Raw genomic sequence first — 288,358 nt, forward strand, 5'->3', positions numbered from 1 at the left:
GAAATAATGGTACTATACAGTAGTAGACACTGTACTATATTGTTATATTTCCACTACCATTATCCAGGATATGGTGTCACTCCTCCAGGATTTTCAACCTTAGAAGGTGCCTTTGCCTCAAGTTGTATATTGTATAACAACAATCTAGCACTATCTACATGTTTCTCTCTGGAGGGGTACAATACCACAAACCACTACCACTATGCACTCTTGAACGGGTACTATATCTGCACTTCAAAAAAACTAGAAGTAATTGAGAAATATTTTCAGAAAAAAAATTATGAAGCTAGATTGTTCTTATAAGAGAAAAGAGTACATATAAACTATAAGATCAAATTTTCATACTACATCATCATTTCCATGTTAAACAAGTACAGTACACAATATATATATATATATGTGTGTGTGTGTGTACTGTTTATATTTAACAGAAATAGCTGACTATACAGTTTATTGTAGAAAGAAAATTAAACAATAAACAAAAATTTAATATTCACCAACTTAAAAAAGTAGTTCTACAGAATGTTCATACATTATCCATAGGTAAATAGCATAATCTACAAGAAGAGACGAGATGATAAATAAGGTTTTCTCGTCTCGTATCACCTCGTAAATTTTGTAGAAGTATCGTCTTGTCTCGTCTAGATTCTCGGAAAGCTTTCCTCGTTTCATCTCGATTTTTTTCTCATATCATATTATAAAATTATATGTATAAAATTTATTTACTGATATTTTTTCTTAATTTCATCTAGAAGTTATCAGAATCATTCCGCGTCACAAGAGGCCCACGAAAACGTATGATATAGCAACATTCAAATTTTATTTATTATTGGAGATTATTATGTAATTACTTGCATATATTTTAAAGGTTATATCATTATGTTCATACAATTGCTTTTTTGAATTTATCGTTTTTATACTATGAATTATGTAACACTAGAATAGTGTTTAAAATGTAAGGCTTGGCCGAACTAGTGTTGCCCACAAAAATCGAGAAATTTCACGTCTCGTCTACATTTTTATCTCTAAAACGAGACGAGATTTATCATGTTTCTCGTCTCGTCTCGTCTCTAATATCAACATTTATTTCTCGTCTCGTCGGCAAGAAATCGACTAGAAAATTGAACATACCTCAATAATCACTTCTTGTATTATTTTATCTTCTGAATACTAAAATAAAAATATGAACAGGAAATCGATATTTAAAAAGAAAATACTCTTCTTTCAAACTTATCAACAAAATGTTCCTTTAAATAATCTTATCTCTTTAATATTCTCTGTAGGATCAGACCACCCATATTAAGATAAATTTCTTCCTTGTAGCTGAAGAGAATTATGCACACTAATAACAAACCAGCGTTTAATCACTGCTGAGAGTCTCATATACCGATAACTACGCACTAAACTAGGTATTATAATTAAACTCATAAAAGCAGAGTTGCAACTACGAAGGGGGGGGGGGACAAGCTGGACACGTACCTTGGGCTCAGGCGCTTGGTTGAAAGGGCACCTTAATGGGCAATATATGCAAATAAATTGGGGGTGCCGAATTTCGTTGTTAGCCGAGTGACACAAACCCTAGTTGCAGGCTTGCATAAAAGAACTGAGTAAGTTTATCAATCCCCTTAAACTGTATATAAACCAAAAAGTCATCCCTAAACGAGTTTTCTCAAAGTTGGGACGTAACTAAATCGAACTTGAACTCGAAACGAAACAAAAATTAATTGACAGCACTTTGAGATAAATGCTTTATTCACTTCTGTTCCTTATCCCTTCCCCAAAGTCATGATTTGGTCTAACGTCTTCCCCAAAGTCATGATTCTCCCCTCTCCTTTTCCCAAATAAATCTAAGATGATTTTTTCTGAATTTTATACTCAGGTAAACACCTTTCCAGACTCAAACACACCATTAGGTTCCCCTAGAAATATGTTTTAACAAAATTACTTTCGAAAAATGAAATTAAACCTTTCATAGTTTTACGACCCACGGTTATACCCTCTGTGCTAGAAGAAACGAATGATTAATGGAAATGAATGATTATGAGAGAATTGATAGAATGAAAGTGTGGGAGGAAAGAGAGAACCCCAACAGAAGAAAAGCACGGACGTGATATTGTTCACCACAAACTCACATTGGCTGGATCGAACCAGGAGACCTTCACACCAGAGATGAGAGCTCTACCAATGAACCACCCTGCTCCCAGTAAATTTGTGCTTGGTGCAGATTATCAATAACACAAACTCCATTCTCAATGACTACTATATCAGTGCCGAAACTTGGTCATAATTCGCTCATTCTTTATATATATTCTGTTCCGTGCAAACCAGATGAGATATATCCTTTGTGATAAATCTATATATATATATATATATATATATATATATATATATATATATATATATATATATATATATATATATGTGTGTGTGTGTGTGTGTGTGTGTGTGTGTGTGTGTGTGTGTGTCTATGTGTAACCTAACCCCAGGGCCTCTAGTCTGCTACGGGACTACGCCTATCTTTCTTCTTGGCTTAGCCTGCTTCGGGGCTCTTACTGGGAATCCCGGAGCCCTCCCCCCCAAAGAGGTCCGACAATGTACTTTGGTACTTTGATGTTTGTATTTTTTTTTATATATTTTTATGTTTATATATTTTTTGTTTGTAATTTTTCTATATGTACCTATAACAGCACTTGTCCCCCCCCCAAACAGACATCCTGGCTACGCTACTGACTGCAAAGAAACAATTCAGTGTTTGAAGATGATTTGGAATCTTTTTTTAGAAATGTTTTGATCTTCTCTTAGCATGTCCAAAAATATACTGAAATCTGAAGTGTTCTATCGGTGGACGATAATGTTTAGAATGGCTCCTAATAGTGGTTAATAGGAACCTAGGCGTGTTCAAAACGTATTCCTGATTTGTACAATACCTGACACAGAAGCTACTTTTAAATAGTGTTAGGACACTTTACAGACTACCAATCACATATTTACAAGTCATGTTTGCTCATATACTCATTCAACACATTAGAAGTTCAGGTATAATTTACAACGATATGTTGTATTTTTAATTATATTCTTTGGGCAAAATGTCGGATCTTGTCTATAAAATATGCACTAGCCAGCTAGGTTAAAAAGAAGAAGAAAAGAAAAGATATATTATAAAATCCATGTATTAAATAAATGAATGTGTTGTTGTTATCACCAAGACGACATATCCAGATATTACTATGGTAACAGAAGCAAGGTTAGACATAATGTTAACTACCTTGTAAGAATCATAAGGTTATAAAAGGAAAGTATACAATAAACGACATTTTGCATTATGTCAATTTAGTGTACTCATTGCGTGGCTCAACAAGATAATATCGTTAAGAATCAGGAGGTGACAGTTATAAATTTGGGCAGTTCCTCTTAGATCAGTTCCTATTAACCATTGTTAGGATGCACTCTAGACCTTTAGTTAAGTGATAGAATATTTCAGGGCATTTTTGCATAAACAATGACAGAAGTCGTTTCTTAAAAAAAACATCTAACCACTAACATTTTTTGCAGTGAAGATTTCCTAAACACAGTCCTATTCTGAAAGGGTAGTTCGAGGAGAGCCATATTAACACTGCCAATGAGTAGAGGAATCCTACCCTGCTGCAAGATTTGATGGAAATCTATATCACAGATCTAACAAAACGTATAAAAATCGACATGGAAGCGGTCATGGATCCCGATACTTAATAGTGTTAACAACGATGGTCTCACCATTATTATCTTCCACGAAATACAGGCTAATGTTGTTCTCATTTGACGCCGCTGCTCATAGAGTGACTTTTTCAAAATATAAGAACTATCCTGTGTTTATCAGGCTTTTCTCACTCAAGGAATATGTTTGGTCACATCCCACTCAGGAATACATGACCTGACCACTACCAATTATCGATGCTGTGTGGATCCACAGAGAGTGAAACCAGTACACAAGCATAATGCTGCGTGGGGATATGAAAATCCCGAGGTCTTACCTAATGCAGGGCCTGTATTCGGTAAGAGAGAGAGCACCGTGTGTCAGACACGAAGGTTTCTAGATGCCATATCCAGGCAGCTTTCAGTGATGTAGCACATTGTATGTCATACATTCAAAATTGTCATTGTTTATGGTTATGTGACTTTGCCAGATCGTCTTTCATTATGATAAGCCATGGACCCCATTGACCGGAATATTGTCCACTCTGAACAAACCGATACTAGCCAGGATTCACAATTTCCGATACAATGGAACGGATCATGCTCGACCCATGAACCTTCCATGCATCGTAGACTGAATATTATCATCAGAATCGAATTCATGGATGTTAGGAAATTTCTCAATGGCCCAGAAAGATTAAACAAATGCAAGACAAAGTTAAACTGTAGCAGATATGAGAATAAAAGAAGTGCTGCAAGACCTATACTATCGATTTTGAAACTTTTGGCAAAACAAACATATGATTTTCTTTTATGTCTGACTGACAAATCTGATGCTTAGGCAACCCAGCTCATTATGATATAGCGTGTTGATCCATGTCTTATGATAATTGCTGCAGCTATCGCATTGATGCCATAATGAAGGCACAACGTCTGATATGAACGGGTCATGTCGTAATAATGAAAGCAACTCGATGGCCTTTAAAGATACTAGATTTTGTTCTAGATGGAACAAGATCGATAGGTAGATCAAGGAAGAGATAGAGAGACGGAATCAGCGAGAAATGAATTTAGATAAGGAGCAAGTGGCAGAACTCAGTAGAGGAGGAACCTTGTAACTGCACTATGACCTCTGAGTATGGTCCCGAAATAATGATGATGATGATCTCAGTAATAACAGCAAATAGATTCTTCCGGAGCAGGGCCTCCATTTGAACTACTTCAGTATTCAAGCAGCCAGAGGGACGTCCAGGTCTGAGAGCGTGAGGACATTTTTATTATTTTTATTTCTTTCCATCTACCCATACGCTTGGCTTTATGACAAATAGTTCTTTCCATAAACCAGTAATATCCGTAGATAATTGAAATAGGTTTTACGCTTATTGCTTGCAAAAACAGCATCATTCAACTCAATTCGATTTAAGTGCAACACCAACCTGTCATGCTTGATGCCTGTCTATGGCCTTATCAACGAGACGTCAGAAAATTAGCTACCGATACTCACTTAACGACAGCAGATACTTTGGCTCTATTGATAACTACACTCTTAAAAATTCAGGTGGTTTCACAGAAAATTCACCGTAAAGTTTACAGGTCCTTTACCAGAATGGATTTTTCAGGTGAAATTTCGGTATTTTAGAGCAGTGTATCCAGCATTTGGCAAACGCTCTTTTGTGCTGCTTAAAGTTGGTAACATATTTTGAAAAAGAGAATGGATATTAAGCTACACAAAAGAAAATAACTATAAAAAATGTTTTTTTTAATTATTTCTTCTGGTTTAATCGAAAATAATGTGAAGAATTATTAAATATTTTTAGTCGTACATTTCGTGGTTGGAAGCACTGTCTTAAGATACTGTTATTAGTTAGATGACAAAGTGAACTCGTGTTGCGCAAATGGAAGCGTTCTGTCTGCTTTTTTAAGAGAAATAGAAGACTACGTGAAGATTATAGGTAAGTTCATTTCTTATTATAATTTTAAGTAGACTTATAAGGTGCGTATTGCTTATAATTGTGGATTGAAGTTTCTCTAACTGTTTCATTATCATCTTTTGTGTAAAGCTTTAGCCGGTGACATCCTCGGTTTCCGCATCCGAAGTTTGATCCCCTGTTCCGTGTACAAATAATGCACTGATGTTCAAGTCACATGTTACGCAACACCTCATAAGAAAAAGTATGTTCGGAAAATATTCTAGTGCAAGTATGCCTAGTAGTGTTTATAGTCAATGTTTGTGCAAGGAAGAAAATTGGGTCTTTGTGCCGTAGAGTAATTCCAGGCTTAAAAATGTTAAAAAGTCATTTACCACGAAATTCACTGTTACTATAATAGAAATTGTTTCTTAACAATTCTTCGGTGAGACCTTCACCGTTTTGCGTGTAAATACTGCGTCCGGAAATATGCCATAAAAACACAAACCAACCTGTATTAGGTTACCACAAAAACACGAATTCTATCTAGTCGACTCAGGACAGAAGAGTCCGAACAATAGCGAGTGGTGCGCCCGTATGGATCAGGCGCGTCAGCGATGATAGGTATGCGCGAAAACGAGGATGTTGCTGAAAACTACGTTAAATTACACTAGTTTCTTTATATCATTCACTGCAATGACAGGTTTACGGTTTGTACAATTCAGACACTGGATTTAGGAAACTATAAGCAACAAACTGGTTTGGGGTAGCTTTTAGTTTCTCTCCCACTCTTGCACATATAAGATCTCTAATGTTACTTAATTCATAAAATATAGCCGAGGGAGCGAAGGGGCTTAGAAGCCCCGCAAGGCTCGTTGTTTTCTACCTTTATCATAATTTAGACGAGTATTTTTCAAATATTTTCATATCCGTACCTGAACTCCGGTCCGGGCTATAGAGGCACAAACATTTTGAAAGAAAAATATTTAAAAGAAAACTCCCTGTCTTTCCTGATTTTCCCGTTTCTGGTTTATAATACGGCTAAGCGAGTGGTACCGTTGGAAAAGATGTTCTATACACATATATATATATATATATATATATATATATATATATATATATATATATATATATATATATATATATATATATATATATATGTGTATGAAGGTATGAAAAATGATCCTACGATAAATAGTAAGGAAGCAGTAGCTGTTTGACTGAAAGTCTAAAATTTACCTCAAAAAGTGGAAATCCTAATTTTCTTACGTAAAATTTTTCTTCGTTATTTTCAATGTTCCGAGCATGGCACAATTCATCAATATGTGTATTACTCCTCAATCCTTATTCTTAATCTTAATGTAAGTTTCAGTAATTGTCTGGTAGTGTTGATTCTAAATGTAACTCTTGAACTTTAACAAATAACTTTCTATAAAATAAAAGGCCTTTTTTTTAAAAATATCCGTATCTTTGGATTTATAATTAATATTTTTTTAAATCGTAAAATACTGAAAAATCTCATAGCTATAATATGGAAAAGTTGGCAATTCGTCTATAAAAGTGAATACATTATTTGAAATATTTATAACTCATAATGAAATGAATTGCACCTTTGATAACTTTGTTTCTTTCCTTATTACAAAACAGTGACACGGCGTGGCTCATTGACAGCTGTTACCATTTAATTACTCTATGTCAACATAAAACTTCGGTTTACTAATTGCTACATTATGATCCACTCGTCTTCATTAGGTCTGTACGATGTAAGTCGAAATCATTCCTAATTGAGAGCTGTAGTGACATCTTTTTACATTTTTTTTTTAAATTTTGCCCACAAAACATCAGACACTACATGCCATATTTTAATTATTTACTTATTTATGCACTTATTCAGCGGTCGAAGTGAGATGGTATGCGGTGATATGCCATACCACCTCTTGTTTTTCAATGATCAAGACATGGATGCTAATACCTTTAAAAAATCACTTTTTACACACAGTAATTGACAAATTACTTTACACGTCAAAGATTTTATTTCTTACGTAAAAATAATTTCTAAATTGGCAACATCAACATTTTCATTACATTTTCCATATCTTCTGTTTTCAAAATGAGGTGTCTACTGAGATGTTCAAACCTTGCTCCTACGCCTGAACTCGCGTTGGTAGTGTTAATTACAGATAAGGGTCACATGACAGGAGTCACTCATGGGCCGAATCCAAAGAAAAGGCAGTGTATGATGCGACTCGTTTAAACTGAAATCGGAAAGTAGTGTTATGAGTTCGCCGGGACTTCTTTTGTCTATGGTAAAGAAATACATAACTGAGTTCGGTATTTACGAGAAAAAATATAGTTTATGGAATAAAAAAAAATCTTTTATTTTGCTTAAGTATTAGGTTACTGTTTGGTGTGTCAAGAATATTAAATTGATGGAGCTTATGTACTTTCATTAAAACGTTATTTTTGCGTCTTTTCAATAATTGGATAATAATCTCCGGAGGTCTGGAATACGTCAGTCGAGTGGGGAGTCCGGAGTTTACCCGCGGGAAATTGTTTTTAAAAAAATCCGTTTTAGAACATTTTCGTGTATAATTCTTTCTATATAATACAACATATGGAAATATATATATTATTCGCAAAAAGTTGCAGGGGTGTGCAAAGCCTCTCCATATCCCACCCTTAACTAGGGAAAGTTATCCCATGGTTTCGAGTCACTATGTAAATAGAAATGCAATATTTTATTCAACATACCTTCACAGTATTTCAATATTTAGATAGTCGGTATGTCTAGTCAAAATCGTAACAGAACATACCACCTCTGCTTTTTTCCACTTCGAACACTGCACTTATTCAAATGTTTTATTATAAATAACTTTTTGCTGAAGATAGAGCTAATATGTGATGAAATATTAGATGAGACTAGCATCAAAGTCCACTATTTTAACTATCTATCTTGATTCTGTAGTGCTGCTTAGTGTATTTGAATAACTGACCCTGACTCAATGACATGATTCGATTTTATAAGAAGAATGTTATAACGTTAGTAGATTTCACTTGAAATTTTATGATAAGAAGGAATAAATATTGCGGAAAGTTACGAAATGTAGAGCGTTCATTTATTATGTAGCCAAAATCCACTGCTGAAATCCTCTCACCTAAACAATAAAAAAGTCCATATGAACATATGGCGAGAAACGAGTTTTTTCAAAGTTACGACATGCCGAAATCGAGAAAATTGTAACTTTGAGGCTGCCCAGCCTCAAGGAGTGGAAGAGCGGAACCTATACCACAGCCCCCTTTCTAAAATCTGTTGCGCCGATACGTCCCAACTCTGAAACATAGTTATCTACTTAGCGTACTAGTTGCTCTAATATTTCTTTAACCGCCTTTGATAGCTCTCATAGTTTTCAAGCTAGGCAGCCTCAAAGTTTCAATTTTCTCGATTTCGGCATCTCATAACTTTGCAAACAACGCGTTTTTCGTCATATGTTATATGATTTTTTTTTTTTTTTTTTTAGGTGTGAGGATTTTACCAGTAGATTTTGGCTACATAATAAATGTATATATACGTATAATAAATTTTAACATCAAACAAAGACCTTCCACTTACCAGAATAATTAGCAGCTTTCCTTCTGCAGAATTCTTATGCAATAATTTCTCCATACTTCTGCCTATACTTTTATTAAATAAAGGATTTTTAAAAAAACTAAGTCGTTTACTGGTAAATGTAAAAGAAAGTAAATAATTAAATAAATAAAAGTAAAAGAAATAAAACCTACAAACTAACTACCTCACTTCTTTAACATGTAGGTTAAATTTTATAAGTTCTTGCAGTTTATTTTGGTAAGTTATTGCATCGAAATCTATATATAAGAATGAAAGTCACTATGTTTGTCACTTCGTACCTCTTGAATCACCCGACTGATCTCAAATTTTTAACATGGATGAGGTTCAGGCCTGAGAGTGTTTTTAACATTTCACTTTGACTGTACAATGTAGGGTAGGGATATATATCTCTTGAACCACCCGACCGGTCTCGATCAAATTTGCCACATAAAATGAGGTTCGGACGAGGGATATTTTTTATCATTTAACTTTGACGGTCCAACTTAGGAGGAGAAAGAGGAGATATTTGAAAATGATCGATAATGACTGATTTTAATGTCCAATCCATAGTTTTGGGGTTGTTAAGATAAACAGTGACATTTCTGATGCCATTTAAATCCAAATTCAGACCCGCTACGTGGTGGGGAGGAGAGGAAATATATTTTCAAAAATGATAGAAAATTACCGATATTAGTGTCGAATTCATAGTTTTTGGGTCGTTGAGATGAACAAGCACTCCGATGCCGTTTAAATCCAAATTCAGCCCTTTATATCCAAAATAAAACATATTCTCCTCATGCGAAAACGGGTATTCTGCTAGTTATGAATGTGTCAGGAAATAAAGTTAAGTGAAAATAAACGTGTATTGTGCCATTTAACACATAGACTTCATAGTTGATGTTCCGGATGACAGTTATTCAAAATGTACATGTATTAACAAAGAATTCTTCATAGGAATGAGAGAAAGGAATATACTTGAGACCCGAGTTCAATTTCCGGTGAGAGCTCATGTGGTTCGGATTCCACATTAATCAGTAGGTCCACGTCTCAGATAGCCTCGCTGCTAAAAAGGAACGTTAAACTCAAAATCAACTCAATTCAATTCAGGAAGGAATATAGCCAATAAGGTCAAAGGGTATTCCAGAAACGATAAAGAGAACGATTAGACACTTTCAGGCTTGTCACGAAAACACAGGTCAATGATATTAAAAGTTCTACACAGAACGAATTCATTCATTATGAGGAATGTTTATGAATAATTTTCTATAAGCATGAACAATCCTAAAATGATCTTGACAAGGGAACTAGAACAAAAGATGAGACACAATAAACAACTGTCATTTGCAGCACAATCTTTAAAGTTTTAAGGTTGAATGCTACAATACAGGTTTATTTTCACACAATTTTATTTCCACACACATTTATAATTTTGGAACACTTGCAAAAACGTACCAAAAATAAATTTGCAACAACTTACTGAAAATTAACCTACATGCCAAATAGAGTGTAATTAGTTAATTTATTTTTATTTATTTATTTATTTTGTTATTTTACCAGCAAATAACTAAGTTTAAAATTCCGTTATTTTATAGAATTGCAGGTAGCATATAGATAAATTGTTCTATTGGAACTCTAGTTAGTGCTTTGGTAAAACAACTATTAAAAGTATGAAAAAAAAAAAAAAACAGGATTAGTATGAGAAAGATAGAAGAATGAAGTATTAGTTTTTGGAGACTTATAGCAAGGCAATCAGCAATAGGAAATACAATGAATTCATCACGTCATTCAGAAGAGGAAGATTGGAAAAGTTTAATAATAGTGGTTCTTTGAATGTGTTTTATAAAAAGGAAAGAAGAAAGGGATTTAAAGAGTGCCGCTTTTATTACTGATAATATCAAGTTATTCATACTTATTTCTATTACTAGAAGGAAGTTTTTAAATTAATATTTCTGTACTTCAACAATGGATACCATGTTACGTGGTGTTTTAATGAAGATGGGAGTTCCTATTGAAAATTTCGGCAACTACTATATGACTGACGTATACCAAGATTAATCCAAGTTGGTAACGTTTCTCTCTTGTTGCATTAGCAACTTGGCCATAAGAACTAAGTTTCCACATCTTGTGCCGAGCATTTATGGTGAATAGACCCTGATACATTGTGAGCGTAGCGATGGATGATTGCAATTTCTAAGAACAATCCACTTAAACGGTCGGCGTGATTGAAATTCAATAGAACAATCCACTTAAACTGTCGGCGATTTACGGAGTCCCAAATATGAGGTCAGCCTGGCTGCTTTTGTGGTCGAGAACGTTCCGTCACAGTTCTACTACACTGCAACAACCGACGTAACTGAGTCTGCTTTTAATAATAGGTTAAGTCTCCTGAACCAGTAATACATCTTTGGTATCCAACAAGTTTATAACATTGGACGTTCGTAGAATCTCTCGCTCATTCGGTATAATTATTGACGCTGTTATGCCAATGTATTCTAGGCTTAGATGGATTACTTTGTAACTGAAAAACACACTTCTTGAATTTGATACCACTACTAGGTGAAATCTCTAGTAATAATGATAATACACTATTTTTTATTATCTTTTACATTGCAAAATTATTAATTGCTTTCCACATATCCAAGTCTGTTTTGGAGACAATATTTATATGTTAATTATTATCTTAATCCACAGTTCTTATACGAGTGTAATAGTGCAAAATGCAAATGGTTAGTGTTAAAAAAAAAGCTCAAGTAAATTTATAAAATAGTCAATGCAAATGTATCTGAATAGCTCATAGTATTTTTATGGAACTGAGAAGAGTTTGTCTAAAAAAATCAAACAGAAAAGGAAAATGTAATGATACTTATGATAAGAGCTTGATAAGCTTGATATTGCGCCGAGATATATACAACTCAATTTACAGCTTGAAATAAACAAAAAGAGTTTTTTTTTTTTTCCTCCAGCTTCGAAATACATTTGTTTCTGATTTCAGGTGTTTTCTTGGAATTAATCCATAAATTGAATCCAAAGCGAGAGAAGATACAACAACATGATGCATCCAAGGATTAGCAATCTTTTTCTTCCATGGAGGATTATCAACTGATAGAATACTAGAGCTTCACCTTCATGAAACAACTCAGTACGAAGATTACACTCATACATATGATTTCTTTTTTGCTTCATGTACTATTATTCCAAAATTAAATATGACGAGAAATGTCAAAAATGTTTTCACTTTTTTACTTGATCCTGTTGATTTATATTTAAATTTTTCAGTATTTCTTTTCAGTAGCATCATTTCAGTTTTTGTCAGGGGCAGGGACAAGACTATCCATCGAATTACGAGTTTTACGTTTTGTATTAGTATTTTAATATACAATTTCTTTGTGTATTGTGACTCTGTACCCATACCCATTAAAACATGTGACTCTGAAACCCAGGCGGACATTGTCCTTCTTGCTCGAGAATACATACACAATATACAAACTACCGTATATTTCTGAATTCAAGACTAGGCTTTTTGCTGCAATTTCGTGCCCAAAAATATTGAGTCATCTTGCTTTTGCGACATATGATGTAGAGTTTTCTTCACTGAACAGAATCACGAGATTCCATTAAATGCTAACTTGGTCCACTTCCTTACCTACCTCTTTAGCCGTGAACGTTTGCATTCACTGCTGAGGCATTATTTGGGGAGGCAGGGGGCAATTGCGTTTCCTTAGTTTGAGAAATACATGCTTTTTAATAAGTTGTGTACTAATATTTTAATAAAAACATGAAACTCTCACGCCAGTGGACAATCTTGTTCTACCCCCCCCCCCCTTGCCAAAACCTGAAATGACGCTACTGATCCAGTGAAGAAAGAGTAAGTGAGGTCTGTATTTGATCTGACTTTTAGTGTAGGTCTGAAAATACACACAGTATGCACTATAGATGTATTTTTGTTATCCTTTGTTAAAAATATAGTGAGTCGTCTTAGATTTAGAAATGTATAGTAATTGAGAGAGACTTTGCAGAAGAAATTAACTTTAAAGTAATTCTAACACACTTGTGAAAAAATACACTTGAAAATATTCATACTTATAACCCTATCAATCATAGTCACAATAATTGCTTGTTTGTTAACATTACACCTTTTTTCTTTTTCTCCTTGCACAAGTTGAATCTTGTACTTCATATCGAAGCCATTAGCGGTAGAGTTGTCTACAGGAAGTGAATATTAGTTTGTTGTCTTGTAAAAATGCAGCTGTCGAAAAAGAAAGAGCGTAAACGCATTGCTCATTGCGTTGTATTATCCAGACAGAAAACCAAGTTGTTAGTAGTAGGGCCTGATCTGCGAGAAAAAAAAAAAAAAAACTTTCTGGTTAGAAAATATCCCTTATAGCATCATGTAAATATAATTTATAACGTCTATATGTTCCATTTGTCATCAGATCATATTATGTTAATTCTTGTATTTAGATCAGGTTGTCCAGAGAGTAATGGAGATCGAAATTGAGTGTACATTTGTTGTTACTATTTTTTTCGATGTCCTTTTGCCATTTTCCCGACAATATCGTAATCCCGTTGTTATAGAAATTATTGACTTATGGTTTTCAAATACTTCGACTAACTTAACACCATTCAGCTAGTTCTGCAAGACCGAAACAAGTGATAGTGTGACGGTGTTAGTTTGTGCTATACGGTGGATGCATTACAACCTCCCAGCCAAGTTATTTCAATCTTTGGCAGGTTTACGCGATCTGGTATTTTTCAGCGTGGTATACGACACTCATTCTGTTGACTAGTTGCGGCCATTTCTTTTACATTGCTAAGTGTACTCGCTCTTAATTGTTGACATCCCTGCATAATGTCCTTCCAATCCTACAAAACGCACAGCATAACCTTCCTCGACGTCATTATGGGTTTTGTTACATACTGTGAGACTTCTACTCACTTTGACCTCGAACTTTACACATTCTTGTCGTAGGTTATTCACTTTTCATCATTCGTGATTAATTGCTTTAAGAATTGCTTGAGTTGGTTACGTTTCAGTAGAGATTTGTAGATATAAATTAGATCGAGTAAATGCTTTTAAATCAGGTCATATACCACTTAAAAGTCGAGCCATCTCGTGTGCAAAAGACTCCATTCCAGACAAGTTATAGAACAATAATGAAATGAAAGGTAAGGAGTGGATTTTTTTTTTTTTTAACCTTAAGACGAAATTTGTATTTCCTAAATTTAAAATATACGTAAATTAATGGAAAAAAAATAAAAATGTGATTCTGTCTTTTCGACGAAATTTTCTATATTTTTTAGTGAAAATTACACAGGCATATCAGTTTAACACTAATATTATTTTTTTTATTTAAAATTAGTTAAAATGACATTATTTTCCAGTAGGGTTGGCTGGTTTAAACCAGCTGTTTTTTTCAAAAAACCAACTGGTTTAGACCAAAAAAAAAAAAAAAAAAAAAAAACGAAAAAAGCTTTAAATCGTGTGAACTTCATGGTGACGTCTCCACATATCAAATAATCTGCATTACGTTTATCTACTTTTCACCTTTTAATCAAGAGGTCTGTGTTCAATTCTCGGTCGAACCACAACTCATCTTTCAAGTGTAAACCAAGTAGCGATTCGAGGTGTCCCTCTAAGCGAAAGTCTTCTCTGTGATAACTTTCGTATTTCATAAGGATGTTAAGCCTAAACATACGAAATGAAGCTAAATTATATATTTCTGCTTGAATGAATGCCTGTTGTTTTATAAAGAAGCCAAGGTTGCTTAAATATATTGATAGAAATTGGCAAAATTTAGAAACTGCCTACGTAGCTTCCAACATCAGCTTGGATTTGACTTGGTTTTTATTTTATTGAATGATATCTACATACCAAGTTTGTAATTTAATACCTCAGTTTTAGCGTAGTGATTATGATACGTTGACCTTAAAATTTTACATATAAATACATTTAAAGTAATAACAGGATTTTCCCAATGGCTAAGGCGGGAGTTTCCCGATTTATATGTAATTCTGTATAATGTTTTTACTTGTGTAACTGTTTATCTTTTTGTCCTTCTGAAATGACTCTTGACAATTATATTAACAACTAGGCCTATGTAAAGATCAGTACAACGTATTTTTATCAGGAGTCCTTCGTGAGTGATTCGGCAATCGCATTTGTGACCAATTAGTCCCGGTTTCGTGTCGAAATGAACAATTTCCTTCGGATGTAAGCCGAGAAGCGGTTTGGATTCCGCTTTAATCTTATGTGACCCCTTCCAGTATAACCTTGTTGTTACATTAATAACACCAAGGTGATACAAACTGATTTCTGTTTATATCTAATATAAATACAGAGAGTAAATTATTTAAACCAAAAAAAAACCTGGTTTTTTTGTTTTTTCTATAAAAACCATGGTTTTTGCCAACCCTGTTTTCCAGTGAAATTTACTTATTTTCTGTTGAATTTTAGTACTTTTCTAGTATTTTTTTTATTTTCAGTGAAAAGTAGTTATCTACAAAATCTAGTAAAATAGTAGTAACACTTTTAACTTTTTTTTCCATGGTTCATTCGAAATTCCGCACCGACTGAGGTATAATTTGTCAAATTAATAAAAGGTCCTAATGATACTGAACATACATATATAAGTAGGTAGATAAGCAGTATTTATTTATTCGGCCATCTTCATAAAAAAATCAGAGCAACTTAGAGATATGTGGAAAAAGACGGTTTTTCATATTTTGGGCCAAGGAATAAGAGTTGATTCTACTTGACTTTACAGGTTATGGAACGTGTCGAAGCCATCCACTGTAAAATTGTTTTCTTCCGGTACTTTCCTGAATTTGATTTTAAATAATCTCAACTGAAGTCAACAAGAATTTGTTATTAAATCATATTGCATCGTATTGAACTACTCCGATGGAGTATTTACCTGTTTGGTTTTTAAATCATTGTTTTTCTTCGCTAGCAGTTACGCAAACTTGATACGGGAGAATGTGTCCACACCGAAAGGGAAGGCCATCGGTTTGGTTGGCTTTGTACGCAGTATCGATAAAAATATTCTTTGGTAACCCAACGTGCCAGAAAATAATTTCAAAGGTTAATAAAGAGTGCCGCAAATAAATAAATCATCACTATTCAAAACACACTCATGCTTATTGGTTGCTCTCCACACGAAATCCTATAATGATATCTAGTTGTTTGGCATGCTACAGTTCACGTTTCAGTTGAAAAGTGATCGACAGTAAGTATCTACAGGGCATGTAGATGATAATTTTTGTCAATGTTTCAATGGCCTTCTAACTACTTGACTTATGTTCAGGTCCTTAATTTCGAGCATGTTGCCATGTGTATGACACGTAGTTAATAGCAACAAGCTAATATGAGTTTCACGTGGGATATTTCGCAGCGTATGAACTGCCACCTTAGAAAGCTAATGCTTAAGAATTACACGGATCTTCTACCTAAACAATACTAAAATAGCGAAAATCTACATTGGAGTAGTAGTATGATACTTGTCAAATTGGTTATTAGTTTCATGAGAGTAATTAGTTTCTGAAAATGAAGTTTTAAGATGTTCGAAAATATTCAGGAAGAAGTCAATTTTACAGCAGAGCCATTGATGACTTTCCACAGGAGGATCTGTTAAAGTGGAAAGGAAGTTATCTGGCTGAAAATGGGCTAAAATATACTTTTGTTGTATCTTTCTATAGGTTTAATTACACCTACCAGTATGACCAAATAAAGGATTCCGCTTATATGTATATGTTCATAATCATCAGAACTATTAACCATAATGATTTCCACCTCAATCTGTGAGGCAATTTCAAATGACTGTGGAAAGGAGATTTCCAACGTTTCGGTGAATTTACGGAGCTTTTCAGGAGTTGTAAATTGTCAAATAAAAATCATGCAACATGTCCGTTCAAATGCCTGTAAATTTTTCGGTGAAATATCTGGAACTTCAGTTTAAGTATATGTAATTATTCCGGTAAAACTACTACAAAATTTCCGGTGAAATATTTAAAGTTCAGGTGAAATTCATGGAATTATTCCGGTGAAATTACTGTAAATGTTTCAGTAAAATATCTAAAGGTCAGGTAAAATTCATGGAATTATCCCGGTGAAATTACTGCAAATTCTCCGGTGAAATATCTGACGGTGAGGTGAAATTCATGCAAATATTCCGGTGAAATCACTAAAAAATTTCCGGTGAAATATCTAAGGTTCAGGTGAAGTTCCTGGAAAATTCCGGTGAAATTACTGCAAACTTTACGGTGAAAATGTGGCGTCCCCGATTGCCATATATTTCACCGGAAAAATTCCGGTATTTTTTTTAGAGTGTATGCACATCTATTGCTTCACAGCAAAGCAGTATATAACACTTTTCTGGTAGTGGGTAAGAAACTTAAGACACCAGAAGTGCAGAGTACTTTGTCTGGTTTAGTATTTATTCTTTCAGGTTTTTGGCCTCTTCTTGTGTAGTCTCTTATTTTGAGTTGCATTAAATGGGTAATTGCGTAAATACGTCAGTAGTTGTCATCTATTCGTGTTTCTGGTGAGATCATCAATCGTACTGTGTTGGAAATTAATATCGCTGCTATCAGTAGATTTGGTAGTGTTGAAAGATGATTGAACAGATGAAAGAATTCTTCCATATTTGTTTTAGATGATGGAGATAGTGAGCTATAGAAGATTTATATCATTTTTCAACATAGTCACCCTGCTTTTCAATGCAGCTGGTCCATCGTTGCACAAGCTTTCCGATTTATATATATAAAATGACTAGCTTCCTTCACCTGTTGATCGAAGCTGAATCTACGGCGTCTGAGAGCATGTTTAAGTGGACCAAACAGATGGTAATCCGACAGGGTGAGATCGGAACTATATGCAGGATGCTAAATACCTCGAAACGTAGCGTCTGAAGAGTTTGAGTGGTATGTAACTCACGTTGTCATGCAACACAAGAACGCCTTCCGACAATCGACCGTTTATTACGAACTGCAGGCTTTAACTTGCTACCATCATATCAATGTAGTTTTTACTGTTTATTGTTGACCTTTTCTAGTCAATGTTTCAGAATTGGCTCTTGTGAGTCTCAAAACACTTTGAGCATCACTTTCCCTGCAGAAGGTTAACTCTTGAATTACTTCTTGACAGGAGATCCAGGTTGCTTTCATATCCAGTGATGGTTCGCCGGAGAAACGATTCACCTTCGTTTACATAACGATCCAGTAAGTGCTGACAGATTCTCACACGGTTTCGCGTGTGCTCTTCATCAAGTTTTTTTCGGAACCCATCTCGCACAGACTTCGTGAAAGTTGTGCCTGTTATCAAGGGCGCCGAACCTGGGGGGCCGGGGGGACCGGGCCTCCCAAAGCTCATGTGGGCCCCTATTGTATTTATGAATATACAATATTTTGCGTAATTCGAATGCAATTTGTCTTAAAATCCTCATATATATACCTTCTGCATCTGAATGGGCCACCCCAAATATACAGAGAAATCAGCGCCCTTGCCTCTTATTCATAATATCATATGCAGAACCATGACTAATCTTCATATGGATTGTCACTTCACCAACAGTCACTCGTCTGTTATTCAGAATCAAGGTATGGACTCGTTCAATAATGTCATCAGTTGTTGCTGTAAGTGAACGCCTTGTTTATCCCTTATCCTTCACGTTCGTTCGACCACTTTTGAACTGTTCAATCCATTGATAAACACATTGTCCCCGTATTGTGCTGAAAATATTCTGTGAATTTCCGCTCCGAGTACACCTTCAGACCAAAAAAAAAAAAAAAAAGATGACAGAACGCTGTTTTTTATTGGTGCACACAGAGAGTGGTGCAGCCACCTTTACTTCGGAACAGCGCAAAGCAGACTGATGTGTTAACGCTGCAACCTACTATAGGCGAAGATAACGGTGACACCTAGCGTCTGGTAAACACACAATGCCGTAGAGCCGACTTCAATAGAAACAGAAAAATATTACATTACTTATTGACTTACGTACCCTCGTATGTATCGGCGAGTACATTATGTTGTTATTGTAACTGAACTTTATGAAACATGTTAACTGTCTCACTTTTCTCTTCCAGTCCGGGGCCGAAAGACATATTGATTCGGTCCTGGCTCAAACTACCACCTCCCTTTTTCATTTTCAGGCTGTAGTTAGGATAAGATCGAAAATGGAACCTGTTCTTCGGAAGCTGAATTCATGTGTATACAACATAGGGATTCAGGCAGAGTTTAAAGATAAGTTTCGAATATGCTTTATCCTTCTACTTAAACTGGAAGTGGTGAAAATCTACGATTTTCAGTTTCAACAATAATCGCTATAATAATAAAATAGTAGAACACCGGGAAGCAGTTTTTGTATGGATTAAATATCGTAAGAATAAGTTTCATGCAGGGGCGGATCCAGGTCCCCCCCCCCAGAAGAGGAAACTTTCTTATTTTATATATAAATAAAACCCATCCCAGAGTTTGGAGCTCTTAAAAGTAGCTCTAAGTAGCAGTAACCCATCGCCCCCCCCCCCCTGTTAGCATGTATTTATATTTTCTTGTATGTCCTGCAGTAGATAGTTAAACAGAAACTTTCCCTATCGCGTTAGGCTTTATAAATTATAAAACCATTCTGCAAAACAATCATTAACCAAAATGTACCACTGGACACGTACTTTAATACCACATATGATTTTCACTGAAAATGACATCAATATAAACCCATATATATAATTTAGTAATATAAACGGATACTTAATATACTCATGTAAAAGACACATAAACGAACATAAAAAAGCACAGCAAATACAACACTTTCTTCTTTTAATATGTTTACATATTGCCATTTCTAACGCACTTAACACATCTTGCCAATCTCCCAACACCCCCAGAAGTCGGTCCTGGATCCACCCCTGGTTTCATCCCTACTTTGTTCCTTTATTATACCCATAATTTATATAGTTATTATACAGTTATAGAGTTATTTTTACTGCTGGTGGTTCAGTATTGAATCTTCGTGGCTTAGAATTTTTCCAAGAATCTTAAAGGAAAGTTACTTGTTCAGTTTGCAAAGGGTTGTGTCTACCATTATAGCATTTTTCTTTTTTAATGAGAGAGAGAGAGAGAGAGAGAGAGAGAGAGAGAGAGAAGCGTAAAGAAATATTTTAATTGTGGGATAAAAATGGAAAAAAAAGTTGCATTATTATTTGTTAATAACATTTACTTTACTTTTAGAAATAAGTTGTTGCACAATATCCAGGGACGAACCAAGGCAAAATTTTCAGCTGGGCAAAGTTTCTTTTTGACGCACCCCAAGTCCTAGCTTATATTTCAGATTATATTACAGTGATTTTAATATTTTGAACCCATTTTTCAAAAAGAAAATATAATACTCAAATATATGATATAGGTATATTTAATACTTAAAAATATACAGAAGGTATTAATTAAATTGTGTTTTTATTATTATTATTTATGTACCGATATGTATAAACAAAAACAATTATGAACAACATTTATTGAATACTACTAATAGTGACATTGTTTTGTTATATCAATAACATCAGGAGTCATTCTACCATCCATCCGATTATGTAGCAATATATTATATAAGGATAGGCAAGAAAGTTCTGTCGCTTTTTGTAGAGGTCTGTGTTGCATTGGCCCTCACACCGTGAGTTTAATGCAAATGGAGATAAGGCGAAGCTCAGTTGTTGATGTGGGTATATCCAACATACTGCCTGGTTATGGCAGTTCAGTTACACCCAGAACTTGCGTAAGGACAGTAAACATAGAACCTCCACGGAGCGTCATAAGGGCAAGTATGCTGAACGAATTTAAACTTGAGTCAAATGCCGCTGCAGCGGGGAGGAAGATATGCCAGGCCTTTGGTAAAGATGTTCTGACTACACGAACAGTGAAACGCTGTATCAACAAGTTTAAGGACGGTGACGAAACACTCGAAACCGCACCACGTGCCGGAAGATCAACACGTGCACAAAATGAGGATCTTCAGGCAGCAATTGAGGCCAAAAGTGGCAAGACATGTGAGGAACAGGGACTACAATTCAGTGTGAGTGAAGAAACCACTCGGCAGCATCTCCATCAACTTGGAAAGCACTACAAGCTGGGTCGATGGGTCCCACATGATTTGATTCCGGGCCAGAAGGCAACGCGAGCAGACACCTGTGTTTCTTTGCTGTCTCGTCTGAGGAAGGAGCCATTTTTGAACAGGGTGTTGACATGTGATGAGAAGTGGATCCTGTACGAAGCTCCACGGCGCCGTCATTGTTGGTTAGCATCCCATGAACCGGTTCCAAAACAGCCGAAACCTGCACTGCACTAGAAGAAGGTTCTCCTGTGTGTTAGATGGACTGATCTCGGCATTGTGCATGGGGAACTGCTACTGGTCAGAGCATCAATGGAACTGTGTACTGTCAGCAGTTGAGCCGTGTTCAAGAAAAATTCAAAACTCTGGAGTGAATCGCAAAGGGGTCGTCCTTTTACAGGACAGCGCTAAATCCCACATGGCTAGGATGACCCGGGACACCATTCTACGCCTTGGATAGGAAACACTCCATCCATACTCACCGGACGTTGCGCCATCCGATTATCACCTGTTCCATTCCTTGGACAATCACGTTAGAGGACGCCACTTCAAATCTCTAGTAGGGGTGCAGAATGCACTTGATACCTTCTTTTTTCGTTTCACGGACACCAAGTTCTACCGCGATGGAATCCACGGCCTTCCGGAACGTTAGCAGGAGGTAGTCGATGCTGATGGGGACTATTTTCGATCTTCCAGGTACGTCTTAGGTGACATATGGATGTTCGAAAGTGGTGGGTGAAAAAGCAACATAACTTTCTTGGTTATTTTTATAATAACATATAATACCTATAAATAAATTTCACATATGTTGAACGTCTTTTACGCACAACAATATAAACGAACCTTTTATGTAGGTCCTAGTAGTTGAAGTCCATAGCGTTCATAAAATTCTCTCATGAATTTACAGAAGCTGAAGACTCTTACAAGACTAAAGCTTAATAACAGAATTATCAAATATTAAAGATCCTGTAACTTTCATAAGTTTGATAAGTAAGGAAACCATATCAAAGTCAATTTAGGGAATAATGAGAAAGTGTCCATTATTGTTTCCAGAATCCAAGCGTATATTCGATTTCACAAACACTGTCGAAACGAATGATTTGGCAAGAACTGGACATGGCGAAACAATAATCTAAACACTACTTTCAACAAAGGCCGACAGTTTGGCGCAGCGATGTTGTTTCTAAGAAATCGAAAGTAAATGCTGTATACAGGTTTGTCCCGAAAACTCCCGGAATGTTTTTTTTTAATCATTTATTTAATATCAGTTTACAATCTTTTCACGATCTTTACAATATCAGTTTACAATCTTTTCAGAACTTTTCATAGTATTCTTCCCCTGGAAGTCGCGAACGAGATTCTCCTTCAGTGAAGTCGTCGCGGCTCCTTTTAGCGCCTCCAGCGTCACATCCCGAGTTCCTTTCCAGAGGGTTCTTTTGATCATTGGGAACAAAACGAAATCCGCTGGTGCCAGATCGGGTTGTACGGAGATTGGGACAGCGTTGTCACACTCGTTTTGGCTAGTAACTCGCAGACAATCAGCGCGATGTGGGTTGACGTGGTGCACCGAGTAGTCCGTTTGTGACGTCACGTGTGTCCCGAGTGGTCGTCGTCGTTGACCGACTCCCGACCTTCCCGAAACCGCTTCTGCCACATGAAAGTTTTCTCTTTTTTTCATCGCCCTGTCACTGTAGGCTTTCCGAAGCATTTCGAGCGTCTTCATCCCGTTTTAACCCAGTTTCACACAAAATTTGATTGCATAACGCTGCTCCAAAAACTGGTCCATTTTTTGCTCGACGTGGGTGGAGTAGATATCTCTGTGCGGAGCGTGACCCTGCCTCAAAAACAGCCCGCAGGCGACTGATACTGGTCTCATTTTCAAGCTTAGATCCCCCACCAACTTCTGGCCCGTCACCCAGCGTTGCCAACTACAAAACATCATTCCGGGAATTTCTGGGACAAACTCTGTATACTGTTCCACCTCCACTACTAAAAGAGTAACACATTTAAAATCCAATAACATTCATTACCAGGGAAAAGTTCACAAAAATCATGGCCCGCTGTAAACAATACCAACTCCTCCTCCACTCTTTCGGAGGTGATAAGATGAACATTTCACTTCACATTTGAAAGTATCCCGATTCAAACTAGATTATAAGAAATTTCAGTCATTAATAGGGCTTAATATTACAAGAATTTTGTAAAATATATACCATTATTGTTAATAATAAATTATATTCGCCCGCCTAAAATTCCCTCCACCCTTTTTGTTCGACCCTCTGCTGAAAAAGTTTGTCCATCACTGGTGTAAATAATAGACTCGTGATCGAGTAAGACAGAAGGCAAGTAAAAAAAAGTGTAATTTGTAAATATAATATTTTTAACTTACACACACACACACACACACACACACACACACACACATATATATATATATATATATATATATATATATATATATATATATATATATATATATATATATATATATATATATATATATATATATATATATCTAAGGTTTGCGAGAAACAATAATAGTAGTAGAGGCTCGTAAAATGGAAGTATGGAGTGGTTCGTAAAAGAGCGACAAATGGGGCATCTGGAGCAAAGTTAGATTTTGTTAAATGGAACGATATACATTATCATGCACAGTATAAAAGAACACACGCAGAGAAACACAACGACGTTGGTCCCATGTGGGTACTGCACATAGCAACGAAGAGAGGGCCATGTAAATAGATGTAAACAAAATAACAGTGGGCCACTTGACCGTCAGTACCACGGCAAGTATGTATGAGCTGTCAGAACAAATCGGACAAGATGAAGAAAGGGCGTGATAACAATAAAGAAAAAATAGAGGGGACATCGTCAGCACCATTTGTATGACAGTGTTACAGCATAATGACAATGTCCATTACAGTATGTGGCAGAACCACTGTGTAATAAGCTAAAACCTGTCGAAGTGTATGTTCAAAATGGTGGCCGTCAGCTGCGATACAGGCATCGAAGCGCCTGACAGTTCTGTCAGGCACCTGAGACGTCTTACATGCCGTGGCACTGAGCCACTTGTTATTTTGTTTACACCTATTCGCATGGTCATCTCTTCGTTCCTATGTGCAGTACACACATGGGACCAACGGCGCACAGAGGAGTATTTGTACCAAAAACCTGGCCGAAAGTCGAAAATATTAAATATGAGAAACGTCTCTCTAACCGCCCTTTTCGAACACTGGAATAACTGTTACGTGATATCCCGGCTCCTCGCCCCACCTGCCTTTCACCTTCCGACGAACAGGCAGTCGAAACTCAGTCATATCGTTTAATCTATAACGCTTTTGTTCTCGATAACGTGATTTGTTAAATAATTACAGCGGTATTTTCAGTTGGTTGTAAATAGAGTTACAAAATAAGCGTTATGGAGATGGAAAATGAAGGTACTTACATTAATACGAAGCATGTGTAATTGAACTGGTAGTTACAGATATATGTTTTAAACGTTATTGAAAACAACTATAAATAAGGCATTATTTTGTGGTAAAATGTTGTAAACAAATGTAGACTCATTTGAGTTGTTCTTAACAACTCAATTACATTTGCCGTTTGGACTTCAGAGAAACCAGAACGACCAAGAAAAGAATTCCGCGAATCAAATGACAGAAGTAAGCGGAGGAAAACAAAACATTTGAGAGAGCAGGTAGGTACCTGGGGAAGAGTTAACATTTGCTGCTCAAATGAGTCGACGTGCTGAAGGAAATACAGACGTATCTAAAATCATTAGAGATATAACTTCAACACCGACAAGAGCTACAAAGTTCAGACACGCGATCTACCCGGTAAATAAAAATGAAATCAAAAGGCACACACCGTATAAGGCTTTGGCTATCTTTGTGGAGGGAGATTTTACTCGGAAGCAATGGGAAATACTACATAGTGCAAACAAAAGTATTTATCCTCGCTACTTACTCATAAAGAATGTAAAAAAGAATGCTACCCGAAGGAGCAATCAATAAGATTTACTGAAACGTGTGCTGAAATTATCTTGCAAGATTTACTCGATCATACTGCTTTACGATTATGTATGTATTCGGACGAGGTCATAGCAACTTGTACAGAAGGAGAACAGAAGAACTTGGAACTTGTCACAAAATGGGGCTGTGACGGATCCCACCAATCCCAATTCAAACAAAAGTTTGAACATAATACAGATAGTGATGCAAATATTTTCCAAAGTAGTCTTGTTCCGCTACGATTACAAATAGGCAATAATGGGCAGAAAAGAACCATCTGGCAGAATCCAGTACCATCGTCTCCGACCGATCAGGATACGTTTCATTCACGAAACTAAAGTTGTAACAAAGAACGAAATGGAATATATAGAAAACCAATCAAAGAACTTAAAACAAACCGAAATACCAATTGCTGGTGGAGTACTTGCGATTACACACATCTTGCTACCAACAATGGTAGACTCACGAAAGATAGAAAAGAGCAAATTCAAAAAGCATTTAAAGATGAAATGGGACTTTTAGTGGACGTTTCGAAGGCAGAGTTCGGAAACACTAATAACGGTAATACGTCTAGAAGATTTTTGATGATTCAGAACCAGCTTCCCAACTTACCGGACTAGACAAAAACTTGATCCACAGGTTCAAAGTGATCTTAGAAACAATTTCAAGTGGCCATATGATTGACATGGACAAATTTGAAGTTTACACACAAGATATGGCTAAGCTGTACACAGAACTGTATGGGTGGCATCCAATGTCTACACAAAATCCTAATGCATGGTGCTGTTGTCATTTCACATTTTTTTATTTTCAGAAGGAGCTGCCGAACCCAGGAATAAACACTTCAGGCTCTATAGACAAAACTTCTCTCGTAAATTTTCACGAGTGATGTGCAATAGAGACGTACTAAACAGGCTTTTATTAACTTCCGATCCATTATTAAGCAACTGTAGACCACAGCTATTTTGAAGCAAGCCGTTTTCTTCTGAAACGATGTCTTCTGCTCTCTGGAAAAGAATGTGTGCGAAGCGACAGCAGGAGGGAAGATGAGGAAGTAGACAACGACGAAATCAGATTGTGGAGATTAACTTTTCTGTTACACACACACACTAAGTTGAATTAAAATAGAAAATACCTCTATGACTTACAAATGTAATATCTAATCATTATTCTACGAGCACATACTTACGAATTTTTCCAAAAGTAAACAGTGTGTTAAACATCGGAGATTACCCTTGTCATGTACTGGAATTGTCATTACTAATTGTGACACACACAGGGACGATTAACCTTGATCTTAACTAGGATTTTGCTTGCTGTCATACAGATGAGAATCTATTTTATACTACCTGTGATACACACAAAAACCTATACCTGTACTAAGTGTGACGCACAGGTAAGAACCTATGCCTATACTACTTGCGATACAAAAAAGAGAATCTATAGCTAAATTATTGTGACACACAGAGAAAACCTATTTCTATACTCAACCTGAAGTAAAATATTCATAAGTACCAAAAGGAAAAGGTAAGACACATGTATAATACTATAATCTGTCAATTTATGTAAGCGCTCTTCAGGACCAAAAGATCTCTCATACATCTTGTTTATGAGCAGAACAACTAAAACTATGACTATTTTTTTCATTTTCGAACTATTTGTTTCTTATTTTATGAAAATAACATTTAAATAATACTTTACACTGTTTGTTTATGTATTTGATCTGATAAATTACAGTAAATAATTTTGGCCAGGCTTTCCGTACAAATACTCCTCTGTGTGGCGTTGTGTTTCTCTGCGTGTGCTCTTTTATATTATGCATGTTAATGTATATCGTTCCATTTAACAAAATATAACTTTGCTCCAGATGCCCCATTTGTCGCTCTTTTTCGAACCCCCCCATACCTCCATTTTACGAGCCCCTACTGCTATTATTGTTTCTCGCAAACCTTACATCGCCAGTGTTTCTAGTTTCTTGACTATTTCAGGTGGTACTTCTATGGGCGGCTTCAGAATTTTCTGACGAGTGCACCAATAATTACCAGTACATTTGAATTAAATTTGAATTTCGTAATGCTCTTAGGCATCTATCATATGAATGAAGAATTGCCCTGGAAATGCTAGAATCCACAACTTCCCGAATGCAAAGCCAATATTTTAACAACTGAGCTATGGTCGCTTTACATTGATGTAATTTTCGGTATGTAATTGGCTTGCTACTTTAGATCAGGGATTTCTATAATCATGGACACTTGAAATATGCTGGATACTTGTATCGCACAGAATTCTTATGGAAGTGCTGCTATTTTCAATGCTAGCTTCTCATTTTAGATAGTGACAACGATAGGAGGGGGGGTTACGTGCACCGGTACACTTCCCCTAAATCTGGCTATATATATATATATATATATATATATATATATATATATATATATATATATGGGACGAGTATATCCGTTCGTTATCTTATTTGAGTCTTCATATTTAACATGAACAGCCGTATGTGAAAAAATAAAAAAATAAAAATAAAAATGTAAATAAATAGAATCGACCTTTCTCATTCTCGTCCAACTTCCTGTTGTCTTTGGTTTAACTCCATCAGATGTTCCCATCACCAGTTAAGAAAGGCACAACCAAATAAATACTAGTGACAGTTTGTCTCTCTCTCTTTCTTATTATTACTATTATTATTAGATTCGCCTTCGTTCATGAAATCATTATCGTTATTAACGGGGATTCAGTGTTCCTTTGCACTTGCACATACACAAGCATTCATATGTTATACAACATACACACACATATACGCTCAATTTCATTCTGTTTCTTTTACTCCTCCCGTTTGCGCTTTTCTTCTTTTTTTTTTTTTCTCGGCTGTATCTCAACTAAACAGTTTTGAACAGCCACACAATCCGCCAGCAACCACCTCTTTCCTCCGACCGAAGCCGGAGCTGCTCACTATGCATCCCAAACGAACAGCCAATCAGCTCTATAGAGATTACGTATTGCTTTTCCACAACAACCAATCAGAGAGCGTTTCAATGACATCATAGGCTATTTTTAGCTGATATATAAACGAAGATTACGAATTTACGCGGTTTGTGTCAGCGCCCGCGTGTGGCTGATGCGATGTGTAGAGGCGGGGAGCTTGCCGACAAGACAGTCAGTGCTGTGTTCCATATTATTAGTATACTTAACGTGGTAAGACCGCAAAGAAATTTGTTTTTTCCGGATCGAGGAAAGCTACAAACAGTTGAGTCCTAGCCCAGAGTGAAAGGTGTCAACAATCACGGTAAGTACAAACTTACCGGGTTTTTTTAAAAAAAAGAAAGAAAAAAGTGCTTTTATTCTAATTTATTTTTGTTAATTTTGTGCGGGAAATAAGTGATATGTTTTCGAGTTGGAAACTGAAATGTTTACGTGAGTTTTTTCTTTGTTTTTTTTTTCTTTCTAGAGAAAATAGTTCAAAACAACTTGTACTCAAAACTACAAACTTATAAACGCGAAATTACTGTTGTGAGAATGAATTGCAATGAACATACAATATATTGAGTGAAAATTGCCTTCAAACATTTTACTGCATAAGCGAAACGTGTTTTTTTTTTTTTTTTTTAAAAAAAAAAAAGAGAAATAATCATTGCTTGTCCAAAATATTAATTTAAAACAAATGGATTTTTCTATATTGCATGCGCACACATACATAAAATGTGAACTGTCGGCAGAATCAAATGTTTTTTTGTTTATTTAATGGTGCGCATCAGTTCTGGGCGTTTCCGAATGGACTGTCGTAGAAGGAGAGGAACATGTGACACGTAAAATAAATATACAATTCGTGTAGCTTATAGAATATATTCAGAATACATTCCAAATGAGATGTATTGAGTAACCAAGAAGTTAGCAGCGCTATTGAAGTGGGATTTTGAAAGCACACTCTTGTTCCTGGGAGTTGCTTTTTTTTTTTTTTTTTTTTTTTTTTTTTTTGGTGTGTGTGTGTGAATCTCTCTGGCTCTCTCTCTCTTTTTTTTAATTCTGAGATCGCGAACACTTGCAGAACAAAAATGCATTGTAAAATATAGTTTGAAAAGCAGCTAATGCACATATAATGTATGTGTATGTATTTTCGGGACGGGGGAGTGGTTTCTAGTGTTAGTTTTCAAGTAAGAAATCAATTTCTAAAATTGAATTCATAATACGTAGGCTATACAATAACTCAAAACTTGCTGTTTCATGTTCATTTACTTTAGGCTTTTGAAAGTTGAAAATGATGTGCAATATTAATATCGAAATATTTAGTAAAAACATATAAAGCGTAATTTCTTGTGAAAGTGATGTTTAAGATCATATGAAATATATTCAATTGATCTTCCTTATTCATGTTTTAATTAATTTGAACCACATATGATCTCACATCAGGGAAAATTTGTACTACATAGAGACAAGGGCGCCCATCAAGGGGACAAGGTGGGGCGCTCGCCCACTCCTAGAGGAAATTGTACTTGGGAATATGGAAACCCAATAGAATTTTTACATTAGTTACAGCAAAATTTGAAACTATGTTTGAAACGTCGCTTATACTTGCCCCCCCCCTTGGAAACCACAACATGGCACCCTGCATACATATACAAGAAAACACATATGCATCTCTCTCTCTCTCTCTCTCTCTCTCTCTCTCTCTCTCTCTCTGGTACTCTTGATTTTTTTCTTTGTTTCAAATTCGATCTCTCCAATATCATAATGATATTGATAGTTTTGAACTTCATTAATTTTGTGAAATCAGTTATATTTTAGGTTGACACCTGTTAATGGTAATTGAATTACTTTGCCTACTTAAAACTACGAAATTGTTATTGTTTAAAAGTGGCAAAGCGTGCTCTTTATTATTATTATTATTATTATTATTATTATTATTATTATTATTATTATTATTATTATTATTATTATTATTATTATTATTGCCTAAGTAGAATTGTTACCTGAGTAAGAATAGAAATTATCTATGTGGATCTACTGTCGTATCAGTAACGTCAATTCAGGTTTTGCTTTTGGACGGGGTAGGGGAGGAACCACCAATATAAATAGATTTTCACGTTTTTCGTTAGTATATTACAGTATTATGTTTTTTCGATTAAAATGTATGTTTCTGAAATTCAGGGGATGAAATGCCCCCCCCCCTGAAGGCCCAAATAACAACTTTATGTCGTAAATCTAGAAATTTCAGTAGATCTTTAGTTTCTTTTAAAACACTTAGGCCTATTATTGGATACTCTGCTTTAATTATATTTAATGTAATTAATGATGGTATTGTATTTCTAGTTATTCGTTTGATATTACTTTAAACAGAATAATAAAGAAGAAGTGTTGATTTCAATTTTGTTAAATAGGCCTATGTATAAAAATGAACCATGTCACTCGAAAAAATATCTCCATTAAATACTACTACTACTACTACTACTACTACTACTACTACTACTACTACTACTACTACTACTACTACTACTACTACTACTACTACTACTACTACTACTATTATTATTATTATTATTATTATTATTATTATTATTATTATTATTATTATTATTATTTACTCTACATTCCTCTTTTGTTCAATTCGTGTTTTTTTAAAGATGATAGTAAAATTTTATGAGGTAGTAGCTGTTTCTCATATAATTTTTAATAAGTTCATTGATAATTGATTACATATCGTGAAATCTTACTTTGTTTCCATGGAATACAATATTAAAATATTATAGTACACTGAAAATCGTCCTAAACCGTATATGCTGGAATAATAATAATAATAATAATAATAATAATAATAATAATAATAATAATAATAATAATAATAATAATAATAATAATAATTTTTGGTATCAGAAAATTAGACACAGAGTCCAATTACAATTTCCAAACAGTAATAATATACGATGTAACAATACAAACAAAATGGCATGAGTTTTAAAAAAAAGATATCTTAATGCATAAAAATTAAAGGTATAAAATACATTAAGTGCTATATTCAGAAGAAAAATAACTAGACTTAAAAATATAATAATAATAATAATAATAATAATAATAATAATAATAATAATAATAATAATAATAATAATAATAATAATATCTGAATTCTTTATGTAGGACATTTTACAAGTATTTTTGTTAATTTCTTTCGATATTATTGTATACGGATTAATTTCTAATGTGAGGTAAAGACTCTTAATATATATTTTTCCCAATAGACGAACGGAAATTGCATGACATTTCGTCACTTCATTATCTACAATATTAAATCAACGAAGTATTTACGTTAAAGTGAAACATACGTTTTCTAGTTTGCTTATGATAGTTTTTCACGAATTTGTTGGATTCTGTAAGGGAATTAAAAAGGAAAAATGAGAAAGAAGGCTAAGTAATAATAAGTTTACTTACAATTTCGAGCCGAAAATAAACAATTTGTTACATAGACTCAAAGAGAGAAAAATGATATTTATGTGTATCTGTATTGCTTAAAATCTTTAAAAGTCATTCTTAAAAAGAAAATAATTTCCCGTTTTTGAAACAATAATCGCTACTTAAGCTTTTTTGTAAACTATTGATCTTACCCGTAATATTTCCGAGAACCAAAACCGTGATAGATGTTATTTGTACTAGAATAATAATGCGAACTTGAAAATGGTAGTCTAATATAAAACGTCTAGAAGTAGAAGTAATGTATGTTTTTAAACAGCTGTTATTTCAAAATAATCCAAAGCTTATTAAATTTAATTTTTCGGGGGTGCTCACAAGTGGAGACATGATGTGGAGATATTTAAAATTATAATGTATGGTAAGGGGGAGAGAAAAAAATTAGTTGAAATACGTTTAATTAAAAATGTGCATAAAACTATAATTTATACTAGAAAACAAGGTTTTAACTGTAACCTTACGCGGAGGGTGAAGGGATTAGAGATAAGAATTTTTGAGTAAGTTTAGAATTGGTGTTGTTTTCCTTTGGGGGGGGGTGAAGCGAGCATATCAGTAGAAGAATTTACGTGGTGTGTTATGAACCTTGGGGTGAGGGACACCCCTGATTCGTTTGTAACACTTAAAAAATGATACAAGTAAATCAAGATTTTTGAGATGTTCACCGTCTCAAACTGTCAGCATCCTAGGCTGTTTTATTGGCTCAAAATTACACAATATTGCTAAAAGTGTTGCAAGTATTTTGTTGCAATAAAGTATACAGTAGAATTGTAATATATATATAATGTTGATTTTCAAAGTTTTTATGTGTTTAATAATAATAATAATAATAAGCTCTTGTGAATATAGTGTGAATTTATAAATGTATAGCATAACGATATACTCATGTTTATAAAAAGAGGCGTTGATCACTGTGTTCTTGCAAATGTTTTCTTTCCTTTTTTTTGAACGGTCTTTTGTTATAAGACGAAAGCCAAAGTTGATTGCCTAAGCATCCTGTTGTTGCTTGAGACTTCCTAATTGCTGGGTGGTTTCTTTATTCTCCGCGCACTGATAAAAGCTCGCGTTGTGTAGGAGAAAAATTTTCGGTTCTTTTTGTAATAAACAAGTATAACTCCATTAGATATCCACAACGAAGTAGAATTGCCATAGTGTATAGAATAACATTATTTATAATCGCTGTAGTTTCTTTCTTTCAATCAAAACAATAATACTGTTTTATATGCGGGGATATATTTTGAATACGTAATTGAAATCAGAATATTTACGAACTATTTAAAAATGAAAGTATTTATACTTAGTTCAGTAATGTAGAGTCGTTAACATTGAATCAGTAAATTCGACTACCAGTTTTGAGTAACTTCAGGCATTTTTATATGTGTACTGTAATAATAATAATAATAATAATAATAATAATAATAATAATAATAATAATAATAGATTAGACTGTGATGTATTGGTAGACTCATATTAAAATACGGAGATTCAAATGCTAGCCATCCCGAACATTTTATTTTCTCAGGTCGCAGTTTCGAAAGCTGAGATAGAATCTTAATTGTATTTATACGAAAATCTTAAAAGCACTTTCTCCCAACTCCATAGCTTTTAAGTAAAGAGCTAAGCAAATTAATACGGAGTAGATTTACCTACATGAGAAATACTTATAATATTTTAAAATTATAATAAAAAGAATATTCATGCACTCACACTAAGTAGCGAATTGTTTATCTTTACGTAGATATGGAATTTTCTATTACGAGAGTATAAAACCAAAATACGAAACGAACGTATGATATACACATTAATTATTTTGTTACGTTCTTATTTATAAGTTTTCAACAGCGCAATTGAACATTATTATTCCATTAAATTAAAAAAAGATTCTTGAGTTAGGAGAAAAATTATCTGTAATACTTACATCATAAAATAAATTTATAAAATGTGTTATGGTGAATTCAGTGTTTTTCTTTTTCTTTTCTATTTTTTTACTTATGCCAGAATATTGAACGATATTTTTTAAAGAAATATTTCCGAAAGATCGAAAAAAACTCTTTATTGCTGTATTTGTACTTGTCATTATTAAAATAATAATAATTCTAGCAATTATATTATATTAAAACGTTTGGTAAATTTCAAGTTTTGTGTTCATATTCAATATATGTAGTCTTATGTTTTCCTAAACTCTGAAATAGTCTTACCAGCTTTCTTAATTTTAATTTTAAAATGTTAATTTTAATTAAGTAAGGCATCCTTTCTCCAATCGATATCACTTTTAAAATCTACAAAATAAAAACAAACTATTGTGCAACTTTAGAACCTCTCGTTGTGTTTAAACTCAAAATGGCGGACAGTAGTAGCAGGAATGGAATCCAACACATGTTCGTAACTTGAGTTACAAAGACGTGAAAATTAAAAATATGGTTTTCTTTAAGTTGAACATATAGAGTTATAAAATTAAAGCAACAGTTTATTTATACTCAATACTATGATTTCCTTGGTTTGAATTATTTGGTTCAGCTGAACTTATTTATCCTGTCTCGCACAAGGGCTTGGATTAGCTTTCCTTCGCTGAAGCGGTGGTCAATTTCCCAACATCTCAAACGTGCATAACATGCGTTTTAAAAACACTAGTTAATTCCAATTTTAAAAAAATCAAAGTTCAAACCTTTATTTTTTATTACATCAATTTAGTTCACCCATTCGTCGCCTTTCATAAAATCAAGAATATCTATATAGTTAGTAACTTGCACGAAAATCTGCTTTACTATAGAATTACGCGTAAAACTTGATTCGTTTTTAATACTGCTCTTCAAAGTACTTACCCATTTTTTAATTTTAAAGAGACAGAGTTAGTAGATGAGGTAATGGATTCAGTATCATATATATATATATATATATCTAGTGTCCGCAGCTGTCAGCTAATGATCAGCAATCGGGAGCGCCCGTGTTCGAATCTCGCGTTCAGTCAACCTGAGTTTTTAGAGTATTTCTCAGTTCAATCAGACAAAAGCTGGAATCTCTTCTTTAAAATAGCATGGGTAATGTCTTTATTATTATTATTATTATTATTATTATTATTATTATTATTATTATTATTATTATTATTATTATTATTATTATTATTATTATTATTATTGCAAATTAATTACAGGGAGTTGTGGTCTGTAGAACCCTTGATCCTCAAATCCTAAAAGCTGCAAAATAGTTTTATAAGTGAAGATGGGCTGTGCAGTACCGATTCGAACAAAAGTTTAGTTTTCGAGTGATGTGTTTCCCTTTCTCTTAGAATTATTGTTATTTCGTATTTTTACAAAAATCCAAATTTTGGAAAAAAATATCTAATTGAATTTTCTAATGTTCATAACAACTGTACAGAATACCGATATATTGAAAGTATTTACAAAATTATCACATATAGTAAACAGTAATCTTTCAAACATTTTAATGGATTTTCAGTTACCAATTAATGCATTCAAAGTTCACGTACCCTTTCAAATGTATGCATCATGTTTACACATGTTATTTACATTAGTAGTACACCCTACCCGATATCACACCAGAATGAATAGAAAAACTTACTTTAACATACATCTGTTTCTAATATACAAAACGATAACACATAGGCTCTATGGATTTAAAGTGATTAGTATTTTCTACAAGTATTAGCATAATTGGAATACTAAAAGCAAAATCAGAATACTCGAAAAAATAATTATATGATTGACTTGCAGAAATTTGAGTTGCTGTAGAAACAATGCTTTTGACGGAATAGAAAAAAAATCATTAAATTTTGTCCGCTTACAAGAAAATGTGTGCGTTATCATCAGTTCTGTTAATTTGCTTTTTCAGTGGAGAAAATTTAAAATTACTTGTAGGGTAGGACTGTTTTATTATTCACAAGTTAAAATTAAAAAAAAAATAATACTACAGTAATTTTTGTTTTAAAAAGTATTTTATTAAAATTCTCTGTTTTCTTAAATTTTTGATTAAACATTCGTAATTTCTTTCAAAATAATATGTATTAATAATCAATATTAAGGGAATTAGAAGTAATTTGTAACGAAAAATTACCTTTGACCCCGGCGGTACCTGTACTAAAGATTAATTGTTATATTTTGACTTCTAGTGTATACATAGAATTAACAACTGGTGACAATAATAGAAATAAGTAAATAGGCTAAGTGTTATTAATAAAAATAATCTGCACATAATTAGTAAACAACATAAGATACGCGGATACGTATGTGTCAGAATGAGACAATATTAAAATAAATTTGTTATACCACGACAGTAATTTGAAGCCACAACGAACAATTGTTTGTTTTTTTTTTTTTAAATGATTTTGGAATGCATTGATTTAAACTCAAAGAAAAATGTAAATTTGCGATGTAATGAAAAATTCTACCCTAATTTTAGGTAAAAACAGCAGAAGATATTGGTTCTCCACATACACATTTCAACCATATGAAAATTTTTCCTTCAAAGTGCAAACTATTTTCGTAATTGGGGCTCGCGTCTTCTGTACTCAACACTAAATTTTGCTATGTGTTTAAACAAATATCATAACTATACCTCTACATTATATTTTTGAAAAATATAAAATTACATTTCTCTTTACAGTAAAATGTTAAAAATAAAAAAAAAAACTTTATTGCTAATATAAACCAATGTACAGAGTACTACTAACAAACAATGTTATTTGCCGAAAGCCAGAATGTCTAAAGGAGTCGAAGAACATACGTATTTAGTAAGTTGGTACAGCAAGTTGCAAATTACTGTGTAGGCTTCTTCATATAGATTGTGCTGATATATGTGGGTGAAAGGCTATAATTTTCGAAACTGCGTCCGTTGCTGAGTAACCTATTCTGATATCCGATCTCAAACAGGTTAAATAAATATGTTAAGAAAAGTTCCACAGAGTACACTAGCATAATAATTTTTGTTTCCTTAAAGATAGTTTCTGTGCAAGTTAAATATATAGAATATAAAATGTTTTCGTCAGATTACAGCGAATTACTGGCAGGTACTTTATTTTGATATTACATGGTTGTTAAATTGCGTAGTTCTTGTAATGATGTTAATACTAAAATGACCTATGAGTGCTTATTAGTATTATTAATAATTTTAATATTATATATTACTAATGTAACTACAGTGTTACAGTACTGTATTAGAACCAAGCACACTGACGAAATAACATGAAATTTTCAGTTTAAATCCCCCGATTATGACCGTTAGTCTAAGAAATACGGATGATTAATGAAAGTAAACGATTTTGGAAAAAATAGGGAAATAAGAATGAGAGAGGAAAGGATAGAACCTGGAGAATATACCGGACGCGATGCTGTCCTCCACAAATTCGCTATAACCTGAGATCGAACTAGAGACCTCTTTCACCAGAGATGAGCGCTCTAGTACTAAGCCACTGACCTCCTTCCCCTCCCCTGTGAGTTCACTGCTGATTGCATTTTTAGAGAATGGGAAGATGTATGTTGAATTTTAAGAAAATTTCTGAGAGATCGAGTAAATGCAATTCAAAAGTCCATATCTGAAACCATTCTTCTAGTTATATACGCAATACTGTATTCACATTGCAACAGTTCGCAATATAGTCATCCCGTTGATCTGAAAGATTATCGCTTATAGTTCACGGTTTGATTCTCGGTGAGGGAACAATCATCGATTTTACCATAATGATGCAATTGAGAAGTAGTGAACTGCGAAAATGAAATGAAATGAAATCTTTAAGTTTAACGTCCCACAGTTATGCCGGTTAGGTTAAGTGGAATGAAGAAAGTGTGAGGAAACGGGAGAATCCTTAGAAAACCCACGAGTACGGTGTTTGTCCACCACAAAGTCCATACGGCGCGAGCTGGAATCGAACCAGGGACCCCAAGCACCGGAGGTGAACACTCTACCACTGAGACACTGCGTCCCCGATAGTGAACTGCGGTTCATAGAGCCAGAAATAAGATGATCGGAGTTACATTTCGCCGAACTAAAAGCTCCCTGTATACTAATAGCCTATCATTGGGTATAAAGCAGGGAGTCGAGTCTAGTTTACTGCATAGTTTGCATTAGTGCACGACGTGTACTGTAAACACATTTTTAAAAATGTATAAAAACTATATTTATTTTAAATAAACGTAGAAATGACACAAGAAAATGTGTACAAATGAAGTACGTGAATGCATTAATCGATTAAATGGCTCATTTCTGGTGAAAGATGCGCCAAAGAGCGTGCATTTCGCATTGTCATCCTATTTCAATCCGTTATCATGTGCCTTATGAAATAATTTGAGTGAATAAAATGTCGATATGACTTGTTAGTGGAATCAAAAATTTGTTCTATTTATGAGCTTATCTAGTATATATGTGTCAAAGTTTTCAACTCCTACCTCTCAATAAATTAAAATAAATTTAATAATAATAATAATAATAATAATAATAATAATAATAATAATAATAATAATAATAATAATAATAATAATAATAATAATAATAATAATAATAATAAAGAGGTTGAAAAGAGGAAGAAACTACACGGAATACGAATGAAGAAATACTGGACAAATGTTAAAGCCCGGAGAAAACAGTTGAAATAACATGGTGCTTAGTTGGCCTAAACGAAAGAGAGAGAAAATACATTAGATTATGCAATATTTCGTTTTTATTTTCATCCATGATTTGATTTAACTTTGGGACACTATATATATATATATATATATATATATATATATATATATATATATATATATATATATATATTGTACGATTGCGACCGAATTCATCCGATCGAGATCAAACTTGGCATGGTGATAGACCTTGCTTGCTATAGAAACGTGTGAAGGCTTCTGAATCATAAGTGTGTACAGTTACATTTCTAAATCAATTCATTGGGGATAATAAGAAACGTTATAAATACTTTTTGAACAGCAGTTAAACGTCAGTCTTTGAAGAAAACCATAAAAATTAAATGAAGGGCAACTTTTTACGAGTACGTGTATTTCACTTTTTGCACTTCCTTTGTTTTGATTTTTCGCTTGCCCCTTTTTGTTTTTGTTAAATGTTAACTATGGGTCTGAACTCTTTAACTATTCTAATTTCCAGATCTGTTTAAAGAATTAATTCCTTTATTATTATTATTATTATTATTATTATTATTATTATTATTATTATTATTATTATTATTATTATTATTATTATTATTATTTGCTGTGTCTAGGTTTATTTTTCATTGGTTTCAGAAAGGGGAATGATTAGTTTAGTAAGGGTTTCTGGTAGATTGTACCCATAGACACCCATTATAAGAATCGGAAAATCTACCTTTTAAGCTCATGCCTATTTACAATATAAAGCCATAGTTTCTTTGATCATTGTATTCTGGATTCAGAATACAGATTCTCTCCGGTTGCCGATTGCGTTCAGATTCTTGACACCTTCTGATACTTCAGGAACAAGATATTTTATGAGTGATTCAATAAAGAAAGATATAAGCTTATAAAAAATGTTTGTCTACGATTCATTAAGGTAGAAAGCTTTCTGCATCAATAGTCGATGTTTTAAAAAGAGTTGTGAACATATCTGTATTTGTGTTGTACAGAAATAATAGATAGATCAGGGCACTTCATACTATATATTGAAATCTTATATAATTTTAGTTTCGTAAATTAAGTACTTAAATATATAAATCGTTTTCAAAAAAATTAAAGCAAGTGTAAATATTTAAAAAAAATGCAGGTCAATTCCAGGCTTATTTCACAAAATAATAGATTCATTAGCTAATTTGCAAAAATTTGTATTCTTTTACCTTAGTTTATTTGCATTCTGGACGCAAAATACGTAATCGAACTTCTTTTTTCCATGTTGATTATGCGCAATCAATGTCTTCGAGTGATGTCTAAATTACTATTTGCTGAGAAGGAGATTATAGACCAGAAGAGATCGGACTTGACCGCACCTGTATCGAAGATTTTTCTCTTTTTAGCGGGAAAAAGAAAAAAATAAATTATAGTTGCTTCTCTGTTTTTTTTTTAAACTCTCCAAAAAATGATAAATTGTAGCAATTTGATAGTGCAAATGCATACAGTAAATGCTATCTTCTTCCGTATAACTTTTCTTGAATGCAAATCGCCAGTTTTACAATTACCAATTCATGACAGGTTTGTTTGGAAGAGATATCGACACCTCAGATTCAAGGATACTCTCCAGTTTACCTGTACATAGATATGCCACTACCACAACATAGTTGATTGCTGATCTCCATAATTATTATCTAGGGCAGGCTTTAACATTTTTTTTTTTTTTAATTCAGATCAACCGGTTTCATAATAAGGTATTTCACACCGAAAAATTCAGCATTTCAGCATATAGTTCCCCCAGGAAACTAAACAAGTGGACCATTGAATTAAATTACGGTGTGCGAGGAAAAACGAGAAAGCAGTGTATAGCATTTTTCAAGATGCTAAGACACTACTCCCCCCTCGTTAAAAAAAAAAGGAGGAAAAGTATCTTAGTAACTGTCCGGAGTCGTTTGTTTTTGGAGATAGAAAAAATTGTGAAAAATGCAAAATGAAGATAAATAATAGTAAAAGACGAAACCAATAATGGTGCGCGGAAAAGTAGGAACTTGGTAACTATGAATAATAAATGGGAGAAAGTGAACATCGCAGGGGGATGTGCACAAGACAGGGGTTGAAGGTGTCTCCTCTCGAAAATATGATGTGAAACTGATGTCTCATTTCGAGGAAAATTCTATTTCGTCTCGTCTCGTGCGCATTCCCAAGGATAGATGACTTAGTTTTTGTTATTTAAATAGTGTGAAATATAAACGGACACAAACGACCAAATAATCCTATAGGGAGAAGAAAAATCTTATTTTGAGGATCTTCAAATGTGGCTAAAAAGACTCACGAAATGTTTCATGTGGAGTATTGCAATATATGAAGCAAAAATATGGTATTTACGAAAAATATGTAGAAGCTTTGGAAATAGGATGTGGAGAACTGTCTGGGTCTGGGTAGAATGGAAAACCGATGAAGCTTTAGAAATACTAGCATAAGGAAGAAAAGGAGCAATAAGAAAGAAGAAAGAAACGTGATAGAACGTTTATCTGAGAAGTTGTATTCTAATCATAGGCGTAAGTAGAGAGGAACCAGTGGTTGAAAGTTTGAGATATGGTTAGTTTTTAGAGGTGAGGGATCATGCCCCTTCCCAGCAAAATATCCTAGTTGCAGCAATGATTATAAATGATATAAAAAAATGCACAGTGAAAAATGGCTATGTTAATTCAATACAATGGCCTTGAGTTACCTTAGTTATGTTAAATTTTGACATATAGGTACTACTTTCAACTCCATTGGAGTTCGGAAGGAAAAGCAACAGTGGATGAACTACCTGACATGGTCTTTTATGGATGAAATACACCGAGAACAAGTGGAAGTACATTGAAAACGATGGTAGCATTTCTGTTCATGTCAATTTTGTAATAATAAAAAAAAAGCTGTCATGAAACTATTGACGTGAAAGATTACAGAAAATACAAGGTGTTCCAAAATGATCGTTCCAATTTTGATCGCGTAAAAGTCAGAAATGGGGGATAGATAGAAATGTGCGGTTTGCGGCATAATGTTCACACACTTAGTAGCCGTTTAACAATGTGTGCGCCATCTGTGGCACGCAGGATATGTAAGCGATATTTCATTTCCGCCAATGTCCGTCTTAGTATTGTCTTCTGTGACGTGTTGAAGTGCTATGAGATGAGAAAAAACTAAAGGTTATGCCAATAGTAAAAAGTGCCCACGCTTTAATAAATTTCTGGTTGCTCTTTTTATACAGTACTAATTTAAGAATGCTAAATCCACTATAAACTATTTCAAACGTATTCATCGATAGTAGTCACGAGAAAAATGACTTGTATTTATTTATATCTCACACTTGTGACTACTTATCTAGGAACCCCATGGACGTGCGTATGTTTAAAAGTAGTTCCATTGTATTCAGCACTCTGAAATTAATATAAAAATCGCAATTAGATGTGTAGGCACTTTTTACTAATGACATTAGTTCTTTCTAGGAACAGGCCAATGAAGCAAACGGGTGATGTGAAGATAATGCTTTGAGCCGCGTTGGAAGGAGAACATAACGAGAAATAAACTCCAATCTCTACCGGGAATCGACCGGGGGCAGTCAGATATGATGGGTAGACGCCTTAACCAATTACGTAAAACCTAACCACCAAACCTTAATGTAGTTCCCATCTTTCTTAAATCATGCAGCTTAAGTTTAAAGGAGCGTATAATGAATAGATGGCAGCACTTTCACATATCTTTCCAATGTATATTGGAGGGAGACCAACAATATTCGCAACAATTCAATCACATTCAAGAAGTGGCTATCCAAACTTTGTCCAGAAACAAGTTGAATAAATAATCACTAAATACTTCGTGCAGTTTTTTCAATACTTTGTTTCTTTTATTGTTAAGAGTTTCATTATTGCGACCATTTTTTATCGTTGAGAGTTCTTTTATTGTGAACAATTTTTCATTGTTGAGAAAGTTTCATTATTGGGGATATGTTTCTAGAAAGTCAAATTAAGTGGTTTCAACAATGGAAGAAACAGAATATCAGAAAAACTGCACGAAATATTCTGTAATTGTTTATTCAATTCTTCTTTAACTTGCTTTATCTAGAAGGAGTACAGCGATACAGAATATACAAAGCGCATAAACTAATTACTGTAATCAACTTGTGGAGAAGTGACAGCAGTGCGATAGAGGAAGCAAAGCACGATTTGATCTTCCGATATGTCATTCAAAAGTGCCCAGTACAGCGGAAGTTTATAGAAAACTGAAGGGGGATGATGGATACATAGACTGACAGAGACAGACTCTTGACGTCTTCATGCAAGTAGATTCTTTGCCGTTGCTTGCCTGATGGCGTTTCCATTTTGGCTTCGAGTAGTAGAAAAATTACTTTCGGAACTTAACTTCCAGCATATGTAGTATGATGCAAGGACTAATAAACACTCTAGGACATTGGCTTTTTTTTCTTTTAAGGAATCAAATGCAAAAAGTGTCTAAAATAAGCCTCAAATATTTTCCAAGAACGATCTTTCTTTGAGAGAATTGCGGCTAAATTTTTAACATATGCTGAACAAGTTTTCACTTAATAATAATAATTTCTACAAAGCGTTTGCGTAGTAAAATGCACAAGATTTGCTTGTTATGTGTGACTTACAGTCAGTGATGATTTTCTGGAGTCTGGGGAAATTTTCCCTTCTCCAGAACTGTTCAACAAGGAGCAACCTCCTGTGTATTCAAATTCACCACCAGGAGAACTCATCACTGCTTATAGTATTTATAACTATTACTTCTTGGAAGTGTACAAATATTTTGAACGCACTCACAAGAATATAGCCACTAATTTATAGACGACATATGTAAATAAAATTAGATTAGACAGCTAGAGAGTTCTTCTCTTCCTTTCCCTTTAGCATGGGAGATCCGAGTTCAATACCCAATGTACTACAGTGGTTCGGATTGCACGTTAAATTATGTATCTACATCTCATAAACACAACCTCAATGCCGGGAAGGAACCGTTAAAGTAGCCTAGTACCACTGGTAAAAAACACAAACTCAATATAATAAGTAAGTTTCATTTTACATTGTGAAACTACGATAGATTTCCGAACTGTGAGTTTCATTTCACATTGTGAAACTACGGTAGATTTCCGAACTGTGAGTTTCATTTCACATTGTGAAACTATGGTAGATTTCCGAACTGTGAGTTTCATTTCACATTGCGAAACTATGGTAGATTTCCGAACTGTGAGTTTCATTTCACATTGTGAAACTACGGTAGATTTCCGAACTGTGAGTTTCATTTCGCATTGTAAAACTATGGTAGATTTCCGAACTGTGAGTTTCATTTCACATTATGAAGCTACGGTAGATTTCCGAACTGAGTTTCATTTCACATTATGAAGGTACGGTAGTTTTCCGAACTGTGAGTTTCATTTCACATTATGAAGGTACGGTAGATTTCCGAACTGTGAGTTTCATTTCACATTTCAACTTCTCCGTTTTTGCTTGTTTTCATATGAATAATCACATCACAGTGTGTGGTATAATTCATTAACACCCTGTATATATTCATATACGTCAAATACGTATTAAATAGTAGATTTTCATGTTAAATATTAATTTTAACATGTGTAATTGTGGCATCTGTTGGACGTATTCTACATGTCACTTTGCTCTTTAAAATTTACTTGCGGCTTTTGTATCACTTTTTTAAATGTAAAAAATATCATTATATTAATTATTCTTATCCACTTTCTAAATTGAGGATTTTGAGCACGGTAACTAGCAAGCAATGAGACATTCTTATAATATTCCCCTAATCATGGTTTCTAATATGTACTGTTTTACAGTGTTTTATATGTACAAGAATTTAAATGTCCCTGAAGCATAGCTGTAAACTCGTTTCGGACACGTGTTCTTGGCTCTGATGTAGCTATCTGGACAGGAACACGTGACATCCATAAAAAAAGAGAGAGAGAGAAAGGGAAGCACAAAGTCTTCCAAAAAATAAATAAATAAAATAAAAGATACGAAGAAACTTGAATCTTCGGAAGTAACTGGTATATTAATTTCTACCGATTTTTTTAAAACTTACTTTTGTGTACGAGCAGGCCGGGTTAAGTTCAGTAGTGTTCCCATACAGCGAAAATAAATACCGTGTAGATGTCTCAAAACACTTTTTTAGAGATATTTCTTCAAAAACTAAAAGTAAGTTTACAACTTAAAAAAAAAATCGTTTGCAAGTGTCCATCCTCAGGCATAAACGTGACTGATTGGTAGCTTATGTTGCGTGGGTGGAGGGTCACGGACGGAACATACACACACACATACTCATGCACTTTACGGAGTGGTGGATAAGGAGCGGAAGCCTGCAGGGACATAAACAAGGCTATGGACAGACGTGCATATATATATATATATATAAAAAAAAAAACTAAAGCCATATCTAGCGTTTGGTTTCACAAGTACATACGTACTTCAGCAATATTCCGCTATGTGGCTCTGTTGTAGACATCCATCGTCAACACCACCTGGTGACTCGTTCCGACATTGAAAAATTTGTGATTTTTTTCGTTTCGTTTTATTTCACGGTGTTGTGTGTACGCACCTAAAAAGCGTTGTAGAGAATCCCGTCACAAGAACAGCAATATGATCTACCTTCATGTCAGACGTTGTGGCGCCTGATCAGGTGACGAGGTGGTCTGATCTCTTCTTGAATTCATTACGTCGCAGTTTCTCGCTCAACTCTCAATCTTCTCCTTTCCCTCTTTCTTCCTTTCGTTGTTCTTCTTTCCTTATTTTTTATCTTATTTTTTTTACGCTTCCCGTAGCTGTTCTTGGAAGAATAATTTATCCCGACAGTGTTGCCAAATAGATGCCACAAAGTCATGAAAACATATAAACTAGTGGGAGATTTAAATGTTCAACAAGGTAAGTTGCGTACAAACCAAACTGACCGGGAGTGAACTTAGAAAGGAGTAGTCCGAAAGAGGAGAGTAATTCTTGTTCAAAAAAAAAAAAAAAAAAAAAAAACGATATGTGTCCACTTCTCTCCTATCCGTGTGAAAAATATGGAAATGAAAAAGATACTTTTTCGAGAAAAGCGAAAGAAATGAATGTCTATTAAATTAACTCTGTGTGTGTGTGTGTTTTCAATTAAATAATTTTTCTTTCACAGGTGGGTGGCTTATGTTGGAATTTTTAGCGGTACCGACATAAGTGGTTCCAATATTAGACTCTGGATTACTTCTTTGTGTTTATAGTTGTTCCGAGAATGATAAAATTTGGTTTAGCAGTGGTTTCTTTGTTTGTGCCTTTGTCAAAATACTTTTTAATTTTTCGCGTCGGCTGGAGAAGAGGGAAAAGGGCGTACCCTGCACTTTTTCTTAAAGCGTTTTTAATGGTATTGATTTCTTTTTTAGAAAATTTCTCTTTTTCTTTTTCAGGAATAGAATTTTCTTTTCTCGCATTGTATGCAATGTTTGATTTTTTTTTTCGTATTTCATCTAAGTAGATCCCAAATTTTGTTTTAAGAAGTATTTTGAAGATCGTTTATTTCTTTGATTATACTTTTACAAAAGAGCGAAATGAGTAGCCCTCAAATTATTATTATTATTATTATTATTAATAATAATAATAATAATAATAATAATAATAATAATAATAATAATAATAATAATAATAATAATAATAATAATAGTGAGTTTAATTTCACACAAGTATGGTGGACTTCCAAATAATGAAGATTCCGGAAGTGATAGAATATCACGTCTGATTGCGATCTAGAGGCTAAAATTGGAGATGAAGCCCATTATCGAGACAATGAATCCATCACGGAAAATAATTCCTCGCTACCTGTTATTTCTGGTTTCTCTGGAGAGATAAGGAAGGAGATGGAACTTGTTCTTGCGTCATTGACTTCATTAAAAAAAAAATGCTTCTCGCTATCCATTATCGGTTTTTCTTTCTGGGAATAAGAATTGAAACCGGAAGTCATAGGTTCCTACTGCTTCGAGTTTGAATACGCTAATAGGGCTGGAGATAGAGAACCTATCCATGAAATGCTGAATCTATTTTTAAAAAAACACACACTTCTCGCTATCTATTACCGTTTTTGTTCTATGATGATGACACCGAGTAAGCTTTATTCAAATATGTTAAACAGTTCTGAAGCCAGTGATTCCAAACTGGTGTGTCGCACAGACCCATAAGACGTGTTACGAAATTTTTAGTATTTAAAAATCATGAAGCATTAAATGCTTGGTTAAAATCAATTTTGAGACATTGGGCTAGTTAACGCCCCCAGCAGCAGCAACAGTGTTCAGTACTATGTACCATGACTACTTTTATAGAAACTTACAGACTTCCACTATTATGAGGTATATTATTATTAATACAAAATCAATTAACTGTGTCGAGGTGAGCGTTAAGTGAGATGTGTCGTCAATTAAGAAATGGTATGTCGTTAACCTTCTTGCACTGTTAAAAATAATTTCTTAAATTTGAGAAACCGTTTCTTACCTGTGCACTGAGACAATATTTTCTTAGAAATGAGATTTGACAATTCTCATTCACAAGAAAAGTAACAGTATATTTTCTCGTTTCGCTTTATACAACGTCATCTACTGTTTTTCATTTCTCATTAATGAGAGTTTCAAACTCTTGTTTCTAAGATATTCTCGGTGCACAGATAAGAAACGGTTTCTCAGATTTAAGAAAGTATTTTTACCAGTGTGTCTTTGGTATGAGCGATTCAGGGTGGGAACACTTGGTCAAAAAAAAAAAAAAAATGTAAAAGATTTTTTTCAGTTCAGCTATCCTAGGTGAGGTTTTCCTGGGTTTTCCTCATTCACACCAGACAAATGCCGGAATGGTACCTAACATACAGGTCTCAGGCTGCTTCCCTTTCCCCGAATAGTGTGATCGCCGAGGGACGTCATCTCTCATACGTGACGGGCTAACATGGACATAGATGCCGAAAGCCCAGAAATATAAATTCTAATCCTAATCCTAAGAAAAGGTTGGGAACCACTGTCTTAAGCTATTGTCTTCTTTCGTTGGCAAGTGTACATCGCATGACGTTCTATTGTACTCGTATATTCTTTCTGTGTTGGAAATATGAACTAGCTCATTATTTCTATACAAACTTCGAACAAAAATTTAAGTTCTTATTAAAAAAAAAATGTTCCATTAGCTCATCTTTGAAAAATCATTCTAAATGCGACAACTATTTCAATAAAAGTGTATTAATGACATCATAATGAAATTAAAAGTGTAAATAAATGTTACGTTCAATATTGACAAAAAAAAAAAAAAAAAAAAACGAACAATTTTAGAACCAGAAAATTTGATATTACAAAATCATATAGAAGTTATGATTCCTTTCCCTATGGTTTCTTCATATTGGTTATTTCACATATAGCACAGAAAATATGATATAAAAATATAAAAAAACTGATCCAAGTTCAAAGACCTTGGAGGTCAATAACTGGTAATAGATTGCTCCAACAACAAACAGAAATTACATACTCTTGTAATGTGTAGTGATGCCTCAATCCAAAAGTTAAAAAAAAAAAAAAAGATAAATGCTTAGAACTTCAGTGTTAGTAAAAACTGTTGAAGTCAGCATAACTTTTTTTTTTATCACGAGTTTATTCTGAATTGTCTACTTCGTCAATGTATTGGATATTTTGGACGATGTAAAATTCATAATTTAGCTGCATTTCTTCACATGGAAGGGTGTTTCTGATTTATCCATATATCAATCTCTCTAATATATATATAGTGGCGGATCCAGGATATGATCAAGGGAGGGACTAAACCACAGTTTTCGGCTTTATCCAGTGTAAAGTAGGATTGAAGCCCATTTTATGCAGTGTATACCTGAGTGTTAAGGGGGGCTGTAGCCCCCCCTTCGATCCGCCTCTCTCTCTCTCTCTCTCTATTATATATATATATGGTCTAGGATTTAGATTTCTGGGCTTTCGGCATCTAAAGCCATTTAACCCGTCAGGATTTGCAGGATTTGAGGGATGACGTCCCTCGGCGAGCACACAATCCTGGGAAAAGAAAGAAAGAAAGGATATATATATATATATATATATATATATATATATATATATATATATATATATATATATATATATATATATATATATATATATATATATATATATATATATATATATATATATATATATATATATATATATATATATATATATATATATATATATATATATATATAATAAATAGATGATTCAGAAAATTTGGGAAAAATTAGGAGGTGTAGATAAATCATGTTGTTATGTGACCAATTCACTTTGTATGATCTAGTAACAAGGCTATCGGTAAAAAAGAATAATTTGTACCAGTGTATAACAACTATCAATTGAAGGGGTAATTTGGATAAGGGCGTATTGAAGGGGTAATTTGGATAAGGGCGTATCGACCTATTTCCGGGAAAATGAGATATACATATTTTCTGCAAGTTTGAGCACGTCCGCATGTGTCTAGATGGCGTTAAGGTAATATCTCTGTTCCGTAGCGAACGCCTGACTCCAAAAATAGTGTGTGAATACGTTGGTTAATTGGATAAGGGCGTTTGTTTTTCTGCTGTCCTGAAAAATTGAAGAATTACTAGTTGCGCCCTTATCCAACTTTACTCCTCAATTGTAATGTAAAGAATAGAGTTTATATTTCGTAAAACCAGGTGTAATTTATTGTCAGTCATTATTTCAGTGCCAATATATTTGTCAGTAATTCACTAGTTTTAGTGAAAATTTTACAGATATCTTCTTATTTTGTTTAAAAAATAAATAAAATAAAAGTGCCTATCTCTTGGTATACGGATTCAAACATTCGCATACATAATTACTTAATGCAAGATAATTGTTTGCTAGTAAATATTAAAATTGCTTTATATTATCCACTTTATTTTTGTGGTATCGTTGTTTGTTTGCTATTGTGTTTATTTCTAGCTTTTTTTTTAAATGACTCTTACAGATGTAACCAAAGGTCTTAGACCCAAATTTTTAAAAATGATTATCCAATGGTCTCCTTCAGATGGATCTCTGTGAATTCACTTCTATTTTTATTTATTTATTTATTTTTTACATTTTTTTGGGTAAAATTTTTAATTGACGGAAAAAGTAAGGAAGAGTTTCTTATTTTGGGCGTAATTCCTCTTAGAAATACTGTAGTATGTGTGGTGTACAATGCGCGTGGACCAATTCTTCTACAGTTTAAGGAGAGTATGCAGCAATCATGATCATGTCGAGACAAAATGGCGCCCATTGCAGCATGCCATTTCTGCGGCTTGTGAAAACATTCGTCTACGTCTACTCACTGCTTTCTTTTCGCATCGAAATACAACAATAGGGTGGGACATTCCTAATGTAAAATACCTAATTATTTTCTTTGCTATATGCTGCCACCGTGTGACTTTAATAAACATCCTCTACCTAAAGTAGTAGTAGTTTTATATATATAAAAAAGGAAACATAGCCTTTTGCTTCGACGCAAAATATTTTTCTAAGTGAGCGTATTTTTGTTGCTTTCTAGTTTTTCGTTGTATGAAAGAAGTATGTATTGTACTTGAGTTTATAATACAATTTCTTAAAGACGTGAATATTAAATTGCGTAAATTTCACATGCGTGTGTCTAGAGGATGATTAGTATTCAAAATGGCGATTTCCCTAATATGGAATACTAGCATGATCCAAATATGGAATATTCCAAGATAGTGAACTAGAAAAAGAGTCCTGAAACTCTGTGAATTAAATTCTATGATTATTTAAATTCTATGATTATCTTTGTGATTTTGGCAGATACCTAGAAAATAGTATTTGCTATGTAGGTTCATGTGATGACTTAATTAATTCGAAGCTAGTACTAACCAGGGTTTGCCCAAGTGGGCCCAGCCCGAAAAAACCCACCGGGTTTTTTCGGGTTGGACCCACCTGAAAAAAACCATCTTAAAACCCACCTGGGTTTTTGACTTTTTTCTTAGTGTATTATTGGTACAACTAAGGTGATCACATTGAAAGTTATTTTTATCAGATTTTAAACTTTCTTTGGGCGAATTATATACTTTCATGTTAAGATAGACAACAATATTCAACATAAGATCTTTATAAAGCTCTAAATGCACTGAATAAATAAATACATAAAAAACCTCACCTTAGCTTGAGATAATTGTAGAGCAAATTAATGTGCGGATTATGCTTATAGCCTATTTGAAGTAAAGTAAGCGATTGTATATTTTAGAGAATACTTTCCGTGAATAGTGTGTTCCCTGACTCGGCGCCGCCGAGGGACGTTATCCCTCATACGTTGACGGGTTTAAGGTCATAGGTGCCGGTACTAACAGTAAATATGTAAATATCTTAGTAAAACTATTAGTATTATTTTTTCCTTTGATGATAACAACAGTATTCAGTAAAATTTGGTTTTCCAACAACAGTTAAGTCATTTTTTGCTAGCCTTCAAATAAGCATTCTGTAGAATCAACACTAGCAATAACGTAAACATTCCTGTCAAAATTAAGAAGCTTAGTGCTCGGAGCTCCGAAGACTACGTAACGTTTACTATTTCAAGTGCTGCATTGAAACTTAAGTATTAATGGAAGTTTCGATGTACAGTAAAGCAAGTTGCATTTTCAGGGAAAACCCGTCGTGAAAGAAGTGTTCGGGAAATTCCCGCAATTGAACCCACAAAGCATCGAAAGTGAATACTTCAACAATAAATCTATTTATTTTACTGGAGGATATTTCATTTCATATTAGACATTTTGAAACATTTACTTTATAAAATATGAATTACAGACCTACCTTTGTTAATTGTTTAAAATTAATTTTCGGAAAAGAACGGTCTTGCAACAAGTGCTCGGGTTATTCCCGTAATTGAATGCACAAAGCATCGAAAGACCATTTATTTTACGTTGAAAAATATTTAAGACATTTTGATGAATTATGTCTTTGTTTTAAATTAATATAGCTATTTGGTATTCATATTTGGCGAACGTCACTGAGGCTCCTAGGATGACTCGATCTACATTTGTTAATTTGTCTGCCTTTACCACACAGTGTTCAACTTTCGGTCTTTTAAATTTTCAGGATACAATCCAGAGACACACTAAATTTTCTGTTTAGATTTTGGCAGCATACCAACGTAAAATTACAAAATGGCGCGCTTTTTTTAAAAAAAAAACTGATATCCACTGGCGAAAATCCCGGGGGGATGATGGGGACATATCCCCTACAATCTTGGAACTGTGCCCCTTAATAATCCGATTGAAAATGTGTCTTTTAGGAAGAAATGTGATGATTTGTGCCCAACTGTCACAAAGGAAAGTGAGATGAAATTGATACCTCCCAAAATAAGCCTCAAATCTGACCGCCTCCCAATGTTGAAGACAACTCTGCTCCCCTACCCATGTTGTCCCGGAGTCCCACACAGGGGACATAAAATACGACGATATTATTATTGCTTTACAACTTTAAAATCAGACTGGCAACATTGAAAACTGTTTATAGGGAATGATCATATTTGGATCATTCTTTGTGAACAGTTTTTAATGTTGCCGGTCGGATTTTAAAGTTATAAAGCAATAATAATGTCGTCATATTTTATGTCCCCTGTGGAGGACGCCGGGACCGACATGGGTAATCCTCCTCAGCATTGTTTTTCGCTTTCGCCTTCATAAATATTTTGTACATCGCATATATATATATATATATATATATATATATATATATATATATATATATATATATACCGTCTTACCCTTCCCCCCAATGTTGAAGACAAATTTGCGCCGCTGCTGATATCCACGCTACAAAGCGAAATTTTAGGTCTTTCAACTTGAAATTTTCAAAGTAGAAGCACGAGAGACTAAATTAGCTGTATATATTTTGGAAGTTGATATTTTGAGGGTAGATGCACAAGACATTCTAAATTTGCTGTATATATTTTTTCAGCGATCCAATATAAAATTTCAAAATGGCGGCATTTTTTCAAAACGGCAGTGAATAGAAAGTTGTTGCAAGTTGTGACAATGACACTCATGAAATGTAAATCATATTTTAACATTTTTACCCCAAAGAGATTGAAATATTTCGAAAAAACCCAATTAAACCCGAAAAAAACCAATTAAACCCGAAAAAACCCAATAAAACCCGAAAATACCCGAAAAAACCCACATGGGCCCAGGTGGGTTGGGTTTTTTAAAAAATACCCGGGTTTTTTCAAACCCTGGTACTAACAAGAGTCGAAGCGAGTTCCAGATTCTAATTATGAATGAACTTTTTTCTGCGTAATGCTTTTCTTTTTTTCTTTCTTTTTTTTAGTTTAATATCCTACATAGTTTTGCCCTTTAGGTTAAAGGGGATGGATAATTACTGAAAGTGGATGGTAGTGAAATAAAATTTTTGTGCTCTCTCATCGGGAATGAAACCTGAGACTACGTGCATCAAAGGTAGACGGCTAGCCACTAGAGCAGCAAGCAGGGTCCAATGATTCTTATACTGCGTCGTGCTGAGAGCTAGGAAAGTCTGTGTTTATGCAGTTATATAAGTTACGTGAAATTGGACCTTAAAGGTATTCAAAGCATCTGGGATTAAAGCTATAAAACATTTCGGTAATTTTGTCACTATCCTGTAGTCATATGAAGCCCATTTTCTCCAAAGAACTAAACAAATAATTATTGCATTAAAAAGATGACAATATGTTGGGCTTTAAACTCTGGACATTAAAAGGATTAGCATTAAGTGCGCTGAAATAAATAATATTTTGAACTCATTTAACAAAAATAGAAACTAAAGCGTTTTTCTGTTGGGCAGAAACCCACATGACATCACAATTTGTTTCTGTTCCCACTACTCCCTCAAGCTGCAACCTTTAGATATTATACATCAACTTTGTCTGCTAAATGTATCACTATTCAACCCTTATAATGCTTCAAGTTTCCGCACTTCTTGAGAAAATATGTAACCAAGCTGAACTATTGAAACAACAGTTAACGAATTCAAAATAGTTTGAATAAATCCACTACGTCATTTTGTGTTTGATGAAAGTGAGTTCCCAAGTTCTGATATTCCTTCTGCCGTGTCAGCTACGGAGTGAAGTGAAAAGAACATCACAACTACAAAGAAGGGATCGAAATACCTATAATAGAAAGCTAGGCTAAGCTAAAATGATATTAAGCATTCCAGATAAGATTGATTTTGATGCGTCCACTACATCATCACAAAGAGAAACGTGGTATTTACACTTTCGAAGCCAGTCTAAGCAGTCTCAAAAAAGAAGTTACAACATGGCAAAGTAATTCTGAAGATTCAGTGAGTACAGACAACGTCGACATTAAAACTGACAATTCAAGTAATGCTACTGATAATGATGAATGACTTTACGGTGTTAATTTAAGATCATTAAGTGCAGAAAAAGGAAACTTGTTGCAATGTGCATTTTGTCAAAGATGGTTTCATCACAAGTGTACCAATTTTCCTTTAAAATTTTGTTCGTATTTTGTGACATTTTGTTCTGAAGTGAAAATTGTTCCAAACTTTGTAAGCTTTACGTCTATTTTAGACACATTTTTATCTTCACGGAACTGATTTTTTAAATAATTGTTTTGCTTATTCTCTCCATGTGGATTAATTCCCCAGTGAATATACTTTCTCCACACTTTTACTTATAGTTTAAAGAGTTAATGTATTATTTCAAGGTAAAAGTAATTGATTTGCTACAAACTTAAAGGATGTAGTAAATAAGTAAATTCAAATCAGGTAATTAGTTTTGTATCATATTATATTTTATTTTTATAGTATTTTAAACGTTAATAATCCTAATAATGTCGTTTGAAGATATTGCTTACTTGCACTTCACTGAATCTGATTTATATACGTATATAAAAAATCGTGCTTTAATATATCGATATTGTATTTCGTTTTAGTATTTCATATTAAGTTCATGTAGCATTCCGTGTTAGGAGCAGGGTGTTCCTAATATGCGAAATTGAGTTTCTTTCCATTTTCTCTTATAGTATAAAACCGTTGATTTATAGTCAATATTCATACTTATATTTTAGTTGGCGAAGGTACAACATTTAGGCCTAAAAGTAAAGTTTCTTAGAAATAAAGGACGACAGTAGTTACTTTATCCTATGATAAGATGAGCAATATGATCAATAATCATATAACAAGTTGGCTGTTTAAATGATATTATTAGTATATCACTTTTGATAATAGTATACAGAAAAATGTGTGAAACCAGCCGTTTTTACTCTTGCTTATACTCGCCTTGCGGTCATAGCGGACACATATCTTCATCGCCTCACCATGCCCCTGCTAATAATTGAACAATGTTTAAAGGCACGGACCATTTTGTTCAAAAGTACTTTCTACGTACAAAAGCATAAGTCCAAAGCTTGATATGCTTCAGTTTTAACGTATTTTTTAAAATTTTTTGGGGAAGAAATGACGAAATTATCTTAACCATCTCTTAAAGATTTACGTAGCAAACATTTTTTTTTTTTTTTTTGTTACAGAGCTTTTATTAGGTTACTTTTCTGTTGTTTGTTGAAACAATCTAAACGCACTCCCTGTACTAACTATAGCTATTAATTTTTTTGTAGATACATAAATTCACTGACAATATGTACGGTATCTTCACATAATTTTCGTTGTAGCTTACCGATTCACTGTAAGCTTATAAAATTAATTATTTAGCGCCTGTTGCCCATACTATCCAAATCTCTCAGAAGTTTGGCTGGTTGCAGGCGACTAGGCGTTTTCAAAAATAACATATCAACAAGTCAGCATTTTTCTTTCCTTAATAAGAGGAAAGAGAGTATTGATTTCCATAAGGTAATTAAAATATTAAATAATGTTTAAAAAAATAGTAGTAGAACAAATTTTGAAAACAATACTGTTATAAAATGCACAAAAAAAGAAAAAAATAGTTTTTCGGTTAAGTAGTTCATTGTCTTTCCTTATTAACAATAGCTTAGGAAAAAATCTTTAAAAATGAGATTTTTTTGTGAAGTAAAACGAAGAACTATAAATATATTAAGTACTATAGTGCATGGCTAAGCAAATTAGAATATCTTGACAAGTGCTCCCTAGAACTAAACAATCCCGTTGTTTCTCGTTATGCCCTCCACCAATATAAGTATTATCGTATCGATTTTATTGTCGTATCTCAAACTCACGGGGGAAAATTGCCCTCATGGAGACGCAAAATTTCTTGTGAGTAAATTTTATTCAATTTCTCCGTTATTAAAAGCACCATTATCGTATAATTTAATTGAATTGTATCATTTGAATTTAAAAACTTTCATTATCCCGTTAAAAAAATCTCATGTGCGCAACCTGCGATCAAAAGCAAGTCTGGGGCACCAGTGTCGTGCCGTGAAAATCAGCACCGGAGTGAGGGTATATGACGGCGAGGTCGACATACCAGTCGCGAAGCGCCACCATGGGTGGCGCGAAGCATAAGAAAATTTTCAAAGTTAATCCTGCTTTTCCTTGATTTTGAGCACTTTTTTATTACTTTTTCTTTCCATTTTATAAATGTGCACATATATTTTCCTAACATGAGTAACATTATAGGACCACTTCCTAAAGCAAAAGAGGATTTAAGTATATACCAGTAATATGCTAAGTAATTTTTCCTCTTTCTTTTTTTCTTTCCTTCTCATTTTCCTCCCGAATTTTGTGCTCCCTTACTTCAGTGCCCTGGACCGTCGCCCCACTCGCCCTTCCCCGGGGCACGGCACTCTTGAGCACCCCTGCATTGGACGTATTCTATTTCCCTGATATCCATAAAAACTTTATTCCTTAATCATAGAAAAAGCACGCAATGCATTAGTCCTATTTGTTTGATTTTACCTCACAAAAACATATTGTTTTTAGTGCAAATTTTTAAAACTTTTATTAATAAAACTGAATTAACCTACCAAAAATATTTTCTCGTTTTTAGTGGATTTTATAAACAGTTAAAAAAAAAAAAAGATTTTCCTTTTCTCTAGTGAATCTGTTTCGCTATAACTACAATCACAAAATTTCTGAGTGCGAAGAATTAAAGTAAATGAACAAACAAATAAATAAAAATGTATTGATTTTAAAGTCTAAGATTAGCAACACTGAAACTTCAACCAATGACAGTCACGTAGTTGAAAACTGTCGAGTTTTATAGCATTTGCAATGTAACTCGTTTGTTGCCGATAGAAATGGACGATAAACTTGTTATTTTGCAACTTGTATGATACATAAAATGACATGTTTTAACGTATCTTTTGCATTTTAGCTTCAAAACATTTCCGCGTCATTCCGTTCAATATAATTAACAATTTTTGATTTCGTTCTAAATAATTCAGTTAACGCAGAAAGGAAGTTGTAAATGCTTACGGCTTGGAATTATATATTTTTTAAACTGTATTTGCATATACAACTTACTTCTCTTTAATTTAATTAACATCTCCAAAAGAGAAAATGTATGATTATACATAAACAGATTTAAAAAAAAAATAAAAATTCAGTGATGTTTAAAGCATTATTATAGCATACTATATTATTGTTGAAGATCCGCCTGCGGTTGTATTGTACACCTGCTGAATAAATCGAATTATTATTCCACTGAAAAAAATGGAACCTTAATTTGAAGTAAGTTCCGAGAGGAGGTAGAAAACAGTCAAACGACGTTCTTGTATGAAATAAAGGAATATTTAGGTAGAACTCTCGGTTTTGTCTTAGAGGTCAAAGGTCACTCATTAAAAATAAATAATGCTTACCCCCCAAATTTCTGTCGAATTCACCAAAAAATTTTCTTGACATTTCTTTTACAAAAACGATATCTGATCTTAAACTTTCAGCATAGCTTTGACGTCCAATTACCCCCTCAGGGTACGTGTTTGGTGAAAAAAGTTTGCTCATGTATAAATTTGCTATTCAGTTTGAGTATTATTATTATTATTATTATTATTATTATTATTATTATTATTATTATTATTATTATTATTATTATTATTATTATTATTTATTCCTGTAAATTTTCATTTCCTGTAACTCCTTGCATCATGACTCTTCTGTTGTTGGCACATTCTGGTCCTCAAATTGTTGGTAGGAAGATGTTATTTATAGGATTGCCACCTTTCCAAATCAAAATGGTCGGACTCTACATGCACTTAATGGGGGGAGGGAAGACATGTACTAACGGTTCTTTTTCAGTAATGATGTAATATACTGAATCTTACGTATCTAATTGATAAAAGGAAGTGATACAATTTAAATAGTATAAGCCCTATATCATTTATATATAATAAAAATATAATTAATTAAAATAATGTGTGGCCTAGGCCCAATGTGCAGTTTTTATGTTGCCAGACACAATATTACCTATCTCCTTGCCTACCATTGTTATGAGGTTACCTTTTTTTTTTAAGGCTCTGTATAGTGTGGAAACAATTCCAACAACAATAATAATTGTCTATTCGACCAACTCCCATCAATTAACATGAAAGTCGGGAAATGTTCTAGTCTCGATAAAACCACGTCGGGACACGGGACATTTTCCCCGAAAGCACGACTGTTCCGACAACATTGGGACTGGTGGTAACCCTAGGCATGTAACACAGAGTTGTGTTAAGTTGTGATGTTTTATGAGTCAAAGCTTGTGCAAATACTGGTGATACTAAGACTTGACCGAGCTTTGCTTTATGTTGTGTCGGAATTATAAGAAAGTGAAATTATTAGTGTATAGTTTCTGGTGACGTATTATGGTTTGTTCTGTAGGGGTTGAGGGAACACTTGCAGTTGAATAAACGAAAGAAATAGCCGAGAATCTCTTGTTAGTGTATGCTAATTGTTTCTTTACAGTGTAGCTACATTTGGCCATACATCACATATTGTTAGTATGGTTTGGTTGGATTAGAGTTTTAGCGTTCCTTTCAGAAGCAAATCTATATGAAACGTGGCTTTGTGGTGATGTACATAGATTTTTTCGGGGTTTTCTCGTTATCTACCACTTTATTCTTTTCACCATATCGTTCGTTATCATAACCATCTCCCTTAGCCTGGAAACAACAGCGGAACGTTAAACTTTTTTTAAAAATGTGAAAATTCTGTACATTACTTCCAAAACACTTTGATCTTGAATATATTAGACTAATGTAAAGAGAGGTTTCGGCAACTACGAAAAAACAAACCGAACGCATTAAGAATTTTGATATATTGTCTAGCTCGTTGTAGTATCATCAGGAAGGAAGAGAAAAACGACATCAATAGTATCAAAATATGGAATTATAATATTCATAAAAGTCCTCAAATCTATTACGAATAACATTGTTCAGCACTGTTTGTTATACTAACTAATTGATAAAATGTACACGCGTGGGATTATATAGTTTTAAAACATGTGTATCAAAAGAACAAAAAAACAATAGCAGTACAAATATAATAGTAGATATGCAGCTTTCGAAAGAACAAAGGGCTTATCATTTCCAAGGTAAATAGACCAATAATATGGGGAGGCATTGTAATTAATCACCTTAGCACCTAATACGTGAACGGCTAGAACTATTCTGCGAATTATTATTCATTTCTTGTACACCATATTGACATGAGTCATTGTTCTGCCTCTTAAAAATATTCTGTTCGGATCTCTATTGTATTTGAACATTAAGTTTTGTCAATATGAAGCCTTTATACCAAAGTGTACTACAATTAACTTTTTACATAACATTCACTTACAGGAAAACGTGAATCTAACCAATGACAATCTTTTTATTAGAAGACACAATGTCTTATACAAGTTGATTATTGTTTAAACAACATAAAATTGAGTTCATTGGTGTAGTAATCTATGGAAGTCTATTAGATGGAAGGAGAAGGGTAGCAAGCCTGTACTATTATTGATTAGTTTTGGTGTAAGGTTAACATCTCTTCTCAATTAAGTTCATATAAAACTTGGATGTACAGCTTAACATGGGATCCGAATTACGTGAACTTCTACCTGGAACCGATTCGAGAACTTCCGCACTAAAGACACAAAGTCTAGCCATTTAATTCTATCATTGACAGGGTTAAGCATTCTTTGCGATCCCCAGCAGCTATCAATATTGCGCGCTCAGCTGTCTTCTCCACAATTGAGTACGCCCCCACAATCTCTCTGTTTGTTGCCCTCAGATCCTGGTAATTACGCTACAGTTGCATAGTCTTCGGGTTCGTATCTTCTTCATATGTATAATTAGAATAACTGTTTCGACCGTTCCTGTGAAGTAAACAGAATAATCGAATATACATTCTGTGTCGGACGCTTTTGAGGTATTTGACCATCAAACTAGGGATATCGTCAGTGCAAACGAGAAGAAACAATAGACAATTGTATGCACGAGTTAATACGTGTAAGACGTCGAACCAGAATCTATTAAAATGAAATTATGTGGTATAAAGAAAGATTGTAATCGTAGACTGTAAATGTGGGAAAATAAGTCATTGAAAGTGTCCGTCCATCTATCTCTTGTTCTTTCACTCTGGTGATGGATGACCTTCAAGAGTGGGATTGGGAGATTGGAAGAGCTTTATTTTTTATTAACTTTTTTTTTTCTAAAATGCTTTTTTTCTGTCTCTGACAGTTCCAAGGACGTTTTGCACGCCAGGCAAACCATCAGCCAGTGAATTCCCTTGTACTGGATGTATACATTTACCACTAAATAATTACTATTCGGTCGCGTAGCATCCTGCGATCCGGAACGTTCATGGTTTGTTTCTGCTTCAATCGTTATGGGCGAAGAGTCGCGTGGTATAACGTAATTTGTTTAAAACAAACGATTGAGTTTGTCACATAATCTGTTACACGCTTGTTTTGTTTTTCTTCTTTTTTTTTAAAAAAAAATCATAAACTTGTCTGATGATTCAATCTCAGTATTAAATGGAATTTTGCAGTTTTGATTTTGTTTTACAACGAACAGCGATCTAAGACCTGTGATGACCATTTTGAAATTACCTGTGGCGGGTTCAGCTCAGTATCCTTAATAAGGTTCACGGTCACTGATCACCTACGATAACAGGCCCACTATCCTCAATAGGTCTCATGCTCACTAATCGCAATATCAGGTTCACTATCTAGGCTCACGCTCAATAATCTCAATTAGGCTCACTATCCTTAATGGGGTTCACGCTCACTGGTCTCAGTGAGAATCATTATTCTCAATGAGGCCCACGCTCCTAATCTCAGTGAGCATCACGATATATCAGGTTCACTTCTTCAGTAGGATTAATTCTCACTAACGCTCACTAATCTCAATTGGGCTCACACTTATCAGCTATCCTTAATGGAGCTCGTGCTTACTAATCTTAGTTGGAATCACGCTACCTCAGGCTCACTATCCTCAATGGAGCTTGTGCTCACTAATCTTAGGCTCACGCTACCGGTACATAAGGCTCACTATCCTCAATGGAACTCATGTTCACTAGTCTCAGTTTGGCTCAAGCGACATCAGGATCACTATCCTTAATGAGTCTCATGCTCACTAATCTCAATCAGAAACATTTCCCAGGCTTTGTATCTTCAATGGGGATCACGCTCCTTATTCTCAGTGAAGTTCACTGTTTCTGACTTATATCATTAATGGGGTACGCACTACTTCAGGCTCAATATCCTCCATGGAGTTCACGCTCACTAATCTAAGGCTGTCGATAGCGTTCAGGCTGTCGATAGCTCTGGATCGCTATTGTTAATAAGCCAATAGTAGCTCGACCTCGTGCTCATTAACCTCATTAGGTTCGCGCTCGCAAATTGATAAGAGTCTCTGTCCACAATGGGGCCGCACTTGCACGTATTTGTACTCGCCACTCAAATTGGGGTTCGAGCCCCCTTGGAATTGGACTATAGCTGGCTATACAGGACTTACGTTCAATTATTAAGCTGAAGTTTGTGAGTTTAGGCATCTCTTTCTGCGACCTACTATGCACCTGGATGAAACTAGTTCTAGGCTTCTTTACTTAATGCTACTGGAATTTACGGTAGTTTAAGTGATTGGTACACTTTGTCGTTAAGAAGTCTATGGATAAAAGGAAATTTATTCACAGATTTTTCACAAGAGCTATTGCTGGAAGAAGAACAATCTTGACATGACATGACAAAACAATAACGAAATTTTTAGTTTACTCTCTCAACATTACTACAGCCAGATATGAAATTTTGCTTATATTGGACATTTTTAACCCTCCTTCTCAAAGCTAAATCTGAAATTATGCATGATTATGCACCAGGCTAAGGCAGATAGTGATGATGATAATGGTAAAATGACAAAAGTAAGACAAATCGGGAGAAGACGAAAAAACACGCATATAATGTTTGTCAAACCACAAACAGCACTTGGTGAAAGCTGGGATCGATCCAGGGACCCCACACGGCAGAGATCACTGAGTCTGTGTTGCCTCCAACAATTACCTAATCATTATTCACTATAATGTAAAATATAATATAGTCCTCCTTTGGTGCTGTATTGTAATTTAACATGTGTTTACAAAAATTTACTGTTATTACAATGCTTTTGCCAATGTTTCGTTGTAATTTTAGTAGAAAGCGCAGCAGTTCACACATTCTCTTCATTCTTCTTTGGATCAGAAAGAAAATAACTTCAGCAACTTAGTATTTAGAATATATATACACGCGCGTCTGTGTGTGTGTAGATGCGTAGATAGAGTAAAGTCGTTTCAAATACCGAAGCGTAACAGTGGAACCAGCACGTGAAAACCATTACATGGATTTCTCATTAGAGTAGTCTGCTTAGTGTGAATGCAGTAAGCTTGTTCTCCAACGGAAATGATTTAGAAAAGGTGTGGGGCTGCTTCAAGATATTTTGCTTCAGGATAAAATATGAAGAACTTAATGGGTTAAAAAAAATGTTTACCTTACAGCTCCTTTATAAATCGTATATACTTTTTTATTTTATTTTTCTTTCTTTCTCTTTTTTTTCTTTGTGAGGAAACCCTTATATTCCTTCTGGTGTATGACCCAGTGAAAAGCGAAAACTGGCAGTATGTGTATCCGGGAGACCCAGATGAAATCAGTGTGCCTCGCCCCTCATACACTATATGACGCAGTGGATAAGTATCTGTTAATGCAGATATGGAGAAAGATTTGTTCACGAATGCGAGTTTTAATTTAATACATATCGTCATCACTTCATTACATTAAGAAAAAAAGTGTCTTGAAGGCGTAAATTGAATGATTATAAACTAACTTCAAATTATAAAGCAAAAACCTCCTTAGGAACCAATGCTTCTTTTTCTTTTTCTTCAGAAAATTCTTGTTTTTGGTATACATTACTTATTTGTAATGCTCCAGTATCTAAATTATAACGTACAGCATCCATATACAATGACACATCTGGACAAATCCGTTATTTACTTATGAAAAAAATATACGTAGACTATACTACATTTCCCGACTTTTTTCTTTAAAAAAATATGAAGAATTTGCATTTTATGGCAACATCCTTACGGCAGATAGATACCTATCTTTTTGAAAGTTACTATTGAAAAAAAAGAAAGAAAGAAAAATGTTGTTTAGATCAGCCCCTAATTAGATCAACAGAGGTAAATGGCACATTACGTCCCCGAATAGTTTCCGTGTTGCATAAATTTTGCCTTAAGACTTGGACATTTTGTTTAGTTAATGAAGCGAGTAATTCGAGAGTATTTCCTTCAAGGAATTTTGCCAGCATAAAAGTGATACAAATCGTAAAATAATAGTAATTGACAAATAGGTTTCCATTTTTTTTGTATAGTCATATACATAGGAGTGTCCATGCATCTTATGAGATACCAACATTATTATAGAACAATCCACTACAACTTAAATTCAGTTTAAATCACCACAGTTTTGGTGTAAAAATAAACCAAATTTTAGGGTTATTTTTTTTATTATTATTGTGATGCAGTTCACACACTGTATTGTAACTTTCTACTTTTTTGTGTTGCCAAACAGATAAAAGTTTGTGAAGGTAAAAGCATTTAGCGTAAAGCCATGTACTACAATAATTACATATATGTATATTTTTACATGCATACTATCGGTAATGAGGACCCTGCCTGCACTTTTCTGCTGTATGTAGAGTTGATAGCGACAGAAAGAACAGGTGATTAACGTTCAGCGATGATTTGTAGCTGTTATTCTGAACATTTCCTACAAGGTAGTAGTGAGTGTATGGCTTTTTTTTTTTTTTGCCTTTTTTACAGTATAGTCACGGAGTTTTTTGTAGCCTTGAATTTAAAAAAAAAATAGAAAAAAAGAATGTTTTTCCTATATCGTATGTGTTTATTATGTACTTACAACATAACGTTGAAAAAAGGTGCCTAGTTAGTAGTATGTTATCTTTTCCCTTGCTTATTTCGCTCAGTCAGTTACATATTATTATTATTATTATTATTATTATTATTTTATTATTATTATTATTATTATTATTATTATTATTATTAGTAGTAGTAGTAGTAGTAGTAGTAATAGTAGTAGTGGTAGTAGTAATAATAGTAGTAGTAGTAATAGTAGTAGTAGTAGTAGTAGTAGTAGTTGTTGTTGTTGTTATTGTTGTTCACATTTGTTCAAATATTGATGCAAAATATAAATTTACAGCGAGTTGCATTTTATCGTTTCTTAATCTGATAGTGTAATTTATTTCTTACATGCATTCAAATGGAAAATGTTTTGATTAAAATAAGTGTTCCTCCTCCTCCCTCCAAACCTTGGGCTCGTCCGCAAATTGTCTCTGCGCTAGCGACATCTCTTGGTGTCAGGTAGAAGTCAGCACAGCTAGGGACAACTATTAACTTGAGAGTAAACTACGGATGACCAATTCCGGAATTCTGAAAGATACGGAATTCGGAAAATCCAGAATTTAGAAAATTCTGGGTTTTGGAAAAATTCAGAAAACTTTCGAATTTCGGAAAATTTCCTGAATTCGGAAAAATTAATTCCGGGATTTGTCCAAAATCCAAAATTTTTCAGAAATCCAGAAAGTGACATTTCTGATTCTGATAAATTTTCCGGTATCCGGATTTAGAAAAATTTTGGCAATCCCCATAGTGAACCATTTGGAATTAGCGTGACTGAAAGACCGAGGCGTCTTGCGTTTATAATAATGATTACGATATAAATTTTTAGCCTAGAGTTTATACAACTGACTCGCAAATGTTTTGAAGTTTGCATAGATTAGCTTTCCTCTCACATTTACATATTTTTGCTTTATAATAAGGATTTGAGCTGGAAAGTGATAAATTACTAATAGAGGAAAAGAGCGAAGATGAAATATTCTGGAAAGCTAAATCCATATTTAAACTGTATATCCTACATACATACAGACGGACGGACGGACTCATTCTGTTAAAAAGTTCTCATACTTTTAGGTATCGCATAATTTGGGAGACTAATAAAAACCGTACTTTCTAACAAAACTTTCTGGAAAGTAATTAGTAATAAATAACTTAGGAAAACAAAACAAAGTAACGAAGTAAAAGAAAATATTTAACCATAGTTTCAAAACCCTCCTTCTAAAGTACCTAAAATTCTAGTTTTAACCTGACTGGAGAACAAAGGAGCCATTGAATTCAAAAGGCTCTGTAAAGAAAAAAAAAAGTCTTTGTCTAATGTAATATATGGTTATAGTTTTTCTGAATTTATGAGACGAAATAAATGTACCAAAACAAATATATGTATATATGTGACGAGGACATTGAACGTGCCTATAAATGGGATTTTTTATTATTTTTTTGTTTGTTTTTTAAACGTAAGCGGGTTACGAGAGTCATTTGTATTCTCTGTATGTTGAGTGGTCGACGACGCAACGTTACTACCCACCGCAAGTCTTTTGAGTGTTATAAGAAAACGACAGTGACAGGTTTTACCGTTGAGATGACACCGATTGAATGTGTAATGCCACTGCTAGCTACATGTAAATGAAAAAAAAAAAAAAAAGTATTATTTTGTCATAACAGAAAAAACTAAAAAACCGATCGACTATAGATTTTTATTCTGTATTACATGTTTTTTCTGTGTAGGTTTATATTATTCATTGACAACTCCAACCTATAAACGTTCGTTCGTTCGTTTGTTTGTTTGAGTACACAGGTTGTTTGAGATATAAAGGTCCATAGGTATTTCCACTGGAGATCAAATCAGTGTCTCTCACGAAAAGAGAGAATACTACCAACTGTCTAGCTATATCTAACTTATATAAAGTTTATAAGCTAAGACACTAACACAGCGAGATACAAGATTTCAGAAAAAGAGGATGAAGAAATCCTTAGACTTAGAACTTAAGACGTGATTTGTGCTACAGGTGGTTTTCAGGAAGAATAAATACTTGCTTTGAATTACTAAATTCCTCAAAATTGCACATATGACTATTAATTTCCCGAATTCCTTCAATTTATGTTTGGATGAAGCATTGAAAAGACAGTCGTGAATTTCGTTCGACTTACAAGCAGCCAGTGGCGTATTTAGAGGGTTAGCTTCCGGGCTTAAGCCCCCCCAGAAATCTTACTTAGTATAGTAAAGTAAATGAAGTATCTTGCAGAATCTTCACATTTCCAGACAAAGCCCCCCCCCCGAAAATTAGCAAAGCCCCTCCCGAAACAAAATCGTAAATACGCCACTGGAAGCAGCAGATTTTACGAAGTGCCATTACATGTAAAAATAATAATAATAAATAAAATAATCCTTGGGCGAAATACCTGGTCAGTCTAATCTTTAAATTTCTTCTATTTCACAACTCACTGTTTCCTGAAACTTAAAGCAGAACTGCAGTGACGAATACAACGTAATATGAGAGAATATAGTCACATATCTAGTAATAAAAAAAGAGTTTTCAAAAGTGGATTAGGAACAGAAGTTTCAGAATAAGACCAGCGCCAATTAGGGTTGCTTGCAAGACACGACTGTTTCTTCTCGTGGAAAGGCGTCGTGAGAGTGATATTTCGTCTCGGAAAGTGTATTAGTTTCAACTGGAAAAGCTAGCTAGTATCGTTTCTCGTTTAATATATATATATATTGGCAGTTCTAAGACCCATCATATTTTCTTGCAAGTAATATAAGAAGCCGATAACAAAAGTAGCACATCATCTTACTATGTATATATATATATATATATGAACTGTATTAGCAAACAGTAACTATTTTCTAAAGAACGAATGTGACAAGTGATAGAAAAATTATATTTGAAAAGCTACTTTCTCAAATATTGAAACGAAGAGTAAAATTTTTAACGTATAGGAAATATAACACTGCTTGCAATCACTTTCGTTATTAACAGGTAGTGAAATGTGACACAGTTAAGTAAACACACTTATACATTACGATATTATTTATTTGCATACTTAGGACAAAGAAAAAGCATCAAACCTTCTTCCTCCTCCCCCTGTTTTTATATGGAACTGTATCCTTGTTGGGCTAAACACTTTTTTCTTTCTTTTCTTTTTTCTTTTTGTTGCGAGGAATATTCTTATTATCGCAATACCGTTCAATGATACTTATGTTGATTCTGAAACAACTGTTCAAAATATAGGAATACTTTTGCCTTTAGTTAAATTTACATAATAGTATGAACATGTGCTCCAACAATTCTGGATCTCTTTTTCCTCTGTAGTCACAAAAACTCATCAGTACAGGGTGTGACGTTCAAGACTGGAGACGTTCCTCACTAGTCGAGTGTCTAGTACGCGGGTCTTTGGAGCACGTAGCCCCTGGTATGATTCCCGGTGAGAGGCCATTGAATGCATTACGAAATCTACCTTAAACTGTAGGTTCACGTCTTATAGCCTCGGTGCTGAAAAAATGGATACTAGAATACAAAAAATTAACATACGAAATACTATCTTACTTACTGGTGCCTGCTTTCTCCAGTATCAATATGAGATCATATTTGACTATATGGTTGTATTAGTCTCTAGGACCTTATTTACTGATATCCTAAGCTTACATGCCCAAATATTTCTAGTATCTTTGCTAGAAACACCTATGTATATTATATAATATCCCTCCGTTCTGTATCAAGAATATACGAAAAATTTTAGCCTTCCCCTCTGGTATAGCGGGTAGCACGCGCGCGTTTTGTGCAAGTGGTCTCAGGTTCGATTCCGAGTACCAGAGCACTGAGCGCATTACGGTGTTTTGGATTTCACTTGAAATTAAAGATCCATATACCGTATAGCTTTGTTGCTTAAGAGGCACGCTAAACTTCAACAAGTAAACAAACAAACGAATGTACTTATAGAAATCCAAGTGAGATCATTTCCTGAATATCTTGTTCAGTTTACGAGTGTAGAACAAAATATTTACCATTTACCATTTAAATAGCTTCACAAAATAATTCTCTTTACTCGGAGCTGTAAATTGTTGAGTTGAGTTGATTTTGAGTTTAAGGTCCCTTTTCAGTAGCGAGGCTATATGAGACGTGGACCTACTGATTAACGTGGAATCCGACATGAGCTCCCGCCGGGAATCGAACCCGGGTCTCCCACAAGCTGTAAATAGTGTCTTTCAGCATTATTCAATATTATAGTACGGATAAGTATATCTAGGATTGCCTATGATACGACAGCAGAGGTTATCTCGCCTCGGAAAGATATCGTGAAAGTGATACCTTCTCTCGGAAGCTGTGTTTCTATTGTGAGAGTGCCTCGTCTCATATCTCCGTACGAAAACTCTGTCTCATCTCATCTTGTGGATAACACTAAGTATATCCTTAATTCACATTTTTTTTTAATATTGCACTGTTTTGTGTATTTGGATATATGTTTGATGTTTCATAAATTAAAAGCTGTATATAGTGTTTATAAAAATTAGATAGATCTCCAATATTCAAATAATGAAGAATGTCTTACAAAACATGATTCCAGTTTCGTACAGCACGTGAAGGAGTTTAGTTAGAATATTGAAAATAACTGAATGATATGCAACCAACCTGACTTTAAGTACAGTTGGGTTGCATACCACCGAAGGGCAATTTATCTATGATAACCCCTAATGGGAATTTACATATGAAGGGTCATATCTTCGAATGAATTATGTAGATGAATAACCTCCATCATCGAACGCGATTCCGAACTTCTGACCCTTTACATTTTGGCCAAAATTGATGTTAATCCATTATTTAGTCGTTGAGATTTTTTTTTGTCTCCCGGACGGATAGATACACGGATAGGCAGAGGAAAGTATATAAAGTAGTTTTAGTTGGTAAACGAAATTTCTTAAAAACTAAAACTAACTAGACTTATATCGGGAACCGGTCAAAACCCCCACAGCCAAAACCCCCACACTCAAGAAATGTCAAAACCCCCACACAAACGGTCATAACCCCCACACAAATGAACAAATCTCCCAAACGCACGAACGGTCATAACCCCCACAGCCAAAACCCCCACACTGGTAGTCGGTCATAACCCCCAACGGTCATAACTCCCACACAAATGGACAAAACAGCCACACATAGCAACGGTCACAATCCCCACATAAATGGACAAAACCCCCACACAAATGGACAAAACTCCCACACGCAGAAATTGTCACAACTGCCACACAAATTGACAAAACCCCCACACTCATGTATTGCCCTTGTACTTTTTAATAATATTTTTTATTCCACTTAAACTGATGTTGCAACTATTCTTCTTGGGCGTCATAAAGAGCCGCAACAAAGACGTGAAATGACGATTATTTCAGAGTGTGGGGGATTTGTCCGATTTTGTGGGAGTTTTGTCCATTTATGTGGGGATTATGACCGTTGCTATGTGTGGCTGTTTTGTCCATTTGTGTGGGGGTTATGACCGATTGTGTGGGCGTTTTGACATTTCTTGAGTGTGGGGGTTTTGGCTGTGGGGGTTTTGACCGTTCGTGCGTTTGGGAGATTTGTCCATTTGTGTGGGGGTTATGACCGATCGTGTGGGCGTTTTGACATTTCTTGAGTGTGGGGGTTTTGGCTGTGGGGGTTTTGACCGTTCGTGCGTTTGGGAGGTTTGTCCATTTGTGTGGGGGTTATGACCGTTTGTGTGGGGGTTTTGACATTTCTTGAGTGTGGGGGTTTTGGCTGTGGGGGTTTTGACCTAGACCCCTTATATCTACATCAGTCAAAGGAAAGAAAAGTTCTGAGAGAGAAATTTTTATTGCGAAGACTTTTATTTTCCTTCATTTTAAGCAATGCTGTTACATTTTTTCTTTACGTTGTGTTGGCGCACAAAAGCCTTACCCCTTTCCTCCATATTTGCTAACAGGGCCGTTAAAAGGATCATTTGGAGCGCAACTGTGGAGAGGACGAGCGTTTAATGAAGCGAGTTGATTGACGCAACACGATGAGATATTTGTGCAGGCCGCATCCGAAACCAGATACGAGCGTCTATCTTCCTTCCCCGTCCATAGTCGTTGTTTTTAAAAGGCACAAGTCACCCACTGTTGGACATCCGCTCATTCCCGCTAAAAATAGGATCAGTAAAACGTCTCTGGAGATGGTAATGGTGGTGGTGGTGGAACTGCTATCGACCAAAAAGTTTCTTCCGAAAGACAAGGTTTCATATGATGTGTGAAAATCACGGATACTTTCGTTTCTTTAACTCTCTCTCTCTCTCGAAGAGATATTCAAAGATTTAATGTTAACCACAGTGTCACCTTGAGTTTGTCCATTATGCCTTAGTTTCATTTATTACTGACGAATAAATTTAAAATAATTAACTCATTTGAAGAGCGGCCAAAAGGCGGTACTATAAGGATCAAAGGCGATTACCTAGAGCAGCGTTTCCCAACCGGTGTGCCGCGGCACAGTGGTGTGCCGCGAATGGGTCGCTGGTGTGCCGCGAGGAAAATGGAACAAAATTATTAATTCTATAGCAATCAAATTGCAAGACATACAGAAAAAGGTATATTTGTATTTCAAATTACTACTATGAATCTAAAATTTAAAGTTTCATACTGTGTTACTTTTCTGTAGAACATTTTTCTGTACATTTCTAATTTTGAAAAAAAAAGTATTTGTTATCATTGTTATGACCATTATTGCTTCTTTATTGTTGCAGACTATTTCGTAACTTGAAATTTTAAAATATTATTCAATCCTTCCGGCAAAGTAAACATGCATACGAATTACCTATATTTGCGTTTTAAAAGTAAAAGAGATTCGTTTGTTCGTTCGTTATTTAGTGATCCTCCTTCTTAATGAAAGGTTAGATACAGTTTTCGAAAAAAAAAAAAAAAAAAGTGTATTTTTAACAACTTGAGCCCTATATCTGATTGTAATTGTTTTCTATTTTTAAATTAAAATGAAAAATAAGCATAATGATTTACCACGGGGAAAAAACAGTGGTCTAGCTTTCTTCTCTGTGAGAAGGATGTCAGTAATCAGAAAAAAATATTACAGTATTTTATATTTTCAAATAATAATAATATGTGTGCCGCGAGAATTCAAGTTACCCTGAAGTGTGCCGCAAGTTGAAAAAGGTTGGGAAACGCTGACCTAGAGGATTAGCACAGTTTGGCTGCAGGAGATGTATGACAAAATTCAGCTAAAAACAACAGACGATGAGACAGTTTCATTTACAAAGATAATGAAAAACTTATTCTGTTAATTTAGTTGGCAATTCTGTGACAGGGTCCATCCGACAGAACAGCAATGTCACAGTGCCCTGCAAATATATATATATATATATATATATATATATATATATATATATATATATATATATATATATATATATATATATATATATATATATATATATATATATATATATATATATATATATATATATATATATATATATATATATATATATATATGTGTGTGTGTGTGTGTGTGTGTGTGTGTGTGTGTGTATTTTGTAGCATTAAAGAAGCGAAATGTTATTCAAAATACGAAAATCAAAATAAAACTTGTGAGGTGTAGCTTTGCTGCTACATGTGTTGTCCACGAGTGGAGATTTCTGGCTGCCTCCCGGAAAGGTGTGAAAGTGGTGTCTTGTTTCAAAAAGTGTATCTATGTTTTTATTGACAGGGTTCTGTCTCGTCTCGTCTTGTGGCCGACATTGCCTGCTACTATTCTCTCCGTTAAGAGTCTTCATCCCGGCGAAATTAAAATACCGCCAATTTTACAGTAATTATGTGATATCTTCAAATAGATAAAAGATAATTGAAATATGGAACAAGAGCGCCCTAGACAATATTATTTTGCGTGAGGTACCATTATCACAAGTCACCTAGTGGCTTTCCGTTTTCAGCTGTTTAGAAACTCGAAAATAAATGCCGATTTTCAAAATGGCTCGAAATCGAAAGCAGATAAGTGTCATGATAACGGTTTCTCATGTAAAATCATATTGTCCAGGGCGCTCTTGTTCCACATTTCGATTATCTTTTATCTATTTGAAGATATCACATAATTACTGTAAAATTAGCTGTATTTTAATTTTGCCGGGATGAAGACTCATAATCCCTTGAGAACGATTGAAAGCTTGTCTTCTTTAGGACCAAAAGAACATAATTCTCTCCCATTTATCGAAAAACTTATTGGCATATATTGATCAGTCTTTTTTTTTTTTTCTGAAGTAGGTGAACATGGAATATGTAGAAGGTGAATTGAATATCAGTCAGACCAACAGCATACAAAAAAACAAAAACAATTCTTTCTGGAATATGTTAAGGTTTCGAATTACAATGTATTCTGCTAATAAACCGTACCTAGTTTCGCATGGTAAACCAATACTTAATTTCATACTTACAGTTATTAGATCTCTTATAATTTCAGAGTACCATGACTCCAGATATATTCTACGCTTTCTATAGGCTATGTTGGCTTCAACTTATATTCAGTGTGTTCTCAATTCGTTTTGAACTATGATTCTACGGGGACCGTATTCAGTGTGTTCTGAATTCGTTTTGAACTATGGGGATTCTACGGGGATTCTACGCTATCATCTGGATGTTAATAGTGAATATTATCGTATTCCTATTGCAATATACATATTTTTGCTTCATGTGTCAGGGAAAACTGTAAATCCCAAAAATTCAACGTTACTTTAACCAAGAAACTTTGTTTCTAGGAAAGAGATCACAGAAGAAAATTGGAACATTTTATTAAAATACTTGCCATATATTTGCTTACGTTAAGTAAATGTAAGTTTAAACAGTCTATTTGTTCATAATTTTCGAGAGATTTAATCCCAATCTTCACAGTACTGGACTTAAGACAGCAATATTAGGAGTAAAATCAATTGCTATATGTTGTTTTCGTTTTTTAGCCAGTATTAGTTTTCATCCAGGTAAAAATTTATACTTCAAAGGTAGGGATGCGCACGAGACGAGTCGAGACAGGATTTTCCTGACAAGATTCGAGTCGAGACACGGCTCTTCCAATGGACAAATACTGTATACATTTTTCGAGTCAAGACATCACTTTTACAGCACATTTTCGAGACGAGACAGCCACAAATCTTGTCTCGCGCGCATCCCTATTCAAAAGATATAATGAGTAAATGGAATCAAATTATTATATTAATATTATTTATAGCTGTAAGCTAATGAGAACATGAGAAAACAAAACAGTGAACTTTTTCAGAAATCTTCTCTTCTACATTTGCCTAAAATAAACAGACAGAGATATAATTGTTTGTGATCATTATTCTGTGAAACAGTGTTAGTAAATCATTATATATATATGTTTTGATTTACATATGACAAATAAAATATGTAATCTCATTCTGAGAAGAAAGACAAAAACAAAGAAACTATTACAGGAGAGAAGGGAGACAAAAATTAAGTGGGTCATTTCTCGCACTAACAATAATAATATTAAAAATAATGATAGTGCTTATCATTATCATGTGAGTATTTCCCTGGGATAAAAAAAAAAAGCCAGCAAGTGGGCAGCCAACAAAACCACAGTGTTCCGGGAAATGGAGTTTCTGTGTATGTGTGTGTAGTAGTGTGATTGGTGGTGTGACTGCGGGATGAATAATGTGTCAACTCTTGTTTTCTTTTTCTTTTCTTTTTATTTATTTTTTTAGACGGCGTGTCGCCATATCCGTTGCGAAAGATGCCACAGAATAGAAAATGTTGCTGTCGTAATTCACTCTTCCCTATATTCTAGTCTTTCGTGTTGGTTAGCAAGTCTTTTTTTTTTTATTTTTTTTTATTTAAGGTTTCTTTGTCGGTTTTAACTATTTCAAATGTAAATGACAATATATTTTGCTGTTCTTAATATTTCTTAACTAGAAAACGTATATTTCTTTTTTAAAAGCAACAGTTTAACTCTCTTTTCTATATACATATATAAAGATAGGATGGAAGATATCTTTTTCAAAAGACGCGAAAGCATACAAAATTTGACTTTCTCGTAAGAATATAAAAATTAAAGGAAGAAAAAAGGTTTCAATCATATTCTTTAAAGTAGAACTCTACACGGCAACAAATAAATATTTTCGTAGACAATATCAAATTGTCTCTTGCTTTTCTTGACGGGACTCACTACTCTATAAGAGAGCCCTCACATCGTAATATGGTTAGTGTACACACCTTCAGTATGGGAACATCTACATTCAGTTCCCGGTAAAAGTTCATGCGGTTCGAATTTCACGTTAAGCTATTGATCTGTGTCTCATTTCCACTTATAAAACCAACCAATAATCGTTCATTACAGACTTTTTTTTTTATTTTTTGCTTGTGATCGTCATTCTTTATGTTTTAACACGAAATTGGAGATTTTTTTTTTCAAATAACTGTATACAACTTTTCTTTGCGCATATTAGTACTGTACATATCTAATATGGTACTATCAGCCAATCGAGCTTCCTCGTGGTTTATTATTAGCGGATACGTCTTTGGTGCGGGAGGCCCGAACTCGATTCCCGGTTAAACCTCATCTGATTCGGATCCCATGTTATACTATTGATCCCAGGGCCGGATCCAGTATTTTCTGAGGGGGAGGGTGTACCAAATAACTACCAGTACATTTGAATTAAATTTGAGTTTTTTAAATGCCTTTAGGCATCTGTGATGTAAATGAGGAATTCCTTTGGAAATGCTAAGTGTTTGCTCTCGATGAATCCTTTTCGTTCAACCTTCAGAAAATTGACTGAAACTATTGATTTTACAAAACTCATTGCCAGCTTCTCACTTTAAGTAGTGTATATTTACAACGAAGGGGGTGCACGTGCAACTTTGCACCCCCACATAAATCCGGCCCTGATTGATCCATATCTCACATAGCTTCCATGGTGAAGAGAGGCTAAATTCAAATTCATCTGCACGTTATGGAGTTTATACTGTTGTTTCTTAAGGTGGATTACATGATACTCACGTTTACATTAATTATTTGATTTCTACCTTATCACTTAGAGATGTGGTCCTTCTAAAAATAAGTTCCTTAGATATTAGTCTGTCTTTATGTTGTTTTTATTTTATTTTATTCGTAGTTTCCTAAACACATTTCCATATTCAAAATCTGTACCGTTTCCCACCAACTTTATTAGCAGTTGAAACATTTTATAATTGTAAATAAATTTACAGCCATTGTCCTTGTTTCTGCTATACTTTAAAATACACCATTCGCTTCACGCGTTTGTATAGAAAAAAACATGGCGATCACCATGGTAACGGAAAGGAAATGACGACCCGCGAATTGACTTACTCGGGCTACGTGAGAAACATTCATTCTCTTATTGCTTCCACATTTTCTTCTGTACCACCGCTGTGTTGTGTCACTACACTCCCCGTTAATACAAATTGATCCTTCCACTCCTGGATACTGTTGCGTGATGGAGGATCCTTGTGGTAAACAAGTCTAAAGTTTCGTTGAACTTGAACAACACGTTTTGTCTCTGGAAACCACCACAAGCATTGCGCCTTTTCGACTGCCAACACCATTTCTGTTTATCGGCGATACTAGCGCCATTACCGGTAGTTGTTCAACTATGAAAATTTGCTGAACAAAACTTTTTGAGTTTTCCGTCAATATGAATGGTTTTTCTTCAGTATCTCTGACCATATTAAAACTATGAAAAATCCGTCAGTCCCATTCCGGACACCCTGAGCTTTCTAATGAAAGAAATAATAAAAGTCAAAAGACACCATAAGTATATACATATATTGCAATATTATTTGTGCTATTTTGAATTTGAGAACGTGTTGTCGATATATCCGTACTTGAAGGGCAAAGGGTTAAGGATAACAAATATAATTTACACGATATAATTTCAACAAAATAAATAACTAAATAAAAGAAATCTGAATTATCATAAGTTCTGGTACACAGAATAATTACCGTTCTCGCCGTTGTGGGAGACATGGGTTTGTTACGTGGTATGAATTTCACATTAGACTATTGGTTCATGTCTCGCGTAGCTTCGGTGCTGACACGTTTAACTTCAAATAAACCTACTGACAATAACATAATTACCTATCGTTGCTATTAAAGGTATGTATCAAGCAATCCAGCACCTTTGGTATTTTGGATTATAAAATTATATATTCGATTTACATAGTGTACTAACTCCTCCCTATTTTCTTTTTCTACTTTTAAAGCATGCATTTAACCTTGAATATTCATTGTTACCTAAGAAAAATGGCGCACAATGCGAACTTCGTCTTCTATACACCTCTGTTTCCTTTTATGTTTGTATCTTTTGTTTCGTTTCTCCCATGATTATTTAAACCAATTTTCACTGTCTGCTTCAAAAGATGTTAAATGATGCCTAGTTCTGCGTCAGGGGAAAAAATGTGTATGTCCTTGTACTGCAATAAACATGTTCATTCAAATTGAGCAGCTAATGAGGTTGTAGGCACCAAACAGTCTACAGAGAAAATTTCTAATTCTATGACTCTCTTTCTTTATGTTACGTTACTTTTTTATTTTTTATTATTTTTTTTTACCTTTATCTTCCAACAGCTTTCCCTTGCAAGACATAACATATGGTGGGAAAACAATCTTCGATCCTTGCTTGTTGTATTTTAACGTCTTTTTTCAACATCGAGGTAATTTGAGACGTGGAACTGCACTTTAAATTGAAATCCAAAGTTGGTATATAATTGAGACGTTATTAAATGAACCAACAGCTGTTCCCAATATATTTCATATTGTTCAGAAATATGAGAATCTGGGAATGATGACATCATAAAGTGCATTGCCAAATCCCTGGTTCATTAGGGAAAAAAACTGTAAATATTTACTGGTTTACTCAATAACGTTTTGTAGACAGTATCTGGCTTTTCTTTTAAATTATTCACTAAGATTTACAGTATTCTAGAACAAATATTAATTCATTTAGGTATATTTTGTAAGTATTTAGTACGAGGGCAATTCGAAAAGAAAAAGAACGCGGTTTGATAACCAATGACATAAATCGCAGATACAGAACTTTTATTATACATATTAAACAAGTACAACATTGCATTGCTTTTCAACATATTTACCATTCAAATTGAGGCACTTGTCATAACATTTTACAACGTTTGAAATTCCTTCTGCAAAACAATCTCCCGCCTGGGAAAGAAGCCACCCGCAAACATCATTGTGGAGCACATTGTCATTGTCGAAGCGATGCGACGCAAGCCACTGTTTCATATGCCTGAAGACGTGCCAGCCGAATGCATTGCTGACTACAAATGGATAGGCGCCCATTTCTTGTCGCATCGTGCACGTCAGTTCGTCCATCTTTAAACATGGGACACCATTCACGTGTGACACTTTCACTCACCACGTTTGGTCCGTAAACACCACACAGTTTGCGATGAATCGCAGCTGCCGAAAGTTCTTTTCGCACTTAGAAATCATATTGCCGCACGCACTTCATATTTCGTGGATTTTTCTACTGGAGCGTTGACTTTCAATTGTTATAACAGACGAGTGAACTACAACGCAACCGTCTCCTTCCACTGCTTACTTGACGTGCTCTTCGTGGTCATTTCTTCACATGCACAAACGGAGATTTTCTTCCGAATTGGCCCTCGTATTTGTACTGGCCTACTGTCCAAAGTTCTTGTATTAGTTGTTGTTATTGAGTAAAGAAAAACAAAGCAAAAACAAAACAAAAACAAGTGGAAACACAATAAAGACCCCTAAGCTTGTGCTTGCTACTTTAACCTTTTTCCCTTTAAAAAAAAATGTTAGAAAAGACCAAAATACAAGTTCAAACTTAAAAATTAACTTCATTCTACAGAGCAAATGTAAGTCATGTGTAGAGATTAAAACTAAAATGTTAACTTACGCGAAGCTCCAAAGATCTGTCTTCTAGTTGGCGATGTATGTATGTATATTAGTGCAGGAATGCGAGTAAATACCTACACTGTATTGTCAGAAGCTTAGAACGTTATTTGTTAGTTATATCACACTATCCTGGAGTGGTATACAATCTTGTTTAGTAGACTTGTAATGTTGGTTGCAGAAATGCAAAGAGCAACGTCTTAGTGTTAATACTTCACGCCTGATAGTGAACAGTGACGCTAATAGATGTCTCTACGTGCACTATCACTTGCCTGCCTGACACAGTAGAAGTCGTTACTTGCGGGGTTGTTGTCCCTAGTATCAGTTAAAAATATAACATGAAGACTTGAGTTCTAAGTAAAATTTTGAAATGTAAATAGTTAGAGTTTTTAATTAAACAGGGTTTTATCCTATAGTGTACATCAGCCCGAAATCAATATTTCAAGTAAAACTGAATTTATTAATGATTGTCTATGTTGATAATATTGTGTTGATAATAACCACAGGCGACGAGCGGAGATGCGTCACAAACTTGGTTCACTCTAGGCGAATTTTGTTAATAACTTTTAACAGAAAATATATCTTCTTTGCGGGTCTTTTGTATTGCGTTACTCTCTCCAAGTGCAAAGCCGAATTTTAAATAACTAAATTAATAGTATACTTATCACTGCTATTTATTAATTTATGTAAAATAGACCTTATATCTCATTATACGGTGGCGAAGTCAACATTCACGAGTAGCTAAAAGAATGTTATAATGTCAAACTCGATTTCTGATTAGCATAATTAGCACGATTTAGCAAACCAATTGTACTAAGAAATATGGTGGGTGTACTTTTGATTTCGAAAATTACAAATCACCAGCTGAAATTAAAAATGACTAGATTAATAAACGAAAATACACTACACGGGATGAATGATTGATGTCTATGCAAAAATCTTTGAAAGTAAAAGAAATTCGTGAAATATATAACGATAAGTAATGCTAAAGGTGTTGCCGAATTCTGTTCGCTGGCTAGCTAACATGCCCGTCCTTCAATAGTATACAACCAGAACGATATAAATAACGCTCGGGTTGCCTACCTCGTAGACGCTATGGTTTTTTTGCACATAAATTTTGACCCCATCAATTCTTCAAGCCAAAAAGCAGAAAAAAATGAGCTTATACGAGTAGATGTGGTGAAGAGCTATCTGGGTACAAAATTTTGTTTAGGTGACTTTTCTATGTGAAAAACCTGGTAACAGATAGACAGACAGACAGACACACACACACGCACACACACTCATTATTTTGTATGGTACTAGTAAAGAAGAATGATATTTGTTCTCATTGCATAGCTACATATATTCTCAATAAAATTCTTCGGGTAGCCTTAGACCATCTGGAGGATCCGGCCGCTGGCACATGCTGCAATTTTTGCCGTGATCCTTAGGAGAATCTTGTTCACTGTTACAATCAAATCACTAGCTCAATATAATTTGCGCAAAGATAACTGTATGTATTCTTAGTAATACTGTAAGGTGTGCCTTCCTTTACTAATATTCATTGTAATTTGAAATTTCTTGCAACATTCTTTATTAATTCAACTTTGTAAGTTTCTTTGCCTCCCGCGCCCCTCAGTGTAGCTTGCATGCTTTCGGTGCTTATGTTCACAGGTTTCAAATATTGCTCAAAGTAGTATGATAAAAACCCAAGTAATTGTTTGAATTTCTTTTTAATATGAAGAGCTGTTTGTTCTGCGCCCCAGATCTATGATGTACATCCCAAAATTCCGTTGGCATTTTTTAATGCTATTGTTTTTAAAACTTTTTCAATATCCTGATCTGACTTGACTTCAGTACCCCAATAACCTCTTTCCCAGGTATGTCCTTGATTAAAACATGTTCTCTTGTATAAATTGTTAATTTTCTACATGAATTTTTAGATAATTATTGGCTTAGGTGATTTCAACAACTGTTCACTCAACCCCCAAAAATTCAATGACATTCTATGCGTCAAGACCTCTTGTCCCTGCCTTGTGGACACCAATCTTACGTGTAGATCTCCCGCTGAAACTCAAATGTTTCGTAAGAAAGTTTTTTTTTACCTACTAATGTAATGTTCCAGTTTTCGATAACAACACGGCATACTTAAAAAATACTTTATATTTTGTGACAAAATTATAGTGTACCTCATAACAACAACGTAGGAGATAATGACTAATTAAATAAACAATATCAGTTTCATGTTAAAAGTTACCGACGATCATGAGCGTGATGCTAAAGTGAACAGTGAAGAAAAAAAAAGACGACATGGGAGTTTCATTGCTATAGCGATTTCAACGTCGTAAACCAGGAGAGATGATTGTGGGGCAGTCTTCGTTTTTCAAGGTGAGTCGCGATTGCTGAGACCTTGTCTTCCCATTTCCTCAATTACACTTCCCGACCAAACTGATAATTTTGCCACTACTACTTGAGTTACAGACAAAAGGAGGAACATTATTTATCTCTCTTTGCTCCTCGGCGCCACCTGCAACCGAAAAAAAATAGAAAGAAAGGAAAAGGATTTTAAAAGTATGAAAGAATTAAACTGTCATCCTCTTTGAAAACAACAGGTTGGAGTTTAAGCAGTAAAAAACCGAGTAAATGCTAGATTCATTTTTACACAGTTCACTTACATCTTAAGTACTCGTAAAATACAATGTGTGTAAAAATCAAAATAGCCAACAAATTTGTGCTATATTATACATGTTGGTGCTTCGTTTGATGTGTAAAGTGTGTCTACGATATATATATATATATATATATATATATATATATATATATATATATATATATATATATATATATATATATATATATATATGAAAAGATCGTATATAACCACGCAAATTTTGCAGGTGACAAGAAATATAGATCCTTCTGGATTTTTTTTTAAAAAAAGATACAAAAACATTAATGTAGAGGATTGGAATTGTATTGTTGGTTAAATAGTACCTGGTAATTAAACAAAATTTTAAAGGTACAATTGCTTTTGTTTTATATAAAAAAATGTCATTTCAAAAAAATACATGTGTATCTTTAAATTATTTTGTCTCCACGTGTAACCAATATCTGGAATATTGTTAGAGAAATAAAATACCTAAAACTTCTCGATGGTCTGCTCTTCAAGCGGAACCAATTTCTCGGAGCTGCTTTAAAATCTGTATTTTAATTGCACACTGAAAACAGAGAAAATTATCACTAGGTTTACAGAATTTGTTTTAGAAAGTAATTGTCTAAAGTGAGTTGTCTAATTAGTTAGAACTGAAAATTATTGTTAAATTTTTTCGAATGACTTTTCTCATCATTCTTTTATTCAAGTAAAAATTGTTTATTCGAATAATAATTCGACCGTATTATTCAAACAATTATCTGTTCGCTCGATTAATTATTCGACTGAATTACTGAAACAGTTATTCGTTCACTTTTTAATAATTATTCGACTAGGTTTATTCAAACAGTTGTTCGGCCGTCTAACATAAAAATCATCGCTCGATTATCTGTTAGGTCAACGATACGTTTCCTCGCTTTTCAGCGATATTCAAATTTTCAAAAGCTGAAGGATTATATCTTCCAATCGTCGTTTCGATTGGGAACAAAAAAAAGAATGTGTTGTTTATTTATTTTAACAAACGAGAGCGAACAAAGTGGAAATTGTGACAGGTAATCACACTCTCTACTGGTATGGTTTAAGCTGACATAATGGACTATATGAATCAGTGCAAGATAGAAGACGCGTTCTCAATTATTAAGAGGATTAACTGAAATGTCTTCAAGAATAATGCTTATCTATTTAAAAAAAAAAAAAAGAACTAATGCTATTTGAAATGCTCCTTCTTCACACGGGGAGAATAGTTACATTTATTTGAACCCTTCTCCATCCAAAAGATATTCATGTCAATGAAAGCGTTACTCCTGTTATATAGGCAACCAATACTGTTTTAAGTTACGAAGTGTTGCCTAATTTGTTAGGGGCTGTTGCTGAACATAATTTCCTTCACATACCCATCCGTAGTGGGTGTCTTACATCCATAGTATTTTTTTTTTTCAGATTGTAAGTCATATGTCTACCAAATTTCTTTGAATTTGTTCCAGACGCAACTGACTGCGAAGGCCTACATCTAACAGTGTACAGTGAATTGCGAGCTCAGACATGTTTTTCTTTGTTCACTGTAAACAAAGAGAAGTCTGCTGTTAATCATTAAAGATATCAGACATTTTCAATGAGGTGTGGCTGCCCGATCTCCTGTGGTTTGACCATCCTTTCCTCATTTTCGCAAGACCTTAAGCACGGTTTTTTGCGAACAACCGAGAAGTCACGTTGTTTCTAGGATGCCCGTTCCAAGCTCTCTGGCCATCACAATCTGGTCCCTAAATCTCTGTTATATCATTGATTTACTCCATTCTACACACAAGTATTACACTGACTGATAGAATGAGATTACTGTCACCGCCTGGCGACCGGCACTGCTGTACTCTGCCTTTTACATCAGCCCAACGACTTCGTTCAAAAAGGAGCGGGTGGCCATAACAATTTGGATGGTCAGTATATAAAGATAAAGCAAGGCTCCCATTTGAAACAATTCAATGAGACCAAGGGGCGGTGTGAAGGCAAGTCTCCATAATTTCAACATCGGCATATATCCCTATACGAAATGTTGTAGTCAGCTCCATGGCCGGCCGATTTTACTTCCCAGGATTCCTCAACTACACCCATTTTACAGAAGCTCAGTGGCCGCATTGAAACGAGGTTAGAAGGAGCAAACAGATTTTTTGCCAACTGAAAAGAAAGATAAACAAATTATTTTAAAAAAAATACTTTTTCCTATCAGCCCTCAAAACAATCGTACAATTTCTGGTTATTCTAGTTTTCTGTTTCTAAAGATCATAGGTTAACAGAAGAAAAAACGCGAAAGAAATCGTAAGAGAGGGAGAAAACCATTTCCTCCATGTGCTCCTGTTCCTGGAACTTGGAGGCGGGTGAGTTGTTTAGTGATAAAGAAGCAATGGTAATTACACGGGGAAACAGTAAAGCTGGGAAATTTTATAAGGAAATGTTGTAGTAGAGAGCTTAGCTGGAGGCGTGAAGTAGTCGAACTCTACATAACTATGGGCGATAAACTGTGTTTGAATTGATTTACAAAATATTCCAAATTCAATTGGAATTTCCTGTATATTTATTACATGCAAATAATATAAACATTTCTGCGTTATAATTGTAGTGATTTACAGAATACCGTTACAAGATTTTTAAAACATTATTTTTTGTCCAAGATAAAATTTATCTTAATAAATCGTGGTTGGAAAGTAGTCAAACCATGAAATATCTTAATATATTAGTGTGCATTACAATTTTATGAGTAAATAGTTACGGCAATAGTTTAAGATAAATAAAAAAACTGTTATTTCCAATTTAGACCAGACGTATTACATTAATTAAAGGTGAAAATGATATGTCATGCAAACAATAGCTGAGAAGGTTTATTCATAAGGCACATACAGGGGGAAGAGTAGGCAAATATCCCTCCAATTGTAGTATTCTGTTTTTAGAAAGCGCTCATTCGTGGCTAAGTGGTTAGCGTTCGGCGTGGGAGTCCCGGGTTCGATTCCCGGCGGGAGTTCATGAGGTTCGGATTCCACGTTAATAAGTAAGTCCATGTCTCATATAGCCTCACTGCTGAACGGGACGTTAAAATCAACTCAACTCTGTTTTTAAAAAATCCTATTCAAACCACATAACTTTTCGTTAGGAATACCAGACGTTCTGTTTTATCCGGACATGTTCTCTTTTTCGGGCCTTATAAATGGTCCGAGTGGATTTTTAGGAGAACGAAGAAATGTCTCTTTTTGGAGCTATACACAGCTGCTTCAGCTTCAAAATTCATTGTACAATATTTGGTGAATAATTGTTATTGTTGATATTGTTTCCATGTTCAAAACAATACAACATATCCAGCTGTAAGCGTGAAGGAAAGAAACTTAACATTTCTGTTTTGTTAAAGTTGCATTATATAAATTATATTTTGTCGTTATGTAATACACATATATTTGAAAACTCTAAAAATGTCCTCTTTTTTAAACTTTGCCACATGGTAACCCTACTTTTAGGAGCTTAATTGCAGTGCACTTTACAAGGAGGGTCTGTAAAGGATAGCATACACTATCGTATTTTTCTGACGTAACCATAAAATTTTGTGGGCTAGTCTTGTTAGCATCAGTTAATACGTTAGTGTATGCGACGACCCGTACTGAATTTTTATACGCTGGAAAAGTTTCGTTGGCTTTCACTTTTGGCGTAGAATCCGAAAAAGTGGCTCAGATGAAAGAGTTATCCTGTAGCAGGTGGTCTCTTGCCCTTTCCACGGCCTTCTCCCTCGATATGACTCCTGCTCAAACAACGGGCAAGAGGAAGACCGAACAGTGATCTTTTTTTTCCTTTTAGGCTCTTATTTTTACATTAGGTGTATGGGCCAACTTATGGACGGAAATTTATGACGTCATTTTACGAACTGAAATTACGAACCGAAAATCACGTCTGTGTGTGCATGCCTTAAGTCGCCTAGCTAGCAACCGGACCGTCCAGGTTTAATTCCCATGATTGATTCTCGTTTAGTCAGTCTGCCAAATAGATATCACGATAAAGGACTCTGGATCGTGATGGTGACCACTTCGGCTCCTTTATAGATATGTCGAGGTCTCAAATGAATGGAGTCTTTGCCTTCACTCCGCCATAAACTTACAATGGATTGATCCAAATCTGGAATCAAACAGGGTCTTTCGCGCCGAAATGAATAACCCTAAGCAGTTAGCGGTTAGGAGCTGACACTGTTGATGGGTTACTACTAATAAGAAAACATAAGGTTAAATTATGTATAATATAAGTTATTCTTATTGAAATAGATATTAGGAAAACATTACTATTATTATTGATAATATCCGGCCTAGAAAGTCACAAGTAATGGGTTGGGAGATGGCCATCTCATATATCTTCCAGTTAAACATTGGACTATTTGGCCTGCTAAAAGACTTTCTGTACTGTAGCATTAGGGATTTAGTTATTATAATTGTTAAATTAAGAATTTGTATACGTAAAGAACTGCATTAAACACAATTGCCGTGGATTGGGTCCAGGACCTTCTAATTAGAGAATCATCACCTGTACCTTAAACTGGGGTTACTTGGAAAGTTTTTTTTTCTCTTTTTCATACTACTCCTTGTTATTTATTGCAATTAATTTTTCTTCTTCCTGTAATGTTTCTAGAGCTTAGTTCATATTACGTTTTCCTGCAATCATAACAAAATTTTACTGACAAGACTGAAACCTCCCAGGAGTCGAAATGTGCTGTTGCCAAGTAGCCCCGCTTTTGGGGCTACTTGAAAAATATATTTATTTTCATAGTAGTAAGAGCTGTGTGAAAGATCTGATTATTTGGAAAGGATCACTTACAAAATCACACTTTTCTGAGAAGATTGATATGCAACATGCCTATATCTCTTTCATAGTAATGTTCCTAGACTGTTTTAAATAAAAGGAGAGAGTGAGAGGGAGACTTTTCTGCACAACCTTTCAGTTAAACATAATAAATTGTTGAACCAATCTGTCTTCCTGAAGGGGTACAGAACCTGTAAAAAATGTTTTTTGCAGCATGCTTTTATAAACGGTTGTTTTTCAAACAATGCAAGGGAAATTTTGGCAAATGCCAATACACGCATGAGCTCTTCAAACTTCTTTAAGACACAAAAACATGCCCTACATAATTTTATGAAATTTATGTATGTATCAGATAAGTAACTGCCTTACATTAGTTTACAATATTACCTGGTACCATTTTTACAAATGTACATTTACTGTCCGTTAACTCTTTGCAAAAATATCATATGGTACTGTTATAGAAATGTAACACAGTACGATAAGGACAAAAATTCACATATTGAAATTCTTTGCTGCAAAGTCATATGGAAAAACAACGTGTTCTCTGCGGTTGTAGTTAGGTTCAGGCAAAACTTCAATAATGTCATCATGGTCTATTCCCTGATCAATATAATAATTTTTAGTAGAAAAACGGAAGGAAATAAAAAATGGCCACAGATTGTCCCAGAAAGGAAGTGGAAATGTGTAACTAATTCATTTCATTAGGAAACTTCTGAAATCAATGATATTTAGCACAACCAGGTAAAAATCACTTTTCATTACGGAAACACAGGGACAGTTTACAGAAAATTGAAAAAAAATATATCAATACTGTGAGAATTTTTAGACCAGTCTATATATAAGACACAACACTTATGACCATCCATGTTGTATCTTTCAGGTGCCTACTTTTCATTGATCTTGAAGAAAACGACGTGTCTGTCATAGTTCTCCCATTATTCTACCAAACAACATAAAAAAGTCAGCTTTCCAAATAGCTCCAGATTTTACAAGTAACCCCAGTTTACGGTATATACTAAAATTAGGCGTAGTACAATGGGATTGTTCTGGTACAGAAACTACAAAAGGAAAGTGAATGCTGTTTCTAGCTGTCGACAACGAAACCACTTCTATAAACAAACATAAAAAGACAGGGACTTGCTGCTTTTGATGTATGAAAGAATCTTTGGCGGAAGACGTTAGAATTCTTTTGGTACTTCCTTTGGTTACAAGTTTGTCGCTTACTGGCTTGTTGTTTGTTAGTCTGTGGACAGGAAGTAATTAATCAATACAAGTTAAAACTATAATACGAAGAACACAGATATTACAACAACAACTACAAAAAGAAAACTAGTTCCTTCAATCTGTTTGCAATCAGACTCGCGCATCTCAATGGCACTCGCAGCTTCTTTCCCAATGTTATGGCTGAAGCCATCAACTTCCAGAGAACAAGAGATTTACTTTTAAACATGTTATTGTTTGCAAATGAAGAAAAGGAAACTGTAAATCACGTAATACCTTTCGTTTCTTTCTTAATAATGTTTTAGAGGCCACTTGTTCTTTCTTCTGTGTGTGTAAGTTTTTTACGAGTCTTTATACATACTATTTATTGTGATCGATTATTTAGCTCTTGGGGTAGTTAAATACTCTATAGAATTATTGTTAGGAACATCAGTGACATGGTATTACTGTGTAGATACCTATTACATATTTTTTTTTTTTTTTTTTAAAGTAATACGTGTATAGTTCGCTTGAGTGGTTATTAAGTAATAAAAAAATAGTGAATAATGGTAATCATTCATCCGTATAATGACAACGAATATTTTAGCAACTACATAAAGAAAATTTATTGTTTATTGTATAATTTATTCATTTGCATTACATTAAAATGTTTACGCATCTAAGCAATCAAGATTGGTTGTCTTTATTGCTATTATTATTGTTATTATACAGCATTCATTTCAGCACCGAAGTTATGTCAGATGGAGACCTGCAGCTTAACGTAGGATCCGAATCACATGAGTTCCCATCAGGAATTAATCTGTGTCTGAAGGCATACCATATAGCGACAAACAAACTGTAAGCATTGAACATATATTACGAGAAATCGGGATCATTATTTTAAACTCAAGTGTATTGCATATTTCACTATTCGCATTATAGAATTGGGGTACGATCCTCTTGAAGGCAATGTTTTCCTCCCAGATATTAGTTTTTCAATGAAGTACTGTAGGATGAGCATACAAAGCATATTTGAAGAAAAATAGTTATAATAATTATAGCGAAACAAATTTTACCGTTATCGTAGAAATTTGTTTAAATTTAGCAGGTGCAACAAATATCGAGCATTAATTACCTAATTTATGTTTCAAGTATTCTGCTACAATTAACTTTTTACGTAACAGAAAAAAAAAATCGAACAAAGATCCAAAGAAAATATGTATAGCTTTCTGCTGTAGTTGTCTTCAAATAATTGGTGATTTTTTAATCATAGCCTGAAAAATTTACTGTGTTTGGTTTATACTTATTCAGGCGTGAGTTTGAAAAACCTCAGAATATAAACAGTGCGAAAATCATGGTATGTAAAGACGTTGATTTTATTTTTTAAAGTCAAATCCAACATTATAATTTGGAAGGGGAGAAGGGGTAACTCCATATATTCAAGACGTTCTCAATTCTTGAATTGAGCTTATCTTTCCTTTATTTCAAACTAAGATAAGCCTACTTAATAAGACTGTTAATACAGTTGAACTCAAGCAAGCAAACTCACAAAATGCTGTTTCCTAGAATCTGTCATTATCACAGATAACAGTATTTACATCTGGATATTTTACATTCTTGAAAGTTATAACCACCTTCTGTTGGTCTATATCTGAATACCAGGAACTTGGTTGCAAAATCTCTCCTTTTAATGTGTTCAACACTTGGTTCACAAAAGCCTCTTTACGACTAGAATAACAGAGAATGAAAACCAGGGAGTATAAAAAAATGTTTCGGTTTGGGAGTGACTACAAAGGATGGCATTCTTTCACACAAGAGTGGTGGCTTTCTTAACCAAATTCTTGTTCTTATTTTGTGCTGTTCATTTATTTTCAAAAACACGTACTATATTAAGTTATACGAATACATAAAAGCCCAAATTATTCTGCACATGTTTTCAGAATATATATATTTATGATTTAAAAAACGAAAACAGTTGTAGTGGACAAGGTGAGAAATTAAATTTAAAAATTAAGAACAGAACTGAAAAGGTGTTCAACTCCTGCTTCAAAATTACAGTTTCATGTGCTCCCGTGTAATCAGTTGATTAGCACATAAAAATTCTGGTATAAAATGGTCCAGGACGCATGGGCGGTTTGAGTTTTAGATGCTGACCCAGTTGGAAGTCATGAGGTAGTTGAAAAGCAGTGTTATCCACGAGACAAGACGAGACGAGATGAAAAGCGAATCACGAATCTCTTATCCAACATTAGTTCACCCAAGTCTTAGATCTCAGACCGTTTTAGTATTACATGATTCATTGTATAAAAAGTATAAATTGATGAAGTAATTGTACGAACATAATGAAGAGCATTTATCAACGGTTTTTGGATACACAACTCATTACGCAATATAATCAAATAGTAAATATGTTATGATATCACGGCCTATCCTGATGTTATAGGATTCTGACGATAGCGTCTAGATAAAATTAAGATTTTAAAAAATCAGGACATAAATTTACAAAATTAGACCAGAAAAAATCAAGAATAGACGAGGAAAGCTTCTCGAAAATCTAGACGAGACGAGAAAAACATATTTCTCGTCTCGTTTCGTGACTAACACTAGCTCTAGTCGCTAATTTTATTTTAATGAGTTATGAACCGTAAAACTAGTTTCATCATACACATGTTTCCACACATAGGTGCATGTTTGGTTTGTGATAACCCAATTACTGTATTCTGTTTCTGACGAAATATCATATATTAATTCAAATCGAAAATTACTGAATAATAATTGTATTCTCTTACAAAATAAATCTATCCAGATATTACTTCCAAGAACCATATGGCTCAAAATCATTATTACATACTTATTTTTTTTTATCGTGTAATTATACCCTGCATCGGTATTAAGTTGCCACAAGAAAAAATAATAAGTACAATATCCGGTATACCTACTTATTTTTTAATCTGCGGAATAACAACTTAAATACTCATAGAATTACAATCGTCATAAACATTCTCGGGAGTGTCTGTGTGTGTGTGTGTGTGAGGTGAGTTATTTTACACAGCCTTAGGAACTGAAACCGTGCAATTGAAAACAAGTTTTGAAAATGAACTCTTTAGTTTGAAAGGATAAATGTCCCAGATTTATTATCCTCTATTTGTCAATGCAAATTATTTCTGAGATACATAATACTTAGGAACAATAATCGGCTGACCACAGATTTATTATTTGGGTCCCACACGCTGGCTGTCGCTTTTAGGAAAGATGTTTTTTTTTTATTATTATTATTTCTTTCTCTTTAACCTTCTGCAGCAAAGGGAGTGGGAGAAATATGAAAGGTCAATTTGTACTTAATATATGTTGGTGTACGAGGGCGTGTGCGTAGCGAAATGTGGTCCGTAGAATCTTGCCCCTAGACATAGATTTACGATCTGTCTCAGAGTACATATTCAAAGAGGGAGTATGTACCCACATCTTATACCAATGCAAGCTTACCGCTAATTACAAATAATTGTAAGGTTGTTAAATCTTAAATTGAATTAACAGTTTGCATGTTAAAATACTGTGCCCCGAAAGCAAGAATAAATTTTTGTGATTAAGCTTCTCTATACAAAACAATATTCTTGTTCATCCTATTGGAACTGTCAGCGTGTTGTTGTCAATCACTAAATCGAACAACTTTTAAGGCTGTTCGTTTGAAAACTTCGTAGTGCTCCAATTTAAAATGTCGGACATTGCCAGTAGAACTGTAGCAAAACAAGCAATCAAATGTCGAAATTGATACTCAATGTTAACGAACAACTGCTACTAGTAGTCAAGGATAAAAGGTAGTATAAAAAGTCAGATTGTCTTTATATCGATATTCACGTATATTTATGATTAAATCATAATTATCTAATTCTTGGGTATATTGTCTGTAATTATCCCTGATTCTAATTCTTAATCCATTCCACCACCGCCTCTCCTCAATTTATAATGTTTTTGAAACAAATTGACCTTCCTAACTCAACTTTACTGACTTGGTGGCCCTACCTAGCTCGAATTTGCCGTGGAGTAGAATGGTTGGATAATTAACCAACAATATTTGCATAAGCAGCATGAAACCAGTAAACGTTTTAACCTGGCTTGAAAAAAAAGTTAAACTACTGCTTGCATCAGCTTGAATCAGCTTAAGCAAAGTTATTAAAAATTAGATACATTAGAGGAGAATTAGAGCGGAAAGTGTTCAAAGAGCAGAAAGATGTGTGGTTGAAAGTCCTTAGATATAAAGTTCCCCTCCTGGAAAATAGACCCATCGTTTGTATTTTTATGTTCGGGAATTCGAAGTGTTTTACGCAATGCAATACAATCACTTGCAACCGTTTATAGTAGGCCTATAATTACTGTGCATCTGTAATCTCATAAATGTATAGTATAATTTCTGTTTGCGAATGGTACGGGAGATCCGGGTTCTCTACCATTGGGAGTACATGTGGTTTGGATTCCATGAGAAATAATATTTGAACAGAGGTACGGCTCCGGAGGGAGAGAATTTTGTATCCCCGGGAGAGAATCCTCCCCGAGCCCCCCTGATATCATCACTGCTTGGGGATCAGCAGTCTCTTTTCTATTGCTGGTCTTGCAGCCTTCATTTAACAGAAATGATATCTGCTTTGGATCTAGAAACACAAACCTGTATTCTGAAAATCACGTTGCGTTTCAAGAGTATTACGTAAAACAAAACAAAAAAATCATAAACTGCTAATTGGTATCTCAGTGCTATATAGTGCCTAATTTCAAGACCCGGAGAGGAATTAGGTGTGCGGTATGCGATGTTAGAAAGCCATCCAACTCCTTTATTACATGTCCGATAAGAGCCTACAATAATCACAGCAGAATGAAAAATGGAAAAAAGAGAACAGAAACAAAATCGCAATCCAACAAGGAAGAAAAAAAAACATATCTTTAGGCATAATACTGGGCGTATAATGGTGATTACCACTATAAAGATAATGACAATAATGATAGCTGGTAAAACAGTTTCGAGGAGAGAATGGTCTTCCACACGTAAATATGTGTTTTGTATATGACTTGTAATACATATTTAACGATCTGTTGAGCATTTTCTTCTCCTTATAGGTATGTACTTGCGAGGGGGGAAAAGGGGAACAGGGGTTGCATTTCCTGCAAATGAGAAAACTTGTTTTGATTTTTAAAAGAAAGTTTCCCACTTCCTTCGTGTCCCGTTTCGTTTCTAGAAACGTAAACAAAACAAGAAATGGACAAAATAACTTTTTAAAAAAAAATGGGAAAGAGAGAAAACACTCAACAACATTTTAAAATCGACTATTACATTATTGACTCGGGATTTGCTCGTAGCCTATCGGAAATAATAGTACTGACAGGTATCAGTGTGTATTATACAATAATATTATAACCAAAAGCTTTTTTTCCTGGAAGGATCCTTGTTCGATCCCGGGTTATATAAACTCGCGTATATAACATCGTGTTCTAGAATTTTTGTGATTTAATATCGTTTCTTTCAGCCTCCTCTTTCGTTTAAATACATTTATTACCCATCTTACAAGTAGGTATATGCGTCACTGGTAGGAATATGTGTGTCAGTGTTAGGAGTATATGAGTCACCGTTAGAACTATTGTGTCACTGTTAGAAGTATGTGAGGCACTGTTAGGAGTATTGCGTCTCTATTACGAGTATGTGAGTCACCGTTAGGAGTATGTATATCACCGTTAGAAGCATGGGTATCCCGTTAGGAATGTTTTCACTGTTAGAAACATGTGTGTCACCGTTAGGAGTGTGTGTGTCTCTGTTAGGAGTATGCATGTCACCGTTGGAAGAAGAGAAACAATAATAGATACGACCTGATACTTTACAGTGCATTTGTATTTTTAAATATATCTATATATATAAAAGAGAACGCACAAATCCTTTGTGAACTCATCACGCTAATACGGCTGAACCAATTTCTTTCATTTTTGGGGGGTTATTATGATTTGGACCCTAGATGGTTTTTATCATATCACTTTAATTTTTAATTACCAGTGTCTTGAGATAATTGACCATTCAAGTGTCCATACGTACAAATCCTTTGTTATTAGTTCATCATAGGTAAAAATAAACGTATTTATATGCAACCCGCATGACCATGTGACTCGGCGGGTTAACATAAATGACAGGCGCTATAATTTTAACATTTACTGCAATTTGAAAGCGAAAAAGTAAAAATTATCTAAGTAACAAAGTTTATTGCGTTCCGGGGTGACCGCAGCGAAGCGGGGTGAACGCTGCTAGTTTTACATATACGTACAGCACATTAATAATAAATAAACAATTCAATCGAGCATAATAAAAAAACTATTAATTATTGTTCGTAGAGAATGACACTCTTTAGTGCAACAAAAAAGAATTTCAATCGATTTTTTGAAAAGTACGCATGAGAATTTATAATCATATATGTATCATTTTGTTGAGCTCGGTGTGATCTATCGATTGATATGTCTCGACTTTGGACAATGCTACACCTAGATGATAATTAAAGTTTAAGAGTTAATAACTCACCATAGTATGTATTGTCTTGCTAATGCCATAATACAAAGCTTGCTTACTACATACTTCAGTACCAGTTTATTCGTAATAGGTAGTGTAGTTACCATATAGCATCAATTGGACGCCTGAATGTCAAGTGGTGTAACTCCAACATGAAAGTTTTTCAAGAGAGAACTTACAAGATCAATATCTCATGAACAATTCACATACGAGAGTGATTCAGAAAGTAATGCCTCCAAGGTGATATCTTTGTTTGCGTTTGACAGATAGCACCAATACAGATATCAGTGGAAAGCTTGTAATGTCAGCTACAAATGGTGGCATCATTTTACAACATAGTCCTCATTACGGGCAATACACTTGCGCCAACGCGAAACAAGGTTTTTCATGCCGTCGGCGAACAGTTGTAGTGGCTGCTGGCGACACTATTGCCGAGCTGCTGCGTCACAACTGTAGCGTTGGCCCTTAAGGAGATCCTTAAGTTTGGGGAAAAACCGAAATTCGCGGGGCGAAAGATCCGGACTATAGGAAAGATGAGGGAGAATGTCGACAACACTTTGCCAGCAGATGGGCCAACTTTGAATTTTTGGGCGGAAGAGAGGACGTCTGGCGGTACTTTATCGACTGACGCTTCGATTTCGGGTCGTAATGGCGTATCCACGACTCATCGCCGGCAATTAATGTTCCTGGACGCAAACCTTCCGCAGTCAGAAATTCAATGACAGCCCGCTGTTTCAACCGGACGTCACCACTGGATGGCATGGATTGCTCCATTACTCTAGAACGAGAAAAGATAGGAACGTGAAAAACAAATGACATTCTATCTATAGCTTAAACATCGGTGCATTTAATGATGCAGTAATATTGGCCAAGTAGTGGACTTGGACCCATTACTTTCTAAATCATCCTTGTATCTTTCATAGTTGCAATCAAAAACATAATTGTGAAGTTTATTTTCAAATTCTGATAGGGAATAACTTTGTCCTAGTGCGATTTACATGACATGTTGAAGTTCAAAGTTCACTCCTAGAAAAATTTCAGTATTGGAGTTACACCACTGTCATTCAAGCAGTTCAGTTTCTAAGTTGAATTTTAAAAAAATCGTTTTCCTCGAAAACTTTACATGAGGCTTTACAGTTACCCATAATTCAGTCGTTCAACTCAGTTAAATCTATAAATTAGTACATATCTCATCTTTGGGAGAAAAGTCCATTAAAAGATAATAATATTGTGGAATTTTATTTTGATGTTCTCATTTTAAAATTGTGATCGTGAAGCAAATATCATAACTATCTTTCACTTTTTTTTTTTTTTTTTTTTTTGTTTCAAGTCCCACGAATATGCTGGAAGGCTAAGGAAGATTGTGATGGTAGTAGTGAACGAAATTGTGGAATGAAGGAAGTGTGAGGAAATGGGAAAATCCCATTGAAATCCACGTAAACGGTATTTGTTCACCTTTAAACCCACTTCGTCCTGGCTGGGACCGAACCAGAAACCCAGCGCACCAAGGCTCAGCAAGTGCTCTATTACTAAGCCTCTGCGGCATCTTATTTATTTTAGAATTTAATGATAATTAAAGATACCACCACCATAATTAAAGTTTTTCACCGTCTGTCTTTCTTTACTGCGAAGGGTCCTCACATATTCGTAAAAAAGTATTTTCTTTTTCCGTCCTAAAGTAATTGTAAAGTATTTCTACTATATTGTGAAGGGAATTTTCCCATAAAACTGTATGATTTGGCTGAATTTTTGCAGGGAAATATGATCTTTTTTTCCCCTTTCCTAACGCAAGAGAGAAACAGAAGGATACAAGGGTTCTTGCATCACTCGTGGTTTATATTTCACACTCAACAATTGTTGTACGACAACCGCAAACCACAATTTAACACCAAACGAAAGAAAGAAAGAGAGAGAGAGAGAGAGAGATCTTTTGCATCATTGTAACCCTTCTCTCCCTCTCTCTCGGATTGTCTTGTCTCTCTCCTTGATCTGCTGAGTAACTGGGCTGCACGTGAAACCCTTGCAGCGACCACGCCTTAAGGACAGTTTAAATAGTGCAACATTCTTCTTCGTATAACTTGAATAGGAGATGAAGAATACATACATACATACACACACACACACACACACACACACACACACATATATATATATATATATATATATATATTATACGCGATCATCAATCTTTGACCAATCCTGTGCTAGAGGAAGTCTTGAGTTCATTCTGAATGTAAGAAGAGGCGGAGTAAGTAAAAAAAAATCACGGGTATGGTGGGGGCATGACCTAAACAACATACAAATGAATTACATTCTTGGATAGTGGAAAATATTCTTATTCTTACTCTTTCTTTTTTAAATCCATCGCAAGATTAACATAAGTACATAGTATGACTTGCATAAGTTCTTTTTTTTTCCTGTAACAGATTTAAATATGTTGACTTGTCTGTCTTGTTAAAACAAAGTTTTACTTATTGTCTTTGTAATTTAAATCTTGTGCATGAAAAAGAAATTAAAAAAAAAAAAATCATATATGATGAATTGGAAATGTTTGCTTCAAAGACAGCACAATATATCTTACTTGTTAACTTTCGCAAGTAGGTCGAACGTGTGTATGTGAATGAGATTCAAACCTTCGACTTTAGCATATTTCGTAGTTCGTGGAGTACACTTCTTCTTCTTCTTGCTATCTAGAATTTCTTGTTTTTCTAGAAGTGGTTTAAGCAAAAGTGTTAACCCTCACACCCATTTTTCTTTCTTTTTTTTAAAATCTTCGAAATAATACAGTTTTTTTCAGTTATCAGTGGCGAGATGTGTATTCAAGTAAAGCAGTCACTGCTTACTTGATTCATAATCAGTGTTGCCAAAACATTGACACAAAAAGTCACTAAACGATAGATCAAATGTCTCCAATTTTGGGTGAAAAGTCACTAAAGGTATTGGTGGAAATCAATGTCTATACATACATTGTGTATGTGTGTGTGTGGGTGGGTGTGTGTATGGTAGGTGCCTCATCAGTTTCAAGATTTTTTTTTTTTTAATGGCAACTTGCACCAAAGTCTATAGAACGCAAAATATGGAGAAGGCTATTATACTCTATCGCGGAGCATAATTGGGAGCAATTCCTCCAAATGGTTTAAGGCTAGCCTTTTGTGTATTGCTTGCTCTTCTCAGCGGAAGGTTTCCAAACTAGTGCACATAGAAGATTAGATTGTTCTCTATTAAAGGGCAAGGATAACAAAAAAGGGGGGATTGTTGTGAGGTGATCGCACTGTGTACTTGCCCTACTATTCGTTGCTTGCATTGATTAAAACGAACAAAAAGAAAGAAGAAACTTGTTAAAACTACTTCGAACTAATTGTGCTTGATTACAGAGCAAGTTGTTCGCAGGACAAAAGTCGCTAGATTTCTAAGAAAGTTGTCAAATCGTAAGTTAAAAATCGCCAATCGAAAAAATTATTATTATTATTATTATTATTATTATTATTATTATTATTATTATTATTATTATTATTATTATTATTATTATTATTATTATTATTTGTCATCTGGAAAGTCGAATTCCGAGATTTGGCGACTTTTTGCCCAAATTGGCAACAGTGCATTAAAGCATGAAATAGTTCAACATTGTAATTGAAGGAGTTAATTTTCGTATGAATATTCAGCTGTCAACATTAACATTTTAAATAAATGTATAGGCACACGCAGGCCCGTAGCCAGCCCAAAAATGTACGAGGGCCCCGACTGAAGTTGGGGGGGGGGGGCGATCCAACCATAGGATAGTTCATCACCATATTATAGTTCTTTTGCAAGCCTACTGTAAAACTTTTAGGGGGCCAGCAAAAATTTAGGGGGAAGGCCTGGATACACATGTCTACGTTGTAAATGTGAGTTATACGTAAACCTAGGTAATGTCATAGCAACCATTTTGGAAATTGTTTTGGACTTCTTTTTCGCTAATCGTCTTTATCGGCGTTCTTCATTAACTATTCCATTCCCGATTGGAGAATTGGTTGGCATTAGTCGTCACTGTTTAGAAGCAGTGCAGTATCTAAATGACTAGCAAAATCTCTAAGGTAATTAGTTTTAGCATTGAAAGTTTCTAAAATGTATGCGTATACCACATATAAAACGACCCAAAAAAAAAAAACTATTTACTGGGAAATGTACTGATTGTGTAATTGTAGAGATTGACAACATCAAGTGCTGAGCTGCTCTTCGAAATAAACAATGGTTCAAAACATAAATAAGTCATAATAATATTTAATTATAAGAACAAAGTTAATCTGTCTTTTGGTCATGTACCATTATATAAACAAATATGACTGCAACTGTGCATTCAGTGTATGAAATTATAGCTAGATTACCTTCTTAATATCAATTTTGTTGCCAAATACTGAAAAGTTTATAACAAGACTGTGCAGGGACTGATGTAGGACAAACTCCTGGGAGAGAGGCGGTCGGGGAGGTTGAAAAATCCTGTGTACTCCCTTTTTCTCACCGAGTCTTTGCAGTATTGGTGTCTATATTGCGGAGTGGGGGACAATCCCCCCCCCCAATTTCGTCTATGGACTAGCTCTTTCTTGTACTACACATCAGAATAGCCATGAAATGGTTTATTATTGTAATTGACAGCGAAAATGACAAGAAAAAAGGAAGTAATTGTCAGTGGCAAAGCAGAGCGTTCACTTGTGCTGCGATAGGTCCTTGTTTCGCTCTTAGACCATGTCAGTTTGTAATGGACAACAATGTTTTTGTGGATTTTCTCCGGGGCGGGTCCATTTTCTCCCACATTCTTATTCCACCAATTATTTCATAATCATTCTCTTTGTTAATCATACGTCTTCTTTAGTCTACAGAATGTAACACTTGGACGTTAAATTAAGGATACCTTTGATCGTTTCACTTCATTTTATTTATTTATTTATTGTTCTGTATCATACCGAAGGTGGCTAATGCGTTACGAAAAATAATAATTGATTTTACACACAAGAGATTTCCTGTATTTATTTCTCAAATGTGATTGATACAATCAAGAATCGAACTCAAATATTTCCGTTGTATCTGAAGTGGTATGTTTGAAACACAACATCGATGTGTTTTGGCAGGAGAACACGCTATTTAGGTTTAAGAGAAGGCAATTCTTTCTACGTCTGTTTACTTTTCCAGAACTCACACACTTGAATCTATAAAACAAGCATCTGCGTTAATGTTCGTAGTGTTTTTCACAGATAATCACGTGGTGATCTAAACTTTAACCCCCCGTCTCCCCATCATCCAACCCATTGAAACGAGAAACCACGCGTACTCGAATTAATAGGGGGAGGGGGTTATAGCGTTTTAAGGAACGTTGCCATCATCCTATTTAACCCACACAACAGTGGTGTTCTTGTTGGCGTTGATAAAATCGCGCTGAGACCAGTAAATGACTGTTTAAAAGAGAACCAAGCAGAACGTAGTGTTTTCCCCAGTGTAGGCAGATCTTGGTGAAATCTTTAAAACAGTCAACGCTTCCATTTCAACGAAGCTAAATGTTTTTGTTCTTTTGGCTCCAAACGGGAAAAATTACAGGGAAAAAACACTAGTTTTGTGTTTACTATATATACAAGTGCTGATATTTTTACTTACACGAGTCGACATGTCAATGATAATATTTTCCCCAGTATGTTTTGTCCCTTTTACTATAGGGGTCCTTTTCAAGTTAAACTCATTAATAGTGTATACCTTCCTTGTCACCTAATGCGTTAGTGAAAAGCATTTGAGTGTAATTCCTATTCACTAATGCCAAGCCTCATCCTTTTTTTTTTTTTTTTTTTTCTTAGATCACGCAGTGTGTAATCAAAGCTGTCTTTGTGTTCGTAGTTTACAACAATTTGTCTAAAAAGACGCTTTAACAAGACGCAACAAAAAATAAAACAAAAGGAAGAGGCTTGTTGATGAAAGGAAGAATTACTGAATTAGTGTTGGAAAGAAAGAAGTGTTTGCTATTAGTGTTCACTTTAGATTTCCTCATCCAATAGAGAATTCAACAAGTTAGAGGAGCTTCTAGGATTGTTTTTTTTCTCGTTTTTTTTTTTTCATTTAAGGACGTCAGTACACAAACAGGAAGTCAAATACACTTACAGTAATTTTACACAAAGATATTCTTTAATTATTTACTTGATCTCTAATTGGCTGTTTACTTACAGTAGTTGGAATTGATATTTTTGTTTACTATATTTAATAAATGTCAGCATCAGCACATTATCTTTCTCGGCTTTCTTCCATTCGAGCATCTCACCGCATTTGGGCATTCTTGAGGCATCCCCACCTTCTTCCAAGGGCGCCGATCCTGTCCCCCCCAAAAGCCCCCCTATTGTATTTATGAATATACAATATTTGGCATAATTTGAATGCAATTTGTCTGAAAATCCTCATATATATATACCTTCTGAATCTGAATGCCCCCCACCCAAATTTACAGAGAAATCGGCGCCCTTGCCTTCTCCCATTTCCTATTCCCTACTTGCTGCCCATGCTTCATATCTATTACAATTTGGTCCTTCTTCTTGGTCTTCCTCTTGGTTATTTATATTTATTCTTCGGTGATCCTTAATATTCTGTTAGTTCTCATTTTTCTAAGATATCTAAACCGTCGTAGTCTGATTTCCTTATTCATTCCCTTAAGCTTTCCTCGCCAAGTTCTTGACGTATTACTTCTTTTCTTATCCTACTTCTTTTTGTATTTTCTAAAGTTGAATTTCATATCGAACGCCTGGAGCTTACTTCCACTTTTTTTTTTTTTCAATCATCAATGTCTCCGTTAAGTATGTTTCTATTTGTACAGCCAGCGACAAAAGTCCTTTCCATTTGATGAAATTAGTTCCGTAATCCGATTTATTATTCGAATTTAAACTGCCGTAATTTCTATCTTAGTCCTTATGCGATTGACAGAGGGAGATCTATCGTTCTTTTATTGCAAGCAGTTTGTCCAGTGACGGATCTACAAGGTAAAAATTTGTGGGTGGGGGCAGCCAGATCCAGAGTATGATTAGGTATATTGTGAGCTTACTGTAAACTTTCAAAAATACATAAATAGTAGCTTAAATTATTTTTGTCACTCAAAAATGGGGGGACCTAGGCCCCCAGACCGCTGACTATATCCACCACTGAGTTTATCTGACATTTGAAGCAATTAACAATAACACAGAGAGAAAAAAGATGTGATACTATTTTCTTGTTTCAAAAGTATACTAAAAAGTGCAAAATACCTTCTTTGTTCACTCCGCATGCCCCCACTCGACCTCAGATTAGGAATAACTGATAAGAAGAATGTTTCCAGAAAGCATGTGCACTTATTAAAAATCACCCTGTATATAAGTGATTTAAAAAAAAAAAAAAACAACTGTACATAAATGTTTTTAATAGAGATAAATTTAGATACCGAGCAAAATTAAATAATCCAGCCACTTGTAGTAAACTTGAAGTGTGAGATTTCTAACAATTCATCTTGTTACTTTGATCTAACTGTGTACACTCTGCCAATCAAGATAGGTGAATATAACACGCTTATTTTGTGTTTGAATAGGAGAGTTTTCTCTGTCAAGAAATGACTGTAGAGTAAGATAAAAAAAAAGGAAGACTGTCTTGTTTTTAGAGTTTACAGTACGTATATTTTTCTTGAAAGAAACCTAATACAAGGAGCCACAGCTGGCTGTCATTGTCCACCTACCTTCAATTTTATTTTCTTCTCAGTCAAAAAGATCTTTTCATCTCTTGTAAAGCTTATTCTCCAAACAAAAAGAGAGAAAGAAAATTTCAGCAGACAACACAGTCTCTTTGTATATTCTCATGGTCTGTGTCCCTTTCTAGAGGACTTTTATGCTGAAGAAATATATAAAAAATCAGATATAAGGAATTGTTTTATTTAAGACACAGTAGTGAGATGAGTTTCAGACGTCTGTATAAATGGTGCTAATCTTCGCAGTGTATTTTCAGCGCCATCCTACATTGACTATTACAGCAGATAGATTGCTACAAACTTACAAACTTCCACGCACCACGGTGTACGGTCTTCCTCTAATCTGTCACTTAGTTGCAAGAACTGTCTTCTGAATTTGTGTGCAATGTTATTGGCGTTTAATAATAATAATAATAATAATAATAAAACAATTGATATAATTTATCGCATTGAGCTGAACAAAATTGTGTGAGTGCTGATAAATCCTAATGCGTAGTTTTCGAGAGAATCGCTTTTGGTAACCTTAAAAAAATTGATGATGTACAATAATCGCCCCACCTATTAAACCTATTAACACGTTGATTGCCGACGCATGCATATATAAGAATACATTACATGAGCAGGCCAGCAAAAATTATGTTATTGTATAAAAATGCATAAAAGGTGATCCCCATCTTTGGTACATGAGCATAAACGTGAAATTGGCGTGACTCACCGGTGGGTGACGAGGCCCCTGGAACAAAAACTGGTGACCTATTGGAGAGCCACGTGGCAGTCGACGTGTTAAGATCAAACTGATACTGGATTAAAGGAGACATCATAGTCTAATGGTTAGATCGTTGGACTCACATTCGCGTGATCCTGGGTTCGATTCCCAATTTTTGGGCGTCCACTTCGTGGAGCAAACTGGAGAGTCACGCGGATAAAAGGCGTGACGGCCACTAGGTCCAGAAAGCTCCTGATACGGCTGTTAAAGACAGCGGCGCAGAGCTCTGACCATGTGTTCGTAGCTAGGCTGGATGTAGTTCAGCCGGTCGCTAACAGATGGCGTTGGAGCGGCTCAGGCCCACAAAAAGGGCTGTTACGCCAACTGGTTTTTAAATACTGGATTAATCAAACTTTTTCTTGTGATACTACAAAGGACAATACACATAATGATTAGTGAGAAATATCCCTTGAATTCAACTTTAATTTTTTTTTCAACTATAACATTGTCCCCAAATAATGCCATTTTAGCAAGATAAAGCATTAGCAGTCAGCCTTCTGTAGTGGTATCAGATATAGAGAACATATCTTGATGTTCCTAAATACTCCAAAACTGTGGCTTCATTTTTAAGTAGTAATGTTGCCCGCGAGACGAAAAGTACATTTACAAATTCGAAACAAGACGAAAAATATATTAATTTTTGTCTCGTTTTCGAGACATGAATCGAGACGAGACGAGACGAGAAATTTCTTGAGTCTCGTGGGAACATTAGGTTACTCAAGACTTAGATCTCAAAACACTGTTACATAATTCATAGTAAAAAAAAAACTATACATTGATAAAATGATTGTACGAACGTAATGAAAAGCATTTGAGTCGTCCAGTTCTAAAACGGCTCTTGTCCATTTACAGAAAATCCCAGCAAACCTTTTTTTTTTTTTTAATTAAGATCTGCATGTTCTGTAGAACTGGGAATACTTCCGTGTGTTCGTGTGAAAGACCTAAAGATCCTGAAATATTTCCGGCTCTATAAAACGCATCGATCTTACAGTTTTGCTCGGTTTTGTGGGATTTTGTTTCTGTAAATGGACAAGAATCTTTTTGGAACTGAATGATTCATTTGAGTTGAATTGAGTTGATTTTGAGATTATCGTCCCTTGCAGCAGCGAGGCTATATGAGACCTACTGATTAACCTGGAATCTGAACTACATGAGCTCCCGCCGGGAATCGAACCCGGGTCTCCCACGCCTGGATGATTCATTTATCAACGTTTTAAAAAAATGTAAATCCCTGCACAATATTCTAGTATAATAAAAATGGGTTAAATATTATTTCAACACATCCTCCGTAGTCCTCAGATGGCGCTGAAGAATTCTGATAACTTCTCCTTTTAGATGAAATTAAGGAAAATAAAAATTAAAAAAGACACAAAATTTATACACAAATTTACAAAATGAGACGAGAGCAGAAATGTTTCCCGAGATTCGCGATGATACGAAAAAGGATTATTTTTGAATCTGATAGAATGAGACGAGAAAATCTTATATATCGTCTCATAGACAACACTAGTTTTAAATCCACTTTATTCAAAAGTTTTCGATTACAATTAAGTTTAGGTTTGAATGTATATGATATTTGGATTGCAAGATTTGTAGCTTTGCAGTGATTGAAAGATTTGATTCAGTGGTTAGCAATGCGAGTCGCCGTGACAAGTTTGAGATAGGGTACCAAGGTTCTTGGCCTGATTCAGTAGGAAAAAAAAAACAACGTGAAAGTGTACAAACTAATAAATTTAGCAAATGGTGCTACACACATATTCACACGGTATATAATATAAATAGGGTACAAAGTTGTTTTACATACAGGACAATATATTATTCTTAGTATTACTTCTGATTTTTGTATCGAATCCCCCTTTATATATATATACACGATCCACTTTACAAAACTTGGAATCATGAGGGTTTTTGAATACAAAATAAGTAAACACTCTTTGCCTTCAAAGCTATTTTGCAAGGTATCTTAGCTAAGAAAGTCATGGAAGCAAATCGACACTTCAAGACGAAGAGAAGATTGGTTACAACTTATCTGCAAAACATCATGTAATATCTTGCTTGTGGAGACCAATATCGCACAAACTTGTATAATATTGAAGTTTTTTTTTTTTTTTTTTTTAAATTCTGTGTAGTTAAGAGATACCTGACAGTTTTATAGATTATGATTTAAAAATATGCTGTTTGATTTTTTTAAACAAAATAATTAACGGAAAACAAATGTAAGTCTTAAATTTTATTCACATTTTCACGCATTTCTTTTTGTGTTTTTCTTTTCAGGTGAGTATTCACGAATGAATGGTTTAAAGGACACGTAAAAACTTCCGTATAGGCTTCCATTGGTGTGTAAGTACTTGTTAATACATACTTCACATTTTGCGTGTATATTTGTGTGTGTATTTAGAGAGACCTCCATTTATCACCAAAAAAGTTAAAGAAAATACGTATTTCCACAGTTTTTTTTTTTTAAAAAGTCAAATCTTGATTCAGGTTATATGATGGCTAGCTACACTTGTATTAGGCATAGCATTAAAAAAAAGGAACATAATATATATTCCTTTTTTATATCTATAATATTATATATTTTCTCATTTTTATTCGCGAGCCAGATCCGGCTCGCGGGTTGTCCTTTGGCCATCACTAATATAAACTAATTGTTGCGTCATGTATTTGACTCAGATAACTAAATGATGGTTTATTATTAAGACAGAACAGAAAGTATGAATCTACTCTCGTTCTCACTCCCTTGAAGTTCTTCCCTCAACAGAATTGAATGAATGAACATGAGAATGCATTTTTGTTCCATTCTTGGAAACTTCATTAAAAAAAAAAAAAAAAAAAAGTGTAATTCATTAAAAAGCTTCTTCCTGTTCTAGTGCAGCTGATGATGCATCCCTTAGGCCTTAAATATACAAACTAGAAGAATTGACATCAATATTAATTGTGTTCAGTGGTGTTTCCAGGCGACATTTGAGCGTTATTGTACCAATAAAAGGACGTAGAAGACTTTCCAAATACCGTTTTTTTTTCGTGCCATATTAAAGGAGAGGGTGAAATTATCAAACCATTTCCTTTTTTAAAGTCTGTTGTACATATTTTGGGTCTTTTCCTCATTCTGTGAATTTTCCCCTCGAGGAAATTCTAGTGCTAAATGTAATTTAACAAATTACTGTTCTTAATCAGATGCGGTTTAGACCCTCTTTTCGATTCTTTTTTGTTCTTTCTCTTACGACTCTCATTTATTTTTTCGACAAAAAAATCTAAATAATCTACACTTTTCATCCCAAAAGGCATATAAACTAATTTCTATGTCATGTTTCATACAGAATGAAAAATTGCTTCCTTCCATTTAAAAAAAATAAAAAAGAAAGAAAAAACTATAGCCAGAGCGGCGTTTTATCCCTGTCTCAATCATCGTCTCCTAGATGGCAGGCTATGACTTTCGTGTCGGTATGACACATAACACGCAGATAGATCAGAACAGGTGCGAGCAGAAAGTGATCACGATGACTACTTGTTGTAAAATGAATGACTTCTGTTCACGTTTTTGCCAGGTAGAAATTGTGTCTAAACAAGCCCAGAAACTAGATATTTCTCGTATGTAACATACATATTTTAATATTGAATGTTTAGTAATGCATAAATTTAGATAACTAAGACTGCCTAGATTGCATTAAAATAGATAACTGTTTATATAAGCATTGCTACAATATCAATTTAATGGGAGCACTGTAGCAGTGGTACAATGCTCACCTCTGATGTGGAGGGTCCTATGGTTCAATCCAGGACCGTATGAGTTTGTGTTGTCACATCGTGACCGTGACTTTTCTCGAGGTTCTCCCGTTTCCTTCCACATTTACATTCCGCCAATTCTTTCATAATCGTTAGTTTTCATTAGCTATCCATCTATTTTTACCAATAGAACATATACGTAGAACGTTAAAGATTTCACTTCACTTCACATTACTTCACCTTACTACGCTCTGTCTATTTTTGGTTCGCCTTTTATTGTTGTTATAGCTTGCGTGATAAGTTCATCGAAATTGGTTTAAATTGTCGTGTAGGTGTTCTCGTTAGCTCCATAGAAAAACTTGGATTCTCGGCCAAGTAAGTTTGTGGTGGACAAAATCTTGTCTGTGGGGTACTTCCGTGTCCTTACACTTTCTCATTCCACCAATTAAAGGGTATAATATGCCCTCACTTCCTTAAAGGGCATAATCGTGGTGCGTTAAACTGAAAGATTTCATTTCATTTTTTCCATAGAAAAACTTACATCTTCGCATAACATTTGAGAGAATGATAGAATCATTTTCAGAACTGAAAATTACATATAAGTACAGTAGTTCTGCATTCATATTCGTTTGTATTAACTACGATAAATGTTTGGTTTAAAAGTACTCATTCATGCATCAAGTGAGAGTGTTTTAAGCAAAGAAATACTCATCATATATGAAGTTTTGTATGTCGTCCTCGGTTGGAAATTCCTACTGTCAAAGATTATTTCTTGTGGTCTGGTAGCGGTTTCAACAAGGAAGACCTACCGCTGTACTTCTTCCCAAGTGGATTTTCCTTGTGGTGACTAGCTGTGGGGTATTTTTTTAAAAAAAACAAATACTGTACAGACTCCTATACTGGAACAAAATCCGTTACAGGTATATGATTTTGAAAGCTAAGAAGAAATAGATCATAAAATGACTTCACAAATCCCGTTTCAAATATTAATAAATAAATAATAAAAAGCGCGTTTTTATTAACTAGTGTTAATTAATTGATTAATTCAAGTAACGGGTGGGAACCCGGAGGTTTTTTTCTAAGGGGAGGGAGCAAAAGACCGACACACAGTCGTTAACACACACACCTTGATCCACACATTCATATAATACGTGGTGTAAAACATTAATTATAATATTTAATCAAATCGTATAACGTTATTAACTGCAGTACATATAAAGTAGTATAGCACCTATACTATAGTGCGTAAGTAAGCAAATCTAATATGTTTGGTATGTATTTCGAAGAACTATAAAAACCATTGTGAAATTATTCATGGGGACAATGCTCTATCCTGTGGGGGGCCATGAGTAACGATGACTTATTTTATGTTATTTTATCATTTGTGTTCATTACAGTTATCAACTTCTTGAGCATCTGTAAAAGTTCCTTCAGTAGAATTGACAAAAGTTCCTCTTTGAATTCAGGCAGTGGTGGGTCTGGCCAGAGGAGAGATGAGTAACCGTTCGTTCGTACTAACAAGATGATGGTAGTAGCATCGCGGCGTTCACTCAGTGTCGTAAGGACAGTGGCGCTACCTGAAAGACTCCTTGCCCCCTTCCCTCCCCCAAAGAGCTCGTGTGCTAGGAGTTCAGATTTGTTTGGTCTTAGATACAGTTGAGAGGTTGTTGAAAAATTGAGCGGCTTGGCGGAAAACAGTTATATGTCACATTTCTTAATTTTCGTGTAAGTTGGAAAAGAAAGTCCAGCATTCCCATGCAATGCAATGCAATGCAATAACACATACCAAACAAGCTTTCTCTGCCATCTATAGGTACATTTCAAAATTTAAACTACCTACATACTGTTCTGTGGTCCGATACCAACCCATGTTACTCAATAGACTCTTAACTCAATTTCACCAGAAGTGGCGCTTATCATTATCTTCTACCGAACCACTAAATAATAAAATAATATGTACTTATAGCCTATCTCCTACTACTCTCTCTGATCGTGATATTTCCTACACTTTCTCTCACACGTGTTGTTTTCTTTTCTATTCTTTCTTTCTAGGTTCTCCCATATAACCTAATGATAGCGCACAAGGATTTCTTGATGCACAAGGTCATGGGTTTGATATGTGAATGTATAGAATTTTTGCAATTAGTCCATTATTGTGAATCATTTTTGGAGCTACTTGAATTAACAACTGGCGAATTTCGGTCTGGAAAGCCGGAAATAACGATAATGGAGCTACCTCATCCAACTAAAAGCCAATACTCTTTAGTGAGCTGTAACTCCAGTAAGTTTGGCTTAGTGTAATTTGTTCCTTCTATCTATATTTTCTTGTACTGTTTAAGCAGCATATCTATCGGACTTGGGATCATTGTGCAATTGTTTCGGAGCCTTCAATTTGAAAATCGATTTGCACAACGAAACGGAGCGAAAATCTCCGAATTTAGGAAAGGCTTATGCAAACAGCCACGAATATTACACAAAGATCAAATATTTGGCTTTGTAATAGAGTAATGGTAAACAAGGAATGTAATAATTCTTAATAATATTAATAATGAGGAGAATTGTGCCCATAAATGTAAATTATAAAGTAAACAGTTGGGAATAAAGACATTAAAATCACGAAAGATTTAAATTGGAGAGATTATACCGTGGGCAATAAAAATAGAACGTTGCAATGAACTATGTTGGAAACCCGCTTCACACTGGGATAAGTTGGGTTGCAGGAATCACAGGTGCTATTTGGAACTACATACTGCGTACCTACGACCATATGAATCTCGAAACGTTTTTCTTACCACTTTCTTTTTGTTTTAAACTTAGTATTTCGTTCAAATTCAGAGCATGACAGGCAATAAATAGAATCCTGCGCGGATACGTATTATTCGTACCCTTAGTTGGTTAAAGTGTTACATGACGAAAGTCTAAATTTAATAGTTTAAGATGGAATCAGAATCACCAAAATTCGTTCAAATTTCAGTTCTCCCCCACCAAAAATCGAACCCGGAGCCTCGCACAGCAAAGACAATCACGCTAGCCACGAGACCAGCAATGAGGATTAGACATCTTTTGTCTGTAGGAAACTAACTCCTTCGCTAATTGTTGTTTGATTACTGTCAAAGGCAGATTTATATATCTAAATTGATGTCCATTATTTGTGCAAAAATAAACTACATAGTCTTTGAGGATTAATAGTTATGCTCGTATAAGCTAATGGTCTTCCATATTTTCGATATTTCGTTCCAGCCTTCGCAAAATTTGAGGATCGTAACGAACCCAACGCAAAATCTGGAGCAAATAAATTGTAAGTGCTATGCCGATTATATCGCAAACTAAACTTATATTTTGCGTTGCGTTGACACAAATTCGTACAAAATGAGACTGTGCGGGACATCCATATGAATAAAATCCATAATCAAGAGAATGAAGGAAGGAAAGCGTCTGACGCCTCATGTAGAGAAAGAAACACTGACATTTTATAGAATTGTATGCAGAACATTTTAAAGACGAAGCATCCATTTTACTATAATATTTACTTATTGTACGCAGACCTGAAAATCCACAACTTTCACATCTTTCAGCTATAATTTTACGCCTCGGCATATTTACTTATTTATACAGAAGATTATGTGAATATACCTGTATGAAATACAATTGGTAGAGAAAATAAGGTAGAGGCAGTTCAACGCAGAAGCCATGTCACTCTACGGCTACTGATTGGCCACAGATAGGATAAGAGAAAACTGTTCATGTACCTTTTGGTCACTCCCTCTAGACCTGGCGTAACATGCCTACGCCTATATTATATTTTAGGTGACATGGCAGGGCGTTTCTTTGTCTGTATTTACCATCTCTTGATTTACTCGTAATGATAACAGTGTAGTCACGTAACGCATGTCGGACTTAAGACAGCAATCAAAATAGTTATATATATATATATATATATATATATATATATATATATATATATATATATATATATATATATATATATATATATATATATATATATATAACTATTTTGATTTTGATATATATCAACACTGTGGCACCTATGTTTCAAACTAAAAACTGACCTATCCCACTTCTTACAAAGTTGACTTACAGAAAAGTAAGCACTCACAAATAAACCGTTGCGTGCCTGTAATACGTGTGAGGTGTTAGTATGCGCACGAGTTCAGGGGCGTGTCTGAAAGGGTGGAGCTGAACCCCGCCCATATCTCTTAGAATACACATACACTAACTTTTTTTTTTTTTTTGTCTTCCCTTTTTGCGTGTCCCGTTGCGTGTAATAACTTCCGTTAATAGCATGATATTTCACTTTCTTTTTCTTTTAAAATGAAACATGAGATACACTGCCTCCAGGGTGTAGACGAGAGGGGAGGAGGGGATTATTATAAAAGTCGTAAAAGATACAACATGTATAGTATACGAGTGTTTGTAAAATTAGGTTATGTTATTGTTTTTTTTTTCTTTCAGCGATACTCCATGAGTTAGCATTTAAAAAACAAGTTTTACAAGGATAGGGAGAGAGAAGTATTTATTTGAAGAACTTAATCAGTGAGACTTTTTAATGGCCCTACTATCTTGTATGACCTGTAGAATAAATATTACATACAGAGAAGTATACAGTATATGTATTGCGCAGAGATTCTCCAGAACCATAAAATATTGATGTGTTTACTAGGAAATGTAGTAGCCATTAGGGAATTATTTCTTTTAAGACTGCCTTTGCTACTCAAGACGCAAAATATACCAAAAAAAAAAAAAAAAAAACAATAACATCTATCTCATCACACCGAACTGAATTAGATCCATTTCTCTCTTTCATAGCCTACTCAAATTTTTATAAGCTACGGTACTTTTACCTTCAAAATCTCTTTTTGTTCCCCATAATCATAAAATTATATTTCTGTTGCATGATCTAATCTCATGATTTTACATGCGCAAAGTTATCAAGAAAACTAATAATTTATTTTAGTTGCTCTTATCGTCTCTGGTACCCTTATGCGATAAGGATTTATTATTATTATTATTATTATTATTTGTAAGAAGTTTAACATTCCTTTTACAGCACGGAGGCTTATGTGAGACATGACTCTAGCTTAAAATGGGACAAAAATCAATATAGTTCACCACCACTAGAGCTCAACATACGTGTAAAATCAAATAAACAGTTTAATAAGTTTATGCCTTTGTGGAGTGAGTTCCTTGTTAAGCTGAATGAGGCAGTACTTGAAGAATATGTACAACGTGACATAAAACTATTATTATTCCTGAAAGAATATGGCTGGGACTATTTCTGCCTGTAACTGAAAACCGAAGTAATATAGGTAAAAATACTCTATTTTTCTTACCTCGAAAAGCTTTTATTACTCGGGAAAACATATGAGGACCGTTTTTTTCAAAACTCGATAGGGAAAATATTGAAAAACGGAGGTATGCTTTTTTTGGGGGGGGGGTATGCTTTTTGTGCTGAAAACCGAGCTGTGAAATCAGAATTGACAGATATCGGAGTGTGCCATGTGTATAGAATACTAAATCATGAACGTTTGGTCAGAACTCGATAGAGGTTATGTATATACAATAAGAACAAAAATGCAATAGATGTAAAAAAAAAATGTTTTGTGGTCTATCGAATATTGAAAAAATGCTCCTCATATACAGGGATGGTTCTCGTGGATAAGCGGTTAGCGTACGCACCTTTGGAGTGGGAAACCCGACTTCGATTCCCAGTGGGAGTTCATGTAGATCGGATCCCACATTAAGCTGCAAGTCCACGTCTCATATAGCCGCACTCCTGAAAAAGGTGCTAAATTCAAATTCAAATTACAGGGATGCCTCGATTATCATGGTCATTGTTGCCACGAAACATATCATGATAATTGAATAAACGATAATTGGTATTAATAACACGTTATAAAATGAGTAAGTGAACATAATTAACCAGATCAGTTTATCTTAGTGGACCGTATAAAGTGCACCAATACCGTCAAAATCATCAGTTCATAAACTGTCCAAAGGTGAAAGCCGGGGCAAGAAAGCAACAAGAACAAGAACAAGAAAATGAGTAATCATTGGCATTGATTTTTCAAAGCATCTTAAATTTGTATATATAAGGTTTTTTAAAATGTTAAACATAATTATAAACAAATTGCAGTGCCACGTGTACACTGGGTGAAGAGATTTTGTTTGTGAGATATTTTCTCAATATTGGAACCGGAAGTAGTGGAACCGGAAGTAGTAGTATATTTCTACTATTTCTGGTTAAAATAGAGAGATTACAAGTGGAGATGGAATATACGCTTGGGACGATTAAATGATAGCAGAAAAACCGCTTCTGGCTATTTATTATAGTTTGTCTACTGTATAAGTATCAACGTGAAAAATGAAAGTCATTGAGTTCTGCCATTTCAGTTTGATTAGACAGTTAAGATGGCAGATGCCACTTATGCTTAGAACCTAAGTCGATTCCAGCAGATGCCACTTATGCTTAGAACCCAAGTCAATTCCAGCAGATGCCACTTATGCGTAGAACCTAAGTCGATTCCGAAAAGCCGCTTCTCGATATCTCTTACTGTTTTTGCTCTGTTTAGATCAACATTGAAACCGGAAGTTGTAGTGGATTTGTATCACTTCCGGTTTTAGAAGAGAGTTAAGAATGGAAGTAAAATGTATAATTGAGGCGCTTAATCGATTGCAGGAAATCGCTTTCACCCGTTTTCTATGACCGTTTTTGCTCTACAGTGACCAATGTAGAAACCGGAAGATGTTGACTTTTGCCACTTCCGGTTTGGATTTCACCTGCTTGAACGAGCTCGATTCCTAACTTTTGACCTGCTCCCTCATGGTCAAAATCTTCTACACCAAGCAATTCTTGAGATTTTGTCTCCCGGATGAACGGACGAACACACAGACAGTTTTTTTTTTAAGTTTTGATAAACTTTGCTCTTTAATAAGTACCAACAACACTCTTTTATGTAATATAATTTTTGGGTTTATAATTACAAGATCATATTTCCAAACGAATTATTTTCTATTTTGTTCGGAAAAAATTGAACCTTTGTCTTTTGTCCTCAACGCTGGGTCAGCTGCTATTTTGCCTAGACGAAAGATCGCTGCTTGGTTCCACAATGCTTCGTAGTCTGAAGTGGCAGCAAATTCTAGTGTCTTAAGTAATGGGAGCTGCTATAAACGTAAAATTTCTTTCTACAAGGTAAAACATGAAAGAGTGCCTAACACTTTTAAACCTGGCTTTATTTTAAGCTTTAAAAGAAATATTTGTGTATTTCAGGGAATTGAAAAGGAAAACGTCAAGATGGCAAGCTATACTATTAATAGTACCATTGGGACCAAATGTTCCCAATTTAAGCATTCCATATGAATATGTGTATGTCCATTGAAATGGCCAGAGACTGAAATGGCTAATGTGTACTAATTCTTACATTTTTTTTTTTTTTTTTTTTTTTTAGCTATATGAAGCTTTCTTCCCGTAACTTGTACAGATGAAATTTAAAATTTTTACCGCTGTAATCAGGGGTGGATCCAGAAGGTAAAAATCGGGGGTGTAGCCAGAACACAGACTATGATAGATGTATCTTGAGTTCACTATAAACTTTCAAAAATATATAAATAATAATAGCTTCAATTATCATATTTTTGTCAGTCAAAAACCGGGGAGGGCCTCGGCTACTGGGCCCTGGGCTAGATCTACCACTCACTGTAATTTCCCTGAAGATTCGCCACTGGTCGTAAGTACAGAGCTTTAGTGGAGACAACTTAAGATAACTTGTATTCAGAGGCGTAATTTGGGGAGGATTGGGGGAATTACCTCCGTGAGTTCGATAAACATATGTCTTATAATATACTGTATAGGCCTAATAAAATAAAACGTAAAACTCCTGTATCAGTAATGATCTTGTCTCATTCCCCCTCCTGTTAATCTCAGAAATGACGCTACTACTTGCATTGTCTTTCTTGGCAAGAAACTGACCAAGTTGGACATACATTATGTGCTTGCCTGTTGGTAAAGGTTAAATTTAGAGTTTATAATGTGAATTGAAGTAGGTGTTTACAACCCACGAAGAAGCAAATGATGCTAGCGGAAGTGAATGACAGAAACTGCAGTAAAGAAGAAGAAGAAAAAGAAGGAAGTTGCCCACATATTCAACAGATGGCATCGCAATCGTTATCAATGCCAAGTTGAGTGAGGAGTAAAATTTAAAAAAAGAGTAAAACAAAGCGTGAGGGAGAAAAAAGAAATGTGTTGATGCCCGCATCAATCTATTCTGTATCGTCAGCTTCCAATATACATTACAAGAAGGAGGAATCAGGGGGTTTTCCGTGTAGTTGCCTTTCCAACGTCCTTTCGAGAGTTGGCTGGCTGGCAGTGCTACTTACTTACTACTTTTTTGTGGCTTCTCCCATGGTTGTCAGTTTACAAGCAGAACAGCAGTCACCGAATACGCATCTGCTTCAACTACAAAACCCAAACATAAAAACACACACACACTGACAAGACTGACTCATGCAGCCTGTTGTTTGTAAGAGCTGCGAGAGTAAAAAAACAAAAAGGTAAATGTCAGTGATGGGAAAAGATCATCATGTGAAAACAGATTGTTAGTTCATTAAATGGAGCTAAAAATTAAATGGAGCTAAAAATTTTAAACAATGATATGATCACAATTTGTAAAAAGATCTGAACATGAGCATGGGATCGGACTTCTTTTATACATTATTAGATTGATTAACAGTGAGAAATATAAATGACGTGCTTCCACCGGGAGTGGAATCCCAGTCTCTGGGAGTACAGCAGGGGTGGATCCGGGGAGAGGGCGATCGGAGCGTTCGGCCCCAGAAAAGGAAACTTTCTTATTTTATATAAATAAAACAATTCCAAAGTTTGGAGCCCTTAAAAGTAGCAGTATGACAACCCTTCCCCCAGAAGTCGGTCCTGGATCCACCCCTGCAGTACAGTGCATGGTTCCCCCCTTCATAAAATTACTTCATAAAAATCACTGGCAGACGAGCTCCTGTTGGTGTTTAATTTAGCACGTGAGCCGAGCTATCGATCCCAAATCAGATGCTAGCTTAATAATTCTAGCAGATAGCAGATCAGAGTGCGAATCCTAGCAAGCGAGAGCACCAATGAAACTGGTAAGCGCGAGTGTGAACCCCATAGAGAACGATGAGCACAAATTCCATTTTAGAATAGTGAACCCGAGTTCTTAGCCGAACGAGACTACAATGAGTATAGTGAAACCAAGCTCAAGTGATTATAAACCTGAGATAACATGAACGTCATTGAGAATGATGACCAAGAATCAAATTATAATTTACGATTATTTTTAATGTCAAGCATGTTCCTCGTGTTCACTGGCGCAAATCCCGGGCCGTTGAAGAGGACATGTCCCCTCCAATCTTGGGACTGTCTCCCCTCCCCCCAATAATCCGATTTGAAATGTGTTTTTCGGGGAGAAATGTGATGATTTATGTCCGACTACCACAACCTGCAGAATAAGCCTCAAATCTGCACGCCTCCCAATGTTGAAGACAACTCTGTCCCCCTGACCCTCCACAACATTGTTTTTCAATCTTCATAATCTTTTGAATATATATATATATATATATATATATATATATATATATATATATATATATATATATATATATATATATATAGAGAGAGAGAGAGAGAGAGAGAGAGAGAGAGAAACGGTCTTCCCCAATGCCCAATGTTGGAGACAGATTTACGCCGCTGCTCATGTTAGGCTTCATTGTATTTTTATAACTGTTATGCAGTATATCTATCACTGATCCATTGTAATTTTACAGGAAATTTGTAACGCTGTAGAGTCGAGAACTGAAAATAATATTGCCCATGAGATTTCTCGTCTCATGTTGCTAATTTCTTTTGTCGAATTCTAGTCTAGTCTCAATTCTTGGAAAGCTATTCTACTTTTGTCTGGAATTTTTTCTCGTTTCATTTTGTAAATGTATATTCAATATTGTTGCCTGGTTTTGTTCGGAGTTTCATCTAGAAGTTGTCAGAATCCTTGTGCGTCAGTAAAGGTGCACGACAAGTGTGATATAACAACATTCAAATCACGTTTATTATTGAAGTTTATTGTGTAATGACTTGCGCATCATAAAACGTTGATAAATGCTCTTCATTGTGTTCGTACAATCACTTTATCAATTTATAACTTTTTTACTTTATTGTCCATGTAAGACTAAAACTGTGCTTGAGATACAGTATAAGACTTATAGTTGTTAATACTCTTGCCTTTGGTGTGAGTGATCTTGGGTTCGATTTCCGGTGGGGACAGTCGGTCGAAAAAGTGTAAAAGCTTTTTCAGGCCAGCCATCCTGAACGAGGTTTTCCTGGGTTTTCCTCATTCACACCAGGCAAATGCCAGGATAGTACGTAACATACAGGTCCCAGGCCGCTTCCTTCCTTCCCTTTGCTCGGATAGTGTGATAGCCGAGGTACGTCATTGCTCATACGGGACAGCCTAACATGGCCATAAATGCCGAGAGTCCAGAAATCTAAATCCTAATCGTAATCCTAATAAAAGACTTGGCCAACATTAACAGTAAATCCCAAGTGAGGTCATTTGAGATGCTAGAAGTGTGTAGAAAGTAGATTTGGCTGATAAGGCCACGTAAGCGCACATCTGGCCATTCATCGGTGATATTGCGCTTCGTATGGGACTTCACTGTCCAACCAACCCTAAAAGATATGTTGTACTGATTGTGTGTACAGAACTAATTTTGATATATATAAAAATATTTTGTCAACCCTCGCTCATGCGTCCCCAACATAGTAGGCCCTGATTTTGCTACTGTACGATGGAACTCACGATTCTGGTATAAGAATATAAACAACGCTACATCATTTTAATGCATACATTGAATTTTATGCAGATATAGCACGTCACTTTATTGAAAAATGTTCTGTAGATATCGGTAAACTGTACCGTGAACTCTCTCCCTAATTATTCGAATACGTAATTCATTTTCAAAACGTCTTTTGTCCATTTTTAATTCAAAATTCAGGAAGAGGTTAAACTGGTTATTCTTTTTTAATTTTAGCTATAATTACTGTGATTTAATTTCAAAATCCTTAAGAAACATATTTTCAGAATTCCTTTGAATTTTGAAACCAAATTACAGCAAAAATTAATAAATAAATCTTAGTTTACTCACTACCTGAATTTTGAATCAAAAACGGACAAGAGACGTTTTGAAAATGATTATTTTAATTAACTAAACACTCGTCGAGAAATAAACATAAATACGTAAAATAATTAAATACATTTTTAAAATGGATTTGTCTATTCTTTGTGTTAACAAATATTTTGAAAAGTTCTCTCGTTGTGTATGCGCCCCTACTACAAACCCCTGGCTAAGTCAATCACCATAAGACTTTCAGCTCTTTGTTTAGATTATTATTTGTTCAAAAAAATAAATAGAGAAGGATGTGAAGTGAGCTCAAGTTATCCCCCCATTTACAGTTGGGGTATTCCGGTGGGATCTCTTATAATTAAAGGCTGGATTGACGTGTGGTATAATAGCCTTGGTACTGGGTTCAATTGCAAACAAAAATATAATCTCAACCCAAAGTTAAAGAAAATGAAAAAAAAAAAAAAAGATTTTTTTCTATAGTTTCACTGTTTAAACTTTTACAGATTTTAAGTATTAAATTCAAAATAAAGTATTAAATGTTTCTTTTTTTTTTCTTTTTTTTAAATTCAGTTTCATGGTAATTATTCTTCTTCGCGGCCTTACTTTCTTGCGTATGATTCCGTATTCGATTAACAATCTTGTCTCATTTTGTAAGTTGTTTCCCTCCTCTACCAACTTTTTGAAGATCAGTGAGGAACAATGGTATGAATGGATCAGGTATCTGCACTTCTACGAACAGGAAAAGAAACCCTGCTTATGTGCTTTCCAGTGCTGTCATATTTCCTTGTAAAAAATCATATTAATAAACTATAAGAGTAGTTTAAAAATAAAAAAAAAGTTAACATGTAGTATTGGGGTGGGGTAACATCTGGAGAAATTTAGAACTGCATAAGACAAATAGTTTTCATAATACTTTGGAAAGAAGTTCGCCGTGTTATTATATAGGGATTGATGATCTCGGCTAAAAACGTTAGACACGGCCTTAATGGTAGGATTGCCCAACCACTAGACAAGAAAGAATATTTCGTGAGAAGGTACTTGGTACAAGAACGGGGAGCTCTTCCGAAACAAAAAACTTTCTGATACGATAACATCACGTTCACGACTAGGGATGCGCACGAGACAAGATTTGTGACTCTCGACTCAAAAATGTGCCGTAAAAGTGATGTTTGATTCGAAAAATGTATATTTCTCTATTGGAAGTGCCGTGTCTCGACTCAAATTTTGTCAGGAAAATCCTGTCTGGACTCATCTCGTGCGCATCCCTATTCACGACATTTTTTTCGAGGTACAGGTTTAACCCAGTCATAATTCAGGGGGTAGCCAAAAATCACCCCACCCCACCCTCAGAACTATATATTTTATCATGCTCAAAATGGATTTCCAGTATTTTTGTAATATTACTTTTCTCTCCCAGTGAATTGAAATTCCTGTGCTTCCCCTCCATTCGAAGAAAATCTTCTGAAATCATCACTGTCCTCAACTCTTTCTTGTAGAGAGCCTCTACTCGATAGTAGTTCTGAGCGTCGGATAAGGCGCTTGCACGTATGCCTAGAGGCGTGTTTTAGAGCACAGGCTGTTTCTATGAGAGGAGGAGGAGGACATAATTTTTCATTGAAAATTGCAGAATTGAACTTTAATTATAACGACGCTTTAAAGGACGGAAAAAATTCCGAACTTGAATAAAATTTAGTCTACAAAGCAAGTTACCTTAGTTTCATCACAATCAGCTCCGGTTAGTGTTGTAAAAAAACGGTTTTTTTTCTGTGAAGTTTTTTTTCAATAAAAAACATCGTTCTTTTTCATGTTTTTTTTCAAATGTCTGTTTTTTTTCTGGCAACTATTATTTATTGATTTACGTCGCAGATTATTGAAATAATCAACAGAACTTGAGTCGAAGCCCTCGTAACTTACAAATCTTTTGTTTCTTTGCACCTATATACTAGCAAAATTGTGTGATTATTCCTTTCGGCCCCAGGTCATTTTTGGCGTTTTCCTACATTTCCAGTTAGTGACTTATTGCTCAAAAACTATTCATTCGATTGATATGGTTAAGGCCTTGTTTTTTAGAAAATGGATGTGGCTATCTTTTGGTGTAAGTTGCATTGCAGTATTACCAAGGGTGGGAAATTATTGAGGGAAATGTAGGGGTGAAAATTTACAAAAAATTCCCTAACCGAATTTCAAAATTTTTTGTATCTAGTACCACTGCTGCTATATGGGTTCAAGTCGCCTAAAAAAATCTTTGGTGTGTTGACAAGGTACAGTGAAATCCTGAAGTCGCTTGCTTCCATCCAAAAAGGGAAAGAAAAAATTCTGTCATACACATGAAATTTTGACACTTCTTACACCTCACAAGCAAAAATCAAATATGCCGGGGCTACAGCTTCTCTAATTATCCTATTGAAACTTTTTATGGTGCGTTCTTTAGGGCAAAGAGGAAGCTTTCAGGTAGTGGTACGTTTGTTTCAATGTAGCCAGTAAGAGGGTAATAATAGAGGGGAAAAGGGAAATTTTCCGAATTTTTCATCTAAAAGCGGGAATTAATTGTTTTGGCTGGAAACACTGCCATCAGACAGCCGAAAACTATTTGAAAATAGTCCTTAGTACTCCAAGAATATATCCTACAAGTATCATGGCGATATATAACAAAGTAAGCATGATTTTTTTTAAAAAAAATCTCATTCTACCTCAGAAATTCACCATTTTCTTACCACTTACAGGACATGGTTTATTATAAACCTCAACTGTACTTTCCCTAATTATTCTAGTGAAACTTTTTATGGTGCGCTGTGTAGGCTAAGGATGAGGCTGTTAGACACTGGTACGTTTGTTTGAATGTAGCCAACAAGAAGGACATAATAGAAATAAAAAAGGGATTTTTTTTCTAAAATTTGTCCTAAAATCTGGAATTAAAATTTTCTGTAGCTGGCAACACTACTATCAGACACACACAAACTATCTTAAAATAAGCTTTGGTATCTCTCTAATATATCCTACAAGTATTGTGACGATATCTAATAAAGTAAGCATGTCAATAAAAAAAATATCTCATTCTACCTTTAAAAAAATCACAGTTATCTTCCCAATTAGAGAACAAGGTCTAGTGTACTTCCCCTAATTATCCTATTGAAACTTTCTATAATGCGTTGTGTAGAGCAAAGACGAGACTTCCAGATACTGGTACGTTTGGTCCGATATAGCCAACAAGAGGGAATAATAGAGACAAAACAGATAATTTTCCCAAAATTTCCCCCTAAAATCTGGAATTAAAATTTTCTGTAGCTGGTAACACTGCTACCAGACAGACGCAAACAATCTAAAATTAAACATTGGTACACGACGATATTTAAGGAACCAAACTTCTAATTACCAAAAATATATTACTGTAAACAGAAAAGTAGGGAAAAACTAGAAAAATCAAGGGTTAGAACCTAAATACGAATTTTTCGCGCGTTCCCTAATTACCCCATTGTAACGGTCTGTACTTGCGTTTGTTAAGTAAGGACAACTGTTCGATTGGCGTAAGTTGACTTGCACTCAGACGTATAGGTACGGATTTATAAACAAAAATTTCTATTTTTTCCCCAAATTTAGGAAAATTTTAATTTCCCTAATTGGCAACACTGCGCGCAGGCCCATTCAATTGATGTCAACAGTTAGATATCCATCCGAGGTATCTACCTGACAAGTATAAGGAGGTCTTTCTACAACGAAGGAAGCTACAGGGAAAAAAGAAGTAAAGGAAATTAGAAATTAGAAAATTCTCGAATTTTTGACTGGGATGAAATTTGAGAAGGAAATTCGACACCAGAAGAAAAAAATAATATGATAAACTATAGTCCAACCATATTTTGCAAGAATAATATCCCGATATCTTAAATAGTGTCCACACAGGAGCGGATTAAACAAATGACACCCGTGTGTGCCACTTTGGCTACCTGGGCCACCGAGTATACATTTGATTACATTTTTTTTTAGTACTAACTCGTGTTGTTGTTGTAGTTATAGTCTCGACTAACAATAATATAGTTGTTGTAAACAATAACTTTATAAGGAAAATTTTCTCTCCTTTTTACATCTTAGTTCCAACACTGTTGGTGAGAAATGCAGGGTGTTTCAAAATGAATTTTGGGGTTTTAAGTCTTCGTAGTACTTATTATATTTTAAGTACAATTATAAGCAATGCATCAAGTAAAAGAGCACCTCAAACAGTATTTGCTACAAGTGTTCAATGTGAGATTCATTCGTCACACGGCACACATCTAGTCGATAGGCGAGAAAGGCCCATAAACTTTCCGCCATATGGCACAAAACACGTTCAATTTAGGAAAGTCTCGTTTCAAGTGTACCATCTCCTGAGGATTTGCTGACGGCCAGATACAAACATTATGAGTGTTCACATTAGCTCTTAGGTGAAATGAAGATTTATCACTGAAGACGACACGATCCAGAAAATCTTCATTGTAATGCAGCAATATTTCACTTGCGAAATTGGCACGTAAACCGTAGTCTGTAGGCTTTAGACCTGTAGCAACTGCAAACGATAAGGACGTAGTTGCAAGCGTCTCCTTAATATTCTTCACACAGACCGTTGCACTGTACAGATTCAATCTTGATTAAAACACAAAAACTTTCTGCTCTCTAATCTACATCTTTGCTGCTTGCTCTTTCTAACGGCAGACAGAAGAAACAATGCATGTATATGTGTGCGTACAAAACTGTTTGAGTTGCTCTTTCATTTGACATAATATTTATAATTGTAAGTTAATTGTAATAGATACTACAAAGTTTCAAAATCCAAATGTTAATTTTGAAACACCCTGCATTACTTCAAATTGTGTCATCCTATATTCATGTCTTTTATATACATGTCATCAGGGCCGGTCCTAGTCAATTTGTCGCCCCATGCAATGGCATAATTTGCCGCCTCCCCCTTTCTCCAGAAAGAACAAATCTTAAAAGTCATGATTTTAAGTATGCTACTCCAGCATGAACAACAAAGGTGAGGGTAAGTGCAGTTGCACTCAGATACTTACTAAAAATGCAATCCCGTCATGTCTTTTTTAATATATATATATTAATCGATTACGTTAGTGAAAGATAAAGCAAACGCACCTGCAGAGGAAAAATGGTAATCCTTTTTATAGAATTCACTATCGAGCTTTAATCTCAATGTATCAGTTTGCAATTCCAGTGCAACTAGCTCTTTTATCTTTATTGTTTGAATTCCCTTCAATATCTGTTAACATTTTTTAAAAAAACTTGTTTCTATCTTCAATGATAAGGAACTTGTTTCTGACAAAAACAAGACTACTTTCATATCAAAACTGTGATAATTTACTAAATGGAACAGATATTCACTACTATTCGAGAACTGAATTCTTGCACTTGGCAACAATCAAGCAATTTGTGCTCGGATTTATTCGACCATTTGCTTTAGCATTGTCCATGTGGCCTTAAACTAATGCAACCTAAACGTAATTTATAAATGTAGTATTCAAATAGAAGGTCAACTTAGTAAATGTAACTACCATCATCATGAAGTCTGTTTCCAACAAGAAATATTTAATTTAAATAATATACTTATGACAGATTTTACCGGATCATCCAAACTTGCCGCTCCACGCAAATGCACGTGTTGCATATATGGTAGAACCGGCATATCATATATATCTAGTCGACAAATTATTTATATATGACATTTAGAAAAATACTATTAGGCAAATTAGTATTAGTTTTTACCTTTAGACAAGTTATTTGAATTTTATACTGTTCGTGACATTATTTTCGTACTTATTAAAGGCCTGCTTTCACGAAAAAACAAAATTTCATTTCTACTTTTATTTCTTAGTTGATATTGATGAAAACTGTTGAAACCCGAATTGTTAATAGGTATGGCATTCATGTAAATTGTAAAATATTTGTAGCGTATCAGTATCTAGCGTTTAATTTATGTTGTATTTTACGGTGATTATACCTACATAAAAATATTTAATACTTAAATAGACGTAAGATGCATTAGAAATGACTATTTGAAAAAAAACGAAATTTAGAAAAAAAACGAGAGGCAATGTTTTTTTTTCTAAAAAAAACGTACATTTCTGAAAAAATACGAACGGTTTTTTTTCTATTTACAACACTAGCTCCGGTCTCCTCTACTTCATTTTTATTGGGAGGGGGAAGAATTGTAAAATGTAGGTGATTGCGTTCAAGTAGTGGGGGAATGGACACTGCCGGAACCTTGAATCTACGTCTCGTAGCTTCAGTTCTGAAAAGATACATTAAACTCCAATTAATCAATATAGGAGCTTTCTAATTTGTAAATAAAAAATAACTAATTTTTATAGTAAGCTTGATAATACATATTTACTCTGTCGTAATACATACAAATAGCTTAACAATGAAGGTGTTAAAACATGAAAATTCGCATTACTGTAAAGACAATTCCCTTTTCCTGTCTTTATTATCAAGTAAACAATAAATCTTTATCAGATAATGCATTTTATATATTTTAACATGTTAATCACCTCTTAAGTACATATATACTGTAAACTTCAGAATCTATTAATTTTGCCTTCGTACTGAGTCATTTTGATATTTGTATCGTATTATATGACTAATTCCAAATAAAATGAGAGGTCATAACCATTATATATTCTGTGGGTGTAATGATAAAAATGCAAGAGTATAACGTTAGTGCAGTAATGTGTGTATATATTATATGGTACTTCGTGTCACACCTCTGATAAAGAAGCAGTTAATGAACGATTAGTAATTCTAGAACAATATTCATAATCTATAGTATAACGTAATCACTTCCACTGTATAGTTTGTTTACTCTTTGTATTAGTTGAACTTAAATTCTTAATTAGATTTGTGAAGAACATTGATTTCGAGGGTTCTAAATTTTATTTGCTGACTGAGAAACCGAAAGGAAGTTATTATACCTTGCATTCTTACTGATACATTCTGAATTACAACTGAATTACATTCTGAATAAGCGTCACCAGGGAAGGTGAAAAGGAATTAAGTACCCAACCGGTATCGTCTAGTGTTTCGGATGTTGAAACTTTTACCTCATGATATCCAAACAGGAGGACCTGATTGTTATGCTACCGAGGTACTAATAACATGGTTAACAATGGATATTATATATATATATATATATATATATATATATATATATATATATATATATATATATATATATATATATATATATATATATATATATATATATATATATATATATATATATATATATATATATATATATATATATATATATATATCGTTTCTTTTATAGAAAAGTGATCAAAGTGATCATCATAATAAACGAATGCCATTATCGGTAGATCACATACCGCAACCGAGAAACTTCTGTCTTCCACTGCCTTCAGCTAACCTTTTCGTGTTCTTGTACGATTTTTCTGTTTTGATATGTCCATCAATACCTCCCTCTATAGAAGTGTTGATCAATATACCGATATTTTACGATATTGTAATATTCGATTTTTTGATATTCAGTCTTTTCATATAATATATTTCGAAATATTCCAGTTTGTGATATTTAAGGTAATTCGATATATTGATCAATTTCGGTATGTTATCTATATCTATCTATCTATCTATCTATGTATCTATCTATCTATCTATCTATCTATATATATATATATATATATATATATATATATATATATATATATATATATATATATATATATATATGTAGTCGGATATCACATAGCCTTTCCCTTAGTAGCCAAGTAACAATCGCATGTACTTTCTGTCCATGCTTTCGGATCCACGTAATTCTTCCGATGAAACCCTGATGAAAGTCGTTCGAATCCCACTTTAAGCAGGAAGTTCATCCCCATGGAGCATTGGTCTTGAAAATGAACACTAAAAACTCCAATCACAAAACCACATAATGGGGTAGAACTACAGACTCTTCGCATCATTGGCGAATGGTGCTATACCATTGGACCATATTATTCTCCTCTGATTAGCCTTTTCTAATAGAAAGTGTAACAAATTACTACTGCGTAATTCAAAGAACTGATAAAAATATAAAATACATATTTAACAGCACTCTAAAAAGTCCGCCTTCTTTGATCATTTCTCCAAAATTGAAGATAATTTTAATTTACGACTCGTTATAATTTGTTTCCAAGAATGAATTTTATACGTAATATTTTACACAGTACGGTTTACGACTCTGTCTAAAAGTAATGTTTTTCCTCATCTATTGTCAACATTTGTTTTTCAATGTCAATGCATTTAAGAGGAAAATTGCACTTCTATTGTTATTTCTAATATATAATGTCATAGAAATATGTGTGTTACGTACACACTAAAAAACCGATATTACCACTAAAGTTATCCTCAATTCCAAGCAGTAAATTTCAGCACATATTTTTTGATAGGCCAATATGATTTCCTATATTCTACAATTTTCTATCCATTTCTCAATACTCCCTATACGTAATCAACTGTATTTGGAATCTTATTAATAAACAAGTAACATAAAATAAATTGAGATATTTATTGTCAATTAATGAAGGTATGTACAGGTTGCATAATCCTGAGAATATATCGTTGGTTGAATGATTGGAGGAATAACTTCCCTTTTGAGTTACAAAAATTATACGAGATGAGTACTGCTGGTGAATATAGGATCTGAACCAATGCTCTCGAGTTCCAAACCAGGCTTCGTACTTCCTCCAGTGATTGAACGGTACGAAAGGGGTCACTAGAGAGAACATCAAGAATACTGAGTTTAGCTTGGTAAATGCGAACTTCTAGTATATACTGTATATATATATATATATATATATATATATATATATATATATATATATATATATAATATTTGGCATATTATTTCAGTCAATTTGTTGAACTCTCTAGTAATAACAGATTCGACCTATCCTCGTTAAAATCTTAAAATCTTAACACTACTGCTAAATAAGTTGCCCCAAAGTCAAGATCTAGCTGGATCGTTTTCTAGCTACCGAAGATATAATATATTAGGTCTTGAAATTCAGTTATAGACTCGTTTTAGAGATCAAATTTAGAACCTACATTCAAACAAACATACTTGCTATAATAAGATTTATACATGCGCGTCCTTTCGATATATTGATCAATTTCGGTATGTTATCTATATCTATCTATCTATCTATCTATGTATCTATCTATCTATCTATATATATATATATATATATATATATATATATATATATATATATATATGTAGTCGGATATCACATAGCCTTTCCCTTAGTAGCCAAGTAACAATCGCATGTACTTTCTGTCCATGCTTTCGGATCCACGTAATTCTTCCGATGAAACCCTGATGAAAGTCGTTCGAATCCCACTTTAAGCAGGAAGTTCATCCCCATGGAGCATTGGTCTTGAAAATGAACACTAAAAACTCCAATCACAAAACCACATAATGGGGTAGAACTACAGACTCTTCGCATCATTGGCGAATGGTGCTATACCATTGGACCATATTATTCTCCTCTGATTAGCCTTTTCTAATAGAAAGTGTAACAAATTACTACTGCGTAATTCAAAGAACTGATAAAAATATAAAATACATATTTAACAGCACTCTAAAAAGTCCGCCTTCTTTGATCATTTCTCCAAAATTGAAGATAATTTTAATTTACGACTCGTTATAATTTGTTTCCAAGAATGAATTTTATACGTAATATTTTACACAGTACGGTTTACGACTCTGTCTAAAAGTAATGTTTTTCCTCATCTATTGTCAACATTTGTTTTTCAATGTCAATGCATTTAAGAGGAAAATTGCACTTCTATTGTTATTTCTAATATATAATGTCATAGAAATATGTGTGTTACGTACACACTAAAAAACCGATATTATCACTAAAGTTATCCTCAATTCCAAGCAGTAAATTTCAGCACATATTTTTTGATAGGCCAATATGATTTCCTATATTCTACAATTTTCTATCAATTTCTCAATACTCCCTATACGTAATCAACTGTATTTGGAATCTTATTAATAAACAAGTAACATAAAATAAATTGAGATATTTATTGTCAATTAATGAAGGTATGTACAGGTTGCATAATCCTGAGAATATATCGTTGGTTGAATGATTGGAGGAATAACTTCCCTTTTGAGTTACAAAAATTATACGAGATGAGTACTGCTGGTGAATATAGGATCTGAACCAATGCTCTCGAGTTCCAAACCAGGCTTCGTACTTCCTCCAGTGATTGAACGGTACGAAAGGGGTCACTAGAGAGAACATCAAGAATACTGAGTTTAGCTCGGTAAATGCGAACTTCTAGTATATACTGTGTATATATATATATATATATATATATATATATATATATATATATATATATATATATATATATATATATATATATATATATATATTTGGCATATTATTTCAGTCAATTTGTTGAACTCTCTAGTAATAACAGATTCGACCTATCCTCGTTAAAATCTTAAAATCTTAACACTACTGCTAAATAAGTTGCCCCAAAGTCAAGATCTAGCTGGATCGTTTTCTAGCTACCGAAGATATAATATATTAGGTCTTGAAATTCAGTTATAGACTCGTTTTAGAGATCAAATTTAGAACCTACATTCAAACAAACATACTTGCTATAATAAGATTTATACATGCGCGTCCTTATAGTTCAGAGCTAGTACGGTAATTTCTTATATGTGGTGAAGAATTCGATTCTCAATGAGGCTCTTCCATATGACACAGATCCCACGCTGAAGTGTTGACACGGAACCTTCAACGAGCACATTCTAGTTTTATAATAAATTGTAATGTTGAGGAATCGAATTATACGTGGTTTATGATACAGCTACCTCATTGTCAATCACAGTCGAATTACGAAAGATGAAGCAACAAAAAGAGAAACACAAAAACACAGAAATAGTTGTCTTTTAACAAAAAAAAGAAAAGAAAAAAAAAAGAAATACAATTTATCAGGATTCTAAAATCATAAATAAAACAGGAAAGATTTAATGTAAAGCTTTTTTTCTTCCTTCTTTTAATTTCTTCATGTGTCTTGTTGGTCTTGTTGTGGGGCCTAATTAGTTTCTCGTTCTTGGCATTTCCCCTCTCTCTCTCTTTCTCTGTTCGTTCTGTTTCTTGTAGAAGGTTGTCTGATTGTAGTAAAAGAAGCCGCAACTAAGTGAAATGAATACAAAAGTGAAAGGGTTTCATTTAGCACAGGATGGAACAAGTATGCTATACAGACAGAGGAGGAAAAAGAAGCGCGATTTTTTTTCTTTTCTTCTTATTTTTTTTTTTAATTTACCTTCGTTTCTCTGCTTGTAGTCTTGTTTTAAAAAGATGGTAAATATCCATATTCCATGTAGATTTTCAAACAATTAAATATGTAATACATAATGGACAACAGTTTGATGCTCCAAGTCCCGAGTCCGATTCTTGCGAATAACCATCAGTTTTAAATTCATTTAATTTAATATTTTCTTTCGGAAGGTTTCTGTTATCAGTGATAAAGTTCTTTTCCAATAAGCTGAAGAGAAATAGATATATTTGAGTAGTAAAGATACATTTTGGACAAAAGAACGTTAACTTCATGTGCAATATGGTAATTTGTTCTCAATTTACTGCAAAGTTATTACGAAAATAAGCTCAATGTCTCCTGAAAATTGTATTAAGATGTTTGAAGATATTCTAATACAGTGGTTCTCAACCTTGTTTGACTGGCGAGACGCTTTAATGAGCGTCCCTGACATCGCGACTCGCGTGTTTGTGATATTTTTATTAGAATAATAATAAGAATAATATAATAGTAAAACCAATTAGTTTTTATAATTACTCTATATAACACTGAACATTATTGCTACCGCTGGAGGTGTTGACTGGTACAGTCTGTCTCGATTGTAACTAATTATTATTAAATTCTTCATTGAGCTGAGCGAAGCGAAGCTCTTATACTTGGGTTAGCCGTTTGGTTGTCCGCGAACTCCTCCTAGACCGTTTGGCCGATCTCAACCAAACTTAGCACGCTGATAGAGTATGTCGTGCTGAGTGACAACATAGGTCGAAATCAAAAATCCGATGTACCATCGAGGAATAATCACCGAAAAACGCTTCCTGATTACGTAGTTTAAGCTCGCTCAGCTCATTTCATTGCAATCGGGTATATCCATTGCATTCCTAGTTATTTGTAAAATTCTAAAATTTCGCAATTTTCTTAGGAGACTGTGTGACACACCAGTGTGTCGCGACACATCGGTTGAGGACCACCGTTCTAATAAAATATTTTTTCTTATCTATCTTATATACAATACCGAGAGACCCAATGGCATACACAAAGGGGAGTTTCCTGGTTTTAACTTCCCTCCTTGAACAAGATATTGTGAAAAATTAGCAATTATCATATCATGATATGTATACAAATATCCTGAAAAGAAATATTCTAGGAAACTTCAAACTCTCTCCTCTTTCGCCTTTATAAAATTCTGCGTACGCTACTGGAGTGAAGCTTTAAGTCATTTGATATTTGCTCTTTACTTACTAGGATAGTAGCTACTTAAATGGTGATAGTATATGGAAGGTTATGTAGATGTTAGTAAATTTTTGGCTATTTTTAATAGTCTTTCCGTGAATTTTCTCTGGTTCTTTCATTTCCTTCTACGTTTCCATCAATCCATTTCATAACCATTTACTTTCATTCTTCATCTGTCTCCTTCAGTCTGAAGTGCACAATTGTAAGAGAACCCGAATACGTACATTGAATTAGAAATTTCTTTTCATTAAAAAAAAAAAAAAAAATAGTTGAACCTACTGTGTCTGTACATGTCCTAGACACAAATGAAGAACAAGAGGACTCACAACAGGAAAGGAGTGGATTGCTATAGATGCAAGTACTTTCAATAATAATAATAATAATAATAATAATAATAATAATAATAATAATAATAATAATAATGCTTCGAGATCCCTGAACCATTCTTAACCAAATTTGACATGGCGATTTGTGAACGTGCGCTGAGTGTCGTAAGCGATCGCATGTCCCGATCGGACATACTATTGAGGAATAATAACCGAAAAACTGTATTTTCGAGATTCTGAACCGTTCTTTAATAAATTTGAGATGGTGATTCGAGAGCGCGCGTTGAGTGTTGTAAGAGGTTGCATGTCCCGATCAGACATACCTTTGAGGAATAATCACCGAAAAACGGGATGCCCATAGACTTAACATTGTAAAAGGATTTGGAGCGCGAATTCTCATTGCAAACAACGGAAAATAGAATTTTCAGCATTACAATAGGGCGAATCCCTTTTAGTTTTGTTCTGCGAACACATTTTTTTAAAAGCCATTATGCTTTTCGCTGATCGTGACGGGGACATATAGCCTCGTTGCTGACGTCCCCATTAAATCCCAATCAATAAATCTTTTCGCTGAATATGCTACATTCAATTATTTCTATATCGTATTCACTCACAAAAACTACTGATGCACTAAAAAATTATATGAATAAACAAGAAAGGTCAATCATTTCGCTCGAAATTTGCAATTAATGCGTACCTAGTTTATTTTCATAAAACGAGACGTGCAGGCGTTTGAAACCGCGAGCATGCAATAGGTTTTACCGTTCGGATTATAGCAAAACTCCTGCAATGTCCATCAACCCGCCATGCTTTTTTTTTCACTGGTTGTCTAACACAAGGATATCAACCTTAGTAATTCTCTAGCGACAATGTTAATCTTGTGGGCTCAAAACGACCCGTAAAACGTTGAATAGAAAAATAATGACACGTTTTTACTTTCTTTAATTTCAATGAGAACTGGCAAACCTACACAAAATTTTGAATCGACTAGTGAAAATGACACGTTTCTACAGCTTGTGGTTTCCGAGATTTGATTGTAGCAAGGAACTGGCCACAGACATCGTAGTATTTTAATATATAAAAATAATTCCCGCTCTTTCAGTATTTGCTTAAAAATAACAAAAGTTGGATGGCAGAGCTAGAGGGGGGAAAAGGTGCTAGAAAGAGTGTCCTTGACGTAAGTATCAGCTCCCACACAGTCTGCTACAAGAGAGCTTTTGTTTACTTATCCACTAAGCAGAAAAGCCCACATTGGGATGGCACGGGACAGGACAGCACCAGCCTTTATCATCTAATTAACTAACTTTCTTTCATTTTTCTTTTCCTCGTTGGCAAAGTTTGCAAAGTGCGTAAAATATTCTTGAACAGAGGAAGTGCGATAAAGAAAACTAAGATAACGCTTCGTGATTAACCAGTGTGGATGGGAATTTTATCAATTAATATTATTTGCTTGTGTTTAAATTTTGTTTGTGTAACATCACAAAATACAAAGTATAAAACAAAGACACGTTCTTCACTGTGGAAGAGTGTAGTATAGACTTGGAGATCTGTAATGTTCTTAGAATTACTTTTCATTTGTAAGTACCATTTTAGTATTATTTTCGTAAATGTTATCGTTTAGTTTTGCGTACTGTTAAATTGGCAGATTAGAGTTTAGCGCCCTTTTCAGCAGCGATTCTATATGAGACGTGAACCTACAGCTTAACGTGGGATCTGAAGCATAAGAGACGTATGGTTGGTTCTCCTCAATATGTTTACAAGTTCGTTTACAAAAAGTACAGTAGGAAAACAAATTCTAGAAACTACGGTAGATTTAACATACGTAACCAATAGGAGAACTGAAAACTAGCACATTAACAAAATGCGAAACTTGCGCCACATGTCCACCATCATCGTCAACAATTCTTCAAAATTCCACCATGTTTCTTTCTGAAGTTTGTTCAATACGAGGATTCGTAATGATCATTCTAATTTGTTGGTTGGTGTTTACGTTCCTTTTTAGCATGGAGGGTATAAGAGATGGGATCTAATGTTAAAAGTGGAATCCGATGATCCGAATCACTACCCGGGTTTGTACCTCGTTGGAAATCGAATTCAAAACCACGCGCTTTAGTCACTCGGCCACATAGGGGCCCTAGCGGTAATTAAATTCTTTCGTATCCACAGGTATCTAGCCAAGATCATTTTTGGACGGGGTATAGGTAAACGGTTAGCATCCTCACTCCACTATTGGGAATCATAGGTTTGAGTATCTTAGGTTTCTCCTCGTCTTTCCCTCAATTCCACCAGGGGATGCTGTGATGGTACTTTTAAATGCAACTTGCTTCCAAAATCCCTTCCATCATTTCTTAGTTATTGTTAGTTGTTTTCTAGTCTAAAATAGTTTCACAAACATTTGTGAAATTTCGTTTAGTTTAATAAAGATGAAAAATGCCTAGTTTTTGGATTTTTAAACACAAAGCCGTCTTTTTTTAAGGAAAAAATAACGGAAAATTTCGTTGTACTAGGGAGGTTGTGTTTTTCTTTAATTCAATTAAAATCTTTTGTTTTCCTACAGCACATTTTCCCATAATGATTTTTAAAAAGTAGTTATAAGAGACACACTTATAAGTCTCCATGTTCAATCCAATGCTAGATATATCTTCATTTGGTTTCAAACTGGTACAGAATCGTTTGCTTGCCAGGGTAAGTTATGGAACTCAACTTTACACTGATGTCGTTGTGGTTGCCTAACGACCTGTCAATATCTGTAAAATTAGGTATCTTGTTAGATATGAGTGTGTTGTTTTTCTCTAGGGGAAGGGTGTGTATACTTAAATTTAAATTGGTGGCAAGAAAATGCTGTTATGAACAAAAAAAAATGTTTTTGTATAAAATTACGTTTACATCTCGTTCTAGGCTTGGGATACACTATTTAAAGGTTTCAGATATTCCATTAGAAGAAGCTAGCTAATATGAGCTTAGCTTCGCAGAATTAAAATCTATTATTGGTCAGTTTGGGTACAGTGTTAGTTTAACATGGTAGTAAAATATTATTCACATTACTTCTTTCCCCTTTACTTTTCTATCGTATCAATTTGTTTTATTTTAACTTCTACATATAAAACCATATCTGCAGAAATAACCGGACTTTAGAAAGCAAATTCTTTACTATTCAAATTGTAGTTTGAAATCCTATTGTTTTAAAATTTCTCTCTCCCCCACCAAGAAATTAAAACTGACGTCGTCAGTCATGAGGTGCATACTACTATTTTGTGAGGGAATTGTATTCATTTTAGTTTGATAGTGCTTAGCCCCAATAAAGGAGTCTGCGGGTGCGATGGTGATATATATGTTGTATCTCAGATTCTAACGAAGCTTTGTGAGGCAACATGTAGTTTGGTCAACGTTTGGAACAAAAAAAAAAAAAAAAGTAAATTTTATGTTTATTTTTTCACGCTCTATGCTACAAGGTTACAAAATAGCTTATTAGGCAATGCATGAACTAGAAATAATTATATAAATAGGTTTGATAATAACTGTGTCTTTGTGTGTTTGAATGTCACAAGTGTCAATAATGCAAAGGAAATTGCTAGTGAAGCATTTTGTAGATTACTTGTGAAATTTCATCAACAAAGTGTGGCAAAATTTCTCGCTGCAATTCCTTTTCTTTCTTTTCCATTTTTTTCTTTTTCTTTTTTTTATTAAGCTATAGATGTTTTATTAATAAAGAACAAGCATGTTAGTTATGTCTGATTCTTCTTTTCTTCTTTCGAAGCTCGTAATTCTTTTGCTGCACGCGAACGTGTGAGGCACAAGTTTTTTTCTTTTTTCGTTGCTGAATAAAATAGTAGTACGACCTAAATTTCTTTCTTTTATCCTAATCAGATTCTTCGACTGATTTAGTGGAAACAAGCTTCTTCCGTCGACAGGAAAATAGGAAACAATTGTTCTTGTTTTATACACCATTTTGTTTGTCATCACGAATTATTCATTGTAAGAGATGCCGGTACTTTTACGAAGACACGAATTATGTGAGGGATTTAAGAATAATCTTTATTGTCTGGCACCGTGTTCCTTTTTCTTCCTTCGTATACATATATATCTTCAAAGTTTCCTCCCAAAGCCTCGCCCTCATTTGAGTCGTAGATAATGAAGATTTTTTAAAAAGAAAGAGGAAAAAAAAAAGTTTCTACAGATGTCTGAAATCTTGAACTCTTCATGTCGAGTTTTGGTATAAATCTTACTAACATAACTAACTAACATACTTTTTGTGATACTAATTGCATATCACATTTTTCGAAGTTGGCACAAAAAACTTATTTTTATATGTTTATATGTATATTTTAAATGATAACACTTAATAATTCCATAATGGATTAATTGTAAATAGATCTTCTCTTTAGTGGTCCTATTATAGACCATATCCTAATTGCCGTTTTGAATTCGATTCGATAAATTCTTATTTAATCAGTGAATTTATATCATTAATTGTTAAGTTTAATCTCAAATTCGATAGTTTATTTTTTTAAAATTGAAACAAGATCTGATGTTTACTATAGTAGACTTCCAAACTATGGGGTATTTCAATATTGAAACCAGGGGGCACAGTGGCTCAGTGGTAGAGCGCTTACCTCGGTTGAGTGGGATTCCTAGTTCGATCCCCGGCCAAGTAAGCTCGTGGTTGACAACATCGTGTCCGTGGGTTTTCTCGGGGTACTCCTGTTTCATCCTACATTCTCATTCTGTTATTTTTCCCATCATCATTCACTTACCTTAATCATCCGTCTCCAAGGGCATAATCGTGGTACATTAGACTGAAAGACTCAATATGGAAACCGCAAATGGTGAATGTATAAACTTCTAGTTTCAATAGATGGAACATGTTCTTGGAAGGTTAATTATGTATTAGAAACAGTTTTCTTTTTGTTATCTCTTTAGCAATTTTTGGCCTATTGAAATAAATATTGAAACCGGAAGTTGTAGTAGCGTTCTTTCAATCTTGGTTTCAATATGAGAGTACGAGCAGAGAGTAAATGTCCATAAAAAAAAAAAAAAAAAATCCAATTTATTCCTGTGTGGGATCAGTATTGAGACTGGAAATGGTAGGTCTATAACGTAGAAATAGAGATGGAGGTTAAAAAAAATAACTGAATCAATTTAAAGTAAGATGACTCAGTGGTAGAGTTCTCATTGGTGTGTGGAGTTCCTAGTTCGATGCCGGTTCGCACCAACAGGCTTTGTGCTGGACAACTATCGTATGCATTGGTTTTATTAGGATTCTCCCGTTTTCTCTCAGTTACTTCAGCCCACGATTTTCATTCATTACCATTACCACGGTCTCCTGCAACCTCGTTGCATAATCTTGAGACGTTAAACCAGAAATGTCAGTTCATGTTCCATTTCAGAATACCGCTTTTCACTATATATTACTATTTTTGCTCTATGGTGATTGAAAATGGGAGCATCCCAGAGTGGTAAATTTGTACTTCTGCTCTGAGTAGAGTTTTCTTTTTAAAGACGGGCAGCCAGACACACACAGAGAGAGAGATTGCTTCTCTTCTTTTAACCCTGAATTCATATTTGAAAAAAAAAATGTCTCTATCTCGTCTCTCTCTTTGATATCCATCGACAGCTGAATGTACGAATAAAATAGTTGTTACACAAGACTTCACATACATACGCATAACATAATTTACAAGTGTATAATATGATGCCTTGTATAATTTGTTCATTAATCACCAGTTTCCTTCGTAATGGAAACCATATTATCGCTTCTTATCACTCAAAGACGTAGCACACTTACTTTTGTTCACGAAGCGTAGACCTCGAACTACGTACCTGTGTCTGATGTAAACGTTCCCTTTGCGAACCATGCACTGACAATCTGATTCGTCACAAACCTTTTCTCCGGTACTCGTTATCATCAAATTTGCATTATTCTGGTTTTATCTATCGTTTTAGAAGCGATGGTAATACAATAATGGAATCAATACTAAATAAGCAGAATCTATTGGCCGGCTCCTTTTCCCTCTGGTTAATATGTGTCTCAAAAGTACAGACTCATAGGGAATAGTAAGTTATTGCAAATGTACAATAAGTATAATATAGCTATATTATAGCCTTTGTTTCAGACAGTATGTTGCAATAAATGCAAAATTTAACTTTTTTTTTTTTTTTTGCTACGTCATCACACCAACAATATTAACGTTGTGTATAATGAGCTTTCCGTGCTTATTTTGGCACCTACGAGGGTCAACAGAAACATCGATTTGAAAATTTGTTGCTGCGATGCTTTTCATACCTGAAACAACGTTTATAATATAGTTGTATTTTACTGATTCAACTATGTTTATTCTAAAACAACGTTTCTATCGGACTGAACTTTCGGACATCCTGTATACATGGAAACTGAAATGTATTAATGTGTCTTGAGAATTAAGGTTAGGAATACCCTATATAAGAACTGAGTAATTATGACTTCACTACACTTATTAATGCAGTCACACTTATCAATTTATATCTATATCAATTAATAGATCAAAACACTCTGACGTCTTGTGTTGCCAGAAAGTCTTGACGGAAGATAATGGTAAGAAAGACCCCTCACAATGTTGCTCAATACTTTTCCACTAGCCGGAATCATCATTTCTACCTTTCTTGATACACTGTTTCACAGCCGTTTTCAGAGTGGGGCAAGGGGGACAGTTACCCATCTATGGACCTTCGATATGAGTTGAGTTTGTTGAAATACGTATGAATATATATTAGTTTGCTTACTTACACACTTTAGTATTTACCGTAGTTAATAAGTATGGAAATGTCCAGGGACAAGATTTTTTTCCAAGATGGACGGGGCAAAGATCCGTCACACCAGCGCAGTCGCGAACACACACACACACCTTGATACACGCGTGCACATAATATCTCATGTAAAATTAGCAATACTTACGCACATTGCGTAACTTTATTAATTCATCTAGCTGCTCCTTTGCCTCAAAACACTGAGTTCACATTGCAAGTACTATCCCATCAGAAACGGAATTTTGGAAATTCCACTGCCATTTTATGATCAGGTCTACTGTACATGAGTACCGGTATTATTTACCATATGCTGTCATTTAAACTAGAAAACAAACTTGTTAAGTCTTACCCTTTCGCTTCGGGAAATTTGCTCACCCATTTTCCATGGGAAAAGTTTCGCCATTGGCTGCGCGCAGATTTTACTGAATTGTATTTCATTCATTAAATATTTCAGTTTAACGTTCCACAATTATGTGCTTTAGACTAAGGAAGACGATAATTAAGGCAAATGAATGATGAGGGAAAGATTGGTGGAATGAGAATGTCGGAGGAAACGGGAGTACTCATTGTCCACCACAAACTTATTTGGTCGAGGCTCGAACCGGGGAACCCACGCACCAGAGATAAGCGCTCTACCGCTGAACCACCGTGCTTTCCCCCTCATTCATATCACATCATGCTTTATATCACATGAAAATTAATGTGTTCTAAGACACACACACACACACACACACACACACACACACATATATATATATATATATATATATATATATATATATATATATATATATATATATATATATACATCTGACTTATCATCGACATTAGAAAAAACGCAATTAATAATTCATGTACCTTTTTCTTATTTAATTAGTCTAATCTTATCTGTCTTTTAAAATAAATTTATTGAAAACTTCCTCCTTATCTTCGGTTACGAGATTGTGAGTTTGTTTTAACGTCATTTTAAAATCCGATGACCTGGTGACTTAATCAAAGAATTAAGCTCTGTTGTTTGTATACATGACATGACGTGCATTATTTTTTTGTGTATCTAACACACCATTATGTTAATGTAACGTATAAATTTAAAATTTGACGTCTGATTGACATTATTAAATAGATAAAGATGAGCGTAGAATGTATGTATAGTATTACGTAGAGCTACTGAAACTGAAACACATGTATTTAGATGGTCTTTCATTTGTAATTGAAGATCAAGATATCATGACAAGGTTATTTTATAATACCTTTTAGAGTTTTGTTGAATGGAGTTATTAAAAGGTTAATTGGCACTTCAGTTGTTGTTAATGAAGTAACTTCATGTCAGATCACATAGAAATGTAACATACGTATCTTAAGCCGATTCTTTCTGATCCCATTAAATTTCATATACGTGATGTATTATACTTTTTCTGTATCATCATCGTAGTCAATCATTGTTAATCTACTGCCGGATGAATGTCTCTCCAGCTCCTCTCCATAGCCATGAATCTTGCATAATTATCTTCCATATCACTCCGCACTGCTTCTTGGTTTCGTCACACCGCCCTGGGAGTTAAAAGACGAAGCTGAAGATAGAGAAACGTAGAAGAAACATTTCTAGACCTAAGAAAGAAAGAAGAAAAAATTCCTCATTGATCCCAACCTGCCGAGAGGTAGGATACATACTACTAATAATAGTACCTTGTGTGAGGACTTTTTATATATATATATATTGGTATTCTGTCAAGAATTACTTCTGTCCATTGATCATTACTTCTTCCAATATACCCAGTCCGTTACCAGCATTCATTATAATATTCTTCGCCTCTGTCATCTTTCTGTTACCTTGATTTCTAACACACATCTCTCCATGTATTGCTGTATAGTCTGCAAACCGTGAATGTATGGAAAAATTTGCACTATAATCACATCGGCTTTTACCTTCCAGTATGAAGCCACTCCTTCCAAATGCACAACAGCCAAATGTAAGACAATTTAATATTGCTGTACGTTAGACAATTTAATATTGCTTTTCATGGACATATTATAGTCCCAATAGATGTAGGCCTACGTATTCACTTCTTTGAACTAAGTATTCTCAACTTCAATCCTTGACTTTCTTGTGTCGGAAGTTGCTAAAAAATCACTTCACACTTTTCCATTTTCATTTTCAATTCGACTTCCTTGATCTTCAAATTAAGATCTACCATATCGTGCAGTTCTGATAATCAGTGACATTTTAGGAAAGAAAGCAACATAAATACTTAAGAAAAAGAGGGAGAATTAAAAAGAAACGTACAAAAATGAATCAGATCATCCTTATGGCTAAACATACTCACTTTGTTGCGAGAAATCTCATGTTAAACTCTGATTCTAGGTCTCATGTAGACTTGATGCTAAAAAGTGATATTAAGCTGAAACAAACAGTACAAAAGTATGTCACAGTAAGAATTAAGGGTCACATATTTCAGGATTTTAAAAATAATTATTGTTATCCTATATTGTAGTTTCCGAAAACAAGCAACAGTCCCTGACAGTTCACAAGGTATAAAAAATTTGGTTTATTATTATTATTATTATTATTATTATTATTATTATTATTATTATTATTATTATTATTATTATTATTATTATTATTATTATTATTATTATTATTATTACCACCTTGCTGGATTAAATGAAAACTTGTAGCACAAAATACTCATAATTGAAGCTAGTGCTGTGTTACAGCTCCTTGAAGGAAAGTAGCTTTAAGGCCAGTGAAGATTGGAGGGCTTGTCTGGGTACATCATAAAGGCTATATTTATTGCACGGGGACAGTGTAAGTATATAATTACGGATGGAGGAAATAAACGGCTATGTTAGACAGTGTTTGATGTTTATATTTTCTTCATTTTTTACCTTTCATATTCGTCGCAATTTATGATTCGTAGTATATGTGTTCCTTTCACCATATATCACAGATAATACATGTCTAGTTTGAAACCTTCTCTGTCTGGTTATGTTTTATTATTTTTATTATTATTAGTAGTAGTAGTAATAGTACATTGTTTTATTGCTTAAGCTTTTCTTGAGTTCCGCCTAAATCTCGTTTTTGAGTGAAAAAGCAGTCATTCTGTAGAGAAAAAGTTAACTTGTCTTCTGTTAAAGTATTTTCAGGGTATTTGTATAGTTAGACAACGAAGAATGAAGCTGTGACGAACTAGAAATTGTTTTCACTATGAACTAGAGATGGTGCCTCCTTAATTTTCTCTCTGAAGTTTTCAGTAGAAAAATTCAGATTAGAGAAGAAATATTATGTAAGGAGGTATATTGTCTTTAGTAGAAATTAGAGGTGGAATATGAAACTATAGAGGGGAAAGAAGGCAACAATTTTCTTTGAGGATAATTTAAATAAATAATATTTCAAAATAATATTAGATTTCGATGGGGAAAAAAATGTCCAGTTCTGAGACATAGCAATTGATAGACTTTAATGAGCTAAACCAAATGATATGGGCGAATGTAAAACTTCCTGGGCATCATTTGCAAGAAAATGGTGAAAAACTAGTTTCTTCAGTGTCGCAACAGTCCTGGAGTGGGAAGAAAAATAGTACCACATTGAAACAAAAAGTGAAATGGTTCTATAACACGAAAATAAAAGAGGTAAAGTTCTAGAACACTTCCCCGCCACCAGCATCTTCCAAGAGTCCAAATCAATAAAGTGATCTTTTTAAAAACCACTTCTTAAAAACATCCAAATAGGAGGACCCCGAACAACCGTGGAAGTAGATGAAACTTTTCTCGCACGTAGGAAGTATAACAGGCCGAACATTAGAAGAGAAAATAGTTATCATCTTCGGTATGTATTGTAAGGAAACCAAGCTAGGAGAAGTGATGATGAGTAATGAATGAAATTGTGGAATAAAGAAAGTGGAAGGAAACGGGAGAACCCCGAGAAAACCCACGCACACGGTGTTTGTGCACCACAAAGTTCACTTGGCGGGGATTGGGATCGAACCCAGGACCCCAAGCACCAGAGGTGAACGCTCTACCACTGAGCCACCGCGGCCCTATATATATTGTTGTTCGACTTTTCCTAACCATGGGTTGTTCGTCGTTTTCGTCTCATGTCTCACTACTACATTTGTAAAGCAGGGGCACGACGTATAACAAAATAGTTCCTTTAAGTTACTGGTCATTTAGATCAAGTAATATACAGATGTTCCATTTAATTCCCTAATTTCAATTAATTACTATGAATGAAGTTGACTACATAGCGTCACGGCTGCATAAATAAAAATGTCAACTTTTCAACAATGCGCAGGGGCAGTGTTGTCTTGTACAATACTGAAACAAAATTCTGATTTCAATGCAACGAAATTTCAGACGAGTGTACAAGAAAGTTGTACCAGAGTTACAAGCCCTAATCCGTTATACGATTCCAACAGTAATAAAGGATATGTTGGAGAGAACATACTTTGAATACAGGCTGGATATGGTTCGTGCTATCAGTGCGTCATATATAGAGATGTATTAGTGTGTGGAAAATCATATTTATGAGTTTTTCTTAAATTCTCTGAAATTTCATTGCCATATCATTTTTTTTTTACAATTAATTGAAATTAGGGAGATTTGAACGGGACACCCTGTATATGAAATTGTACTGTAATATATCTAGGTGAGATGGAATTTGATGAATTATAAATTAATAATTCATAAAATAATGATTTAAAAATCAGACAAGAGCATACGTAACGTAATATTTTCAATTACAAACTTATTTATGCATTTTAATGTTTTATACCAAAACTTTTGTGCATATTTGATTTTTTTTATAATTCCTGTAATCTTATTTGTAGCGATTATACGTAAGAGAAGGCATGTGTTTAGAATTAGTTTAAAACTAGAACGTCAGTACAATGGTAGAAAAGGATTACAATTATATTATTGTAACTAACTATGCAATTACTCTACTATACTTACACAATTGTATAATATTTGTGATATTTTATTTCCTTTCCAATTGTTCTACGAAAATTATAGCAAAACAATATTTTCAAAAAAATTCTTCCCACACTCTGCACTACTGTTGTGCATATCAACCTGCTGAAAGACAAAAAGAAATTAGAAATTATAATGTTGAATTTGCTAGTCAGAGGTACCTTAAAAAGGCAAGACAGGTGCTTAAATTCATGTATGATTTTGTAGAATGAGATGCAGACAAGGAAAGAAAGAAAAAAGAAATAAAATATTACAAGAATTTAGTTTAAGCTTCTTATGTTAAATCTCCGATAATTTATTATGAACGAAATGCCTTAGAGAAGTGGGTGTGACATAAATAACTATGTTTTAAAACATGAATAACATAATAATTAATTAATCTCAGAAGAAGAATAGGAACGTAGGTTTCATTGTATTAAATATAATGGCCGTGTCCTTTCTTTTGAGGCTCAGCCGCCTGATGAGAAAAGGTATAAAATTATTATATTATGAAACACATTTCCTAAGTTCATTCTAGTTGGACACCATTGAGTGTAAACTTTAGTACCAAAGGGAAGGAATGTGTTAAAACAACGAGACCTTTCTCATATATTCATCAATTAAAGTATGATATGTTTTATGTTTGATCCACTACCTGGCAACATTGTAAAGTGAATTGAAGTTGAAAGGGGGAAGAGAAAGAAGACAAACAGTCGGTTGTTGTTGGGTAATGGAGCGGAAGTTGACTCCACCTTTCTGTCACAGCAGTTGTTACAGAACCTCCCAGATGATCAGACAGGTACAAACTGATCTACTGACCCGCCACTGAATTCAGTCCAGTCCTGCCATTGTTCAAAAGCTTAGTTGATGGTAGCGCCCACCTTTTTTGCATAGCAGGTGATCATATTTACAAGAGTTCCTTCTTCCTTTTATTAACAAAAAAAGCATAGGGCTGTATACAAATAGCAATTTTAGTTGTTATCTTCCTGTGCAATTGAAAACTGAATTCTTTAATAGAAATTGAAATGTATAGCTTTTACATGTTGAATAGTGTTTAAATATCTTCATATGTTCCTATAATTTTTGGTTATTACAATTACGAGGGGAGGTCATAAAGTCCTTAACTTCATCATAGTAGAGACGAGCGAAGAATCGGTAATTTGTCCAAAGACACACCCTTCTCTACATATTCATCTCAAATTACCCCACATTTCTCACAGTAGTGTATTAGGATATCTGCATAGAAGTACGTGGAATTGGAGCCAAACCAGATTTCCATTGGATTAATGACCTCAAAATCATCCGCAAAAAGTCAAGCCATCAAACATTTCTTCATATTTGGAAAGAGGAAGTAATCGGGCGGAGCTAAATCGGGCGGATGGGACAAAGGTTCGTAGTCAGAAAAGTGGGTGCTTTTGCTTCTCAGTGTGCTGGTGTATTGTCCAAAACACGCCTCAAGAGCAAAACAAGGATGTCATTTTGGCTTCAGCAGGTAATTAGTCATCCTCTGTGTTTGAGAATAATATACTATTTATATCAGATAATCTTGGTTACCTCTTCCTGAGAAAATATGAAATAACGCTGCTGGAGCAAAGCCGATCTCTCAGATTTGATAGCATCTCGTAAATTTCGCAGCAGATTCCTGTGTTTAATATGTTGTGGCACTTGTAGCCCCCTTTTGTAAGTAATAAGTGAAATTGGACACCCTTTATGGTCCGAAAACACAGACAGCATGACCTTGCTGAATGAAGGCTGCATGCTTTTTTTGAGGTGGGGGACGAGGTATGTTTCCATGTTTCACTCATTTATTTGGTTTCAGGGTCAAATAGATACACCCAATATCGGAAGTCCCCATCCACTTCAAGGGCTTGGGTGCATACTCCCAAAAGTTATCATTCTTTCCCCCTAAATTTATCTTTCTTCCTCGGCATTTACCTTCTTTCCTACAAGGATAACTTTCATCTCCTCCGTTAACTCTCAATTCGAACCGGAAGTAGTTAAAATTAGCCGTTTCCGTTTTAACATTTATCTCCATAACACTAAAGCGGCAACATATATCGAAAAGCTATTTTTCAAAAATGATTCAGTGCCTCAAGGCAACATACCATGATAACCAAGAACACTCTACCAAAACCGGAAGTGGTTCAAATTTACTATTACTTCCGCTTTCAATACTGATTTCCATAGAGCAAAAACAGTAAAATATATCGTGAAACTGCTTTTTGCAATCGATTCAGTGCCCCAAGAATAGGTTGTATCTACTCCCCTAGTCCTCTACTCAATCCGAAAGTGATTGAAATAAACTATTTTTGGATTCAACCCTTATTGTCATAGAAGAAAAATAGTAAGGGATGTTGAGTAATGCCTTTTTGATTTGGATTTAGCATCCGACAGACAGGTTATATCTTTTGATCGTATTACTCTATTGCAACCAGTACTTAAACATGGAGTACTTCAAATTTGAGTACAGAATTCGCATAGTTTGAAAGTCTGTGAAACGGTACTCACTTGTTCATTATATATATATATATATATATATATATATATATATATATAGATATATAGATATATATATATATATATATATATATATATATATATATATATATATATATATATATATATATATATATATATATATATATATCTGTATGTAAACGATTGTTTTACATTGGACCCCCACTCAGGAGACCCATATGAAGTTTTCTAACAATAAATCGATTTATCTTTTAACATTCGTAGATTTCACATTCCATTTGAAATTAATATTCCATTAGCCTTTTACCGATTTCAACCACCCCAGGCAAAAATAAAAAGGAAGAAAGGAAGGAAGAAAAATAAACTTAATCAAGTGATACGAAAAAGTAACATCAAACAGAGAGAAAGGGATTTTCGAAGTATTTGCTTTAATTCCAGAATTTATCATTTCTACATGGTCTGTTAATAAACAGATAAATCATTCAAAGTTTATTATCTTAATTTCCTAATTATGTAGTAAATGGCAAGTCTGTAAAAACATAAATGTTTATTTGCTGATTTCCATAATGTTTTTTAGTTTCATTTTTTTTTAAAATATAAATTGGTGAAGTTTAACTAATATCTTCTTCGATCGTCTTCTCAGTTAGCAACTCTTAAAAAAAACGAAAAAATCGTATTTTATAATATCGTTCTTTTTTTAACTGGAAGCATTAGTAATATCTGGTAAGAAATATTTGGAAAGAAAATTAAAGCCAGAACCATCACAAAAGGTACTATACCTAAACTCGGGTAGTGAGATCTGAGTTCCATACGAGACAAGAAGGTGAGGCTGTCTTTCCTCGAAAAGGTATTGTGAAAGCAGTATCTCGTCTCGGAAAATGTATCTGTTTCTATTGGAAGAACTCTGTCTTATGTCTCATCTCGTGGGCAACCCCAAAGTGATTTAAAAAGTTCATTTAGGATAACAGGTGGCGAGATGAGAACTTGGAATCTTCTTACGTTAACAGCTTACCTATGTTTGATCTCATATTATTGCTTACCAAGTCTTTTCTGATAATTTGGTTAAATTGGCCATAAAGCCCATATCTACAGTAAAGTTGCTCCGGGGACGCGTAGATCCCATGTCTACTCCATATTTTGATTTCCTTAGGAATCCGTCGGTCGGATGCTTGGAAAGGTTTTCTGCGAACGGTCCAATAATATTGCACTTATATATTTTTTATATGTATTTTGTTTATTTTTTTTAATTTACAAAATCATTAACGGCGTTCTAATGGCAGATTCAGCGAGGTCGGACTGACTGCTTCCTAAGGAAGTAACGGAACAGGGAAGAAATGTAGGTCCCATAGGTCTACACGGCGCCTTACGTATAAAAAATTTTAAAAAAGCTAATGCAAAATGAATCAAAATTACTTTACATAATAAGAGATCTTTAGTTGCATGTTGACTTTATACAAGAAAGAAAAAAGTTCTTCAGCATGCACAAATATACACATAACGTGACAGTGTAAGCTACATAGTAAAATAATAATAATAAAATTATCCGTTAAAATTTTATCACATCATGCATATCAGTATGTAGAATCTTAATTTGATGCTAGTGTTCTTTATGTAATCATGTTTGTGCAAGTAAGTCATGAAACATTTGAATTATAACATGTAAGTTTTATGGCAATTAAGGAAAGAGAGTGTGTGTAAGCATTTCCCAGTGTGTTCCTGTTTCCTCTAATTTGTCTGTAATTAATTTCAGCACCATACATCAAAGTGAGCCCACAAAAATACATTTTTTTTCTTCAAGTCGTATTACCGTAAATGTTAAAAAAAAAAAAATTAGACCGTTAGTAATATTTATAAACAGATTTTTTATTAACGGAACTTAGTTTTGTCAATCAAAAAACTATTTATAAATATTACTAATGCTCTAAAATAATTTGTTTTTAAACATCTAAATTTGTATTTAATAATAAGAAAAGAAAACATGTACGTTGTTAGCATGTACTCCTTGAACTCTGATCTACCTTTATTTGTAAAGTTTTGTGTTAAAATTTCTTTAACTTTGAAGGCAATGCGCGACCGGAAGATATTAGTCGATTTATATAGCACTTACAAACATTATTTTCTGTGGTTCTAATACATGAGAATTTGAGCTACTACATTCAGAAAGAGGCTAATTAAAAAATATATATATATATTAAAAATGTATCTTAAAAATTGTGTATTTTTTCATGTTTCGGCAAATTTTAGAGTAGGTGCGCGCCCGGAAGATATAAACCGATTTTTATTTCTCTTTTCACTCAATTTTAGTCTCCCCAATTCACAACTTTTCCGCGGTATTACGACTTGAAAGAAAGAAAAAAACATTTTACATTTTTTTTTTTTTTTTTTTTTTTTTTGGTACACTCTACTATACAGCTGTATTTACCATCGAGGTCTTTTAGCTTTAAAAAAATTATTAAGCTAGACGTTAAAAACTAAACTATAATTTAATTTTTGTACAAATTACTCTAAGTTCAAAGACTAATTTATTTTGATTGACTACTATTACTACTTTTTTATTATTATCAAACTATGCAATATATTTCAATCAAAAATTTTCTTGTACGCCTTATATCTGGAGAACTACATATCGTGTAGCTGAACGCAAACTATCACTTAGCTCAGTATGATGCGCTTATTCAGTAGAAAATACGAAAAATCGATTTAGGGGCCGTTCAAAATTTTTGTGCCCCTTCTCCCGATCCAAAAACTAATTATTGGCCAAGATCGCAATCTTTTGATTTAGTTTTTTATATTTTTTTTCCTGTTTAAAATATGCAATTTTCTCTAGATTTCTCCGTATATAATTGTTAAAGGTCGTTTAACACTTGAAACGTTAACAATATGAAAGAGTAAGGAAGTTTTGGGACGGATATATCAGCTCGGCATTTGCAGAAAAATCCCCGTTAAGATTAAAAAAAAAAAAAAGTAATCCACAGAATTGGAATTCAGGATTTTCTGATCGAAACGAGAGAGAACATTTTCCACTCAGTAAATAACTTATGGGAAACCACGCAAAAAAAAAAAAAAAAAAAAAAATAGATCTTTAATTAAAGATGTTTGAAATCAGTTTTTTTAATCCTATGTTTATAAGAAAAACGTACACTTAGACCTATTAGCATATTTACTGATATATCTTATTTTATTTCATGTTACTCTCGTATTACTTACTCTTATTATTTTCTACTTTCCGTTTCCTCAATTTTGCTTCCATTTTGTAATTTCCTGTTATCATATGCGTTTATTGTCTGCAACCATATAACAAGTAACATAGTAGTAAAATGAATACATATTAATTAAGTATATATATATATATATATATATATATATATATATATATATATATATATATATATATATATATATAAGTGCCTACTTTAAAAAAAAAACTAATAAGATCTCACATTAGGCGTAACCTTTTAAGTACAGCATGTGTGTGCGTGTATATATTGGACATTAAATTTATCCACTTCACACGTGTTCCAACTTAACCAGCATGATACTTACTGCCTCCAAATTCCAATTTATAAGCGAGGGATTACTCTGTGAGGGTTATTTATTTATTATAATAAATTGTTCAAGGATAAGAAGAAAGGAGGGTGGGTGTGGAGACTTTTTAGTGTCTTATGTTTGTGTGGTACGTGAATTTCCTGGATTTATATACCGAAGCTAAAGAGAGCAAGCAAAGGCGACGAAAACATGTTTTACCATATTCACTATTTCAAGAGTTCAGATGGAATTCCGTGTACTCATGGATGTGAAACAAAACGAGTGTGGCCTATATATTTTTCCTCCGATTTGTAAGTTGAAGATTCCATCCAACAGTTGCTTCACTGAATTTGAAGATTACGTATCAGTGAAAGAAGATGCTCCATCGTATGCCTTGAACAAAACACTCTTCACGTATGCAGACAACTCAGAAATCTCTTGACCGATTTTGTAAGTTGCGTAGTGTGTCTTTTTTTCTTTCTTTTTTCAAGCAATTCATTAAATTCCGCTGACACAGAGGTTTTGTAGTAAGATTTCACAATCAACTAGTCACGAACTTTTTCTTTTTCTTTCTTTCTTACATTTGCTTTCAAGATCAACTGAAGTATTCGGACTTACTTGCTCGTTCGGCGTGACTTAACACTGCATGTAGAAGTTAAACGTAGCGTGTACTTTTTTTTGTTTTTACCTATCTTTGCCACACAGCTCGTATCTGACGTTCTTAGTGTTACATGTTATGTGATAGTGATATCTTCTCCACTTACGAATGAACATTTCTCTATAACATTGAGATAGATCAGCTATTGGTGACAGACATGATTCTGTGGTAAGTGCATTTTAGATATATATATATATATATATATATATATATATATATATATATATATATATATATATATATATATATATATATATATATAGTTACTATCGTTTGCTTTAGTCTGCAGATTACATAAATTCGTTTCTTTTTGATAATTTTTCCCTGGTTCATAATTATTATCACCGACTATCTATAAGGTTATTCACTAATCTGCTCAGTAATAATAATAATAATAATAGACTAGTGATGTACAACGCAGATACACTTAAATATCTAAGATGATCAAGCATTTTGCAACAATCAAAAACGTTTCCAGAATAGAAATTTTACTAATTTAGATCAGCGTTTACCATACTTTTTTTTTTCAACTGAGGATCATTTGTGTCAGTCTACATATTCTATAGGCCACCCTACTATTGTTTCTTTAGAAATCAAATTTATCATTTTAAAAGTAAACAAAAATGTATTAATTTATTAGTATTATTGTATATTTGTATTAATAGAAGAAAATACATATTAAAGTGTTTTTTTAATAATTGAAGGTTATAATAATAGTAATAATAATACATCTATATAAGCTATGATTATTTGTATAATCTGTCCGTTTGAAATTCTGAACTATTGTATGGTAGTACGCAATTCACCTAATTTTACTTTTCCTTTTTGGGGGGTTGAGGGGACAAGCACTAGGGTTGTCAGATTTGTAAAATCAGAAAAGAGAACACATTTACTTTTTTTAAATGCTTTTACCGAAACTTAAGTTTGCTTCCAGATTATATCAGACAGCACATTAAAGAAAAAGAAAAAATAATACATATATTAATACATTATTAAAGTAAACTAATACAAAAAGTACAAGTAAAAAAAGATGACTCACTAACAGGCAGCAATACTAATTAATGATACTTCTTGTCCGTTTGAGCTGTTTCTATCAATGATTTGTCACTTAAAGACTATTACACATTGTGGCACACAAACATGTTTCAGAATCACCATCACTACTCTAATTCATACAGATTGAAGTTCAGCCTTCACAGTATCAACACTAACTCTATTTCTAACCTCCGTCCAAAGTAATTTCATTCTTGAGAATATTCTTTCACATTCTGCATTACAATTCGATATGGAGAAAATGTGGGATGCTACGATGAACACTTCTTTAAAATTCGTGCATACTTTTCTTCATCAGACACAAGTTCCTGAAGATTTCCAGACTAAATTATTTCCTTCAGTAAACACTATTCATCATCCATGTTAAGATCATCAATTTTTAGCTTTCTAACAGCAGACAGCAAGGAGTCAAATGAATGAATTTGGTTCGTTAAGTCATGGTACTAATAACTTATTTATCGTATCTCCATTCTGGCAATATTTAATGCATCTTGAAACTTTGTTGACCTGTTTTAATAATTAGCCTCCAAACTCGAAAAGGAAGACAAAAGCTCGTCCGGCTTTGTACCAAAGCCGGACATCATTTTCTATGTCCAAAAGCCGGACGTCTGGCAACCCTAACAAGCACTCTGTCTAAGAGGACCAAAATGGTACAACCCGTGGACTACCTGTGGTTTGTGGACCACAGTTTGAGATATGCTGTTCTAAATCTATTTTAGCTTATAAAAATGTATTAATAGATATTCAGTATATCTATGACAGACAGTGCAGCATTTCATTAGATCGCATTCGTTCTAATACGTAAATGTCTTTGTCTGCTTGATGCCAATAAACGGCGCTAGCATGCAGGAAATTTGCAGACTTAATTGCAACTTAAAATTTGCGTTCAATTTCAATTTAATTTTCTCAATTTTAATCTATATTGTTCAGCAAGTCGAAGGTTTAAGAGAAACTAGTTAAATATAACGTATAATGCAGAATCATTTCTATTTATAGCTAATTTCTACAATGTTATGCAAACTGAAAAACAATAAAAAAGTTATGGGTTACATAATCTTCTAGGCGAAATATTTAGATATTTTTTACTAGATGAGCGGGAGTCTTGGGGATAACATCTACCTATTATACAATTAAGATCCCTCAGTCTGTCAATCACGGTCCTAATAGTTCATAGCCAATGTAGTGAATAACTAGTTTTGATACTATGAGAAAATTTTTGGTTGAGTATAAAATACTGCTTTTGCATTCAAGTAGCTTTCCAATTGATTTGTGAGCTATTAATATTGGTATTGCTTATTGTAGGGATATGCATAAGGGAGAAATTAGATCCATAAGATTAGATATAGGTATTGCTCATTGAAAATTTAAAGAAGTTACAAAATACAAGGATACACGTTTTAATGAAAGTCGTATGCAGGGTTCATGGGCGTGCGGTGGTGCAGAGGACATTGAATCTTAAATTCATTCAGATAAGTTTAAAAGCAAGTGATACTTTCTTTTTTGGGGGGGAGGACGACGTTTCAGGTAAATTTACGGGGTGTGCGTCAAAGACAAAAATGAGAAAGAGCATCCCGGCTTATAGTAGGTAAGAATGGCACCTGTGTCACATTATAATTATCAAACCAAGTCACCAATTATCTTTAAAAATCTTTGGAACAAATATGTTACATTGTTTCCCTAATTTTTCTTGCAAAATGGGGTATAATTAGCATAGATTACCTTTTAAAAAGCCGTTTCTCTTTGAGTTAGTTTATTTTATACGTCAAACAAACTATACTGTGCGAAAATGTGAAATTACATCATAATTGGGAACCACTTCAATTTTACTTACACATTGTTAATGAATCATCAAGTATACCCTCTACCCTGCGATTTTGAGAAAATAGAAATAGCGGTAATAGAAAATAAACCATCTAAAAAGGTATTAAAATTAACATTTTTAGTGCAAATACAATTACATGAAATATTATATGTACACATTGCCACAGGTCAAGTGTTCAGAGACTACTTACTAAGTTCATTACATATTAGAAAGGACAGTAGAATGGAGGAAACTTAGTAGAAAGATTTTAACCATGACATGTAGGTAATAACACGAGAATAAAAATAAAAGAAAAAAATAACACGAAACAAGCCGGTAGAAATATGTTAGGCAGGTTATTTTGACAGGCTGTTAGCGCGAATGCCACATAATTAATTGCAGTTTCTAAAAGACTTCTGTGTATTTCGTTACACGATATCTTCAGAAGGCGTATTAGGCTCAGTGAGTCGAAGAGAAACAAGAAAAAAGTTCACCTCTTGCTAGTAGTACATCTTTCCGGTTTTTCTCCCCTCTCTTATACATACATATATATAAAATTACTTTTATACTTTTCTTTTCTGATTCTCTTGCTGTAAAGGATTGTGCTGTTATGTGAGAAGTGTCAAATTGTCAAAAAAGTTGAAAAGTATGAAAAGTGGGCGAGGTTTTCTCTCACTTTTATTTATTTCTTTTTTTCGAAATTTTAATTAAGAAGCACAGTTTCAACATCTAATGTTACGGTGTGTTACTATGCTAAAGTTACATATTCGTATTTTGCTATTATTGTGAATGAGTTCCACCCGAAGGTAGGATTTACCACATTCACTAGAACACCTGGGCGGGACAAATAGAATTGTTGAGCAGAGAAAGGTAGGTCTTTCCCCTGTGCTTTAGAATATGTGCAATGAACTGAAAATTATGGAGCTTGCTAACATATAAGGAAATTAAAATTGAAATTATTTCTTCTGGTTTTTCATGTTCCCTACTTGCTCTATTACTACCCTTAAACTGATACGCACGTAAAATTTTCATACAGCTTATTGTAGTTTCAGAGGATATACAGTATAGTCTTTGCAGTCTATAACTTTTCTATCAGTACAAAGGCTGTAACCAATACTACACATTTATAAACTACACGTCTTATTCATAATCACACGTCAAACTTCGGTCAATTCCAATGAATTAAATTTCTCTCTCTTTTAAAATTTTAATTGTGGCTGATTTGTGTGTACCTATGAACCGGCAACTAGGTTTGTTCTTCTGTGTATACATTGAATACCTTATAACGTCAAAGTTTTGACACTCGTCTTTTCTATTGTTAAAAACTCACACCATAACAGTCATAAAATTTCCTTGGTCAAACGATTGTCACATAAAAACAGAAGCGATCTGAAAACTTTTTTCCAAGACAAATCTATGATGTATTTCACGTTAAAATTAACGCTTGAGAAGACGGAATATTGCAGTTGATTGAATTGGAGTTTAGTTTCCTAGCTCTTGCAGAGAATCTAACACCAGACTTTTGCACTTAAGACTCATAAGCACTAAGCATATGACCACGAGGGAGCTAGTATGTCGCGAGGTTAGTTTGAAATTGAACACGTTGTAGATAAATAAACAACTTCACGAGATAGGTCGCCATAAGGTCTGATCTTTACCTCGCTCACCCTCAACGTCAATATGAGAATAAAGTATCGTGTGATGTAAATGCCTCTATGGGATTTGTCTTCATATTACATCGTTGCTAATTAACAATTCAGTGAATAGGAGGAATATGATTGGTATAAATATAAACAATCATTTATCGTTATTTAAAAATCCAATCATTAAATGTGAATAGCAAGAAATGTATTCGTCCCACATGGAATTGTGATTTAACAATTATGTTTTCAGACATTTGCTAAAGATTCATGGTACTTTTAGTGAACAGCTAGAATTGAATTTTAATATTTTACGTCCTTGTGTAATATTAAGTTTATGAAAGAGAGGATCTGCAATTAGCATGTGCACCGAACCAATCCGGTGCAGTTTACAAGTATATACACATACACCATCATGCAAGATCGATCCTTACAGTATGTAGCGTTTCTCACAACATTATGTCGCCCCAAGAGAGTTGGATTGCAGGACCACGTCACAGGATCTGGCAGGAAGAGTTGAGGTTGAATGTAGTTCAAGGAATATTGAAATTAAGATTGCTAACTGATGGCAAGACTCGGTGTATGCTAGGCCCTATTTACAATTTTCAACACATTCATCCTTGGCTACCAACTGCCTTAGCACTGAATAGTTTTTTCTTTGTTTCTTTCTAAATCATACTTTGCTTGATCTGTAAAACTATAGTTAAATTATGAGTATTTCTTCGTTCTATTCGCCATAAACCATAAAAATAAATTTGTTTGAAAATTTAAGTCGTAACTTTACTAAGAATTGAAAAAAATCTTTGGAATCTTCGTTTCGCTCTTAGCTGTTTTAGTATGCTACATTCCATCCCTTTCTTTTTTCTCGATGGTCGATTTTCTCGAAAACCACACATCTGATTTTACCCTATAAAGGAAGCCATTTTGTTTAGCTCGTAATCTATCGTTTTATGTCTTATTTTTGGACAATTTTGTATAGCTAGACAAAAATTAAAGTTTGAAAATGCCTCATAATGTTGGGCTATATCCCATTAACCGTATTATGTACTGTCAATTTACTAGTGTCATAATGAAGAGCAAGATATGGATACACGTTAGTACCATTTTCATCATATCTAATAGCACTGACAAAAAAAAAAAAAAAAAAAAAATCTGGAGAGGCAATTTTTAGCAAGATTCTGTATCATATTCAAAATTTTCTGTAGTACACTATACGCCAGGACCAATCTGTACAACCATAAATAGATGGAAATCATGTGTATCTTCCATCGCCACGTGCAGGATACACGTTTTTCATGTTTATAGAAAAATCGTATTTCTTGATTATTTTTCAAAACCATGCATAAAGCCTTACACTCACATATATAATTTTATTTAGCTCAAAGAAATAGTTGATTAGCAGGCCCTGTGAGGGTTTCCAACTCCGGAAAATAGACTTACCAGCACCTCCTCAAAATTCCCTATGATATAGACTAAGTGTAAAATATGTTTCTCTGGACCCATCCGTGGGAAGAAAATGTACATACAGGATGGTTCGGAAGTGGGCGTATCCCCCTTTAGTTTCAACAGTATAGTGTTAGTTATGGTAGAATGTCTGTACACAGTTACCTTGAAGTCTTAAGAGTCATAAACATCGGTATGATCACCATCCACGTCGTAACACAGCTGAATTCTTCGCCAAATTCTCCGGAGTCACGACATTGAAGGCGTGTTCCACAGCTGCTCGTAATTCCTGCGTTGTGTGATATTGAGTGTTTCTTATTTGTTGCTTTATGAAACCCCAGAGAGCATTGTCTGGTGTCGTCAGATCGGTAATTCTTGGAGGCCAGGCAAAGGGAGCTGGTGAAGATGCACAACTTCTTCCAATCCAGCGGCCAGGAAATGTCTGATTCAGATAATTGCGCACGTGAATCGCGAAGTGCGTTGGTGCTCCATCCTGCTGTATCACTGTCTTTGATATCATTTTCTTCCAGTTGAGGCACCAACCACTCATTAGCCTCTGCAGGTAAGGAAGTCCATAGACTTAAAACCACCAGAAAACACCAATTAGGGGTACGCTCACTTCCGGACCACGCTGTACTATTGTGAATGAAAGTGCATTAGTGCCTGTATTCTGGATAACGTTAGTACATTCACTAATAAGTTTAATAGATACATTATGCTAAAAATAAGAAACTGCAAGTCGGTATTGATCATTTTATTGTATTCACCAGTAACTGTCCCTTTTTACTTATTTATTTATTTATTTATTGTCTTCAACAGAGAATATATTTTCCAATTACAGAAGACCTGAACAATTTTATTTTACAATTTTATTATTATAATAGATTTAAAAGAAAAATAATAATAATAAAAATAACAATATAGATAAATACTATACAATTAATTTTCACAAACTAAAATTGAAATAGCTACCATAGCAAAAATACATGAAATTAATACACTTATAAATAAACATATGAATATACTTTTTAGAAATTCATAAAACATTTTGTTGCAGCAATTCACAATAGGTTCGAAATGACATACTAAAATCTAAATACGGCAATTTCTGTGATTTTAATTATCGAAACAGATGAACAAAAGTATATTAATCCTTACGTGACAATTTTGGATTTACAAAATGAAATTTACTCTTTATACTATACTTTAATATTAAAGGATTTCGATGTTCGATCTTTTGTTCTGGATTACATACTTCAAAATACCGGTCATAAAGGGACTGATAAGAAGTATGTACCGGTCACCGGCCTTAATCAAAATAGCAGCAATATCTCCGGCCAGGCCGGTGAAATACCGGCCAGTTGGCAACCATATTATATATATATATATATATATATATATGTGTGTGTGTGTGTGTGTGTGTGTGTGTGTTTGTGTGTGTGTATGTATTGAAGAGTGTATTACTTTTTTTTTTGTTAGAGTTGCACACTAATTGCATGCTTGTTATTTTCGTGTCCCCACTGGAAATCGAACCCAGAATAAGACATTAAGAGTCATACACACAAAAAGCACGTGCATTAGCAACTTAAGCAGGAAGGATTATTATTATTATTATTATTATTATTATTATTATTATTATTATTATTATTATTATTATTATTGGTAGTAGTAGTAATAGTAGTAATGCAATACAAAGAGAAATGCTCTTGTTCATTTTCTCGCGTATCCGTCCAGGTGCTACAAGAGAAGAAGTCCATGCCGAATTGTAGGTGTGTGGAAAAAGGGTTCACGTACCACATTCCATACGTCAAGTCCCGTATACCCTCTGTAGTAAATGGAATAAAAGTAACAAATGAACGAGTGGAAGCAACAACATAAATTTGTATGCAGCACAGAAACTTGTTCTGCCTACGCCGGCCGTGCAAAACTCTCGTATAGCGGGTGTATGCAAAAAAGGGACAGACTCCCTCGTCATTTTGTGTATGTTTCTAATACCCAAAGGGGAACAAGGAAGTTATATATATATATATATATATATATATATATTCTCTGGCCTTATTTGTTTCGTGATTCCAATACTTCGGAAGGTTTCCTATCCACATATTATGTGCATAAATGCATGTATGCTTTCTCAATGTAAATGGTGATCAGATCCTGCTGACAGTTTCTATTTTGTAAAGATTTATGCTTAGAAATCATAATGCGTTGGATATATCCATGCACAGATCTAGATTACAGTGAAAGTTCGTGAGAGAAAATCGAAGTGTTTATAGTGGTTTTATTATTATTATTATTATTATTATTATTATTATTATTATTATTATTATTATTGCAGATATGAAGTTAAAATCATGAATCAAATTTAATTTCGATAGTTATCAATCCTCCGTGATAAGTTTTATTCTCGCAATTACCATTCTGCTTGTCCATTTCGGTTGCACTTCCAAATACCTATTATGTTACATTTGTCTTCCTACAGTAATACCAGTTGGTGGAAGGGGAAAGGAAGGTCGCTCGAAGACAGTATACTATTGCAACTGTATATGAGTCGCGAAGTACACTCACAGTGGGATATGACTTATTATTTTATTCAGTTGCATACGTAATGGCGTTAAGGTTTTAACCCCTCATAAGAAAGATAATTTGTAAAAATAAACATTTTATCATATTAAGATATATGTATACAAACATATGAAATTATATGAACTTGGGAGCTTGAATCCACCTCAATGAACCTCTGTGTACGCCACTGCTACCATTAATATGAGAAGTGAAAGTTAGCGTGAAACAATTTGTCCATATTGGCTTCACAAGTTACATTCGGCTCACGCCTTGTAAATCAAGAGGACAACCCTGTATAAAACTGATACCACAGAAGCGAGAGTAACATTTCCTTCTTTGTACTTGGGACATCTATTTTCGATAATTCCAAGAGCTAACCAGTGTGATTATAATTATTATTTAATTTAGTGATATAGAGCTAAAACTAGATTGAAGTAACAGAAACTCAGGCTGTAATCTCCAAGTATCTCTTTTCACTAGAAGACGTGTAATCAGAAAGAACGCTGTTCGATCCCAAGCTATTCGGAAAACAGTAGCAGTGTGGTGTTCATTAGCCGCTTTCCCATAGTGAATCGTTAGAATTTGTTAAAGATGAATGCTCTTGTGGTACTTAGAAAAAAAAATCATGTGAAAAAAATGAGGTTCTTGGTTATATATCTAATGGCGTGTTGATAATAACGATTAGTGCAATAGGCTACAATTCATCATTACTACCTATGAAATACAGAATTACAGACAGCTGATTCCAGTCGTAGAGAATAAAATGATTTATAAGCAAGTACGCAAGCTTTCAAGAAACCCTGTCCCGTAGAATATAGTGTATGTGAATGCGTCTTATCCTTGACATGAAAACTGCAGTCACGTTACATAGAGCGCGTACATGTGTACATAGTGTTTGTACTGGGCTCTCTTGTGCTGGTGACCCATACTCGAGGTTCCCTCTCAAGCAGAGACTGAAGTACTCTGGTCCCGGTGGGTGGAAACGCATAAATTAATTCCCTTGTGCTGTACCATTTGATCTTTTATACATAACTGATAGTGATCAGAACACCATAACCGTGTGTGTATGTGTGTGTGTTAAGGGTAATTTTAGTTTCACAATTTCTTGTGTAGCTGTTTAAAAGGCTATGGAGGGCAAAAGAAAAAGAAGAAAAAACAAATGATCTCGTTCAAAAAGTGAATGAAAAGAACCGCCATTCTCTTCAACGGCGCCTTTGAAGAACTTGTAAGAACTTTTCAACAAGTGTTATATATTTTCTCTTACACCATATGTTTAGTAATTGATATTGACTTGCATGAGTATGAAAGACCTACTTACAACTGTTAGTTAAATGATATAGCAACACAAGCGCAATATAATACAAACACACTGTATGTATAAATGGTCAAGAATACATGCATGAGTGACTGACTGTACATGTATATATATATATATATATATATATATATATATGTATAAAGCAAGTTCAAATTCGAACATTATGTTCCTAAGTCGACTTTAAGAATCGTACCTAAACATGTAAACAAACTATGTTACAAAGTATGTAAAGAAAGATATTATTTTATGTAGGTCTCCACCCTTTCATCGCTTATTGCAAGCAATTACATAATGCACAAAGCAATGCTCATTTTCTTAAAAATACAAATTGAATCTTGTCCATTTACATTCTGCCATTTAGGTATATTCAGTGGCAGCTACTGCACCGAGATATAAATGTAAAAGACGTTGAGCTATAGCTTAACGTAGGATTCCAACCATATAAGCTGCCAACGAAGTTCGACATATTAAACGCTTTCAAGGCTCTTAGAGTCGTTAAAATTCGAGTAAAAATATTATTCTTATATTGGTTATGTGAATGTTCGAATAAAATTTAATAATTAGAACAACGTAATCAAAAATGAAATATTTTAACCTCTCGTGGAATTATGCTTGTAGCCTAAAGAGGACATAAAGTAAATGCAGGAGGATTATTAGGAAAGAAATTGATGGAAGAAAAATCCACATTTTTGTTCAGTATAATGTCGCATGACCTGAGATCAAACTAGCCACCTATTATATCAGAAGTGATTACTCTCCACTGGACCACTGTCTACTCAACGGTTACCCTAAGCCAGTGTTGGGAAGTAACGTAACGCAAGTAACGCGTTACTTGTAACGCGTTACTTTTTAAGTAACGTTTCCTAGTAACGCGTTACATGTTTTCCAAAGTAACTGTAACGGTAATGCGTTACAAATTTTTAAGTAACGTACCTAGTTTGCGTTACTTTTTTCGCGTTACATTTCGGATGAGTAACTACAATATATGTATATTATTTTTCGGAAACAAAAGTTTCTTTCCTGTAAGTGAAATTCTCGGAATGAAGCAATGGAGCATGAACGATGTCACTGACCGATAGTCAGTCACCGGCACTCAAGGAATCAGATAAGATCATAGTACCACTTGCTGTTTTTGGAAGATGAGGACAGCCTCAGGGAAATCGCGTGTACTGATTGCAAGCACCTGGAAAGTTTTGTCATAGATTTTGACAGCTCCAATTCATTCACTGAGTGAACTACGAGTGCAATTGTACCGATAGCCTATTTTACTTTGATTGGTTGTTTTTATAAAGATGGAGAACGAAAATATTTTACCGTTCGAACATTTGAAAGATACTACTTCTTAAAAGCTCAAAATGATGGTGGACAGAATTTAAAAGTAAAGTGGTGCCCCGGCGGGAAATTTTGTCAACAACTAGAGTGCCGTAATTAACAATATAGAGTAAGGGGTTAATATGAATAAACTGTGTTCTGATGAACAGGCTTACTTTATTACTAGAAAATAGTTTGTTGATGGTTTGTAATATTGGAGCTCTTTCAGATCAGTTTGCAGATTCTAGAGTCCCGTGGATTATAGAGTTTGGAACAACTAGCTTTAAAAAGCATGTATCGATTTTAGAATTACTGGCAAGTTTTGATTCACCTTCAGTTAATGTGTTCTCATTTTATTAGTTGTAGTGTAATGTTTCTCAATATTCTGTATTTTCAATATTGCATAACATTGTTATTATTATATAATTAGTTTAGCAAAAGAATAATAAGCAATCATTTTTTCTAACGCATATTGATGGGCAAGAGTAGAGCTAAAACTAGACTCAGATTCAAGTCGAATTTTGAGTTGAGTCAAAGGTAATATTGTCGAGTCTAGTTCCGAGCCGACTCACTGTTTTTGGCGTCTAGTTTCGAGTGGAGTTGAGTTTGATAAATGGTTCGCTCGTTTTTACTCGTTTTGAAATCATGGCCTGATTACACTGGAAAGCGAAAGCCATGAGAAATGTAAGTTAAGCAGTAATATGGAATACTTTTAGTGTTGCTCACGAGAGGGGACACTGCTCGCATCTCTTCTCGTCTCAATATCGAGACCATAAGAGATTTTTTTATAACAAGCTCAGCTCGGCTCGGCTCAACTGAGCCGATGGCTCGATCCGGCTTGCTTGGGGTGAACCATCGGCTCGAGCTGGCTTGGTTGGGATGAGCCATTTGCTTGGTTCGGCTCATCTGGGCCGAAGGCTCTAGCCGACTCGGTTGGGTGAGCTGTTGACTCGGCTCACTTCTCGGTTCGGGTCGGTAGTGAATGAGCTGTGAGGCGAGCTACTCAAGTCGTTGACAATTCTAAACCTGGGCCGAGCAGTTTTGAAGATATTTGGCCAGTGCCCTATAACTTTTAATAATGTTTGGCTCGAGCCCGAATACTCAACCTAGACCCTCAACCCAAATTCAGAAGCTCGTGAACAATGTTCTTGACTTCTAGACTTCACGACTACCGAGGTTGGCAATTAAATATCTTTTTAGTATTCAAATACAAACCGCCTACCTTTCATGTTTAAACACAGTGTTGTTATAATTAATAATAATAATAATAATAATAATAATAATAATAATAATAATAATAATAATAATAATAATAAAAGTAGTAGTAGTATCATTGATAACCTATATTGTCTATGCAAGATACTTGAAGAGAATACTCGAAACTACACACCAGATTTGGCTCAATTCCACTTGAAACTCGACCCGAATTCGAGTCTAGTTGAAGGAAATTTTTCGAGCCGAGTTCCCGAGTCGAGCTCAAATGTGTCTGTTTCTAGTCAAACCGAGTTTCAAAGAAAACTCGCCCATCCTGGAGTGACCAGATTCTAACAAACGAAAAGTAGGACACAGGTATAATAGTATATGGTAGTTTACTGCGTCGGCAATACGCATATCCTTATTTCATTTAATGTTAACCTTAAGTTAATCAACATTTTTTTAAAAAAGAAGAAGCACTGAACTAAAGTATTCCAGGAATTCAACACAACTCCAAATGCTTTGATGAATGACAAAATGGTTTATTTTTATGAACATACAGTGAAACTTCGTGTTGGCCTAAAAAAAAAAAAATGATTTTCGAAGCATGGTATTATTTTAAGAAATGAGAGAAAATTTAGACCGGCACACGGGAACTTCTACAGGTACTTAACTTGATCATCACTAACATAAGTTGAAAAATAAACTTTTCCTACTTTACCTATATCTCAACAAGCCCTTCTCAGTAAAAGCAATGTATTGTAAAAAAAAATGGTTTGTTGATTGTTTTCCATCCCTAGTCTTTCGAGGAGTGTTAAAAAACACAGCGGTTCATCATTCAGCAAAAGAGTGCATTTGATTCAAAATGTTGTGAATAAAGAATGAAACATTAAGATATTGTAAATAAATTAACTCTGGACATTTCGCAGAACATTTAAAAGAAGACTATTTCTCGATTTCCTAGGCATCTTCGCAACACGCAGGACAGCTCTTTGAAAAACAGTACTGTACTGCGAAAATCAGTACATCTGATCACCGTAGCCCATCCCTATGAGTAACGCAGTATGGCATTTTAGTCAATGTTACATTATATGAAAATATTTATATAGCTGTCAAGTAAAAATTTGTCCTTGCATTTACATAAAGCGATTCAGAACGAGTAATAATAATAATAATAATAATAATAATAATAATAATAATAATAATAATAATAATAATAATAATAATAAAATAGCGGTAGTAATAGTAGTATGGAAAATTGAAGTAATAAGATTTTTTCACATTCAAAGTTTCAGACCTAAAAGTAACGCTTTAGTAACGCGTTACTTTCGAAGTAAAGTAACAGTTACTTTTTTGGGGCAAGTAACGCGTTAGTAACGCGTTACATTTTAAGATAAAGTAAAGTAACTTGTAACGCGTTACATTTTTACAAGTAACTTACCCAACACTGCCCTAAGCATGAATAATTGTTCAAGTGGTTCTTCAGAAAGTAACAAATCACTACGAACTTTTGCTTCATAACAAATACCATTTCTATTATGTTGCAATTTTGTTAGATAACTTTTTTTTTTTTTGGTCTAACAATAGTCAAGAGAATTATATAGAAAAATGTGAACTGAGATGATTTTAATTTAATCAAATAAGACTGTTCGGAAAGAGTTTTGTTTCGAAAAAGTTATGGAAATTGGATATTAGTAACAAATAAAATTGGTCTTTATACATATGTACATTTCAGTATGCATGTTTTGCTACTGTTTCCGTCATTTCCATAAAGTTACTTTGTCAATGCACAGTTAACGTATTATTATTGAGGAATGAAGCACATAGTAGATACAGAAATAAGTAAAAAAAAAAAAAAAAAAAAAGAAGCGTTTACCTGTGAAGTTTTTTTTTTTTTCAATGTGGACCCCGTTTGTAGCCTTAGGGTATTCCTTTGGCAGTATATCCAGTACGTTCTTTGGCCTCGGTGGGTGTTAAGCAAACGCCTACGCGTTCTAGTTAACTTACAAAGTTGCAAGGCTTTCCTTTCTCTCGGCAAACGATGGTTTCCCTCTAAAATTCGTGAGGTTCAGTAATTATAATGTATTAACAAATTACTTTTTTTTAATCAAGAAGAAAATATTTGTATTGTTTCAATGATATCCCTTGCCAGGGAGAAATAAATTATGTCACTCGTTGTCTTGTCGGTTGACCAATTTGTCCTACCAATAAAAATCGGGCAGTTTGTGACTTTTTTTTTTTTTTTAATCATTATTTTACAAACAGGTCTGGTTTCTTGATATACTTCAGTGTCTTACTTATTTCTTGATATACTTTATTTTACTTCATTACTTCGGTTCCATGCCCATTGGGAATACTAAGTGTTAGATTAAAAAGAAATGAATAATTGTTCTGATCTCTTTTAAGTAGTGAGATGCGTACACATCTTCTGTACTGAGTGAAAAGAGACATTAAACTTTCATCAACGAATCTTTTGTGCTGTAAATATTTAAAATGTTTTTTTCTCAAATGTTTTTGAATACTCTCAGCATATGTTTATCTCTGCACTTTAAAGTCCAGTTTTCACTTGCAGATAGTTCAACGGTTTAAAACGTGTTTGTAATTTTACGTCGTATATGGAATACTAGTATTATGTAGTTTCAGTTTTGATTATTTATTTTAATTTCAATTCTTTGTTACCACTATACTAAGTATGCTAGTCACCGTCCCTTCCTAGTATGTTGTAAGGGCAGTTGTTTCTATAATTATTCATGTGACTCAAGGAGTTGTAGGGATAGTTTCATGTTCAAATCAGTGTGGTGATTCAGATTTTAATTTTCGGTGTAATACTGCACTACTTCGGACTTCGTAATACTGTACTACTAACAAAGGTACTCAAATTAAGATGTTTTAAGATAAATCATAAGAAGGAAATAGCAACGACAGCTAATGTGCTAAAATATCACAAAGTAGTATGTCTACTGTCTTTCGTAAAATATAGAAGAGGATTTTCACGAAATTTGTTCATTGTCTATAGCTATCGTCATAAAAGGAAGCTTGCAAGAGAACAAAGTTCTTTTTTTTTTCTTCTTGTCCCAGATTTGTAAGATGTATTGAGACACTGTAGATAAAAACAAAGAAAGAAAAGAAACTTCTACGTAGCTGGAATGCATACAGACAAGAATACATACTGATGGTGGATTGGTTTCTGTGTCTTTTCATCGTGTAAGATAAATGAAGGGGAGCCCCGCCATATAAATGATACACTGCATATCTACTACAGTGAATACAGAGAAAGAAAAGGAAAGAATCTCTATAGTTATCTCTGTAGCCAGAGAGCGAGAGAAAGACACATACAATCCTGTCGAATTGTTGGGTGGTCCATACAGACACACACAGAGGAATATGCATCAACCTAGTGGTCTCGCCTTCCAGAACAGATGTTGAAACGGAATACCAGAAAATAATTACTGTTATGCTTCACTATGCTAGCCAAAGATACAACGGACTCTGTAATTTTAGATTTCGTCTGTTTGTTGTGTCAAAACTACCAAATTTCTCTCCTCTCTCATTTATTTATTTCCTTTGTTTCTGCGTTTCTCTCTATTATTCTTTTTTCATACTCCTATCGAGGTTTCTTTTTAAACTTCAGAATTATATCACTTTTCCTCTTACTTTTTCATTTTTGTTTTGTTTTCTATTTTTTTCTCTTGTCGTTATTTCTAATAGTATATTTATAGCACAAAGCGACCACAAAATGTTTGTGGCATCTTTGTGAATAATCAAAGAAACTTATTTTGAACAACTTTTAAGTTCTAATTTTTCTTCTTATTATTTGCAGAATGTTATAACATTCATTTTTTTTTTTTTTTTAGTTTTCCTTCTTGGAGCGTAATGGAACAGTGGTAACGTGGTTCTTAGAGACTGATACATTATAATGAAGAGATCGACTATGAACAAACTGGTTATCCAGTCCAAAATTTCTCTAATCATACACTGTCAAAATTAATTCTGGAACAGTGTCCATGGAGCATTTAAGTCAAAATCCTTTCCTCTCAAAGCAAAACATCGTGTTCGCATTTTCACTGACTGACTATTTAAATATTTTCTAATATTACATAATAGCTGTACAAAACTTTTTCAGCTCATCGCAGACTAGAATGTTCTATCATCACCTTCTGTATGTTTTATTAATTGTGATTATCAGTAAACATTTGTGTTTATCGCTAATGATAGATTGTGATTATATATCTTAATTAACAGTATGGCCTGATATCGATGACTGTTGTGAAATATTCATATTGTACATCTAAACAATAACAAATCAGATCATTTGCCTACAATACACCTTTAATAATACTTATTTCTTAATTTAATATTCACGCTGTACTGCAATCGAACACTAATACCAGTTACTTCATATGTTGTTTACAAATTGTACAAAGGCTTTAACTTGTATTCATATCAATTTCTACTTTAATACTGACATTCACTTTTAATCTTTCAAGAACATTCTCCGCTTTTTAATCACTACTAAACTTCTGCGTTACATTCTTCATAACGTCAACCTTCAGCTGATACTGGAATCTCTCGAACTACTTTTGTATTAAGTTGTAAAATCGGTTCTCGGTTAGATTGGAACCAATCCTGTTACTCTTTTTCTTCGTCCACCCATTGATTTCTTTATGTGATTGTACCTGTCCGTCGGGCGAACACCATCTTTATTTTTATTCCTCCGCTTACTATAGTCGATTGCTGGTTCTCACTTTGTATTTTTTTTATCACTTTCTGTTGTTCCTCTCAGTTTTGATTGGGTTGCTTATCCTAATACCTCCTGTTCCTTTGAGAAGAAATCTTCCTCTCCGATACTTGCTCAGTCTGCATTCTAAATGTCCAGCCTTTTAAATAATTCTTCTTTGAATCAACGGTTTTCTTTGATGAGTTTCAAAATTATCTTTTTCATTTTCTCGTAGGTTTGTCTTATCTTCTTTGTGTATCTGTTGGAATAACAGAAAACAACCTGATATGCTCTATTTAGTCTTACACTTTTGAGAATAGCGCGCATGAAGAGCTCAACATTACAACATATAGGGCTACACCTTTGTTGCAAGGTACTTACATGGTCGGAAACCATTAAGCGTATCGTAAAGCAGTAGGAGATGAAATTCGAGACCGTATTCCTACTCTGTAAATAAGACTTCACGAGTTTGCAGGAGTCATACATAGAAACAGTCACCTTCTTACCTAGACGACAATTATTCTCAGATATAGGACTAAATCATCTTCATAACTATGCGTTAATAATGTTTTGAAATAGCTATAAAAAACATTATTCTCAATTACAGGTTATAACTTGCATAACAAAATACTAATGTGCACAGAAACTGAGTGCACTTGAATATAACAGTACATTGAAATATCCATTACAGCATAACTCCAAAACTTAACTTGGAAGTGTACTTTCTAATCTGAAACTCTATAAGCATGTACATGCTAGAAATGATCATTTTGTAAATCCATTCTTTGGAAATATGTTTATTGCTCTTATTAGCACTAAAGTTACCACAAGTTCTTTGAATGCTTTCCCTCCAAATAATAAATCTTTATTATTTGACAGGAAGTTAAGTCATATACTTTTAACTCGAGAATATCTTTTTATTGAGCTTAATTGTTTCATAAGTAATCTTTTAAATGCGTACCTTGTCAAGTTAATTAATGTGTCCTTCTTCTCTTCACAGGAAAAGCAACACCTGCTCGATGGTTGGGATCAGCGAGTATTCTGCTATTGGTGGACCCACAACTCTTGGCTGTCTCGCTAGCGCGCCATAGTTGCTGAGTTTACGCATTCTCGACACCATTTTGTAGAACAGTTGTCGTGAAAACTCAGGGATCACTGCGCAGGCGCGGGCAAACGGCGATTTCCCGCCGCTGCCGCGTCCAATGCACAAACTAATTAACGAAAGAACCTAAATAATAATAATAATAATAAAAATACAAATAAACTTCACCCCTATAATGTCTAGTGAAGTGGAAGAAGATATCCAGTGACTTTATATGTGATATAAAGTTAGTGAAGTGGGATCAACAATTTTGAAGACTTGTTTTTATGAATTGTTATTGTTATTTAACATAGTGTGATTTTTTTCTATTTTTATTGTCTTCCTGAAAATATTTCCAACAACCATGTATAACCTGAATGTACAACTTGCATCTTCTGCAAACCTTACGGTGGAGAATTCCTGTACAACTCCAAAAACACCGGAGATCTTGAACTCCTTAATAGCAATGACAAATCCTTTTGATAACTATCAAAATGGTGGTGCAGCAGGCAATATGGCAGAAGGTGGTGGCAATATGGCGAGCCCGCGCACAGCGTCCTCCCCGCCGGATACCTCGGCAGCATCTCCAACATTCGTCGTTCCTCCAAACCCTCCAAGTGTTCAACATACGTGTTCACAACTGATTAAAGAAGGACTTAAAGTAACAATCCAAAGAAAAAGACAGATCAGTGGCCGAGATACTATCATTGTTGAACCCAAAGCGTGCAAGCGCGAAGAGGTAGGGTCAAGAGTAAGTGGCATTTTATTTTAATATTTTTAGTGTAAAAGTTTTTTTTTTTTTTTAACTGAATATACTTTAGTAGCAGCTCCTGAAAGAAGTCATACCGGTAAAAAAGGAATGTACATTTTATCAGTAAAATCTAAGGGAAGAAAGCTTACTTAGCGTACTAATTTCTATATATAGTTTTCTGAAGATTTTCCCCTTAGATTTAGCAACAAAGTTTACATTTTTACCGATGGGACTTCCCTCAAGAATCGCCAGTGATGTACTTATTTTCATTGCAATTACAATATTGTGTAAGAACAAAGGCTGTGTCTTTTAAAATCAAGAGAGGATTCAATCCAATAGTTGATTTAGAATCAACAGTGGGAAAAAATTGACTTACATTCTCAACGTAATTTAATATCAGTGTATAATTGGTTGTTGTTATATATGTATATTGAAGGCAAAAACAAAGGTAACTTGAGCCCACCCTTTCTCCTTGAATAGGGTTTTCTAGAATCTTATCAGTTTACTATAATATCTGTTTTCAAAAATTGCATAGGAATTCAAAGCAAAGTTAAACCTCTTGTCATAATTTGCGTAAACTTTCTTATCAGTTCTGCACTATCATTGCGAGACAAGTACTTTTGTAAAATAGGACACAGATTGCAATAATGTCTTTACCAGAGGCGTAGCGTCCATGGGAGTTGTGGAAGCTCAGCTTCTCAAATATTAAGAATAATACATTATTCATAATGTTATTATTCAGAATTACTTCTGTACGCAATTAGAAATAAGGTAAGCAATATCGTACAATGTTCGTACAATGTTTGATTGAATCACTCTTGCTTTTACTTATTATTTGGTCACTCCGTGAGTAATTGATTGGCTAAGGTATCGAAACATTGTCAGCTCCAATCGGCCCGCAACTATAAATTCGGCCCACTATCGAGCAGAAGGTGGTATGCTTGTAGGACAATAGCATAAGTAGAAAAGCATGCTACGCCGCTGGTCCCTATTGTACAGTGGAAGAAGATTTGGTGATAATTTTTGTAAGAAAGAACTTAGCTATACACGTAAATATTGAATTTTGCAATGTTTTGGACAAATATTAACAAGTTTAGTCTTTTTCTTTTCTTTTGTCTTTTCAAGACTACCAGACTGTTATGTATGAATATCGGAAGTTCTATAGAACGGCTATGTCCACCTGACTATCGACAAACATCAGAACAAAACCAGTAATAAATATCGGGAAGCGATTTTTGTAATCGATTCAGCATACCAAAAATTGGGTCCATCTCATTAATTAATCGTATATTGAAACCGGAACTAGTAGAAATTAACCATGTCCTGTTTCAACGTTGATCACCATAAAAGAGAAACAATAATAGATAGAGATAAGCGATTTTCTATAATTCATTCTGCGTCTGAAGAAACGATACCATCTTCACTCACATTCCTCCACTAAGAACGGAAGTGGTTGAAATTCACTACAGGTTTCAATATTGATCTCCATTGCGTAAAACCGGCAAGAGAGAGCGATAATCGATATTTTGGATCCGATTCAGCGTCCCAACAATAGGTTCCGTCTACTCCGTTAACACTCTATTCAAATCAGAAGAGCTAGAAATTAACGATTATCGGTTTTAACGTTAAGCACATAAAACTAACGGTAATAGATAGGGACAAGCAGTTTTTTTTGTTTTTTTTTTTAATCGGTTCAGCTTTTGAAAGGGAAGGTACTGTCCTCATCCATATCTCCCATCTATCTACTAAAATCATAAGTGGTAGAAGTTTACTACTACTTGCGGTTTGAATTAATCTTCATAAAGCAAATACAATAAGAGAGAGCGAGTAAATATATGTACTACTTCAAGTTTGAGTATTGAGTTCGCATGGTTTGGGAGTCTACTGTAGACAATATCAAAGTTAGGAAAGTGTAGCGTTTTTTATTCATATATGTAAATCACGCTAGCTAATTGAGAAATTACTCTGTAACTTTTTTGAAAACTAAAATTATATAATATGCGTATTCAGAGATAGACCGAGTCGTGGGTCATCAGGACTGACCCACTGCGACCCACCACCCACTGTAACACACTCTGACCCCACCGACACACTATGACCCACTACGACTCATCGACTCACTCTGCTCAGTACATTGTAGACAGCATCTTCTGAACACTGGTGAATTTGTCTACGTTTTACTTTGAAGGCTTCTATTTTAATTCCCTTTTCATTTGTTTCTGTTTACTTACCTCAGATAAGTATATCTAACTATATAGTAAGTGAAAAAATAACTTCAGCATGTTGTTTTGTTCAGCGAGTAGTTTAAATCGGATTTAAGTCTACTAGAGCAAAGCTTGCTTGTACAATGGATACTGATATTTGGATTTCAAGACAGTCGAATTTTACAGTTTTCTTTTCCTGTACGTTGACCTAATTTATCTTGATTTGAGACTTTCAAATTTCATCCTGTTTCTACTGAAAAGTATCTGTATTTCAACAAGGAAATATGATAATTAAATTGAAATTAATCGTAATATGGGTCATGACAAATATTTTTTACCATTTTATTTATATTGCAAAGATCAGATCCACCGGAATTGTAACAGAGCGGTGCTTGAGTGATTGACCGGAGAATTCCAAACTCTGATTACTGATAATTTCAGAGCCTTGTTTTGTTACAAGTGTAAACTCTATATTCAGTGGAGAGGAGGGCGTGGATTATAGGTCAGAGTTGATGCCGATGGGTTTTGGTGTGTGGTGCGTCATGGTGGATCGTGGATCACGGTGGGTTGTGTGTCAGTGGGTCATGGGTCAAGTTTTCATTGACCCACGCCATCTCTCTGCGTATACCTAAACGTGCATGCTTTTTAATGTTCTGTCGTTTACGTCCAGGGTAAAAGTGGATCTGAAAAGGTAGAGTCACGCAGTCCCCCATGCCTATCCCTGCCCATTGTAATTTTTTAAGAAGTGGAGGGACGCCATAGATATTTTTTGGAAATGGAGTAACGGTGTCCTCCCCCCCCCCCGCGTTCCCCTCACTTTTACCTCTGGTTACATCTATGTACCTAACACTGTATTGTCAAACGTTTGCACATACAAAATTCGTAATTTCGTTACTATTAACACACACAGTGGCTACAAAATTAAATAAAACAATCAACTTGTGAAACCAAAGTTTTGTGTTCCGGTTTTAAAAGAATATTCATACTTTACTATTAATACAACTACAACGTATTTATTTATTTATGGCAATGAGTTCAAATTGGTTGTAGAGGAAGCCATGCTGAAAGTGGTTATGATTATATTAGGCTATACAATACATGTGAAGCGTGTCTAACTCATAGACACGCTATATAATATAGGCTATAACCAAGTCTACGATATGCGTTATATATTTAACTCACGCAAACTCTTGACCAAACAGTGTTAATTAAACATGGCGCTCAATGCCTTTAGAAAAAAAAATGTGTATGTAGAATCCATTCTTCCGATACAAGTACAAATAAACATTAAACACGTTTTCTTTCTCGTTCTCCCCGTCTCTCTCTCTCTTTCTCTCTCAGATGAGAAGAGACTTTCACTGTTAAAGTTGAAAGCGGAACAGTATGTTGAGAGAACCTAAGAATAAATGCTTGTGTATTCATAAAGAAACTAGTATACCTGTATGGACAATTAGCACCCTGTACGTTCGGCAATATACAAACACATCACAACATCATGTTTCGCACTACTTTGTGTTGGCCCCTATTCTGTTTGTTTATTATACATCAATATTTAAAGATTATCTTGTCCAGTATTTTTTTAATATATTTCACAGATATAGCTTATATATGAACGAAAGTGTTAAATTCATATAATTATATGAATTAGAAATGTTTTCCATATCTAAAGTGAATTATTACAACGAAATTCTTGTATGTGAAGTAACGTCGGGAAGAGTTATGCACGATTATAACCTGCAAATTGAATCCTCTTCATTTGATATTACCGACATTTTATATCAGAAGCCTTCTAAAAGATGCAAGTGTTAATTTGCCAGTCACTTTTGCAGTTCAGCATTCTTTATTCTTTAAGCACTTGATATATGCCCCTGGGGCATTAGTTCCGAAGATGTAATTAACCTGCTTTTTTGTGCATTTATTTCCATCATTACCAAGTATAATATAAAAGGTACCGATCTTTATTATATACAGGATGGACCGTTTATCTGGAAACCCCCGTGCACCTTTTAAACTAATAGATATAAAAAGCTGAAATTTATGCAATACCACCAGATTAATAGTGTTGCCAACCCAACATAAAGTTGTATTTTTTCAAGTAGCACTACATCAGATTATTACAGATTTTAAATCTACATGTTAAGCGGGAACTTACAATACCACATTTAATATTCAGTGTTACAAACTGAGGACAATACAGAATCACAAATATCAAAATTTTGGAAGTCTCTATTACAATGATAACGCAAGTGAGAGGGAGAGTGTAGTGCTCATCCAAAGTAGCTTAATTATTTTGAGTGAAGAGGAACAAAGTTACAAGGAATTTAAAATCTGATTCGAAAAACTTTATTTCGAAAAGAATGCTTAGATAGGTATCACATTCAGTGGTTTTCAAAAGACGTAGAGATCATAATGCCATTTACAGCAGTATAATATCTTAAATCAATGACTTCAGATACGTACGTTGTAACTCTGTAGGCGTAAAACAACATAATAGGTGTTGCAAATATACGGTAAAAGTACGTATTTCTTAAAAAAAATGTTCTATTTAAATATTGTATAGCCATCAACGAAAGTGACTACCTGCACAATTTTTATTTCTTTTGTCAAAAACTTCGTAATGAGTGAACAGGTTTGAGTACAGTTTAATGTAAGTTGAGGAATGCTAGGTTCTATTTACATTAAGGAAGACTGTGTCTCAAATTACAGTTGTCTCAATTTATAAATTATTGTAACAAGAGAAATGTATGTCCTCCCGTTTGGTCTATTCCCGTTTCGCCTACAGACCTTCCAGCAACTTCTATTATTATCTCAATCTCATCTTATCTGTAAGTAAGACGGGCATTCCCGTTTTGCCTACACTTAACAGACGAGGGATATTTAGTGTTTGAAGTAATTTTTGAGTGTTTGAGGTGAGAACGCTACATAAAGATAATGAAAATATTAACATATCGACTAAATGCAATCATGCCATTTTTAATCAAGTTAAATCTACGGAAATTAATCAGTCTAGGGAATAATAAATTAAACCAATTAACTTGAATTTTATAGAAAAGAAAATTTCAGAATTAACACTGCATAGTAATCCTTTTATTGTCTAAAATTCTCATAGTGGTTAATAAATGCTGTAGTAAGTTTGGCTTCTCTATAGTGTTTCTAAGTTTCTATGCTTAAATTTTTCAACTTTATTTTTTAATTTATTTTTTTAAGTTTACGTTTAAGGTAAATTGGGTGTGTTTAGACCCCATAATATTATTAAATGTGATTTAGCAACGTTCAAATCCCGTCGTTGTCTAGTATCGCCATAGTATTCACTTCAAACGTTATGCCTTGACTGAAGATTTATCCCGATCCATCAACCCGTAAAACTAAATTCTTCATTATGAGAAATTTGGTATAAAAATTAATAATTTAGCCAAAATAAGTTTAAAGAAATTCAGATTTGGAAGGTAATTAGCTCCCGATCGAGCTATTCCGCCTTTACTTCAGAGTGACGTTAAATACCATCAAAGCAAAACGGCTTCTATATCTCTTCATTCAAAGAAACTAGTAGAGGAGGGTTACCAAAGAGTACGCACGCCCTAAGAGCGCGCAGTGCCAATTACTCTGAAGTGGTAACACACAGAATTGTTATTGCTACGCTGTTTGATGCGTCTTTGTGTGAGAGTTGATACGAAGAAAAGGGAAGTTAACGGATCGCTTCGAACAGAAAATACAGCTAAAAATAACTTTTTTGAATTCTTGATGTAATATTTTAATACTCTTAGTTAAGAAATTATTCTGATATAGCAGCTAACTACAGTACTCTTGTTGCATGGTAGGAAACATGAATGCAGATAGGATTGTTTACCATGGCTTTGTTTCGGGGGTCTTGCATATGCAGCCACATGGATGAATTTTACTCGAGTTGACTGCTGTTTCCCAAAGAGTGCGCGTTAGTGAGTTACCAAAGAACGCGCACGTACTCTTTGGGAGAATTTCTTTGATAGCGTGAGTGGGTAGCGGCATTCATATTACAGACTATGGTTATTCTCATCAGTTACTCTCGGAGTGTAATATGATGTTTGAATGGATTGTAGAATTATTTGTAATTGTTTGTCTTCGATTCAAGCACCAACTGTAAATCATATATAAGAAGTATTTTAAATTCACAAAATTTCTTAAATTACAATGATGATGTGGTGTTCTGCCCGAAGGTAGGCCTTTGGTCCATGGTAGTTTGCCATTGCCTTTCATGGTATGATGATGTCGTCCTAAGTAGTGAGGAAATGATCAAAATAAAGATTCTGGAAGTGTTCTGGAGGAAGATGCTGAGTGAAATATGGCTTCGATTACGATTGTAATGTAACCACAAACTAAGAATTAAAAAAGACATACACTAAAGGTGTTGTTCAGATTTTTTTTCCAGGTGGTGGAATAATGTAATGAAACCACGAACTAAGAATTTAAAAAATCATCATTAATTTTACTCATAAAAATCATAATTTGTGAGTGAAACTAAACGAAGATTTTCTCTAATGTTTTAAATTTCGTGTACGTTCATAATAAATTCTTTAAAACCACATGGACGTGTAATGAAGAAATTATTGGAAGCAAAATAGTTTAGAATTGCCTGTATACGAACAATTGGAAGCAAACCTTAGGGTAAATTAAAGTTTACGAAGGGGTTTAGGTTTCAAGTATGATAGGTGTTGAGTGCGCCCTCTTAGGGACCGCAAAACGCACTCTTTGGGACACTGGTCCTTAAGAGTACGCATTTGAGTTTTTTAACTTTTTAACGTATATCTCCATTTCTACATCTAGTAGTAAACTTTTCTATTTCTTACAATGTAGCCTAAACTTCAATTAAAATTTTGTACAATTTATATAATTTTTGCTTGATTACTTTCGGAGCTATTTGAAAATGAATATTAAGTGCGTGCTCTTTGGTAACCTTCCTCTACTCAATTTATTCAAATGGGAAGAACGAGAGAGAGAACTGACTTCGTTCACTTCACCTCTGCCACTTTTGCTTCGATACTCGTACACCACTCTGGACACGAATCAAACATTCAAAATTCAATTTAATAGCCAGAATTCATGCTATCCTGAACTTTCTCTCCTGGCCTCAATTTTACTCTACTTGCATTACAAGTATTCAGGCAACAACAAAAAAAAAAAAAAAAAAAAAAAAAAAACTACAAGGTACTTCTACCTACTAGTAAGGTTGAAGTATTGCATTCAGAAATTTTCCTAGCAGTTGCAGGGTATAATGGTTCATATCTCGGAATCACGGGAGTACCGACCAGCCTTGTAAAGTTCGAGAAACCGATCTTGAATAGCTAGTCACTCGACTTTTTAATTGTTCCTGTGAGCCCATAAAAAAAAGAACGTATATCTGTTTTGAAATGGTGACCTTTGGAACTACTAGTGGCACGGCATGTACTTGGCTAGAATCACAGTCAATCACGTCAGAGCTATTGTTGAAGTTGAAAAATAAATTTATTCATAAATCTTTGTAAAAAAAAAAAAAAATCCCTCAGACACTAAATATCCCTCGTTCAGTAAGTGTAGGCAAAACGGGAATGGCCTACATCTAAGATGAGATTGAGATAATGATATTTATTGCTGGAAGGTCCGTAGGCGAAACGAGAATAGGCCAAACGGGAATGAACCATTCGTATTACTGTACTTTTGCAACACATAATAGTCAACACAATACATGTGAAACTCTAATTATCCGGTTTATTGAGTTCTGAATGTAATCCAGATATGCAGAAATCCGGATAATTGGGGATATGATCAAAGAGGTTATGTTATGAGATAAAACATTTCTAAAATTGCTTTTGTTTAATAAAAAGGTAGACCTAACAGGAGTTGGAAATACGATCACTTTCACTAGAAACAATTAAGAAAAATAAAAAAAAATTCAAGTAAATGTAGACCTAAATTTTAACGTTGATTTAAGTTGAAAAATCAAGGAAATTATATTTTTACGAACGAATACATATAGTTTGCATGAGTTTCTCTTTGTTTGCAAATAATTTTTTTCTTATTTCTTGATATCGATCCGTATGATGAGTTGGGATAGTTGAGTCATACTGGTTAATGATATTCTATTAAATAAACAATTAGTGAATATTTGATGATGCAAAGTACAGTGGAAACTGTATTTTACAACAGCATGTTCTTACCTTGCATTATAAAGCTTTAGGTGTATAAATTATATTTTCCCGTTATGCCAGCAAGAGATTTATCGAGTAATATGAATCTTTTTTCCGAAATTTGGTGTCTTTTTTTTCTTTCGTCGAAATTTTGTGTCCTCTTTTCTTAGTCTGTCATATGGTAAACCAATTTGAAAGTACTAAATATGAGAATAGTAAAGAGTTTACCTCCGTACATGGTATATATTATATGGCGGAATAAGAAAGAATATTAATTAAGTCAAATGAAAGCTTTGGTAGTCCCACTTTTATGCCCTGTTTTATTCTAATGGAGACCGTTAAAAGCATAAGTAAAGAATTTCTAAAATGAGAATATGGAAGAATTACGAGGAAATATTCACCATAAGTTCTCATCGTTTGGGATCGTATCTGACTTCTCATACCATGGATGAACAAGGGAAGAATAGAGCATGGTAGAGTAGAGGATTGGGCTTAGTACAATTTGGTGAAGTTATTTAACGTAGGTATCATCTTTTGAAATTACCCAAAAATAAGTCACATTTAATTTTTTATACAATACGTAATACGGAATCAATTATTTTGCCAATCTATAGTTAATCTGTATACCAGAAGGCATACATGATTTTTAAAACATTCTGGGTACAGTTGTAATCCTATTATGGCATAAAGATTGGATCTGCGACCTACTAAACAGTAAATCTCTTCCAATATTGCCAGATTATTAACCCCTTTATGTGAGATTATCTCTTGTCAGTTATACATACCAAAATAGTATCTTCAACTTACATGATCCTTAAAAGTTCAGATACGAATGTTACGTTCTTTTATACACTTTAAACAAAATCGGAAGTCCTGGACGCAAGGGTTGGTTAATTAACTTCTTTTAACTTATGCTTGTCCTGTTCTACGTACACGTGTTTTATTATACTTTTGTAAGTTTTATTAGCATTCTAACTGAAGAAAAAAGAAAATGAAGGAACATGTTTTGGACTCTGAGTGACGAATCGTGAGCTAATGCACCTCGAAAATAGTATCATGAGCTCTCTGTTTTTATGTTAGGTGCGTTTTATGCTAATGTTGGTGGCGTAATGGCGAATGGAATTACTTAACGATGTTATCATTCCATTTAAACGAGTCAGCTGAAGTAACGGAACCACCAAATTAGCTCTCCTTTTTCTCTGTAATTTCTGTCTGTAAATGACCTTCCGATATGTTTTTTTTTGCATGTTTATAATGAATCGGAACATCTTTCAATGACAGACAATACCTTGCCTCGAAATGCCGCCAGCCTTTAATCTTGGTGTGAGGCGTTGCATGCTTTTTGTATGTTAATCAGTTTATCTTGTAGGATTGGTTGTCATACAGGAATAATAAGAGAACGAAAAGAATGCAGCGAAATTGAGATTCAGGGGCGGGCGTGGTATACCTGTCCATTCTTCGTGATAATGGATTGACCTCAAATTTAGAACACTCTGTTGTGAAAACTAATTTCAGCATCTATTCGATTTTGCAGCACATCGAGTCTGAGATAATCCGTAACCGGAAGTTGCTTATTCAGTTAATGAAATCATACTGCTAATGAAAATTTTCACACACACACAAGTATATATATAGAGAGAGCGATTGTCCCTCTCACTAATTTCAACCCTAAGTTATTGAGATAAGTCTCTAACTCCTGACAAAACACGATGTTCATTAAAATTCTAAGTGTGAATAATAAGTATTCAGAAAAAAATATAAAAGTGGGGAGAACGCACTTCCTCATTATTGGTCCGTTTCAACTGCAAGCAATTGAGACGACTGGAAGTTTTAAGAAAAAAAAATAGAGTATATTCGACAACATTGTATATTTTACGAAACACCATAATTTAAAAAAAAATCTTCAAGGGGTGGTTAAGTGAGTCCTGATATTTGATTGACTTCAATTGCAAGAGTGGAGATTATGTGGAAATCTCAACAAACATATATCATTTTATGTTAAAATCGAATTATATTTGTTGTCATAGAACGTTATTATTGTCTCTAACCTAGGCGGAGGAAGGGGGGAAAGAGAAGGTCACTCTCTAGTTTTCGGTTGATTTTAAACGCGAGTAGTGGGAATGAGTTTGATGTCTGAATATGTATTCGCCATACTCCATGAAAATCTAATATTTGTTTTTACAAAAAGTATCTTGCACATATTTTTTTTCTAACCTAAAGGGGGCAGGGGAGTAATCCATAACACATTAGGAGACTAACTTCAACGCTTTTTCTTGACGGATTTTAATCCCAAGCATAGGGTATGACCGAAAAGAGACGAGATGGTAAATATATATATACAAGAAAAGAGTAAAAATATAAAATGTATCCAATTTTGATTAAATTTGGTTGTGCTTTTCCTTCAGTTGCAGAATTAGTCCTATTGTTTGAGGATCCAATCCATTAAGTATAAGGGGGTTAAAAAGGGTGAAAGTCAATCTCTTTCTGCAAGTTTACAGGTGTACGTAACACAATTTCCAAATCTATGTAAACTAGGTAAAAGTGTTGCGAATATGATAAAACTTAGTGTATATATTCTTTATGGCATTGTGAATATCCCCTCCTCAATTTGAGGTAATGTCTATCACAAATGAAAGTGTGAATTAGGTTATAACCCCCTCCCCGAATTTCTAAAATATTTTCCACGATAGTTTTTGTTGAAAAATGTTCAATTTTGGCAAAATATGCCGTACATTTTCTTTAAGACATCCCAACTGTCCTATCTGCGGGAGTTAAAATCAGCAAAGAATAAAGTAGTGGATTTTCCCACTTTGCCTCTCCCCTCGATTTCTTTTACAGTTCAACGATAATTTTCTAAAATTCATTCGGTTTTCATCATGGATACCCAAAGAAAATTTTCTAGGGGGGCTCATCTCCATGGTTGGTATATTACATCTGGTATTTAATATACGTGGTTTGCTATATTACGTATACATTTTCGTGAGGCAGGGGCGGGGCGGGCGCCCATAGTTTTCATAGATATCATGTACATTTTCTTTGACATTTTCCGTAATCCGCAGTGCTTGAGATGAAAATGAGTTAAGAATGAGGGGTAAATTCACCCTCTCTTGCGTGGTATGAATTCCCACCCCCCAATTAAAAATGTATGTTCTTTGATTATTTCCAATACAATTCTTCAATTTTAGTGTAATACGTATATGTTGTATATACATTTTCATTAAGGCTTCCCAATCATTCACCCTACATGGAGTTGAAATCAGTAAAGAATAACGTAATGGTATTACTTACCCTTTCCCGATTTGTTAGAGTTTCACGATAACTTATAATAAAACTTACTCTGTTTTGATATAATATTATGTATATTTTCTTTTACTCTTTTTATTTCCTGTGATTCTCTGTGCTTGGGATTAAAATCAGTTAAGAGCCTGCCTTACTAAAAATAATACAAAATTTACCATTTTTCTTTTGCTTGATTATTCATCAATGAAAGGAGATAATGAAATGCAAGTCACCACAATCATAGATAATGCTATTCTACAACAGAAAATATGAATCTGAAGAATGTTCAGTGTTGCAATCCATAGAAATTACAGTGTTGCCAGAAAAACAATTTCCCTAAAATCTAAGTTAAGGCAGCGAGTAGAGGAACAAACTCAACTCCATTTGGTTATATATCATATTGTTTTGGTTTCTTGTGATCTACTTTTTAATTAACATTATTATTTAGTTTTAATAACTGTATGTTAAAACTATTTTGTTTATTACAAACTAAAGACAACTATTATTTAAAAAGTAGTTCACAGGAAACCAAAACAATATGATATATAACCAAATGGAGTTGAGTTTGTTCCTCTACTCGCTGCCTTAACTTAGATTTTAGGGAAATTGTTTTTCTGGCAACACTGTAATTTCTATGGATTGCAACACTGAACATTCTTCAGGTTCATATTTTCTGTTGTAGAATAACATTATCTATGATTGTGGTAAGTTGCATTTCATTATTTCCTTTCACTGATGAATAAACAAGCAAAAGAAAAATGGTAAATTTTGTATTATTTTTAGTAAGGCAGGCTCTTAAAAATGAGCAATGAATTTAGTTCTTCGTGTGTTCCCTCCCCCTGCAATTAAAATTTATTTTTACGATAATTTTCACAGAAAAAAATTTTGACTTTGAAGGAATACGATGCATATTAACCTTGAGCTATGCAATAATCCCTTCTTGGAATAATCTTTTAGAAAATCAGTGAAGAATAAAGGGTTATTTAACCCCCCTCCCGATCTTCAAAAAGAAATTTCATGATAGCTTTTATAAAGTTTGTCTATTCCATTCTGACACATTGTAATATGTGACAGTTTCACATTCTAAGTAAGTTTAAACTGCATACTAAGTTGCATTGTGTACACCTCAAATAGAATTCGTATTCAACAAAGAGTGACAATGTCTCTTTAGAGGATGCAGATAATAACTTCAGTCGTGGTGATAGATAAGCAGATGAGTACTTTTTTCCGTTACTCTGCGAATTTTGCGTTTTTCAAGTCTGGCAACGCTGCATGAGCTAAAGTTAATCCAGTTTGAACAGCTCAAATCTTCGATTACTACAAATATTACTACGATATATCAACGAGAAAACGTTGGATAAAACATAATATTAGTATTTTGTGGGAAATCAAAACAAAATGCTGAACAACAGACGTTTCGTATGTAGGATATATTAAACGAAACTCAATACATGTTTTCAGAATGAGGTAATAAATAAAATATACATTTAGTTTGGTAATAGAAGAATATATTTCAGTTATCCAGTTCATAAAATTGGAAGATCTTTTATGACATTTATTGTAGTATTACTAATACAACAATTCAACAAAAATATAGCAAAATTTAAGTAAAATATTAAAATTATATATTTTTTGTTAAATCGAACTAATAGTAGACGCAAATTAAAATGTTTTATTAATTTAATTATTATATCAATAGATATTGAAATTATGCACATATTTGGAAGTTAGAGGTGATTTCCTTGAAAACTGAGCCATATAAGTCAATTTACGTTCAGGGAATGTCTTAGATATAATGAAAATTTCTCTGCAGATAAATAACTTGATGAGTGCGCTTGATATTTTTTTTTCACTTTATTTTTCTCGCTTTCAGTACGTGCGTTAATATACTCTAGATCTAACTAACTAGCTAACTAACCAACTCTATGGCTTATGGAACCCGGAGGTTCAATGCCGCGTTCACAAAAGCTCTCCACTGACTTTTATCCTTAGCTAACTGCATCCAGTTTCTACTTTGTATTCCTATCTCTGCGAGATCCATCTTAATATTGTCCTCCCATCTGCGCCTATGTCTTCCTAATGGTCGTTTTCCGATGGGTCTTCCAGTCAAGACTTTGAAAGCGTTTCTACTTTCTTCCATTCTAGCTACATGACCTGCCCACCTAAGCCTCCTAGACTTGATGTCCCTAACAATGTTGAATAAACCGTATAAATTATGTAGTTCCTCGTTATGAAGTTTCCGCCATTCCCCATTCCCGTTCCTCTTGGGTCCAAATATTCGTCTCAGGATTTTGTTCTAAAATACTTTCAGTCTATGTTCTTCTTTCAGAGTAAGCGACCATGTTTCGCAACCATATAGAACAACAGGCATGATTATCGTTTTAGGCTATATATTTTAAGTTTCAAATTCCTCGACAGAATTCACGACGACAAGAAATTTTGAACTGAATAATAACATGAATTCCCTGCTTTTAATTTCTTCGTGAATATGATTTTCGTCTGTTAGTACTGATCCTAGATATTTAAAAGTACCCACTTTATCAAAAGCATTAGTTATTATTTTAACGCACGGTCCTGACGCACTTCCATGTATTTAGTTTTATCTGCATTTACTTCTAAACCCATGTTCCTGCAAGCGTTTAATAAGATTTCTGCATTTCTTTCTATTGTTCTCCTGGCATCCCCTATTAAATTTACATCATCAGCATATGCCATAACCTGATGGATACCGTTCAACTCTAGGCCCTGGTTGCTATCTTTGATTTTCCTTATAGCGTATTCCAGGACAAAGTTGAATAATAATGGCGACAACGCATCTCCTTGTTCCCCATTGGCGTCTAGAAATTTAGAGCTGGCGACCAGTGTTCAGTAGGAATGGTTTCTACCTAAACTCACAGGGCTGCCAGTTTCTGTTTCGCTCGAAAATAATTGTCACTGAGTGAGAGAAAACACGGAATGTGAAGTCTTCACAACAGACATGGAAAATGAAGTCTTCACAACGTTGTAATTCGTCCCTTCTTTCCCATCCTCAGTCGAAAACTTCATTACGAGATTCCTAACTTTGTTTCCAATTGTTAATTTTGTGTAGTTTTATCTGTGAGCTTTGCTGACAATTTCCATCAATGGCCCTTCACGTAAGGACTTTGACCCGAAAACTGGAATCGACAACTGGTACTTCATTACAAAGAGAGAGCGTTACACAAACATTAAGTCTTAAGGTAAGATATTTTTTAACATGTGTATGAATTATCCAATTCAAAATTGATTATCCTGAATCTAATTGTCTGGTTTTGAATTTTTTTTCTCTCATGCAATCTTTTTCTTTGTTAAACCAAAGGCCGTAAGGGAGGGGGTGACCTGACCTCTCATAATTTGTATGTGAGAGATACTGGCGACCGTCATTTTTGGATTGGCGAGTGCGTCTAACTTTGAAATTTTGCGCCCTGCTCTAGATAGTTTTTCCCTTAATGCACACGCAAATAATTAATTACTGTTGCCTTTCGGCTTTTAATTTTTTGAAACTTTTTTTTAAAAGGAAAATAAAAAAAAAGTTAGGTATTTCTCAACAATTATGTATGTAATCTAGTAATATTAGTATGTCATGTTCTTAGAGTACAAGGTTCTGTGTTCACTTTTGGCAACATTGTATTGACTATGTAATACTTATGATATACTCTTTCGTCTGGATTGCAAAAATCAAATTGAATCGTATTCCAAGAGAAAATATCAGAATATGCTGAATTACATTTTTGCTCTTATCAAATATATACGCTAAAGGCAAAATCCAGTTCAGGAAAAAAATGCAATATTTTTATTAACTGTAAATGATATTTCTCCAAAGTTCCTTTTATACCTTTCATAGTAAATCGTAGAAGAAGCCTGAGCACATGGTACAAAACTATATCGGAACACTAAATATTACTACCGAAAGGTAAACGCGGGAAATGGGAAAAGAATAAAATTCGCTAGAAATAGGAATGTAGTTACAAGTATCCCTTGTTTTTGTCCTAGTATTGTTGGTAGGAAACTAATATTAGAAATATTCTTGTGGCTAGTGTCTTTTGATGCGTTTAAATGCAGCATTTTCTGAGACATCAAAGTGCTTACAGTTTATTTCCCATTGTTTCTACAGTTTTTATTCTCATATTTAACTCATTTAAACTAGTATTCATATAATATGAGTCTCAGGATTTTAATCTTTAGCTTATCTTGTGAACTCAAATTTGAATGTAACTTTCTTGTTAAATAACTAAATAAATAAGTAAGAAACTTGCCGTTTTATACATAATTTTGCAGATTATTTCATTCCAATCTTACCAAATACATGTATAGTGTAAAGCACCATTATGTTAACGGTATTGCCGAAACCAGTAATTTATTATATAAAATTCTAATGCCTTAATACAACAGACCATGTAAATTGCATTTCTCTCTGTTTCTCATATGTCCTACACCACAACTTGCAAAAATAAACAAAGTATCGTATATTAAAACGCCTTATCCATTCTTGAGAGGGTGTAGTTAGTTTGCTAACTGTGGCATAGATTAAGTGAAAGGTGATAATTTTCACTGACTACATGGATTTTCCGGTTAGAACGAGTGCCGTAGAGTAAATACTAGCTGTGTTCATGCTTAATTTTCAGTTCCATTATTATAGTTTCTTCGTAATTCGAAAAGCAACTGTGAATAACCTTCATTGCAGGTGTTCGATGTGAAAGTGGAACGTGGAGCTTTTTTACTATTGGTTTTACTTATCCTTTCTTTCTTCTATTTATTCGATTTATCTTGCTATAACGTTCACCTTCGGGGTGTTTGTCCTGAATTAAAAATGTAACTTTTTTTCTTCTTAATCTAAAGCACTGATTTTCGTGTTCTTCCAGCCTCACTTTTCTCCCAAGTTGAAGGATAGCCCTGATGTCCCTTCTATTACGATTTTTTTTTTCTTTTTACAGTTTGTTTTTCGATGCCTTATCAACACACTTGACAGGCAAATGGTTGGTACCGTTGTCCCAACGTAGTATGTGTTGCCGCCATTTATCCAACAGTTTTAACTTTGAACTTCCAATTGCAATTTTATGTCTTTCGTATGGGATTGGATTTATTGATAAGTGCTCAGCAAAGCAACCAATTAACACCGTAAGGCCAACGTTGGGTAACCCACGCGTTTCCCACTGTTGGACATCTCTTTGTAATGCTAGGAAAAATAACATAGTAGTGTCTTAAAGTACTGTTGTGTAAAATGACATTTCTGTCCATCATCATACTTTTTATTTATTTATTTATTTAAGCAAAGGTCCTCATTATAAGCATATATGTACATCAGAGTGTCGTGTGCTGAATCTTAAATAAAAATGGCATAGTACTCTGTCTGATATTACTGTCATTCAAACCAGGGGTAAAAGTGAGGGGAACGCAGGGAACGCCATCCCCCCACTTCCAAAAAATATGTACGGCGTCCCCATTCCTAAAAAATTACAATGAGCAAAAATAGGCAGGGGGACGGTGTGACGTCATGCCGCTACCTACTGTCCCCCTACCTTTTCAGATTCACTTTTGTCCCTGATTCAAACTAAATACTTAACAGAAAACTATCGATGGCCCATGTAAGCAGCATATCCAAACATTATCTAAGAAATTTTTGTAGAAAATAATCATAATGTGTTGATATCAGTAATATTAATATATCTTCTTAAACTTACGTTTTTGAGCATACTTTTGTCATCATTTTATTTTTCCAGCTGACGCCAGAAGACGAAGAAAGACGCCGACGTCGACGAGAACGAAACAAAATCGCAGCGACAAAATGTAGACTTAAGAAACGAGAAAAAACCGTTAATCTTGTACAGGTAAACTATTAATATTTTGTACCAATATAATAATAGCATATTAGCTTTGATATATCAAATTATTTATAGACTTTTAGATCCTAATTAAGCTTAAGAACGCTACATTTTGCAAAATTTACGGATAAAAACGAACACTCTGGATAGAAAACCGTATTTTTAAGGAACAAATTCAGTTTCAGTTACCTCCCTTACGGGAGATTTATAAAGGAAGTCCCGGCCTTACAGCCCTGTGGACTACGTTACTATATTTGTTTTAATTATAAATTGTTTGAAATAAAAATATGTACTAAAATGGCACGTGCCAAGATGGCCGAATTTGCCTTTTTTAAATATAATTGTTTATCACACTATTAATGTAATAAAGAAGGATAAGCAGCGCATAAACATATTGAAAATGAAAAACACTATATGAAGATTGTAACAAATAATAAAATTGTCCAAAGTAATGAATTGTAAATAGTAAAAATTGAATTAAAAAATGAGAGCAAAGCTCCCCAATACTTAGTGTTTACAGCGCCATCTCTTATCCAAACAAATTTCTGCAGGCAACTGAACTAAATAGTAAGTAATATAGTAGGAAGTGACATGTAAACTTACCTGAAATCTCCGTGAGATACCCTATCATCCATTTCTTTTGTAGCATGACAAATACGCTTTAGTAAAATGACAAACTCAGTAAAGTATTCTGAAAACACTTAATAAGTACGAAATGATAACAATGTTGTGAATAGTAAAAGTTACAGTGTTACAACTTTTGCGGAGACACGAGGATACAGAACGATTTAAATGACGTTTTACTTAAAGTACATCAAAATTATGATGACAAAGGACTGGTAGCAAGAAGCAGGCAGTAGTATAGCCATAGCAGGCAGCAGGTATATACATAGTTTTGGTACATATTAAAAATATGGAATTAATTGCTGGAAAAACTGACAGGTAAAATCTGTTAATTTACAAAGAAAGATTAATGTAGGCCTATAAGAAACTTACCGTAGGTAAGCTTAGCGTAGTGTAGGGTAGCTTAGGTTACGTTGGGTTAGCGTAGTCTCAGTTAGGCGTGATATCTCTGGACCTACTTCGGCACTTAACCCCTTATATTTATGTAGGAAGAAAACATGTGTCATCGCAGAAACAAAGCAGAATAAAAAACCAATATGGTTCATTGGTACTGTATAATGCAAAGTAAGGTTAGTGATCTATTTTTTCGCACTAGTCTTCCTTTCTGCGCATACTCACCGCCGCTAACGCACCTGAGTTTCGCTCTGCCATGAACTAGAATAGATGTGGAACTATTTTGTTGTGATCACGTAGCATAGGTTGGTGCGTGAATTTTACATTTGTCTTTTTCTACGCATACCCACCATAATGCTACGCATAGCATAGCATAAATTTCAGCAAATGAAAAATTGGGACATAAGGAAATATGTAGGAACAAACCATGGTTCGACCAGGAATGCATTAAGCTAGCAGAGAAGAGAAAACAGGCAAAATTACGTTGGCTACAAAATCCGAATGAAATAACTACACAGAATTTCGTAGACATCAGACGGGAAACTTCCAAAACTTTTAGAAGAAACAAACGCGATTTTTTGAAAGCTAAAATTAAGGAACTTGAAGATAATAGTAAAAACTAAAACATTTAGGATATGTAGGGCTATAAGGGATCAACGAATTTAAGAAAGGCTATCAATCGCGTGCTAATATATTAAAGAAAGCCGACTTAACAGTTCTCACTGATACAGATAGCATAGCATCTTAAATGGAAGGATTTCTTTGATGATTTGCTTAACACGCAGCCAAAAACTAATGTGCCCGGAGAAAGGAGAATACGTACCGGTACCACAGAACCGTAGGCCTATATTCCAGAACTTAACCGAATAGAAGTAGAAATTGCTATAAAGAAATTAAAGAAACAAATCTCCGGGTGGAGACGAAATTCCGGCTGAGTTAATTTTAGCTGTAGGCGAAAATTTTTGGAACAAGAGACATAAACTTATTCTCCTTATCTTGAATAAGGAGGAATTGACACACGAGTGGAAAGAATGAATCATTGTTCCAATTCACAAGAAAGGCGACAAAACTGATTGTGATAATTATTGAGGCATTTCTCTTCTGTCAACATCATATAAAGTCCTTTCAAACACTCTATTAACAAGATTGATCCCATACGCAGATGAAATTACTGGAAATTATCAGTGCGAATTTGGCCGAAATCGATCAACTATCGACCAAATATTTAACATTCGACAAATATTCGAAAAGAAGTAACAATACAATACCCCGGTACATGAATTATTTATTGATTTTAGAGGAGCATACGACACAGTTGAAGAGAAACATTGTGCAACATTCTTACAGAATTTGGACTCCGGTACATTAGTTATTTATTGATTTTAGAAAGGCTTACGACTCGGTTAGGAGAGAAACATTGTACAACTTTGTTACAGAATTTGGACCCTGGTACATCAATTATTTATTGATTTTAGACAGGCTAACGACTCTGTTAGAAGAGAAACATTGTACAACATTCTTACAGAATGTGGAAAACGAAAAGGCAATTAGATTAATTAAGATATGTTTAAATGAATCCCAAAGTAAAGTCCGGGTAGGAAAATTTTTGTCTACAAGCTTTCACATCAAGAATGGCCTGAAACAAAATGTGTTGTCGCCATTATTATTCAACTTTGTCCTAGAATACGCTATAAGAAAAATCAAAGCAACCAGGGCTTAGAGTTGAATGGCATTCACCAGGTTATGGCGTATGCTGATTATGTACACTTAATAGGGGATGATAGAAGAACAATAGAAAGAAATACAATGATCTTATTAAACGCTTGCAGGGACGTGGGTTTAGAAGTAAATGCAGAAGAAACTAAATACATGGAAGTTCGTCGAGATCGTAATACGGCAAATTATGGATGCGTTAAAATATCAAATAATACTTTTGATAAAGTGGATACTTTCAAGTATCTAGGATCAATATTATCGGACAAAAACCACATTAATGAAGAAATTAAATGTCGACTAAAGGCAGGAAATTCGTGTTATTATTCAGTTCAAAATCTCTTGTCGTCGCGAATTCTGTCGAGGAATTTACATAAAACGATAATCATGCCTGTTATTCTGTATCGTTGCGAAACATGGATGCTTACTCTGAGGGAAGAACGTAGACTGAAAGTATTTTAGAACAAGATCCTGAGACGAATATTTGGACCCAAGAGGAACGAGAATGTTTAATGAAGGAAACTTCATTACGAGGAACTGCATAACTTACAATATATCGTTTACCAGACATTCTTCGGGTCATCAAATCTAGGAGGCTTAGGTGGGCAGGTTATGTAGGCAGGATGGAAGAAAGTAGGAACGCTTTGAAAGTCAACTGGAAGACCAGTTGGAAAACGACCATTAGGAAGACCTAGGCGCATGTGGGAGGACACTATTAAGATGGATCTCGCTGAAGTAGGGACAGTAGAAAGTGGATGCGGTTAGCTAAGGAGAGAAGTCAGTGGAGAGCTTTGTTGAATGCGGCATTGAACCTTCTGGTTCCGTAGACCATACAGTTTGTGAGTGAGTAATAGTGAAGGTGTATTAAAGATGATGATACGGACGAAAGATCTCTGCATATTGTAAGCGCTACGTCAATCACAAATGTACAGTTTTGACTACATTAATTTAAGGGTATATTTTAAACTGGAACCTAGTATTGTATGCAGTGGCAAAGGAATTAAATGAATGTTAGCTTTATGGCAAAATCGTCATTGAGATGACTAACATTTTAAGTGAGCTACTTCTATTTGGCAGTAAGAAAAGAAGTAAAAGTAATTGATCGATAGTTTTCACAATTGTTTTTAGTGGAAAAATAGCATAGTTGTAAGTTTCTAGTTCAGTAATGTATCATTTGGATCTAACTTAAAATTTAAATTTTTCTCAATTCCAAGAACAATTTTCCTATATTTGTTTCTATTTCAGAAAAATTGCTAAGGCTTTTCTGAGTTAAACGATTTAAAAAATTGTAGTAAAATATTGATATAGTAGAAGAAGTTGACCAAAAGCGGATCCCGAACTTGAGTTTTGAATATAACTTTTTGCATTTGATACGAGAAACTCTATTTATCGTGAAACATCCCATAAATATTTACCATTGGCACTGTAACCCTGTTCTCTCTCAACAAAATATTACAACGATTGCGTTATTGAGTTTTGCAAAGAAAGGTAAATTTGTAATTAAAAAAAATAAAGTGGTACTAAGTAAGACTATTGTTAAATTATCATGGATAATTCCATATTTCTTAGTAAAAAGATACCATGGCTCAGTGGTAGAGCGATCACCTCTGGTGTGTGGGGTTCTTGGTTGGATTCCTAGCCAAGCAAGTTTGTGGAGGACAACATCGTGCCTGCGGGTTTTCTTGGTGTACTACCGTTTTCTCCTACAATCTCATTCTACCAATTCTTCTATCGCCTTAGTCTAAAGGGTATAATCGTGGGACGTTACTCTGAAAGATTTTATTTTCTCATTTTTTCACATTTCTTACAAAATCAAACATTCAATCAGTTTATATCTGTAAAATTATGTGAAATTTTAATACTTCATTTCAGAATATGAGAGTACAGAATTGTTATTTTACATATTTAAGAAAAAATAAAGTATTGTTTTAAGAAAAGTAGACAGAAATTGTGCAAGAGATGTCTGTCCATTAATCATTCAGATTAAATTATTATAAAATGGACCCATCACTGAATATCTTGAATGGAGCATTGGTCTGCGAGTTCAGAATATTATTTTTCATTTTTGTAGTAATTCACAAATCCATAGAGAAATCAATGTTATGCAAACATCATAAGAAATAGGCCGAAAATTCCCGACCATAGATACAAATGACATAAGACACAAATCCAGATGTCCTTTCCTCATCCAAGAAATTCACATCAGCCCATTGCAAGCACAACATGCACTAGATCCATATTTTCTGAATCACTATATTTTATTTTCAGGTTATGTTGTGAGTGTGATTTCGGTACACCGTATATTTTGATTGACTTTTTCCCATCCATTATCTTGGAACGAATGAAATGGCCCTCTTTAGGAACGCTATCGAACATTCTTAACAATAAATAATCTACCTTTATTGTAAGTTAATTTTTCTCAAACATCCTATCTACATGCCAAGTCAACATTAGAAACCATATTAAGTGACCAAGAACGGGTATTTATAAACTTTCTGTAGTACAAATACCTTGCAAACAAAACCCCTTACGCACTTCAGGTAAATGCTTCCACACACAATCACTCCAGTAACGGTCGATTGCAGAGATCAGATTAAGGTTTGTTTACTTGTGAATTTTTCCCACGTTTCAAGCAAGTAGTTCACGCTATTGCCGTCACGTTGGGGTACATAGCAGAAGCAAATGTACTGGGGATTCGCTTTAGAACAGGGTCCGCTTTTGGTAAAATTTCTCTATCTAGAATAGTCTGAGGACTTCTTTTCGTCCTCGTCCTCTTTGAACAAAGTATGAAAATTGTAAAACTGTAAATTCAATTACGTGTTCTTGTCAAGCAATAAGCGCTTTATTCATGTGGTCAAAGTTCAACTCTCGGTGCTAACTTAAACCCAGGGTTGCCATAAACTTGGAAACTGAAACTGGGATTCCTTGCATATCACAGTAATGCCTTTTCGTTTGCATATGGTCTTGTACGCGGTGATGACAACAGAACCCCTCATAAAGTAGCTAAATAACTTACAGAATATAGCTAGAAGTTATGTCTAAATTTATACCTAATAGAAATTAACAATAGAGCAAGCAGAATATTTCATAATTTTACCGTAATACCTAAAGCGTATTCTAAGATTTTTCTGATGTTCTCAAATCAAACATTCACATTTAAAGTGTTTTCAGTACTCTTTGCTCACATCGTTGACCAGAAAATTAAAAAATAGATCACTTAAATTTTTCCCTCTTCCCAATTACTGCGGTAATGTTGGCTACATATTGGTGCATACTAATTGTAAACACCTACCTTCCACAATATTAATTGTAAACAGCTCTGGGCAAAACTACCCTTGAAACATTAATGTGCAATTCTATCATCAAATAAGATAATATCAATCATGATTGAAATTACAGTTGGAAGGCAAATATATCCAAAATCAGAATTTTTTGTTACATCATGTCACGTGAAAGACAACGATGAGTAAGATACATTAGATAGAAGACAAATTTATTTAAGCACTACTGCAAAAAAAAAAATATATTTTATTTTTGTCAATATTTGTAAAAAGTTTTAGTTGAAGAAAATATTATCGCTAAAGATAAATGACTAGAAATTGAGAATTGTAAGTGTAGAATTGGCTAAAATTATAGTGAATACCTAAATTACAATTTTTGTGGCTAAACCCCGTGTGAAAATGGGCTACTCTACTTGTGCGTTCGATTTTCCACTGTGATCCACGGGTTGATTTGTTGGTTTATTCAGGGTTTAGCATCCCTGTCAGTGGTGAGGTTATATGAGGCATGGACCTATAGCAGAACGTGGGATTCTAACTACATGAGCTCCATCCGGAATTGAACCCGGGTCTCCCACGCCGCCATGATCTATGGAAATGTAACAGTTGCACTTAGCACCACTCTCTATACAGTGATAAAAGTAGCCCATTAACTAAAAATCTTCAGGTAAGTTAGATTGAATCAAAGAGTATATATTTAAATATATTTACTAATAACAAGTAGTAACCTAAAAATAGGTATCTATAAAATAAACGTACGAGTATATTATTATTTAAAATCGAGACACCTAACCGTCCCGAACAAATCAGTCGCGACGCAGGGACAGTGAACTAAAACCAGTTATAATCCCTGGAAACTGGAACATATGACAACCCTACACAAACTCAATATCGTGAAATAGTAGGATAACACTAATGAGCATTTATTCGGTTTATAATTGACTTAAGTTTATAATAGAACATACAAGTATTATAAATTGGAAATGCCAATTATTAAAGAAGTAAAAGTAGTGTGAAACGAATATATATATATATATATATATAAAAGCAAATTTATTCGGAACTGCTACTGTTCGCAAAACTGCTAAACGTGCCAGCTTTAAGTTAATATTTGCGTTGTCATATTGAATAATGTAGCGCATGTAGGGTTTAGGTGTACTCTTAGATACCAACTTCAGTAACATTGACAATTTAAGGTATGTAGATAGTAGAGAGTTACAAAGAGCTTTACTAATTAATAAGTTGGAAATTGAACTGACCCATTTATTGTCTTTTTGCAAATAATACCCACAAAGGATGTTAACTTTTTTTAAAATTCTGTTTTAGGAATCGGAAATACTTGAAAATCAGAACATTGAACTTAAATCTCAAATCCAGGAACTGGAAAACCAGAGGCGGAGGCTGATGGACATGTTATCCATGCACAACCCCACCTGCGTCAAGAACTGTCACTATGCGTCATCGCCAACCTCATCAGTTGCCCAACCAGTCGGAGCCTCCACGACTCCTGCGCCCCCGTATTGCACTGGAATGGATACACCAACTAGTTCCACTTATCCGTACAGCAGTTCTTGTAGCTTCAACACCTACTCAGGGATGGAGAGTGGATGCGTGGCCTTATAGAATATTTTTCAGAAGAAATAAAATAGTGAAAAAAAAAACTTTTAAGACGTGTGTAAGTGTGTAATAAATTTGTTTGAAGAAAGGATACTTTGAATTCAAAATTCCAGAAATGAAAAAAAAAATACTACTATAAAGAAAAACTTAAAAATAAACTAAATTCCATTTCATATACATACACACATATTTGCACACACTTATTAAAAAAAACTGCACAATTTTTTGCATATGCACAATAATAATATAAAATACATATCACTTCATTTTTTCGTTTTAAGGACGAGGATTGTTTATTATTTTATTTTATTTTTGGCCAAGTGGAATTTTACGTCGTATATATTTGTGTTATACGTTGTTATGGCATTTTTAGATTGATTTCTGTATTGCTTCTTACATCATAAAGTGATGAAGATTTTATTATAATATTTTTTTTTATTTAGCTGTACTCACAAAGTGGGATTTCTATTATACATGTATATATAAAGATAGATATTAAATGTTAATGATGTGTTCAAGGGTGCTTTATGCTTTACAAACGTTTTTGTTAGCATGTAAAAAAATGAAATAAAACATAGGTTATAAGTTTCGAAGTTTTAAGATACTTCGTTGCCTCGTAGAGGGCATTGTTCCAAAACTTTACATGTGAATTTGTGGGTGAACACGTCTATAAAGTATTCCAGTTCTTTAAAAGGTTGTCTCCTACCCTTTTTACCCGTCGAACAGCCTCCAAGGAGAGATTTGTACCCAATTCACTCTCAGTATGTTTTAATTGGTATAAGTAGGAACGTATTTTTTTAAAGCAATTTTGGCCATTATTATTGTACAACTGAAATTGTCTCGTGACGTAAAAAATTGTTCATCGGAGTGAAGAAACAGGCACGGTGAACGGGTTTTAACCAAAATGTATTTTTGTAGTCATTTGATATACCTTGTAATATTTAGAAATATTTTTGTCTGATGGAAATTACCATTATATTTGTAAGAAACTGTCAATCTTATTTTAAAACTATGTCTTTGAAAGAATTACTGACACTCTTCAAAATTTACTATAATTGTGTAATGATAATGGCCTAGCACAAACTATAATAAAATAGCTCTGCAGAATAAACAAAAACTGGCATTACCTTTAAAGTGTAACAGCTCCTATGTACTAAAATTACTATTTATATTTGATCGTGCCAGTATTTGTCTTGTTTTTCTTTCTTTTCTAATTTATGACCCCATTTTTGTTCTTTTTTATTTTTATTATGGAATTTTCCCATTAAAAATGGGTTTCTCTTGTCATTTGTTCTAGGATAGCAATAAAGTAGTTAAATTGTTGTACATATGTAAGTAGAAAATATGAAAAGTTACAGTGCTGTATTTTTTGCTTTAATACAAATGTATGATAGGTGCCTTTTTCTTGATTAAAATATGCTAAGGTCCCTATCGTAATTATTTTTATTGTTATTTCTTTTATGGTAATTAAGCTAATAGTGTTTTTTAAAGCCAGATCTTGTGTTTAATATAGTCTCAACATGTTCCCGAAGTTATCAGCAAACTGTGAAGAAAAAATCTTTTTTAAAAAAGAAAAAACATAACTTTGTAATATTCTGTCAATTTTGAGTAGTTCTGTTTTCCTTCGATTTAAGGAAAAATGTTGGAAGATTACTCACTTTGTTAACACATGGGTCGTCCTTCGTCTTATATCCAGAAACTTGTGTAACTTTCCAACGTGTAATCTAGGAAAAATTTTGGTGTTAAAATTACGAAATTGGTTTTATTTCTTCTAAGAGGTGTTTTGGTTTGTATTTGATATTCTTTTTTTTTTTAAAAAAAAAAAAAAAAGTTGCTGTGGTTTGGGTAAACATTGTTGAGTTCAGTGAGGAGCATTTTTATAAAAAGAAAATAAGTCCTCACTTATGTTGCTGTGATATATGAATTTCTATATAGCATATAAATATATATATATATTTACTTATATTTTTATCTTTTGTGTTATATGCACTTCTTTACATTATTATATTTTTGTGAATGAAGGTTATTGTCTTATCAAGAAAATGTCATTAAAACATCGTACTTTTTAAAGTGTTTTTTTGTTTCTTGTGTTTTGCATTTCCTTATCTGTTGAAATATTCTACAGTATGTAAAATAACCAAAATTTTATTATCAATATTCTAAGTCGTTTGTTAAATTGCTTATTGTGAAAGAATTCACCACGTTTATATATATGTATCCCGTGCTATTTTTTCATCACTGCCTTTTCTAATGATAATATGGAATGTGCCTGTTCGCGTCTTCTTTGCATTTGCTCAAATAGCAAACGCAAAAAAGAGCATTGTTTGCTACAAAAAGTGCGTTTAATTCCCTCGTTATATTGTTTGTTTTAGACAAGAATGAAACCATTGTTCCACCTTTTCTGTTATAGCAGAATATATTACTCTAGTTTTCTAGCCTATATAAAGCCATTAATGTAAAATTATCTCATTGGTAGAAATGTGTTGTCCAAAACTACTTATAGTTACCGAATCTAAATTATTCAAAACTAGATAGCCAGGCAACTTGAACATCAGTGGAAAATTAACAAGTCACATTACTTCATTTAACATTTGGTTCAATGTAAAATATAAATATATTGTATTCTACCACTACAGAATCATTTCATAACACGGGGAGGCATTAGAGAAAAAGCACATTCTTCAATATCTTTCAGTTTTTCAGTTCCGCAAACAAAGTCAAATGTTATGCCTAGTATGTATAGCAAGTTTTATTTTTAATTTCCTTATCTGAATTTCTATTGCAATAATTATTGATTCACATCATTAGTTAGAAAAGGTCGGTTTTTGCCTTTGAAGAACAATGGTTACTTCAGAACTTGATATCTTTTGCATTAAGAATCACCTAAATACGAAGGGAAACATAAAATAACACTGTATATATCTGCAATACTTATAAATTTGTCACTTTTACACATTTCAATCAGCAGAAACAAATTATTTTAATTAAAATATTTAAAAACTAGCCAAAAATCTGTAAATAAAAGAGGAAAAAGTATGTTGTTAGAATTGTTCCACATAAGTTGGTTTTTCTGCACTCATAAATTTATTATTAGTCAAGCACTCCCTGTTAATCAAGTGTAGTTATCATCATACTTTATTTTCTATGTACATAAATTTTGTTTTGAAGTAAAATTATATAAACATACAGTAGAGAAAATATAGTAATATTAAGCTACAGTACCTGGTAATTGTGAAGAGAGGCTGGTTAATTGTTTTAAGTGTGTTGATATATAACATATGTAACAAAACACACACACAAGTGCACAAAAAAATGGTGCAAAATAATAATGAACTTTTGGAATCTTGTGTTCTTCCAAATGCTTAACTGAAAGTGTTGTTCATGATAATTTGATTTATCCCTTGAGAATTACAAACAACAACGCGAAAGAAAATATATAACAAGAAGAAAGCCAAGAGGGATTTAAAAGTGTTGACAGGAGAATTTGTGTGTGTTCGCTTCAAAGCAAAACTTTCACAGTCAAGGTCGTTACAATGATTCATGTACCCGCTTATAGAATGGTGTTTGAGAACAGCATCCAGCAGTTCTGTTTCTTAACACATTTGAATTTCCTTACGATATAAAGAATGATGGTGCTGTCCGCAACTTACACATGTTTTTTTAATTACACATTTAAAAAAAAATTAAGAGTGTAAAGTATAAATATTACATAAACCAATTTTACTCTTCTTGTATCCATATGCAGGAAAGAATTAACCAGAAGTTATTTTTCTGAAAGGACAATATACTCGAAAGATAAATAAAAAAAACGAACATTATTTTGAAACGTTCTAAATGAACTCACTATTATTATTCTGCAATTCGAAACCAAAGAAAATTTATTGATTATAATACTTCGCTCTTTTTTTTTTTTTTTTTTTTTTTTTTTTGTAAATATTGAAATGTCAACACAAACTGGGAATCAAATAATAATAGTACGGATAAGCAGTCTCATTTTTCTCTGATTACTACAACTTGACTTATTTACTGTCAGATCTTATGGTTGGCAACTGACTTAATTTACGTAACAAAACGCCAATTATTTCCCATACATTACGGAAAGGTGTCACCCAATCTGTAAATACACCATGAAGATATGAAATTAAGTCTTGTATTTTAAACAATATGCATTTTTCGAATTATGATGATGTAACAATAAGTTTTAAAAAAGTATTTGTTTTCCGCATGCCTACAGAAGGTAACTTAATTTTCTTAAGCACCGTCCGTAATCTGTCTAGTTCTAAGACTGTATGAAAAGTAAATTCTACTGTTTAAAAAGAAATGAAACATGCTGATTAGTATTATTAAAAATATTGTAAACTCTGTTAAATTGGTAGTCAACGAATGGTGTACATGTGGTGCTGTATTTTTATTCCATTTTTTGAAAAATGTACTTCAGTAACATTCATAATGAAATAAAAGAAATCCTATTTTCTGTACAATTGTATGGTTTCATTATATACTTTCCAAATTGTATTTTGATTTAAAAAGGTAATCAAAAAATAATAAATACTTTTTTACTGTATCCTTGTTTCTAGATTTCGTAGCCTTTATTCCTGCCGGCAGAGGACGCTTCCGTGATACTTGGAAGGTAACAAATTTAAATTCTAAATGTAATTATGCCTTGTTATGATAACATTCTGTTTCTCTCCCTCTCTCTCTCTCTCTCTCTCTTTTAGCCAATCAACGAAGCAGAGCATATTTAACTAAAGATCCATCCAATTATTTGGTCCTTTACGAGATATAGTTGGAAAACAATATGTTAATCTATGAATTACTAATAAATTTAAAATTTTAATACAACAAAATTCAAAATCAGAGGTTCAACCCTAAAATATGTCCACAATCAATTACGGGATTAACTTACGGGTTTTGCCAATGATACTAGAAGATATAAGTTTATTGCTTATAGAATTTGAAACTTTTTCTCCTCAAAAGGAACCTGTGAGGATTAGTAATTTGTTTGCAAAGGAAACACTATTTGCAAGTGACACTCTGAAGTCGTCACCTAAGAATAAAATGTAGTTTAAAACTAAGAAGGAAACCGATAAATAAGGGAGAAAATAGTTACAGAACGAAACTGTCACTAAGAACGAGATGATTTGTGTATTTTGGAAATCTTCATAACGCAGAAACAAAATGATTTTCAAAGAAACCCCCTGGTAAAGTTTGGACAGTGCACAAGATTTGTGATGTAAAGTAACACTAAGAAAGGATGTTGGAAATTCGACTTGGGAAGGGGAAGTAGGGTTGGCAATTGGTATATTAAAATATCCAGCTCTGAAGGTTAGAGACATGAGATTTGGTATGTGTACAGTATTTCTTAGTTCAAATAATTAGAAACCTGTTTCAGCTTCTTCTTCTTTTTTTAAATATTTTACCTAGAAGGGAAGAAATGAGATCGAGAAGAATAAAGGAGTAGGGATTACAATTATTATGAAGTACCCATATCTCGGAATATCTTAAGGTTAATGACATTAAAGTCGCACAGTGGAGCCAAACCAGGCAATTCTTGGCAAAAATCCGAAAAGTGAAGTAAAAGATCGATGCAAAATAATTAGTTCTAATGAAACCTTAATAGTGTATGTACACATAAGATAGTGTGCAGGAAAGGAAATGGTAGCAACTTACAATGACCTCATGGCACGCATAAACTTTGTTATCCTCCGAAGACGGAGGGGCTCTGTTTAGTGACAGAAGATAGGAAGTTCACTTTGAATGCCATTATTTCTACAGAGCGTATAGATATTCAGCGACTGGTAAATATGGTTACAGGACCCACATGTATGTATCGTTTTGTATATTTAGAATGTTGATTTGATGTGTAATAGTACTACATATCATTTTTGGAAAATGCTGCGGTACTGAAAGCTTATAAACTATGGTCAAACGATAGAATAGCATTTTAGTAGAAAACATGGCATAATATATCTGTGATTTTTTCAATATGTCATAGTGAAAACATTATTCTTAGTGTTTGCAAAGAAAAAACACCTGCACATGTTTGCACTTTTGGGAAATATAACGCATGAAAATGTTTTAGGAAAAAGCAGTCTGCATGTAGTGCTGCTTTTGAATTCAGCTGGGGCGAATGTGAGAGCAAGTGTTAGGTTATTAGACGTGTGATCCCCATGCACGCACCGACAAAGTTGAATATAAGTCGATTTGGGGATTTCGGGAATTTTTGTCCCCAGACCTCGTTGGGAGTTTCGCCCAGAGGCGCCAATTTGTTCCCAACATCTAGTCATACTTCTCGGGCATTTATCCACAGAAACACTCTAGTCAACCATATTTGATTAATGGTGGCAACATTTTAAAACGCCAATATTTGCTAAACAATCTACGGACTATAAGGATTATTGATCAATTCAGTGTTTTGCTTTTTTGTACAGAAATAAGATTGGAATCAACTGTAATGAGCCTCCGCTCGCTCCAGCTCAGAGTGTTCCAGTGAAAGCTCTGAAATGAACCCACATATTGCACGATGCAAAATATGAAACAACTTGAACAGGTTACCAATGTGTGTAAATGTATGTATTCCTGATAATGTGGTCATATCGAGAACTTGTGATGAGATAATTTACACACATTGTGAGTCGGTATTTGGGCTTCCCATTTGAAATAATTGAATACACTAAGTTGATTTTTAGTCTAGAAAGTCTGGAGAGCCGAAGTTAAACACGATTCTGTATCATACTCAAGATTTTCTGTACCAGGCTACATATAGTTTTGTTGTTAAGGGTATTCACTACAACGAAATTAAACTACTGCTAATTTTAGAGTTTTTCTGTAATATCTTCAAAACAAATAAAAATATTCGAAAAGCAGAAACTTAGTGAACTAGACAATATCATTTTGCATGTGATACAGTTCTCACAACTCACCTATCTGCTTTCGATTTGCACCTGTACATAGATTTAGCATTTTTTGCGGGTTCTGTAAATAGCGGCATACCAAAAGCAGACAGGTGAATTATAGTAAAGGTATCACATACTAATTGTATTATCTAGTTCACTACGTTTCTGCTTTCCGGATATTTTTATTTGTTTTGAAGATATTACAGAAAAACTCTAAAATTAGCGGTAGTTTAATTTCGCTGTAGTGAAGACCCTCAAGCCAGGACCATGTGTTTTCTCTTTCTCCGTCGAGACATGCAGAATACAGAAACTGTATTTGTTCATTTATATCCTTATACAGAGAGAACTCTCCAATTATAGGAGGTGTACACAATTGTTACCTTATTATATTATAATTATAATAATAAGTAAAACAGATATTTATAAATGAAAATAGAAAAAATATTAAACTACCAATAAGCAAATACAGTACATAACTTTGTATGCGAACATTTTCATAGATCAATGTATACGTCTTATGAACTATAAATTCATATTCTCATTCTAGAAATAGTCATACTTACATAATACACATAATACATAGCCTACATACATACATACACACACACACACACATATATATATATACAGTGGTGTTATTCTAATTTTTTAACAACCGGTTCTATGTATTTTACTGGATGCCAGAAGTGACAAGTCGAGACCTAATACAAGGTGGTGGGACGAAATTAGGTAGCACTGTGAATATCTTGGGAACAAATTATGCTAGATAAAGAGTTGTCAAAAAGTATTGTGAAGATCTTAATCCAGCAATGGATCAACAATTGTTGATAATGGTATGTATGCGTTTCAAATATAAATAACCCTCAAACATACACTCATGTGATCCCAGTTCTCATTCTTTATACCTGAGCAGTTGAGATTAAGAAATAAACGCTTATATCTTGTTCTGAGAGATCGTATGTTAACCCTGTAGCTGAAAGAGTTTCCAAAAACAAAGATAGTTAAACTAAAATTTACTGTTCCTGGGCATAACTCGGTAAAATTTATTATGTCTGAGTATAACAAATGGTTCTGCGAACTCAAAATATTTCAACAACCGGTTCTAGCAAATTGGTGAGAACCGAGTGAATGGCACCACTGCATATGCATACACCAATATTTATACATACAAATATATATATATATATATATATATATATATATATATATATATATATATATATATATATATATATATATATATATATATATATATATCGCACACATTCATGTGCTCACCATGGATATTGTACATTACAAAAACATGAAAATAAATAAATTTGATTATCGTAGTTAATAGTAATATATCGCATTAATTACTTTTTCTATTTAACTTAATTTCGCACAAATATCTGTTCAATATTTTTTTTAAATATTTTTTCTTTCAAACTTAAGTCAATGTCATCGGTACTTTCAGCTATATTATTATATAATGAACATAATGTTATTAAAGGTGAGTTATTGTGTGTGTTGGTTTATGCATTTGTATACCATAATAATTTCCTCGTTCTTAGAGTTCTTGATTTTATATTGAATTTAATATGTTGCAAAAATTCACTGTTATCGAATTTACTATTTACTATTTTAAATAAGCATATTTCTTGTACAATAACATATCTATCCAGAAAAGGTTGTATAATTGAATTCGCCCAGTAGTCTGGAATAAGAAATTCGAATACAGAATACGAAATTGTGGTTATATACGGACACTACACAGTTCCATTCTTGTGTACGATCTATAACTACGTGGATGGTTCTAAGCTCGTGTTGAGAAAGGTGAAGGAGACACAAACCAAATACGCTTCGAGTCGACAAGCGATGAACATACGTGGAGGTGGTAAAGGGCTGTTCTAATGGAGGAGGCAAAAAGTCAGAAGAGGCTGACATCCTCCTAAATGGGTCAATGACGCGGATCATTGGGCCCAGGGGTGTGCGTGGTACTTCACCATGGTATCTTGTTGGCAGATGATAGGAGCTCATTAGCTACGAAGTCACACCTACCGGATGGAAGCGATTGGGAAACTCTGCCTAGTACAGATAGACTACATCACCCACTGGTGCCAGTAATGTACAGTGTACCTTTTCCGTAAAATAAAGTAGGCAGGGCTTGGAACTCTCTCATTCCTACCGGGGGAGCGAAGCCTACGGGATACCTACAAAATGGGTGAATAAGCCATGCTAATGAGTCCGCGAAATGGTTGGTTGGGCCACCTATATGGTACCCTCCTGGCGCAGGTTGAACGACGTGCAGGTGGGCAGGATCAGGATCCGAGGCCACTGAATTTGCCTGAGGATCCTCGATTGGCCTGGACTCTGCCGGGCTGTGGTCATACAGTGGAATTCGGTAAAATGGTCATAAAGTATAACCACGAGAGAGCTCTGCATTTGGTTACGACTTTGATCCACGTGAATTGCTTTCTCAGTACAATTCCGAGTACTAGTTAAGATTACCACACGCACTTTACATTTAGTGGATTTTTCTGTTGAGGTGTTCATTTTCAATTGTTATAGCTGACGAGTGAACTGCAACACAACCTTCTTCCACTGAACTATTGCATACAGCGCCACAGAACTGACGTCGCCCTTCGCGGCCATTCCTCGCACATGCGCAAACGGAGGTTTGTTGTTGCCCTCGTATATATATATAATGTTTTGATTTACATATATGACAAATTCTAAATGTGAAAGGTGCAGGAGGAAGAACGCAAAGTGTTGCCCACAGTAACACATGGAGGCGTTTGCTAGCATCACAAAAAATTTTTAGCGCATTATTTAAAAAGTGCTTTTACTCTTTCGCGAAAAAATGATAAGTTTTAATTCATATGTTAAAGAATCGATTGAGAACGTGGTAATAGAATAAAATGGGTGACATTTAAGGGGAAAAAATAAATGGAGTTCCATTTCTCGACAAGTATTGCATCAGACTCAAAGAAATGAATATTTTTGGAAAGAGAATCAAATTGTATTTCAAACAATATGTCACTAGATTATATTATAATTCAAAATTTCTGTCACAATTTTGCATTAATACTAATTCACTTTGAAACAAAGAAAAGGTTATTTTAAGTGATTCACAACGATTTTTTACATATATTTTTTTAAAAGAGTTTTTATGTTATGTGTTCTTATCCAGCACCCAAGGTATGAAGGACGAATTCAAGTAGACACCGAATCACGACTGAAGGTTGAATCCGGTACAGTTGGGGAGTGCGCATGGTCATTATGCAAGATCAACCTTCAAACTCTATAGGCCGTTTCCCACCACACTATTTTGTCTCCAAAAGAGCTGGATTACAGGACCACTTCAACGGCCCTGACTGATTTATATACACCGACAATACGCTTAATGCACTTTAAATTGATAGAAAAACAATGTATAATTGTTTTCAGAACTTCCCTACTAAAAAAAAATCCTTTCCTTCTTACCGTTTATGAACATTAAAAGTTAGAAAAAAAAACTATTAATAGTGAATATATTCCTTATCCTGAACAAGGGACACTGTGGCTCAGTGATAGAGCGCTTACCTTTGGAGCATAGGGTTCGATCCCCGGCCAAGTAAGTTTGTGATGGACAACATTGTGTCCGTGGATTTTTCTCGGGGTACTTTCGTTTCCTCCTACTTATTCCACCAAGTATTCCAGTATCATTCACTTGCTTAAATCATTGTCTCCTTTAGCCTAATGAATATAACTGTGTGACGTTAAACTTAAATATTTTATTTTATTTCCTTATCCTTAGCATTAGGAAGAAAAGTTCAACCATGTTATTATTTTGGAAGATCAAACAATTCATCCAGTAGATAGACCAGCAGCTGGATAAATCTTTAGTAAAAATGACTGACATCAGAAATCCAATCCAGAAATTCTGATTACGAAAGAACACATATTTCCGCCCACCTTATCCAAGTTATTAATATATAGTGTATACGAATTTTAGATGTTCCCTCAAAAGTGTCGGCATTCTTTTCTTTGAAAGATCTTATATCTTACTCTGCCAAGTATTGTTACTTCATTAGTGTGTGAAGTGTCTGTTGGAGACCTTGCCTGAAGATTTAAAGTGGAAGAAAAAGGACAGTAGAGTGTCATGTAAATAGATATTACATTACAAACCAAGCTCGCACTAACTACAAGCACAGTTTTGATCGCTCTTTTCTGGACAATAACAAAACGTGATTAGAATGTTATTCTTATTTCTACTTCTCTTTCTTTGTGTGTGCGTGCGTCTATGTTAATAGGATGTAAACTAAAGTTGTCAACTGTCACTTGTTCAGCTCAATTTTTAGCCACATTTTTTCTTTGAATTTGTGTTTTGCGACCTTATGCAACACCAAGGTTATAAAAAATGGGACTTATTGTGCTATTAATGTAGTTTCCGAACCAGAACCAGGTCATGAATACAGTGCATTTGACTAGTGCACAAATCACTATGGAAAATCGACCCTCACAGAACAGGTCGTTTCCACCATTCTATGTCGCCGCAAAAAGATACCTTAATTATAGGTCCACAATCCCGGCTGCAGGTTCTTTATTTTCGCATTTAACATGATGGATATAAAATTGTAGTTTCCGCTTATTCCACACTGCAAAATGAGAGAATCTCGAAAAAACCCACGCACAGAGTCTTTATCCACCACGAAGTTCACTTGAAGCAGGATTGTTGGAGTTACATATATATAAAGTTACATGTAATATGGGAACTGTCACAAATCAACTAACATCGAAAATTATGAATTCCTTAGTAATCAAGGTTAGGATTTGGAATTAGATTTCTGAGCTTTCGGCATCTGTAGCCATGTGAAGGATGGCGTCTCTCATCGATCACAGGAAGATAGGGAAAATGAAGGAAAAGGCCTGAGACCATTTTCTAAGGTAGTTTGAATGCGGCAATTTTCACTCAGGATGGCTGATCTGAAAAAGATTTTAAACTTTCTTGACAAGAGTTTCCCACCGGAAATCGAAAGCGGGGTCCACACTAATCTAAATTAATTTGAACATACTATTTTTCACTCCTCACCTCCATGTCGATGGAAGCTGAACTTGGACCTAAACGGCATTTACAATGTCGTTATTCATTTCAGTGGTCTCCAAAACTATGGATTCGACATTAACATCGACCAGTTTCAACAATTTTTGTATGACACCCCTCTCCACCCCCCAGGGGAGATAGAGGTAATAGAGGTGTCTTACTCGCACAGTATGGCATCAGGAGTTAAAGGTGAACACGGACTCGGGCCTACAAAGCAGATATCACTTCGGGCCGGGCTAGGGCTGTGAATTTTTAAATATACAACCACATTTCTCGGGTATTTTCGGGCCTAACTTTGTAAATATACTGTACACTGATATATATACTGTACACTGTAAATATACTGTTCTTTCTGGAGAACTTTTAAAGCACAACTGCAAAATTAAACCTCTAATTGCTGTAAATAAAAATACAATTTTGCGATAATTATTAAGTTTCTGTAATTCGGGCTTATTTCGGGCTCGTTTGATTATCATACGAGCTCGGGACGGGCGCGGACCTAAGTGCTAAAAGATATTTCGGACTCGGGTCGGGCCTCAAATTGTAAACTCACGGGCCGGGCCGGGACCGGGCTAAAAATTCCGGCCCGTTCAGACCTCTATCAGGAGTGTCACTATTTACTTCAGCGAGCCCGAAAACTGCGGATTCGACACTACTGTCTGATATCTGTTATTTTTTAAAATTATTTTTACATATCACACTTTCCTACCTCCTAAGGGTGAAGAGGTGCTAATTGTTTCAGGCGTTCCAGAGTTATGTTGGAACATGCACACATTTATAGTAGACCTATATAATGTATTCGACTCGTAAATATAAAATTCCCCTTAAAACAAAACCCTGAATCTTTGAATAACGCTGGTATACGGATCAGTTTATTTTTAATGACGAGTTGATACATCGAGTCAACAGCGCCGACTTTCCAAAATTTATGTGGGTGCATATCAATGGCGGGACATGTTAGCCCATATGTTTACAGGAAAGTCTCGATATTTCATTGGTTTATTTTTAGTTAAAATCTTATGAACACTGTCATAAAGGGCTATACTGTGATAACTAAAATATACCAGTACTATAAAGATAAGTTGGGGCTGCCCTAGCGCAGTCTGTAACACAGCTGTCTTAAACGCAATAGAAACAGGTTCAAACCCGGGTCCAAATTAAAAATATTGTGAGTGCGCCACACCCACAAGATTATTTGTGTCGGTGCTGGAGCCCCGGAGCACCCACGTAGTCGACGTGCATGATTCGATTACAAACAAAGAGAAACTATACGTCGAGCTGTTAAATTACAAGAAACACCCTCCAGCTGTCGGGAATCACCGGAATTACCGGACGAAATTGAGTCTTCGCGTGGTTGTATTTACTGTCTTTAGCAGAGTTTATTTTTTATTTACTTGTAGTTGTTTTTAAAGCCGTACAGCCATTGTCTGAAAAACTGATATTTTGACAAAGCAAAGTAACATTCTAATTTTACTATACTTGATTAAAAGAAAATAAATACACTCTTAAATTGATTTTTGGTTTTCCTTCGATCGTGTGATATGAGACCACAACTCTTCCCAATAGTGCTCCACTGTTCAAAAGAATGGGAATATTTGACCACCTCTAGACCTTTAGGCATTATAGAAGGTAAATATAGGACTCTAAAAGAAAATATGGAAAATAATGTTGGGATTTAGATATATATTTGACTCTCCCTGCTAATATTTGCCCTCTCTCCTGTGAAAAAAAAAATATGGATACTCATGAAATCAGATGATACGTGAAATGAGTGAAATATATATTTTTACGTCCCACGTTATGCCCATTAGACTAAATAAGATGGGTAATTAATGAAGGTGAATTATTGTAAAAGTATTAGTGAAATGAGAATGTGGGAGGAAACCCACAGACATAATGTCCAGCACAACACCACGTAACGTGAGATCCAATCAGAGATTCCTCGCACCAGAGGTGTATATTCTACCGCTGAGACACAATACTCTGTCAGTGGATACATGTATGCTATGCAGGAGTACTCATTCCTGTATGGTTCACGACTCACTTCTCTAAATTCCTCCCTCCTCCTCCCCGATAAGGTTGCTTAAAACGTGTTTTTTCTCTTTCCTATATGCTGTTTCTTTAGAAACTTAATTCCTCACGAGATTAAACTATTTTATGTATTTGAACGACTATCTACAATTCTAAAGCTTAAAATATACAAAACGATAATCATGCCTGTTGTTCTGTATGGCTGCGAAACATGGTCGCTTACTCTGAGGGAAGAACATAGACTGAAAGTATTCGAAAACAAGATCCTGAGACGAATATTCGGACCCAAGAGGAACGGGAATGGGGAATGGCGAAAACTTCATAACGAGGAACAACATAATTTATACGGTTTACCCAACATTGTTAGGGTAATCAAATCTAGGAGGCTTAGGTGGGCGGGTCATGTAGCTAGAATGGAAGAAAGTAGAAACGCTTTCAGTCTTAACTGGAAGACCAATCGGAAAACGACCATTAGGAAGACCTAGGCGCAGATGAGAGGACAATATTAAGATGGATCTCGCAGAGATAGGAATACAAAGTAGAAACTGGATGCAGTTAGCTAAGGATAGAAGTCAGTGGAGAGCTTTTGTGAACGCGGCATTGAACCTCCGGGTTCCATAGGCTATAGAGTTAGTTAGATTAGTTAGTTATCTACAATTCTAATGCCAATCTTCTTGAATGAACCACTCCCACCCTCCACACCGCCCTTGTGGCAACCCAAATTAATGGCTGATAAAAATTGCAATCGAGAAACTACAATTTAACAACTCATAGTAATCAAAAATTCTCAAGGTATGTTATTCTTATAAATAAAACATTTGCTCTTCTTCAAGTGTCATCATGAACTCAGTCTTTTTCTAATACGATAAAAAAAAAAAGTGTGACAATCGTTGTTATCTCGTTTTGCGAACACCTTACACTTTCATCGACAAGTTTCATTGACAAAAGGACGATTGTAAGATTGAAAACAATTCACTTACAGCCTAAAAACAAAATTATTGAACAGAAGAACTTAGGCTGATCGATAGCACTTTGTTTACCTTCCCTAAGTGCTAGCCAACAGTATACTTCAGTGGGTTTGTCGTCCTTTTCTACTCTCAATGTTGACAATCCTCTCGAAGTATATATACAGTACATTCGGCCTTGAAAGCTAATACTTGATTTGTAAAAAAATAATAATAATACTAACTGTCTTCTGAACAAGATGAGTCTTGCTTTTATGGATGACAATGCAGTTATATGAGAAATAATAATAATAATAAGAGGAGGGAAATTATGAAGGTGTTTTGAGGATCATAAGTGGGCTGCGTACCAAACCTGTTTTAACAAAATGAACAGCTTAACTACATAGAAACCATATAGCTAACGTAATGGGGCTACTGCATAAGCTCCATTGATGGCTTTCAATGTAGGCTATTTTGATTCTGCAGCTATCAGCCACGCCAATATTTATCGACAGGTGCATTTTCAAACAATTAGAAAAACAAGGCAATGAACTTCATTCATAGGGCAAAAGAATACAAAGACAAAATATAAACAAACATTCAAAGACATAGTATACTAACTACACAAGCAAAATTCCTTCGTGCTGCTTCCGCATATTATTTAAATACCACATTGTCTCTCTACGGGAAGAATTCGAATCTCAATTCTCAACAAACTGCATAATTGCAATAATAGATTTATTTTACTTTCGAAATTTACAGGTCGAATCACAAGTCTTTCTATTGATGACCTGTATTCGGTCCCAGGCAATGGCTAATCCATGAAAAGAGCAGAGGGGTCGAATGTTCCCTTCAAAGGTTCCCCTTTTTTTCTAACTTGCAGCATTTACTCATTAGGGAACAGAAATACGTCTTTTTTTCGGTCGATCCAGTTTTTTTGACCCAACCCTGGCAAAATCTAATTAAAATGTTTCAATTGTGAGTATTGATGTTTCTAGTTGCTTTGACCAATAGCAACAACAACAAATATTTAACAGTTTGATATTAGCATACTGGGCTTGTCTGCAAGTCCTTGCCTTCTATTATGTGAATTACATTTTATCATTGGGAGGTGGACATATTTGTTGTGTTTCAGCGCCGCCACTGTTGTAAACGCTGGAGTATCGTGGTTTATCATGGATTTTTGTATGAAATGGTTTCTCTGTCTGGGTGGCATTCACCGTTCCTTGCCCTTATTATTATTATTATTATTATTATTATTATTATTATTATTATTATTATTAGTAGTAGTAGTAGTAGTAGTAGTAGTAGTAGTAGTAGTAGTAGTAGTATTGCCCTATTCATTTGATTTGGATTTGGATGAAAGCTAAGTGGAAGATTTGTATCGTTGCTGTTTTTTTTTTTAGTTTGGTTTTCTCGTATTTTTCATGAGTTGCTCCATTGAAAATTACTATTTTGGGTGCAGAATGCTGAATGAATATTCACTTAATAGGTTGTCCTGGAGTCCTTTGGTATGGTTTTACCTGTTACTTATGCGGAGTATTTGAATTAGTGAGTAGGATGAGGCATGGTATGGATAGTGCCAATGTTATTGAGAACTGGGTTGGTGGCTGCTTGTATATTTCTCCAAAATGCGTCTTTTTGCGTTTGTGCATGGAAGATTAATGTCTTCGTGAGTTTGACCGGTTTTCGTGTCCCTTGAATGACCAGTAATTAGCCGGGCTGCTCGATTCTTGACCACTTGTAGTGAATGTAGAGAAGACCGCGGAGCATGTCTCCATGTAGAATAAACAACTAAATTATGGGACGGACTAGAACGGAAATCTATTGCTGTATATAGATGTAACGTAGAACTAAGGCAGAACGAGAGGAATGAGGCGAAACATACGTTGGCTTTGAGGGTTGTTGAGCGTATGTGCTGATGGACCAGTAATCCGGTGTCCAACTATACTCTGAAGTGTTTTGCAACGGTCTCCTTCAGGATCTTGAAACTGGAATGTTCTGCCTAATTTGGTCTATCTTTCGGTGAATAGGACGATGGAAGTTTTGGTTGGATTTAATTTAATTTTGCATTAGAAAGCACATTTTACTGAGTCGTTGCAGTAGATTTCGAAGATATGCAGCGCCGTAGAGTATGTTGCGTTTGTGAAGAAGTATGCAGTGTCGTCTGTATATGTGGCGACTAGATATCAAGGAGAGGCACGAGTATCAGAGGTATAGAGAGTGTAAAGGAGTTGTAAGAAACAGAACAAATCTCAAAACAGCTGATATATGGATTTAGGATTTAAATTTTTGGGCTCTCGACATTTATGGCCATGTTAGCCCGTCACGTATGAGGGATGACGTCCCTCGGCGAACACACTATTAGAGGAAAGGGAAGGAAGAAAGGAAGTGGCCCGGGACTTATATGTTAGGTATCACCCCGACATTTGCTTGGTGTGAATGAGAAAACCCCAACAAAACCTCATTCAGAATAGCTGGCCTGAAAATACTGTTTACACTTTTTCGATCGAGTGCATGTGATGATTTGGCCATTTACAAACAGCTGTAGGAAGAAGGATGAGACGACTCAAGCTCTTTGAACTATAGATTTTAACTAATTTTTTACTGCTTATTATCTTATCCTTGATTCACAGAAAAGGGCTAGGGATGAAATGCGCAGCCTGAAATATAAGATGAGCAACTTCTGAACGTGACTGAAAACAAAATAATAAAAATACGAAGGGATAGAATTTTCAGGACTCCCTACCGAATCTCAGTAAATCTGGGACTTTTGAATTGATTATTTGATTCATTTGAATTTACGTTCTTAGTCAGCAGTGAGACTATACAGGACGAGATCTACAGTTTAATATATAGAGACTACTAACAGAAATGTAACAAATAACACCCACATATCCATATATATTATCTATTATATAAAAATGATAAAGATCTTGTTTGTGATAGCATCCGAAAAAGCTACTGAACAGTTTGAAATGAACTTCTGAATATAGCGATCACTAGGGCTAGGATTTTTGGTTTTAAAAGTTCTGAAATTGGTAGGTGGAAAGTGGGGAGAAATACCATTTTTGGTGGAAATTTGGTGGCATGAAAACTATCTTAATTAATAATTATACTACATCGTAAACACAATTTTAATATGTTTTGTACCAAATTCTATACGTCTAGATATTTGGTGACTTTAAAAACTTGTCGTTAAGTGTTGCGTTAGTATTTACTTTCTTCGCTTCTAAGAGGAGCCAAGGGACATTTTCATCTCTCCACCTCACGCCTACTTGTGCCTATATTTTGGTGTCTTTTATACTTTGTTGTGACATATTTTCAAAAAAAAAAAAAAAAATAGTCCCTACGTGCACTATAATAGATAATGTAAGGACACAATAAATCAATATTTAATACTGGCGGGGAACGAGAAAGATCTAAGACCTACATCGGTATAATGTATACGGATAATTAATGAAAACTTAAAATTTGGTGATTATTTGATGAGAGTTGTGAAGAAGATTCTTTTTGGTGGGATTTGTAGACACAGATTTCGAGTTTAGAACCACAAAAGTAACTTGAAAATACTGTTTAAGTTATCACCCTGGGGCGTTACCTGAAGGAAAGTAGAAGAGCAGTTAACCCCTTGAGTTTGAGAAACAATTTTTAATAATAATACTAATATACTAATACTAGGTATACACTAATAAAAATGTGTAACTCTTCATGTCAATAGGCAATCTTGTCCCCTTGCAAACCCTGAAATGGCTATACTGCCCCCACCAAATTCTATAATTTGGTGGAATACCACAAATCCGAGCCCTAGTTACCATATACCTCGAAGAGGGTTTCTATCGTGTCACATTTATTAAAATGCATATCATAAGAAGGGGAAGCGGGGTAAAAAATATGCGAAAAACTGAATATCTCACAATCCTGTCAAGTTAGTAAGATGAAACTTGGTATACAAATTTTTCATTAAAAATAAGTGGGACGCGTTTCCCAGCATTTTTGAGTTCCCATTTTAGGGGGGAAGGGAAAGGGGGCACTTTCTATAATTTATTTCGTTACACTGAAAGTGATGTTGCCTGTTGTCATCTTATCACGGGGAAACGGCTGAACAGTTTGAAATAAATTTTTGAACATGGTTAGTATACCTTGAGCTGGACTTTTATCATGTTACTTTGATTCAAGGGTGCATGGATGAAGGATGGAGGAGGTTCAAAATTTACGTTAAAATACAGTATGTCACAAACCTGTCAAGATAAGACGATAAAACTCGGTATACAATTTGCTCATTAGAAATCTATCGTTTTTTTATATATATATATAGTTCCTTTTGTTCCTTTTGATGTGTAATGTTTAATATTGTAATCTTTTGACAAGGGTTAGGTGGTAGACCAGACATGGCTGAACCTCGCCCGCTTCAATAAAGACATTTTCATTCATTCATTCAAATAAGTAGACGAAGAAGGGGGTATTTTCAATAATTCCTTTCATCACATTGAAATCGATGTTGTCTGCTGTTTATAATCGCATCACGGAAAAACGGTTGACCTGTTTGAAATAAATTTTGACATATAGTTAGTTCGTACCTCAAGCTGGGATTTTGTCATCTCACATTGATTAAAAATGCTATCCTAAAGAGGATAGAGTTCAAAATTTCCGCGAACATTAAATATCTAATGAGTTTTTTTTTTCATTATACTGTAATTGAAATTCGTATTCTAAGAGGGGTTCAATTATTTTTCATAAACGTATTCTCCCCGTGCGAAGAAGGGATATTTCTACCATTTGTGTTTTTATGTAAAATTTTGATTTCGTATGGCGACTCTATATTCATCGCCAGCAGTCGATCCACCCTCTTAAACGACCCTTTTAGATTCACTAGTGATTCTTGGTAGGAATAGAGTCATGTCATCAAAACAGGGCCACTTTCAAGAGAAAAGGCTGCGACTCGAAAGGAGACAATACAAATAAGAAAATTTTACACTGATATGATAGAAAGGTACATTATTTATTGAAAAAAGAAGTTTCGTTGGTTTCTAATTAAACATAAATGTATAATAAACAAAACAAGGAACATGTACGAAAACTAGATATTGAGGAATTTTTCTTCTAAAGTGGATCAAATGTCCTGCTAAGTGGATGATAACCCATTTCTAACAACACAAAAATTGAAAAAATCTAAATGAATAATAAATGGAAAGCAAGATGAAATCTATAATGACATCATTTCCTCAAAGCACTGTCCAGAAGAGGTCTTTTTCCCTCTGGCACCAACACAGTCTTCATGGAACTACGTGTTACACGAGGTACATTGAATCATTTCTTCTTAAGTTTTTTTTTTTTTTTTCTAAAGCAAAGCACTTTACACAGAGGAATGTCTTTTTTCGTGGGCACAAATACAGTCTTCCTCGGCCACCATGAACTGCTGATCGCGGATCTTCCTAGCCCGTACCCAGAACTATCAATAAGAGGTAGGAGATATGGAATTAAATACGTTATCCATTTGTTATCCAACATGTAGTGCGAAAATAGTAGTAAATTGATCCATGTTTTATAAGAAAGAGAAGGATGTTTTCTTTTCTAATAAAAGTAACAAAACGTTCTTATGTATTTAATTACAAATCCATACAACTTATCAAAATTGTAAAAATAAATTATATTTTTAAAATGAAAATATTTTTGTTGCACAAGAGAAACAAATGCTTTCTACTGATCCACTGTATGGGACCTTTCTATACACGATCATGTTTACAAGACAATTCAAGATTCGGTTTACAAGACAACTTTTCGCATAACATTCAGTTGTGAGCAGCTAACGAGAAAGACGATGCGTCACTGAATTGCATCAATTGTTGAACAATGGTTGTCTTAATGAACAACAAAAACATGGTTTAATTTGAGCTAAAAACACTTACCGTAGAACCTTACTTTTTCTTCTACTGTCCTTTCGAAAGCAACTTTTTTTCTAACAATGGACGTCGAAACTTTCTTTCCGATTCTCTATGCGACAGCCGCCACCACTCAAACACTTCAAACGGAGGTATTCACTCAAATGTTGCTTCGATGTGGCTAGGAACGAGAACACAGGAAAGCCAACTGTTGGTCACACATCTTGGTTTTCTTACCTTGATACGCTTTATACGCCGATCGGTTTAGTTTGAATCCCAAGCTAAATGTTTCATATAGCTTTAGAGGTACAAAAAGATGTTAGCAGTGGCGTACACAGATTTTCATAAAGAGAGGTTCAAGTTCATATCTTTCGGGAATTTGTATACCTATATATCCATGTGGTATTTGTTGTTTCTTAGTATCTTCTTGAAGGGTTGTTAAAATCTGGAGAGTAGCTTTTGTGTACGCCACTAGACAATTAGAACCTCAAGTCCCACGAAAATGAATTTCAAATCCGGCAGTTTTAAATGTTAAGGCAACATATAATTTTAATGAGTATTCGTTCCAATCATTATTTGAAAGACGAACAATTGAGAGATTAGTAATCTCCATCTACAACTGGTTGTGGTAATATTGTTTTGCCACACTGACCTGATTCTTGTAATAGTAGCATATAGCCTGGAATATTCGTCGTCATTATGAGAAGTTTTGCATCACTATTTGGTTACTTTCCAGAAAATTACAAGTTCTCGAGCACCAGCATTATTCATTAGTCTCTCCAGTTTGTCCTCTGTATCATGATTCATCAATTCCAGTATTTTTTCCTTCTTCTTTTATCTTCCACCATTAATTCTATTACATTTCTAATAAGATATTCTCTTCTCAGTTTATGTTGCAATTACGTTACTCTTTACTTTAAAACTGTCTTTACTATTGCTAACTAACTAACTAACTCTATGGCCTATGGAACCCGGAGGTTCAATGCCGCGTTCACCAAAGCTCTCCACTGACTTCTATCCTTAGCTAACTGCATCCAGTTTCTACTTTGTATTCCAGTCTCTGCGAGATCCATATTAATATTGTCCTCCCATCTGCACCTAGGTCTTCCTAATGGTCGTTTTCCGATTGGTCTTCCTGTCAAGACTTTGAAAGCGTTTCTACTTTCTTCCATCCTAGCTACATGACCTGCCCACCTAAGCCTCCTAGACTTGACGACCTTAACAATGTTGGATAAACCATATAAATTATGTAGTTCCTCGTTATGAAGTTTCCGCCATTCCCCGTTCCCGTTCCTCTTGGGTCCGAATATTCGTCTCAGGATCTTGTTCTCAAATACTTTCAGTCTATGTTCTTCCCTCAGAGTAAGTGACCAGCCTGTTTCGCAACCATACAAAACAACAGGCATGATTATCGTTTTGTATATTCTAAGCTTCAAATTCCTCGACAGAATTCGCGACGACAAGAGATTTTGAACCGAATAGTAACACGAATTCCCTGCTTTTAGTCAACATTTAATTTCTCCGTGAATATGATTTTCCTCTGTCAATATTGATCCTATCCTTTTTATCAAAAGGATATTTGAAATTATCCTTTTTACCAAAAGCATTATTTAATATTTTAACGCATCCATAATTTGCTGTATTCCGGTCCCGACGCATTTCCATGTATTTAGTTTTCTCTCCATTTACTTCTAAACCCATGTCTTTTCAAGCCTTTAATAAGATCTCTGCATTTCTTTCTATTGTTCTCCTATCATCTCCTATTAAATTTACATCATCAGCATATGCCATAACCTGGTGAATACCGTTCAACTCTAGGCCCTGGTTGCTATCTTTGATTTTCCTTATAACATATTGCAGAACGAAGTTAAATAATAATGGCGACAACGCATCTCCTTGTTTCAGGCCATTTTCGACGTGAAAGCTCGTGGACAAAAATTTTCCTACCCAGACTTTACTTCGGGATTCATTTAAACATATCTTAATTAATCTAATTAGCTTTTTCGGTATTCCAAGTTCTGTAAGAACGTTGTATAATGTTTCTCTCCTGACCGAGTCGTACGCCTTTTCGATTATTCTAAAATCAATAAATAGTTAATGTACCGGGATATTCTATTCCCACTTTTTTTCGAGTATTTGGCGAATGGTAAATATTTGGTCGATAGTTGATCGATTTCGTCTAAATCCACACTGATAATCTACAATAATTTCATCTGCGTATGGGGTCAGTCTTGCTAATAGAATATTTGAAAGGATTTTATAGGATGTTGACAGAAGAGAAATGCCTCGATAGTTATTACAGTCAGTTTTGTCGCCTTTCTTGTGAATTGGAACAATGATTGATTCTTTCCACTCCTGTGGCAATTTTTCCTTGTTCCAGATAAGGAGAATGAGTTTGTGTATCTTGTTCCACAATATTTCGCCTCCAGCTAAAATTAACTCAGCCGGAATTTTATCTACACCCGGAGATTTTTGTTTCTTTAATTTCTTTATAGCGGTTTCTACTTCTATTCGGTTGGGTTCTGGAATATACGGTTCTGCGGTGTGTATCTCCTTTTCTCCACGCACACTAGTTTTTGGTTGCGTATTAAGCAAATCGTCACAGAAATCTTTCCATCCATTTAAGATGCTATCCGTGTCAGTGAAAACTGTACCGTCAGAATTCTTTAATATATAAGCACGAGGTTGAAAGCCTTTCTTAAATTCGTTGATACACTTATACATGCCCCAAGCATTTTTATTTTTACTATCATTTCAAGTTCATTAATTTTAACTTCCAAAAAGTCTCGTTTCTTTGTTCTAATAGTTTTGGAAGTTTCCTGCTTGATGTCTAGAAATTTTGTGTAGTTATTTCATTCGAATTTCGTAGCCAACGTAATTTTGCCTGTTTTCTCTTCTCTGCTAGTTTAATGCATTCCTGGTCGAACCATGGTTTGTTCCTACGTATTTCCGCGTGTCCCAATTTTTCTTTTACTGAAATTTTAATGCTATCTCTAATTTCAATCCAGGTATCCTCAACACTAGAGCACTCCGAATCTTCTAAAGCCGACAATCTATTCGAAACTTCAATCTGGTATTTCTCTCTTACCTGGCTCTCTTCTAATTTCTTTAAATTAAATCTCTCCGTTTTCGGACATTGAATATTACCTTTATTAAACGATAATCTCTCTCGTATTATTGCTGCTACCAGGTAGTGATCAGTGTCACAATCAGCCCCTCTAAACGATCGGACATCAATTATGCTAGATTGCTTTCTTCTATCTACTAAAACGTGATCAATTTGAATATGTGTTTTCCCGTCTGGTGATGTCCAAATGTATTTATGAAGGTCGCGATGTGGGAATTTTACACTCTTCACGATTAGGTTTTTGGATGTTGCAAAGTTCACGAGTCTAACACCAATTTTCCCCAATTTTCGCTAACGCTTCCACATTAAGCTTTTCATTCCACCCAGCTAACCTTCATTCTTCATTTTTCTTACCTATATTTCAAACGCTTCCTATTGTTTCATATCACTCTTTCATAATGTTCAGATTTCTTTCGGTTAGTATGGTGAGTGCTGCAATATACACTTTAGCTGTATCGTTTACTTATAACGTTAGGCTTACTAGTTAGGCCTAACGACATACAAGTTTTCCCTTATACACCTATATAACCTCTTACCAAAGTCAATTAGTACCAAAATATAAATACGAATATGTACTTTAATACAATCTATAATTTCAAGTAAAAGATGATATAAACGAAAACATATATAAAATACAGAACCATTAACAAATACTAGATACATTTCAGCAAAAAACTATAGAATCTAAATTAAAACAATCCACATAATACAGTATGATTTTTATATTGTTTAAAACTTATTTTCCCTTTGACATGTATAGGTACTTATTACAGCACTTATTTCCCAACATCTCGGGTTTTCGCAAACGTAATTAACTCCTAACACTTTCCTCGGGTCTTCCTAAATAACCTTTCAGTACTTTTCGTCCAATCTTTGTACCGGCAACCTCTTCACTGACATACTTTTCCTGATCTGAAACACATCGACATACTCATGCTACTGAGCATTAAGCTCCTTTTGAGCACAGCTGACTTTGAACAAACAGCCGGACACAAAGCCTCAACTAAGCACACAACTCCTACTGAGACTTAGCTCCTCTAAAAGCTCCTCCTGAGCCCCAACTAAACACTTAGCTCCTCTAAAAGCTCCTCCTAAGCCTCAAGTGAGCACTTAGCTCCTCTAAAAGTTTCTTGTGAGCTTCCATTGAGCACACTGCTCTGTCAACTGCATAGGATTTTCGATGATTTAGATACCAACCATGGCTCCATTTGGTCGAACTAAACTTTACTTATGCACCTATCCTCGCCTGATCTTATCTGGGAGTCGTCGATCTTTTCCAAAATTGTGCCATTGTTCCACTATAAAAATTGTTGGTGGTGAGTGTGTAACGTTAATTCTTTCGTCAACTACGTTACATATTCCCTGATTCTAAATGTTTATGCAATACACAAGATTATCTAGAATAACTCAACACAGTTATGCACTTCAAATATATACAGAGGTTGTTCAGCCTACGTTTAACCGATTTCGTTCCTTCCCCCTCCCGGGCTCGTGGCGTCCTGCAGTGTTGTGCAGTGGCTTCCTGGAAATGGAGTTGTTTTGCCGCGCGGACGACAATAACGCACAAAACAGGACCATTGTTATGAGTGTTGTGTTAAATTTGTTTCCAAGTGTGTGGGTTTCCGCTCTGTGACCAAAATGCCGCCCAAACTAAGCCGGTTTTGGGAAGGCTATGTTGCGGCTCTTTATGACGCCCACTTTAGTGTTTCTGTCATTAGAAAACAGTGCAAGAAGAATGGTTGCAACATCAGTTTAAGTAGAATAAAAATGTTATTTAAAAGTACAAGGGCAACGAAGCTCCACCATTTGGATCACCAACGAAGTTGCCTAGGAAGCGAGAATGCACCAAGGCCACCTCAAACATGCAGAGGAAACTTTGCAAAATGACAATGCAAGAAAATCCGCCAACACAAAGGTGTATGGCTAATCTTTGGGGACTGTGAGCCGAACGTTACACCATCAACTCAAGCTGGAAAAAGTCATGAAAGCTCGCGGCCATTTTCTCACGAATGCCCACTAAAAGGAACGAAAGTGTAACGCCCGGAAGCTGTACGAACGGCATCTGGCAAAACAAAGGTGGATGTACGTCGTAACGCTCGATAAAGCATGGATTTACCTTTCCGACTGCGGCATACCGAGAGCCATCATGTACCGAGAGAAAGGCGCCAAGAACTTCAGAAGGTGGGTCCGTGTCTGTAAAAAATCCTTTCCAAAAGGGTTCATGGTCGTTACTGGTTACTGTTTCCAAGGTAAACTAAAGATTCGTAGGGTGGCGAAGAACTGCAAAATAAATTAGCAGTATTTTCAGGAGCAGATCATGCGGCCGATCTACAAGCATGAGATTCCAACAATGTACGGAAATGACGCCAATCTGATGCGCATTCACATGGACAAGGCCTCATCACATACCTCACGATCGTCCCTCGCATTCTACAGGGAGATGGAGGAGGCAAGTGGTATACATGTAATATCTTTCAATGAGGCACCTGTTAAATCTCCAGATGCAAGTCCTATGGACTATTGTGAATTTGGATTGCTGAAGCGGGCTTTGGGAAGACGGCATGTGACAACTGTGGAAGGACTTTGGAAAGCTGTGCAAAGGGAATGGGACAAGATTCCCCTCCCCTCCCAGTTCTTTAGAGAAGCCTATTACAGTGGAAATTACGCTGTCTGGCTATTGTTAGGAACCAAGGGAAACACATCGAGTACTTACGGACCTAGCGCCATGGATTCTTCTAAATTTTTAGGTAAGTCGAATTTGGCCAAATGTAGACTAGACAACCTCTGTATTATTATCTTTCAACTTATATCTCGTTCACCAAATTAAAATATTATACATTTAGAGTACACAAAATGGTTCTTCGTTACATCTTCGTTCTTTTTGTTACCATAGCAACATTAAACAGATAAACAAATCGTCATAACAACCACAACAAGAAAAATCTTAATATAATACAAAATATTTATATTATTTCTTTATGTAATTTTTTCTTCTTCTTCTTCTTGATAGCTTGTGCCTTTTAATAGCTCATTTTGCCCGTAAATAAAAATGATACTTAAAAGTACATAAGAAATATACATGATCGTTGTATAATGGCTCCCGAATTATGGGACTTCTTTACATTGATCACAATTAAAGAAAGAATCCTGGACCGTTAGACATTTCGTATACAATAGTTACCTTAGCTTTTGAATAACCATCGTATATATAAAAATTACAATTCATAAAATAACATATTTTCATTTTATCTAAATATCATTTTTATATTTATTCAATACTCAATTTTATTTTTAAGTCTATAAAATTACCGACGATAAGAAAATATTCAGAATGTGGTACGTTTGTTGGTTATTTTTAGGTCCTAAATAGATTCTGTAATTCGATGCCATTTATACATCGATCCCTGCCCCCGCCATGTCAACTTTGTGGTGGACAAACACCGTGTGCGTGAGTTTTCTCGTGGTTTTCCCGTTTCCTTCCACTTTCTTCATTCCACCATTTCATTCATTACTCATCATCTCCGTCTCCTTTAACATAACCGTGGGACGTAAAACAAAGATTTCATTTCATTTTGATATAAGTTAGGATACAATATAACATGTTTCAATTATTCGGGTATATTTAATATACACTTGATATACAATATTTGCATTTAAAGCATAGCTGTGATTGCATAGAATTTAGACGAAGTAAGAATTACAAAGAAATTATAATTTATATATATTGTAATAGATTCATATATAGATTGAGAATTATGCTGAATTCTCATGCATTCCTCTCAATCAATTCCGCAAACCGAGGCATGGACTTTCTAAACCAAATACATTCAATTCTAACAAATTAATATAACTGTATAGAATTCAAAGTACGAATTACAAATGAAATCATAACAATATTCAAAACGAAACAAAACAAAAACTAATTGAATATGTTTTGTCGGACGCCATAACTTTAGCTTAACAAAAGATTCGATTAAGTTACACTGAATGGCACAATCTTGAGTACAGTCCTGTATGTTATTTACTTCACCAACTCTTAGATTTCTATTTTGAAAATTTCTGCCACCTATGTAATTATTACGAAATCTGGCAGTTCGTGAGAAATTAACTCGATTATTTGCATTATTCCTAAAAACGGTACGATTATTAGTTCTGTTTCTTGTGAAATTAGGTTCGGTCGTATTGCCATTACGAGAAAATCTAACATTACCTCTCATATTATGATTACAGTATTCTCTAACATTGATATTTCGAACAGGAATATAGTTAGCTTGATTTCTATTACTATTACTTTGCAATATAATCTGACTTTCAAAATTTTGAACAATCATTATTAAATGATTGAAATTTATACATTGCGAAAATCAATACTTGCTGAAGCTTAAACGGTAGTAATATTCTTACTGATGCGATAATACGTGACTCCTGCTGGTAAGGATTGGTTTGTTTCAAGTCATTATACGCTGCGATTACAAAATCGGTAAGGCTTTTATCGATTTTTGGATCAAAACGTCGATTCCTTATCTGGGCATCCCTGTCTGCCAACATAAAGTCGTTCTCGAAATTAGCTAACAATGCATTTTTAAAATCGGAATAGTTACGCAAACTACCTCTAATTGCTTTGTACTATACAGAACAGGGTGGTCACAAAATATGCTGTAAGATTTTAAGGAAATTGGCCTTACCTAAGCCAATTAACTCGCATTCTTCCTCAAATTTCTCTAGAAACGTACTTTCTGGGATGTCTTCTGATCTGCCACTGAATTTAGTTAATGACCTTATTTCACTGAATTTCACCCGATTCTTATTATTACTAAATTGCCTTATATGTCGTTTTACGTGCGTGTGATTCCTGTGTGGTGACCTTCTTTCTTCATTCTCAGTATTTGAGATGGTGTCCTCCCTGTCAGAATAGATTTCTAATGAATTGTTGTCTTCTTCGCAGTGTCTTAACTCAGGTGTCCTATATTCATCATTAGGCTCCGGATTCTTAGGTTCGAACCTATTTTATTCGTGTACAGTGAATGCAAAAAATTCGTGTTTTCTTTACATTTCAAGTTGCTATAAGTAGAACTATATTAGTTTTATAGGACCTAAAATGTCCTAATTGGGGGGTTAGGACCTAAAAATTCCTAAATTAGCTTTTAGAACCTGTAACGCCCTAAATGCTTCTTTATAGTTATTTTTAACTTGAAAAATACTTTCAAACACGTAGTCAATCGTCAGCGACATAATTTCATCTGTAAAGAAGGTTTTCTTGAAAGCTCCTAACAGAGTGGCTATCTTCAAGGATATGCTTCCAAACACACCACTGCCACCACAGTCCGTCGTGTCCCGTTGGGGAACGTGGCTCTCAGCAGCACTGTACTATGCAGATAACTTTGAAAGCATTGTTCAGGTCATCGATTCGCTCGACGAGATTGAAGCCGCTTCAATCACGTCTGCAAAAAACACTAAAGTCACAGTTTGCTGTACAACAACTAAGTTACATTAAAGCCAACTTTTCTCATCTACCTCAATCATCACTGAATTGGAGAAGAAGTCTCTTCCACTAACAGAAGCTCTTCAAATTCTTCAAGAAGTGAAAGAGGAAAAAGTACCTGGGGAAGTTGGAACAAAAATTGCGGACAAGTTGGAGGCGGTTTTAAACACAATCCTGATTTCACAAAGATACAACTAGTGGGCCAAATTCCTCGTGGAGACAATGTCCAAGAAAATTTGCTATGGAATCCCGAGGAATTAGCCAGTATGAAATATGCGTCTCTTACATCGTGTGATGTGGAACGCAGTTTTTCTGCATTCAAGAGAATTTTGTCAGACGACAGGAAAAAGTTCACAACAGAAAATCTTGCCAAATATTTTGTTGTTCAGTGCCATTACAGAGAGTGAAGTGACCACTTTTTGAGCTATAGAAAACATGAAAAGTGCCGGAAAAACAAAATTTTACATTCGTATTTCCTCAGTGTATCGTTAGAAAAGTGAAGTGATATTTGTGGTGGTGTATAAAATTTCAAATATAAGAAAACTGACAAAAATTACTACTACTACTACTACTACTACTACTACTATAGTACGACAGGCCATACATATGTTAAACTGTATATCAGCTATCAAAAAAAGTCCAAGGTAAGAAGAGTTTTATTATTTTTATTACGCAGAAGACTGGTTAGCATAAAGCTTACTAAATTGAGGTTACCATTTAAGTATGAAATAGCTAACAAAGTGTTTAAAGTGTAGTAATATTCCGTTTTCAGTAATATAACGCTAAAAATCCTAAACCGTGTTTTTAAAAACCTATAAAATCCTAAAATGCACTTTTTAAAATCCTAATTTGAATTTTTTGGGGCCTAAAAATCCGAAGCCTATTCATCATGCACAACATTGAGGGCAGGATCAGGATTACCGTTGACCGCACTGATTTTCTCTTTAATAGTATGGATTTCTTCCTGCAGTCTTCGAATTTGATTGGCATGTTCGTTGACTTGGGTTTCAACTACGTCAACAGTACTTTTCACCAATGCAAAGCTATGAATTATGTTCCAGCCTATTGTCAGTTACTTCCAATTTTGTATTTATCTGTTCCAATCTGGAATCCAACTGATGTCCTATTTGTTGTGTCACTTGTTCTAATCTGGTGTCCAATTTGGAATCCATTTGTTGTCCTATTTGCTGAGCCGCTTGTTCCAATCTGGTGTCCAATTTGGAATCCATTTGTTCCAATCTGGTGTCCAATTTGGAATCCATTTGTTCCAATCTGGTGTCCAATTTGGAATCCATTTGTTCCAATCTGATGTCCAATTTGGAATCCATTTGTTCCAATCTGGTGTCCAATTTGGAATCCATTTGTTCCAATCTGATGTCCAATTTGGAATCCATTTGTTCCAATCTGGTGTCCAATTTGGAATCCATTTGTTCCAATCTGGTATCAAAGTTTGTGTCACTCGTTCCAACTTAGTATTCATCTGTTGTGACATGGAATTCATTTGTTGTGTCACTCGTTCCAACTTAGTATCCATCTGCTGTGACATGGAATTCATTTGTTGTCCTAGCTGTTGTAAAAGTTTAATTATCTGTTGAAGTCTCACTTTCAGGAATATCAACTTCTTTAACTCCGGTATTCACATTCATTGAAGTCTTCTGTAAATTTTTCTTCTACTACGAAGCACTAGATAATCCGTGATGCTGAGGGATAGTTTACTAATACTTCAAACTGATCTCCAAGGTCCATTGTTTCGGCATCATAAAATATGTAACGTTAATTCTTTCGTCAACTGCGTTACATAGTCCCTGATTCTAAATGTTTATGCAATACACAAGATTATCTAGAATACCTCAACACAGTTATGCACTTCAAATATATATTATTATCTTTCAACTTATATCTCGTTCGCCACATTAAAATATTATACATTTAGAGTACACAAATGGTTCTTCGTTACATCTATATTCCTTTTGTTGCCATAGCAACGACATTAAACAGATAAACAAATCGTCATAGCAACGACAACAAGAAAAATCTTAATATAATACAAAATATTTAAATTATTTCTTTATGCAATTTCTTCTTCTTCTTGATAGCTTGTGCCTTTTAAATAGCTCATTTTGCCCGTAAATAAAAATGATACTTAAAAGTACATAAGAAATATACATTATCGTTATAAGTGCTGATATATACACTTTAGTTGTATTGTTCACTTGTAACGTTAGGCTTACTAGTTAGGCCTAACGGCATAAAAATTTTCCCATATATATAACCTCTTACCAAAGCCAATTAATACCAAAATGTATACGAATATGTACTTTAATACAATCTATAACTTCAAGTAAAAGATGATACAAACAAAAACATTTATAAAATACAGAACCATGGACAAATACTTAAACAAACATTTCAGCAAAAACTATATAATCCAAAAACATATTTTTACTTCCACATGTGTAGGTACTTATTGATGCAATTACTTCCCAACAGTACCCAATATTACACATCACATAAATCATTTTATGAAACTTTTCCGAATCCTTTATTTAATCTTTTAGAGACGACTGTGGCATATAAACATACATTAGATCGTTCTTAGTACATGTGTGGTATATATACACAACTCGTGCACGAAGAAGACAGGTATGGTTTATAAGCCTCATTTGCGTTTAACTTTTTAAATTAATCATTCAATAAGTCATATAGCTTCGATGGCTTTTAGGGTGTCTTTTTTTTTTGGCTCTGAAGTAAGACTGATAGTCGTCCCTAAACCGTTGATTAAATGAGTAACTCTGTGGGATATTCGGGATATCAAGTAATTCGGGATATCAACGCCACAGAACCAAAAGTAGAACGCACGGGAGAAAACGCCACTGTATCCTATCATGTGCCTAACCAATCCAAACGGGATTGGTACACGCTAGTTCGGAGATTTTGTTTAATATCTTTTTCTAGGTTTCCTATGCAAAAGGATTCCTGGCTAAAAGTATATGTATTCCACGCAAATTTTTCACAGTAACAATTTGTTCGGAGAATCTTATTAGTCTTGATTAAATAACCCATAAGATAACCTTGACACGTAGATTTATATATATTGTAAAATTCTGTGTTGAGTAGTATTCAACATAAGTCCATTTGTTTTTATCTTTTGGATCTAATAAAGTTGCACAAAAAATTCGGTGGTGACTAATAGGCAGGAAGAGGATTACAAGTCTTTATACATTGGGGAAACACATTTAAGAAAACCCAGTATGAATGCACGGATTTGGCACAGTCTTTGTATAGAGGAAGGTGATGACAGATGATAGTGTTCCGAACATGGTGCTCTTTAGAACATCTTGAACAGGTTAGGGTTTTAATAGCAAACACATTACTCACCGTTTTAATACCATGTGTAATCAACTTAAATAGCCACACAAGTAGCTGTTTAGGCAAGTAACCAGTCGTTTGGTGATGCTGAATGCTGTACGACTTGGCATCGTTAGACGATGGCTGTTGACGGAGTTTGGCTGGTGGTCAGGTAAAGTATTTCCGTACCATGTCTCACACATACTCGATAAGCTTTAGATCCGAAGATCTAACAGTCCAGAGTATTAGGCGTATACCGAGTAGGATGTGTTGGGTTGCCCTAGCACTAATCGGAATTGCTTTACCCTGCTGGAAGATGCAGTAGCGTACCCAGGAATTTATTTCGGGGGGGTTCAAACTAAATATGAAGCTATTTTATATTAAAATTGCTAAAATTGCCCCTAAAATTAGGCTAAATTTTTAAAAAGTCGAAATTTCGGGGGGGGTCCGGACCCCCGTGTCCCCCCCTTCCGTACGTCCCTGGGAAGATGGGTTAACACATATTGTCCACATAACGTTGTAGAACAAGACTGCAATGCTCATACTTCTATCAATAAAGACCAGAGATGAGAGGAGCATGTAGCTCATTGCCGCCACGTCAAGTGTGGGTTCTTGTATGATGAATGCGATTCACGCTGCATGTTTCCACTCTAAGTGCTCTCCGAAAAAAAAATCAGGATTTAATCGCATTCTTCTCGGTATACGCCTTTTTGAATCACAATCCATGCAAGCAGCAATTCCGTGGAACTACTACCAACCTCTCGCAACTCTGCTATACGGATACAATCGGTCACTTAATTTCATAATAGGCTTCCTCTGGCGTGGTATGGAATTCTAGACACAGACTCTACGATACATATAACGGGTTCTGCAAAACTACATTTGTCATAATATCCATGACTAGAACTACTAAAGCAGCATACCTTAAAGAAATAGGACTACGATTATTTGCCGTCTATAGACATAAATCATATGGTACGAATTTAGTTTGAATTGGAAAATGTGCAGGGATGTTATTAAATTCGTTTCTACCAGTGTAAATAAATTTATATTTAAAAAACAAAAAAACAAAAAGAAAAGCACGTATATTAAGATTTTACTAGATTCATAAAATGGCAATTCAATTACCTGTATTGCCTGATCTTTAAAAAAACCTTCAAGAGAGCATTGACATAACATCAAAGAAAATTGAAGGTGATGTGTCTGGTTTCATATAAGACTGTGAAGACAAAGGCTGAGAAAGATAGTTTAATGTTACGAGTGCAAATGTCAGTTGCCTAGATCAGTAGTTCCCAACCGATGTGTCACGACATACTGCCGTATCACGCAGTCCCTTAAGGTGTGTCGCGAAATTTTAGAATTTAAAAATCATGAAGATTTTAATAATAATTAGTTAAAATTGAGACAGACTGTACCAGTCAACATCTCCAGCAGTAGCAACAATGCTCAATGCTATATACTGTAGAGCCATTATAAAACTAATCGGTTTCACTATTATAATATATTATTATTATTATTATTATTATTATTATTATTATTATTATTATTATTATTATTATTATTATTATTATTATTATTATTATTTCTAATAAAAATATCAAACAAGTGTGTAGCGATGTCCTGGACTTTCAGTAAAGTGTATAGTCAGTCAAAAAAGGTTGAGATCCACTAGACTACTAGACTCGAATATAGTAGATTTGGCTCTGTTTATTTTCATGAACGTGATGGAAGTTTATATTTCCTTGAGGTCAACTAACGAAGTTCTCATACCTCCACGTATGCGTTTAATTGATCCCACTTTTTACTCGAATACAATTTGAACTAGATTGACTAAGTGCTGCTCAATGATAATATAATTGGCGGTAAAAAAAAAAATAGTTCTATGAGGGACTTTCAATTTATAACCGAAATTTCTGTTTTTCAGATGTTGCTGTGCGCAGATTAGAGTCCGTGACCCATCTTGTGATAGGGTAGTCCTTCCACTTTTCTGTGATATTGAAGAGTCTCAGAGAGCGGTGACAGATGATAGCAACAAGCTTGCCAGTGTGGAGCTCGCAGACCGAGTGGAGCAGCGCTGCATCATCAAGTTCCTTCTGAAGGAGGGTGTGAAACCTGCTAAATCTTTGGAAGATTAAGTGCGCAATATGGCGAAGAAACGCTCACGGTCTCAAGTGTACGAGTGGTGTTCAAAATGCAAGGCAGGAAGAGAATCCGTTCTCAACGTGATCCGTAGCTTCTCTGTACTCCACACCGAGCTACTGCAATCAACAAAACCAACACTCGTCGGGTGGATTAGCTCGTTGTGAGTAATCGACGCATCAGGGTGAGAGATTTGAGTGCGAAAACAAACATCAGCGTATGAAGTGTGGAAACGATCATTCACAAACACCTGCACTTCCGGATAATTACAGCCAGATGGGTCCCAAAAATGCTAACGTTCAACCAGAAGCAATGTAGGTAAAACGTCTCATCTCAGCATCTTCAGTGATTTCAGACGAACCAGTTTGAGACTGTTTAAACATTTATCAAACTTTGTGTATTGATATGGATCTTTAAATCAAAAGATTTTAATATAAAGCGCATATATCTAAAATGTTATTAAATGTTTACCGTGGAAATTCATGTCACGATAGCTGCTGACTAGTACACCAGTCTTGTGGCTAATACATGTGACTTTGGCACACGAAATCCCAGATTCGATTTCCGGTGGGACAGTATTGAACCCACGAAGGTCTGGATTCCATCTTAAACTTAGATCCATGTCTCACATAGCCTTAGGGCTGAAAAGGGACTTCAACAAGAAAATCATTTCACGGTACACGAGGGTGCTGTGGAATACAGTTTGAGAACCACAATTGTTGTACGGTTTGAGCTACGTTATGGCGGAAATTAAAACTGAAATGTGCAGGACACATTGAACAAGATTTTCAAAATGAACAATTCCATTAGTAAAACATGCAGGATTTTACGGTGTAAACCCTGCGAAATGTCACGTTATCAAACAAGAGTCTTATCTTGCATATACAAGATAAATATACTACATAGCCTATTAATATACAAACTGGAGTGATCCTTATATAGATCAACAAGGAAAGAGTTAGACATCTTGGGATGTGGATGGGTGGTTTTCCTGTTTACAAGAATCAGCTTAGAAGGAAGTCCATAGCAGGATGTTTGGACATGGTATCTCCCAGAGAACGACAATATGTCTAGTTAATTATCTATTTTATGAACGAAGGTTATGGGTGGGTACGAGAAATGTAGGTCTAAATCATATTGGTGTATCACATTCATGTTTCATGTGTATATATTACCTATTATTTGTATTATCATGTACTCGACGAGAAGGAGTACGGTGATAACGAGATTTCTTTTAAGTAGACTATAAGCAAGGGAACATAGCAATTTTCACAACTTTTGGAAATTGCACACCGAGTATACAGAGGGAAACGAATGCTGAAGTGACAAGAGGAAAGATCTGGCTGAACCCTTAGATTTATAATAATAATAATAATAATAATAATAATAATAATAATAATAATAATAATAATAATAATAATAATAATAATAATAATAATAATAATACCTAGGTATACGGTTCCTGATTCGTAAAATGAGGAACTCATGGGGCTTGGATACCATGTTATGCTAAGATCAGTGGCGTATTTAATGGGTGGCTTCCGGGCTTAAGTCCCCCCAAATTTTATTTACTATATAAAAGTAAATGAAATATCTTACCGAATTTTCACATTTCGAGGAATAAAGTTAGCAAAGCCCTTCCCCGCCCTTCCGAAACAAAATACTAAATACGCTATTGGCTATGGTGCTCAGCGGGACGCTAAGGTTCAAATTAAGTAATCAAGAATCGTAATCTGAATGTATGCGGTTCTTTGAGGATAATGAATACACGGGAAAGATGCCTACATTGGATTGATATACTTTTGATGAAAAGGGGATCAGTTACAACAATCTTAAATGCTCGGGACAGTGGCTGGATATTGATCAAAGCCCAGGTCGGTTTCCCAAACCTTTAAAAGTTGTCGATTGCATGGTTATCTATGGTGGGATAAATCCATAATGTTTCGAGTCGAAACCAAGGTCATTTCACGTTCATGGTAAAGATTTCGAACACCAGGAAGCAGCACGTGTTCACAGCAGAGAGCAACCAAAGCTGAAAGTGTGAAAGTATTATGTGTAGAGATTAGAGGTCTGCACGAACTCAGGCTTACAAAACACAGATCATTTCGGGCTCAGGCCGGGTTCGGGCCGTAAATTTTTAAATATACCTAGGTACAATCCTATTTCTCGGGCCTTTCCGGGCCTAACTTTGTAAATATAATGTACAACGTTATCTATCGAACCGTGCTTTCTGAAGAATTTTTAAACCACATCTAAATTTGTAATTTGAGACGCCTACACTAAAATTCTGATTATCATTATGCAATTGAGAGTAAAGCTAACTGTGTAGTGGAGAGAAAAACTAAAAGTAACAGAAATAAACATGCTTAGCTTATCTGCCAGTGAAAGTACTGTTTCTTACATTGAATTAAAGGAACAAACGCATTCAGAATAAGTTGCATTATTTATTTCCTTCTTCAAGACAATGCTTGTTTATATTTGTTTTTTTATTATTATTATTTATTTCTTTTGCTAATAACGGAAGCATTTCATTCATAAATTCTCCACAAAAAATATAATTCCCATTTTCATTTGTAAAAAGAGAAATGAAATGTTGCCGAAACTGAATCAACACAATGGATGTCGAAAATATTACAAAATTACAAAAAGGAGATTATGCAGTGGCGTATATACGATTTTGTTTCGGAGGGGGGGCTTTGCTAACTTTAGTCCTGGAAATGTGAAAAAACTGCAAGATATTTACTGCACTGCACTTACTTTAATATAGTAGATAAAATTTCGGGGGGGGGGGGGAAGCTTAAGTCCGGAAGCCCCCTTAAATACGCCACTGAGAATATGTATTAGTGGAAAATAAGCACTGCAAAATTAAACCTCTCATTGTAAATAAAAATACAATTTTGCGTTAATTATTAAGTTTCTGTAATTCAAGCCTATTTCGGGCTCATTGGATTATCAAATGAGCTCAGCCGGGCTCGGACCTAAAGGCTAAAACATATTTCGGACTCGGGTCGGGCCTCCCATTATAAATTCACGGGTCGGGCTTTGCCCGGGCTAAAAATTCCGGCCCGTGCAGACCTCTAGTGCACATCCATTTGCACAAGAATTTGCATACATTGACATTTTGTTTTAAATATTTCGAGTATTCACGTTTCCGTTTCATGAGAATTTATTTATAAATGAAATGAAATGAAATATTTAGTTTAACGCCTCGCAATTATGCACCGAGGCAAAGGGAGACGGAATTTATATAAAATGAACATTTTCTTTAGAGAATTCATGTACTTAGTACGTATAAACGATAACCTTTATTTTGTTATTCTCTGAATCATGTAAGCTTTCAAACTGCAAAATTGAACCTGTAATATATTGTTGTATATAAAAATACAATTTTGCGTTAAATATTAAGTTTCTGTAATTCGGACTTATTTCGGGCTCATTTGATTATCACACGAGCTCGGGCCTAAAAGCTAAAACATATTTCGGATTCGGGTTGGACCTCACATTATAAATGCACTTGCCGGGCTGGGCCGAGCCAAGGCTGAACATCCCGGTCAGTGCAGACCTCTTGTGTGTTGCTTTGCAAAGACGACGTATCATACGTGCGCGGATGGTTACTTGGCTCCGAAAATCCTAGTCTTCTGGGAGGGATAAATCTTTGCCCTTTCCGACATTAATTGTAGTTATAGCCGGATAATTAAAGAGTGCAAGATGAAAGCTTTCCACGTGTGAAAGAAGGGCATCAACGCAGTATTGACTCGCCGGAAAGCGTGCACCGCACCTGTTGCTGGAACCAGTCAAAGTAGACCTCGAACATATCTGTAACAGTGCTGAACTCCATTGAAATGCACCTATGTTTAAAAGATCCTTATATTGCACGACACTGCCAGCGCAAATGTCGCTCAAAGGATGCTGCAAACTCTTAAAAATGATAATACGTGTGGAAATGTCAATCACATCATCCTTAAAAATAAAATAGAAAACTTATTTTTTTATTTGGTATTAACATACACAAGTTAGATATTTGTTATCTTTTTCTAATTAGTGGTCATGAAATTAATTGAATGATAAAAATAACACACTCGAAGAAACCTTACTGAATATAATTTCGAAATCCAACACGTATAGTAACATTTAAAAGAAAACAAAATCTGAACTTGATTCTTCTTACCCTCAAAGCACACTATATATGAATACTGGACAATAGTGTACGATTCATTAGAATAGATTTTACTACAAACTTTATATTACAATGAATCAGCGGTGTGCGAAGCTGTTTCCAATCCGGGAATAGGTCGTGAATAGTAATTCAGCATTGTCAAATACAAGGTAATACTAACATGTGTTTAACATGGGAAACATTATGTTTCATGGGTTTTATCGGAGTTTTCCGTTTCCTTCCACATTATCATTCCACGAATTATTTCATAACCATTCGTCTTCATTTGCCTAAATGGCATAATCGTGCGACGTTACACACTTCATTTTATTTTTACACATGTTCGGCAAATACTGCAGATGATCGATTTGCAGTAACATCTAACAATCATGAAAATAAGTTTTCCACCTGTAATAGTGTTCAAAGCTGCTACGCTTCTTTCTTTTTTTTTTTTTTTTTTTTTTTTTTTTTTTTTTAAGTAATATGTATTGCGATAAAGGGAGAACCGAAAATGTCATGCCTTAGTTCGTTAAACATTTTCTCTGCTACAGAGCTGCTTAGATAATTTTTGAATTATATTGGAAATTGTGGCAAACGTAGTTGTGTTCAACAAATAAATGGTGTGCAATTTTCTAATCATACGCTTACAATCAAATTTAACAGTTCATTGTAGTTGCTTTTGTTCATTGACTTGCTATCCTCTATCTGTTCTACTCTAAAATTCAGTAGTCCTAAACAACACAAATCCTGAAATAAATCGTTCTAAACGGCAGGAAAGAGAGAGAGAGAGGGGGCGAAGGAGACAAGGGAGCCGATTTCTTTGTCACTTTTGGGGGAGCCCAATCAGATGTGGATTTGTATATTCATAGAAAAATACATACAAAAATACAAATTCATAAAAAATACATGGGGCCCAGATGAGCTTTGGGGAGCCCGGGACCCCCCCCCCCCCCGTGGATCGGCGCCCTTGGAAGGAGATTACAATTAATGGACGATATCAAAACAGAAAAATAGTACATGAAAACAGAAGAGCTTAGCGGAAGACCATGAAACACTAAAGCTTCTCAGTTGCGTCAAGTGAAAATATCAGTAGTGGGAGAACACCTATGATGATGAATGATGAAACGGCATACGTCCTAAACTGCAGAATTCCTAAAATTTAGGACTTGTGTTCACATTTTCAGGATTTACTAACGTTACCCTATTTTAGTACAGGGTTGCCCAAAAGTAGGTAAACAGTCCCGTACTGATCAACTCAGTGCTTTTTATTTACTTTCTTATTGTTATCCATCAGGTAGACTTAGTTTCTTTGTTATTTGTTCTTAACGTCTTTTTATTTATATCTTAAGCTCGGAACAGCTGAAGGAAATAAACCTATAAGCTAGAATGTTATACTTGATCAATCCAGGGGTGTATATCTACTTTTGGGCCACCCTGTATATTCCTTTGGATTAAGGTGAAAGTGATTTTATATGTTAACACAAGAATTATTGTATTTTAATATATATTAACGTATAAAATCTGACTGTACAGCTTAATACAACCCGAACTATATGTTCTCTCACCACAAATCAAACCAGAACCTCCCGCAACGAAGACTGTACATTAACCATATAGCCACAAGGGCTGCATATACAAAAAAAAAAAAAAAAAAAAAAGATATGCTTTTTGACCATAATGTAGTAGTTTGTAGTTTGAGTAAATGAAGAAAGAAAAGAAAAGAGTAAGAAAAAAATTAATAAATTAGGTATTTCTTGGGGTTGACAACGACGCAAGATTTGAGACTCTTTCCTTTCGAGAAGACGCCTCTGAAAGTGATATGTCGTTTCGGAAAATTAATGTTTCTATTGGAAGAGCTCTGCATAGTCTGGTATTTTTTTTTTTTTTTTTAATCTCGTACCGTGGGTAACCCTATTTTTTTCATACATTAAAGAACCAACATTAATCTACGGTGTTAGTTCTTTGATCTATGGTTTTCTAACACTTCGACTCAAACATGGAATCTTCAGGTTACAAGGCCAGTGTATATGGAAGGAATTAAAGCAATATGGTTTATTTAAACAAGTGTTTCATTTTGCTTCACAAATATAACCGTAATTAAATATTCAATAATATTATAACTATTATATTGGTTACATTAATATAGAGCAAAGGAGTTTCATGTGTAACACAAATAATTATCACAATCTCTGTATACAGTTTCTACAGATCTCCCACTGAAGTAAATGGCTGCTTGACCCTTGAACCAATGACCTGAGAGCCAAAGGAAACATGGGGAAGAAAATAAGAGCCTTAGGAAGCGTAAATAAAAGAGAATTTCATGCATCACGTAAGAACAACTCTTGACAGAAATTCAGGGTCGCAACCTCGGCTTGTTTCCGCTTTGAACTTTACAAATAACTTTCAGAGATGTGACAGGGAATGAATTAAAATTTAACTTCTCACGCTCCCTTCTGATTACTACCTTGTTTCCGCTTCTTAGTAGAAAAAGTAGTTTTTTTCACTCCTTTCTTTTTTTAAAAAAAAACAAAACAAAACAAGAAATAATTAATTTTTCACTTCTTAAAATTAATTTTGTCATAAGGACAGGAAAAACTGATCGGTTTGCACGGATATCAAACATATTGTAGTAGCTCAAAAGCATAAGGTGGATAGAATACGTTGGTCGCATTGGAGAACTGTACGTGGTAGGCCTACACAGAATTCTAGTGTAGATAGTCTTGTGTTCGACTAGCAGTTAGTGTTCCCTACGAAACGAGAACTTAAATTTTCTCATTTTGTTTTGTAAATTTATGTACAAAATTTATGGCTTGAATTTTTTTTCTTAATTTCACGTAGTAATTATCAGAGACCTTCCGTGTCACGAAAGCTCCACGAAAGGTGGGATATAATATTTTATTATTGATGTGTCTTGTGTAATGACTTAGGTATCTTTAAACGTTGATATATATATTATCTTCATTGTGTTCGTATAATCAGTTTATCAATTTATAGTTCTTATCAGGGCAGGTCTCAAGCAATTTGCCAGCCTGCGCAATAATATAATTTGCTGCCTTTCCTACAAAGACCATGTCTTAAAAACCACAATTTTAAATATGTCACGCTATCATAATTAGTGATAGTCTTTAAAATCGCAATAATAATAATAGTCTTAATATGATAATAATAATCTTTTAAAAAACGCAATAAATATATCGTCAACCTTTTCATTCTTTATGTTGCTACATATTCTGGAACTTTTTCTTAGCACCGCAATTTCTAGGATATTCTCATTTATTTCATATTATTTTTTAATGCCCAAATTACAGTTTATTCTTTTTGTCATTCACCTCACGAATTATCTTCATAATCTCAAGCTACATTTTGCCGTATAAAAACTCATTTCCATTCTTAGTTTATATATTGGCGTAGTAGTTTTTCTTTACCTTTCTATTTCCATCGAGTTTACCTGCGTACACATTATTCAAATTTCTTTATCCTTCCTCTTGTCACCTTTATGTCTATTGTATATTTTCTCGCCTTTGTCGATTTCCCTTCTTAATTAGCAGTTCAACTTTCTAACAGATTATTTTACATTTTTCATTTAATTTTGTTTCAATACTTTGCTCTCCCTATTTTTCCAAAGTTATTTTATAACCTATACTTCATAGCTGTGCCAACTTTATGATACCATAAGCTATGTTTCCTTGCAAAGTTTAAAATGAACCCACAACTAGTTAGTTTCTGTATCTACTTTCTCTCAATTCATCTATTTTTCTTCGAAATTTCAAACACATCTGTACTTACTTCAACATATTTAACTTTTCAGTGTCTATTTTTTTGTCTCCTACTTTTCTTCCTATATCTATTTTTCAGTGAATTCCGCCTCAGTCAACACAAAATTATGATCTGATAACTTTTTGGGTTTCTTTTCTTACCATTGACGTTCAATATCTTGTATTAACAAAGGAATTATATGCTTTAATACAAACCTTTAATTTAGTATTTCTCTACGTTTCATGTTTTATTTCCATCATGCTACTGCACTCAGGAGACAATTCTTTCTCAGAAGACAAGTTTCATATAAGCATATACACAATTTAATACTACTGCTTAATAACTAGGGCCCAGATTTTTATGTGCTAAAAAACTGTAATTTTTAATATTTTTTATGTGCTAAAAAATGAAAAATATTTGCTAGAAATTGAAAAATATTTAACAAGAAATAACAGGGAAAACGCCTAAGATAAGAAAAATAAATACTGGTATTCACCAATAGCTCCTATTCATCAGATGTCGAAATTTCATGGGGATTACAGTGAATTACTAACATCTTTTCCAAATTGTCCATCGTAAAGCCTGCCTAGTGTCACGGAATAATGTCTTATATTGCGAAAAGGAATGTTCTACATCACACGATGTTAACCTCGCGTATTTGAAAAGGGGCGTATCACGAATATCCACACCATCAACTTCACTTGTGTTTTGGCCTTCCAATACTTCACATATTTTACATAAAGTTTTATAGCCAATGTTTTTCTCAAACAAATCCTTATTTTTTTTTTTCTTAAGACTTCAGGTTTTGAAACAGAAATAACATTCAGCTTTCTTTCAATGCACTGTACTTCTGTAACCGAAGTACTCAATAAATTTCCCGTAGTTCCTAGTTTCTTTATAGTGTGAGTCAAGAAACCGAAATTGGCAGATATGAAAGCCAAGTCACATTTCAAGCCACTGTCATTTACTAAATTTTGAACAATTTCAATGGATGAAGCATTGTCTGGGTTTAGCTTAGTTACTACAGATGCAAATGCTTCAAAATTCTCCGTATAATATAGTACTGCATTAAACCAGGTACGCCACCGCGTGATTACGTATGTTGGAGGAAGTGAAAGATCGCGATTTGTTTCTTTGAAAAGTTAGATTCTAGTTTCCGATTTTACGAAAAAAATTTCCCCATTTGACACTAACTTATCCACTTTAAGATAAAAGGTTTGGATTTATGACGGCGCTGTTTCTAAAGGATGAAAATTGTTTGTAAATACGATAGACAGATTCTTTTCCCGATGTTAAATTTTTCGAAAGAAAGGAAAAAACCAATACGTTGTGAAATTTAAAATAAAATAAGAGAAAATTATTAAAAATGTGTATTTATTATAAAAACGTACAAAATATGTATTTACATAACTTTTTCAGAAAATATGTATTTTTATGTGAAATAAAATTTGCAATTTACACTTGCAGACTCCTAATTGGGATAATAACGTTTCTTTTGGGCTTCTATGTGTTTAGAAGAAAAATATGTTTTTACATATAAAAACGGGCCTTATTAATAATAAATATAACGTCCATTTGCTTCTTCTGCTTCTTTATTTCTTCCATATGAGTATTTTCAACCTTCATCCACTTCCTCTTCTACACAAAATTTTGGAGCGATGCATCTCTCTTGCATCACCACCAGAGACTCCCATGTATGAAAGCATATGTACACGCGCATACAATCTTCTACGCGAATTCTTTTGACGTTCCTGCATGGTAATTCCCAATCTGATTGGATTGACTTGATGCAAATATATCTAATTAAGTGAAACTTTTTTTTTTCAATGAACTTCCAGATTTCTTAAACTATAGAATTACTCAGTCAATTACAGTAGTTTGCCCTAACTACTTACAACTTTCCATTTTCAAAAGAACGGAAAAGCGTAGCACAACATATTTTAAATTACCATGAATCGAAAAAGTTAGAAAAAAAGTTTTAAAAATATTGCTTATTTCTTGAAAATAATTTTGTATGTATATACAACAAACATAACTCGAAACATTTTTCCAGTTTATAATTCCTGCCACAGTTATGATGTGGGCTAATTCGTCGCTTTTACGAACGCTATTGAAAAGTACGATACTCATATAAAAAATGTGCTTAGTAATAGTTATGTTGACTTTAAGACAACCATTTCCTAACTAACGTGAAGAAAAGTGGTTTCAATTCCCCATAGCTCGCCTTGGACATGAAGCCAAATAGTGATTCGGATCCCACTTTAACAGTAAATCCCGTGGCATGTAGCCTCTGTGTTGAAAAGAAACGTTAAATTCCATACAATCAATTAACGTAGGGCTATGGAAGTATTTAATTAGGATATAATGACTGGTATACAAAAATTATCATTTTTCACTTAGTAACCTTTTATGTAAAACAGATTGCAACATTATTAGGAAATCAGTTTGGTTCTATTATCTTAGGCGGACCTTATGTTTTGCGTTAATTAAAATTAATGCTACTATTCATACAGTGAACAAAAACTTTTAAACATATATATGCATTAATGTTTTGTTTCCAAGGACAGTATTCTTTATTAGTTAAATGTTCAAATGCGATTAATAGGCTGAACAAAAGTGTCTAACTGTTAATGGATACTACTAAGCTAAATAAATTTGTAAAACACTCTGTGAATCACACACAGCAAAAAAAAAAAAAAAAAAAAAAAAAAAGTGCAGAATATGATGAAGGATCAGATATTTAAAATAAGGTTACTGATTATAGAATAATGAAGTAGGCTACTAATGACCTAAAATAATAGAGCAAACTATTCTAATTAATAAATCTAATAATGCTTATTACCAAGACATGATCTATTTCCCAAACCAATTTCTTTAACTTATTACTTACTTTTCAATTAAAAAAATATTTAAAAATTTTTGATAATTTATTTCACACTACGGGGCACTTCCGAACACTTCGGGGTAATGGCAAACATTGTCTGGCATTTCTCCATGAGATGAAATTTTATTGTTAAAGTTGAAACTGATTGTTGACTGCATACAGGCTTGTAAGATTACAAAGAACAGTGCTCAAATATAGGGGAATAAATAACCTTACCTGTAACAATATACACAGTGTAAGCGCCAACTTACCTTGCCCAGATTGTTGAATCAATGTTATAAGTGAATAAACAAAAACAACAAACCGTCTTCTTCCTGGCAATCCACTCAACTATCACCAAATTTATGCTACACTTTTGTAGATCTCTTCGCTAGCGCGCAGCAAAATCGTGTTTTCTAACAAGCTTCCTTGGGGGTAAACTTGGGTGTTCGTCATTACCCCAGTGTTCGCGAATACCCCGGTTTCCCCTATATGTATATAACACTGTGGGTTTTCTCGGAATTCTCCCGTTTCCTTCCACTTTCTTCATTTCTTGTCATCACTGTCTCCTTTAGCATGCACGGCATAATCGTGGAACGTAAAACTTAATATATATATATATATATATATATATATATATATATATATATATATATATATATATATATATATATATATATATATATATATATATATATATATATATTAGGGATGGCCAGAACCGGTTCCTCGTGGACTATAGAACTATAGAACGTAAATGAAGATACAGATATACAGATGGTGATCAGAAAAATGGAAACACCTGTAGTTGGCAACACGTCAGATGTATGGGTTGGCAGTGGTGTCGTGGTGCCCGCAGCGCCGGACCGCTGCTGGTGGTGTGTTAGGTCGGTCTCCATACTACGTCAGGCGCAGTGGAATAGCAGTGTCCAGTGGCTGCAGCAGACGGAGGTCTTGTAAAATGAGAGACCTCTCAGAGTCTCAAAGAGGGCAAATTGTTGGTGAGCGGTTATGTGGAGTGAGTGTGACGGCAGTGGCTACTGTGTTAGGTGTGTCGCGTGGGACAGTGTCGAAGGTGATGACGGCCTACACAACACACGGGAAAACCACATCGTGGAAGCGGAACAGTGGGCGGAAGAAAATCATGGGTGACAAGTCACGCCGGGTATTAAAGCACATTGTCACGCAGAACCGTCGCGCCACTGTGGAGCAAGTGACGGAGGAACTCAATCAGCACCTCCCCCACCCTGTTTCGACAATCACGGTCCGCCGCGAATTACATGACATGTACTTACGGGGTTGTGTTGCACGGGCCAAACCGCTCATCAGGGACCATAACGCTTTCGCACGCCGCAAATGATGCCGCGACCATGCAACTTGGACCGTTGAGGACTGGAAACGCGTGATATGGTCGGATGAGTCATCCTTCACCCTATTCCCAACCACGGGCCGTTTTTATGTGTGGAGAACGCCCAAAGAAGCTTATGATCTGCAGTGTCTCCGCCCAACTGTGAAACATGGCGTCGGCTCGGTGATGCTTTGGGCCGCCATATCATGGTTTTCATTGGGTCCTGTAGTCACACTTAGCGGACGAATCACTGCCAACGATTATGTCGCAATTTTAGGAGACCACTTGCATCCTATGGCCCGGATGTTGTTCCCGGACAATGACGCCATCTTCCAGGATGATAATGCACCCATTCACACAGCTGGCGTTGTTGCAGCGCGGTTTGAGGAACATCGGGATGAAGTTCAACACCTCCCCTGGCCCACCCAATCCCCAGATCTCAACATAATTGAACATCTGTGGTCCGTCTAGGAAACACGACTCCGGCGACGATTTCCACCTCCATCCTCTCTCCCAGAACTGGCCGATGCCCTGCACGAGGAATCGTGTAAAATTCAACTTGCTACCATTCACGACCTCTATGCCTCCATCCCACGTCGCATCAAGGCTGTTCTGAAGGCGAAAGGTGGCCTGACACCATATTAATTTGGTAAGTTGCAATTTCGTTCAGGTGTTTCCATTTTTCTGATCACCATCTGTATAAGCAGTCATTCTTATGAAAAAATCTAAATTATATTGGCTGAAGCCTTCAGCCAATCCCGTAGGTCCCCGTGTCTATTTTCAACCAATCACGTTCCGCTATTTTTGGTCCTTATAACCGTTAAGAACCTTTTTTAATTTCATCTTGTCTACGCTATCCAAAATTCTGTGCCGTAATTCATTAATAGGTAAACCCCCTATCCAGTTCATAAGCCTCTTCCTACGTTTTTTTTTTATCCAATCTGCTTCTTTCCACTTCCTTATTATCATTCTCTTCTCTACCTCCAATACTTCCGTCTTATCCCAGTTTATTCCATGATTAGCCTCCTTAACGTGTTTGTATATCGCATTGGTATCTTCCTTCCTCCTCACATCATCTTTATGATGTTTTATCTTTTCTTTCATTCTCTTTCCCGTCTCTCCTACATATGATATATCACAGTTCTGACACAATACCTTATAGATGACTCTTCTTCCTCTTCATTAATCTTTTTGGTGCCTTTTCTATTTTTTCTTTATTAATCTCAGTAAGTTTTTTCCGCTGCTTCTATAAGCTCTGACCCCTCCTTTCTATAATAACTTCTTCAGTTTCGCCGTTTCTTCTCCCGTACTTTCTATACCATGCCATCTTCCACAGTCATCCTCTTCCTTCTTTGGGGTCGCGATGGCTCAATGGTAGAGCGTTCACCTCCGGTGTTTGGGGTCCCTGGTTGGATCCCAGCTCATGCCGTGTGGACTTTGTGGTGGACGAACACCGTGCTCATGGGTTTTCTCGGGGTTCTTCCGTTTCCTTCCACTTTCTTCATTCCACCATTTAATTCATTTCTCATTACCAAAACCTCCTTTAGCCTAACCGGCATAATCGTGGAACGTAAAACTTAAAGATTTCATTACATTTTCCTCTTCCTTCTTTCTCCCTCTCTTCCTCCTCCTGCGTTCTTCTTCCTTCTCTAACTCCTTCCTGCTGTAACCGTTCTTCTCTATCTGAAGAATTTCTCTATACTCTCCTTCCTTCCTCCCTCTTCGTCTTCCAGCATTTCCATTCTTCTTATCATACTGGTTATGAAATTCCTCTTCGTACTCCTATTCATGTTGCTTCTATTATCCCTCTTATGTCACCAGTGCCGAGATGGGCCTGAAAGTGATAATGCTATCCAGTAACAGGCACTGGTTCCTGTTACTGGATCCAATATGGAGGGCAAATTCGTTACGGAATTCTCCAAATGGCTATTTACGCCAATTTTACCCACCGTATTGGTTCCGGCATATTGAATTTTACAATTATGACATGCAAAACGTTATTAGAGACCTGACAAATATAACAAACTCAATTTTCAGCCCATTTGGAGCATTCCGAAGCCCATTTGGAGCATTCAGCCCATTTGAACCCATGCAAAAAAAAAAAAAAAAAAAAACGCTGTTTTCACAGGTTGTTAGGATTCCAATCCACTGTGTAGCGTTGCCATCTTTTCAAACCTTACGTCTCAGCTTTAACAAGATACCGAATATCTCGACCAGTACGTGATTTATCGATGTCACATAACCACGGTACTGCTGCTTATGCTCTACCGCGTCGCATTATAGGTTTTAAACCATACTACACTAGTAACCTTTTCTGAATTATTATACCTTATCCAAACTCAACTTTTCTCTTCTGTTTATGGAAACACTGTTCAACGGACACGGCAACACGGCAACGGACTCTTCTAGACTTGGAGTCAGCGTAAACAGTTCTTGTCAATATTTAATTTAAGGTGTACAAAACGTTAGTACCTCATTCTGTGTGTGTGCCACGAGTTTGCATATAACACGTGTTTTATATTATTTATCAAAAAGTTTGGAACACTGATCTGCCTTTACCATCTCTTTTGTTTTTATTTTTATTGTTGCTTCAGATGATATCCAATTTAGGACTTTCTATTTACAAAAACACAACTTTCTTTTGGGTTGGCAACACTGTTCATCCGGTGATGTTCGTCAATACACGAGCAGATGTCGTCCTTTCTCTAGTTGTTTCGTGCAAAGTTTCGTTTCTCTGTCTATTTTAGTTTCTCCGTTATCACGGTTAGACATTCTAAATCAGCGTTTCCCAACCTTTTTCAACTTGCGGCACACTACGGGTGTAACTTGAATTCTCGCGTCACACTCGTAGATATTATTATTATTATTATTATTATTATTATTATTATTATTATTATTATTATTATTATTATTATTATTATTTGCAAATATAAAATTTCATGGTATTTTTTTTTCTGTGATTACTGATCTCCTTCTCACAGAGATGAAAGCTCGATCACTGGTTTTTCCCTACGATAATTCATTATGCTTATTTTTTTTTATTCTAATTTTAAAATAGAAAACAATTGCAATGAAATATAGGACTCAGAGTTTTAAAAATACGCTTTCTTTTTCGAACACTGTATCCAACCTTTCACTAAGAACAAAGATCACTAAATAACGAACGAAAAAACAAATGTCTTGTACTTTTAAGTTTGCTGTTTTAACCAAAACCGGTGCATATTATTGCAATCGCACAGCTTGCGATGCGTTGAAGTCAAAACACACCTGTTGAATAAAGTGTTGTTCTTTCATTCACGTGCGAATGAGTGTTCTACGAACGTTCACTTGACGCGTATCGTACAAGTGCTTCCATTTCTCGGTGTTAGTATGACTCTCAATTGAAGCGTAACATAGCAGCTAACCGTGGAAATGTGTACGAGCCGAAATACTGTCTGCTACACAGTAATAAGCGTAGAATAATATATTACAATTACAGTAATTTTTTCGATGGTAGAAATTCATAGTAATGTGAAATACAAAAATATACATTTTTTTCTATGTCTTGCAATTTGGTTGCTATAGATTTAATAATTTTGTTTCGATTTCCTCGCGGCACACCAGCGGTCCTTTGGCGGCACACCGGTTGGGAAACGCTGTTCTAAATTATAATATAGAAACGTCATTTCATGACTTTATCGTCAAGTCGGCACTGGTTAACGTTCTCGTAGGAAGCTGCTATTTTACTAATGCGTGTTTGCCGTCACACAGAATACATTTAGCGGGTGTGCTTATCGCAACACAAAATTACCCTAAATAAGGGATAGGCCTACTCTTGTATTATATGCCCTATTTCTAGTTTCTCTATTATGTATACGAGATGCAAATTTCCCTAAAGGACTGAACACATACAATTATTTTGAAATATATTCTCTAAATAACTCTCAAGCTTTGTTGGTTATTTAGAGTTTATAGTTCCGTTCAACTCTGAGACTATGTGAGACTTGGATCTAGATCTACGATTTAACAAGGGGGTCCGAAACACATGCGCTCCTATCAGGAATCAAAGTCAGGTCTCCCGCGCCGAAGACGCATACATATTCTTCAAGAATGGATTAGAATATTTATAGCTAGCTCTATATGCTCACACAATCAATTATCAAAAGATACAAACTACCAACTTTAATGTAAAGTACAGGAATATGTACAGGATTTTTTCTTCTATTCAATATTGAAAAGCTTATTAGGCACAATAATATTTGCTGCCTAAGTAAGAATATTCCATGAGAATATATACGTATAATGCAATACATGTATGTATTTATTAGCAGCTAACAAGGAAATGTTTAATAATGTCGCTATTATAAATATTTAGAAAGAATATTGAATTTGTTCGTTAATACTGGGGTGACCCGGATTCTTTTGGTGTCAGATAATAAAATAGGTAATTCATTTATTATACCTTAGTGTCTGTGACGATTTTCGAAATATTTCCATCGGGGCGAAGGAACTTTCAGTACTCGATGTGACAAAGTAGTACTATGTAAATCTGGTAGCCCACATTGAGCACGATCAAAGATACACTGAGGGTGTAAACTTTCTTACCTCTAAAGTGAAAATCCCTCCCCGGGACATCCCCAGAAATCACCCTACTTAGTGTTATCAATGCGATCAAAGTTACAATGTTATAACGGAATTAAATTTCCAGGTAAAACTGTTACAGAATTCGTGTTAGCCAATCGGCCATGGACATTCACTGGATATAAACTTATATTTCATAACGTTTACAAGCAAGAGTCGATAAAATTACGAATAAATTTGGGAAACCCGTTTCATTCTCAGATACCTAGGCAAACATGTCCTAAGGGGTCTAAGTAAACTTTTAGGGGTCCGGGTCCTCTTGCCCCCTAGGGTCGGTGCTCATGGATTTACGGTATGTTTTTGGAAACGATAGAGCATATACCTACTAACTTACCTAATAAGTTTAGCATTACATCACTGTTTGCTCGATAGCTAGTCCGACAGTGATCAATGAATGTATGGTTACGGTTTTGATTGGATTTAGAATTAAATGTCCAAGAAATGCAATATTCTGCAGCTGAACTTTCTTAATTACTTTTACATTTGAGAAAAATGAAATCTCTGAAATCTTTGAGTTTTACATCCTTTGGTTATGCCAGCTAAGCTAAAGGGGACGGTGATGAAGAGAAATGAGCGAAACGGTGGAATGAAGAAAGTGGGAGGAAACGGGAGAACAACGAGAAACCCACGCACACGGTGTTTGTCCACCACAAAGTCCACTTAGCACATTTGAGAAAAGAAAATCAATTGATCGATCAATTGAAGTTGTCAATGATTGATGTACCAAATTCACAGTAACTCTCGAAAGTGTATTTTGGGCAGAGAAAGGGTTCCAGTTAGGTAATCTTATTTTTTTAACCTATCGTAACATCATCTCCAACTACCCTAAAAACAAACAGAAGACACCACTAAGACAAATATGGCGCGTTCAGTGAACAAAGAAATCAAGTTCTTTTTTTTTTCATTTTGGACATATTTATTTCATCTTTAAATTCTCTATATGAAGCTGTGTGTGTGAAATGTTTAAAAGATTTATGTTCATATACAGGGTGGCCCAAAAGTAGGTATACAGTACCATACTGATCAGTTCATTCCATTTTATAGCATTTCGTTTATTATCCATCAGGTAGATTTAGTTTCTTTATTATTTGTTCTTAATGTTTTTTTTTAAACTTATATCTTAAGTTCGGAACAGCCGAAGCAAATAAACCTATAAGCTAGAGTGTTATACTTGACCAATGCAGGGGTGTGTATACCTACTTTTAAGCTACCCTGTATTGTAAACAATTCTTATGATGTAAAAAGGAACAGAGTTCACTTTTGCATGTACTTAAGCATAATGTATAAACTTCATGCCCCTTTTTCTCACAACTTGGTAATTCGAGTTGATTCCCTTATATTCTCCAATTCCAGGTATGGAAATATATTTTTGTCGTTACTGTTGGTGTACTCTCTCTCACTCTCTCTCTCTCTTTAGTTCTCTTTTAATCTCTTCTACTCTTTTTACACCTCTCAAAAGGAAATGAAGAAAAGAAGAAGAAAGGAAAATTAATAGGATCGTGGATGACATAATGTGCTTTAGCCATCCACGATAAAAAGCTCTTTCTACTTGCAGTAACTTCTCTCACCTGACAAAATGCCGCGCAATCCATGTCAAGGCCACAAGAGAAGATTCTTTCCATTTATCTTCACGTCCAGTCAACACATACACATATACAAGATGAAGGAAAAGTTCAGAGGAAAAAGGCCAAACAAAGCCTGAAAAAAAATATATACGGGTATAATTTGCCCCGAAAAAAAAAGTTATTTTATACTGAGTGTTCAGAATAATGTGAATACAAAATACATTGATACTTTAAAAAATTAACTACTACTCTGTGTTTAAAATTACACCTACACTAGTCTTGACTGCAGGAATTTCATTCAGTAAATAATGCCAAAACATTTGATGAGTACTTGATTATGTGGGATATCATGTTTCAATACTCATTAAACACTTCACTGAATTTCAATTAACAACATTGTTGGGATGCGAAAGTTGAAAGAAACATTGAAATTACGAACTTTTAAATCTCTCAAAACATGCTTGATTTTCTTCTGTTTTAAAATGAAGTCCTTACTTTGGGAGGAATTTAACGCTCTAGAGGACAGACCGAGTTCCCCTCTCAAAAGGGTCAAGATAAAACATTTGTTGTGGGAGTGGGAGGAATGAGTGAGATACTTGCCTTATATACAGGGTGTTTCAAAACAATACCGACAATGTTTGGGAGGTGATTCCTAATACCAAGATAAGACAAAAAGTATAGACCAACCTGGGTGCACAAATGCTTCCTTTCGGAGTTATAGGCTGCCTAAAACATGAAAAAATGAACTTCACGGTCCATTGCTCGAATACTATGGGACGTACCGTAGTCGGATCAAGATTTCATTTAGGAACTAGTATATGCCCTGTCCAAATATCCATGTTTCAGAATCCTGCGGTACTTCCGCAACAATTTTTATAGAGGTAGTTGGTGAATACCTCAAATTATATTTCCGTAGCCGAACTCCCTCTATAAAAATTGTTGCGTGAGTACCTTAGGATTCTGAGACATATATGTTTGGATAGGGCACATATTAGTTTCTAAGTGAAGTCTTGATCCGCCTACGGTAGGTCCCATAGTTTTGGAGCTATGGACCTTTAAAGTTCTTTTTTTTTTTTTTTTTTTCATGTTTCCAGCAGCCTATAACTCCGAAAAGGAGCATTTGTGCACCCAGGTTGGTCTATACTTTTTGTCTTATCTTGGTGTCAGGAATCACCTCCCAAACGTTGTCGCTGTTGTTTTGAAACACCCTGTATTTATGAGTGTAATTCATAACTGTGACTTCCTGTGGAGTCGAGTGTCGACAGATAAATGTTGCTTTTTATATTATTATCGTGGAAGGTCTCTGTTCAAAGTCGTTCAATGCAGGTGTGTGGCTGGTAAATATTATATCTGAGGAATTTTTCGGAGTTCGATGGCTTCCTTCCTGTTCCGTCATCCTACAAATTCTTCCCACACCCTTCGCTTTGGTTACATGTCTCTTTTAGGCTACATAGAACAAAATCTTTGAACTTAAATATTTCATTTTGTCTCTCTTCCCACTTCTCTCACATAAGGTATAATAGACTATTAGGAAAGGACTGTTCAATATAGATACAATCATCCAATAGTCAAGTTGGCAAAATTCATAGTGATTGGTACTACAATTTTGACATTTAGTCCTAGGCGTGGTTAGAGTGACTTTAACGACTGGGATTCTGCGGAGTGGAAGGCAACGGGAAACCACCACTTTATTTTTCCTTCATTTGCTGACAGCAGAAAGGGAACATAAGTGCAATGGTCTTTAGCAGACTGCCTAAAAGAGAAGGTAGTGAAAACGGATTTGTTGATGACGAAGTTGTGATGTTAAGACTTAAAGGAAAAAAAGAAGATCTTGTAGTGATACAGATATGTGTATCGACTACTTTGCAGACAACTCAAGAGGTAGAGGAAAATTATGAGAAAATATAGAAATTAAAGACAGAAAGAAGAGGGTGCATTTGTAATTGTAATGAGTGATTTCAATGCAGTTGTAGGGGAAGGACAAGAAGGCAATGTCGTAGACAAATATGCTTAAGAGAAAGAAATGAAAGGGGAGAGGGACGGTTCAATTTTCTGTAGACAGAATTCAGTTGTAATTGAGAACACTTGGTTCAATCACCACAAGGGGAGAAGATATACATGAAAATTCTCAATAGATGACCGAAGATATCAAATAACATTAGACTGTGTTATGACAGGTATTGGAATAGCTTGAAGAATGCCTGAAGAAGACCTTTCCCGAAGCTGGCATTTTCTCTTATTATAACCTTGTGCTAGCCGAAGTGGATATTCAACTGAAAAATGTGGCCAGAAGAAAGGTGGTCAATATGAAGTTTGCATGTTGAAAAGTTAAAGAGAGAGGAAGTAAAAAATATTTTTGGATAAAATTGAGAAGAAACGTACTCAAACATGAAAAGGATAGGTGCAGGTAGTAACAGACGGTGGGATCATATTAAACTTTGCATACAAAGGCTGTAGAAGAAGTTGTAAGTTACCACAAACAGAAAACAGCTAAGAAATCATCGGTTTACAACAAATGTTGTATGAAGAGAAAGAGACAGAGCAAGGAGAGTTTTACAAAGGAAAATGCGAGGGCATAGGAAATTAGAAAGAGTTGGGAAATGTGAGGAAATGTAAAAGGAGATTAAATCTATGAAACTCCTGAGGAAACAAGAAGTATTACAATAGTAGTCAGTGGAAAATAAAAACGGAAGGTAGTAAGCGAGAGTAGTAAAGTCTTAGGAAGAAGGAAAAAAATCTTGAGGGCTTGTATGAGAGTAGCAATAGACCGCGTGGCCTAGACGTTGAAGCGTGATATAAGCGGGATGAGTTTAAGAAACACTGAGGAAAAAAATTGTATGTGGCGTACATAAAATCGTATGTTACATTTGTAAATCCTGTAGTTTTTGGACTTAACGTACAGCAAACGTATAACTGCAAACGCATGTTCTATAATACTTCCTGTATGTGTTCCATCTGGACGCACTTTCCGTATGAAACAGTATAGGCAATCAGGATCTCATATACAAATGGACGTATATAACATATAGCTGAAGAAGGTAACTTGTATGTAATATAAGGAAGACTAATAGATATCATACATGCTGTAACGGCATGATGTAACATCTAAAGGCAGTGCCTATGTAGCATACAGATAACGTATGTTCCGTCCTGTAGTAAACAAGAGGATTCCATATATTTGTACAATATACAGCTGTCCGGAAAATGGATTTTTCTCATTGAAGCTATATTCAAAATTAGCAGTGAAAAGGCAACCAGGATAGATAACATGCCAATCAAATGCATTCATAGTATGAAAGGCAAGGGTAAAAAATAATTGTTTCGACTCTGCAATGAAATACAGATAGTGATCAAAAAAATGGAAACACCTGTAGTTGGCAACACGTCAGATGTATGGGTTGGCAGTGGTGTCGTGGCGCCCGCAGTGCCGGACCGCTGGTGGTGGTGTGTTAGGTCGGTCTCCATACTACGTCAGGCGCAGTGGAACAGCAGTGTCCAGTGGCTGCAGCAGACGGAGGTAGTGTAAAATGGGAGACCTCTCAGATTTTCAAAGAGGGCAAATTGTTGGTGTGCGGTTATGTGGAGTTAGTGTGACGGCAGTGGCTACTGTGTTAGGTGTGTCGCGTGGGACAGTGTCGAAGGTGATGACGGCCTACACAACACACGGGAAAACCACATCGGGGAAGCGGAACAGTGGGCGGAAGAAAATCATGAGTGACAGGTCACGCCGGGTATTAAAGCGCATTGTCACGCAGAACCGTCGTGCCACTGCGGAGGAAGTGACGGAGGAACTCAATCAGCACCTCCCCCACCCTGTTTCGACAATCACAGTCCACCGCGAATTACATGACATGAACTTACGGGGTCGTGTTGCACGGGCCAAATCGCTCATCAGGGACCATAACGCTTTCGCACGCCGCAAATGGTGCCGCGACCATGCAACTTGGACCGTTGAGGACTGGAAACGTGTGATATGGTCGGATGAGTCACCCTTCACCTTATTCCCAACCACGGGCTGTGTTTACGTGTGGAGAATGCCCAAAGAAGATTATGATCTGCAGTGTCTCCGCCCAACTGTGAAACATGGCGGCGGCTCGGTGATGCTGTGGCCCGCCGTACCATGGTTTCATTAGGGTCCTGTGGTCACACTTAGCGGACGAATCACTGCCAACGATTATGTCGCAATTTTAGGAGACCACTTGCATCCTATGGTCCGGATGTTGTTCCCGGACAATGACGCCATCTTCCAGGATGATAATGCACCCATTCACACAGCTGGCGTTGTTGCAGCGTGGTTTGTGGAACATCGGGAAGAAGTTCAACACCTCCCCTGGCCCGCCCAATCCCCAGATCTCAACATAATTGAACATCTGTGGTCCGTCTTGGAAACACGACTCCGGCGACGATTTCCACCTCCATCCTCTCACACAGAACTGGCCGATGCCCTGCACGAGGAATGGTGTAAAATTCCACTTGCTACCATTCACGATCTCTATGCCTCCATCCCACGTCGCATCAAGGCTGTTCTGAAGGCGAAAGGTGGCCCGACACCATATTAATCTGGTAAGTTGCAATTTCGTTCAGGTGTTTCCATTTTTCTGATCACCATCTGTATATAAGAAACTTGTATATGGAACAATAAATTCATAAGAAACTTGTATATGAACCAATAAATTCATAAGAAACTTGTATATGAACCAATAAATTCATAAAAAACTTGTATATGAACCAATAAATTCATAAGAAACTTGTATATGAACCAATAAATTCATAAGAAACTTTTTATATGAACCAATAAATTCATAAGAAACTTGTATATGAACCAATAAATTCATAAGAAACTTGTATATGAACCAATAAATTCATAAGAAACTTATATATGAACCAATAAATTCATAAGAAACTTGTATATGAACCAATAAATTCATAAGAAACTTGTATATGAACCAATAAATTCATAAGAAACTTGTATATGAACCAATAAATTCATAAGAAACTTTTTATATGAACCAATAAATTCATAAGAAACTTGTATATGAACCAATAAATTCATAAGAAACTTGTATATGAACCAATAAATTCATAAGAAACTTATATATGAACCAATAAATTCATAAGAAACTTGTATATGAACCAATAAATTCATAAGAAACTTGCATATGAACCAAACAGTAAATGTTAGAATAGGGGAAGAAATGACAGAGGAAAGTTTAATTGGAAGGAAAATTCAACAGAAATGTTGTCTCTTGCCGACTTTAGGGTATAGTTAATTTCTATCTTGGAGAGAGTGTGAAAATACCCTACATAATGAAAACAGTATTTCAGTAGGAGGTAGAATGATAAGGTGATCATAGTTTGCATATGATATAATGCTGGTTGTGAAGTCGGGAAAGAAAATCAATAACATGTTGGAAAACTTTAAAAACAGCTGTGAACAATAGGGGACGAAAATAAACGTTAGAAAAATAAAAAATAATGGGGATTGAAACGAAGCGATAGGTGTCAAATATGAAATTAGGAGGGGGAGAAATAAAACCGGTCTCTAGTTTCCAAACTTGGGTAGTATTATAGGCAATTACATAAAGTACGAACGTGAAATAAAACAAGGATAGGAATGACGAAATAAGACTTTAAGAGAAAGAAAAGTCTGTTTTGTGAGTCCTTGAATAAAGAGTTAAGGAAAAGACTCATAAAATGTTTCATGTGGAGCATTCATTATATGAGACAGACACATGGACATTGCGCAAAAGCGATGAAAAACTAAATTGGAAGCTTTCGAAATGTGGGCATGTAAAAGAATGCAGAGAATTAGTTGGATCGAACGGAAAAGATATATTAGGAATAATAGGGAAGAGAGAACAATTTTAGGTGTAATTGAAAAGCGGAAGCGAAACTAGTTAGGACATTTGCTAAGAAGGAGCTCTATCATGAGGGGTGTGCTAGAGAGTATGGTGACAAAAGAAGAGGGAGGAGAGAAGGAGGCTACAGTTCATAAATGATATTTGCGTCGTTAATAAAATTCCTATTATATTAAAAACATTGTAATGTTCTACATTTAAAAAAATCAATCAAAGAATCATTACAACAATCGTAGTGGGTGTTATCGGCAGAGATGAAGTGGCTCAGTGAGTCAAGATTTGTGAGTGGGCTAGTAGGTCGTAGGTTACCAGGACGTGACCCACTGCGATCCACCACCTACCGTGACTTGCTCAGACATACTGACCCACTACGACCCACCAACCCATTCTGCTCAGTACATTGCAGACAGCATCTTCTGAACACTGGTGAATTTGTCTACGTTTTATCTTCAAAGCCTCCATTTTCCTTCCTTTTTCATTTGTTTCTATTTACTTACCTGAGATGAGTATATCAAAGTGAAAAAAGAACTTCAGGCCCTTTTGGATATTGATATTTGTATTTGTAATAATAGCAATAGGACTTGCTAATTGGCTTTCGAGATACAGTTTGTGAGTTTTTAGAGGAGCTAACTACTGGAAAAATATAGTTTGAATCACCAGTAATATATGAATTATTATATAGAAATTGAACGTAACTATGTATGCCTGATCGACAAGGTCAAACGGCAAAGCCAAATGAAATTACTTTTGGTAATTAGGCCCATCCCAATTGGTATGTTATCATATCGTTTTCGTTTTCATTATAATACACATCCTAAGTGGGGAGTGAAGGACCCTAATTTTTGCGAAAAACTGAGTATCTCACGAGCCGTTCAACTTAGGGAGCTGAAATTCAGAATACTAACTCTTTATTAAAAATAAAATGTGCCCTAGCATTTTTTTAAATTTCTCTTTTATGGGGGAGGGCACTTTCTATATAAGCGAAATTCGTAGTAGGATGATTTGTAAAAATAATTGAAAACGATCAATATTAGTTGGGAAAAAATATTAATTGAGAAACAAAAACTACAATTCTTCGAATTTTATATCCACTGTTTTCAATAACTGCTAAAGCTTGTGTTTATTCTGGAACGTTTAGAGCACAAGGCAATCAAGCTCAAGTTGTTGAAAAATAGACATAAAATTTGTACTGTAAGCTTAATTTCATGGAAATGTTTAAGTTTGTATGGTATGATTAATAATATGGAAAATTTTTACACTTTTTTCCTTTACTTGGTATGTTTTACTTTGATTTGATACTTTCAAATTTAATCCTATTTTCCACTAAAAAGCATATGTAATTCAACAAGGAAAGGTTTGAAAAGCACTAGTCTAGATATTGGAAACTTCATTTCAGAATTTTTCTCGAGAATCTCTCCCAAATCTTCCGAGCATAATGTACAAGATTTGTTTCTTCGTTAATTCCTTGCATTATTTTTACATCTGATGATAATTTCCCGAATAGTTCTCAAAGTTTGTCTTCGTAGAAATTGGAACTTATTTCCTGCTTATGCACTATTTGTCCCTATTAGGTCTCAATTAGGTCCCTATGACGATTCATTAAAAAAAATAATTGTGGTTTGTTTTCTTTATTATATTATGTATTAAAAGTTACATAGTCTCATAATTTAAATTTCATGCATAAGACTAGTATTTTTTTTATAACCAAAATCAAGACCTCGGAACGGGTTCTAAATGTACCGAATAAATACGTGCTTATTTAGTACACCTGGGGTTGTGCGCCATCCACACACCTATAAGCCTAGAGTAAATCCTATCAAAGGAGAAACGATATATATTTCCTTTTCCGTGTGGGTGAACGTACTTGTAATGAAAGCAACATTGCTGACTTTGACAATGCATTTTTTGAACATATTTGTATAGGTAGTAAAAGCATTTCACAATGCTATGAAAGGAAGAGAGTCTACTTGCAAGATAAGCATAAGAAAAGAAAGGGAAAAAACTTGGAAAAATGCTATAATAAGGGATAGAGTATATTCATCTAATATGTTTCATAGTCCAGCGCATACACACCTAAAATTTAAAAAAGAACAAGTGTATACGGGGGTGAGTATACGCTATACTCTTTTAGAACCATCTATCGTATATCCGCTAAGATACCGTTCTAGCATTACATCGCTGCATCTAACGTTCTCTTTTACTTCCTTCCTGCTTGATATTTATGTTTATCAAACAGTTCAATTAGTTCATACAAAAAAAAAAAAAAAAACTTCAGTCACCAAAATGACGAAATTGAGTTAACATCTATTTTTCCCTATTGGGTACACCTATGTTTCTATGCATAAAGATCTGTTTCACTGATCTAACATTTTATAGATAGGTGTCAACCGCGCTTATACTAGGCAGCATGGGCTTGAGTCAGTGACTGAAGCTCTTTCTGCATGGAGAATTAAATTTGTTTTATGTTAGTGGCAATAGCTATTGATTTCGTCCCACTCGGTTGATAGACCTGCAACGTCTTGAACCTGGCAAGATGAGGTGATTTTGAGTTTTACGTCCCGTTCAGCAGCGAGGCTATATGAGACGTGGACCTACTGATTAACGTGAAATCCGAACCACATGATTGAACCTGGCAAGAATGTCTTAAGACAGTTTTGTGTTAAAAGAACGAGCAAAAAATAACTAAATAAAATTACATGCATACAGTGCTTCCTGTATAATTTACATGCAAGAAGAGCTTCAGTCCACGCCGAAACTTCTTTTTTCAACCATGGCAATGAGTATAAAACTGGTTTTCCTATCCAGCATTCGATTAATGTAATTTTTATCTAAAAAAAAAATCATTTTGATTTTATAGTTTCAAAACTGCAATGTTCTCCATATCTTTCTGAAGTTTCTTTGACTGAAGTTCTTTTTGCATTAATTGATTCAGTTAAGATGTTGATCTTCCAGACTTAAATTATTTTCTATACGAGATAATACTTAACCTCAAACGGATTTAGTTCTGATTGTTTTTGGACTATAACACTAATGAACTACAGCAACTTATCAATAACAATAATCCTTCTCTAATCAATCCTCTAATGAAATGTTAAATAGTACAGTACTAAACGATTATGTTATTTTTTTTTCAATATTAATTGAAAAAATGTCTACATAGAAATAACACAGCCTCTGAGCAAAGCACGACGCTTTTATCGATGTGTAACGGTCTCGCCAACAAACTAAACTTTTGACTTCACCAAACAATAAGAGTGGGCCTTATGCAAAGTCGTTTTGACGTTTCATTAGCGTCATACTAAAGGTCTGACTACTGCATGAACATTTATGTTACTCGGACTCTTTAGTATGGCACTAATCACTCGTCAGAATGACTCTGCATAAGGCCTAGTTTGTCTGGCGAAGCCAAAAGTTTAGTTAGTTAGCCACACTGTTATACATGGATACAAAACATAGTGCTTTGCTTAGAAGCTGTATGTTATTTCTATTTTGAGATAGCAATGCAAAACTAACATCAACCAGATAATTATAGTACTATATGTCTGGTCTGTGCGTATGTTCCGTTTGTTTCGTTGACATCGACTTGATAAATATAAAGGTAATCAAGACAGTTCTGTCGCTTTTTGAAGAGGTCTATGTTCAATTGGCCTTCACACTGTGAGTTGAATGCGAATGGAGATAAGGCGAAAGTTAGTTGTTGGTGTGGGTATATTCAACATACTACCTGGTTGTGGCAGTTCAGTTACACCGTGAACTTGCTTCAGGACAGAGTGATCATGGAATCTTCAGAGAGCGTCATAAGGGCGTGTATGCTGTACGAGTTCAAACTGGGATCAAACGCCGCTGCAGAGGGGAGGAAGATATGCCAGGCTTTTGATGAGGGTGTCGTGACTACGCACACGGTGCAGCGGTTGTTTAACAAGTTTTATGACGATGATGAAACACTCGAAGACGCACCCGTGCCGAAAGACCAACATATGTACAAAATGAAGATCTTCAGGCACCAATTGAGGCAAACAGTGGCCAGACATGTGAGGAACAGGGACTACAATTCAGTGTAAGTGGAGAAACTATTTGGAAGCACCTCCATCAACTTGGGAAAAATTACAAGTTGGGTTGATGGGTCCCACATGATTTGACTCCGGGCCAGAAGGCAACGCGAGCAGACACCTGTGTCTCTTTGCTGCCTTGTCTGAGGAAGGAGCCATTTCTGGACAGGGCGTAGTCATGTGATGATAAGTGGGTCCTGTACGAAGCTACACGGCGCCTTCATCATTGATTAGCATCCCATGAACCGGTTCCAAAATAGCCGAAACCAGGACTGTACCAGAAGAAGATCCTCCTGTGTGTTTGGTGGACTGCTCGCGGCATCGTACATCGAGAACTGTTACCAGCTGGTCAGAGCATCAATGCAACTGTGTATTGTCAGCAGTTGAGCCGTGTTCAAGAAAAACTCAAAACTCTGGAATCAGGACTTCTGAATCGCAAAGGGGTCCTCCTGTTACAGGACAATGCTAAGCCCCACGTTTTTAAGATGACGAGGACACCATTCTACGCCTTGGATGGGAAACACTATTGTATCTGCCATATTTCCCGGACATTGCATCGTCTGATTATAACCTGTTCAATTCCTTGGACAAACACTTTAGAGGACGTCAATTCAAACCCCTAGTAGAGGTACAAAAATGCACTTGATACCTTCTTCACTTCACGGCTCTCCAAGTTCTCCGTGATGGAATTCATGGCCTTCCAGACCCTGGTAGAAGGTCATCGATGCTGATGAGGACTATTTTTGATCTTCCAAGTGCGTCTTAGGCGATATATCGATGTTCGAAGGTGGTGGGTGAAAAAGCGATAGAACTTTCTTGGTTACCTTTATAGTTTTGGTGAAAGACATTTTAAATAATTCGTAATATCAAGATCTCAGACAGGCTGAAAGCTGATTTTTACGTTGTTCCTCACAGTTTAACCTTTGAAACGCCAAAGTCATCCCACGGAACGACAAGAAAGGGGCACCTTTGTACTTTCGACCGACGAAACGAAAGAAGAAAGTATGATCATAATCATCGTAAATATTCTGCCATTAGTAACAGGTCGCTTACTGCAACTCAGAAGTTTCCATGCTCCTTGGTCTTCAGCTAACCTCTTCGTCTTAACGTACGATTTTTCAGTTTTGATAAAGTCCATCAATTGTGACCTTCTTCGTCCTCTCTCTCTCTTTCCTGCCACCATACCCTCTAGTTCCTGCCCGTCATTACACAGTTCCTTCTTAACCAATTTCCCAATCAGTTTCTTTTCCTCTTTTCAATAATATAAATATCTAAAATTGTTCTTTTCTTTCCGTCAATTTCTAACACCTCTCATTCGTTTTCCGCTCGACTCAGATATTTCTCTCCATTCTTCTCCACACTCATATTTCGAAAGCTTCCAGTCGTTTTTCATAATTTTTGCGTAATGTCCATGCTACTGCCCCACACAGTACAATACTTCACACGAAGCATTTTATGAGTATTTTTCTCAACTCTTTATTCAAGGTCCCACAAAATAGACTTTTCTTCCTCCTAAAGGTTTCCTTCGCCATTCCTATAGTTGATTTATTTCACGTTCGTACTTCACATCATCACTAATAATACCATACAGGTATCGACAACTAGTCACCTGTTCTATTTTCTCCCCTTCTATTTGTATAGTTGACACTGACCGCTTCGTTCCAATCACCCTGATTTGAATTCGTGATTTCAACAGAATTACACATTTCATGGTCCAAAAATACCAATGTTGTTTTTATTTCACAAATCAATTTTCCAAAAACAACCCCATCATGTGGTATATATAAGTCATTTCTCTGGGAAAACATCGAGAAGTAGTGGTTTATTCTTGTCTGACGATTTCTTCAAAACCGACTCAGGGAATTTTGTTCATATTTCGTAAATAAACATTTTATTAATAACCTGACAATATGACATAATTTATTTCTCCTGAAAAATCTACGAGGGGTGGTTTTATTCTTGAAGGTGACGTTTTTCGGACGATTTTTTTTTTACAAATAACTCAGGTGATTTTGTTCACATTTCATAAATAAATATTTCATTAATAACTCAATAGTGTTTACGTAAATTACTCCTTATGAATGAATTCACATTGGGTAGTTTAATCTTGGGTATGACTTTATTTTCAGATTATTTTTCTCCAAAACGACCCAAGCGTTTTTGGTGATATTTCTTTAACAAATTTTTCATCATTCTTCTTATAGAGTTGCATAAATCACTTCCTTGAAAATATCCACAAGGGGTAGTTTATTTTTGAAAATAGTTTCTTTCGGTGAAACTTTCAAAAAAAAAAAAAAAAAAGCCTTTTAATTTTGTTCGTATTTCACACGAAAGTGTTTCATTAATAACTGCAGCACAACATGATTTAGTTTAAGGAATTGGAGCGAGAAAGTTTAGTGTCGTGGCTCGTACATTTTATTACTTATGCATGTGTGAGGTGCTCAATGCACAAAGGGTACAAGTCCACTCTATGATCATTTCGGACAAGTTTCATATTTAACATCTCTACTTGATGCTCCTTTCAGTGCTAAAAAGATTTATGTCTAAATATTATAAATAACTCCTCCTTGCAAGGGCGCCCATCAGAGGATGCAAGGTGGGGCGCTATCCCCCCTAAGAGAAATCGTACTTGGGAATATCGAAAGCCCGATAGAACGTTTACATTAGCTATAGCAAAATGTAAAACTATATTTGAAACTTCGCTTATATTTGCCCCCCTTGGAAACCAAAACATGGGTGCCCTTGCCTCCTTGTAATGTAGAAAACAATGTTCGCTTTTTTATGTATTTAAACGGAATACACAAATTTTATGTCTAATCTTCTTACAACTTTGGTGATTGGGCATTAGTGTTGCCACGAGACGAGACTTCAGGCTGTCTCGTCTCGTCTCGTGCAAAGCATGTCTCGTCTCGTGTCTCGTCTCGAAAAAATGTGCTCGTCCCGTCTCGTGTCTCGTCTCGAGTGGTTCTGTCCCGTCTCATCTCGTCTCGTCTCGTTTGTCTCGTTTTGTCTCGTCTTGTCTCGTAAAAATATAGCAGCATACCATGGGAACGAAAGTAAAATGTAGCAGGCTGCACCATGTTAATCAAGATACAACTAACAAGGGAAGAGAGGGAGATTATATATCGAAGTGGAAGATGGTTTATATACCAATCGAAAGCACTAATGACGCCTATTACAAAACTGTAATAAAAATTTTCCGAATGCATATACTGTGCGCGTTATATGAATATACAGGGTGTCCAGAAAATTCATTTCCACCTCTTGAAATCGCAAACGATGAGACAGATGCCAAAACTGTAAAACACGTTTTTGATCATTATAAAAGTACAATGTATCAAAGCAAACATTGTTGTCCCAGGGCCACCCGCAGAGTCCCAGGCGGGATCCAACTCAAAAATTACAAAAGGTAAGGGGGGTCAAGTAGTATATCGTTCGAAACTTCTTGGGAAACGAAAGAAGACGAACAAGTCCCAACTCTCTAAAATTACCCTGTGCAAAATGGCGGCCGGTCAAACTGTCAGCAAAAACGTCATTGTAGAGTCTATGGCCACCCTCCAAAGAAAGAAAAAAAAAACTGAAACGGTAAGACAGATGTCAAAAAAGAAAAAAGATGTGTGTCATCTTTTCAAAAGTACAATGATTGAAAGTAAAAATGTTTGTCCCAGGGTCCTCCACAAGTTTCCAGACGGGGTCCTACTCAAAATTTTCAAATGGCAAATATGGTCAAATAAAGCTGTTGAGAAATAAAAGAAGACGGAACAAGTCTCGATCCTCTAAAATTACCCTGTGTAAAATGGCGGCCGGTCAAAATGTACATCTTCATTTCGATTTTCTGAGCACGTTCACTTTCCATTTTGCAATCGGCACTTGTTTTCATTCTGAGGCATTTGTACGTATTTACTCTTCCTGGTGCAAGGAATTCTTTCGTTTGAATCATTTTATAATTGATAAACCAGATAACGAGCATAAGTACCACTGTTGTGCAGTCATAAACATAAATAAGTAGAGGTAAGAGTCTTTACTTCTGATGGCTCCAACCTCTACTTATTTGTGTTTGTGGAAGTACATTATATGTCAACTAGTCAGTTCTATACTCAAAGATGTCAAATGTTGTCGTTTCTTTTCTTTATGTCTTAATTTGCTTTTATTTTATTATTTTTTTTCTTTATTTAGATATTATTGGGCTCAAAGAGCAGAATCTCACAGCAGGGGCATTTCCTTTCTTTCCGTTGAGTACAAGAATTAAAGTGAAAATAAACTAAAACCCGGTTACAGAAAGAACAACTAAAATGCAAGATGTTTGCACAGTATTATCGTAGAGCGTCCATACTTGTACTTTCTGCTTTCATTTAATAACAGCTTTAAACGATGTGCTACTTGACCTCCCTTGCCATTTGAACAATTTGAACATGACCCCCCTGGGACATTGTGGAGGACCCTGAGACAAATATTTTTACTTCCAATCATTGTACTTTTGAAATGATGACACACATGTTTTCCTGTTTTGACACCTGCCTCACCGTTTCGGGATTTTTTTTTTTTGGGGGGGGGGGGTGGCCATCGACTTTACAATTACGTTTTTGCTGACAGTTTGACCGGCCGCCATTTTGCACAAGGTAATTTTAGAGTATTGGGACTTGTTCCGTCTTCTTTCATTTCCCAAGAAGTTTCGAACGATATGCTACTTGACCCCCTTACCTTTTGTAATTTTTGAGTTGGACCCCGCCCAGTACACTGCGGGTGGCCTTGTGACAAGAATTTTTGCTTTGATACGTTGTACTTTTAAAATGATCAAACACATGTTTTCCAGTTTTGGCATCTGTCTTATCGTTTGCGATTTCAAGGGGTGGTAACGGATTATCTGGACACTCTATATATCCATATAACTCGCATAGTATATGCATTCGGAAAATTTTTATTACAGTTTTGTAATAGGCGTCATTAGTGCTTTCGATTGGTATATAAACCATCTTCCACTTCGATATATAATCTCCCTCTCTTCCCTTGTAAGTTACAAGTATTACCCAGAACACACAAGACAAGAAATGTCACGGTAGCTACACCGTGAAGCCTTCACCTCTGGTGTATGTGGTAGTCGGTTCGATCTCGGTTAGTGCCATGTGAGCTTTGTGGTGGACAAACATTGAATGTGTGTGGGGACCGCGGTGGCTCAGTGGTAGAGCGTTCACCTCTGGTGCTTCGGGTCTCGGGTTCGAACCCAGCCCCGCCAAGTGAACTTTGTGGTGGACAAACACCGTGTGCGTGGGTTTTCTCGGGGTTCTCCTGTTTCCTCCCACTTTCTTCATTCCACCATTTAATTCATTACTCATCATCTCTGTCTTCTTTAGCCTAACCGGCATAACCGTGGGACGTAAAACTCAAAAAATTTCATTTCATTTTTCGAATGTGTGTGTTTTCTCGAAGTTGTCTAGTATCCTACCACTTTCTTCATTCCATTAATTTTCCCATTATCATCCATTCGGCCAAAGTTGCCTAAAGGTCTTAAAAATAAATTCAAATAAGCTCACAAGGCAAGGACAAATAGTTTACAAGATAATATATCTCTGCTGTTAGTTGTCTGAGGCTTCTCGGCCCTGGCTTCTTTTTTTACATTCTAAAACAGTGAAATTTGTTTCACCAGTTTCAATACACGAATATACAGTAAATTGCTCATAGGTACGTCGAAGATGAAGACACTAATGTTAAATAATGTTTACACGACAAGCAAAGTTCGATGTAAAGCTGTCATCATCCCCGACACTATCGTATACTATCAGCCCACTTGCTTTATAGTGTCATATATATATATATATATATATATATATATATATATATATATATATATATATATATATATATATATATATATATATATAGATAGATAGATAGATAGATAGATATAGATATATATATACAGAGAGAGAGAGAGAGATGGAAAGATATATAGATAAATGGAGAGATAGATATGGGTGTACACTTTGATTTCATATATTCCAGCCTTTAGGTTTCATAGTGTTAACCCATAACAATCCAAAAACTACTTTCCATTTTAGCATATTTAGATTTGTTGCAATCATTTTTTTTTTTAAAAAAAGCTCGGAACCAAATAATTTTATTGAGTAATGGAAAGTATTTGATTGAAATTTTATATGTTACTGCACACTAAGCTCTACTTTAAGTGCCATAGTAATGGGAGCTGAATGACACATCGGACGAAAAATTGCTTGGGGCCAGTCTTCACCTCCATGGTTCAAATCTGTTCCCATAACCGCGGGGTGTGTGCTACTATGTGGTGCTTGCCCCGTTTGTGTAACAAACTCATGACAGTACACCCAGATTAGCTAATGTCTAAAAAAAAGTTGATTTTTGGGTGGCCATTTTGGATTAAAGTTCCTTATATTGTCGGGATCTATTCTCAATCATACAACGTACATCTTCATACCAAGCCTAGCGGTCTGCGGCGATAGACCATCGGCTTGAAGGCCCCGGGTTGAGTCCCGGAAGGGTCATGTGTATGGATTTTAACAACATTTGTTTTTTCGTACTGTGTCAGGGGGGGGAATCGTACGGGATAAAAGGATTTCAGCCTGAAAAAAATGGAGAGAATATCCTCCCCAGGATACTTTCATGGGAGTAAGGAATTAGTAAAAATATAGGATATACATTTTATAGCAGCTTTAAAAATATGGTTTGGGTATCTTATTTCATTTCTGTTAATTATGTTCTTCAATGTTCGAATTTTGATCATTCTCATGATATTTTCTGCTTTCAACGGAGTTCCATGAATATTATACCAAATGTTCTTTACACTTATCAAGTTCGAGAGGTTTTATGCGCCTGTAAGAAACAATTTCTGAAGATAATTCAGGTCCTAATGAATATTATTCACTAGGAAAGGGAAGTATTCCCCTCCTCTGAACATGGAAGCAGAGGGCAATTTCGCACTCTGGTCAGATCAAACATTTCCGCGTAACAAAACGAAGGTCCCCCTGTAAAAATTCTTTACCTAAAGTGTTATTATTAGTATCATAAATTTGCTGAAAGCAAACAATTTGAAGGGTTCGTCGATAATATCTTTGCTTCCTTTGTCGTCCGCCCGCCTTCCAAACGAAGAGGTGAATTTTACAACATGACTGCTGTATAATAAGCGAGCGATTGGTAAAATGGTAAAAGTGTGTTTTTATGTGTGTGTGTGTATGTGTGTGTGTGAGAGAGAGAGAGAGAGAGAGGAAGAGAGAGAGAGAGAAGACAAAATTTTAGTTGCAAGATGACATACTTCAATTGCCGTTTTCGGTTCATATAGCAAAAGAATACCGCCACCAGAGAATAAAGACAAATGTAGACCTTACCCAGTTTTCAAATTGAATAGATGGTAGTGGTAGTTCGGTTTCTTGACCTTGTAAAAATCTTCCCTGTCTTTGATTTGTTTGTCATTATTCCAGCCAGAAAAAAAAAAGAGAATTCCTCAGTTTACAGCAAGGGGAATTGGGGACAAGACATTAAGGATGATATTTCTGGAAGCTCATGTATCACGATTGTTTCATTCAATAGACAGAGGACACTTTTCTATGAAGGCTTTTCAACATGTTTTCTCACAAAGGGGATTTTCCTTTTGCAATCTATATGACCACTGGCAATTTCAATCTTGGCCATTCCCGCCAGCGTTTTCATTTTCGAGACACGAGACAAGACGAGACATTTCACGAGACGTCCCGTCTCGTCTCGTGTCTCGTCTCGTTTTCGAGACGGGACAAGTAGTCTGTCTCGTCTCGTGTCTCGTCTAAGAGGGTTCTGTCCCGTCTCGTGTCTCGTCTCGTTTACGAGACGAGACGAGACGAGACGAGACACGAGAAATGTCTCGTCTCGTGGCAGCACTATTGGGCATAGTGTGTTCTGAACGCCCCATTTCGTGTAATACGTAAATTAGGCTGTTTTCCAGAATAGAGGCAACATATATCATTGTTAAATTTTTATTCACGTATTTATGTTGACTGAGTCGTTACAAACTTATTTCTTTGACTGGTAAAGCCACACAGGCTGACATTTACAAATCGTAAAGAAGGCTCACAAAAATACTAAAATTTTCTTCTTTACTTACGAAAATATTCGATTTGGTTTAGAAACCACGAATGAATAAGTAAAGAAACTTGCTGTGTTTATATACCATTGTTATTACTATATAGCAGAAACTTGGGATTTTTCTTTGGAAAATTTCTTCAAATTTGGATAATTACCGGACACCCATTCTAGATTAAAATTGACTCACTCAGATAATATTTCAATTTCCAAAATAGTCAATGCATCTACGCACAATTTTTGTTTCAGAATACATGTTTCTGGACAAGTGCGTGAAGAATACATTGGAATTTCAGGTAATATTTAATGTAGAAAAAATAATTCTATGTGTCGGATCATTTGACGCGATTAACTTTCTCCAAAGGTCAATTAACAAAAAAATTCATGGGCTTTTAAGGAATTTCTCCGATTTAACATCGTAAAGAGTTTTCAAGCCTATAATTATAACGCTGACATTCACAGTAAATATTTTTTCATTTGAAATTCTGTACTTCCGGAACATGTAGCTGTGAAGAGTTTTTCAAAGACAAGAAAAGAAGACTTTTTAGCTAAATAAGCGTTTAAGAACATAATATAGAAAGCGCTGTCATAAGCGAAGAATGTTGAATGTCAGCAATTCCATAAGGCAAGTTCAATACTATGACACTAGGTAATAAACATATATAGATAAAATCTGAGGGTGTGATGTGGTTTTGTGATTTTTTTTTTTGTAAAAAAGTAATTGTTTTCATTAGGTTTCGTCTGCATTTTGATTACTCATTATGTTATTTTTAAATTCTAAATTTAAATGTTTCTAGATACGAGCCGTACTATAAAACAGTAAACTCACTTAGATTTGGAGTGGTCTAACTGTAGGGAATGTACTATAGTTGGAATGTACTATAGTCCATTCGTCAAGTAATGGGAGAACACCACTCGCGGGATGAGTCTTTGATTTGATCCTACTCCATGTAAATTTATCCTATCCGTCTTCCCGAGATTCATGTGTATCATTCAATAGTCTCGTTCCTCCAATTGTAGCCCCGCGTAGCGTAGTCGCTAACGCTTTCGTCTTTGGTACGGGCGGTCCCGGGTTTGTTTCCCGGTGAGGACACTCGGTTGAAAAAAAAATATAAAAGCTCTTTTCAGGCCAACCATTCTGAGTGAGGTTTTCCTCACTTCCACCAAGCAAATGCCGGGATGGTACCTAACAAACAGATTTCAGACCTCTTCCTTCCTTCCCTCTCCTCGGACAGTGTGATCACCGAGGGGTGTCATCTCTCATCCGTGACGGGCTAAATAGCCATTAATACCAAAAGCCCAGAAATCTAATTCTTAATTCATAATTCCTTTGTTCCTTCAATCAGGGGCGTACGCTGGGGGTGGGTCCTGGGGGTCCGGACCCCCCGAAATCCCGACTTTTTTGTAAATGTAGTCTACTTTTAGGGGGAATTTTAGAAATTTTCATATAATTAAGCCTCAAATTGTATTTGGACCCCTCCGAAACACTTTAGACCCCTCCCGAAATAAATTCCTGCGTACGTCCCTGCCTTCAATTCTTTCATAATCATACACTTTCCATACATTCATTTTTCGGATTAGCCGTGCTCAAGTATGCCTCATTAACACTTTAAAAAAAAAATCTGAATGTTTTACCTGAAGGTAGTTTCTAGCACATTTACCTAACTCACAAGGTGAGACCATTAAGCCAGGAGTGCAAGGTAGACTTGCCAACTTTCTCTCTGTGGCAAAAGAACAGAGCATGTTTAATAAACAGTTCCCTCTCATGTCGGTTTCCGAGAATCTCTTATAGAAGGACATCATCTCGCAGATCGGCAACAGAGCAGTACACTTATTATAGCGGAAAATTGAATATTCTAGGCCAAAGAGGTTATTTTGAGATCTTGTATCTTGTTTTCTGCGACAATACACGAATTTTAATAATACAGTTTCCACAAAATCCTGGCCTGTGACCTTTGAACTGTTATAGCTTGGGAACAGTGGTGCCTCTTGAGGGAAGTCACATAGGTAAAAATTTAAATGTTATTGTTATAAACTAAGGGAATAAAATTTCATATAGGCTCTACCTTCAGAAACCTGGATGCTAAAAAGCAATACTAAACTTCAACAAGACAAGACAAAGCCAAGTTTTCCAATATACGGTAATTATTTTCTATTTTCTTCAATAACTAATTGGCAAAAAAAAAAAAAAAAAACGTTGAAGTTTAACATCCCACGATTATGCTCCGATCCTAAGGGAGACGATGATCATGATAATGAACGAAATAGTGGAATGAAGAAAGTAGAAGGAAATTGGACACCTCGAGAGAAAACACTCGCTTACGGTGCTTGCCCACCACAAAGCTTCCTTGGTGGGAGCTGGGTTCGAAACAGGGGCCCTATGCACCAGACATAAATTCTCTAGCACTGAACCACGCAGTCCTTAATTAACAAACAGAGAAAAGAATATTTGGAATTAGGGGTACTCACACTACCTAGGATTCATAACAAATCTGCCTCGTAAATTGTACTGAATTACCCCAACAAAAGTAACCTCTGCTTTTAAACTTTCATAACGGTTTAAGTTTTCAATATCCTATCACTACCATTTATTATAAAGTCTTGATTAAATTGCATTTTTAAACAGTTTTACTTCCTAACTTTACCACTATATATATTTCGTCATGATTCACTGGTTGGGATGACATTAAGACACCAGAAAAACTACTAACTTGAATTTAATCTTATCCAAGCGTTCTATGGTGGCCAACATCTATTCTATTCTCTGTAAAGAAAGATTTATCTTCATCTTTTTCTTCTTCTATAAAATGGTTGCTTCATCATTTCGAGACGAAGCCTTCATTCGTAGAGCAGTGAATTGTGAGAAAGGAAAGAGGAAAACAGGCCGCCATCGACTCAGAGAGGGAACACCCAACGGCTTTCATTATTCCCAATTAAGATACGTCTTGTCACGAAGAAAAAATGCAATTATTTACTGCAATTAATTAATTTGGAAGATGGTTTAGTTTGATCATGGTGAGGGAAGTATTCTCTAGAGACTTGTTGTGGCAGAACAGAATGGAGCAATGCACTTTTATTTTATTTTATTTATTTATTTTTTTTTAAATATGAGGTGGTTGGTTGTAAATTAAACATGTAGCAAAAAGAATCACAACAATCATATTGAAGTCATATGCAAAATATCATTCATTACATAGAGCCCTTCAATGAAATCACCAATGACATTCTAGATTTCAGGTTCAACTGTTTGAGTGTCACTGGAAGTCATCAGCGAAATGTTATTATTATTATTATTATTACAATGATTGCTATTGACGATAGAAACCTGACGATTTTATTTTAATTAATTCATTAATTTTATTTACTTATTTATTATCCTTGGCCTATTATCCTTTGTAGTAAGTTTCCGTGACACAGTAACTAGCGAAGATAAGCTTAAGTTTCTTGTTAATAATTCATTATATATATGTTTCATATTCAAAATGCTGAGTGAAGTTGTATGACTATCAAATGCAGTTGTATTTGCTTTTGTCGTCGTAATTTCGTTGTTTGCTTCAATCCAAAAATGGGATCTGTTGAAAATGAAATTAAATCTGTCAGTTTTACGTCCCACTATTATGCATGTAGAATAAGGGAGGTACTTATGAGAATGAGTAGAATGAAGAAAGTATGAGAGAACACGGAACCACTTACACGTGTTTTTCTACCACAAAGCCTACTGGGTGAGAGCTGGAATTGTACCAGGGACTCAAGCACCATGGATTCTGTTATTGTTTTACATTCTACTTCCTAGAAAACAAAACTTTTCTTCTGCTACTGTGATTTCATTTTTGTGAATCCCTTCTGAAGAATATTTGTTTCTAAGTATGAAAACAACTCTGAAGGTTTTGAAATCTGAGGGTATCCTGTAACAATCATCCGTCTGAAATTACTTTCGAGGAAAGATAACCATTACAACGGCTAAGCCACTGCAATAATATCCAAAATTACGGCACTAACTATACACGTAGATTCATATTTCATGTAACTACGATGTTAAAGAAACAGGGTGTCTACTGATACTAGAAATACTGGAAATACTTGAATTATACTGGAATTTAATTTTGATGCTGGAAATACACTGGAATTTTGATCAACATATTGGAAAAATCATGAAACTGGTAATTTGTCAACCATCTTTTTTTTTCTAATTCTTTAATAGTCTTAGAAACAATTTTGTATCCATTAAGATTGTAAATTTTTCCATAGCAAGAGTTGTATATATTTTGTAATTCAACATTTAAAGCAACAGGTGGAGTGAAGGGATGTGAGGGGAGTTGGGAGTCCCTTAAAAAAAAGGTTAAAAAATCATTGTATTTCAAAAAATCAAGGCTAACTAAATTTATTAAAAATAAAATATTCTTTTAATGGTTAAACAATTACAAATCTGAAATCATCAAGAGTGTGATTATTCCTAAAGAACTTTAAAAAAATCATTATATTAGGTACTGGAATTTTGCTGATAATTATACTGAATATACTGGAAATATATTGGAATTTTGAAAATGAAACTCGATAGACACCCTGAGAAAGGAACATTAAGATTACTTATCAAAATTCTCTCACAGAATCTAGAAACACTTATAAGCAGTGGCGTATTTACGATTTTGTTTCGGGAGGGGCTTTGCTAACTTTCGGGGGGGGGGCTTTGCTTGGAAATGTGAAAATTCTGCAAGATATTTCATTTACTTTACTATACTAAGTAAGATTTCGGGGGGGGGTTAGCCCGGAATCCACCCCCCTAAATACGCCACTGCTTATAAGGATAAGTACTTCTCGTATCTTTTTCAAACAATATTTTCCAAAGAGTAATTTAGATTATTTTGCAACACATTTATTAAACTCGTTTCATTCTATATTAAAACATATGTATTACCAATCACCAAAGCTTTTGGCTATCTAAAGTGAAATGAATAAATAAATTATAATCATAACAATACGTAAAGTACTGAAATTGGATAAATCACTAGTTGTGCCAACATTTTTAAAGTGAGTACACCTATAGTAGAAATATACAAGTTACCCAAAGGATAAAACTGGGGAAAACCATGGGATGGACTTACTAGAATGAAATTCGGGAATTACGAGACACATTAGAAAACGGGAACGAAACACGAGGTAGATGCGGTAAGTGTCCCCTAGAAAAAGGAGATCATATATGATTCAACCTATACATACTACTAACATGAGTGCAAATTATCTTAGGGGAAGCCGAACATTTCTCTGATGCGGGGATGGAAAAATTGTGTCTCATCTGAAAAATGCTTCTGGCTAGAGTTCAGATTGTGAATGCATATAATTAGAGGACGAATATCTACAAAATTGTAAGAGAAAAAAAAGACAAGAAAGTAGTTTATGATTTTAATAAGAGTAATAAAAAAAAAAAAATGGGAATGACCATAGTTATAAGAGGAACGTGCGAGATATCTGGCTACATTTCCACGAATGAGAGCGAAAGGGTTGAATGAGAGTACATACTTTTTATTGTTTTATAAAATAATTCCCGTTTCCCCATGCATTATACTGCAAATATCAGATCTTGGAGCGAAAAGAATAGGCTCTATGTCACTCTTAGAAAAAGACAAACGAAAATCTTCTCCTTAGGAGTGTATTTTGATATGTATATATGTATACGTATTAAAATACGCTGGAAGAAAACCATCAATTATTATTGGCAATGAATGACATATACTTTTTGGAATCACATTTTTTTTTTTTTTTTTTTAATTTTCTCGGTACCGTATATCAGAATTTACCCTCAAGCATGTTTCTCTTATTCAGCTCGAACTGTTCTACCGACTGACATATGTCTTATACTTGGACAATATTTTAGTTAAACTTAAAATTTAAGAGTTAATGACCATTTTATCTTATTAACTATACTATGCACTGTCGTCTTTGCAACTTTCATAATGAAGATTTTAATGAAAGTATACTGTATTTCAGCATCAGTTTCAATTTATTAAGTGACATCATTGGACAGCATCAATTTTCAAGTTTGCAAATTGATTGATTCTTTTCTGTTTTCCTGAAAATTACGCGTGAGCTTTTGCACTCATGAGCGATCATTTTGTTCAGCTTAACAAGATCTTTTCGGTTGATATATGTCTCATTTTGAGCATTTTTTTTTTTTTCGTTAAACGCTAATGTTAGATTGATGTCACTGAAACGTCCGCACCAGGTGTGCCTTTTCAAAGGCCAATAAATAAATAAATACAACTACAATACCTGTTAAACAAAATAATCGCCGTCTGCAACTACATACTTTTGTCACTGCTCAGTCAACGATTGGATTTCTTTAATATATATATATATATATATATATATATATATATATATATATATATATATATATATATATATATATATATATATATATATATATATATATATCAGACCTGCAATGCAAAAAGTTCTTAACCACACGTTGCACCATTCGAACATCCGGGAAGTTTTCTCCCTCCCAAGAGGTGCTCTAGAATGCTGTATGACGTTGTAGTCAGGGGGAGAGATATCGGGGGAATATGATGGATGGGGAAGAATTTCATACTGCAACTCACAAAGAGCCTATATCGTCGTTTAACCGATATGTGAGAGTATAGCGTGAGAACACTAATGTCTGCTGACCATTACTGGGTGCTTGTGGACAAGTTCGTACATTTCATGGAGTTCAGGACTATAATAATCTGGATTACCTTACCTGAGAAATGCATAATGGAACAAACTCACCATAAACCACCATACCACCAGCAACATCTGTGGGTGGATAGATGGTTTAAGAAACCGTTTTGTAAGTTGATCATGACCCAACCATTGTACCAATGGTTTACAATCATCAGAGCAAATCCGTTTTTCATTTGAAGTGTCAATCCGATAATAATAATAATAATAATAATAATAATAATAATAATAATAATAATAATAATAATAATAATAATAATAATAATAATAATAATAATAATAATAATAACTTTCCCGAGTTTCCTTTATACTCATTCATAGAAATGCACACATCTGATGGTGATTCTTGTTGGCCGGTATTGGGGACACGTGATTCCAACTTTTTTTTTTTTTTTTTTAATCTTACCGGTTGCACGGAGCCGCCGATCGACTGTGATAATGTGTGTGCGTTACTCGTATGCAATAGCAAGAACACTTTGAGTCTACTTCCACGGTATTCCTGAAGAGCACAACCAAACAAGATGTTAGTCGGTGCCTACTAACACCACTAATAAAATTTGAGAAATCAACGGTAAGTGGTGCTTTCATTCGCCATTCCTGGTCCAAATTCAAGGCATTTATTCCGAAGTTGGGCGTCCGCTTTCGACACGTTTTTTCGCTGTTATCTCCTTTCCACATGTTCTGCAATTTGTTATATTAGGTTCATTAATCCGTGCTCTTCACAAACTTTTAAAAGATTTTGCTCGTTATCAACGTATTGCTTCACAAATGTTAAAACTGTTAGTTCATTGCCCTTGTACATTCGCCATGTTGATAACATAAATGCTCGTTACTTCCCCACAATGCAACTGTTTGGTTACCTTGCGCCAAGTAGTTCCCTCCGCTCGCCGTATAGTCCCATGTTTATAACCGCTTAACAAATAAACAGATTTTTCGAGACCCTTATATATTATCAAGCACACAAACGATCAAATTATCCATATCTTTCCTGTAAATTTTAAAAATTTTGCTGGAAACGGGCGCCCAACTTTTGAACTTAACCCAAATTCAATGTTATTTATTTATTTATTTCTGTGACTAGATGCGCAGAATATATCAATTTGAATTCGTAAAGAAAATTCACTCGTAATTATATGCTTTCCATGCTGCATTGTCATACGAACCTGATCAATACTGAACGAGTTTCTCACCAGATTCAAAGTGGAAATTTCATTCGCGACAATCTTATAATATTGAAGAGTAGTATTTCTCAATTGATGGTCCGCGGAGGCGTCCGTGGCATGTATTATTTACATCTCGTAATTTTTAAAATACGTAAATAATGCAATGAACCCTCTGTATTTATATACTATAAGTTAATATGCTTATAATATAAATAATTGGTTAGTAATTGTTGTAATATAATTATTGTTACCGTAATATTGCAACCTGTCTCTCAACTACTACTTCTACACAGATACCAAAATTTAAAGGTATGGTATAAAATTCGACCAAGTTTTAAACCTAATTTTCAAAGCCCATAATTCTCCAACCAAAATTTTGTATACAGAAAAATATTTCTTACACGTAGGCTAAGAAAGGCAAAATATACCACTATTCTAAGCTTCATGAAGATTGGATGAGTTTACTTGAGGATGTTTAAACACATTTCACTTAGTCGAAACTTTAAATATGATGGCCTATAACTGATGAACCAAATGTCTGCACAAGTAAATATTTTTCACTTTCGTACTAACAATAAGAATATCAGGATCAACCGTAGTGCTAAGTTTGATTAAGTTCGGTTGAGTTTATCTGCGGACGTACGATATATAAGGTAAATAGGGGAAATGGGGGCAGTTTCTGAAATATTGTTCTGTATTTCAGTAATTTATTAAACAATTGAATCAACAACGCTTGTGTAATAAGAAAGCTTGTGTATTACGCCATAGAAATGTTAGCAAACATTAGTACATTACACTTACTATTTAGTACTACACGCATAATTGCAACACATGTGAAATAACCCATATTACCCCAAAATTAAGGGTACTATAGGTTAGAGTGTAGGGAATATGAGCAATAGAAATGCATTAACTAATCATCTCACAGTACACATAAATTCTACAATAATAAGCTTTAGAACAAAAGGTAGTGACAAACATACTATTATAGACAATATTAGAAACTCAATATCACTAAAACTAAAAGGAACTTATAAATGAAAAATATTACAATGAACTCGTGAAGTTAAGAATTCTGCCTAAAGACACTGAGGACAGATAAACGTCTTCTTGGTTTCAAAATTAACACACGTAAAATGATACCACTCTTCTCCATTGCGATCAACATGGAACCACCCTTGGCACACTGAACATTGAGAGTCAATGTTATTCTCAGAAACTTCGGTGTTCATCGTCGTCTTATCTTTGTCGTTGCAGACGTCCTTCTCTTTTTCAGCATCGGAAGATTTTCGTTTGCTGTCAATTCTTTGGAACTGCCTACTGTACCTAAAGTTTACATGAAACATTATATTTGTTTTACTGTAAAACAAGAAATTTCCCAACTTTGAATGTGTTTGTTTTCGATCTTTTATTTACTATTTTTCACGCGATGGGACAGGACTCATACTTGCGAGACTTACCCACTGGTCAACCTATTGAGCCATGTATTTGAAACGTACCCTGTATCGCTTTCACGAGACCTTTTGTGTCTTGACCATATTACCAACATACCCATATTTACCCCACGTAAATCCACGTACCGATATTACCCCGAATGCCTCATCTCATATTACCCCATCTTGCTATATTTTATGGGTTGCTATATTCTATTGGGTTTGCAACACTGTTCGTACACGATTCTGCAGCGCGCGCCATGCCTTGCGAACAAAGGGAAACACCTTGGACTCTACACATCAGTAACCAAGTTTTCGTAATTGTTTTATATATCTGGACAATATCTTAAGTTTTATAGGTCAAACCATTAATATTCTCTTAAATTTCTACTTCCACGTTTCATATAACTTACAGTCGCAACCAAGACTCCAACAGTGCTTCCAACCCACGCAACAAGAAATTTTATCTTGCACTTGCTGTGCTACGAGGAGGAAACCTTATTTCCGCCCATATTCCCCGATGCCCATATTCCCCCTATTTACCTTATATCCTGTCCTTGTTATGTACTTCATTTTAGTTTTGTAAAGGTAAATGGAATGAACTGTTAGAGAACCAAGTCGCGTTATGGACAACTGTTGCCGAGTTACTGTTTTCGTACATACGTAGATATATCAGAGTTCTTATTGTGGACTGTAGAATGGAAAATTGCCTTCTTTCCAGAATTAAAAAAAAAAAGAAAGAAAGAAATCCATTTTAGTATTATAATCTTGAAGAGACTAATGTGACGATAATATACACCCAAAGGCTAAATACTTGGCGTATTGCCGAGTTAATGATTCGTTTCAAATGCTTGGCAACACTATATAAGCATCAAGATTAATTCGTAAAACGAAAGACAACAAAACAAATTAGTGTTATGCGTGTTCATGTGTATATATTTTAAAGATTTTTTTACGCTTATTCACCTGTTATGAATAATTTTTATATGTCAAGAAAACTTGAAATAAAAAGAAAACTCCTTGATTTATATATATATATATATATATATATATATTATATATATATATATATATATATATATATATATATATATATATATATATATATATATATATATATATATATATATATATACTAACTCTTTATACCTACGTATGTACCTACGTGTGTATTCGTATAAATTAAGAAAGAAAAGAAAAACTTTCAATATTTTAGGTACAAAAACGTAAATTCATCATTGATTTGTTAAAAGAAAAGTCATTTACACTAAAGGGCATAGCAAAGTAAAGTTATATTTAGATTTTACAGTATTACTATTATTTTCTTTTAACCGAAAGTGTTCCGAAAATTCTACAATATTATTAAAGTAAGACAAAAAAGAAAATATCCAAAAATAAGACATATGCTAATCGATAGATCTTATTCAGCTGAACAAAATTATGTGCGTGAGTGTAAAACATCATTATGTGCGTGAGTGTAAAACATCATTATGTGTGTGAGTGTAAAACATCATTATGTGCGTGAGTGTAAAACATCATTATGTACTTGAGTGTAAAACATCATTATGTGCTTGAGTATAAAACACCATTATGTGCGTGAGTGTAAAACATCATTATGTGCGTGAGTGTAAACATCATTATGTGCGTGAGTGTAAAACGTCCTTATGTGCGTGAGAGTTTTCTAGAAAATGTAGAATAACGGATTCTTTTGTAGATCTAAAATGTACAATGTTGTACACTTAATAATATGAAACTGATAATAAAGTATATTCTAATATATCTATGATACCAGCAAGACGGCAGTACACAGTATGTTTAATAACATATTACTCAAAATTATTATTAACATTTAAAGCTGAGTTTTAGTTTAATTAAAAATCGTCCGAAAATGAGACATATATCAGTCGATAAATTACATTCCGCTGAACATAAAAAGATACTTGAGGGTAAGTTTTCATATATGGTTATCGTGGAAAATTGTTTACTCTTATGGCGTTAAAAAGTATGACGTTTCTTGCCAACAATAGTTTGATTAGTTTTTATTCCGTTGCAACAGATCATTTATTTATTTATATATTTAAAAGAAGTACATTATTAAGTAGGGTTGCCAGATCTTATTTTTCTCCCATAAGTTGATCATTTTTCTGCCAAGTTTTCTGTTATATCTTTTTGTCTTCCCTGTATAACGATTTCAGCCGTTTTTTTTTTAATTAATCAATAATTAAATAAATAAATACAACGTTTTAAAATGTTTTATAAGTTAGTGAAAAAAGTAATTATAAATATCAGCTCATCCCATAAGTAATGTTTTTTAGATGACTGATACGACACCATCTGAAGAGCAAGTATAGTAGAGGAGACGTCAAATATCGTAGCTGTGTCATTTGGGCCACTTTATTGTGCTGCAGCGTGTAAAGGAGAACGGTATAATCCAAGTTCTGGAATTGTGGCTTGTGTTTGATCATGGTAGTGTCGCAGGACCACATACGGCATGTCATGCTGTATGAATTTCACCAGGGACATTTGGTCAGTACAGTGGCACAGAACATCAATGCCTTGGTCAGGGTTGTGGATGAGCGGAAGTGCCAGTGTTGGTTCCAGAGGTTTCGGTCTGGGGACACCAGACTTACCGATAACTCACAAAGAGAGAGACCTGTGGAACTAGTCAACGATGCCCTGAGAGCAGCGGCGGAGGCATACCCAATGCAAACTGTTGAAGAAATAGTCAGAGAACTCTACGTCGCCCTTTCGATCGTTCATTATCATCGCCCGCACACGGCAAGGACTTGTGCTAAGATCGAGGAATGGAGCCTGGAGAAAATATCCATCCAGTGTTTTCACCAGATCTTGCACCAACAGACTGTCTTTTTCGCAGCCTGCAAAACTATTTTTCCGAAAAAAATACTGTGAGATGAGGATGACGTGCTACCAACTGTTCCCCAGTGTTTTTCCCTCCATAACCAGTGATTTCTTTCACTAGGGGATTCAACAACTAGTTGACAGGTGGCAGAATGTTGTGGAGTTCAATTGAGACCATTTTCCTGACTAACGGTAGTTTTCGAAAATACGATAATAATAATAATAATAATAATAATAATAATCTCACAATTTACATTTATTTCCAGCAAAACTTCTGCATTGCACTGTAGTAAAGTATTATTTTTTAACAGCTTTATTCTTAATGAAATCACAGTTCTTACTCAATAGTTATTTTGTGCTTGTACGGCATTTAATTTAACGCCTCTTTTCACAGCATTCGAAATTATAAATGTAATTGATTTCTGTCAGCAGCTTGAGCTCTCCTTGTTCGTTCCTGATGTCCTCGTTCATAGGTTGTGAACCATTGGTATCCTACTGGTATTGTTGATAGTTTTCTTGACTAGACTTTATGTTGTTTCTTATCAGATAGCTCACCAACTGTCTTCACGACGCTGGATAATCCAAGGGTATGTTTTTCCCCCAGCAGCTATCTATCTAAATACTGGTCAGACCTTACACTGCTTGACTTCGGTAATCTAAATATAACTTAGCCGGCTTGTGTGGCTAGAGCAATGCCAATTAGTATGTTAATGTATTAGTATCTCAAATCGAGGAGCCCCGTAGAAAATGTTTGTGATGTTTCAAATAAATGTTAGAGATCACTACCTTTTACTTGATTTACGGACTTTCAATATATTTTCTTTTATTTTTTAAGGTCTTAAGAATCATGGAACGTATTTCCAAACGCACGTTTACGCACTATGTTCTACGTGCGTGACTCATATTTTTGTTTTTATTTTTTTCAGTTCTGTCAGTTCATATGTCTGCTACGAAGAACCTGTTAACCATCAGGGTACTTTTTCTTTAATATACTATTTTTTCCATGTAGTAAGTTTTCTTCTTTCGTTTGGAACATCGTGAAATAGTGGAATGTTGTTAGACAGCATTGTTCTTCATTCTTCTTTCCACGTGTAAGTGCGGAAGAAGAAAAAGAAGAAACAATACAATTCCACAGATGAGCATCCTGAGATTAGATACAGAAAAATTGAATATCATTGTTTGAAGAAATCATTCTGAATTGAACGTTAATTTCAATGTTACAATTATTAAACTAGTATTAGGGTGCACTCAGTGGCGTATTTAGGGAGGGCTTCCGGGCATAAGCCCCCGAAATCTGACTTACTATAGTAAAGTATATGAAATATCTTGCAGAATTTTCACATTTCAGGCAAAGCCCCCCCCCCGAAAGTTAGCAAAGCCCTCCCCGAAGCAAAATCGTAAATACGCCACTGGGTGCACTTAATACTTTTTGTTTGTTTATAGGGTAGATATAGTAGCGTACGTAAGAGGAAGTTTCAAGGTTTAACCTCCTTCCCCCGTTAAAGAGCACTAGCGTTTAAATAATGAGAAAATGTTACATTTCACATGAACAAGTTATCTTTTAACCCCCTCTTTAGGTCGTAGTTACGGAGTTTAGTTTTTGAGTGTTCTTAAATCTCATATATGACACTTCGTTTGGACAGATTTTGAAATTATGTAAAATAATTTCATATTTTTTTCAAATTCATGGTTCCGAAGTAAACAACTTGTTTTCGATACTCAAAAACCTTTGGTGGGTAGGTAATCAAAGGTTACTTATTCCTTATTGACATGGATATTAGTGTTGAATCCATAGTTTTCGGGGTCCATGAATGAAAGAGTGACACTTCTGATGCTGTTTCAATCTAAGTTCAGCCCTGATTGTTGGGGAGGGGGAGGGTACAGCGTAGGGAAGGGGATAAACATTTTAAATGATCGAAAATGACTAATATTAGTGTCGAGTCCATAGCTTTAGGATTAGCTGAGATTAACAGTGACAATTCTGATGCCGTGTGCCGCAGCACGGAGGAAGGGGAGGGGAGCTATATATAATAATGATCGAAAATGACGAATATTAGTGTCTAATCCATAGTTTTCGGGATCATTCAGACGAACACTGACATTTCCGATCCGGTTTAAACCCAAAACCAGCTCCGCAACTTGGAGAAGGGGGAGAAAGAGATATATAAAAATGATCGAAAATGGCCACTATCAGTGTCGAATTTATAGTTTTCTGGGTGGGATAGATGAACAGCAATAATTTCAATCCCGTTTAAATTCAAATTCAACCCCGCAACTTGGGGAGGGCGAGGAAGATATATTTAAAAATGATCGAAAAGGACCGATATTAGTGCTGAATCAACATTTTTTAGGGTTGCTGAGATAAACGGTGATATTTCCGATGCCATGGCCTGCAACATGGGGGAAGGGGATATACTGTATCTTCTTAAAGCAAATCTGACTAGCGGAGGGTGCACTTGGGTAAAGGAGCTACCGATTGATGCATGCATGGTTAATGGCGGCTATCTTGTATCCAGGTTATTTTTTCTAATACGAAGGTAGACATGTGATACATCAATTACCACTTTTTCTTTTTTGCAGGGGAATACAGTCTCGCAAGCATAAATGCGTTATCATGTCCCGTACCACAGTTATGACGCCACAAAGTTAACGGTTTTCTGTTTCCTTGCAGGGAGAACGACATGACACTAACGCTGCAAGAAAGACTTGACGCCCCAAATTTGACAGGTTTTCTTTTCGTTGCAGGTAGAGCAGGATGGCACTGACGAAGCAGGAAAGAATTGAGATCATCCTAATTTCTGGGGAAAGAAGCAGTCGTGTGATTGATCAGGACTTCAACACGCGCCACCCCGAAAGACCTGCAATAAGCCACAACACCGTTAGCTATCTCATTGGGAAATTCAGTGTAACTGGTAATGTTGCCGACAGACCACGGTCAGGTCCCCCACGAACCGCGACAGATGAGGAGACATCCACAATGGTGGTTGCTGCGAGTGTGAAAAGTCCAAAGCGCAGCGCAAGACAACTATCAGCGATAACAGGCGTACCACGTGATTCCGTGATGAGGATTCTCCATACGAACAAGTGGCATCCCTTCAAGCTGCAGCTTGTTCACAACCTTTCAAAGGATGATCCAGACTGGCGCATGGAATTCCCCAATTGCGCTTTGTCACAATATGACCGAGATCCACATTTCCCGGCCAGCATTCTCTTCACAGACGAGGCAAACTTTTATTTGGATGGGGAAGTGAATTGCCAGAACATGCGATATTGGTCGTATGCAAACCCACATGCGATCAATCCCTGCAAGAGGGTAACCCTTTTCATATCATGGTGTGATGTGACATATGGAACATGTCGATCATAGGACCCTTATTCATTCCTGGTACCCTAAATGGTGTCTGATACAGATGGTGATCAGAGAAATGGAAACACCTGAACGAAATTGCAACTTACCAGATTAATATGGTGTCGGGCCACCTTTCGCCTTCAGAACAGCCTTGATGCGACGTGGGATGGAGGCATAGAGGTCGTGAATGGTAGCGAGTGGAATTTTACACCATTCCTCGTGCAGGGTATCGGCCAGTTCTGTGAGAGAGGATGAAGGTGGAAATCGTCGCCGGAGTCGTGTTTCCAAGACGGAGCACAGATGTTCAATTATGTTGAGATCTGGGGATTGGGCGGGCCAGGGGAGGTGTTGAACTTCTTCCCGATGTTCCTCAAACCACGCTGCAACAACGCCAGCTGTGTGAATGGGTGCATTATCATCCTGGAAGATGGTGTCATTGTCCGGGAACAACATCCGGACCATAGGATGCAAGTGGTCTCCTAAAATTGCGACATAATCGTTGGCAGTGATTCGTCCGCTAAGTGTGACCACAGGACCCAATGAAAACCATGATATGGCGGCCCACAGCATCACCGAGTTGCCGCCATGTTTCACAGTTGGGCGGAGACACTGCACGGGAGACCCGGGTTCGATTCCCGGCGGGAGCTCATGTGGTTCGGATTCCACGTTAATCAGTAGGTCCATGTCTCATATAGCCTCGCTGCTGAACGGGACGTAAAACTCAAAATCAATCAATCAATCAATTGGAGACACTGCAGATCATAAGCTTCTTTGGGCGTTCTCCACACATAAACATGGCCCGTGGTTGGGAATAGGGTGAAGGATGACTCATACGACCATATCACACGTTTCCAGTCCCCAACAGTCCAAGTTGCATGGTCGCGGCACCATTTTCGGCGTGCGAAAGCGTTATGGTCCCTGATGAGCGGTTTGGCCCGTGCAACACGACCCCGTAAGTTCATGTCATGTAATTCGCGGCGGACTGTGATTGTCGAAACAGGGTGGGGGAGGTGCTGATTAAGTTCCTCCGTCACTTGCTCCGAATGGCACGACGGTTCTGCGTGACAATGTGCTTTAATATCCGGCGTGACCTGTCACTCATGATTTTCTTCCGCCCACTGTTCCGCTTCCCCGATGTGGTTTTCCCGTGTGTTGTGTAGGCCGTCATCACCTTCGACACTGTCCCACGTGACACACCTAACACAGTAGCCACTGCCGTCACACTCACTCCACATAACCGCGCACCAACAATTTGCCCTCTTTGAAAATCTGAGAGGTCTCCCATTTCGCACTACCTCCGTCTGCTGCAGCCACTGGACACTCCTGTTCCACTGCGCCTGACGTAGTATGGAGACCGACCTAACACACCACCACCAGCGGTCCGGCGCTGCGGGCACCACGACACCACTGCCAACCCATACATCTGACGTGTTCCCAACTATAGATGTTTCCATTTTTCTGATCACAATCTGTATCTGGACATTTTACAGGAGTTGGTGTTTCCGTTGCTTCTCCGCCCTGATGAAGCCCTTGCCGCGATATTTTCAGCAAGATGGTGCCCCACCGCACTATGCATTGCCTGCGTGGGAATGCTTGGATCTGCATTTTCCTGGACTTTGGATCGGTCACCGAGGCTTTGTGAAGTGGCTAGCCCGGTTGCCGGACCTCACTTCCTTGGATTTTTTATGGGGACACTTAAAACTTCTGGTGTATCAGGAGAAGATTCGGGATGTTGCCCACCTACAGGGACGTATTCAGGACGCCTCTGATAGCATCACCCTTCTGTGTTGTTACTGGTTCAGGATAACTGGATTAAGAGACTCAGGTTGTGTGTTGCAATTGAGGGCAACATGTAGAGCACATCCTGTAGACTTTGGGGCGTCATAACTTTGGAACGGCACATGATAATACATTTCTGCTTGCGGGACTGCATTCCCGTGCAAAAAGCAGTGGTAATTGATGTGTCACATGCCTACCTTCTCATAAAAAAAAAATTAAATTAAATTAAAAAAAAAAACTGGCCGTCATTCAATACGCATGCATCAATCGGTAGCTCCTTTATCCAAGTCCGCCCTCCGCTAGTCAGATTTGCTTTAATCATTTTTTTTTTCAAAATAGTCCACTGTACTAAGACTTATGGACCACACACACACACACACACACACACACACACATACATATATATATATATATATATATATATATATATATATATATATATATATATATATATATATATATGGCCGAAAATGACCGATATTAGTGTTGAATCTATAGTTCTTGGGGTCGCCGAGATGAACAGTGACACTTCTGATGTTGTTTAAATCCAAATGCAGCCCCACATCTTGGGGGAGAGGGAAAGGGATATACATAAAACTGATCAGAAATGACCCATATTTGTGTCGAATCCATAGTTTCCGGGGTCGCTGAGATGACCGGTGACACTTCCGATCCCGGTTAAAACCAAATTCAGCTCCGCAACTTGGGAGAGGGGGAGATAATAAAATTATCGAAAATGACCAATATTAGTGTCGTATCCGTGGTTTTTAGGGTCGCCGAGACTAACAGTGTTCTTTCCGATGCCGTTAAAATCGATGCCATTTAAAACGAAAACAGCATGTTTCACGGGTACTAAACACGTGAGATACGGAGTTGTGTATTTAAATTTTCATTTCAACCCAGCTAAGCGAGTAATAGGTATAGTTGCTAGTATTCTAATACAATCCAAACACTATTTGAGGCACTTATTTAGAAAAACAATGCACCACGATATGTTTTGCGACGTTTTCAAAATACATAGAAAGACACTTGTCTGACTACATTTTTATAGGTAGAGAATGACCTTTCTAGGTCACATGATGTCACTGGGGCGTATTTCATGAAGTGAATTTTCTCGGGGGAAATTATCATGCAGATCTTCTGTAACTTCTCCACTCAGGATTTTACACATACTGAGAAATGTGACGAAACCAGGATTCCTTTCTAGCACCCTCTGGAACTTAGGAGCAACATTCATACCACCTTCTCCTCGAACAACATCTAACTTCCTCCTCGCATCCTCCAGGGCACTCAGGGATTCCTGAAGCAAGAGTCCAGAAGTTTCCTATTTCTTGATGTTCTCCGGAAGCCAACCAAAATTGTTTGTAATGTACGCAAGCAAAAAGACATCTTGGGATTAGATAACGCACCTTGCACTTCACGCAAAGAAACTGCACTGACGGCGGGGACAAAGAGTATACAACGGATTTGTCGCCCTAAAAATGTTCGTTGTAAAATGTCACTGCTTCTAGCCAAGTACTCCATATTGTTAACGCCGGCTTGTGAGGGAGAGGTACATTTGACAGACGTTCCTTGAAACTGGACTCTTTGGGGAGCTTTCAAAAACACATTTTTCCACTGAAAATAAGTTTATTCACGTCAGGGAAGTTGCTTCTTACATCCTCTGCGACACGTTAAAGTGCAGATTCAGCACAAGTGAGTGAACTAACTTGGGGTAGAAAACTTTGAGTGCGTTACTTGCCTTTAAGATGTACGCTGCAGCGTCGATGTAGAAAACGAGAACTTTCTCGTCTTCAACACCACGAGGCCGCAGCACTTTCAGGCCATCATTTACGAATCTTGCCACGGAAGAATAATTGACACATTCAAGCTCCGTGCAATATATCTAATAGGATTTGGAGGGCGAGTTGGAATCTAGCTTGCCAACTATTAAATTCACTACAAAGCGTCCCAAACTGCCAATGGTTTCGTCTGCAGCCACCTATATATAGGAATCACCGATCTGAGCGCGAATTACTTCGACACTTTTGTTGTAGCAAGCATCGAGGTATTTTTTCCGCAGTGTAGATTCGTCCAGGATATTTCGCTTGCATACTTCTTCAAGAAATCCCGGTATTCTGGCACTTGAAGCTTGTTCCAAGAAATGTTTGTAGCTACCGTTGCACCACACCACACATGTCCGCGAAAAACTCATTTTCCAATGAAGACGACCCCTGTCGCATCTGCGTCAAAAGAACTTGTTTGTGAGATGATTCCTGTTTCTTTCTCGTGTGAAGCGCGGTTCTTATATGTTGTTCCAACTGCGATTTCATGGAGCAACTTACCGTTTTGTCACATACTGTACAAATCACCACCTTACCATTAGTTGTAAAAGCATCATTTACAGTAACCCACTATTTAAACTTAAATGCTAGGGATGATGCAACCGGTGCCATGATGAAATATCAATACACAAATCCTCAATCGGGCCGCGGTGGCTCAATGGTAGAGCGTTCACCTCTGGTGCTTGGGGTCCCGGGTTCGATCCCAGCCCCCGCCAAGTGAACTTTGTGGTGGACAAACACCGTAAGCGTGGGTTTTCTCGGGGTTCTCCCGTTTCCTCCCACTTCCTTCATTCCACCATTTCATTCATTACACATCATCACCGTCTCCTTTAGCCTACCCGGCATAACCGTGGGACGTAGAACTCAAAGATTTCATTTCATTTCATTTTACAAATCCTCAATCCTCAATCCTCAATTCATCTGTCCGTATGAAGAAATTTTCGACAGTACGGCTATTTTTGTCAGACAGCACGGAAGGATGAAACTGGCAGAGTGGCTTTCCTTGAAAGAATGACGGAATGAACTGCCTCAAGCAGTGAAATCTTCAATGCCAGATATCTAAAATGAGGTTTGACCTTCTGCTCCTCCCCCCTCATAAAGCTTGGAACGCAGTGCAAAACAGGGCAAATTTCACGGAAATTCCAGTAAGTTGTTTTGTATTTCTTATAACATCCACAAACAGAGAATGGTCAGGAATTACAAGAAACTGCTAAATATTTGATTTTTTGTAAAATGTCTGAAAATATGTAATATTGAGTAAAAGATGTAAAAATATTTAAAATAAAACCTAGGTATAATGATCTTGTTTATGGGATTCGTGGAAATTTAAACTTTTTTTCGGAACTACATGCAACGAGAATAAAATATGTAATTACATATAATCCGGGCTCTAGTAATTACTATACTGATTATCGCAAACTAAGACTCAAAATTTGCGGTGTGATGACGTAATTCGCTACGGAATCAGTCCCAAGATCCCATAAAATTAGTTCTGGGGTCTCATCTCGTTGCAACCTTCGCAAAAATTGTTTAGTGAAACGTAGCGTAAAACATACAAAAATCAATTATAACTGATATGTTGATTATTGCAAACTAAAACAAAGAATTTTGCGTTGCGTTGACGCAATCCATTACCGAACGAGACCCCTAGTTTTGATATCCTGTGGGACTATTCGTACCAGTCTTCGCAAAATCCTCTGTACTTCAACACGCGCAAGGCGCAACGCTACTCAAAAATAATTATAATTGCTATAGGAATTATCGCAAACTAAATCGCAAATAACACTAAATTTGGGATAATTCTCTAGCAGTTATAATGACTTTTTGCATTTGCTGTACACATAATAAATTGCGATGACTCGTACGGAATGACTCCCTTTTTCTTCGTAGTTTTGAATAACTCCAAAAATGAAATTTTGTAGCATTTTCTACCATTAGATCTGCCAACACTTTTAACAACAACTAAACGTCGTGCGTGGTAGACGACAGCAGACAGCGCTGTTTAAAGGTCGAATGTCGTCATCTGCAATTGGAGTAATTAAATCAAAAACAATTCTGTCATGTGACATGAGTCATTCCACCGCATATAAGTTGAGTGTGCAAATAGTTATACCCTACAGCAGTACTAACGAAAACAGACATTTATTGGAGAATAAAGTGACAGAGGTTTGCATATAAAATAGACTACAGTAAGTGTTTAATGTCACATACGTAAATTACTTTAAATAATTTCTTATCAACGTATATTTGGAATTTCTGACAACGAAAGAAATGAACAGAATTCAGATTTTTATATTAGCTTTACTTCCAGTAACAATCGTAGCAGTTAACTATGAAGATTGTGGTAAGTACCAATACCAGTGTGTTGTACCTGTGAATTACAAACTATTTCGGCTTAGGTTCCACTAATGGGGACAGAAAAATATGTTAAAAGTGTGGGATTAAGTGCCAAGAGTAGGCTCAGACACAAGGTGACCAGAACTTTTACTTTCAAAAACGGGACGCAGATGAATTGGCGACCGGGGGAGGGGGGCTTATATATATGATTTCCACATTGTATTTTGGGACTCAGCAGTGTTTTCAATTTACGAAATATACAAGTAAGAATGATAACATACCGTTTCTAACTTAAGTACAACCCAACAATACTTTTAACTACTTGAACACTCATAATTTCAACTCAATTTCCACTTGAACTACAGAACACTCAATTCCCATTTGAACATTCGGAAGTTCCAGACACAGCTGAACCTTCCCAATGAGTGCTGGTACGGAAGAGTGTAGAATTTGCATTAATCATTTATATTTTGAATAATAATTTCTTGACACCTGGATCAAATTTGCTTGAAAATGGGACATTTAGGCGTTCCGTTTGAGAATCAGATAAAAAACGGGACAACGGTGGAGAAAAGGGACTGTCCCGGCTAAAACGGGACGTCTGGTCACCTTGCTCAGATACAGTCTAACCCGAACATCTTGAATTTACTCTGCGGCACAAAGCCCAAAATATGTTAATTATAATATAAGATGTAATATTTTCCGATAAACTTGTTTTCGTGGGTTTTATATATTGCAGTTTTACTGTTGTGTACATTGCTTCCTGGTAAATTTCATACAGATTTATTGTTCGGATCCATACATATATTCAGCAGTGTTTTATATAGCTATACTGGTATATATACTTATTTTTCAGGAAATCGACTCATTGAATCTTAAACGATCATTCTTGGGGTGTGGATTTGCATTCTTCTGTGAAGATTCACTTTCTGACGGCTTAAGTGTACATACACGATAAGAACTATTGTGCAAAAGACACTAACCGAGTCAGAGCAGGAGTGCAGCAAGGTTTCACTCGAGCAGACGGTTCTACCAAATAGAAAATTTATAGGTAAAATACGATGTGAATCTGTTCTTACGTGTGATATGCGTATTTACATAAAAATACAATAATGAAAGTTAATCAACTAAACATTGATTCATCTGTAATGAAGTCTTTAATCACAATATACAAAGTAAAGTGAAGTGAATTATCTGAAGTCAGTGTGCTAACTCATGACAAGAAACCATAGAAGTGTCCGGGAGTTACGAGATCCACATATTTGTGAAATTTACGTTAGTGCTGTTATGTTACTTTGCAAAACTAATGTGCAAGATATAAAAATATTCGGAATATGAAGGGACCTATCGCATATCTTTCTATCGCGAAAGCCGGAGTTTTCCAAAATCCTCGTTTACGCGTATACCCACCATCGACGCGCCAGCTCTACAGACGCACTGCCGCGCCCCCCCCCCTGCTGCGCTCCTGCTCTGACTCTGTTAGATGGTATTCGTGCTTTTTAGTGGCCACCTAGCACAGGTTGGTTGTTTTTCCATAAGGCCTCTTGAAGTGGCTCTGCCCAGGGAATGCAAATATACACCTCCATTGAATGGTTATCATGAAGGAAAGGAGTATTTTATATGCGTTTTGTAACTTGGTCTTTGATGGGGAACTGCACCTCCAAACGCCTCTGACACATGGACAGGAACGGATTTTTAGTGTAATTTCGAAGCTTAATCCTCCATCGCAGTGGGAAAGTCATAGGAATCAATTAAATATTGATTTGCGTGATTGTAACGCAAACTTTGCGATCAATTAACGACGAACGACACTAAATGTAATTTTTCAAGTGACTAACATCGATATATTCAGTTTTTCACAAAGTAAATTTGGGAAGCAAGAAGAAAATTTTGTGATTGCAAAGTTTGGAAGACACGATATTTAATCGTCTCTATTGTTTTAGTGTAATGCGTAGTGTCTAGTTTGCAACACTTAACAGTTCCAAGGTACTGATTTTCCGCAGTAATATTATATTGATGAATGTGGATGTAGGAAAGAGCATAAGGAGTTTCAAAGACATGAAACAGGGGTAATTGTAGGTAAGGTATATGAAAGTAAGAACCGTTAAGTTGTAATACAACGTTGAAAACAGATTCGTTTAGGTCTTTGTCTGGGACACCCATCTGTGTCAGTTTAGCCATTTCTATTGTTTACACACTGATCTATTAAAATGTTATTACAAATTTGTTCTGGAGCTTCTCCGTGGCTAAGCGGTTAGCGTACGCGCCTTTCGCGTGGGAGGCCCGGGTTCGATTCCCGGCGGGAGCTCATGTGGTTCGGATTCCACGTTAATCACTAGGTCCACGTCTCAAATAGCCTCGCTGCTCAACGGAACGTTAAACTCAAAATCAACTCAACTCAGATTTGTTCTGTAAATTTTATAAATATGTGGACTCGTACAATAAATTTTCACCGTAAGTTTTGTTTGTTCCATTTATCCCGCTCCTAACTGCGGAACTGAAACCTTTATTTCTAGTAATAACTGAACCCCTAATCCCCCCCCCCCCACAAAACTATTAATACATTGCAAAGAAGAAGCGGTAAGTCCTGGGTTCGATTCCTTAGTTTGTCCGTAAATAGTCTCAGGGGGACGCATATCACAGACTTAAAAAAAAGTACTAATGTTGGGCAGAAAACAATAATACTTACTGCATTGCATTAAATACATGCAAAAGAAATAGTTAAAAATTAGAACTTCACTTTTACTAAGGTTAAGTGTAAGATTAAGATCATTTTCACTAAACACAACTCATATAAAACAACACTAACATAAAATTTTGAAGTATTAAAAGAAAAGCATTTTTTTTTTTCGAATCACATTAGATTTATTATCTTTTTTAGATGGTTGAGATATAAAGCAAATGGTTAAGATTACATTTTTATAATTAAGAGGCTCTATTTCGTAGCTTCTGAAACGGCTATAACGATACGAGAAATATTCAAAATATAACACGCGTGGCGAGAATATGTTAACCGTCACGCACAAAAATTATTTATCCCTGGAATGTCAGTCTTTTCGTGTTGTGTAGATAATTGAAAGACGATCGATCTCCAGAATAGACTCACATGTTAATATTCAGCAGTACGCAAAAGATGTTCCTTGGTTTTTCCCAATTTGTGCAGACACCATCTTTAAAACATCTTTGAGCTTCAAAGCTTGCTGGTGTTGTGACTCTGTTTACCGTGTCACTTTTACTAGTAGCTGAAGAAGGCGGAATAGTACAATAGCATCACTGGCATGTTGTTATCAGACGTATTGATAGTATTCCACTTCATACACACACACAAAAGTTTATTTCAATATATCAAATATATTTTTTGAGAATGTTATGTTCCTCTGGAAAGTTTATTTTTTGCGATAATATGGAAATTATACACCAACACTTAAACCTCACAGAGAGGTGAGGTTTATGCAGTGTGTGGGTGACGAACGATGATCACATCAGAGCAGGATTTGCTTCCTAACTTGGGCTCGCATTTGAAGCAGACAAAATTCTAAGAACTGGGGGCTCCATATGGGTAGAGATGAAGCGAAATAAAATAATTTTTTCATCAAACTTAAAAATAACTTACTGAATTTTTTATATAACTATTCCATCAAGTTATAAATTATTCCACGTGATAAATTATTACTGATTTTTCCAATACTGTAAGCTAATTGAAAAATTTTGTATAGTTATACTAATTATAGCGTTATTCACTCAGATCAGATATATATCCCAAATATGTCTATACTTAGTGTCGTAAGGTGAGACACTCAATGTTTAACTTAGTTAAGCAGCCAAGTAATTTAAGATGAGTAGTTGCTGAAAGTGCCTTGCGTATCATTTTGACGACTATGCTGTATTTAGAACGATAACAAAACTTTTATTTTATTTTATTTTATAGGTTCTCAGGCTGGCAAGTTGGTGAAAGTGGACATACCGGAGTGTGGATCAGGTCCAAGATGTGTGTTGAAGAAAAACACTAACGTTACCATTGAACTTGACTTTGTGGCACGTAAGTAAACTTCTATACTTTACAGATTTTTAATTTCGACTTAGCAGCATTGATGGGTATGACAGATGTCCTGTTTTTGTTTTGTTTAACGTCCGACGTTTATGTTCCGATGCTAAGGAAGACTGTGATTATAAAATGTATATTAATGGTGAAGGAAAAAAAGTGTGAATAAACGAAAAACCCTCTAACACAGTGTTTGTCTACCATAAAATCAACTTAGCGTGAGTGGGATCGAACAAGGGACCGCACACACCAGGGGGTGAGCACT

At 35.0% G+C, this 288,358-nt stretch overlaps 2 protein-coding genes across 3 annotated transcripts in view; both read left to right on the plus strand.

Annotated features, from left to right (window-relative positions):
- Positions 1-28,400: 28,400 nt before the first annotated feature.
- LOC145694917 (activating transcription factor 3-like) lies at positions 28,401-195,861 on the plus strand. Of its 2 annotated transcripts, none has more exons than XM_081771684.1 (4): positions 28,401-28,583; positions 165,461-166,292; positions 183,654-183,761; positions 191,090-195,861. In XM_081771684.1, exons 2-4 carry the CDS (start codon positions 165,906-165,908, stop codon positions 191,384-191,386), a joined length of 792 nt encoding a protein of 263 aa, XP_081627810.1. In that variant the 5' UTR covers positions 28,401-28,583; positions 165,461-165,905; the 3' UTR covers positions 191,387-195,861. The 2 variants fall into 2 exon arrangements, with proteins under 2 accessions (XP_081627810.1, XP_081627811.1); XM_081771685.1 differs by having other exon boundaries at positions 165,461-166,280.
- Positions 195,862-283,691: 87,830 nt separating this feature from the next.
- LOC145694918 (NPC intracellular cholesterol transporter 2 homolog a-like) overlaps positions 283,692-288,358 on the plus strand; it is a 16,573-nt gene continuing 11,906 nt past the window's right edge. The window contains exons 1-2 of the mRNA XM_081771686.1: positions 283,692-284,058; positions 287,980-288,090. Of these exons, the coding sequence (XP_081627812.1) occupies positions 283,986-284,058; positions 287,980-288,090 (184 nt within the window). The 5' untranslated portion in view covers positions 283,692-283,985. The remainder of the gene's footprint in view (positions 284,059-287,979; positions 288,091-288,358) is intronic.

Source organism: Thermobia domestica, chromosome 9 (assembly GCF_964235325.1).
Source record: "Thermobia domestica chromosome 9, izTheDome1.hap1.1, whole genome shotgun sequence".
Lineage (NCBI taxonomy): Eukaryota > Metazoa > Arthropoda > Insecta > Zygentoma > Lepismatidae > Thermobia > Thermobia domestica.

Bases quoted from the DNA above. Each gene is read 5' to 3' on its own strand.
- LOC145694917 (XM_081771684.1), top strand. From the start codon at position 165,906: ATGTATAACCTGAATGTACAACTTGCATCTTCTGCAAACCTTACGGTG. The intron at 166,293-183,653 runs GTAAGTGGCATT...TTATTTTTCCAG, and splicing joins GCGAAGAGGTAGGGTCAAGA to CTGACGCCAGAAGACGAAGA. The intron at 183,762-191,089 runs GTAAACTATTAA...ATTCTGTTTTAG, and splicing joins AAACCGTTAATCTTGTACAG to GAATCGGAAATACTTGAAAA.